A 288,358-nucleotide genomic window follows, 5' to 3' on the forward strand; every position below is an offset into this window, starting at 1 on the left:
ATATATCATTATGAAGATTTATCTGCCCATTGACGATAACAATTTAAATATTCACCAGTATTGATAATAAGATGCCTCCTCAACTTAAAACACTCGTGGTTAACATAGGCAGACCTTTATTACTGGGCAAACAGTACAGACATTTGCCATCTCCATACATCTGAATGATAAGGGTATCACTTATTTCATGGACACTCAGCTGTTCCTCAGTTTCACTTGCAAATGTCAGCTCAGAAATTCATGTTCTCATTAGTTGCAGTGCTATTACGCACCATTGTTTTATATATAGAAGCTATGGGGAACTGTATAATTATTTATTTCTATTGCTGTAGCATCCTGGAGTCCTAAACACGGAGAAGGCTAGGTCAAGGGTAAGCAACGTTTTTGGCCTGAGTGTCAAAAAAACCTCAGTCTACTTTGTAAGGTGCTGGCGTGCCAGAAAAACAAAACCAGAGTGGGGGGTACATGGCAGGACGCATTGCATATTAATATAGTTAGTAATAATAAATGCTGCTTTTTTTTTTCCCAGTAAATACCAGGTTTTCTAAAAATTTTAAACCTGGTGACAATAAATAAAACTTCACATACTACCTTTGTTGTTGTGTATTCTTTTCTTTGTTAAGCATGTCATGATGAGAGAAAAAAAGAGAAAGGAAAAAGAAAAGAGAAAGAAGGAGAGAAGAACTAGACACACACGTTCACACAGAGAACCAGAAACATGAGCACATGCACACAGACCCACACGCACACACAGAGAACCAGACACACGCAAACACACATGCGAAAGACACACACACACCCAGAACCAGACACATGCATGCACACACAGACGCACATGTACACACAGAACCAGATACACGCAAGGAACCAGGCACACACGCAGGCGCACAGAACCAGACACACACATGCAAATGGCCAGGCTGCTGGGATGCGGAAGAGTCTGACCCAACAATGCCCCAGGACTGCTGCAGCCCCTGTGCTTCCCTGTAGAGCTGCTCATGGGGTGCAGCACAGCCTGCCAAGGCCCTGGCCCAGAGCCCACCTATCAGCCAGCTGCAGAGGCAGTGCTGGGGGGGCGGGGGAAGGCTACGGCCTCTCCAAAATTTGCCTTAGGCCCCCCCCATACCCACCCCGACCAGAGCAGCTGCTGCCTGCCTACCCTGTGCAGCTGAGCCTGGGTGGGGGGGCTGTGCCAGGATTAGGCTCAGAGTGGGGCAGGCAGTGGTGGCCTGGGTGGTGCTGGAGGGGTGGCTACCAAGGTTGAGGGATGGGGTCAAGGTGAATTTTGAGGGTGGCCACAGCCCCCCCCTCCCCCCAAGTGCCACCCCTGTGGGGTCCAGAGCCCCAGGTGGCCTTTGTGCTGGTGGCTGCTACGTGCATTCCTTGGGTGGATGGTGGCAGAGGGGCCTGAGGCAGCGCAACCCCAGGTCCCTCCTCCATTCGCTCTGAAGCACGCATGCTGTCACTGCCAGTGCGGAGCTGGTGCTGGGGCGGCAACTGCAACATGTGCCTCAGGGTGCATGGCAGGGGAGGGGCTGGGGCAGTGCACACACGCATGCCTCTGGATGAACAGCTGTGGAGAGGCCAGTGCTACACTGCCCCAACCCTCCCCCACTTTCCCTACACCTCCCCCCCCGCTGTAGCTTCCTGTTACAGCTGCCCAGAGCCTGTGCCTAAGCTGACCTGCTGGCTCTGGGCTACCCTGCAGGGTAGCACTGGCAGTGCAGAGCAGGAAGTACTGGGCAGCAGCAATGGGGAGGTTTTCATCTACTCTGAGCAACAGTTCCTGGCTGGCTGCTGCCACTGCTTAGCTTGAGCAGGCACATCCGGAGCAGGCGTTGGGCAGGCCAGGTTGGGCCTGTGGCCCCACCTACCAGGCTGAGACAAGTGACAGTAGCAGACGGAAGAAGCTGCCCCTGCCTGGTCTGCCTACAAATGCCACCCAGCTGCAGAGCTGCCCCAATCCTGCTGCATGCCCAGAGGCCAGGAAGATATGCCATGGGTGGTTGGTGTGGGGCTGGCTTGAGGGCTGGGGCCAGGGCTGTGGCACAGGTTCCAGCTGGTCTGCTCCTGCCAGAGCCAGTCTAGAGTGGGTGCAGGGTGAGCTGGGGCTGCATGCTGTTGGTGGTGGCGGGGATGTGCCTCAGGGCACTTGGGCTTTGGGCTGCTGCAGGAGCAGGGCAGGTGCTGACCAACTCTGAGAAGTGTGCACAGGGGGCTCGCATGCACACCCCACCATACCCACAAACCCCACAACCACATCCCCCCCACACAATCACACACCCCACAAACTCTACACCCACCAACACCCGTACAAACCCACACTCCTCTGGGGGGGGGGCACATTTAATGCTACGCATACAGACCCCACCAACCCCATAACTACTCCCACAAACACATCCTCCACAAACGCCCCCATACCCACCCACCCACATCCACACCCCCCCACATCCCACATCCATACACAGCCCCCATAGCCCCCCAGACAATATATAAGAGCAAGACTGTATTTTGTGCTTTTATGCACTTACCTCTATATGCATGATGCAAACACACACATATCAGGACACAAATATTTTTTAAAAATAAGATTAAAATACGTTATTGTGGATGCTTTGATTTTTAGTATATACATTTTTTTTCCAGTTCCAGCATGGCAACACTCCTTCCCAAATGGAGTACTTCTGGGGAGAGGAGGGGGACTTCCAGTGGCAAAGGTCAGGGGTTAGGGAGTAGGACTTCCAATCCAAAGATGGCAACCAGGGGATGGGGCACCTGTCAAGGGGTGTGACTAACCTTGTGGCTCTCAACAGCTTGCCAAAATTCAGTAAGCGGACATCCAGCTGAAATAATTGCCTGCCCCTGCCCTAGAGGCTAGTATGATGGGTTAATGGCAGGAATCAACTTTTCAATACTGAATGAGGAAGACTGGGTGGGGCAGGCTATAAAAAGTAGTATCTTTTCAGCATCATGAATGGATATGAGTAGAGCCAGACTGCATTAAGCAAAGCTACAGAAAAGGATGTGTAGTAATTGATAGGTTAGAGGTTGAGAGCCAGGACAGGAGTTTTAACTCCTTTATTGGAGAGGAAAAGCTGCACTTTAAATGTGTTACTCAGAAAGAGTCTGCAGGAAGGGGGTCAACTTTGACTTGGACTCAAGTTTTGGGCCTGAGTAAAAGGTAGGGTGGGGAGGTTGTCTCCAGCAATAGTGAAAGCAGTAGCAGGGAAGACGTTTGGAGATTAAGAGCTGTGTTTTAGTCCAGTTAAGCTCAAGATGATAGCTACATATCCACAGGGAGATGTGAGACAGGTCTCAATTTTAGTTGGACATAGTCAAATTTGAGTCAAGAGATTGATCTGAGAGTTATCAGTAGGGATTCAGGTTCTCTCTGATACCCACCCCCCCATTATAGGATTAAAAAAGTAACCCTACATCCACATTTTTCTGTGATTAAAATGAAACATGCAATTAAAATGAAATGGGGATATATATCTATATACAGTGGTGTTTCATTTTAAATCACAGAAATTGTGGATTTGGGGTTACCTTTTTTAATCCAACAACTGGGGATTTATTTTCTCAATAAGAGAAAACTAGGATCCCTGGTTATCAACATAGAGAGGGTAATTAAATTTGTATTTGTCAATGAGATTACCCACAAAAACAGTGTAGAGGCAAGGACAGAGACCAGTGGGAGCTCCCTGTACTTACAATAAGCAAAAACTGAAGTAACTTATAAAACACGGATGATTTTTAAGCTAGCAGCAACTGTATGGCCTAGCTGTTAACACTCTACATTGCCCTGGAGGCGATTCTGGCTCAAACAAAATTAACTGTGACAGAGTTGGTTGTGTGTTGCAGATCTCATGCATTTAGCCTGCAGTGAGGAAGTGGGGTGAAGCATGTGTCAAACTTGGATACTCCTCAGAAGCTGGTCAATCAAATCCTAGTCTCACAGGAGGCTGCCAGCTCACCCAGCTATATGAGCAGCAATATAGAGCAGTTTCCATCAATTGAAAAGGAATATAGATTAGAACAGACCCAAGTATTCCAGCTGCTGAAGTCAGCTGTAGTGGATATGACACAAGACAACTAAAGTGAGAGTTGTAATGTTGGAGGCCCCTGTGTAAGCAAAGGACACACTGGTTAATTCAAGGACTCTAATAATCTTTGAGCAATTAGAGTTGAAGAACATATTCCCTATTTTATTTAAGATGTAATATTTCATTATCCTGGTGATGCTTGTTTCGCCAGGTCTTTAACACATACTGCATTGTACAATCTTGAATCTAAATCATGATCAATTTGACATTTGGCTGTAACTTGTTATCACTGTATGCAAAGGCAGCAAAAAAAAAAAAAAAAAAAGAAAACCAGAAGCATACAGTACAATGTTTAAACCAAGAACCCTGAGAACAGACAAGGATTGCTAATAAATATATTTTCTGAGTACAGACTACCCTCATGTGGACAGAAGCAGTATCTCCATCTGCATGGTTATTATTTCAAATACATATCTTCATTTTTTCCAATAGCAATATTTATTGCATTCTGCACCCACTATTTTGTAAGGCAAAAACGAGTTTACTTCAAAATGGTTTCCATGTACTCACCTTTCTGAAACACCCACCTAGAGATCTCAAGTTTCCCCGTTTCATTTTCCTTTCTTGATTACTTTTAATATAGGTTATTATTTGAGCAAGACACTTCAGAATTATCCAACTTGGAAGACTGGAAAGTTAAAACTGAATTTCATACCCATGATCAATTGTGTCATGGGATGTGCAGATATCTTTTTCACCAATTTAGAAATCACTTCTCATTTGGAAGTTTCTCTCAAAACTATTTTTTCTACCCATTAATTCTACCACTGTCCCCCTTTTCTAAAGAAAACTAAAGATCCAGGAGCACAATTCTTGAGACGGCTAAAAAAGTAAATAATCACACAAACTATAGGACTATGACTCCTGTTATAGCAACTATAATAGCTAGACTTGGCTGTTCTCCTTTAATTACATTTTATCTTCACCAATCTGTCTTCTAGGCAAAATTCAGCTACATAAAATTAAAATGTATACTGTCATTTCATATTTGCTTCTTCGGGGTTATGGGGGGGGGGGGCTATAGCCCCCCCCGCAGTGCCGCTACCACCTGTCCCAAGTACAACCTGGCCCAGCCCCCAGCTGGGAAGAGTCCAGTGCAGCCCCAGTCCCAGCCTGCCCTCAGCCCGCACGCAGATCTGGGGGCACATGCTCCCGCCCCCCATGCCCTCCCGGGAGGTATGCAACAGCAGGAGATGCCCTCCCCCCCACTCCAGTCCTCCAACATAAGCCATGGCTCTATCCTGTGTCTTGCCCAACCCTGGCTTTTCAGCGGCTGTCCCTGCCGCAACCCCACTCCCTCCCTCACTGAGGGGGGCCTCAATCTGACCCCCCCACACACACCATTTCCCCACCCCTTTCCCCACAACAGACCAGGCTGCTAGCCATGCTGTGCTCCTGGCTGCCTGTGTGCTGCACTGCAGCTGCACACATGCGCGCAGCATTTATTGGCCACATCAGACCAAAAAAAAAAAAAAATCATGTCGATGGTTTCAATTTTCCTCATATCAGTGCCAATCTGATATGGGACCAATGTTATCAGTGCACCTCTATATTGCATCTACTTGCAAAAAGTTGGTGTTCAAAAGACTACACAGTAAAAAGATCAGTAGTTAAAGTAATTACATAGACAACACTTACATTGCCCACTCAAACAGCACGATATTGCCGAAATAGATTCTTTATTTCTGAAACATTCCAAAACAGCAGTATACATGGTTGTAATCAAATATTAAATCATATGCCATTATAAGAAAGCATTGATTAGTGCAATTGGATTTTGTAAAAGGTCTATCAAAAAGATTTATTCACATTAAAATTCATTCATTTTCCATAAGCAACTGTTAATAAAATGTTACAATTTTTTTCTTTGTAATAAAGTATTGAAAGTCAACTGTAGTTTAGAGATCATCTTTTAAGTGCAATGTGATTTACGCTGCCATCATAAATACAAAACACCATGATAATAAATTAACATTTGAACAAACAATGAAAGATAATAACGAAACCATTATGACTGCCAGCTGTATGGCAGTTTCCAGTGAATGCTACTTGTTTGTGCTTCCACAACATAAAATACTGCTTTCATATTGCCCATGAATGTATTTTTGTAGGATATGTTCCTAGTGCTAAAAAATAGTACATTACCACAAAAATATTATTTATGGCACACAGAAATATTAAATCCTCTCTCTGTGGTTCAAGCAAGTGTAAAAGAAATTAAGTGCAAAAAATAAAGTTCTTGGGTGGGCCAGGAAATCAAGTAAATATAGGTCCCCAAATCTGGAAAAAAAAAAGCATAATGCCTTTATAGAAGTACACTTGAACAAACTGTCTCAAAATTTCAATATGGCAAAGCTGTTTGAAATAGTGGTTCTTAGTTCACTCATAGGAAGTATTTCTGGTATTTTGCACATACATAAAAATGCTAAAGTTCTAAATGATGAATACTGCAACTGTTAGTTTGATAACACTGCAGTTTTCCAGGCAAATGACTAAGTGCAATATTTAGTATTTAATGTGTTCATTTTTTTAAATGACACTGCATTATGGATATTCTTAGATATTAAAACCTCAGGGGAAATAATACTGTGTGACCCTCCCCTCTTTTAACAGAGTTACCCAGCCAGCTGGGTAAATCAAATCTGCATCATTTATTTTCTGTTGTTCAGGGGTATTCAACATCAGTAGCAGCCATCTCTCCAACTCCCGTCTCGTAGAGTACTAAGTGAAGAAAGTGGCTTTGGAGGCTGAAGAAAACTGTTAAAAAAAGAAGCCACAATTTAGGAGGGAGAATAATAAGACACGTAATCCATTACTTGTGTATAAGTTGGCCTTAGGTCTATTCTTATCTAAACAGTCTACCAGGGTATATTTCAAGCTCCAGACTAATTAGCAGGGATCCTGGTTTTCTCCAATTAAAAAAAAATATCCCCAATTTTCAGTTTAAAAAAAGTAACCTGAAATCTACATTTTTTCCATGATTAAAATGAAATCACAGTCATACATACACATATACTTGTATTTCATGTTAAAATCGCAGAAAAATGTGGATTTTGGGATACTTTTCTAAAACAAAAATTTGGGGATTTGGGGTTTTTTTTTACATCAGAGAAAACCAGGATCCCTGCTAATTAGATAGGACTGTAGGACAGCAGAACTAGAAGGAACCTCGTGAAGTCATTTAGTCTAGCCCCTTGCTCAAGGCAGGATTATTCCTGATTAAACCACATGGCTGGCTAAAAATCTGGGATAAGTATCCCAATTTTACTCAAGTCAATGGATGTTTTTGCGTTGATTTCCATAAGGCCAGGATGTCTCTTCTAAACTTTGTAACACATATCTATCCTAAACAAGGAATACAGTCAATAGTTATGGGACACAACACACAATGTACAATCGAACCCCTCTGTTAAACTTTCTTTTCCTCCCCATCCCCTTCAAACTTTCTTTTCACACAACTTTTTTCCAATCAGTCTCACTCCATCCTTTAAAAGAAAACTGCTTTCTTTTTTATTTTTTCCTCCTCTCTCCACCTCCTCCCCCCTCCCAGCCCTGGGTTCTTTGCTCCTCACACAGCACCAGCAATGAAGTTTCTGCAGGCCAAATTAAGCCCTCTGGGAGACCCCTGCAATTCCACCACTTGCAATGAGTTTGCACAGGTGGGATAAGTTGAGAACTTGAAGCAAACAATTCTGCTGATGATGCAGGAGATCAAACAGAAGACCCCCCTTCTCACATAGCTGGTTGGCTCTGCATGGCTAAACCAAAGTGTATTTTTGTCACTGAGGACAGCAGATATGTCCAAATACAAACAGACAGCAGAAATCCAATTCCAATTAAAAAAAAAAAAAAAAAGAGAGATTCCCCCAAACTGTTAGGCTCAGCATGCACTTAAAAAAAAAAAAGTGCCTGGATTTTTTTTCTGCCAAGGGCAGAATAAAATATTATCCAGGGGAGAGAAAGCATTACTGAAACTGGCCTTACAAAAACTGGAAAAAAAACATTAGTACCACAATGTAGAAGTCATATTAACAACAGGCATTCATTATTAACTCACTAGCAATTAAGTATTCCCCCCTCCCTCCACACTTCAACATGCTACTGAGGACAGCCGTTCCAAATAGGATTCAAAGAAAACCTGCCTGGCGTAACTAGTTAGGTGCAGTACTCAACGTGGATCCTTCTGCCACATTAGCAATTTCAAAAAGACCACACATATTTTAAAGCAATGTAAGTTTGCTGAAAATAAATAGGAGCAAAGGGGGTTGGAAAACAGAGTCCATTAGAGGAGATGAATGGTACTGAATGTGGTGCTATAAAATCTGCCAAGGGGACTGAACCATTAAGGGTATTTTCGTATGTGCTTTGGGACATGGCACTGGGCACTTTAATTAGTGAGCTGTGCTAATTAAAAGCACCCGCATGTCACGTGTATCAGCTTCCCCATGCTGAATAAACAGTAGCAGGGCACTTTGCACTAAAGCTCATCAAACATGTTTACTTCAGTGCCCCACCACCATTTTTTCAGAGCAGCGATGCTGATACATGCAATGCAGAAGGCTGCCAGAGCATATCAATTACCGTGCACCAGAAGACTTAATTACGGGCAGTCCTCAGACTTGCAATGGAATGGTTCCTAAAAACTGCATCTTAAGTCGAAATGTTGCAACTCAGAATGAATTTTCCCATAGGAACAATGTTATAAATGGGCGATTGGTTCCTTTATGACACAGCTGCATCCAGCTGGTAAGTCTGTTGTGGTGGAAGGGGAGGGGGTGTCAGATCAACACCCCTGCAGTGAAGGAGGGATTGGGGCTGAAAATGGAACAGGGGCAGGAGATGGACAAGCTGCCAGGGCAGAGGGGCATGGGACAAAGCCACAGCTCATCTGGGGGGTACCGGGAAGGGGGGGATAGCTCCTGCCGCTATGCACTGCTCATTCAGAGGCAGCGCAGCGCAGCGCAGCACCTCCGTCCTGCGCCCCCCTCCCCACCCCAACCGGGCAAGTGGCAGCAGGGCATAGCCCCCACTCCCAGCCGCACCTGCTCAGAGCACAGCACAGTACAGCCCCAGCCCCGCCTGCCCCACACAGATCTGGGGGCACCTCCCCCGCACCCTGTGCCCTCCCAGATAAGCAGTGGGAGTAGCAACAGGAGCTGCTGGATGAACAGTTCCCAGACCAGCAGCAGGCAGTGGCAGGAGCCACACCCCCCCTCCCCACACCCCCAGATGAGCTGCACCTTTGTCCTGCATGCCCCCCACCCAGCTGGGCAGCACTTGCCTCAAGTCCTAATCCCTCCTTTGCTAAAGGGGTGTTGATTTGCCCACACCCCTTCCTTCCCCCCTCCCCTTCCAGACTTACGAGCTGGATGCAGCTCTATCGAGCATTGTAAAGTTGAAGTAGACATCAGAACCTCGAAGCATGACGTCAATTTATAAAGGTTGTAACAGCAGTTAGTCATAAATCAAGAAGTCATAAGTCAAAGACTGCCTGTAATCGAGTCTGCTCCGATGCGCTTCCACCGTGTTGAAGCAGGCTCCCCGCATGTCTGTACGAACAGGCCAAAGCCACAACCTACTACTACATTTAAATCAAACCAATCAACCCTTCCCATTAAGCTCTCGTTCTTTTACTTCACTGCCCCTCTCTAGCTGTAACTACTGTTGCTTCCACTGTTTCTGTTCTCTACCACTAGAGTGGTTAGCCTTTTTTACAACAAGAGTACACTGCAATCATATTTAGTTTATGGTCACTGTAACTCCCAGGTCCTTCTCTGCAAAACCACAGCCCTAGGCAGTCATTCCCTGGTCTGTATTGGTGCATGCAATTATTCCATCTCAAGTGCAGGACTGCATTGTTCACCCATCACCCTCTCCATGGCTCCCCTCATACAATCACTGTCAGCCCCTTCCAGCCCCTCTGGTGGATCATTAGGGCAGAAACAGGAATGTTCCCTTATGTACAGTGTCATCTACAACCCTTCCTGGCAGCTCAAGAGGTCCCATCACAATCTGGAGTATAAATTTTGTGAGTTGGTCTTTAAATAGAGGTCGGTGCTTAGATAGGAGAGACATAAATAACTCCTCTCATTGATGGAACTCAATATTGAACAACTAAAGCGTAGCAACACCACCCCAGCAAACCTATCGGTGTCATGAAGAAAGGATGCAGAACTCTTAATGGCACTTTGCTTAATGAAACTAATCATTTAATCAGAGTTCTCTCAAAGGAAAAAAAAAAAAATCACTGCAGGAACTACCAGCCTGCCAGCAACTCAATTAAGAGCATTTACAGTTTTTATAGGCACGGAAAAACTAATTGGCCTTTCCTCTAAAATGATTCTGAACAAAAAGCTTACTCAATGTGAGGGGTAAAGCAGGCTAACCAGCTTCTTCTCTCCCTGAGGGGCTGATACAGAAAGAGCAGTTTAGCCAATTGCCAAGAATAGCAAAGAATAAGGAGACCACAGAAGGGGGAGGGAGAGACCATCACATCTTCCCCCAGGGGACTGATATACAATACATTTTAGCAAATGTAGTTTTCATATATTTCCATTATGTTTCACAAAATGAAATACAGCCTGAAGAATACTGTGTAGAGGCCTGTCTGAAAAGGCCAAAATTCCTTGATGCAGAAAGACCTTAGGTGAGATACTTAGATAGCTGAGGTGCCAATACTTTGGTATTTAACAGCCTGGCCTAACAGATGCTGATGAAGACACTTGAGATAACAAAATGCCTTCTACTCTAACAGCTGCAAAGACACACAGTGCGCTTTGAATATAAATTTCATTTGGAACGTCTGCATTGCAAACATTTGCCATGCTTGGCAAATGAAATGCCATATTGGCATAGTAAAAATTGGTCAGTTCCTATGTTTAAGCTAGCTGGAGTTAAAGGAATTTGTTTTACTTATCAGTCTCTTGGTGAAAAGACAGCTCAAGAATCTGGTGGTCTGAAATCCTGTTCTTTAAAAGTTATCACAGTAACAATCACTAAGCTTTGAATATCTGCCTGTAGTGACTGGATTTTGTCCAAGATAATCCCTAAAGAATAGAAAGCAGCTTTTATTATCTACATTAAAAAAAAAAAAATTAAAAATAAAATCAGAGAACTTGAAGAGCTCCAGGCTGAACTCCAATCTGTCTGTGTGTTTGAGTCTCATAAACTTGTCATTCAAACACTACCTGGAATCCTTCTATCTTTAGCAATCATCAGTCTGGCTCTAGGGCAGCACCTGATATTACAGTACATCTGAAGGGACAAGATATCAGCCAAGGTCTTCTGCTCTGTGGTTCATAACCTGGGAACTGCCTATGTGGCAGCCTGTCATTACTGCCTGTCATTACTACAGGCTGAGATGCTTCAGCTGCAAGCCACTTGCTATTAAAAGCAATTAACAGCATTTTCTGCTCACGCTTCTGATTCATATTTATCTCATGACACCGACTTTCTGACTATAGAAGTCATTTATTTAACAAGAATTTGGACGTTTATGAGAAAGTTAAAGTTATGTCTTCAAGTAGGCAGGAAAGTAAAACAAGCTTGTTCGTTTTATTACAGACTGTTTTAGATTCATTCCCTTCTACACACATTAATTCTTGCTGCATGGTTATATTTATGTGATGTAAATCCAAATCCAAAACTTGTTATCTTACTAGGGTTTATCCGAAATTAACAGAATGAAAATCAACAAGGAAAAGTGCAGACTTGCATTTGGGATGGAGCATCAGATGCACAAATACAGACTGGAGATGGAATGGGTAGGATGAAGGACCTAGGGGTCACAGTGGTCCATAAGCTGAATAAGCACCAACTGTTGTTGCACAAAAGGTCCATAGCAGACTAGGCTGTATTAATAGGAACATTACTTGCAAGTTAAGGGAAGTGATTCTCTTGCTATACTTGACATTGGTAAGGCCTCACTTAAGAGTACTGTGTCCACAAAAGTACCTCTTACTTCAAGAAAAATGTAGACAAACTAGATAGGGTCCCGGGGAGAGTAACAAAAATGAGTAGAGGACTGGAAAACATGACTCACGAGGACAGGCTGAAAGAACCAGGATTATTTAGTTTGGAGAAGAGAAGACCAAGGGTGGATTTGACAGCAATCTTCAAATTGCCTGAAGGAACGTTTATCCATGGAGATAGACCGGGGTGGGCAATTATTTGGGCTGGATGGCCACTTAAGGAGTTGTGGTGAGCTGCTGTGGCCTGAGAGGAAGGGGCAGGGGAGGGGAGCAGGAGAGGTGCTAACGCAGCATGACCACCGCATTGCAGCTACCCCATGCCCAGGGACGGTGGGACTGGCTGCACATGCCATGGCCTAAACTTCCCCCTGTACCTGGGCTGGGCCGGGCCGAGGGCCCCACCGTGAGCCACACAGAATTCCTTGGTAGGCCAGATCTGGTCCACGGGCCGTATGTTGCACACTCCTGAGATAGACTATTCTCTACTGCAGCTGTGAACAGGACAAGGAACAATGGTCTTAAACTGCAACAACAGAAATTTAGGCTGGATATTAGGAAGAACTCTATCACTATCAGGGTACTTTAGCATTGGAACAGGCTAATCACAGAGGTTACAGAATTGCTTTTGTTGTGTGCTTCTAAGAGCAGACTAGACAGACACTGCACTGGGGTAGTTTATTCTGGGACAATTCTGCCTTAAGCAGGGGTTGAACTAAATGCTCTCATGAGGTCCTTTCCAATACTACTATTCCATAAGTTTATGTATAGGCCCTTTTTCATTGTCTGAAGAGAGGCAGAAATTTACATGCATTGAATGGAGGAAAGGATTGGGCTCAGAATCAGCATTTTCTGCAAGTGTTTCTGTTCAAAAGCCTGAGTTCACATTTTTCCAAAAAAACATGATCAAAGCCAAGACTTTCCAAATGTAACAGAGGTGCACTTAACTCCTTAATGCAAAGAATCTCTTACCTTCGAACGGGCTGTGCAATTTTACTCCTGGGTATGCTACTACCACTTACGGCCAATGACGGTCTTGGAAGAGCACTGCGTCCAACAATCCCTGCATTAGCAGTCTTGTTTGGCATTGGGATTCCAGTGTTAGAATGCAACTGCAAGCTACTGGACACAGGAATATTACTGCTGCCTTGCACAGTTGGGCTTACATATGCTGTAGCTTTCAGAGGCTGTCTGACAGACACTGGAAAATGTCCCACACTATGAACTCTATGCTGCAGTTGTCCTGGAGATGGAACTACAAAGAGGGGAAGAGAAAAGAATTAAAACAGCATATTATATTATAATGTCAATCATATATCAACACATACTATATTTCTATGCAACCTGAAACAGTGATCAATGCACTAATTTGACCTTTTACTTCAATCAAGCCAACTGTAAATGGATTTAAAAATTAGACTTGCAGATATACAAAATGTGTGAGAAAGTCTGGCTGAAGTACACAATTAAGAACTCCACACCTATAAACAATAAAACATCCTGCCTCATCACCAGAAAAACCAACCACCTATTCTTCCCGTCTTCCTCTGCTCAGCAGTGTTTTAGTATTTATTCTGAGTAAATAAAAGCCATTCTCCATTTGGTGTAATTACAGTTTTAACAGAGCAAACTTGTCTTGCAAAACTGCTAAAATAATAATCAATTCTTTTTCTCACATCACTACAAAGGTCAGTTGCTGTAATTAGTGCAATACTTCATATGCTCTCTCTCATGCAATAAAGACAATTCTTTGGCATTATTTGTGTCTATGTTTTATATGTAAAACAGACAAAAGACTAAAAAAGTTTCTTGAATTTAATAACACAATCCAGGTATGCTTGTCATTTCATACCAGTGCTAGTGTCCAAAAGCTTTGTATAGAGATTTATTACATGACTCTGCCCTCTAGTGTATATCACCTATGTTTTACAGTTCACAGAGTTTACAGAAGCTGAGTACCAAAATGCCTCAAGTACTTGAGCCATGTAGTTCACAGCAGCTGAAATCATTTGAAATCTTCAAAAAAGAAAATGATAAATACCCTTCAATCACCATAAATACACGTTCACTAAAACAGGGACTTGACTGGGACCCAGGCTCCCTGCCTTCCAGGTGAATGCCCTGCCCTGGTCACCAGGCTAGAGAGCTATTCTGATTCTCCTGCTCAGCAGCTAATTAATTCATCCTTAATGATGCTCTTTTCTTCCCTTGGAACAAAGTGGTACAGGTTCCAAGGGAGAGACCGACAGCGAGTATATACTTTAAGACAATATTTATCCAATATTCTGTATCAGTATTGCTGATCATTAAAGTAGCCCATGTTACATTTTCAGTTGTAGTGTCAAAGCTGAAAAGGTACAACCAAAATAGCACAGTACATTATGTCATGCAGTTACTTTATTGGTGCATCCTTCAGGGGAAAAAATCTAACATGAGTAATGGATTTTTTTTTTTTAAAACTTCCATGTTGGATGTACGGGGACTAAACAAAGCATGATGGAGTTTTCATTACTAGGAAACATGATTGGACAGAAATTCTTTTCAAAAGCAAGAACTTGGAAACTTCTTAGATGGTTAAAAGGGCAGCAACAAAGAAGTGGTTAAGGCCTTCTAACAATTTTTCCTCAAGTAAGTAACAAGTTATTCACAATTTTGTGTAAATATTTCACAATACTGTAGGGGCTTTCAGCACAACAACAGAGTAAAAGAAGCATACTTACTACAAGACTGCATTCTTGAAATCCCATTACCAGCTCCATGTAGATTGGAATCAAAGCTCTGACTATTCCTCACAGTGACTGGAGAACTTGCATTGCTATTAATGGTAGGAGTACTTGGCATCCGAGCTAGGTTAGGCATGCTTCTTCGGAGTTTATCTGAAGCAAAAAAACCCAAATCCACAATGACCACACTCATGCGATTTCTATCAAACACTACAACCAGCTACTGACTTTTGTAGACAGGGAAAATTAAAGCCAAATTATTTCAACAAAAAGGAAGATGTTTTCCCCTATGGGGCAAAATAGGAATTGCATAGGGACTAGTGTGTTAACACTTCTAACACTGTAACATAAATGATTTACCTATTATTCCAAATCAGCAACTTGGATGGGCCCAAGTTTGCCTGTTGTTTATATAGTGAAAGCTGTGTTAACCAGCATTTTAGTAACTGGCCCACGCTACTAACCAGAATTTCAGGCCAGCTGGACGTGGGGGGGAACTCGCACACTGCTGCCACCCACCACCCTGCACTGCTGCCGCTCTGCCGCAGCTGCCGCCACAACCCCTGCTCTATGTGCAGCTGCCGCCACCCTCACCCCATGTGTGGCTGCCACCACCTGCCAATACAGAGCTCTTACTGTATATGGATTCTAGGTGCCTAAACCTGGCCAAATTAATAACTTAAATTTTACTTGTACTAGCTGAAGTAAAAGCCATAAGGAAAAAAACCCCAAAGCCAATAAAGCATTTATGAGCAGGGATCATGATTTTCTCTGATTTAAAAAAAAAAAAAAAATTCCCTAATTTTCAGTTAAAAAAATGTAACCCCTAAATCCACATTTTCCATGATTAAAATGAAATGTGTGTGTGGGTGTGGATTTAGAATTTTTTTTTTTAGCCAAAAATTGGGGATTTTAAATCAGAGAAAACCAAGAACCCTGTTTATAAGGAAGCCAAAGCCCTGAATCATGAGATCTCTAGATGCTTTCCAAACAGCAAGACGACTACTTCTCTACCACAACAATGGAATTACAAACACTTGAATCCACATACAGGCAGACAAGGTTCTTTGGGTAAATCTGCTATCTTTTATTAGACCAATTCAAATAATTGGAAAAATACTTCTTTGCAAGCTTTCAGGTATAAACACCCTTTGTCAGACTGAGGAAACATCTGCAGTTGGTGTGTGCTCTCCCTGCATCCACATATCACACTCACCAATGGTGGCTCCAAGAATTTCCTAACATACTGGTATACCCTAGAACTGCATTAGTCTTTTTCAAAGTCATATACTAACAGCAAGGTCAGAGGCATCCTACAGTCAATCAACATACCCAGGTCTCTCTCTTCCTCAGTTGTCTTCCAGTCTAGGAGTCCCATCTTCTATTTAAAGTATTTTCCACTGATTCCTAGATGCCCAACATTGCACTTCCTATTGTTAAACTTCCTACAATTTCTAACATGCCATTCTACAAGATTATCTAAAACTTCCTGAAAAATAATCCACGAAAATTTTCTATCTCAGCAGTATCCCCCCAGTTCAGTATCACCTACAAATGTTGTGAGGTCACATCTACTTCAGTACTAAGGTGGCTGATTAAAAATGTTAAATAGGATAGGTCCAAAGACAGATACCCAAGGAACAAAACTGGTAACTGCTTCCCAGTCCGATATCTCACCTTTCAAAGTAAGCCCAGTTCCTAATACAATCTACTGATCTCTCTTTAAGCCAATGCTTTATGCACCTCAAGATTATATGGATCTCCATGCTCTCCAGTAATTTCCTATAAGGATGGCACAAAAAGCTTTGTTCATACCTGGGTAAATTAAGTTTACTTTATTGCTCTTATCTAAGAAGGCAGTTATCTTCTCATAGAAGCATATTAAACTAGTCAGACATGATCTTCCTTGGATAAAAATTGCACTCTTCTATTTACTTCCTTATTTTTTATTATTCTTTCCTTCAGTATCTGTTCTATAACCTTACATACTACTGAAGTCAAGATAGCAAGCCCATAATGGCCTGTCAAATTATCCCTCTTTTTTGAATGCAGGCATTACATCTGTTATTTTCTATTTACAGGGCACTATCCACAAATTGACAGATGCACTGAAGATCTGTGCTAAAGGAGCTGCTATTTTACATGCCAATTCTTTCAATATTCTGGGATGGAAATTATCCAGACCCTCCAATTTTGTGTCAAAAAGCAATTTAAATTTTGCTTCCAGCTCAGATGTGATAAATTCCATTGACATTTGGTACTCAACCACTCTAATTACAAATATATACTTACTGAAGATAAAGGCAAAGTATTCATTCAGTAGCTGGCTCTGATTTACCATCTTCAAGGTCTTCTACCCTGGCCCCATTCCTTCCCTCCTGGTTTTCTTCTAATTTATAGGACTGAAGAAGCCTTTTCTATTTACAATTCTTCACACAATGTAACCCAGCTAAGCCTCTGACCATTCTCTCTTTGCTCCCACATTATTTGACTACAGAAACATATCCATCCTTGCTGATCAGTCCTATTTTCCATTCTATGTAGATCCTCACATTATTCTTAACGGCTAGTTAGGAGGTGCCTGTTCATCCATATAGATCTGTAGCCTCTCTCTAAACAGTTAGAGAAACAAGATCTGAAAAGCATTAATACTTATTTCATGGCGCTTCTACTTTCAAGTCCTTTAGTTCCCAAATTAATTCATTCAGACTCCTTAACTAATTTTCTTAGTTTCCCAAACTATCCCTTCTGAAATCCAAATTCCTTGTAGAACTAGTGTCATCTAGCTTGCAATATAAACTAAACTAATTGATTTATGATCACTTGATTCCAGATTACTTCCCACAACCAATTCTAGTAAATTCCCTGTTACTTGCCAAACCAAGATGGCATTGCCTCTCATTAAGTTCACTGACCATTTGATACAGAAATGTACAAGCTAACTCTTCCAAAAATATCTGCACCCTACTATTATAGATAGTGTTTATTGTCCAGTCTATAGCAGGGAAATTGAAGTCTCCTGTTGTAACAAGAAGCCCCTTCTTGCCTGAATCCCTCCTCCCCCACTTTGTTCATTTATTTTTCCTTCTAAGTATTGACAGAGACCTAGCACACTTGTTGCATGGATGGGGCAAGGCTTAGAGCAAGCCAGAAAGCTGGAATGGCTTTCTGCAGGAGAAACCTACAAACTGCACCTACATCTCAATTGACTTAAGCATCACTAAAGAAAGCAAAAGAATAAAATATCCACTTCAAAGACTGTAAATATATTCCGGTGCTAACCTAACTCACTTATTGTCCCCAGTAGCCTGTGATCCTCACTACCTCACAGTGCATTTTTATATTTCATCTGTCTCATCTTTACCCTGGCATTCAGTATTTTATATGTTATACCTTTTAACTTTTAAGAAATGTATTTTTCTTGGAAGTAAAATAATACTTTGTATTACTAGAACTATTATTGTAAGAATGCAATGGAATTGTAATTGCTGGAACTGTATTGCTGTATTGGGCTGGTCCCCCTGAGTGAATGTATGTATGAATCAGTAGATAACTGAAGACAAAGTGAGAGCCTGTGGTTGTTAATTGACAACAGTCTAGCCAGAGGAACTTACCATTACAAAACTCTAGCCTAAAATGACTTGTAGAATAATCAAGCCAAAGAACTGATTCCTGGAACTGAGCACCTACCCTATTGACTATTCTTGCAACCCTTAACAATACCACTGTTAAATTAATCAAAATCACAAACTGACTCCCGAAACTGCATGTATGAACAGGCAGAGACCCCTGTGACTAACAGCTGTCATGCACACTCAAGACCCAAGTGGGACAGCAACCTCTGAACTGGGCAGCCAAGATAGTTCTGGGGGATCACACTAGTCTGCCAAAAAGGGATAAAAGGCAGTGAAGCATGACCCTCAGTGGTGCCCTCTCATCCAGCACCTGACTTAGCAAGACAGCAGGACAAGCAGGCGACCCCCTTCTGGAGCAGACATCGCCTTGAAGGAAACTGACCATAGACAGCAGACTCCAGGACCTCAGATAGGTATATATACTGACACCAGTGCTCTCACAATCACTACAGCAGCTACTATATACTATACTACATGGGTTTGAAGGAGTGCGAGGGACTGGGTATGCACATGTGCTAAGGTGACTAGTACCCTTCATGACTCAAAGTTTGCATTTATGATTTTATTATTAATTTCACATCACGCATACTAAATTAGAATTTATTATGATCCTGTAAGTTGGTCCTTTGTATCCAACACTAATTACACAAATTCCATTATTATTAAATTTTTCCAGGACCTGATAAAGAGATCTGTCCATTTCCAATTCCTATATCTTTAATATTTTACTTTCTTACAATCAACCATTTCTTTAATATAGTGTTTTCCACTACTTTTAGTCTTGTTTCTAGCTTTCCAAAACAGACAGCTGCTGTGGCTTAGGCTCCAGCCCCCACCCAGGGTTGAGATCATAGCTGCAGCTGTTGCTTGCTCCCCACCACCACCTCCGTACCTCGCCATCTCCCCACTGCAGCCTCTTCCCCATCTACCTCCCCACACAGCCTCTGCTCCCCTGCCTGCCCCCTCCCTTCCCCTCTTACCCTTGTTTTGCACCAGCAGGCTCCATCCATGCTACAGCCTACGGCGCTGAGCACACCCCCAGCCTGGCCCCATAGCAGTGACACAGAGCCCACATGGCTGCTGCAGGAGCTGGGGCTGTACTTAGTGTCCCAGGCTAGAATGGGGATGGACCCTGTTGACGCAAAGCAAGAGTAAGGGGATGAGGTAGCAGGGAGCAGAGGTGGGGGGGGGTTGGAGAGGGAGAAGCAGAGGCTGGGGGTAGGACCTCAGGCTGTGCAGAGAAGGGCAGGCAGGGGCAGAGGTGGCAAGGGGGCATACACAAACAGGGAACAAGCTGCTTGACCTCCCCATACCATCTGCTGCCCACACTGCCTTCCCTCATGCAGCTGTGGGGAGGAGATGAATTACAGGCAACCCTCCAATTAGATTCTACACATGGAAAATTATAAATCTTCTATGTATAAAGTCCAATTAATTGGGGGTTACCTTTGAATCTAAAACAACACTGAATTAAGTGCATACAGTATATAACATAATCCATGCCGGATCAGGAACCCCAGCCTGATCTGGCCCAGATGGCTGGGCACTGCTCATGTGGCCTACCAGCCCAAAAGACTGAACTGCCCTAGTTGATTAGCTCCTTTCTTCCCGACAAAATGAATAGGTAACCAGCTTGAGTGTAATAAGCAAAACTCAGCAAACAGCCCAGCCTGAGGTGTGCGGATGGGAGTAAGATTATGGACAACACTGAAGGAGGACCTGGGCTAACTTTGTGGTGAAGGTCTACCCCACATCTCGTCACTTACTCAATCCTTGAGCTTTAGCCTACTTTTGTGTAAACTGCACAAGAAACCCGCGTATGATATCACTAGCTTCAATCGTATCCTTATCCTATTTGCAGTGAATGCACAGACAAATTAGATAAACAACTGTGGATAAGGAAAACAAAGAGTGTACAAACACATTTTTCTATTTTTAATTTTGTTTTATATTAGGTAGCTATGCAGAGTTTTTGTCAGCCAGTATAACTTCAAAAAACGCATTACTCCAAATTTTTAACAAATGTGTGTTGATTTAAGAGAGTGTCAGCAGAAGCAACTTCTGAAATGTTTCCAAGGGCAGGGAACTTGGAAACATTTCAAAAGGGTATTATTTCAGCATGAGACATGGCTACAGCTCCTATAGTACTCCCCAACTGAAACACCTCAAAATTGCTGCTCTCCAGGCAGGAGGCAGTGGGAACCTGCCAAACTAGGATACCAGACCAGTCCCTATGGAACCCCCTTCACCAGAACCAGAGAGGCACCAGTTTCAGTGATCTGGGTCCTGTCCCAGCATACTAAGCATCCTGGGAGGTAGGGAGGGAACAGCAATGACCAGGGAATGTAGAAGATTACCTGCCTCTGGCTCCAGCTCCAGCAGCAGGGGCTTACCTGACTCAGGCCAGGAGAGTGCCCAGTCTCCTTAGCTCTACCTCGCTCTCCCCATGTGTATAAAGCAAGGGAAACGGGGTTGGAGGGGGGTGAGGGCAGAGCACTGTGTGAAGCTGAAGGACCCAGAGGTCCCTTGTCAGAATACTGAAGTGTCTCAAAATAGTTCCTGACTGAATGGGTACCATTTTGCTGTGTTTCGGTTGCTTTTGGGATGTTTTAAAGGGTATATGCATTTGTACAACTTGACCTTTGAAATGCTTCAAACATTACTTCTGTTCACACCCTTAAATTACAACTGTTTTTAAAAGAAATTATACAAATCAGTTTCTCCAGCCCATCTGCCAAGACCTAATTTCTGTATTCTTTCACTCATCACTTACAATTATGACTTTTTCATTTATCAGGTCAAAATGTTTCCGAAGTCAATAAAGGATAAAAGAGAAACAGAAAAAAAAAAGGTAGAAAGATCTGATCTCAAAGCATAAGAGGTGAAACAAAGTAAGAGGTAAAACATTGTCTTTTCAATTCACCCTTAAGATTTTTCTGTCCGCATCTTTATTGTGCTAATTTTGTAACATTTCACTTCATTTAGAGCTATTGTTTCACATTACTTTGGAAGTGCTTTTATTGTGTACACCCAATGACTGTTAACACAGAACATATGTAAAAGAGCTTTTATTATCTTGCCATACCTTCTCTCCACAGACCAGGATTGTCAACAGTGCTTCAGAACTTCAGAAGTGACTGGGATACATTTCCTATTCTTTTCTTCTATACAGAGAATCTAATACATTTCAAGTGATTATTACTACCTTTTATCCTAAGCTGACAGTCCAAGTGGACATGTAATGCATCTAATATGCTATTGAACATGCCAGCCAAATGGCATAGTTCAAAAAGAGTTCTAAAGAAGTAAAGACTGTTGATATGTTCAGGGATGGGAAATATAAATCAAGAACAATAAAAATTAAAGCAACCCCTCATTTACCTTTCCAAAAAAGGAAAATGCAAGTTGTAAAGGGCCCTGGAATACCGCTGGCCTGCTCATTAAAGGAGGCAGATAAACCAAGTAAAGTTTAGACACTTAAGACTTGGGGGAGTAGGGGGCAAGGCAGGAGGCAGGGCAGGGGCAGAGAGAGAGTGCACAAATATCAATAAAACACTAAGTACTACATGATTTACTGGTCTCTTCTATCATTTTACAATAAACTGTTTCCCAAACTGGAACTTTTAAAAAGGAAGATTATTTTACATATTTTAAACATTCATACATTATAGTGAAACACTTCAAAAATGTTTACAAAATTAGGAGAGCACTGATATAGCATAAACGATGAATGCTTGTAAGCCTATCTAAAACTTGATGAGGAAACTGCGCCAAAATCTCAGAACATTTCTTTAGATTTCCTGCATGTCCTGGGTTTTGCCTGGCTACACCATGGAAACAGTCTTTTTTACAGCACTTCAATAGTGTCACTAGTCTCAGAGAAAAGCAAGAAGTGATGAAAGACATAACAATTAAAACAGTCCAAAAAGAATACACCATCAAAAACCACTCGCAAAACTATCATGAGAGAGAGAAGACAAAAGAGAAACAGACCACCTTGGGTGTTGCAACAAAGCAAGTTATATGTATTTAGACAATATGATCTGCACACCATTTGCTCTTTTAAAAGTATAAGGATGTAAATGCCTATTATAATACATAACGATGATCAAATGTAAAGTATTCCAATCACAAATGAGGTATATTATCAAGTCTGTTGTGTATAATAAGCTTATCCACATGCATAGCCTTCATTACTCAAATAAAAACACTCTCAAGAAATACAGATTTGCTGCAGGAAGTCAGATTAAATGGCTAGTTTATCTGCAAATCAGTTGGATTAGACACAATCGTTCCACCTGTCTACATATAGGAACCACTGCTACAGCATTTACCATATGGTACAAACATACAGTAAATAGCCCCGTTTGTTTTTTTCTAATTAAAATACATGTGGAAAGTATTTGCTTCCTCCACCACCACCAAGGTCACCCAGTTATTGGCTCAGAACATATCAGAGGACAGAGCAGTTTCACTGAAAACTCCTCAGAAGCACTCACAGCTGTAATTTTCACCATGAAACCCAAAGACAAAACAAATTCAATTGATTTGGGAAAAAAAGAAAAGACTGACTTCATGCAAAATGTTTCTTCCTGTGACTCTCATTAAAATTGGAAGCAGTTTTATTTTCAGACACAAATGGGGTTGCCCTGTGAAGTAATGCTCCAGAGGTCACAGTAGATTTTTTGGGTCCTCAGCTGACTGAACCCACCCACATATGTTCAAGTACAGCCAGGCTGCACTTAAGGATGGGCTCACACACTTAGTTCAGTTTTCCTCCTAAGATTTGAAGGCCGAAGCATACGCACAATCACTGTATTTGTGTAAGAAGGAAGGTAGGTCTCGTGTTCCTTTGTGTGCACTGGCAAATATTACTACAACAGGTTATGTTACATTCCAACATGTGCAAGCAGAGGTGCAATGGGTTCTAATGCACTGTCACAGAGTGGGGCCTAGGAGCAGCCGTGATCCCACTAGTGCCCCTACCGTGTCAATTAGGCGATCCAGCACCCTCTTATCTCGCCCGCCACGTCTTGTTGTTATATGGTTCTAGGGGATCAAAGGCAGCCTCCCTTCTAATACGCAGTGTTATGCTGAACTCTCCCCCGTTCCGTATGAGGTGACTCAGTGCACCCCAGCCTTATGGGCAATGCGTGCCTCCTACCTCCCCTTTAGCACACCCCAAGCCTCGCAGCTCTTCCGGATGTTATCAGGTCCTTTTCTTTTCTGCGCCCTGCCCGGCACCCCTGGGCTTGTCACGCAACCAGCACCCTTTTCTCTGGCGCCCCTGGGCTTGTCACGCAACCGGCGCCCCTCTATTCATTAGCCCTCTTGGGCTTACTGTCAGTACTCTTTCCAGTTGGGCTCAGGCGGCTGGAGCCTTACCTGGCCCCTTTGACCCTTCGGAGTCCCCACCACTGTGGAGCCCCCAGTCCGCACCCCTACTGGGGTTTCTATTAAATTCCCAATTGGGCTCAGGCGGCCGGAGCCTTACCTGGCCCCTTTGACCCTTCGGGGTCTCCAACACTGGGAGCCCCTCAGGGATCCTTTTCAGTCCACATCCCTACCGGGGTTTCTATTGGTTCCCAATGGGGCTCCGGCGGCCTGAGCCTTACCTGGCCCCTCTGACCCTTCGGGGTCCCCAACCCTGGGAGCCCCTCTGGGATCCTTTTCGGTCCGCACCCCTACCAGGGTTTCTATCAATAGTATATGCCCACTCTTGGGGCTTTGCTTAAAACCTGTCCCCCTCCCCAGGGCTTCTCTCTGTACTCGCCCCCTCATGGGGCTTCCCTCAAGTACGTGCCCGCTCCTGGGGCTTCTCTCTGCCCCCTCCAGGCTCTCTATAATCATGGACTCGCCCCCTCCAGGCTCATCTCTCTAGCAGCACCCACCCTAGGCTTCTCCTCGTGTGGCTCTCCCTTTGGAGCCTAACACAAGCCCCTCGGGCTTCTCACTGGTGCTCCTTGCAGTGGGGCTCAGGTGACCTTAGCTGTGCCTGGCCCCCAAAATCCTCTTTGCCCTTCTCAGGGCTGGGGTCTTATACCCCAACTACAGTGCCCTCACTGGCACTGTGCCCCTCCCCAGGGCTGGGGTAGTACACCCCACAATGCAGCACCACACTCCGGTGCTGGGAGCACCCCCCACTCTACTGGGGCACTCCTAAATGAGGCCTCCTCCGTCCCCTACAGCCTCTCCCGGTCCTCCGGTGTAACAGTAACTAAAACAGAACAATAAGCCAAATAGCTGAAACACAACAATAAGCCTCCTGGCTATAACATAAGATCTAAGCCCACCTGGCTGTCTCGCAAAGGCCTCCCAGTCAGGGTCCTCTCCACCCTCACCATGCTGTAGCTGCTTGGGTGGTCAGGCTGCAACAATCAGTTCTGCTCTGCTCTGCTCTCCTGCAGAGCTCCTGCACCTCAGGCTGCCAGAAGGGAACTGCTAACTAGGCTCAGGCCTGGGCTGTTTATAAAGGCCCGGCCCTGCCCCCTCCTTGTCATGTGACCAGCCTGGTTGCTCCAGCAACCCCCACCTGTGCTGTCTCAGGGAGTTTCAGCAGCCCTTATTCCTTCATAGGAACAGGGCACCTGCGTGACCCTGTGACATGCACAATCAGAGATGCGACCACAATTGCGCATTAGATCCTATCACGCCTTATCACAGGGGATCCTGGTTTTCTCCTGTTAAAAAAAACAACCCCGTTTTCAGATTAAAAATAGTAACCCAAAATCCACATTCTTCCATGGAAAACCAGGATTCCTGCTTATCACCAGTGCAGAGGAAGCCTGGGATCATAATTCTGGGCTCCCCACTGCATTAGCTCCCATGACTGAGTCCCACTGTTGACATATGCTGCACGCCTCACAGCAGGGGCAGTGCTGGGAACACTGCCACTGCTGCAAACCCTGCACCTGATGAGGCTTGCAGTACTGGCAGTGTTTTCCCTGGTACTCCCACTGCAAGCCCCAAAGCCATTAACACTGCTGTGAGAGACTGACAGCCAACAAGGCTCACAGGGACAGCAGCACTGCTGGCAGGCACTGTCCCAGCTATGCAACCCGCACCCTATGAGGCTTAGAGAGGGAACAGCATTCTTCCCACTGCAAGCCCCGCAGCTGCAGCTGACAAGTGTCACTACTGCCAGCCTTCTCAGCTATGGGGCTGGTAGTGGGTGGTGCTCCCCTGTGATTTGGAGCCCCTCAGTTGATGGGACTCCCAGTAACAGGGAACCACTTGGCCACACACTCAATTAATGGCATAATTAGAAAAGCTACAAAATAATTCCGCATTTTTTGCGGAATAACTTTGTGGCTTATTGCTTGTTTTATCATTCCATGAATTGGCTGAACGTGTAGCTGTGTCACAACTTAAGGTGTGATTACATGGTTAATCATACTACCTTAAGTGTAATGTGCAGAGGGGGTTTACATGTCAATGTCTTCTGTAATAGTTACCTGGTGAACTGTGTCGTCAGCCCTCCTAGTCCATCTTGAGTGCACTAGACAAACAACTTCCTGCATCTCACCTGAGATGGAACCATACTGGCCAACCACTCTCGCACTAGTCTTTTGCCCTGCAAATCTCTGGATCCCAGTTACGTTAACAACAGATACAACTTTGACATCTATGTATGTTCCCTTTTAAGAGAGACTGACAGAATATATGCCTTCAATGACACAGACCCAGCACCTTTAAAATGCAGAAATATTTATGAATTTATCAGGGGTTCAAGGGTATAGGTTGTAGCCATGTTGGTCTAAGGACACAGACAGACAAGGTTCTTTGGGTGAGTCTGATATCTTTTAGTAGATCAATTCAAACAGTTGGAAAATTCTTCTTTGCAAGCTTTCAGATCAAGGGTTCAAAGCATTTATAATAAAGCATACATAAAAGGCCTTCAAGCATGGGTATGGTTTACAACACTGAAAAAGTCTTCCTTCGTCCAGCTAACTCCATTCTTGGAAGGTAAAAGCATCCTGACCTACTCATAAAACCTCTGTTTCCTGTCTCTGTTGTATCTGTAAGATATGAACTGCCCTTTGATCTCTCCTCTCAGCTTTGACAAAATAACTATGTCATCAGAACTGCAGCCAAAGAACTGCCTCTTCACAGCTATAAACCTGCCTTTCGTGTTTGAATGCTTGCTGGAATGTCCTTTATCTCAGCCACAACTTTGCCCTTTCTTCTTAGTTTAACAGTTCCTTTTTATCTAACTCCACAGTAAGTAATGCATCCTAACCAAATACTCAATGGGAGGCCTCTACCATGGTCATATAAAATAAGATGGATATTTCTCAGTTCATAGCATTTTCATCATCTTATTATTTGGCAGACCTGCTGCAGCTCAGATCTCAAGTTAAAACAGGAAGTTGAGTCTAGGCACTATATTCTGCTTTAAAAAAATCCCATCTTCAAACATGGACAGCAGCAGCTCTGCTCATATGTCCTCTCTAGCAAAACCTAAAAATCCAAAATAATCAGTCTACAGGCTCAGTCACTTCTTGAACAAACACTTGACTTGAGGCTAAACACAATCACTGACTCCCAAGTCCTCTTGCTGAGAAACAAATTGCATGTAATATTAATAGCTAATCAACCATCAAAGCAAGGACTTCCAACACCTGACAGCACCTCCAGCACCTTTATTGTGAATGCCAAGCCAAAGGTATTTCTGATAAATATTAATCAGACACCAGTCCCAAATCGTGGAAACTGCACTATTGTGTTCCTTTGCTAGTGAGGTCAGCTAACAGACAAGCAAACTAATGTTCAGACTCTATTGTATGTGCCCAAGCACAATTCTGCTTTGGAAGAGGGAAGGCAGAGCTGTTCACTAGCAGCAGTGTGACACTTTGTCCTTACATGGGAGAGGTTTATGTGAAGGTACATAGTGCCCAAGTCAAAGGCTGAAGGAGTGAGAAAAGAAGGTGGAATTCCCCTCCACACAGACTGCTACAGATCCACAAGACATTCATACATCCTACAGCTGACTGAAGCTGTAACTTGTTAGAAGAATGACATGCAACAAGCTATGCATCACCTCAATGCTCTTGGAGAAAACGACTAATCGTGCAGTAGCGCTTGTGTCAGTCAAGCTATCTTTCACTTATTCACTGGAAAGCATAGAGGAATTATGCACGCTCTCTTATTAGGAGTGAGTGACATATAAAGTGACATATAAAGTCTTTTAAAAAAACATGACAAGAAAAATACCAAGAATGTGGGGACTGCACAGATTCACTGGATATAAGTTCACGTTATCCACATGTGTATTCATGGATTTTGCACACTCTTCCACTCCATCCTCAAACCAGCCTCTTCTGTAAGACTTTCAGTGCTACCCTTATTCCTGTACCACCACCCTGATTGTCATAAACAAAAATAAAATTGAAATGAATTGGATGCGTGTGGCACAGACAAGTGACTGTAACATCTTTCACTGTTGTAATCCCACCCTTCCTTACATACCCCCAGCTTGCCTGTTTATCCCTCTTATGCCACGTCTAACAGCTTATAAATGTCTTTGGCAGAGACCTATCGTGGATCCTGTGTCAAGAAAGTGTCATATCCATGGCATTCTATACATACACAATTTTTTTTAACACAACGACTATCCCCCGGCTTGAGGCAAGATAATAACCTGACTGGAAACAGGATGGTGGTTATCCAAAGGCAGAGGTCGTGTGGGAGGCAAGAAAACCACCATCATAAAGGAGAGAGGGAGAGAACACAGAAACAACACCATGTTTTCAAAACTTGACACCACAACACCCAAGCCCAAGAGATTCAGGAAGACATTAATGCTATGTATGATGCGAACAACAGTGGTGGCTGTCAGCAGTTTGGGAATGATGTACACCACCTGTCCACCCACTGTCAATACTCACCATCATACCTGAAACTCAGAGTGACAGTAGAGTCCCACACACTTAAGGGCAACGCAAATCACCATTCAGGTCATATTGTCAGAAAGAGTGCATCTACATAATGACCAGAGACAGAAGGTAAAGAAAGGGAGGGATGGGAAGAAGTCAAGGCCAGAACACAAAGGTCTCCCCCTCTCTCTTTACTTATGCTTTTAATTGAAGTATTTAAAACTGCTGTAAGCAACAAATCATGACCATTTCAAGGATAACTTGCTATTTAACAATCACCTACCTGAAATGACTGTATTAAAAGATTTTAAAAGTGCTGTCCCATAAGAATCTAACACTGTACCACAACAATTTGCTACATGATTTAACTGCCATCATCTGGAACCACTTCACTGATTTACTTAATCTGATTCTCAAAATGGCGTTGCTAATACTGTGATGAGAGGGAAAAGGGAGAAAAAAAAAAAACCTAATCAGAAAAACATGCAACCTACCTCCATTCATCCTATTTGGTTGCTGCTCTGGCGTTTGGGCTTGAGGAGAATAGTACTGCTGCTGATAATTATTTGAAGGGAAATGCTGTGAAGTGGGGCTTCTTCTGCACTCCCGAATACTGGAAAAAGTCTGTGAGTGTGGAATTCCTCTTTGGAATGGTGAACAACGAGTAAGTCGAGGCTGTGGAGGGGGCAGGTGGTCAAACTCTTCTTCATCCTCAAGACTGTAGCGATCATATTCCTGATCACTGCATGTCCCTTTCTTTCCTGAATGTAGAGATAGACTTGAACTGTGTCTTGACACAGAGGCTGAAGTAGAAGCATAATCTTGTCTGAGACCTGTAAATTTTATGAAAAATGTTTGACCTTTATCGGAATGATTAACACCTTGTAACCAAACTATATTTCATCCCTACCTTCATCAAAAGTAGTGAAGTTACACCACTTTTTACCACTTGATTATCTGATCATTAGCATTCTAAATTGTTTTCTTCAAATCTATTCTAAGATGGTATGGCAACTTTATTAATGATAACATTATTAACCTGGTACCTAAATGAGTAATCTGAAGCAGCAGGTTTTAAGATTTTTTACACCAGAACCCTCCCTGAAAAAATATCACCAGTTTTTACAGGTAATAGCCACACTGATTACCACTGAGAGCAACCAAAAGGAAAAAATATTTCTCATTATTTTCATTCTGTTTACCTGCGGCCTTATTTTGAAGGTGTTAAGTACACGCAGCTCCCACTGACTTTAACAGAAGGCCTAGTTGGTAAGCAAATTGGATATGATCATTTCCCACTTTTTGTTAACCTGAGTCTTTCACCCAGAAGCAGAGAAAAATAAGACTTCAGATGTTAATTTGACACATATCTATTAAAACAATCAAAAGGATCCTGTCTCCTCCCCCCATTATCCATGTTTCTTTTCTTAAACAGCTACAAACTTCATTTGAACAGAATTTCATTTCTAAATAGGTTGCCACTTCTAAACATTACTCCAGACGTTAAAAAACAGTCAAGACACATTCTTATTGTCTATCTGTTGCTGTTGTAACATAAGATCATTAACATATGATCTTTTAAAATGTTCACCACAGATTTCAGGCTTTTGGAAAACAAGATTAAAGAAAAGGGTACAACTGCCATTTAAAGAGCAGAAGTCTACCCATTTTTGATGGACTAACAGTAATTATATTTTCCTTGGTACCTTAACAATAATCACCTTAACATACTATCAGTTATTTTCTCCATGTCAATGCACTGTAAGATGTAACAAGTGGGCACACCAAAAATTCAGTATTTCGGCAAAAATTCAGTCTCTCATTCTCATCTAAACTTCACAGATTTCATAGACATTAGGGCTGAAAGGGACCTACTGAGATCACTGGGTCCAGCCCTAAGCCCAAAGGGCAGGAAAGACTGCTGGGGTCGGATGACCCCAGAAAGATAATCATCCAAATGCTTCTTGAACATGTCCAGAGTAGGTGCTTGCACCACTTCCAGCGAGTGTCTACTCCATACTCGGGAGACTTGGAAAGTAAAGAAGTTTTTCCTTATATCCAATCTAAAATGCTCTTCCAGCAGTTTGTGACCTTTGGACCTTGTCTTCCCTTGGGTGCCCTGGTGAACAGATGTTCTCCCAGATCCTGTTGCACATCCCTCATATACTTATAGGCCAAGGGATTTCAACCTTTTTGAATCAGTATACCCCTGGCAGCAAGACGCAAAGTGATGTACCCTGGCAGCTGGACCGCAGAGCAGGGGATGGGGGGTGGTGTGCAGCCAAATGCTGAGTGGCAGCAGCCACCACATACATGCGAGCTTCCCCCACCCACTGCATTTAGCCATGCGGGCAGCACCTGCATGGGATAGTGCGTGGCGGCACTGCGTCCCCATCCACCCACACATACCCCCCTAGGGCCTTCTGAAGTAGCCCCAGTTGACAACCCCTGTTATAATCTGCCACCAAGTCCCCCCTAAGCCTATGCTTTTCCAAACTGAAGAGTCCCATGCCTTTCAGCCTCTCCTCATAAGGCCTGCTCTCTTGACCTCTGATCATGCGCGTGGCTCTCCTCTGGACTCTCTCAAGCTTCTCCACATTCTTTCTAAAGTGTGGAGCCCAGAACTGGACCCAGTACTCTAGCTGCAAGCTACCAAGGCTAAATAAAGCAGGAGGATGATATCTTGGGTCTCGTTTGAGATGCATTGGTAGATGCAAGCCAGGGTTTTATTCACTTGCCAGCTGAGGCATCAGATTGGTGGCTTATATTCATCTTGGGGTCACCCATGATCCCCTAGTCTTTCAGTCGTAGTGCTAGTGAGCATATTTTGCCGAGCCTGTAAGTAGTTTCATAGTTGGTAGGGTCAGAAGGGACCTAAGCAGATCATCAGGTCTGACCCCCTGCCACGGGCAGGAAAGAATGCTGGGGTCAAACAACCCCGGCTAGGTGATTATCTAGCCTCCTTTTGAAGCCCCCCCCCCGGGTACGAGTGAGCACCACTTCCCTTAGATGTTGGTTCCAGCTCCTAGCTGCCCTGACTGTGAATCAGTGCCTCCTGATGTCTAGCTTTAATCTACTTTCAGTAAACTCATGGCCATTATTCCTTGTTACTCCTGGTAGTGCTGAAGGGAACAGGGACTCTCCCATAGCCTGCTGGTCCCCCTTGGCAAGTTTGTACATGGTTACCAGATCCCCTCAGCCTTCTCTTGTAGAGGCTGAACAGGTTCAGGGTCCATAGCCTCTCCTCGTAGGGCCTACCCTGCTGCCCCCTGATCATGTGAGTGGCCCTCCTCTGGACCCTCTCAATGCTGTCTACATCCCTCCTGAAGTGCAGCGTCCAGAACTGGACGCAGTACTCCAAATGCGGCCTGACCAATGTCGCACAGATGTAGGTTCTTTCTTCCAAGGTGGAGCACCTTGCATTTCTCTCTGTTGAAAGGCATCAGGTTTTGATCCACCCACTTTGCAAGCCTGTCCAAGTCAGCCTGAATCCCCAGCCTATCCTCTAGTGTGATGACACCAAATTATGGGGAAGTGCAATCTGCAAAATTAGCCAGGCTGCTTTTGACATAGGAATCCAGGTAGTTTATGAATATGTTAAAGAGTACTGGTCCGAGTACTGAACCCTGAGGGATGTCACTGGTCACCATGCACCATGTTGACTTGGTTCCATCTACTATCACCAGAGCCAACCCTAGGGGTGTGCAGGGCCCGAGGCATATCAGGCTGTGCGGGGCCTGGGGCGGGGAGTGGCAAGCAGCTGGAATGTGGAGCTGGTAGTATATGGCAGGGCCTGTACAGCACTGTCCACAGGGCCCACCAAAGTGTGCAACCCAGGGCAGTCACCCCAATTCTTCCTCTCCAAAGGACGGCTCTATTACTTTCTGGGTCCGACCACAGAGCCAGTTCCCCAGCCATTGGACCATAAGGTTGTTGAGGCTGCAGTTCCCCAATTTTGTCATGAGGACATCATGGGAGCCCAGATCAAAGGCTTTTCTGAAATTCAAGTAAATGACATCAGCTTCTCCTCCTCTGTCCAGGTGACAGGTTACCTCGTCATAGAAGGAGGTGAGGCTGGTCAGGCATGACCCACCCTTAATGAAGCCATGTTAGCTGTCTCTCAGAACTTTCCATTAGCTATTGTTCATGGATTCTTTAATAATTTTTTCCATGATCTTTCCAGGGATTGAAGTCAAACTGATTGGCCTGTACTTCCCTAGATCTTCCTTCCTTCAAGATAGGCACCATATTGACCCTCTTCCAATCATCAGAAACCTCTCCCAAGCGCAATGAGTTCTCAAATATCCTCACCATTGGTCATACTATGGTGTCAGCCAACCCTTTTAGCAGTCTTGGGTGCATTTAATCACCCTGACTTATGGATGTTCAGCCTCTCATTGTGTTCCCTCACAAGGTCATTGCCAAATGTAGGTGTGTGGTCACCTGTATCTTCATAATTCTGTGTCCTGTCAGGCAGGGTGATCCCTTTGAGATGGTGAAAAACCGATGCAAAGTAAACATTAAAGAGATTAGCTGTTTCCTGGGTGTCAGATGTCAGCTGCCCCATTTGGTTCAGCAGGGATCCAATGTTACCCTTGTTTCTGTTTCGACTGCCCATGTATCTGAAGGACTTTTTATTGTCATTTATTCCCATAGCCAGTTAGAGCTTGGTTTCGGCCTTGGCTTTTCTGGTCCATTCTCTATAGGTGCAGGCCAGTGCTGCATAATCCTCCTTAGAGGTATTTTCCATCTTCCAACCCTTATAGGCTTCTGTTTAAAAATTCAGGAAGTCCATGAGTTCCCTATTGAGCCAAAGGGCCCTACCAGCCCTTTTACTATCTTTCCTATGGGCTGGAATGGATTTCCCTTGTGCTTTCAGGATCACATCCTTAAGGAGTGACCACTTGTCTTGGACTCCCTTCCCTATCAGATCATGATCTTTCAGGGCCTTGACAACAAACCTCCTTAGCTTATGAAAGTCAGCTTTCCTAAAGTCGACTATTTCAGTATTGCTGACTGATTTGCGAGCTTTGCAATGGACAGAGAAAGTGATCAACTCATGATCACTGTCACCAAGCTTCTCTTCAATCCTTAGGTTGCTCACTAGATCATCCCCTTTGGCCAGAACCAGATCTAGCACCACCTCACCCCACCCTCTGTTGGCCCGTGGACTTCGAGTCAGATAGAGCTCATCAGTGCAGGTGAGGAAGGTTCACGACCTATCAGATTTGGCTGAATGCTCTTCCCATGAGATGTCAGGGTGATTGGAATCACCCGTGACAACCATGCACCAAGAGCACGCAGTCTGTTAGTTCCCTAGAGAATTCGTAGTCAACACTTCCTCCTGGTTAGGAGGTCTGTAATAGACTCCTACAATAATATCCCCTTCACCGCATTCTCCTCATATTCTAACCCAGAGGGTTTCAAGTTGCCTTCCTTGGGTGCCAATGTCAGGTAGTATGGAAGTGTACTGCTCCTTAACACAGAGAGCCACACCCCCTGCATTCCTCCCAACACAGTCCCTTCTGTACAAGGTATAGCCATTTTTACCTGTTATCCAGTCATAGCTGGAGTCCCACCAGGTCTCTGTTATCCCTATGAGATCGTATTTGTAATTGCTTAGCAGAAGGATCAGTTCCTCCTGTTTGTTCTCCATGCTCCTCGCATTTGTGTACAGGCACCTAAGCCTGTCATCAGAAGCCCTAGGCTGCTTTGTGCATTTAGGACAGTCCCATCCTTGGGCTGGGGTCAGAGTAAGTTCGATTGTACTAGTGAACTTCTTCATTAGTGAACTTAATTAGTGAACTTCTTTTACTTTTTTCGTAATTACCAACATTTGCAGCACCTCCCTAGTATGAGACTTCTGCCTCACTATGACTACTTAACACCTGCTGTGACACAGTTTGATTATTCTTGGCTCTTAAGTGTGGTTGCTCCAGCCAGAATTGACTGATCGTTCTTGCCTATGTTCAATATTTCACCGTTTCATCTGGGGCCCGGGAGCATGGCCACCTCCCCGTGTCGGGTCTGCTCCCTTTTGGGGTCTCTGGCACGCCAGCTGGAGGAGCTCCAGGTCACAGTCCAGAGACTACGTGCCATTAGGGACTGTGAGCAGGAGACTGACTCCTACTGCCAGGCCCTTCTCCCCCGGGAGCCGGAGGGAAGACCACCGTCTCCCGCCAGGACAAAGGAGGACTCTGGGACCTCCCACTCTGTCCAGTCAGGGGCACAGACCAAGGCGGTCAAGGGCCCCAAGGCCCACTGCACCAAGGCCCCTGCCCCGCCAGAGCTTAGCAACAGGTATGCACCTCTTGCTACTCCAGCAGAGCCTGCTCAGTTGCCAGCTCCCACAGGCAACACAGGTTCACCTGCAGCTACCGTCCCTGCTCTCCCCAAGACAAAACATAAGGTGTTTGTTGTGGGAGACTCCATCCTGAGGGGGCAATCTGCCACCCCGACCTCTTAGCCCGGGAAGTCTGGTGCTTCCCGGGGGCCCACATCCAGGACATCAGGGAGAAGATCCCAAAGCTCTTCCAGCCTACAGACCACTATCCTAGGCTCCTTATTGATGTGGGATCCAATGAAATGACTCAGAACACTCCCAGCTGGGTCATGAGGCGCTACAGAGATTTGGGAGCGGGGCTAAAGGTCTGGGAGCACAGGTGGTGTTCTCGTCGATCCTCCCAGTCTCAGGCTATGGGCTGAGGAGGGAGAGGAGGATCCATGTGGTCAACCAAAGACTGCGGCGCTGGTGTCATTGGGAAGGCTTTGGCTTCCATGACCACAGCCCGCTCTTTGGCGAGAGAGGCAGCGAGCTACTGGAAAGAGATGGCCTCCGCCTCTCCGCTGGGGAGGAGGCTCTTCTCAGCCAGTCTTTAAACTAAGCCTGCTGAGGGACGGGGGGACTGCTGGCCCGCTGAGCAACCCTTGCAAAGTCAGCGGGCCAAGGAACTTAAGAAAGTCCACCCTTGCCCCAGCCCTGGTACAATCTGTGGGCAAGGCAAGAGCCCCCAAGGGGACACTTGCCTGCCTGTACACAAATGGCAGGAGCTTGGGTAACAAGCAGGAGGAGCTCGTCCTCCTGCTCAGTGCAAATAATTATGATGTCACTGGGATGATGGAGACCTGGTGGGACTCCACCCATGACTGGACCACAGGTATAGATGGCTATAACCTATACAGGAGGGACTGTGTAGATAAAACGGGCGGGGGGTGTAGCTCTCTCTGTTAAGGAAAGCTACATGTCCTTGCAAGCTAATATTGGCGACCAGAGTGCACGGCTAGAGACCCTCTGGTTTAAAATTCGTGGGGAACACGGTGCAGGGGACACAACGGAGGGAGTCTATTACAGACCTCCCACCCAAAGTCCTAAGCTTGACCAGGAGTTCGCCCGGGAGCTGGCTGAGGCTACATGCTCCAGGAACATGGTTGTCATGGGTGACTTCAATTGCCCAGACATCTTGTGGGAGGATCACTCAGAAAATCCAAGCAGTTGCAAAGCTTCCTCTCATGCGTGGATGACCTCTACTTGACTCAAGAAGTCTATGGGCCAACAAGAGGCAAAGCACTGCTCGACCTGGTATGGGCTACTGGAGATGACCTAATCGGTGACATAGTGATCGATGGAAAGCTGGGTGACAGCGACCACGAGCTGGTCACCTTCACCATCTGCTGTAAAGCTGGCAAGTCAGCAACACGGAAGTCCTTGACTTCAAAAAAGCTGACTTTGACAAGCTCAGGAGGCTTGTCAGTCAGGCCCTAAGGGACCATGACCCCAGGGAGAGGGGAGTTCAAGAAGAGTGGCTGCTCGTCAAGGGAGCGATCCTCAATGCACAAGCTAAGTCTATTCCATCTCGAAGGAAAGGCAGCAAGGGGGCACAGCAGCCCCATTGCCTCTCCAGGGACCTAGCAGACCTCCTCAGGCTAAAACGAAAAGCCTACAAAGGATGGAGGACGGGATTAATCTCCAAGCGTCAAGGACAATAAAAAGTCCTTTTTCAGATATGTGGGGAGCTGGAGGAAAAGCAAGGGCAACACTGGACCCCTGCTGAACCAGACAGGGCAACTGACAACTGATGCCCAGGAAAAAGCCAACCTATTAAATGGGTACTTTGCATCAGTCTTTCATCAGTCCCATGGGACGCCCATGCCCGCTACAAGACAGGGAGGTCCGGGTTGGGGAGATCCTCTGCCCTCCATAAATGCTGACCTCGTGAAGGAACATCTTGAGAAGCTGGATACCTTCAAGTCAGCCAGCCCTGACAATCTACACCCCAGGGTACTCAAAGAGCTGCTGACCATCATAGCCCAGCCTCTGGCAGTCACTCATCGTGGTGTCCTGTGACCAGTAGGGTCCCCCAAGGCTCTATCCTTGGACACATATTGTTCAACATCTTCATTAATAATGTGGACACTGGAGTCAGAAGCGGACTGGCCAAGTTCGCTGATGACACCAAACTTTGGGGCAAAGCATCCATGCCAGAAGAAAGGCGGGTGATCCAGGCTGACCTGGACAGGCTCAGCAAAAGGGTGGACAAGAACCTGATGGTGTTTAACACTGAAAAATGCAAGGTTCTCCACCTTGGGAGGAAAAACCTGCAGCATCCTTAGAGGCTCGGCAGTGCTACGCTGGCTAGCACTACAGAAGAAAGAGACTTGGGGATCATCATAGACCACAAGATGAACACAAGCCTGCAATGCAATGCTGTGGCTAGTAAGGCAACCAAAACACTGGCTTGCATCCACAGATGTTCAATTTCTTCATCAGCGATTTGGACGACGGGGTGAAATGCAACCTGTTTAAATTCGCTGATGATACCAAAATTTGGGGTGAGGTGAGCACGCTAGTACGGAGGGAAAGACTGCAACAAGACCTGAACAGATTACAGGAGTGGGCTGAAATAAACAGGATGCGTTTCAATACTGACAAGTGCAGGGTGTTGCACTTAGGCAGTAGAAACCAGCAGCACACTTATAGAATGGGAAACTCCCTTCTTGAGAGCACGGAGGCGGAAAGGGATCTTGGAGTCATTACTGACTCCAAGATGAACATGGGCCGACAATGCGAGCTCACGGTTGGCAGGGCTAACTGGACCTTGTCATGCATTCACAGGTGCATCTCAAGTAGAGCCAGAGAGGTGATCCTCCCCCTCTATGCAACACTGGTCAGGCCACAGCTGGAGTTCTGCATCCAGTTCTGTGCATCCCATTTTAGGAGGGATGTGGACAACATTGAAAGGGTCCAGAGGAGGGCCACCCGCATGATCCGGGGACTACAGGGCAGACCCCACATTGAAAGACTGCGAGACCTAAACCTGTTCAGCCTTCACAAGAAAAGGCTGAGGGGGGACCTGGTGACTGTCTATAAACTCACTAGGGGGGACCAGAAGGCTTTAGGGGAGACACTGTTTCCCCTAGCACCCCCTGGCATGACAAGGAACAATGGACACAAATTACTAGAGAGTAGATTTAGATCAGACATCCACAAGAACTACTTCACAGTTAGGGCAACTAGGAGCTGGAACCAACTTCCTAGGGAAGTGGTGCTGGCTCCTACCCTGGGGATCTTTAAGAAGAGGCTCGATGACTACCTGGCTGGACTCAGGCGGGGGGTCGGACTTGAAGATCTACAAGGTCCCTTCCAACCCTACTTCTAGGATTTTATGTTTCTCAAGCAAATCCCAGGACGTCATTCTCCCCTTGTACTTGGCCTTGGTGAGGCAGCAGCTGGAGTACTGCAGCCAGTTTGGGCTCCACAATTCAAAAAGGATGTGGAGAAGCTTGAGAGAGTCCAGAGAAGAGCCACGCGCACGATCAGAGGTCAGGAAAACAGAGCTTACGACGACAGCCTGAGAGCCATGGGGCTCTTTAGCCTGGAAAAGCGCAGGCTCATGGGTAATCTAATGGCCACCTATGAGTTTATCAGGGGTGACCACCAGGATCTGGAGGGACGTTTGTTCACCAAAGCGCCCCAAGGGATGATGAGGTCAAATGGTCATAAACTACTACAAGACCGTTTCAGGCTGGACATAAGGAAGAATTTCTTTACTGTCCGAGCCCCCAAGGTCTGGAACCACCTGCCGTCGGAGGTGGTTCAAGCACCTACACTGAACACCTTCAAGAGTAAACTGGATGCTTATCTTGCTGGGATCCTATGACCCCAGCTGACTTCCTGCCCTTTGGGCAGGGGGCTGGACTCGACGATCTTCCGAAGTCCCTTCCAGCCCTAATGTCTATGAAACCTATGAAATTTTTTCACCCATTCCATATGGCTTTCATTATACTCTTTCCCTGTATCATTGTCTTCTGTTGTCTTCTATTCACCTGTTCCTACTTCTGGCTCCCTTTCTCTTATGTCCTAACTGCCACAAGAAAGGATTTAAACAAAGCTATGTTTATTTTCCCAATGACTCTTTGTATCTACCACATTCGTGAGTTAAAGCATATGCATTCCCCAAAATGGAAGCAACTCATCCAGTGATTCAGCAATTCAACCAGTATCAATCCCAAGTTTCAACTCTGAATATCCTAACCTGCAGGGTTAGAGGAGTACTTATTTCAAAGCCTCACAAGATGGACAGACATTCATGAACCACCCCCCCCACAAAGACACAGACCCATTTTTCACTTTTCCAAAGGGTTTCATGTATGATTTAGCTTCCATGAACTCCCAAATTACTGACCACAGTGAAACATTATGAAACCACAAAATCCAAGGTTACTAAAATGAGGAAGACCCCTTAAGTCTTCACGCAGGAACACATATTTGTCACATTTTTAAAAGATCCAGTTATCCAAACAAAACACGTTCAAACATTTTTCCTACGGATGTGAAGTGTTTCTCTTCTTGCTATTCAAAGATGATACAACATGTTTAATAAAATAGACAACTGGTTGAAATGAACCATGAAAAGCTTGAAAACCAAATGGCAAATTATCCTGAGAAAACTGTGCGACTGCAATTAAACAACAATTTAAGAGAAATTAGACATACTTTCTTCCTGCAGTCGAGCCATGATCTGAACATCAGTGAGGTCCTGTAGTTTGTATCCCATGGAGATAGAATCATCCTCAAGTTCCGAAGTGCTCAGTTCACTGTCTATTGATGACTGAGGGCTGAGAGGGGAACTTCTGGAAGTATAACCTACACAAAAGAACACATTCGTTTATAGCTAAGTGTCACAAAGTGCTGGCATCCGAATTAATTTTATTTGCTCATAGAAAGTCAATGGAAAAAGACTCCAATTAACATCTCGCTTATTGATTTCATGCTTGTGAAACATGGAAGACATTCTAGAATACAAATCCCTCTGTTTGATAGTGAAAAAGGTATACCACAAATAAAGAACAATTTACTCAGCTCAATTTCGATTACTTGATCCAGCCTTTATTCTAAAATGCCTCAAAACATTTGAGATGCTCTTAGCTGAACAGGGGGTCTCCTCTTGGAAACGACAGCATCACTGTGTCACGAACTTCACCCACTCTCCTATGTGCACAGTTTCTGAGTTATTTTCAAATACCTATTTATTACAGTTTTTTAAAAATTATTTGTAATTATAGTTGGACCAATTGGTAATAACAATCCAGGCCCCAGTATGCTAGTCATTGTACAAACATATAGGATAGAAAGTCCTCCCCACATAGATCTTACAATAGAAAAGGAAACTGGATTCTATTCCTTTGGGACTAGTTACACGAATAATTAAGTAAACTGGTTCAGTTCACCAAGTGCAGCCCCATGAAGGTACTGGGATTGCACAGATGAAATTGAGGGTCTCTGTGCCAGAATCTATGGCTGCTTGTAGAAGCAGCAGTGCATTACTTCGACCTGGCTTTGCAGCACCTGTATAGATCAGACCCTGCAGCAAGACTTTTTGGTGCTTTAATTTAAAGCTGATTCAATCGGCTACTAAATAAAAGCGCCAAAAAAGCCCCATGAAAGCACTCTATCTATACAGACTTTGGGAAAGCCGGGTCCAGTTAACATGCTGCTGCTTCTGGGCATCTACTGGGCTCAGCATGGGAATGTGCTGAGTTTAAAGTGCCATTTAACATTTTTTTTTTTGGTAACCTCTGCAAGCACCCAATATTATGGGTGGCAATATGAGAGAGTGTGGAAAACTTTAATTCAAGCCCAAGCGAACTTCAAGGGTTAGCAGGAAAAAGGTACAAACATTATTTTTTCTATAAGCTGAGTATAGTTGAAATGGAGGTCTTAAAACAAAATACACAAACCCATCCCACCAATGTTACTTTTACTGACATTTTGTTGATCCAACCACACATATAGTACATTCAACCACTATCAGTTTATTGTGCAGCATAAGAAATATTGAGCACAATTTATCTTCACAGCAGTTACGAAAACATTCATATGAACATGCATCATATTGCAACATTTCCATACTTGAAGACTTGACAGGAATTTTTCTTTGTCCAGTCTCCAAACTAAATTGTGGCTTCCTTCAATAAGCTGGCAGCAAACCTCACAAACTGTTTATTTCAAAAACAATAAAATTACATGATTTATAATTTTGAAAAGAAAAAACAAATCAAATAAACTATTTTGTCAGGATTAAGATCAAAGTGTTGATGAACTATTCCAGTTTCAGGAAAGTCTCATAAATAAAACTAAAAAACAGAATTTTCAACAGCCAATGGAGACTATGCCATACACCACATTACAAATATTTAGAACTGAATTGTTGGTTGCTGAAACTTGCCTACTTTAGTAATCATGAGACATTCCTGAAACTAAAATAGGTTTTCAACACTTTGGTCTCCTTGCTGAAAAAACGTGTTAACACTGCAAAGAGACCAGGGTTTCTGTGGGTAATATCTTTATCCCAATCATGTACCTGGTCCAGTAAAACATAGATCAGTGATTCTCAATCTTTTTAGACTCAAGGCTCCCCTTGTCAGACTCAAAGCACTCCTCAGAAAATGCCAGCTCTTAGTTTCCATTTGTTTTTTGTTTACAGAAAAATAATAGTGCAATTTTTCTGCTGCAAAGAACTCAGAAAGATCACAAGTCATTAAAACTATGGACCTTTATTTGAAATCACTCTATTTATCTTGTGAATCATGCTTGCACACCTAACAGCGATAATACTGAGTGACACCCTTGAAAAGATCTCAAGAATCACTGACTTAAGACAAACTTGAAATAGGTGCATTTTTCTGATCCACTGATCCACTAAAAAATATCACTCATAAAAATCATTGCCTGGAACATCATGACTACAACATCCCTCCAACATTACCTTAACACTGCAAAGTTATGCATGAGTGTTTCTGGGGTTGAAGTCTCAGTTTAATTTTGCCTTTGAATAATATAAATATATGTTCATATTATTTTTCCAAATTTCTAGAATCTTCTAGCTCAGGTTTAGGTTCACAAATCATTTAAATCTGTTCTGCGAGGTCAGGGGAGTTTACAGATGCCACTTTGAATACATATCCAGAAAAAGTGGCTGCCATTCTTTGCTCTCTAAGCTAGTCAGATGTGATTCTATGTAAAAGCCAGAGTATGAAACCATGTTTTAAATGCCTTGTGTTTCCATTTATTGTAAAAGAACTTCCATTTTCCATCTCAGTGTGAGAAGATGCAAGCTTCTCAGCACTAGGCAGGTCTTGATTTTTGGAAACAAAGTGCCCGGACAGATCAGCATGCCACTTTTGGTGCTACTGCCCCTGGACTACAGCTGTCACCTATCAAAGGGAAAGGAAATGATCTCCTCCACCTCCACTGTATTTAAGCACAGAATGGAGAAGCAAATCCACCACTGTGCTAAAAAAAGGCAATACAAGCCTTCTGCCACCTGGTCACTACTAGAACTAAAAATTAAGCTTCCCCAAGCTTCATATTCTATCTTCACTTGTTGAGCACATCTTACAAAGGAGTAACAAGTGAGGACAAATCATTGTGTCATGTAAGGCTTCTCCAGTTAAAATAAGACTATTTATAAAAGCCAATTCACTATAATACATTATGTAGAATACAAGATAATCCTCCACTTAGTAAGTCCTATAGCTAAAATTCGTGACATTTTTAACTAACAGTTAGGCATTTAGTATATTGCTGTTAAACAACAAAGGAATTAGATTTAGTAAAGCAGTTTTATAAGCAACAAGTTAAAAAAAAGCATTACCTGTCCTTTCAGGTGTTAGTATTGCTTTATTCGAGGTTTTAGAGAAGTTGGGACTATTAAAGCCATTGCTATATGGGGACAGTCTTGCAACAGGACTATAAGGGAAAGCCAAGGAGACAGGCGTAGAGAAGAGATTCCGCCATCGGCTAGCTGTTACAGATGCAAAGAAAAAAATTAAACATTTAAGGTTATAAAGGGAATATTGCTTTATCAAGATAAAATAATAAAATAAATCATAATCTGTTCGCTATAACAGTCCATGTCAAGAAGAAAATGGCCTCAAGTTCAATAGCAAAACAGAGCAATTTTTACTTTTTTTGTGGATAAATGAGAGAACAAGCCACTTATTTAATGTATTATTTACAATAACATTGCAAAGCATTTGGTCTACTCAGCAATATAATAGGGGGGTCTCAAAATAGGCAAGAGTAAGCTAACTTAAGCTCCAGCACCACATGGCTTCCAGCTGCATCGCCAGACCAGGGAGCACAGGGCTGCACCAGTACCCCAGAGTGTGTGTGTATGTGTGTATGTAGGGAAGAGCAGAGTGTGTGTGTACGTTCGTACAGTGAGTCCCACACATATACCCCACCATACACATGCACCCACACACCCCTTTGCGCTACCATACACAGACCACCACACCCACACAGCACCCCACATATCCACACCCCCCCACATGCTCCCTCATCCTACACTCCCACCAACACACCCACACACCACATACCCACATCCCCCCACAAACCTATACCCACCCCTCCATGCCCCCCACAATATACAAGAGTAAAACTTCATTTCAAGCTATTATGCAATCACCTCTAGGTATACTACACAAATGCATGTAAATCAGGACAAAAATATTTTTTGAAATCAAATTAATGAATGTTGTAGATGTTTGATTTTTAGAATATAATTTGGCATTTTTCTGGTTCCAAGATGGCAAAACCCCTTGCTGAAAGGAGTAGTTCCAGGGACAAAGGGAGGGACTTCTGGTGGCAAAGATCAGGAGTTATGGGACAGGACTTCCAGTCATGGGAGGCGACCAGGAGCGCGGCACCTGTCAAGGGCCGGGGCTACCCACGTGGACCTCGACAGCTTGCCAAAACTCAGTAAGCAGCCCTCTGCCTGAAATAACTGCCCGCCCAAGGTTTCTAACAGATGGGTACAGATAGATATAATAAACTGCTATCCAATGGTATGCAAAACTATTGGTTCAGAGATGATACCTTTTATTTGACGAACTAAAAAAAAAAAAGATCACAAAAAATTATCTTTCTTTGCAAGCTTTCAGGTGCCCTTCTTCAGGCTAAGGGAAAATTAAAGCTTGCAAAGACAGATAATACCCAAACCAAAAATTGGGAATTTTTTTTTTTAAATCAGAGAAAACCAGGATCCCTGCTGATCATTACATTTCAGTTTAGAGTAGCAGGAAGAAAAATTTCCTTCTCTTTAGCACAACCAATGTGAGGGATTTACATAGGTAAATGGGAAGTGTACTAAATTGTGAGAATTTTTAGTTCCCCTGCTGAGCTCTTCAGGTGCAAGCAGCTCTTCAGCTGTTCAAAAAAATCTCCCACCCATGGTTTCCCAATCCCTTTAAAGGGTGTACAAATCAACCTTTTCTACAGCGCATTCAGACCAACACCAAATTCTCCCTTTGAAGCTGTTGTGTTGCAGAAAATATGTAGCACTGCTGAAAGAACAAAGGAAGCGCTCATTACCATTAGTGGAACAAAGCAATCTGCAATGGAAATGAAGAATCTGCAATGCCCTAGAATCCTTCATGGTGCGACAAAAATTAGACTAGGGAATGAGGGCATAATCATGCAAAATAAAATCTGCTTGGCCAAGGAAATAGTGTGATCTCCTCCCTTTCCCAAGACAACACAATTCCTCAACCTTTCAAAAGAAAAAGAAAATTAAAGCTCTGAGGTCTTAACAAAGATGCACTGGCACAATATCTAGCCACACTGTCTACATCTCATCAATCCTATTAATCTTTAGCATTAAACACACCCAATTTCATTCCAAAGGAGTTCAACTACACAGACTGTCTTAAAGAGAACGCTCAGTATAACTGTACCTGTAATTTTTAAACTTTTTATTAGCCCTCAGTACCTCTAGTTAAAGATCACCGTTCAATAACAACGGATTACACTGACAGGATCACAAAGAACTATTTGCTCATCCAACACAAGCTGTTTTGTAACAGTTTGAACACTTGCCAGGCCAATTAGCTGCCTGCATGTTCTCACCCACAGATGTGGTCAACAATACAGCACAAATAAACAGCATTCATCATTTTTCACAATAACGATTGTGAACAGCCCCACCAAGCACAAACCTACAGTTATTGTGGTTATGACAGTAAGAACCCACACTAAGAAACACAATTAGTATTTATGGCAAACAAGAAGATTCCAAATTACTTTTTTCAGTTTGTGCTTTCAAGAAAAGACGGAAGTGATAAAAATATACACATATATGTATAGACTCATCAAAAAACCTGAACAGGACAAAAAGGAAACAAACATGGCTCGTTTTGGATGTTTTGATCAGAGTATCTAACTTTACTGAATTTAAATTTCGTTACTTAGCTCTGCTTTTTAGAATTAAATTTACAGGAAGTTTATTATTTATTAGATTTACATCCTGTGCTATCCAAAAGACTCAGTTCATTTGGACTCCATTTTAATAAAACAAAATAAAGTCTTGTGATGCTCATTTTTATCTTAAATCAGTCACTCCTGCAATAGTGACTAATTTTGAGGCTCACGTTTCATTTAAGAAATAAAATAAAATAAAGCAAGCTTCTAAAAATAGAACTTGTGGAAAAAAGTTTGCAAACTAGTCTGGCATGTACCCTAAAGATTGTAAAGATGGACCCAAGACTAGCAGAGCATTAAGAACAAATATGTAGGAGTGGGAAATGAAGAATCTTGAAGTAAAGAAGCTTCTGAGAGCTGCTGTCTTTAGTAAAGGGAAAAGGTTGCAGCACAGCAAGAATGCAAGCTCTCAATAACATGGAGTTGTCTACATTGCAGAAAGAGATTAAAGAGATTGAAGTTCTGTACTACAGTTTATCACAGATGGCCTTCAACAAATAAATTCAAATCAGATTTAGACCTTCTGGCTGCAGACAGAAGTTAGCACTTAAATCAGTTTGTGCATCAGAAACTGGTTTAAACCTGTAATGGATCAGAAGCTCAGTGCACATAAACCAGTTTCAAAATGGTCAAAACCAGTTTGACATACACCTGGCTGAATGTAGCATCAGGCTTAACTGATTTGGCTCAAGCAGGTTTATGCAATGTCTGTCCCAGACCAGGTTTAACTTAACAAGATTCCTCCAGCATCCTGGCATGCTCTTTAGGCTGGGTTCTCTACTCCAGCCCAGGCAAGCTGGCCCTGCTCCTCTGCTCTGCAGCTGGAACAGGGACAGGCTGGGGCAGGCAAGGTCTGGCCAGAGAGGGGTTTAATTCCCCCCTCTCTATCCCACCAGCAGAGACCCAACCCAGGTCTGCCAGACACTCCCCCCTTGCAGCCGCAGCAGCAGAACACCATGGCCCCTGAGGCAAAGGCAGGCAGGGAGGAGGGTTAGTCTTCCCTCTGCCCCATTGGCAGCCGGGTCTTCCCATCATCACTGCTGCACTTGGAACAAGGCCCCTGCTATCCCCTCCACCAGATGCTGGAGGCAGGGGGAATAACCCCTGTCCCTACCCCAAGGGGCTCTGCTGGCCAGCGTCTGTCCATGCCCCCACCATGCCGCTACAGCAGGAGGCGGCAGGGCCCTTGCTAGGGGCAGCAGCCCCTGTCATAATGTCAGGGAGCATGAGCCCCTTCCCAGCAGGAGCACTGCACTGCAGGGCAGGTCAGGGTAGGAAGAGTTGCAGCAGGCTACACACAGCAGCACTGGGGTCTGGAGGCAGCCAGAGCCCTTCAAGGCCCAGCAGCACTGCCATGCTCCGCAGTAGCTCTGCCCACCCCGCAGTGCAGCCCCCAGCCAAGAATCGACTCCCAAGGGAGCTGGTGCTCTCCTCTACCCTGGGGGTCTTCAAGAGGAGGTTGGATAGGCATCTGGCTGGGGTCATCTGAACCCAGCATTCTTTCCTATCTATGCAGGGGGTCAGACTTGATGATCTACTGAGGCCCCTTCCGACCCTAACACCTACGAACCTATGAACAGGCTTGCACTTGGGGAAAACAGGACAGGGGTTGCCCCCATCACAGTTGCTCCCCCCTTGCCACTCCAGCAGTGGGCAGTGGGGAGGCCAGACGCCACTAGCAGGGCCCTGGCGGGGGGAGGGGCAGAGAATGGGGTTATTCTCTTCTTTGCCCCCAGGGCACCACAGCTGGGTCTGCCCAGGCTGGCTGCTGCTGCTGCTGCAGCTTGGTCCACACTCAGGGCAGCATCCAGCAGAATAACCCCCCACCTACCAGGAGGGGCCTGGCCCCAAGAGCAGACAAAGTGGCGGTGGCAGAGGACACTCGGCTGTGGTGACCTCAGGGAACAGAAGGGAATAACCCTGTTCCCTGCTCCCCACCCCCCAGGAGCCCTGCTGGCAGCATCTGGCCCTGCCCCTGCCCAGGCACTGGAGTGACAAGGGGGCAGCAACCATGACGGGGGTGGTTTCCCCAAGTGCAGACATCTTCCTGGCAGGAGGCCATGCTGCAGGGCAGGCAGAGCGGTTGTGGAACACAGTGGTGCTGCAGGGGGCTTGGGAGGACTCTGGCTCCATCCAGACCCCAGTACTACCATGCACAGCCCGCCCCAGCTCTGCCTGACCCACGGCTGAGGGGGGACCTGGTGGCTGCCTACAAACTCATCAGGGGAGATCAGCAGCAAATAGGTAGAGCCCTTTTCTCCCCAGCACCACCTGGGGTGGCAAGGAACAATGGTAATAAGCTGATGGAGAATAGGTTTAGGTTAGAGATCAGAAAGCAATATTTTACAGTGAGGGTGGCCAAAATCTGGAACCAACTTCCCAGGAAGTGGTCCTTGCCTGTACCTTGAGCAAATTCAAGAGGAGGTTAGATGATCACCTGTCTGGGGTCTTGTGAACCCAGCATTCATTCCTGGCTGTGGCAGGGGTCAGGCTAGATGATCTGTTCAGCCTGACCCTAGCTACTATGAAACTATAGTGCAGCGCCTCTGCCAGAAAGGGGTTTGCGCTCCCCAACATTATGACAAGGGCTGCTTCCCCCATCAAGGGCCCTGCCCCCTCCCACTGCATATGGCCAGGTAGAGGCATGGCCAGATGCCAGCCTTCAGGGCACCTTGTGACAGGAGGCAGGGACGGTGATTATTCTCCTACCCTTTGGCATTTTGCAGAGGGGACAGCAGGGGGCTTATTCCACCACAGGGAGTGCGTGCAGTGATGACGGTGGGCAGCCACAACTGACAGTGGGGGTAGGGGAGAGGCTAACCCTCCTCCCTGCCTCCCTCTGCCTCAGGGGCCATGGTGCCCTGCTGCTGCAGCAGTGAGGAGGGAACGCCCAGCAGACAAAGCTCAGGTCCTTGCCAGGGGGACAGGGAAGAGGGAATTAAACACCTGTCTGGCCAGTATAGCCTGGATTGGCCACACCCTCCCAGAACACTTTTCTGCAGCTAAGGGCACACTTTAGCACCCCTCCCCCTCAACTCCTGGCCTGAGCAACAGCAGGCATACGTGTCTGCATTGCCTTAGTCCAGAGAGAATGTCTGTCCTGTTACAAACTGGATCAACCTAGGCAGCTTAGATTAAGCTTCAAAGGTGAATCAACTCAGGCTCCAGCTTTCTGAATGTCTGTCCCTAGTCTAGAAGTTCAGTGCACATAAACCAGTTTCAAAATGGCTGAGACTCGTTTAAGATAAACCTGACTGAATGTAGTATCAAGCTCAACTGATTTGGATCAAACCGGTTTATGAAACGTCTGTCCCAGACCAAATCTTGTTCAAGGTAATTACAGGCCCCAAGCATCCCAGCATGTTTTGCAGCACCAGACTGGGCTGCGTTACGCTGTCTGCTCCAGAGAGCAGGGCTGACCCCGACCCTCTGCTCCCTAGCACGGTCTGGAGCCAGGGAGGGAAGTTTTTTTTATTTTTTTCTAATATCTGTTTATTCTCCCAGTTTGCTTAAAATGTATATAAAGGTTTAGGGCTAGCTTCCAAAATAGCCAACAAATTTGCACCCAAAAATAAATGAAACCACATATGTAATTGCCAAAATATAAGTACTAATTACACAGGTGGATTTCTTAGCATCTTGCATAAGTCAACAATTGCAGGAGTATTTACAGTATCACCACCCCTAAAATTACAAAATTATGAGTAGAACTGTCTCAAATCAAAAGTCTGCCTTTAAAATATGAGATTAAACAAAAGGATAACCATGAATTCTTTTTCAACATGATTCTATAACAATTTGGGGGGGGGGGTTTGAATCCTCAGGCTCATTTTGTGAAAACCATGTCACATTTCAGCCTACTCTTTCTGAACTCCCCTGATTCTGTTCATAATATATTGCATCTGTCATGCTGGATTGCATCATCCACTGTATGTTAAAAGACCAAGGGCAGGAGATGGAAAGGGAGGAGGAAACCCTTGGGCAGGAAGAAATGCCACATTCTTCACATTCCAAACAGATCAAGAGATCTGAGAGGACCCAGAAGAGGAGGAGACGCGTGCTCGTCATAGGCGATTCCATCCTGAGAGGTATGGAAGGGCCCATTTGTCGCCAGGACCCTTCAGCACGAGAGGTCTACTGCCTGCCTGGAGCTAAGATTCAGGATGTGACGGAGGTAATCCAGGCCAGGATCAAGCCCACCGATTACTACCCCATGGTCCTTGTCCATGTGGGTACTAATGATGCGGCCAGGAGAACCCCCGATCACCTGATGGCGGACTACCAGGCTCTCGGCAGCGTGCTGAGGGAATTTGGTGCACAGGTGGTATTCTCTTCCATCCTACCAGTGAACGGACGTGGAAGACGGCATGAGAACTGCATCCGAGAGACCAACTGGCGGCTTCGGCAGTGGTGTCTCGAGGCAGGCTTCGGCTTCCTGGACAATGACCCACACATTACAACGAGGGACATGCTCAGCTGGGATGGGCTTCACCTGTCCCCCAAAGGTAAGCGTGTGTTTTCTTCCAGGTTGGCGGATCTCCTCCGGCGGGCTTTAAACTAGGCTCGTCAGGGGGAGGGGAAGATGAGGGTGGGGGAGGCTGTGGACCACCAAACCAGGTGGCACCCACAAGGACAGCCCAGCCTGAAGAAAGAGAGCTTTGGGAACGTGAAAGGCAGGGGGTGGACAGCAATACGGCACAGGTAAGGAACGGGAAGGTTAGGGACAAAAAGCCCTTTAGGACTTGGAGCGAGGGGGTAGCAAAAGCACCAGTCACAGGGCTCAAGTGCCTATATACTAATGCTAGGAGCATGGGGAACAAGCAGGATGAACTAGCGCTCCTGGTTGCACTAAACGACTACGACTTAGTGGGGCTGACGGAAACCTGGTGGGACCCATCCCACAACTGGGCGGTACATATTGAGGGCTATAGATTGTACAGAAAGGACAGAGTGGGGAAAAGGGGGGGAGGGGTTGCGCTCTATGTTAAGGAGCAATATACATCAACCCTCATCAAGACAGAATCAAAGGATGAGGAAGTAGAAGGACTGTGGGTTAGGCTACATGGGGGGCAAGGAGAAAAGGATTTGGTGGTAGGGGTCTGCTACAGACCCCCACATCAAGGGGAAGAAATAGATTTGGGGCTCCTGAGGCAACTCTCAGAGACCATAAAAGCTAAAGAGGCGGTGGTCATGGGGGACCTAAACTACCCGGACATCTGCTGGGAGACACAGACAGCAAAGTCCCACCGCTCACGCAGGTTTCTAACCTGTGTACAGGACCTCCACCTGACGCAGGAGGTACATGGTCCCACTAGGGGGAATGCCTTACTGGATCTGGTATTGGCAACGGGGGATGACATAGTAGGGGACCTACAGATCGGTAGCCATCTGGGGGACAGTGATCACCTAAAAGTACAATTCAACATAAGGCGTCGAGTGGGTAAGGTAACCAGTAGGGTGAACGTGCTGGACTTTAGGAAAGCTGATTTCAGCAAACTCAGGCGATTAGTGAAGGATGCACTGCAGAGTAGTAGTTTTGAAACGATGGGAGCCCAAGAAGGGTGGCTGTGCCTTAAGGAAGCTATCCTTCTCGCACAAAGCGAGACGATCCCCGTGCGAGGTAAAAGAGGGAAAGGGGCCAGGAGGTTTCCCTGGCTGACCAGAGAAATCCTGGGCAGACTAAGGGCCAAAAGGGGAGCACATAAAAAGTGGAAACAGGGAGAGATCACCAAAGAGGAATATACCTCTTCTGCTCGTGCTTGTAGGGAGGCAGTTAGACAGGCCAAAGCTACCATGGAGCTGAGGATGGCAACCCAAGTAAAAGACAATAAGAAATTGTTTTTTAGATATATAGGGAGTAAAAGGAAGGCCCAGGGAGGAATAGGACCCCTGCTAAATGGGCAGAAACAATTGGTGACGGACAGAGGGGACAAGGCTGAACTCCTCAACGAGTTCTTCGCCTCAGTGTTCCTAAGTGAGAGGCATGACAAGTCTCTCACTGGGAGTGTAGGGAGGCAGCAGCAAGGCACCAGACTTCCATGCGTGGACCCTGAGGTGGTGCAGGGTCACTTGGAGGAACTGGATGCCTTTAAGTCGGCAGGCCCGGATGAGCTCCATCCGAGGGTACTGAAGGCACTGGCCGACATCATTGCAGAGCCACTGGCGGGAATATTTGAACGCTCGTGGCGCACGGGTCAAGTCCCGGAGGACTGGAAAAGGGCCAATGTGGTTCCCATTTTCAAGAAGGGGAGGAAGGAGGACCCGGGTAACTATAGGCCAGTCAGTCTCACCTCCATCCTTGGCAAAATCTTTGAGAAAATCATCAAGGCTCACATTTGTGAGAGCCCGGCAGGACAAATTATGCTGAGGGGAAACCAGCACGGGTTCGTGGCAGGTAGATCGTGCCTGACCAATCTAGTCTCTTTTTATGACCAGGTCACAAAACGCCTCGACGCAGGAGGAGGGGTGGATGTCGTATACTTGGACTTCAGGAAGGCCTTTGACACGGTATCCCACCCCATACTGGTGAACAAGTTAAGGGGCTGTGACTTGGATGACTGCACAGTCCGGTGGGTGGAGAATTGGCTGGAGGGTCGCACCCAGAGAGTTGTGGTGGATGGGTCGGTTTCGACCTGGAAGAGTGTGGGCAGTGCGGTCCCGCAGGGCTCGGTGCTTGGACCGATATTCTTTAATGTCTTCATCAGCGACTTGGACGAGGGGGTGAAATGTACTCTGTCCAAGTTTGCAGATGACACTAAGCTATGGGGCGAAGTGGACACGCCGGAGGGCAGGGAACAGCTGCAAGCAGACCTGGACAGGTTAGACAAGTGCGCAGAAAACAACAGAATGCAGTTCAACAAGGAGAAATGCAAAGTGCTGCATCTAGGGAGGAAAAATGTCCAGCACACCTACAGCCTAGGAAATGACCTGCTGGGTGGCACGGAAGTGGAAAGGGATCTTGGAGTCCTAGTAGACTCCAAGATGAACATGAGTCGGCAGTGTGATGAAACCATCAGAAAAGCCAATGGCACTTTATCGTGCATCAGCAGATGCATGACAAATAAGTCCAAGGAGGTGATACTTCCCCTCTATCGGGCGCTGGTCAGACCGCAGCTGGAGTACTGCGTGCAATTCTGGGCGCCGCACTTCAAGAAAGATGCGGATAACCTGGAGAGGGTCCAGAGAAGGGCCACTCGTATGGTTGAGGGCCTGCAGGCCAAGCCCTATGAGGAGAGATTAGAGAAACTGGACCTTTTCAGCCTCCGCAAGAGAAGGTTGAGAGGCGACCTGGTGGCTGCCTATAAGTTCGTCAGGGGGGCACAGAAGGGAATTGGTGAGTATTTATTCACCAAGGCGCCCCCGGGGGTTACAAGAAATAATGGCCACAAGCTGGAGGAGAGCAGATTTAGATTAGATATTAGGAGGAACTTCTTCACAGTTCGAGTGGCCAAGCTCTGGAACAGGCTCCCAAGGGAGGTGGTGCTCTCCCCTACCCTGGGGGTATTCAAGAGAAGGTTGGATGTGTATCTAGCTGGGGTAATGTAGGCCCAGCACTCTTTCCGGCTTATGCAGGGGGTCGGACTCGATGATCTATTGAGGTCCCTTCCGACCCTAGCATCTATGAATCTATAAGGGCCATATTTTTAAAGATATTTAGGCACACAAATCACATTTATTTCAGTAGGACCTATGCACCTAGATACCTTTAAAACTCTAGCCCCCAGAACCTAGAGGCATTCAACAAAGGGGGCTACAGATACAGGGGGTGCATATATGGGTGTACTGCACCTTACATTTATACTTATTGGATAAACTGCCCACAGCTACTTTTTGTGACATTTACGCTAAGTACAGACTGTCAAAAAGCCAGAAGCAAAATCAATTCAATCTTCTCAAGTTGGTCTAACTGTGTAAATTGAATCAATAAGTGAGCATGCAGACATTCAATTTTGATTACAGAAATGCAGCAACACGCCTGCAGTGGCTCAAGCCAAAAGCCAGGGGAGTGCTAGAGCATGCCTCCCTGCTTAGTTTGAGTAGACAACTCAGGCCAAGGCTAACCGCCCACCCTGTGAGAGGGTGTTTGTGGGGGAGGTACAAAGCACCCTAAGATGCTGGGGAACTACGAGTTAACTTGAATCTGGAGGGGATCTGGTACAATAAACCTGGTTCAATAAACCAACTTAACCTAAATCAGTCAAGTCTGATACTGCATCCATCTAGGTTTATCTTAAACCAGGGGTGGGCAAAATGCGGCCTGGGGGCCAGATGTGGCCTGTCATGCCATTCTATCCAGTCCACGGGGCCCCTAAAAAATCTAGAAAATTAATATTCATCTGCCCTGGGCTGCCTGTTAGGCAGCCCTTGATAGCTTGCCCTCTACCCAAAATAATTGCCCGCCCCCATCTTAAACCAAGTTCAGTCATTTTGAAGCAGTTTATGTGCACTGAACTTCTCGTGTGTTACAGATTTGAACCAGTTTCTGATCACTTACACTGGTTTATGTGTAATTTCTGTCCTTAGCCTCAGACAAAGTGAACAGGATCTGGCCCCAACTGCTCAAAAGAGGTATGGAGTCTACACCTGCAAACTGACTGACCTTGAGCACAGAACAGTGATCAGTCACTCAGATAACTTGAAGGTATGGGACTGAAAGGTTAAATGCAAAAGAATGGTCAGGTTCAATGGGAGGGAAAGCAGGGGGCTGGGGTGGGAGGAACAGCCAAGGTTGTAAAACGTTCTGGCTTTGAACCTTTAAGCTTCAACTGAATCATGTTTTGAAACTTTTTTCTGCAACAATATGGTCTAGAGGCTTACCATATTTACTCAAATAAAAGATGACTATGATTATAAACTGAATATAGGTTCTATATGTTGAAAATGTATAAGTTCATTATAATTTTCCAGGTATAGAATAAAATTATTGGAGGTTTGCCTTGAACTTGTTCCCTTCCCACTGCTAAAGCAAGGAAAATAAATTGGGGAGGGAGAGAAAGGGGGACCAAATAGCACCTTTGCTCTCTGCTTCCCCCCAACTTTTTCCCTTGGCAGCCCCTTTCCCCTCTCTTTACTGTCAGACCCTGCCTTCCCTGAAGTGAGGAGCAAATTTGAAAATAACCTTGAAATTAAATGCGGTTGACTCTAGTGGGGCCCAGCCCAATGAACTATTTAGTAAATCATTAGCCTTTAGCTTTGGACAGATATCATGCATGATTTGTACAACATGTAAGTAGGTGCCCAAGTGCTGCTCAGAAGTGTATTATGGAGTACCTGTACTAAAACAGCAGTTTCAGAATGAGGTAACATGCATCAATTGTGGATAAACTAAGTCAATGGCTGTTATATGCAAATTTTTACAGCCGTGTTTAAAACCACCGTGACACCAGAGCTCAGCATGCGAGTCTACCTTAGATACCCCTTCCCACAAAAAATCCATGGGCTAATTTGCCCCCACTCATGACTGGGGCATGTCACAAGTCCTGAGATGCTCCAAAAATGTATATGCAGATGAGGTTCAGGGCAAACTAGTTTGGCCTCACCTCATAGAGGGCAGGACCACACTAATCATATGTGCTAGGCTGAGAGGGGACACAAGAGGAACTCTTTGGGGTCCCATTTTGTGATGTTTGCCAGGCATTTAAGGCTGGTGAAGAAACAGGAATCATTGGAAATGGCAGAGCTCAGCTGTAGGAGTGAAGAGGAAGTCAAAATGTATGTAATGTACCATGACTTTAAAAAGTGTCAGCAGTGAGGGGGGCTGTGCACAATGGGCAGTACTATACATCATATATGTCATATTCAGATGGGCTGCACTAACTAATTGTTTACCTGGCAGGAGAAGCCTATGATCAGTGCAGTGGGTTTCTCTAGCCCCACCTCCCCGGGATAACTGTTCTTTTGGCGTGGTTTAGTACCTACTGAGGCGCTGGGGCTTAATGCCCATTTTATAGAAATAGGAGGCTCCTCCCTAGCTTGTTCTTGTAGCCATAAGGCTAGGGGCAGGCAAAACTTGGGGGCATCCGAACCCCAAACCTCTGGGCTTGGGCCTGCACACAGGATGCCTGCCAAAAGTCTTTGGAAATATCTGAAGCCCCTGGTGGGGGTGGAGGATGTTTGCCAGTTGTAGGGACACTTATGGTTCTGGACTGACTCATGGATTTGGACTTGATTTGGCTTGAAACAAATACAATTCTTAAAAACAAAACAAAACAAAAAACCCCAACTAATCATTTGTGGAATAGAACCTTTAGCTCAAAGGATCAGAGGAGATGAGGCAATTAGTGGGGTAGAAGGACCGGGGCGGGGCGGAGAAATCAAAGGGAACCTATATATGAATGACATCACAATAGTGGCATGGCATGAAATAAAACATCATTAGAAAAGATCCTAAATCATGTAGCTGACTATGGTGAAACTACAGAAGCATGCTTAAATAAAAGCAAGAGTGTGTTGTTGGCCATAGGAGAGTGGGAGAACACAGAAGGGTTTATGGGCTGCAAGTAGTCAAGGATAATGGTAAAATATTAGGGGTGATTTTCGACATATGGGGAAAAGGGCATGGGAAGACATCAGGACATGGGGTAGGAAGGTTTTGAGCTTATGGGGCACAAGGCATCTAACCTTTTCCGGGAAAGCAGAAATAGTGAAACAAGTGTTCTTGGCCATGATCTTGTTTATAGAGATAGTATATCCACCCGTGTGGCTGCAGGCAAGACAACAGCAAAGAGAGATCTGTGTGTTCTTGTAGGGAGTGGGGACAGAAAGTGTGGCCAGGAAAGAACTTTATAAAGCAGGAATACTAGGAGGTTGGAAGCTCCTGGAGATAGGAGGTCTTCGTGTACATGCACTTTAGAAAAGAAGAGAAATTAGTGGGGAGATTCAGTAGATTTTGGCAGGGGGGAAGAATTTTGAGGCTACTGGGTTTGTCCGAGACATGGTGGGTGGGCCTTCATCACATTTCATAGACTGGGGGTTTTGGGGTTACAAACCTTACAACAAACAAAAGCCACGATGCAGACAATTAAGGGGAAAGATGAGATAACAGACATGGGACATCTCTCATGGCCACAGCTGAGAACAGTATAGAAAGGAGTAGCAGGTAAACAGTGGAAAGCAGCTCACAGGCAGTTTGCAGGGAGAGGGGTAAGACGGGTACTGACAGTAAAAGAAAAGCAACACAGATGGGGTTGGTATGAACAGCAGAAGGCCCAAGAAAATTGTGTAACAGTGAGGAAACAATATACCATATGGTCTGGGAGTGCTTCTTTGGAAAAAAAGTATGGGGATGAGTACAAAGGTTTCTGACAGAGATAAGATGGGGAATAGATGTTTCCTATGAGGAAGGGATGTTTGGGTTGGTAGAAGGAGGACCTTAGAGAATGAGAAGTTAAAGTGGTGCCCATAGGAATAAAAGCTGTGCTATGGAAAGTGAGATGCTTATTAGTCACCAAGGGCTTATGTATTACAGTGACAATATTTACAGTTAGGGTACTAGGAAATTACGAAGTACATGGGACAAGACCAGAGTAGAAGCTAGAAGCAGAATCTACACATGGTGTGGAAATACATAAGCTGGAATAGATTGTTGCAGCTGGCAGGAAAAGGATAAAGAGATGGGTGAACAGAGGGAGTGGGAATGCTAGAACTAGACAAGAGGGAAAATTTCAATGTATAAAACAAGCAAGAAACATTATATTATAGATGCACACAACAGAAAGGGTTCATGTATAAGCATAGTTGTATATTATTGAGGTTGATGTGTTGTATGAAGTGGTTTATGTATAAGAGTTATATATGCTGTATAAAGTTGAATATGTAAAAGAGTTATTAGTGTTGTATGAAGTTGGTGATGTAAAAGTGTGATGTGTGTTTTAAATTAAAAAAAGAAACAAAACCACAAAACCACAAAAAAAACCAAAACCAAAAACAAAAACAAAAAACCCTAAATCCATGTGGTAGAAGGAGGTAATGATCAGTGACTGGAAGATCCGTGTGTGTGTGTATACACACACATACAGATAGATAGATTTTTTGTTATTACTGATAGGACACAGTAATTAACTTCACTGTAGGATACAAGTACTCTGCCAAAACATACATGTAGGCAGTGACAGGGGCCTGCTGGGGCACAAGGATGCTAAATTGTGAGGGCTGCCTGCCACCTAGCCCCGCATTTTAGCACCCTGGTGCCCCATCCAGCCCCTCTGCTGCCTGCCACTGACCCCTGGGGCCCCCTGCCAGAACAGGTTTGGGTCTGCCCTTCCTCACACTGCTGCAATCCCAGGTGCACATGTAGATGCTGCTCCTGGGAGCAGCTGACTATGGCACAAGCTGAGCTAGTTTTGTGGTTTTGTTTGTTTTTGGTTTTTTAATATATATTTTGTAAAAATATACATGGTAGATTCCCTGGCAGGGGAAATACCATGACCACTAAGAGGGTTTTCTACTGGCAGGGGAACATCGCTTTCTTGGCAGGGGAACATACCTTGAACCAAGGTAAGGCATTATCAGTCTCCCACTTCCACTTCCAGGGTGAAGATCCCTGCTATACACCAACTTTATGAAAATGGGAGACTTCTTTCTAGCTTGCTTATATGGCTAAGGGCAAGCAAAACTCAGGGGCCTCCAAACCCCAAGCCTCCAGACTTGGGCCTACACATAGGATGCCCTCCAAAGGATTTCAAAGCATCCGAAGCCTCAGGCGGGGGTGGAGAATATTTGTCGGTAGTACAGCCACATTTGGTTCTTGAGTGACTCACAGATTTCGAATTGATTTGGCTGATTTGGCTTGGAACATGAAAAATTTTCCTTAAAAAATGTGGTAGATACCCATTAGCATGCTTGCCCAATATGGATCGTGTGTTTTAGATCATGCTCAGTGTTGGCAAAATTTAAATCCATTTCATAGCTGGCTTCCATTGCTGAGCACATGCTGCTTTTGGTAGCAGTTTAATGATAAACAATGTATTTAGTGAGATTCCCTCGTATGCAGTTATAAAGACAAAGAGCCTTTTTCCCCCATGCCAATTTGGGTGGGAAATCTCATCTTGCATTTCAGTAAATACAGCCCTTGGACACACTGGGCACATTTACACGAGACATTTACTGCAGTTGCCTAATCAACTCCTCAGTAAAGTCTCAGCATCTGCATATGCGACCCTCTTAGGGAACAGTAAACTAATAAACACTGCCATAGGTTAGTACTTGTAAACACAAGTACTATCCTGCCGTGGCACAATTTGCTGCACTGCAGTGCATGTGTAGATAGTGATGGGGCTGGCTGGGGCACAACATGCTTCAGTGAGGGGACTGCCTGCCAGCTACCTCCACACTGGAGCACCCTCATGCCCCAACCAACCCCTCTGCAGTACACTGAGCTGGGTCGGAGCAGCTCAGGTCTGGCTGGTAGGCTGACCACCCCCGCCCCCGCCAAACCTCTGCCAGCTGGGGCTACTCTGACCCAGCTCAATGTTCTGTGGTCCTAGGCACATGTGCAAATGTAGTGCCCTGGAGCAATAAGCCCTAGCTTGAACTGCGCTGGAGTTTCTTCAGCCATGCTAACTGCACATGTAGATGCAACCACTGAAGAGCAAGAGCTCAAGAGTGGATGCAGAAGGCTGAGCCTGGAGCAAAACTTACTGTTGTACATCTGGTTTTGGAGTGTGCCTTTGGGCTGGGTAGGTAGGAGTGAAATGAACGGGTCATGTTTGGGCCCTTCAGTACTGCAACCTGCTTTTGCAGCAGTGTCAACCTATACCTCATTGCTGCTTGTATGGATCATGACAGAAGAAGAAATTCTTCAGTCGTTATGACTATGTTAGTAATACATTAAGAACTAAAATTTCATGCTGATAGGCTCACAGCTACTTGTTCCTGTCCTGAGCATGAGACCATGAAAAAGATGCTATAAAGTAAAACAGGGTTAGGATGTCCAATTAGCCAGGTGCTCTGTGCTTATGAATAATCATTGACAGACAGGCTGTCCATGCATGGCAAGGGCATGAAAATAGATAGTTACTACAGAGCAGCTGATTTACAGCAACTCATTTCTCCCCTTTAGCTAATCGTAACTCGTGTGCTGTTGCTTTCAAAATCAGCATCAGTATAATCATGCTAGCATAAATTGGAGATTGGACTCAGCTTTACCAGTAATATCATAGTATCGTAGTACTTAGGGTCAGAAGGAACCTAAACAGATCATCAGGACCTACCCCCTGCCCTGAGCAGGAATGGGTGCCAGGATCATATCACCCCAGCCAAATATCTGTCCAGCCTCCTCTTGAAGACCAAGATAAGACAGCACCTCACTTGGGAACTCATTCCAGAGCCTGGCAGTCCTAACTGTAAAGTAATGTCTCCTGATGTCCAGCCTGAACCTTCTCTCTAACAATTTGTGGATGTTATTCCTAGTAACCCCAGGTGGTGCCCGGGGAAAACAGAGCCTCCCTCAATTCCTGATGGTCCCCCCCGGTGAGTTTGTAAACGGCCACCAGAACCTCTGGTGAGTAAGTAAGAATACAAGTCAGTAGGACCGGATGATCTTCATCCAAGAGTGCCAAAGAAGCTAGCCAAAATCGTTGCGGGACCCCTGGCAAAACTCTTCCACAACTCATGGTGCTCTGGAGAATCCCAGAGGACCGGAAAGGGGCCAATGTTGTGCCCATCCACAAGAGTGGCAGAAGGAAGGACCCAGGTAACTATAGGCCAATCAGCCTAACTTCCATCCTAGGGAAAATCCTGGAAAAGTTCATCAAGGAGTCTATCTGCAATAAGCTTGCAGAAGGTAAGATTCTGAATGACAACCACCATGGCTTCACCACAGGCAGTTCTTGCCTTACCAACCTCATCTCCTTCTATAACCAGGTAACTTGCCAACTTGACACAAGAGAGCAAGTTGACATTGTATACCTAGGCTTCCAAAAGGCCCTTGATCTAGTATCCCACGATGTCCTTGTGAAAAAATTGGAGGATTGTAGGCTTAACTCTGAGACAGTCAGGTGGGTGAGAAACTGGCTGCAGGATAGGACCCAGAGAGTCTTAGTGAACAGATATGGGTCATCTTGGTGAGAAGTAGGCAGTGGTGTCCCGCAGGGGTCGGTGCTTGGTCCAGTACTTTTCAACATCTTTATTAACAACTTGGATGTGGGGATGAAGAGCTCACTGGCCAAGTCTACAGACAACACCAAATTATGGGGTATCCTGGTCACACTTGAAGATAGGCTACAGATACAGGTGGGTGGATACAGGTTAGCAAATTGGGCGGACTGGAATCTGATGAAGTTCAACGCTGAGAAATGTAAAGTGTTCCACCTTGGGATGAGCAACCCCCAACACACCTACAGGCTTGGCAGCACCAAACTGACTAGCACCACAAATCAAAGGGACCTGGGGTTAATAATAGACCACAATATTAATATGAGTCAGCAGTGCAATACTGTACCTGATAGGGCAAATAATCCTCTGGCATGCATCAATCAATGCATCTCCAGCAAAGCCAAGGAGGTGGTTCTTCCGCCCTACTCAGCACTGGTGAGACCACAGCTATAGCACTGCATCCAGTTCTGGGCACCACACTTTAACAAGGACACGGACAAGCTTGAGAGAGTCCAAAGAAAAGATATGCGTATGATCAGAGTCTTACACTGCAAGCCATAGGAGGAAAGGCTGAGGGATCTAGGACTCTTGAGCCTGACGAAAAGAAGGCTGAGAGGGGACTTGGTAGCAGGTTACCGCTACACTAGAGGAATACATCAAGGGCTTGGTGATCAACTGTTCACCAGGGCACACAAAGGGAAAACCAGGAGTAATGGCCACAAACTCCTGGAAGAAAAAATTAGGCTCAACATTAGAAAAAGTGTCTTCACAGTCAAGGGTGCCCAGACTGTGGAATAAAGCTCCCTCCAGAGGTGGTGCAATCACGAGCACGTGCACACACATACACACGTGGTGCCTCCTGCCTTCCAAGTGCCCTCCTCCCACTCCCCCTCAGCCCCAAGCAGCCCCTTGCAGGCAATTTCCCACTTCTAAGGGGGGGGAACCTGCATTTTTCTCCTTTAAAAAGGAAAAATTGTGTTTTTGTGCAGGAAACGGAAAACCTGGATCCCTGATAACTACAAAGCTCAAGAAGCTGGAGCTTTAAAGGAAAAGAGCAAGTATTGGGATACGCATGATAAAGCTGTAAGTCAGCAACATAGCTATATGTGGGCATTAAAATAATACTTGTAAAATCAGGTATCAGACAGAGGCACTTTTATACATATTTCTATCCTATTCAACGCTTTTATGCAACCACTCACTATCCTGATTTTCTGGGCAGCACAGTGCTGCTTCCAAATTCAGCCTCTACAATCATCAGTTGTGGCAATCTCAGTACTTTGTTTCATCAGTTGGTTTAGTGACCGTATAACCATAGCAACGATTCCGTCAGCCATTTAGTTAGTGGTAGGAACTTTGCCATCAGCACAGAGCTATGTTTCAATTGCTTCATGCATATTTCCAGTCACTCTGAATCTGTCATTGTCTCTAACTGCCCACCCCACACAATGCCCATAGGGTTTCCTTGCTTGCTTTCTGTTTCTATCCCATCACTTTCTTGCTGAGAAACAGCAACATGCCCTCTTCCCTGGATGCAGTGAAAACAGAATATAATCCCAGTATACATGTGTGTTACAATAGAAGTCTTTCAAGACTCAATGACAGAGCTCCTACAATACCTATTCCTGAGTATTTTTCTTCCTGGAGATTTGCTTTCAAGGCAGAAATTATACCTTGAGCCTTAGACTGAAAAGGGGGAAAAGTAATTGCTTTCCTAACTTGTTTTTTTTCAAATGGGTGAAATAAATACGTTGTCAGGACAGTTCTCTGAGCTCATCATATGGTTCACATCTGGAGATCCTATTTCAATTAGTAAACATTTCAATTATCTTCTTTGGAATGTATATATATTTATTAGTACATTCAAAGAAGCTATTCAAAAAATAAGAAGTATAGAACCAGAAACTTTCCACAAGAATCCAATGGGTCCATAATTTATAAACAACTGAGAAATTATTTTTATTATTATTATTTATTTTACAATTTACATTTAAAACATCAAAACTTAAGGTAAAAGTAAATTTCACTACCATAACCATTAGCTAATATATTCTACATTCAAGAGTAAAGGTCTAGCCTAAAAGAGTTTCTTAGTCAAAAGCCCTTCTGTTTTCCAAAACAGTTCAAGTAAATAAGCCTCCATTTAAAACTTGATTTGTAATATTTTTTCAAAAGCCATTACTTAAGTTGAATACGCATCTACATTGTAATCAGTACTCATAATGATTCTGGTTAGGTAAGCAAAATATTGCACAGTATTTTCTTAGTTGTAATTTTTTGCAAATTATTTCAAATTCTTGCAAAAACCATTTTAAAATGTATAAAAGATGCTCTTTGATACCCAGAAGAAAGAGATAAGAGTTATTTTGGTCTGGACTCCAAAGTGAAAGTAATAAAAAATTGACAACTTTAATTTCTTCATTATACGTAGCCCTCTGGTATCTAAGCACTGTGATTTCCCAGACTTTCAAGCACATTGTTTTAGGGAGGAACTATACAACAATGAAATCCCTACATTTGATTGTCTCATTTGTAACAACGACAAACAAGAGCAAAATCCTCTTCCCACACTTTAAGTAAACCAAAGTACAATTATACAACTTTAAATACAGCAAGATGTTTGATCAAATGACTTTGTAGCTTTAGTATTTCTATAAAGCATTCACTGAATAAATCTGGAGGGGGAAGGTTTTAAAAGGAGCTAAGTCAGCTCTAAGTCTAGAGAAACTTTTAAAAAAATGAATCAGTTCGGCAAATGTGGAAGTAACTAGAGGAGTTCTGAAGTCTTGTAATTTATTTCACATGAATCAATTTATATTTTAAACTGTTAGATAAGGCCTCAGAGTTAACTCAAAAGGAATGAGACAAATATCAGACTAGCGTAAATTCTTACAGCTTCATTTAAAATTGCTAACCAGACTGTCAAAAGGATGACTGCGCACAAAAGTTTGCTAAGACCTTTTCCAACTACCCAGTTGGTCTAATAAAATATATCGCCTCTACTCAAAGAACCTTGCCTGCCTATGTCCTTAGAGACCAGCTCAGTACAACCCAAAAAGCCAGTAACCAGACTGTCTAAATTGCTATATTGCAACATCTTCATTTAGCACAATTTGGCAATATATTGTATGGGGTTGTTTGGCACACTGAATCTAAATGAGAGGCAGAATCCTTCTCGGGATTCCTATTATGTAGCTGGCAGGTTCTAGGGACAGAGGTAAGACTGTTTATGTTTAAAAGGCAAATGCACAACTGATCTTTCTAAATCTTTTAGTGAAAGATTGTTTTGAGAACTGTCTTTGTGATGAACACAAAAACCTGTGACGTCAAAGTGAGAAGGCACAAATTATGTTAACTCCTACAAAGCAGGAACAGGATATTCTACCTCAGGTTTCCTGGTTCATTTTGCCAGGCAAGTGTTTTATTAACTAATTAACAAGCAAGCAAGCACAAAGCCTTTTTTCAAAACTTCACTGCCAGAGCAATCCCCTTTGCAAGCCCAAGATTTAAAGCAAGTTTGCAAAGGTGCTCTCCTACATTTGACTTCTGAAATGTCCTTATCTGAACAACCGAATACCAAATTGCGAGCCCAAAAGCAGTGTTCTGAAGCCTTAACAACCACATCTGTTTCTTTTTCCCCTAGCTCAGAGCATGTCATTTCTTTTTACCTGATGGGAAGGTGCATTTCCAATCTGTCTGGTGTCCTCAGCAGGAGCACAAAAGGAATATACGATCTCATGTGTCAAACAGCATTTCACAGAAGTGTAAACAGGCTGAGGATACAATCTGTTAATGTATTCATAGATGTTAGGGGCTGGAAGGGACCTCACAAGATCATTGGGTCCAGCCCCCCTGTACTCAGGCAGGAAAGGCTGCTGGGGTCAGATGACCCCAGCAAGGTGCATGTCAAGTTGTTTTTTAAAGATCTCCACGATAGGTGATTCTACCACCTCTTCCAGGAGTCTGTTCCAGACCCTCGGCACTCGAATCATAAAGAAGTTTTTCCTCACGTCCAACCTGAAATGATCTTCAAGTAGTTTATGTCCACTGGTTCCCATCTTCCCCTGGGGTGCCTTGGTAAGCAGGTGTTCCCCCAGGCCCTGATGTACGCCCCTTGTATACTTATAGGCTGCCACCAAGTCCCCTATAAAAGTCTTCTTTTCTCCCAGCTGAACAGTCCCATGTCTTTCAGCCTCTCCTCGTATGAACCACTCTCCAGATCTCTAATCAAAAATATGGCCCCTTCTCTGGACTCTCTCAAGCTTCTCCACATTCTTCCTGAAGCGCAGCACCCAGAACTGCAATCCACCAAAGCTGCGACCCCACCAAAGCCAAGTAGAGTGGTAGGATGACATCCTTAGATTTGTTTGCATGCCAGAGTTTTGTTTGCTCTGCCAGATACGGCATCACATTGGCAGCTCATGTTCATTCTGTGGTCTATCACAACCCCCAGGTCTCTTTCAGTTGTGGTGCTGGCAAGTGTAGCACTGCTGAGCCTGTAAGTGTGTTCCGGATTATTTCTCGTTGTGGATTATATCACATAATCACATATATGATTATTATAATGTATGAGGTTGTGTTATGGATTAAATTGCATAAGGTAAAAATCAGTTCTCACAAAAACAGCTCCTACTGTTCACTTGCTGTAACATGCATAAGGCACAAGATTTTCCAAAAAAAGTGAGGCCTGATACAGACTTTAGAGACAAACTTCTTAGCCACCAATTAAAATAAACATCTTGGCCTAGCTCTGTTATAAACAAATCTTGAAAGACAAGTTCCATTATTGCAGTACTAGAGTACAGATTGCTTACTCTAACATAGCCATCTACTGCCAAACCATTTCACTGGCATTAAAGGCATAAATGACAGTTTTTTACCTTTAAAAATGAGAGATCAGAAAGATTAGCCTACAGTCATCCAAAGCTACTGGTACTTGCTTCTGAATGAAAGGAGTTTGAAATGCTTTACCTTGTATACAATAACTGTGCACCTTTAGCAATTCACCTTAAATTTTTCTGAATTTACTCAGATAAACAGGGCCCTACAATGGGAAAAGATAATGCCTGAAGCACAACTGCGAGGTCAACTGGATACACGTATATCATTTTATTAACACGTTTGACTATAATTATCACTGTAATTCAAGAGGTGTTTACCCATATATAGGGACCTACTATACAACATTAAGGTCGACAAGGCTCTTAGGGTAATAACCAGCCAATAAAGGAAGAGCTATAGTTATCCTTATCCATGAAGACTACATAAAAGAAGCCAAAAGACAACTTCACAACATTAAGATTGGCATCTTTCATCAGGAGTAATTTCTAGTAATATCCTAAACTGAAACACAACAATATCTTCCAACCTAAAATACAATGTAGATACAATGACTACACTAAGACTATACTGTATTGACAAAGCATGCCTAATAGATACAGCTATACTGGCAAAGTTGTGCTTTTATTGATAGAGTAAAAACATCAGCTAAAAGCAAACAAGCTATATCAGAAAAGGAACAGTTTTGCCCATATGACTGTGTCTACAATGGGGACTTCCAAAAGGACAGTTATGTGAGGATTAGTGCAGATGTTACACTTAGATCAACCTAAGGGTCAGGTTGATCTAAGTGCCAAACCATCCACATGTTCAGGGAGTTAAGGTTATGGAAAAAAAATGGCCAGCCTGATCATAGTTCCCCTGAGGAGATACTACTTAGATCAGGCTACGCCATGCCCAATCTAATCAAATGTGTGTATATGTGCAGAACACAGCTCCAGGGCTGGGAAAGCCCAGCTGCTCACCCTAGCTCTGGGGCTGCCCTTTCCCTACACACCCCCCATCCTAACCAAGCTATTTTTAGCCCTCCAACCACTCTAAGTTCCAAACAAATGGCCTTCTCCTCCCATGGACCCACCAATCCCCCCTGGAAATTTGCCAGCCCTGCCATTCCCCACCCTACCGCCCCCCAACGTGGACCCACACTAGCCCCCCACCCCGACTTACTTAGATCATATTGCCAGCATAGCTTCTAGCACCAACAGATATATGCACAAGCTGGGACCCAATCTATGATCACACAGCTTAAAGTAAGGTAAGGCTTAAAGTAAGCTGGGTGATCACAGATCAGGTCCTGGGAACGTCTGCATGTGTCCTCAATCAAAGATCACACCTTTCACTTTCCCTGAGTAGCGCGGCCATGTCAGCAGCAGTCTGTAGTGTACACCCTGGTCTTACTGATGCTTGTGCAACTGCAAAACACAATAGACAGTAATATCTTATTTTATATTGGTTGAGGTTGGATGAACTTGTAATGGTAAAAGTTTTGTTTGGAGGTTTGTAGACTACGATATAAATTACTAAGGCATCTATTGTTAGAATTTCAGTATGTTCATCATCATAGCTGTTATACTGATGACAAGGTAAGCTTTAATGAAGACTGAACTGTCATACTGGTCATGTGGCTTCTCAATGGTGAGCTTCATCCCTGATATCTGGGTGAGATTATCATTTTTTCTTCAGTGGGTGCATCTATGTGTGTGCTTCCCAGCAGTCAATTAATTAACTCCACACTAAAGCATCACAATCTACATGAGCCAGTATTAGGGTGTAAACTAATTAACTTCACTGTAGGATAGTACTCCGCCGAAACACACATGTAGACAGTGACAGGGGCTGGCTGGAGCACAAGGGTGCTAAAGTGTGGGGGCTACCTGCCACCTAACCCTGCACTTTAGCACCCTGGTGCCCCATCCAGCTCCTCTGCCACTCACGGCTGACTCCTGGGGCCCCCTACCAGCCTGAGGCAGCTTCTGCCCTGGCTCACAGTACCATAGTCCCGGGCGCACATGTAGGTACTGCACCCAGGAGCAGCTGACTATGGTGCAAACTGAGCCAGAGTTTATATTTTGTCACCTTAAAATTACATGTGGATGCACCCAGCGTGTCTCTTGGAGACATAGTACTTGGCAATTACTGTCAGCACACAGTTTGGCAATAATTCCTTGTCTGATGGCTAAAAGCCCTTCAACATTTGCAGGCTCTATTGTCTGTGCCAGACCTTATAAGGACATTTTATGATGCTTATGATGAATTGGCACAGCTTTAATTACAGCTTTGTGTACCGTGTTAGGTATAGCTTTGACCAGGTGACAGATGCGTAGCAGGATTCACAGATCTGAGTAATCTGACAGGGGCTGTGAGATGAATGCTCCTGCTGCAGTCCCCCAAAGCACACAGGCTGTCCCCACAAAACTTCCATGAAAAAAAAACAAAAAACAAAAAAACCTCACTAGCCTTGTCACCAGGCTCCCAATAATTAAGTCGTTTGCACAGGACTACAATGCACTGTTCATGGCAAGCTAATGCAGAGCATAAACTTCCTGTTGTTTACTTGAGATTCATCCAATAAATCCTAAATCTCTAAGTTTACCACAGCCTTATTCTAGGGTCAGTCACTATTTGATGACAAGACTCTCATCGACTAATAAGAGGAAGGTGTCCACATAAGCATCAATGTTCCAGTTTTGACAAATTCAAAAGAATATTTTTGGAAGATCTGGAGTATATAACCTCACAGTTTCCAATCCAGTCCTCAGGATTAAATACATAAATCAGCAATCCTGGTTTTCTCTGCTAAAAAAAAAAAAAAAAAAAAACACTCCAAAAGTTTTAAAGTAACCCAAAGTCCATATTTTTCTGTGATTAAAATGAAACACCACTAACCACTAGTTTCATATTTGGTAGGATCAGAATGGACCTGAGCAGATCATCAAGTCTGACCCCCTGCCATGGCAGGAAAGAGTACTGTGGTCAAAAGACCCCAGCAAGGTGTTCATCCCCTCTCGCCAGCACAGAGGCAGAAAAGGATCTTGGAGTCATTATTGAGGCCAAAATGAACATGGGCTGACAGTGTGGGGAAGTGGTCAGGAAGGCCAACTGTACCTTGGCATGCATCCACAGATGCATCTCAAGCAGGTCCAAAGAGGTGATCCTCCCTCTCTATGTGACACTGGTCAGGCTGCAGCCGGAATACTGCGTCCAGTTCTGGGCACCGCACTTCAGGAGGGATGTGGACAACATGGAGAGGGTCCAGAGGAGGGTCACCCACATGATCAGGGGGCAGCAGAGCAGGCCCTATGTGGAGAGGCTACGGGACCTGAACCTGTTCAGCTTCCACAAGAGAAGGCTGAGGGGGGATCTACTGTCCATTTATAAACTAGTCAGAGGAGACCAGCAGGCATTGGGGGAGTCCCTGTTCCCCCAAGCATTACCAGGAGTGTGAAGAAATAATGGTCGTAAGCTGGCAGAGGGTAGATTCAGGCGAGATATCAGGAGGTCCAAACTTCACAGTCGGGGTGGCTAGGATCTGGAACCAACTTCCAAGCGAAGTGGTGCTGGCTCCTACCCTTGGGGTCTTTAAGAGGAGGGTTCCCCAGCCTGTAGGTATCGTGCGGGTTCTTCCTCCCCAGGTGCATCACCTTGCACTTTTCAGTGTTGAATCTCATCCTGTTCTCATCCGCCCACCCCTGTAACCTGTCTAGGTCCGATTGCAGCCTATTCCTCCCTTCTAGCATGCCCGCTTCTCCCCACATCTTAGTGTCATCTGCAAATTTGAACAGGGTGCTTTTTACACCCCCATCCAAGTCACTGATGAAGATGTTAACAGTGCGGGCCCAAGGACTGAGCCCTGAGGAACCCCACTGCCCGCATCCCTCCAGGTCGAACAAGATCCGTCCACCACCATTCTCTGGGCGCGGCCCTCCAGCCAACTAGTGACCCATTTGTGTAGGTGTCGACGCCACAGTCTCCTAGTTTTTTTAATGAGAATGGGGTGAGAGACTGTCGAAGGCCTTCCTAAAGTCCAGAAAGACTATGCCCACTGCTACCCCTGCGTCCAAGGATTTTGTGACCTGGTCATAGAAGGCCACCAGGTTGGTCTGACAGGACCTGCCTCTAATGAACCCATGTTGGTTGCCCCTAAACATAATCTCCCCTACTGACCCTTCTTGGACATGTGCCAGGATAATTCTCTCAAAAAGCTTACCCAGGATCCAGGTAAGACTGACTGGCCTATAGTTTCCTGGGTCCTTCTGCCTCCCTTTTTTTGAAAATGGGAACCAAATTGGCCCTTTTCCAATCTTCTGGCACCACGCCTGAGCACTCGTAAAGCCGAGCAAGGAGTCTCACAATGACCTCTGCTAATTCTCTCGGCACTCTGGGGTGGAGATCGTCAGGACCTGCTGATTTAAATACATCCAGTCCCTACAGAAGTTCCCTGTGTACACACACACACACACACACACACACACACACACACTGGCATTTCATTTTAGTCATGGAAAAATGTGGATTTTGGGTTATTTTTTAAACCAAAAATTGGAGATTTTTTATATCAGAGAAAACCAGGATCCCTGCATATAAGAGTTTGATATTCTTTCAAATGGGAAGATACAGGACCCAATCCAAACTTAATCAAAGTTTTTTGCTGACTTCAGTATACTTCAGTATGCTTTGGATCAGGGCTTCTAGCACACAACATTTAATTTTGAAAGATTCTAAATACCATCCTCTGCATCACTGCTCTTTTTACCTTAACTCCTCCCAGGGGCCATCACTAGGCTGTTTGCCTCCATCTCTTCTCACTTATGCCAGTTTTTACACTAGTGAAATGACTGATGTCAGTGAAGTTACTTATGATGTGCCAAAGCAGGGATTGGACCTCAGTTTTTTTGGGTGACTAACAACTCCTACAAAGCTGTGGCCCGAGATCCTATTTGAATTTTTCCTGTACAGAGGGCCTAGTCATACAGAAAGCAGTGTACCCTCATACTCGTTAAGGTCTATGGAGATTGATGGCACTCAGTTACTCGCTGTATTGAAGTGGCCTAATCAATCAAGCTACCGTAAAGAGTCTGTTCTCTTTGTATTTGTACATATGAGCTTGCTACTTTGAGGCTATTAGAACAGAAGAGGCCTTTTCATCCATTTGCTTACTATACCAGAAAGAATCAAATGGTTTCACATTTCATTAAGAATACTTTGAGGAATATGAAGCCTCTTTTCCCTAGAGGCTACTCTACTAATATGAGGAAATTTTAGTTCATACAGCAATTCCATTAAATCTTTTGTGTCTGTGTGTTAGAAGGTTTTACTTTAAATCAGGCAAACAGTTAAGACCTGCAACAATGATACTTTACATATAGTGAACTTTTCCCTAGTTTGGGTAATATCATTTTTATCCCTTCCAAAACAGCAACTCCTTTATTCAGCTTGCTCACACTCTCCTCCTCACTGCAGGGAATATTGGAGCTTGCCAGTGGTGTGGGATCGCTGCCTGAGCCGGTAAAGGGCCGGTCCTTTCCCCCCCTGCAGTGGGGGGGTGGGTGCTGAGGATAGCACTCCCAGCCCCATTGAAGCACAGCCTGAACCAGTCCAGGGTGGAAGGTTTTTTTTGTTTTTGCTTTTTTTTGCTATTAGGGCTGGAAGGGACCTAGGAAGATCATCAAGTCCAGCTCCCCACCTGAAGGGCAGGAAGTCAGCTGGGGTCATAGGATCCCAGCAAGATAAGCATTCAATTTACCCATGAAGGTGTTCAATGTAGGTGCTTGATCCACCTCCGATGGCAGGCGGTTCCAGACCTTGGGGGCTCGGACAGCGAAGCAATTCTTCCTTATGTCCAGCCTGAAATGGTCTAGCAGTAATTTATGACCATTCGACCTCGTCATCCCTTGGGGAGCTCTGGTGAACAAACGTCCCTCCAGATCCTGGTGGTCACCCCTAATAAACTCATAGGTGGCCATTAGATTACCCATGAGCCTGCGCTTTTCCAGGCTAAAGAGCCCCATGCCTCTCAGCCTGTCATTGTACAGTCTGTTTTCCTGACCTCTGATCATGCGCGTGGCTCTTCTTTGGACTCTCTCAAGCTTCTCCACATCCTTTTTGAATTGTGGAGCCCAAAACTGGATGCAGTACTCCAGCTGCCGCCTCACCAAGGCCGAGTACAAGGGGAGAATGACGTCCTGGGATTTGCTTGAGAAACATCTATGGATGCAAGCCAGTGTTTTGGTCACTTTACTAGCTGCAGCATCACATTGCAAGCTCATGTTCATCTTGTGATCAATGATGACCCCCAAGTCTCTTTCTTCCATAGTGCTAGCCAGCATAGCACTGCCAAGCCTATAAGGATGCTGCAGGTTTTTCCTCCCAAGGTGGAGAACCTTGCATTTTTCAGTGTCAAACACCATCAGGTTCTTGTCCGCTAAGCCTGTCCAGGTCAGCCTGGATCGCTCGCCTGTCTTCTGGTGTGGATGCTCTGCCCCAAAGTTTGGTGCCATCAGCAAACTTGGCCAGTCCGCTTCTGACTTCAACGTCCACATCATTAATGAAGATGTTGAACAATATGGGTCCAAAGACAGAGCCTTGGGGGACCCCACTGGTCACAGGACACCATGATGAGTGACTGTCATCAACTACTACCCTCTGGGTCCGACCACGGAGCCAATTTCCCAGCCAGAGGATCGTGATGGACCCAAGGCCACAATTGGCCAGTTTCATCAAGAGGTGATCATGGGATACCAGATCGAAGGCTTTTTTGAAGTCAAGATACATAACATCAATCTCTTCTCCCTTGTCCAGGTGATAGGTCACCTGGTCGTAGAAGGAAATGAGATTGGTCAAGTAAGACCTACCTACAACAAACCCGTGCTATCCCTTAGGATGTTGGCGCCGGCCAATCCATATAGGATGGCCTCTTTAATAAACTTTTCTAAGAACTTCTCCAGGATAGAATTCAGACTGATGGGCCTATAGTTTGCCAGATCCACTCTCCTCCCTTTCTTGAAGATAAGCACCACACTGGCCTTCTTCCAGTCTTCGGGCACTACACCAGAGCACCAGGAGTTCTCAAAGATCCGTGCCAGAGGCTGGGCTATGATGCTCACCAGCTCCTTGAGTACCCTGGGGTGCAGATTGTCAGGGCCAGCTGACTTGAACACCTTGAGAGGCTGGATACCTTCCTTTACAAGGTAAGCATTATTGAAGGGCAGGGGATCTCCCTCACCCGGACCGCCCTGTCCCTTGGTGGGCATGGGAGTCCCATGGGACTGATGAAAGACTGAAGCAAACTACCCATTTAATAGGTTGACTTTTTCCTAGGCGTCAGTTGCCCCATCTGGTTCAGCAGGGGTCCAATGTTGGCCTTGCTTTTCCTCTGGCTCCCCACATATCTGAAAAAGGACTTTTTGTTGTCCCTGATGCTTGAAGCTAGCTGGAGTTCAGTTGCAGCCTTGGCTTTCCTGGTTTGCTCCCTGCAGGACCGGACCAGTGCAAAATAACCTTCCTTGGAAGTGAATCCCATCCTCCATCCTTTGTAGGCCTTTCTTTTTAGCCTCAGGAGGTCTGGTAGGTCCCTGGAGAGCCAGAGGGGCTGCTGTGTCCTCTTGCTGCCTTTCCTCCGAGATGAAATAGAATTAGCTTGTGCATTGAGGATCGCTCCCTTGAGGAGCAACCACTCTTCCTGAACTCCCTTCTCTCTGGGGTTGTGGCTCTTTAGGGCCCCACTGACAAGCCTCCTGAGCTTGTCAACGTTGGCTTTCCTGAGCTCAAGGACTTCCATGTTGTTGACTGACTTGCCAGCTTTACGGCAGATGGTGAAGGTGACCAGCTCGTGGTCACTGTCACCCAGCTTCCCATCGATCACCAGGTCACCGATTAGGTCGTCCCCAGTGGCCAGTACCAAGTCGAGCAACGCTTTACCTCTCGTTGGCCCATAGACTTCTTGAGTCACGCAGAGGTCATCCACGCACAATAGGCAGCTTTGCGACCACTCGGATTTTGCCAAGTAATCCTCCCACGAGATGTCCGGGTAACTGAAGTCACCCATGATAACCATGTTCCTGGAGCACGCAGCCTCAGCCAGTTCCCAGGTGAACTCCTGGTCAAGCTCTTGACTTTGGGTGGGAGGTCTCTGGTAGACTCCCACCATTGTGTCCCCTGTGCCGTGTTACTCACGGATTTTAACCCAGAGGGTCTCCAGTCGTCCCCCCGGTCACCAACATCAGCTTGCAGGGACACGTAGCTTTCCTTAACATAGAGAGCTACACCCCTGCCCCTTTTATCTATACGATCCTTCCTGTACAGGGTATAGCCATCTATACCCATGGTCTAGTCATGGGTGGAGTCCCACCAGGACTCCATTATCCCTATGATGTCATAATTATTAGTGTTGGCAGGCCCTTTTAAACTACGTGCATGCGTAGTGGGCCCACCGTCAGGGAAGCTGCACTCGGGCAAGGGTTGTCCCCTTCTGGGGCAAAGGACAGGCTTGTCCATCTTTGTAACCAGCCCCACTGGAGATTGGGGGAATAGCCCCGCTGACATCACAGGGGAAGCCCTGTGCAGGATACCAGGGAAGTTCAGTTCTGGCTCCAGTAAGGCCTTTCCCCAGCTAGCAGGTTCCCCTTCACCTGAAGGAGCCAGGAACATAGACACACCAGAAGTACCCAGCTCTGGCCAGCTGGAGCATCACGGAGACAACTGTAAGAGTGGGATGAGAGAGAGAGTGAGGAGCCCTGGACAAGAAGCTGAGGAGCAAGCAGTGAGAGCTGGTGAGGGGCAGAGATTCTGCCTGCATTTTTGTTTATTTATTCCAAACAGACTTTTAGGCATCCCCAGTTGGAAGACCAGGATTAATCATGTAAGAAAGTACTCCAACTCTAGTCCAGAGATTGAGTGCAGTTTGAAGTGCTCCCAACCTGACCCAGAGCCCAAGAACTGACTGAAAGACACAGAGGTTTATGGAGGGGCGCAACGATAGAGGAACTCCCAATAGGCCCTGTGGAACAGTGTCAGGACAGTGGCCATTGGTAGAGGAGACTGGGCCATCCCCTGTGGGCTATCACACCCGAAAGGAGAGGATATATCAACATCAGATTGATTATTGTAAAGACTGCAATGCTGCACTTGTACGGCAGCAATGGCTACGTGTGTTGAAGTGGACCATGCTGGCCAGCTCTACCATCCTGACAGAGGAGGAGGGCCCTCGCAAAAGAATTCTACAATTTAACATCAAATTGCGGTGGACAAGTCTGGAGGTGGGGCCAGAACTTCCTGCCAGGCTTCACTAACAGGCAATTACCTGGGCATAGCTGTATAGCCTGTAACATGCATTTACTTTTTAAAACATCTTCCTACAATCAATACTGAGCAAAAAAAAAAAAAAAAAAAAAGATGTGAAGAAGACCCAATCACATTTTGCATCAACTGTTTTTCATGAGACAATCACAGTTAGGTACCTATTTATGCCTAATGAGTGGAACAGGGTCTCACCCATCACTGTAATACAGTTGTAGAGACCCTGTAAAGACCCATTTCTTATTGCAAAGAACTCACAGAGCACTGATTTGGTGAATGGCTTAATTCAGGGCAAAACAAGAATTCAGAAACATCCAAACAATTTATTTAGGAAAGAAAAATAAATAAGTTTTGCTGGCTAGAAAAGGACTATGGCACCTCCAGATGTGAAAGACCTAGGTTTAAATCCTCTCTCTGCCTGATTCAGAGCAGGGGCTCAAACTTACTCCTCCCACCCCTCAAAATGGTATCATAACAGCCAAACTAGAAAGCATTCTAAGGTGGATCTATCAAGCTTTTCTGTGAAATCTCTTCCACATATAAATGCCTAACGATCATTAAGCCACAAAAATACAAGTGAGAATTACTACAGACTGGTGGTTATGGCAACACATATGCAATGGTCCCCATTCCAACAAAACTTTGGAAATCAATTTCCAAAGTACTGCTTCAGGTAAGGGACATCTCTCAGGCAGGCAAGTCCTGTATTACTTAGTACCGAAACTAGTAATGAATCAGACCTAACTTAACAGACTGGGTCCAGATACAGATGTTCAAAAAGCCAGAGGCAGAAGCAATCCAAGTTACGTGCTTTACTCTAAGTGCCCTAGGTTAAATCGGTAATGAACAGAAAACACATTCCCCCTTGGGTGTGGCGGGGGACGTGGAGGCTGCCTGCACTAGGTGAAGCCAGCAGGTTGGGGGCACTCTTAAATGCCTCTCAGAGGGCTCCCTGGGCTGACTGAGACTGCTGAACGCAGCCAACCAGCCAGGCCATCCCCAACTGGCTGCCGAGCATGGCCAAGAAGCCCTTCCCCTCCCTCCCTCCCCCAGCAGCATAAGCCACAAGCATGACAGCTGCTGGCACACAGTGAAGGCAACCCTCCTCGGCCATGCCCACCAGCTAAGTTATGCTCTCTGGGGCTATGCCACTCCTGGAAGCATGGGTGCCCTTGGGTGGGCTCCAGCATACCCATTCAGGGACCCCCAGGCCTCTGCAAGCTGGCACAGCCCCAGGAAGAAGGACTGGACTGCGGGGCACAGCTGAACAGCCCTCCCCCACTATTCCCCTGGCAGCATCAGCCACTGTGCTGACTTGGCTCTGTGAGAGCTCAGGGGTGGGGCCAGCTGGGTGCTTGGTTGAAGCAGTCAAACACAAGCCAAGTTCCCTGCAAGGGGGAGCAAAGGTGGGGGGAAGGCACAAAGGAGTCTAAGATGCCAGAGGACAGTGGCCTACTTTAAAAAATCAATAGGGAATCCAGTACAGCAGTTCAACACGCCAGCCTAACCTAAAATAGATTAAGTCCGATACCACATCAATCCAGGTCTTAGACCGGGTTCCGTCATTTTTTAAAATCAGTCTACATGCACTGAACTTCTGTTCTGTTACAGGTATAGCTCAGTTTCTGATCACTTATACCAGTATCTGTGTAACATCTGTACCTAGCCATAAGGTTCTTCTGAAAGAAAATACAGGTAGTGAAGTAATATGTATATATATTTTTTTGTACTTTGACTCTTACCCCTGCCCGTGCAGCTGATGCCTCCTGAGACCACTCTAAGGGAACTGTGCCCCAAATGTGGTGAAGAGATGTATGTGATCACATACACACATCCCTTTCCTCCCTGTATTAGCATTAGTAGCTTTTGCAGTATGAATACTGTTACTACTTGTCATAATTTGAGTGCACTACTATTCTTAGAATTGCATATGGTAGTGAGAGCCAATTGTCCCACAAACAAAGAGCACAATACCTGGCTCCTAGAGTGGACCACAACATTCTTCTCTTAAATATGCGATATTCCTGTCTATCTTAAATATATAGCTAGCACATACCACCCATAGGCTAAATTTGTCTTTTTGCTATGGTTTAGCTTTCTTCATAAGTCACATAAGAAAGAGACTAAACCTCCCTAAGTTTTTTTCCAAACCAAGCTGTTCCTAGAAATTCCCTATAGTTCAATCCTAAATTCCCTCTACCTCTTTGAGGAATGCTCCAACCACAAAAAGCAGTTGACAATAACTCAACTATAATTACCCAGCATCTTTACACCAAGTTGAAGATTCTGACATCAGGATGACTCAAGGAACTCTGCATCTGCTACACAAAGTTCTGAGTCAATCAACTGTCTCTAGTACTTATCCACACAGAAGTAAGTGCTCGATGATCTTCTGAGGTCCCTTCCAGCCCTAAAGTCTTTCTCCTTTTCATAGTACTTAAGTTTCTCTTTTGAACAAGAATGCAAGAGTTAGAAGTTCAGCTCAGATCCATGTTACCAAACAGCCATGTCCTACAGTACCACCAGTGCCCTTGGCTAAATATTCAGGCTGTACGAAGGTTCGGTCCCCGATTTGATTTGGCAGCCAAATCTCCAAACCTGAATCGAATCAGAGGACCCTTGAATCTCTCTGAATGAAATCGGAACACTCCGAATTGATTCGGACATAGACTCGGCTTTAAATGTTTTTTCTACATACTTCTAGGTAGCAGGCGGCTCATGAATGCTGCAATGCTGGGGTGGTTGGAGTGTCCCTCAGAAGCATGCGTGGGGGGCTCCCCATTACACTCAGCAGCAGACCAGGAAGTGGACCAGAAGCACTTCCAGTCCACTGCAGGCCCCCCTGTGCTTGATTGCTGAACATTTCCGGTCCACTTCTGGGTTCACTGCCAAGCACATGGGGAGGCCCCCCGCAATGCTCCTGTGGGACACTCCATCCCCGAACATCACAACATTCATGAGCCATGCTGGTACCTCAAGGCATGTAGAAAAATAATTTAAAGCTGTGTCTGTGGCCAAATCGCCGATTCTCTGAATCAGCATCAAATCTTCAAATTCAGATTTGGCCAAATCAAGTCAGGGACAGTAATCCAAATCAACGAGTCGAATCACTGTCCCCAGTATAGATCGAATGCGAATCCAAATCAAATAGGGCCCATTTCATACACCCCTACTAAATGTAAGTGGTATCACAATGTAAAAAGAAAAGTGTTAAGATGTTCCCTTAAGGATCAAATTGAGCTAGGTGCAAAAAAATACAAAACTACTCTAGAAATGTGTCAGCTATAAAGAATTCCATAAAATGTGATTTTCATACTTTTGAACTTCAAAGAGCAGAGCCATGAAAGTTGTGGATTGAAAAAAAAAACCATGCCTGACAGATAAAATGGCTACTGAATTTAACAGCAAAGTATTTTAAATGAAGCCCAACTATTGTGCCTGCAGAAAAACACATGCACAAAGAAAAAGGCTTGAATCTCAGCAGCAACCTTTGCAAGTCAAGAAGTATAGAACTGTTAGTATTTATGTAAAGACGGATAGCATGATGGATCAGAGAGATGATGCACTGTCTATAACAAAGAGATGATCCCTACCATTCAGATTAACAAAAAAAAAAATCTAAGTATAAAATGACAGACAAAAAGAGCTTCTAACAATACCTGAGAGCACAGTATGATGACAACATAAGAAGCCAAAGTCCAAACACACCAACTGCCTAATACTGTCATTTTTTTCTAGGTAAAAATGCACAAATCAACTTTTCTGAGGAAAGAAAAATAAATAAATAAATAAATAAATAAAAAAAATACACATTTTCACAAGGACTGTAATAACTGTTACAACTGCCATTTAATTTTTCACACTTGCCAACCCCCAGGGCACAATACAATCATATAAAAACAGGACTAAAAAGAGAGCTCAGTAGGTCACCTGGTCTAAATCCTCACTCAAGGAAGGAACATCCCCTCCCTAAACTATCTCAGACAAATGTTTCTCAACCTCATTTAAAGCCTTGCAGGGACAGAAATTCCATGACATTTCTAGGAAATGTTTCAGTTCTTCACCACAGACCATAATTAGAAAGTTCTTCACGATAGCCAGGGTTCCTCGCTCTCTCCAATTTTTAAAAATCCCTAATTTTCAGTTTAAAAAAAAGGAATCCAAAACCCACATTTTTCTGATTTAAATTAAATGTCACATATACCTACATCTATATCTAGATATCTATTAGAGGTGCACTGATACACGGTCCGATACCAGATCAGTACCAATATAAACAAAATTTGCTGTATCGGATACCAGCTTGATGGGGCTAATAATTTGGCCGACAAATGCCCATGCTGTGCACAGCTGCAACAAAGCACTCAGGCAACCAGAAGCAGAGCTGGCAGCGTGGAGATCTGCCTCCAGCTGGTCAGTCCGTTGTGATGGAAAGGGTGGGAAGGGATGTAGGAGGGCCAGATCAATGCCCCTGGCGGTGGGGGAGGGGGCAGGCACTGCAGCCAAGGCAGGGGGCAGACAGAGGCGTGGCTTGTGGGGGGGGAGGCGACTCCTGCTGTTGCTTGCACCCCAGGAGTGAACGGGGGGGTCATGTGCCCCAGGATCTGTGCAGGGCAGGGGGCTGCAGCTGGAGCCATGGCTGCAATAGGCTCTTCTCAGTGGGGGTGGGGCTCAGAGCAGGCACCGATGACGCTGGGAGGATTCTGCACCCACCCCAGATCTCATCACAGCTCCATTCCCAGCAAAAATCTACTGTCACTTATGACAAAAGATGTTTATTGAATCCACAATGTAAGCTTGGATACCACACAAGTATGATTTTATAAAGAAGTGAAAAACAACTATTACTTCTACGCCTGTCAGCCTACTTAAAAAAAAATAATAAAAAAAATTAAAAAATAAATAAATAAAATCAGAGAAAGTTCTTTTCATTTATTTCCATTTGTACTCTGACCTTATCTTTCAGTAGCAAAATAGAGGCACAGTATATTAAACATGGATTTAATAACAAAGCCAAGTCTTGTTTATAAGTGGAAAACATCTTAAATGGAAAAAAAAAAAACAAACCAACCCCAAAATACAAAAAAATCAAAACAACAAATGTAATTAGTTATTTTACATTTATATGTACAATGCATATGTAGTTACGTGTTACACTTAGGCTTATCAAATGATAAATCTTGACAGCTATAAGATGAAGTGCTAATAATTTAAGAGATTATACTAATCATCAAAAACCCATGGCTAATTAGGTCAACTGGCATGATGCCTATTACTGCAACATTACTGAAGTTAAATTAAATGTTTTTGGCATGTTTTTTTTTTTCCAAATGTATCCATATAGCTGTGTTGGACTATGACAGTAAAACTGTTTCACAGCCAAAGAAAATACAGTAGGTTTCTCCATCCAGTGTTCTAGTTTCTAGTGTTTCCTGTTGCATGAAATACCTGATAGGCACATACTGCCTCCTGTGAATTCACATAACAAATATTTGACATTCAAGGATAATGAGCTTGCAGTCAGACATAGCACAAATTGCTCAACAACACCATTTGGCTCTGATAAATGGACACAGATGGTGTGGCATCTTCCACACAGTATTACTATTTCCATTGCCAACAGCTATAAAACACATATCACCCAGGAGAGAAGAAGGAGGAAAGACGAGAATTCAAGGAGATCAACATTGCCACTACACAAAAGACTTGACAAATAAATTTTAGGAAAACTGTAGTTCCTTTAGGGGTGCCAAAATCTCTTACATCTCTTACTTCATGGTCAGGGCGGCTAGGATCTGGAACCAACTTCCAAGAGAAGTGGTGCTGGCTCCTACCCTGGGGGTCTTTAAGAGGAGGCTAGATGAACACCTTGCTGGGGTCATTTGACCCCAGTACTCTTTCCTGCCATGGCAGGGGGTCAGACTCGATTATCTGCTCAGGTCCCTTCCGACCCTACCAACTATGAAACTATATATCCTTAGCTAGCCCATATATACAAAGGCTACCTGTGGTATGAGAACTACAAGGTTCAAATCTGTTTACCTGTTACAGTGCATGAGTGAGGGGGGGTTCTTTTATTTACCAGCTGTATTGCTATTTTTTCTTTTAAAAAAAGCTATTATAAAGCCGTAATCTCTCTCAATCCAACTAGAAATACCTCTCTAAAGGTCTGCATCACAACACCTTTTATTTAAGCTCTTATCCCCTTATCTCAAGTTCTTTCAGTTAGCACTGAAAACTTCAATGGCATCTATGTTTTGTTTAGAACTATGCTTCAGTAATAATCTTAAAACACTAGAACTATTTCTGTACTCTTGCAACTCATAGTCCCCTGATGGCAGTATATATATCCCTTCCATAAAAAAAAATCAGGATTCTATCAGGAATTGAGGAAGAGTATGAAGTACTATAACAGAGACAATTCAAAAATACTAAGACTGACCGTTAAAGCAGTGAAAAATTAATTAGATAGACATTTTAAGGCCAGTGACAGATGTCTAATTCAAGTTGTGATAGGATCCATTACCCAATACCAACAATCATGCCACACGTGCATAGCAGGAAGCATGACTCTGGAATCAGATCCCAAATCACGCCCTATGGCTGATCCAGGAGGAGCCCACCCCCCATACCAGCAAGTAGCAAGCCAGGTGTTCAGCACTCGTGTGGCTAGGAGTGCCAGTCCACTGATCAGAGCTCCCAGCCATGGAAGCACACCAGAGCCCTTCACAGCTAATCAGGGCTTCTAGGCCCAGGAGCACACCAGCCCCATGTTCAATTTAAGTTGCAATGGGACCCAGACACAAAATTACTACACATATTATTATTATTAAATAATGACGTGATAAAACAAGGAATAAGCCCTGTTTTACCACACCACTAACTACATGAACACATGGCCAGGTTATTAGGATGAAGTTACACATTGCATTTAGATCATACTAAATCTGTGCAATGTTAAGCAGTGTTCAGGTTGGAACATGCTGTGAGCAGTGGCATGTTAAAGATCAATACCATTTCTTGCCTGCACAGCCCTGACTTACTGCTAGAGGTCTGGCAAGCAGGGGCATGGCTAAGAGCCAGGGCATTTGGGCTCTCTCTCTGTTCAGGAGCCAGGGCAAAGAGGGGCATCCTGGGATGCTGGGGGACTGCAAATTGCTCATTTTATTTCCATGAAGCATACTGCAGTTACCTAAACACAAGCTAGGTAGCATGGCCTAATTAACCCTTCTCTGAAGTGGTGTAACTTGGAGATCCCCAGAGGGCACTCAGCATAGTTAATAAGCTTTAACATGCAGATGCTTCTGTTTTAAATACCCTTAGTATGGTCTAATGTAATGTGTAACTTCACCATTAGATCATGGCTGTCCAACTTCTAAACAACTAGGGACACCAAGCTGTGCAGCCCATGGGTCCTCCCAGGCTGCACAGTAGCTGCCCTACCCCACAGCACCACACCAAGCACCCTAGCCTTAGCTCCCCCCATCATGGGCTCCCCCACCCACTGGCCTGTGCAGTACAGGCACCCCAGGCCACAGGTTCCCTGGTACTATAAGCTGTGCTTGTGCTAGCACCCTGGGGAGGGGGGCAAGAAACAGAAGCTTGAGGAGGAACAGGAACTCAAAACCTCCAGCTGTTCCCCAGGCCAAAGCAATGAGAGAGGGTGGGGGGTGAAAGGAGCAGTGGCTGGGTGGGAGCCCAAAGGCTGTAAATTAACTACTAGCAGGCTGTATGCAGCCCTGGTCAGCCCTGACTTAAATCATCAACCCAACACTCTGCTTCCATAGCTGCACAAGAAAAAAAACAACCTTCAAACAACTTGGTGGTATGACTTCTGTCGTATTATAGATTTTGAAGGGATGAAAATATACATCTATAAAAGGTGATTACAGCGACTACTGCTGTAGCACCACCTTTGTACAACCTTTCACTGCAGAAACAAAACTAAAAGATCCAAATTATCAGACGAGGATCAATTTAAAATTGGTCACCTGATGCATTCCAGAATTTTTAGAGTATCTACAGGCAAAGTGCCTAGATAGAGATTTCCAAATGTTACTGAGCAGTGTGTTTTACTTTATTTTCTTGCAGATGTTTACAAAGAGCACAAACCTAATCCTTAAAATAGCCTCCAAGTGGCTTTTATAACACAAGGAATCATGTGGGTTTCATTTCTAAAAACCACTTACTGTGTTGCAGGTATATTTACATTAACTCTTATTCCCTCATTTCAAAAGTGTTACGCTTTTAAGTAAATCAATTACGGTATTTAATCTAGGCAAATGTTCAGATTTCAAAAAGACTTCAATATAACAAGATATAACTGAATACTTCCCCTTCAAAACACATTTCACAATTTGAAATATTTACTGTTACATCCCATTCTAATGTAAAAAGTTAAGAATATAAGAGTTATCAGAGATTTTTGAAAAACAAAGTGAATCACAGGAAGAAAATCTTTGCTTAAATCAACTGTACTGATTTATTCTACTTGTTTTTTCAAGAGAAGAAAACTTCCTAGACAAGCATTTTTAGCATATTTGTATCTGAATCAGAAAGAGAAATTCTCTGAATGTGAGAATGGTCAAAGTCATAAAAGTTAACATTGTACTATCAAAGAGGTTTCGAGAATATTGTGTCTGGCTCCTGTCTCTCTACTTCAAAAATAGACATTGAAAAAAAAAATTAAATGCATTCAGAAAAGAAATACACCAATGATTTGAGTATGCTGAGCACCAATACAAATACACAGTGCCAGAGAATGAAGAAAATTAAAGAGCTCCCCACCTAAAAGATATGAAGCCGAGTTTTAGAAGGATTGCTCATTCAATCCCAGCTAAGTAATTTCTCCTTCACAGAAATGCTTTTGTCTCCATTAATACAATCCAGCCTATTTTACTCGCTGTCTAGGAAAGATTGTGTGTGTGTACATTTATGAAACAAAAGTAGCTATTCGCGCTGTCTTACATAATAATATCTTGCCTGCAATTCTAGACAGGGTAACTGATAGGGTTGATCTTATTACTATCACTTTTAGACATTTGTTGTATTATGGATTTTGAAAATGTACTGCATAAGTAAAATTACTTTTATTCTGAAGAAGCACACAGCAATCCTCAAATAAAATAAGGGGTAAACAAAACAACTGCAAAACCTGATGGCATTTCCAAATGCCCTTCCAATTTCTAACTGTTCTATCACCTCCCCATGATAAGCCTGTGGTCTCAGCTCAGTGGTTGGTAGATATTATCAAATCACCTCCAACCCAAAACTGGAAGTTGATGAATACCTTTTCAGTGTGAGGTGACTTAAAATGCTGCCTCTACCATCCTGAACACAGGATTTCAGCCTACAAATCCAGCCCTGCTGTAAACACGTGATCAACTGCAAAAAAATGGGTGTTTAAGACAACATTTTAATTTGGATGTAATCAAGTTACCCACTTACTAATTTCCAAAAAATGACATCAATGTATTTATTATAATTTAGTGAAAAAGATAGGTGAGTTATGCAAGAATCACAACAAAAACAGAAGTAGAAATGGTATCTGCAAACAAAAATGAAAGTTAAGTATACCCCATCTTACAGATGCTTTTTTTTTTTTTTTTTTTTTTTTTTGCAAAAGAACATTTCTATCTTGCAACATATTTACAAAGTACAGTGAAACATTTTCTGTTTTGAACACATTAAAAGCATGCCTCTGAAAAGGACAGCAAGAATACTCTGCATCCTTACATGCAGAGAAAAAGCCCTTCAATAGTTGCTTTTAAAAATCCTATCAGCCATTAAAAAAAGAACAACAATAAAAAACCTGCCTAAAATTATGCACACAGCAAATCAGTGTCCTAAGGTAATGAAGTCTAACAGGAAGCGACTTACATGTTTGAAAATAGTGTGTGCAGTCAGAGAGCAAAAGCTTATTCTTAGGCAAGAAACTATTATAACCCTCAACCTGCAAGATGCTAACTATCAGCTCTGATGCTAAGGAGAGCTGAGGGCATTCATCCTCTCTCAATACCAGATCCATAAAAGGAAGATAACTGCATCCATTCTGCAACTTTTTTCAATTGCTTCAAGTTTACGAATTATATGCTGCATGTTCTTTATAATAAAAGCCACCAAGCTGATGTCTGCAGCCTTCATCTTACTGCTACATAAACGGCTGCGCATTCTTGCCCCAGTGCCAGGGGGCGCTATCTGTGACTCTGTTCCCCCCCCACACTGCAGCCCAAGCCTCGCAGATGGCGTCTAGATAATAATGCTCCCAGCTTACAGCCATACAAAGCTTAGGCCTCATTGTCAGGCCTCAGTCACATACACATTCATACCGCCCTCCTCTCAGTAGGGCTTCTCACACTCCACCCTCTCACCAGGTCTCTTTCACACCTCGACAACTTGTACTGCCTTGCTACTTCTTGGAGCAGGCCCTTTAGGCCATAGGCTTTAGCTAGCTCATACCTTGGGTGGCAGACGTATCATCTTTTGGACCTCTCCCATGACCCTCACTGGGGTAGTGGCCAGCCAATTACTCAACTGGGTCTAAGCTTGCGCTGGCCCCTTCCGGGGCAACTCTATCCACTCATACATACTGGGCTCCAAGCCCTCTGGTTTTCCCCTCCTTGGGGCACCTAATCTTTGCACCCTCACCTCTGCCCCCTCACTGGAGCTCCACATCTCACACCACCCCCTCACTGGAGCCACAGGGCTTCCCTCCCTAGTGGGCTCAGGTAGGAGCAGTCATGCCTGGCCCCCACTCTTGCTCCTCAGGGTCTTGCACCCCACAGGGCTCAGGCGGCCGCAGCCATGTGTGGCCCCAACTACCGCCAATGTTACATGACTTACGCAAAGATAAGTGCTGGGCTTAAGGTGCCCCTACCCACCTTTCACCAGGGTGGTAAATGCCGTGGCATTTTCCTGGGGGCTCCCATGCCAGTGAAAGCCCCACCAGGCCACTCACTCCCAGCAGGGTGCAGTTTTAAGTCATGCCCAGTAGCCTCCAAACCATCCCCTACAGCTCCTGCCCTGCCTCATAGCCAGGTGATGTTACTACCTGTCCTGCCAGGAGAGAACTGCTCTATTTATATAGGCAACCAGAGGTCTTAAATGGCCACCGCAATAAAGCACCTGCTGGCTGCTTGGCTCCGCTCTTAAAGTGGCGGGCACCAACAGCACCCTGCCACACACCTTCCCCCTTAAAATAGTTCCTGGGGGATCTTTCCCCTGTTGCTCCTCCAAAGCAGGCTCCCCTCAGAGCCTGTGAAAACTCAAGTGGTGAACACCCCCAAAAGGTGCTCCACAACACACCTCCTCCCTTAGAATGACATTCAGGGGCTTTGCTTGGCTGCCTTCTCTGCTGGCTTTGACCCACACTACTGCAGCCCCTGCCACGTGGCAAGCACCCCAACTGTGCTCTGCCACAGCCATTGATCATAAAGGCTATGGACAGAAGTTACACATAAACCGATTTAAGCGATCAGAAACTGGTTTAAAGCTGTAACAGAACTGAAAATCAGTGCACATAAACCACTTTCAAAAAGGCGGAAACTGGTTTAAGATAAACCTGGTTGAATGCAGGATCAGACTTAACTGATTTGGGTCAAACCAGTTTATGAAACTTCCGTCCCAGGTCTCTTCCTGGTTCAAGTTAAACCATGGTCCCCCCAGCATCCCAGCATACTTTTCAGCCCTGGGCTGGGCTGTCTGCTCCAGCAGAGAAGGGTTGGGAGGGCAAACCCCTGCTGGGGTCTGGGGCCAGGAAGAGTAGTTAAACTTCCCTTGCCCCAAGTACAGAGCTGCTCTGCCCTGCTAAAAACTTACTGCTGGCTGTGACTGTGGATTACAAATTCAGAGGCACCTGGAAGCAAGAAAGAAGAAAGAAGTGATGAGCAACCCTAGAGTACTGCTGCTGTAATTCTGGACTGCAATTCCCAGAGACCTTGGGGGAAGCAGGAAGAAGAAACCAACACAGCCCAGGCTGGCTACATGCCAGACAGCCGTGCTCTAGCACCCTCCAGCAGGTATGTGGGAATATTTCCTGAATCAAAAGTAAAGGTCTGTCCTGTTGTTTCTCAGTTTAATCTTTGCAGTTTAGACCAACCTGCAACAAGTGAACTGATTCAGCCTCAGGCTTTTTGACTGTCTGTAATTAGACAAGGAGTCAAAATAGTTTGGCTACTTAACCAAAAGTGTATTTTTTTTCCAGAAGGATCAGAGATGTAAGCAAGGTCAGAAGTTCAGAACTGGAACTGTTTCTGGAGAGGCAGGAAATTTGAAATAGAGGTTATGCTAGTGATAATGTACAGGTCACCATCTGATGGGGTAGAGGGTCCATACTGCTATGACAGAGCTTTTCGATTTCCTGGCTTTTGAAGTTCCGTACTAGGTATATCTCATTTAAACTGACTTCAGTCAAACTGTTCAAATGCCGTCCACCTGTCAAAAAACTGTCCAATTCTTTATGTCCATGAATGCAGTAAAAGCCATAATTTCACAGAGGTGCTGATGACATCATAAACCATTGAAGATAAGCAGATAAATGGTTGTTTCAGTATTAAAATATGTCTTCCCTTCCAAGAAACATATATAGGCAGTAATTTTTAGTTCGGAGCATGTTTTTCCTTGCAATACATGAAGAACTGTTTCTATCACTAAAAGAAAAGAGACAGAGACAGAGAGCAGAACAGACACAGAGAGACAGACAGAGACTATAAAATTAAAGGCTGTGGCAGTGGCAAAACTTCCACTGACTTCTGTGGAACACGATCACACCCTGTTGTTTTTAAGCAGTTAGTGGTGTTTTTCCGAAGAGAGAGAACTAAGCTAGCATGAGCTCTGTTGTCTAAATAATATTCCAGACTCTCAAAGAAAATGAGCTTTGCTGCCTATAAGACTGAGTTAGAAGGGATAGCTTTTCTCCAGGCCTTGAAATTGTAACTGTGCTCCTCTAGACAGACTCCTTGTTTAAGCCTCTTAGCTCCTTGGTTTACCTATTGTGGAACTGTATGGCATTCTACAGCTGTGAAGTTACAGGGCATATTCTCAACTTGAGTGTAAATCATTATAGTTCCATTGACTACTTCCACTGTGCTACTTACAAAATATAACACAGACTGCATCATACTGGAAAGATGCACACGTGGGGACAGCAACATTCAAGGTTGGGGAAGAGAACTGATGCAAAAGAGGTAGCAAACTTCTATAAACTAGAAGTAAAAACACTAAAAGAACAAGGTTTCAAGAAAAGGAGCATGGAGCAAAAAGCAGGAATAACCGAGTTAAATCAGGTAAAACAGTATGTTAGCCAAAAACTAGATTTGCAAGAGGCAAGGATTTTTGTGAATTAAACCACATGGTTGAATGAAGTTAAACAAGCCTTTGAATGCAAGACATTTTTCATCAAGTCTATGCCTTGCCTTCAAAAGCTTACCTAACTTCATCCCAACTATGAACTTGGTCCAATAATAGATAACACCCACAAAAATTGTTGCTTCACACAGACATCTTGGACCATGACAGCTACAACACCATACACTCCAACACTACCAAAACTAGATTCTGAATGACACAAAACATTAATAGTCAAACAGTAGCTACATACAGTTCACAGCTGTGCTCCCCAAGCATATTTAATCATTTGTGCTGACTTCCGTGACAAAAATAATGTTTCTGTTGGCTTCTATTCCTGTTAGCATTATAGTACTAATATCTATGGAAATCTACACTAGGTTTCTTTTGAAATCATGCATCATCAACAACATTGCCCCATAAATTCCAAAAACAAACATTTTCTTTACAAGAGGACATATTTTTACACTGCAAATGCACTGAGTACACCCACATATTTCTCAACAAGATCAGTTAGTAATGATTACATGCCACCCAGATACAGCACAACCAGAATTTTAAATCCCACAATGTTTGCATTATTTTACTTGTAAACTGAGATACCACCCCCTAAACAGAATCATTATGGAACCCGAAAGTGCTATTTTTACAGAATTACTTTTTAAAATTAGGATCAAGTGGTGCATGTGTGTATAAATGAGCATCAACTGACAGTAACAAAAAATAAAATTAGGAAAATCGTATTATGGAAAGCTAGCTTTATTTTTTTTAAATTACCAGTTTGTTCAAAAGGTCTCATCCTATTTCAAAATGGGGAAAAACAAACATATGCAATCTATTCATAATCTAGTTATATTATGTTAAACTTAGAATTGTTAGCATTTCCAAGTAACATTTCCTGATTACCTATTATTTATAGGAAAAAAATAACTCTCGTCTGTGAGAAAATATTAATAACAACAAACAATTCTATCACAGAATATTTGCAGTTAAGAGCATTTTGGAAACAATATTCTCCTTTAATATATAGCTCCCATAGTGGGATTTATGCGCATCTTTTGAAGAGAATATAAATCCTCAGAAGTTATTTATAGAACACTTATATTTCATAAAGTAATAATACACAATTAGAATATATGGATGAAACTGACATGCAGCTGCATATAACCTTGGAGGGTATAAAAGCAAGTCATACATCAACATTTGTAATGACTTCTCAGATATTGAAGGAATACGATCTAATAACCAGAGAAATACTAACTTGCATACTTTTCTAACTATTTAGAAAAAAACTGAAAAAGAAATAATGTTGTCCATTTGATTTAAACAGTGGGTTGGGGGAAAATGAAAGACCACCCATCTCTTTTAACAATCCATTCCTGAATGACTTCATTATGAGTCTACAATTTTACTGTTGTGTGCCTTTGTTTAATATTATTTATATTATTTAAAACTAAGAATGGCAGCAAAAGACAGGCTAGGTTGCATCTGGACTTTGTTTTAGAACTAAGAGGTTCAAACGTAACCAAAATAAACTAAATTAAACCATAAAGTGATATTACGTTAACCAAGATCTGCATTGTGATGAGTTTTACCAAAACAGGAGTGTAAATCATTCTTTTCTGGCTTGTGCATCATCAACAGATTTGTTCTGTAAACTCTGAAACAACACAGACATTCCCTAACCAAATCATTAACACATGCCCAGCTCTTATTTCAAATACTTCACGCAAGACCCACTGCTGCTATGACACACAAATTAAAGAGCCCAAGTATTATGGCTAGGTTGAGAGAGATTCAAAAATAGGTGATATTTATTTATTTAGACATCTACAGATTTTCAAACAATTTGAAACCATTAAGTTGTATGGCCCCACCCTGCCTTCCACCGAAGCAAATGGTAAACCCCTTCTTAGCTTCTGTGATGCAAAAATTGCCTTTTACTTTTCAGACAACTGAAACATGCAATTACTAACTCCAAGCAGTTGGAATGAAGAATATGCTTAGGGGCTGTAAAGGCTCAGTCTACAAGCTAGTTTACATGACTACATGCCTCCATTACCATTAACCTTGTTCTCCTCCTCCCATCCTTCCCTCATATTGTTTATAACATACTCACTGAGTACTCCTTTTCCCAGACTGGACTATAAACTCTTTAGGCCAGAAACAGCACCCAGCATACTAGCATCTTAACTTGGAAGCTGGCATGATGGAAGAAATAAATAAAATGATAAAAATAGAATGGTTGATTTATATTTACAACTGCTGAATATACAGAAATCCGAATTCACCAGTTGCAGGTATAATTCCATATCAGTTCACTGACCCTGTTCAATTCTATGTTAGCCCAGAACTTGGCCCCAGATTTTCAAAGAACTGAAAGCCCTAAACAACATTATTAAAAATTAAGCTAGATTTCTGGTTTGTCTTTTCTACAAACAACACTCTTATTGTTAAACAAAATGCACACAGGTACATCATTGCGCCAATATGGAATCTTACCATGGTGCATGGGGTTTTATACAAGTACAGAGCTCCATTTGTGCCTATCCAATATTTCTTTCACTAAAACCCACTAGCCCTTCTGTTAGGAAACTGGGGTGCCTGGGAATTAACAGGATGTTAAAAATTAGGAGCTGAATAGAGGAAGAGGAGAAGGAGGAGATCATTCAAATGCATATTAAGCAAAACCTTTCATCACAGCTATCATTCATATAACAAGAGAAGGCTTATACAATTAGGCTGCTTACAGATATGAAAAGAAAAAAAGAAATAGTGCCTTACTTTAATCTTGGTGTGCTCCCATGCCAAGCACAGTACATGCCCAAAAGAGGCATTGCATTAGTTGGAACCGGCTCACCCAACAGCTGTACAGATCATGTGCTTCAGTGGGGCTTTTGGGTGCTTTTATCTAATAACTGATTTATTCAGTCACCTGCGAGATAAAAGCCCCCAAAAGCCCCACTGAAGCATGTAATCTCTACAGATGTTGGTTGAACTAATGCAACGCCTCTTCCAGTAAAGCACTTCCCCCCCCCACATCTGTCAGCAGCCTTATATTACACCACTATTTCTCCCTTTCGCTAAACACAGAAAGGAGCTGAAGCTATAGAACTTCATTAAGAACTTTACATTGACTTACCAAAAACAGATACTGACTTAGTTAAAAAATTCAAGCAAAATGAAATGAAAAGAATTACCTTGTTCCAGTCTAAAGCACAGGGAACGTTTTGCGGCTTCTATCTCAGGAGTTGGATGATCCAAAAAGTGTCTACACCACTGCAGGGGACTCATTGATTTCTCTTGGGGTATGAGGCTCTTAGTAGGTAAGACATACAACCTTAATTAAAATATACACAAATGTTAGCTATGCACATAAAAATGAACTTTAGTTTTGCAGTATTCATTTACTTTGGATAAGAATTTCTAACCACAAGAATCCTATGTAACTGCATCCAGTTTTGGGCGCCACACTTCAAGAGAGATGTGGACAACCTCAAAAGGGTTCAGAAGAAAGCCACTCATATGGTTAGGGGCTTGCAGGCAAAGGCCTACAAGGAGACATTGAGGGCCCTGGATCTCTTCAGACTCTGCAAAAGAAGGCTGAGAGATGATCTTGTGGCCACCTACAAATTCATCGGGAGGAGGGGCAGGGCAGGAAGGAATAGGAGATGCTCCGTTTACCAGGCACCGCTTAGAGTAACTAGGAACAACGGCCACAAACTGACAGAGAGCAGATTTAGATTAGACATCAGGAAGAACTTCTTTACACTAAGGGTTGCCAGAACCTGGAATGGGCTTCTAAGGGAGGTGGTGCTCTCCCCTACCTTGGGGGTCTTTGAGAGAGGGTTAGACATGTACCTGGCCAGGGTCATCTGACCCCAGCGCTCTTTCCTGCCCAGGGCAGGGGGTCGGACTCGATGATCTGCTAAGGTCCCTTCCAACCCAAATATCTATGAATCTATTAACCAGATTCTAGTAACTAAAAAAACCTCAGAAAACAAAATTAGAATATTCACCATACATATGATCATTTTTCCTTTGTTAGTTATAACTCTTCCTGCTAACTCCTTCTGCTGTCTTACCACTTGAAGTTCATTTTAGAGGATTTTAAAGATAATTTTTTGCATCATCTTGCTATTTGATTTGCATTACTTCGTAACTTCAGGCCCCAACCACAGATTGGAGGCCCCATGTGCTAGATGCTATATACATACAGAGCAAAGCCAGTAGAGTAAATATTGTACTTAATTTTGCATTTAAATTAGAACTTCATGTAAAAGTAAGAATTTAAAAGATGGATGTTAACAGTTTGGCCAATCATGTCAGAACGGATACATCATAAAACTAGATATTTTTATCATAGAGACACAAGACTGGAAGGGACCTCAGAAGGTCATCTAGTCTAACCCCATGATCAAGGCAGGGTCATCCCCAAATCATTCTAAACAAAAAAGTTTATCTAATCCACTGATTGTTAACCAAGATATGTGGCACCCTGGGATTCCATCAGATCCTTTCAAGTGTACCACAAGGTGTAAAGAAATTAGTGAGGTGTGAGCAGACAAGCACAAGCTCAAGCTTGTCCTTGACACACCAGGGTTCCATCCCCACTGCTTGTTCCTTCTATAAGGAGGTAAACACTATAACAGGGATAGGCAAAATTTTTTGGCTGAAGCGTCAGAAACCCACAATGTCTACCTTGGAAGGTGCCAGAGTGCCTACATACCGGAGCCCAGAGTAGCCGTTTGCAGCCGCCCAGCTACAGCTGGCCCATGGAGCCCCGTATGCTTGCAGCAGGGCTTGTAGCCTCCCAGCCATCTGCTGGGAGCAGCTTGGGCTCTGTGGCTGGCAGCAGCTGCTTAAAGCCCGGGCTGGTAGTGGTGTGCCGAGTAAAATGGTCTTGCGTGACATACTCGGCACACGTGCCAGGGGTTGATGACCCCTGCACTATAATATATAAATGAGTTTTGAAACTGGGTTCCGCTCAATTGATAAAGGGATGCCTCAAGTCCAAAATGGTTAAAAAGCATGGGTCTAATCTATTCTTAAAACTTCAAAAATAGACCTTACACACAACAACTAAGCATAATGCCCAAAAACATGAAAAAGCAGGGGGAGGTAAGCACTGTCAATGTCCCACCACTACAAAGACAGGAACATTTGTTAAAACATGCTCCAGGATACAATAAAGAGGATCATCTCTCTCCCAAATTAGCCAAAGATTTTATTTTTCCTATTGTTTGTTACATTCAGATTTTGGACATAATGAAAATCATTAGCTGGATGACAACATAGGTCCAGTTTCAGCAGTAAAAGGCAAACCAGAAACCACATGCAGAAGATACGTGGGAGAAGCCATTATATTTTTGCCTATCTTGGAATACATGAGGCAGCTAACTACGGAGAGATAATTTAAGAAGTTCCTCATCTCTTCTGCCCTTAAGTTAGGACCACAGTTTGTAGCTTTGTTGGAAAGTACCAAATACAATATAAAAGGATTTCATGGGCAATGTCTTGAAGTTGATGTCTACCCTGCCATTGAAGTCTTTGTGGATCTCAACATTTCACGCAGGTATCAGTTAGTCTGGGAAAATATGCATCGTCCTAGAACTGGTTAACTGAATGAGTTGCTGAAGATGGCTCTTGACTCAATGACACACTCCAGTTGTTTTTAATGCATGGTGTAGTTACAAACATACTCTTAAATCAGATATAGACACGGGGTAAAAAGACCCGTACCATGAAGCAAAACTCAAATAGAGAATACAAAAGGGCTTATGACAGGACAGATGGACTGTATGCTTCAGCTGATCACCAGGGATCCTGGTTCCACAGGTTTCAGATTAAAAAAAGTAACCCAAAATCTGCATTTTTCCATCATTAAAATAAAACATCACTACACACAGACACACACGGAGTTATAGCTCTGTTATCCAGCATGAGTGGGAAATGGGGGGTGCCAGTAATCTAAAAATGCTGGTTACCTGAGGCACAAGGGTTTCCAGCCACACGCAGAGCAGCAGCAGTGCAGAGTGGTAAGTGGCAGTGGTGGCATATGAGCTTTCCTCCCCCCCCACAACCACTTGTATCTGGCCAGCCAGCTGGAAGTTCTATCTAATATAAATGCCAGTTAGTAAAATAATGAACAACAGGGCTTTCAATAATATATTAGTGATGTTTCATTTTAAAATCACATAAAAATGCAGATTTTGGGTTGCCTTTTTTTTTTTTTTTTTAAATCTGAGAACTGGGGTTTTGGTTTTTTTAATAAGAGAAAACCAAAGTCCCTGCTGATCACTAAGGAGAGATAAGAGAATTGGCTCAAAACCTGCTCAAGTCACTTGTGAGGAATTGCTATCTACTGCTTCCTCAGTGACTTACATTTTGTGAAATAAATTGGTACTCTTGGTCCATTAGATGCTGGACAAGTGCCCTTGTGACAACTGGTGTCCTTGTTGGCAATCCCAGCACAGCTCAAGGACTGAATTTGTATGAGGAGAGAGCTGATCTCCTCTCACTTAATACTCACTCAAGCAACACATTTAACACTAAAAAATAAAAACCACAGTGGCACTTGTAAACATTGAAAAAACAGCTCTTAGCTCCCCTGCTACCTTGCGGAAGTGTTTTGAGATCACACATCTGGCCAACAAGTTCTAAATGATTTGATGTTTATGCAAGAAGTTGACAACAAAACAAGATTCTGACCTGCTACAATAAAAACGACTCATTTGGGTAATTACCATTTTTGAAGCAGTATTAACCAGTTAGGATCCAATGTTCGTAAGTCAGCAACTAGGATTGCACTAGCCTTGGACAAGGTCTAGAAAATCAATGCCTTAAAAAAGGAGCCTTAATGGATCATAAGAGGTATCAAAATGTATAGTAACTCTACAGCCAGTAACAAACTGACCAACGCAAATCACTGAAGATTTGTCCGTGAAGGAAAAAATGCAGACCAGTTGAATCGCTTTAGTCTTATTAGAATAATTTTTAAAGAAACTATCCTTGTTACTAATTCTGAGGATAGATATACATATGAGATAAATGGAAGCTGCATGCATATGTGTATGGTATGGTATAGTATTAGGATTGCTTCCAGGAAACAAATAAAAAATAATTAATAATAATGACTATGGCTTGCATTACAGCTACTTGAAATAATGATGATTTAATACAGCCCTAAACTGTAAACTTGCACACAACATTATTAAACTAAGTGGGTAAACTAACTAGACCCTCCTAGGGAACCCAGCCAGATCTAGCATAAGCAACATGTCAAGTTTGATGAAAAAACCAATTCTACCAAGCCATTTTCTCCAATAGCCCTTTCTGGGATAATTATTTGCCATATGAAAGGATCTCATAAGTCAAGTACAACAAACACTTGTGTCTTAACAATAAATAGTTATTGAAAATTGATGCTGAAGAAACAAACTTCAAAATGTAGGCCTAGTATTAAATCATTCTGTAATGTATAAATAAATATCCTAAAACATAATAAACATACAGGGCTGCTTAAGAACCTTTGCAGGTGACCAAAATAACAATATTTAAACATGAGCAGGGGTCAGCTCCAATGTGGACTGTTGTTACCACTTTGGATTTAGAAACTATGTGCTGAGGAAGCACAGCAGCACCGTGACTGATACCTAGTCTTAACATGAGCTTTTCAACACACTTTTGTAAATGGCTAGCATTAGGTCTTTTATCTTGCCACTTTAATAGCTGTGTTGCAGTTATGCCTATATGATTATTTCTACAGGAGAAGCTACATCTTCCAAGTTAGGTCTGTAGTTTTTGTTCGCATTTTAAGATTTCTGAATTAGCTGCAGGCATATGACTTTACCTGTGACAGGTTAGGATGTTAGGTCTGTGTTATGTCAAGGCTGACAGTAGTCTTACACAGAGTTTAGATTATGGAGTGTATGGAACGGTTTGGGTAAGAATGATCCTACCTCAGGCAGGAGTTGACCTAGATGCCCTCTGTCTCTACTTTTCTGTGATTCTATTAGCTTATAAGACACTAGCCAATTTCAAATCCCTTGCTTAGCCCATCCCCACCTTCAATTGTTTTTGTGTAACAACGACCAGTCAGTCATTCCTATGATACTGTTTTATCTTCTAGTTTATCTACTCTTTTCTCTCTCTCTCTGTATTCGCTGCTGAGTATTACTTCAGAACCAGGCATGTACCAGCCCCACATAAAATGCACAACAGTTTGGGTGACTGTCCCAGCAACTAAAGCACTCTCAAGGTAAGGGTATGATCCATCTGGGAAGAAGGTAGTGACCTTAGGGAGAAAAGAGGGTTGAAGGAGCAGGAGGAAGACTGAAACAACGTGGGCGGCGGGAGGGGAGGGAGGAATTAAACACCCTTACTGTGAAGAGAACAGGCTGAGGGGAGCCTCAAACCAGTCTTTTTTCCCCCATTTTTAAAAGGGAAAAAGGGGTGAGCAACACTGCAAGCCAAGCAATTTGTTCAGCTTTACCAACACCTCTATTTTCAACAGCTCTTTCATAGAATCATAAAAAATTTGGGTTGGAAAGGACTTCAGAAGCACATTCACACAAACACCATCATGCAAACACATTTACAGTGCCACATACTGGAAAGTCCTGTTCAGCTGCGTGCTGACCGAGCGTGCGCTGCTTTGGTTTTTTTGACCCCTGGATATCTACTTGTCCCTAGGGAACCAAACGTCCATGCACATCTGGATACACCCGAGAAGGTCATCTAGCCCAAACCCCTGCTCAAATCAGGACCCTTCTCAACTAGATCAGGCAAGCCTTTGTCTAGCCAAATCTTAAAAACATCCAAGGATGGAGAGTCTGCAACCTCTCTGCGTAATGGGTTCCAATGCTTTACTACTCTTTTTTTTGTTTTTTTTTTGGGGGGGGGGCGGGGGGAAGCAGGGGAGGTTTTCCTAATATCTACCCTCAACTTCCCTTGCTGCAACTTGAGACCACTGCTCCTTGTTCTGTCATCTGCCACCACTGAGAACAGCCTGGCCCCATCCTCTTTATCACAGAAGATGCACAGGGGGGCACATGCCCCCCACCCCAAGATTGGCTGCTGATGCTGCCAAAACCCATGTCTGAGGGCAGTCCCCACTCAACCGCTGCCTACAAATGGTGCCCCCCCAGTCCCGGGAAGTACCCATCGTTCACACTCTATAACCCCGCTTCAGACACCTGAAGACTGCTATTAAATCCCTTCTCAGTCTTCTCTTCTCCAGACTAAATAAGCCCGGTTCCCCCAGCCTCTCCTCAGAAGCCCCCTGTGCCCCAGCCCCCAAACCATTCTTGTTGCCCTACACTGGACCCTCTCCACTGTGTCCCGGCAAACCGGACACGGCACTCCAGCTGTGACCTACCTCACCAGTGCCAAATAGAGGGGACAGTCTCCAGGTTGTAGCCTATTGCTCTAGACTACAGGAAAAGGCAACCGGGACTCGTAGCAGAGATAAAAGATAAGAAACAAAAGGATGTCATCTCTACTAGGAACAGAGGGGATGAACCTTTTCCCTGGACCTGCTTTCCCCAGCTTCCCCTCAAAGCTCAAGCTCATTTCCTCACAACCCCCCCCCCCCCCCCAATCTCTCTGCCCCACGCCACCCCCGGGAGCAGCCTCCGGGGCAGCGGCACGTGGTGGCCGGCGCAGCGCCGGGGGGGGGGGGCGCAAGGGCAACCCCGCGCGGGCAGATCGGGCCTGCGTCGGCTCCGGGGGTGCCCGCGGGGCCCGCACGTACCACGTGTCGTCGCCCTGGCCGTCGTCCTCCAGCTCCAGCACCAGCACCTCCACCTCGTCCAGCAACGAGGAGGCGGCGGCGAGCGCGCTGCCCGCATCCTGCCCCGCCGCCGCCTGGAAATAGGCCAGCGGCTCGGGCTGGCCGCGGCCGGGCGGCGGCAGGTGCGGGCCGGGTGAGGGCGCGGCGGCCGCGCGGCTCCGCAGCTGCTCGTTCTGCTTCTCCAGCTTGCGCACCAGCTCCTGCAGCTTCTTCACCTCCAGCTCCGCGCTCACCGCCCCGCCGCCGCCGCCGCCGCCCTTCGCCTCGCCCAGCAGCGCCGGCTTCAGCAGCGCGGCCTCCATCCCGGACCGGGCTCTGGACCCACCGCCTCAGTCAGCCGCTGCCGCCACACTGCAGCCGCGCGGGGCCTCCCTCACTCGCCCGCGCACAGGCGCGTTGCGAACAAAGAGCCGCCGCCTGCGTCAGGAGCAAGCGGGGGTCGGGCCGCGCCGCCGCCGCCGCCGCCTCCTCCTCCTCCTACCCTGCGGCAGCGCCCCCGCTCCCGGCCTCTGCCCCGGCTTCGGCAGCCGCAACCCCCTGGAAGGACACAGTCACAGAGCACTCGGGCAGCCACGTAGTCCGACCCACTCCTCAGAGCAGGACCAGTCGGGCCTTAAACACCTCCAGGGATGGAGCTTGCGCCAGCTCTCTGGGGACCCGCCTGCAGTGCTTTTCTGATATCTGCCCTCGACTTCCCGGCTGCAGCTGGAGACCCTCGCTCCTTGTTGTCACCTGCCGCCACCGAGAGCAGTCTCTAGCTCCCTCCTCTTTGTAACCCCCTTTCAGGGAGATTAAGCCTGCTGTTCAATCCCCCACGCCCTTCTCTACACTAAATAAGCCCGGTTCTCTCAGAGAGGAGGACTGGAAGGGACCTCAGGAGGTCATTCTGTGATCATGGCAGGGTCATCCCTTGATGACCTCATACATCATGTGCCCCAGCCCCTTCACCATTTTCAGTGCCCTCCATCAGACTCCCTCCAGTTTGTCCTCTTGTCCCCTTTGACGTGCTCCTGCCAATGGCTTGAACTGCTGTTCTCCCTTAGGACAAACCACCTGGACAAAATGTGTAAACATGAGCTGAAGTATAGAAGGGCAGGTTCTCTGGGTAAACCTGATATCTTTTATTAACCCCGCTAAAATAGTTGGAAAAAGTTCTTCTTTATCAACTTCTCTACCTGCATCCTTAGGCCAACACGGCTACAACCAACGCAGCAGAAGGAGACCGCAGTGAAAGCCCAAGCCTTTTGAATAGCCCCATCTGTGAATGCTACACTACAGCTCTAGCTCAGCGATTCTCCACTTTTGGACCAGGACCTGCTTGTAAACATCGATGGCCAATCCCAACCGAATGCCTCTCGCTCCCAGCCCACTGCCCCCAGCGCCCAGCCCTTCAATGTATGGGGTAGAAGATGGGTATTTAGGACATGGGGAGCCCCAAGCAGCCTTCTGGGAACATTTTTGAAATCCCTGATACAGGTAAGAATCCCTCTCCTTGCTCAGATGCATTCCCCTTCCCTTCCCTGCCTACAGTTCCCGTGTTCCTCAGGGCAGGGAGGCTTCAAAATCATTGGCAACACATAGGGGGTGCACACGGATGCACATGCACCCCCTGCAAAAAGGTCCTGCCATCACTGCCAGCGGTGTGAACAGGCGGTCACCACTCGCCGCCACCCTCCCACCACCAACTCCGCTGGCAGCGTCTGCAGGCGGTCCCTGATTGCCACTGGCCGCCAGCAGTGTCTGCAGGTGGTCGCCAACCACCGGTCGGCACTCGCCACCACCATCCTGGCCACCAACAGCGCTGCGGCTGCCTGCAGGAGCTCACCACTTGCTGCCACCATGCTCTTGCCACCAACAGCGCTGCTGCCGCCACCTGCAGGAGCTCGCTGTGTCCCCCCAGCCTCTGGGGGCATGCACTGTTCATGTTCAAAATCACTCCTGCCCAGGCTGCATGGGGATGGGCTCAGCTGGGAATGGTGACAGCAGCAGAGGCATGGCCAAAAGGAGTTCCCCCTTCCTGTGCCTGCACCATGTGGGGGGCACCCAGCCCCCTCCCCATCTCTGCTGCTACTGCTGTCACTGTTCCCAGTTGAGCCCGGTCCTCTCAGAGCCTGGCTGAAGGGGGCAAGAAAGTCTTTGAAACTTCCTCTGCCCTGGGATGAGAGCCAACCCAAGCAGGGTGCAGGGCCCAGGGCAAATCAGCCCATGCAGGGCCCCGCCCTGATCCTGCCCGCCCCAGACACAAAGAAGCTGCCACCACCATCATCAGCGTCGGTGGCAGGGGATGGCAGTGGTGCAGAGTTGTTGTCACTCCTTGGGGGCCCCCAAAGCGCAGGACCCAGGGCAGTCACCCAGATTCACCCCCCAAACGGACATCCCTGCCTGGGACCACAGGGAAAATGGTAGCAGCAGGAGCAGGGTGGGGGCAGGGGATGTGCCTCTGAGCAGGAGGGGAAGGAGGGATTCTTGCCTGCTTTGGAGACTTCAAAAGCTCTCCGGAGGCTCTTGTGGCAATGTCTGCCCATATCGGTGGGTTGCACAGGGAGGAGGCTGGGCACTGAAGTGCACCCAGTAGGGATGGCTGGTCCTGCAACACTGCTTTGCCAAATCCTGGATCTGCCCCTGGCTGGGGTACTTCAAAATTGTAATTCTAGAAAAGCCCTGCTCTGTGGCTGTGTAATCCACAAAGCACCTCACACTCTTTGGCCTGAAAGTTCTCTCCACTCCTATAGTTTGTAACTAGCTAATTGCCCATCAAGAATGACAGATTTCAGGGAGTGTTCACATGCCTCCCCCCCCCCCCCCCCCTTCACCCTTCAGAGCCGGTAATGTAAAGACTCCCTCTGCTGCTGCTGCAGCTTCCTCCAACCTCTGGCACAGGGGCTCCCACCCCCTACCTGCCTCTGCCTCTCAGCAGGGCTTCCCCCTCCCTCCCCTGCCCATCCCCACTCCCCTCCTTCCCTCCCTCCCGATTGTGGTCAGGGCTGGGCAGTGGGGGAGGGGGCGCCACCACCATAAACCCCCCAATTCCTCCCTTCTCCACTTCCCTCTCTTCCTGCTGCCCAGCCCTGACAGCAGCCACCACCATGACCCCCGCTTCACTTCCCCCCACCCCATACCCGCCTGGGCCCGTGCAGCTTTCCTTCCTGCTGGCTGTTGTCAGAGCCCCCTTCCTGCTCCCCTCCCTCCCCACTGCCCAGCCCCAACAACAGCCACCACCGGGACCCCCCCCAATTCATCTCTCCGCCACCTCCCCCTCCCTGCTGGATATTCTGAGGGGCATCAGGGATGGGCAGCAGGGGGGCACTGCCACTGTGATCCTCCCCCCCTTTCGCCCTCAGGCAGGTAGGTGTGGGGAAGCCCCACTGCTTGGGCAACCAGGGTGTGTTCATCACAGCCACAAACTTCCCTGGCAGCAGCTCAAACTTGGGCCTCCGTTGCCACTCGCCCTCTCAGAGGTGCATGCGCAGTTGGTCAGAAGCGTTACGGATAGACAGCCACACAGACTAAGCCCCTTATTATATTTGAATTCCAGACATGAGTAGAACTGCCATAGTCTGAATACCTTGACACTGCCCACTTATTCACCCTTAGAATCCAAAAACGAGGCAATAATAGCATCTACATCTCCTGCGGGGCCTGATCACATAGGTATGCTCAGAACGTGCCTCACACACTGGCAGGAAGGGCCTCACAAAATAGGTGATGTTCAGGGATCCTGGTTTTCTCTGAACCCCCCCCCCCCCCCCCCCCCAAAAAAATACAACAATCCCCAATTTTCAGTTAGAAAAAGTAACCCCAAATCCACATTTGTCAATGATTAAAATAAAACACCCCTAATATATATGTATATATGTATATATATTAGGGGTGTTTCATTTAAGTCACAAAAAAATGTGGATTTGGGGCTACTTTTTTTTTTAACCGAAAATTGGGGATTTTTTTTTTAATCAGAGAAAAACAGGATCCCTTGTAAAGCAGGGCCCCTGGAGAAGATGGATGTGCCACTTCCCACTATTTCTATAATTATCATATTTATTAATTTTCCACTATTTCTATGATGGTTTAGTGGGTGGAGCACTCACCCAGGAAGTGGAAAGCCCAGTTTCAATGCTAGCCTCAGCCTCAGCTTAAACTCACATTTTCCTTTGGGATGCCCTAATCACCAGGATAGAACCTAATTAAGGGGAGGCTTTGATTTCCACTCGTCCTCTTGACGCTAAGCCACTGAGAAAAGTATACAGGGTTCATGGGGACAGGAAGAGAGAGTACTCAGAGAGAGCTTACCTATAGCCTATAGTGGTCAGGAGACATAAATGGATATTTTCTAGGGGCCAGTTCCTACTCCAGCAATTCTTTCTGTTTTCTCCAATGACTGTTTAATGTAAAATGCACAAACAGTGAGGGGAGCAGAGAGCAAAAGCCAGGACAGGTGGGTGCCCTAAAAACTAAACTACAAACCTCTGCTCCTTCTTTTTCTCTCCTGTCCTGGCCCCATCTTGCAATCTTGCATTCTTGTTTGTACAGTAGCACAGCTTCAATAGGAGTGGCAGAAATTACCCTCCCCAGACAACAACATTTTTGGCTGGAGTGCCCACGAGTCAACAACATTTTTGGCTGGAGTGCCAAAAACACCGCAACCTCAACCCATGCCTTGATTGGGAATGCCAGGGGAAGAGGGTAGGGGACCTGTGAGGGGCCCAGTCCTCATTGCTGGTAGTTGGTTCATGGATGCCTCCGGGCAGACAGTTGGGGAGGGGCCAAGGTTGTTCTGCATCTGCCCCTTTCCCAGCTGTATGCCCTGAGGCAGACGTGCACCTACTGCCACCACCATTGGCAATGTGTAGTGGGTGCATGCGGGTGTACGTGGACCCCCTCAGCTTGGCAGTGTATCCCCTGCAATAAGGTGCTCCTGACACTGCTGGTGGCACCTGCAGGCAGTTGCCACTTGCCACCTACCACCTACCACCCCCCCACACACACCCGCTGGCACTTGCAGGTGGTCCCCAGTCACCACTGGCCACTGCTGATACTGTTGGCAGTGTCTGCAGGTGGTCATTGGCCACTAGTCTGCGCACGCCAACCCCTTGCTCTCCCCGCCGCTGACAGCATTGCAGCCACCTGCCGCCTCCAAGCTCTTGTTGCCGACAGTGCCACCACCACCTGCAGGAGCTTGCTGTGCTCCCCCCCCCCGCCAGCATCTGGAGGCACACGATGTTCATAGCCACCACAGAGTCAATGCTGGGGTTCTGGAGCCTGGCACAGCTGTTTGCAGCCTGCCTGCCACCTACTGCAGCTGCCCAGAGTCTTGGCAGGCAGCCAGCAGCTGTATGTGTGTCCTAGGGCACAAAGCTGGGAAGGGGCCTGGGGCAGTGCAGCCCTGGCCCTTTACTCACCATCTTCCCCAAGGTGCACACGGCCACACCTGCCATAGAGCCCATCTGGGACTCCAGACCCCAGCCAGAGCTGGGTGCAGCAGTTTGCAACCTCCTGGCAGTCTGCCACAGCTGGCCCAGCCTCTGGACAGCTGCAGCAGGCAGCCAGGAGGCTGCAAACAGCTGGACCATAGTCTGAAAGCCCTGACACCAGCTCCATGGCAGCACATGGTAGCCAAGGGGGTGGAGTTGCATTGCCCCAGATCCCTTCCCAGCCATGCTGCTGCCTCCACCATGGCATCCGGTCAGGGCTATGGAGTTTAGTGCAGCAGTTTGCAGCCTCCTGGATGCCTGCCACAGCCAGACTGGGCTGATGGCCAGCTGCTGCCAGCCACAGACCCCAGCTGCTCACAGCAGGGCTTGCAGCTTCCCCACTGCCTGCTGTGATCAGCCTGGGCTCCATGGCCAGTGGCAGCAGCCCAGAGCCTGGGCCGGCTGTGGCATGCAGAGCAAAATGGCCTTGTTTGCCATGCTCTGGCACATGTGCCAGGAGTTGCTGACCCTTACTCTAGCCTGATGATTAAAACACTCCTTTGAAAGATATGGGTTTTCCTACCCCACACAGGCTGAGGAAAGCATTGAACCTGGGCCTTCTACTTCATGAGATTTAACCACTAGGTTTTTATATAAAAAGTGGATGGTGGTACCGTGTTCTCCAAGGAAAACAGTTGCTCTCCTCAGTTCTTTGAAAGAACAGTTGTAGGCATCTACCCATAGTACTTAATGACCTGGTTCCTTAATGAACATAGACACTTACCTGAAGCCCTGACTTCACTCTGGAGACAAAGGGTGTTCAAATTCACCACTGGGCTCATTAGCTAGCTCTGTGCAACTCCCTGCTTAGCATGCCAGCTGCTTTGGACCAGCCTTCTGAGGTGCTTAACATCCCCCGCCACGACTGCATAGGTAGCCTAAGCTCTGAACTCTGGGTTTTGAATTTCACTTTAGATATCAGGCTCCTAAATGTCTGGCATTGAAACACCCAATTTATAGGCAACTAAGTCTTTTATTAGTTTCAGCTATGAATCTGTTCCTGAGCAGGATATCTCCCATGATGTCACTCTTTTATTTAAGGTATATAATTAGAGTCAGATAGCATCAGGGTTGTAATTATGCAGATTTCAGTTGGTAGGAATGAAAATCACAGATCAAAGATGCTATTTTGAAAGAAATGGTTAAACAGATGCTCATTTTATATTATGCATGTGCTTCTGTGTTTTTATGGGATTTTTAATTCATGAAAAGAATGCAGGTCTTTTTGAGGATGTATTGCTGAGAAAGCTGGAAAGAAATTGAATCAGGTTTGGATGAGAAGCTATATTGCTGAACTGTTTATACATTTGAAAGTCACTGATTTTTTTAGAAGAGCCCACAGATTAAGACACATTCTCCTACTATGCTCCAATATTTAGATCAGTATGTAAAACGTTAAGGCTTGGCTTAATGCAGGAATAGTTAATGTTAGTAGATGGGATTATTTTTATTAATTCATTATGTCCAGCATTTAAATAAAACTGCTGTTTGCTTTCCTCACTTCTGACTCATAGCAAGATAGAAAGCTTGCCTGTTATGCACTGGAGATTACTTGAAGGCCAGAGCACAGAAAATGTTGGGTGTACTTGTCATGTGTCCCTTCCAAGATGGAAAAATAGTGATCATTGTAAGTTTAGTAACAAAACACTCAAAGAGCCTGCAGTAAGCTAGCACTAAATTATGTACAAAGGATACTATAAAATAGGGTACTGCAAAATAGTACAGGATACTATATTGGTGTATTGCCACTTAAGCAACAGTTAAATTAATAATATTGAGCACTTGCATGGCACTTTATGGGTTCAGAGCATTAACCGTATATGAACTAATTAATCACCAGAATATCCCCATTAATTAGTGATATTAAGTGCTACTATCTCTATGTTATAGATGAAGAAACCAAGAGTTCTGTCCCCCTGGTCACCTATCAGTCAATTATGGAGCCAATGATTCCAGGGCTTAGTTGTATGATCATTTCTCCAGGCTATACTGCACACCAGTTTACCCCTGGCACATTACTAAATGAGCATCTTGAAGCTCCCTAGGGCATGAATACAGAGTATAAAGTAATGTAGAAGGCTGGGTAGATTTATACCTTAGACTAACCAGACAACAAATGCTACTCCGTACATAGCCTCCCGATAATATTTCAAGTCAAATTCTTTATTACCATAGCTCCTACCTATGCTAACTTTTTTGTCTTAAAAAGCCCACTCATTACTCTCTTCTCAGCTCTACAAATAGTAGCAGTATTGGGAGGAGCTAGTGTTATATAGCACAAATAGCCTTGTAGCTCTAACTAGCTTATCATCTAGATCTGCTTTGAATAGGATTGGATGATTAAAATGTCAGGGACTAGGCTAGTAGTTTCACCATATGGCTGCTATTAGAGCTGGAAGAAGTATTGTTTAGACACAGCCTTGAAGATACTGCTCTACATATGTCCTTTTCTGCAAGAAGAATATATTTAACACTGGTAAACATTTTAATTAACACATCTCTAACATGACGTTTTTTCCAGAGCTGCTATAGCCCCATTCCATTCAACAGTAATCAAGAATTTCCTTTGTGATTTCAAAACTTGATAACAGGGTTGGTCAAAAGAAAAATATTATCAGCTAGTTACTCAGCAAATAGAAGGTTTTTCTTTCTTGTTTTATGGATACCATCTATTTAATTTTTCACAATATCACAACATGTCCCTGAAGCTTGAGATTCTTAGTCCAGAGAAATGATAATTCATTGTTCATCAAAACAGAGGCAGAGTTAAACTACTTTGGTCTTCAATAGTATAATAAAAAATAAATCTTTAAATTAATAGATACGTTAACAAGACCCAGGGCAGAGACAAAACAGTGCAGTGTCTAAATCTCATCTGCCCAAACCAATAAACATTACTGTATTCTGTTATAGCCACCATTTAGATTTGTTTCTTTGTTGGCCCGATATAGAATGCACTGTAGTAATGCAGTATTGATTATCCAAGTGGAAGTGTTACAAGTTACAATGAAGTCTGAGGATGACATTTTGCTACTAATTCAGATTACAGTTTGACTTAACTCTAAACCCTAGCTGTTGCTTATACAAAAGTGGTTCCCATGCTTTAGCACAAAGTAAATATATCACAAAACACAAGTCATTGTAAAAGTAAGATCCAGATTCAGCTATACTCTAAAAACAGTCTACTCTGAAAAATGACTGTGAAAATAATATGATAGACCTTCCAGATCATACACTTTCACTGATTCTATATCAAATTTGCCCAGTTTGCAAACAAAATGGCTTTTTCTTCTCAGTTCTAGAACTGAAAACTTTACCTGAGCTCTAAAAATCAGGGCAGGTTGCGTCTTCTCATGCATCACCACTTATAATGAAGATTGTACAAGATGAATTATGCCCTCAGAGACACCGCTACAGATGCATGGCCTTCAATGCAAGTATGTAACCAGAAAAAGAAATTTGGCTCAAAAAAACCTTCATCACACATAAAAAAAAAAGTGTGCGTACATCTCCCAGCATGTCTGTTATAGGAAAGACAGAATTCAATGAACTGTTAAATTAGAATGTAAGGCTACCAAACAAAAGGCAGAACTGTCAGACTATAAATGCTTAAGAATATACATGATCTGCATCATGACAATGGATTGACCAACACAACATACCTCCATGAGTGAGAAATTATAACAGGCATTTTGCTACTAATTCAGATTACAGTTCGACTTAACTCTGAACCTTAGCTGCTGCTTATACAAAAGTGGTTCCCATGCTTTAGCATGAAGTAAATATATCACAAAGTACAAGTGATTGTAAAAGCTGCTTTTTTTCTTCCTCTTTTTCCTCTTCTATCTTTTTTTTTTCTCTCCTAATTTATCTGTGTTTGGCTGGAGAAACAGACTTAATAAAACAAACAGCTTTATAATTAAACTGTGAACAAACTATGTTAGCATTTACACCATCCAAATGAATAATAGGTTTAATACTTCGCAATTTTCCTGTGACTTTAGTCTAATAGAATATAATATATAATGAAGTAGTTACTGAGCAATTTAGATTTAGGCGGTGACGAAAAAAAATGTAAAATGGCATCAGTTCTGTGGTGCACTGAGGATCATCTAAATACTGTATTAGCCACACAGTCCTAGTACAAAAATTGCTCCTCAAGAAGAAAATCGAAGGGCATAGTGAAAACATAGTATACTCTGACTGAATAACTCCAAAACATTTTAAAACAGTCCTTGCCACGTCAGACAGTCAACAGAAGAAACTGCAATCATACACACTACATCATCCATGTGATTCAGACTAGGGGCTTAAACCCCAGTGCACCACATCCCTGGTGAGTACCCTACCAAGAAAGCTGTTTGCTATTCAAGGGTGCATCCACATGAGTGCACATGTGCACTTTCCAGTGCCTCAAAGGCTTATGATGTGCCACAAAACACACCCCACATATGTGATTTGGTTCCCCACATTGAATATTTGCAGCGTGGAGCCAAATTTAGATACTGGTAAATAAAATATTTTTTTAAATTGTGCCAAAAAAGCAGGGCGGCACACATGGCAGCAGCATGTGCCTCCCAAAACTTGAGCCTGGCCAGCCAGAACCATACTCCAGCTGCCAGCCAGGCTCCACATGCTCGTATAGATGCTGTTGCAGCTCTGGGAGGCACCCGAGAACCCCAGGTGAGGTTGCTTGGGGCAGCCCAGATGCTGGCCCCAGACTTCCCTACCCCATCCGGAGCAATTTACCCCATGCAAGAGCATCCATACAGCAGTGTTCCCCAGGGAAAACAATTTTGTCGTTGTTGGTATGTGTGTTCACATGGTTTTGACAAGTTTTGGTTTTGGCAAATCAACATTTCTCCCCCCCCCCCGCAAAAACCCCCAAAAACTAAAACAAGACAAAACTGTTCCATTTAAAGAAGCAACCAGGTCTCCAATTTAATACTAGACCAGTTGTGCTACCTATAATTCAGAATCTTAGCTACTATGACCCTATAATCATTTTAAATATATTGGTCTCCTGTTCCTAATTCTTGATTTCAATATTTGGGCCAGTTGGAGAGCTGGAAAACAAATTCTACTGATAGTATCTTTTCTCAGAAGCAAATAAATCAGAACACATAATCAGTGGTATAGGTTGCAGTTGTGTTGGTCTAAGTGTTATACATAGACTTTTTGCCTATTGCGTTTAATCTCATGTATTTTCTTGAGTTTTGCATTGCCTTAAGCTCCATTTTGTATTGCTCTGTAGCTTGACATAAGTGTTCGACCTTTGTATACTGTATGTGTGAGAGAATGGGTGAGAGTGCATGTGTGAAAAAAGGAAAACATCAGCTGGTGACTGGCTGTAGAATGCAGACAGATAAAAGACCAAAACAAGAAGAATCCACCCCAGAACAGTGAGAGAACAACATCAAACGACCTTCAAGGAAGAACACAGTGATAACAGAGCAAAAGCCCAGAGGACTGGGTGACTTGACAAGGCTATAAAAGATGGGATAAGACATATCAATTTTGGGTCTTATTCTGCATGAAATCCTGGAGCATCAGTTTGTCCGATGAGATGGACCGGCAGGAGCCTGGCTCCCTACTTGTGATCAAATTGGCTGGCTGATCACTAAGTTGATCTGAGTATTGATAAGACTGGTAATGTATACCAGCGCAGGACAGAAATTGGGATATGAATGTGGTGTGTGCATGTGTATTTAGCATTTAATCAATAAACACAGCATCTTGCCTTATCCTCCCTTATAAGGTCTCACTCATCATTTGAGCAATTGGCAATTTGTGTAACATAAGGACATAGACAGACAGGGTTCTTTGGGTAAATCTGATATCTTTTATTAGACCAACTCAACTATTTGATAAAAAGATATCAGATTTACACAAAGAAACTTGTCTGCCTCAAAACATATAACAAATATTTCCAGGGAATCCCAGTTTTAAACAATAGCCTGCCCTCCTATAATCAAACAAATTTTTGATTTTACTTTTGGCCTGAGCACCACAAAATTATTGCAACACTCCATGAATGGAAAGATCTTGCACTTAATACATTTTTTCCAGTTTCTAAATCTAAGTTCCTGCTTGTCCTTTGTTTGTTGTTCAATGCTCTAATCTTTCTCCTACTCTTCTTTCTTTTTCTGATTCTTGTGAACTTTTTGATTCAAGTACTCTCTTGAATGCTGTTGCTTGATCAAAAAAAGTCCATCTCATTTTGCATTAGAAGATATATCAGTCTGAAATCCAGGACAAACTGCATTTTTCTCAGAAACTGATTCTAGGTTTAGTTTTTACTCCTGACGGGTGGTTTTAAGTACTGAATGTCATTGTTTTAAATTCACAAGCTGGCTGATCACTTTAAAATAAACAACTACTTACTGGCAAAGCCAACACCAGTCTCCAATTTATGGTAGCATGATTATATTGTTGATTTTGAAGGCAACAGCACACAAGTTATAATAAGCTAAAGGGGGGAAATCAGTTGCAGTAAATCAGCTGCTCTCTAGTAACTATCTATTTTCATGCCCTTGCCATGCATGGACAGCCCATCTGTCAATGATTATTTATAAGCATGGAGCACCTGGATAACTGTACATCCTAACCCTGTTTTATTTTATAGCATCTTTTTCATGGTCTCATGCTCAGGACAGAAACAAGCAACTCTGAACCTATCAGCATGAAATTTTAGTCTTTAATGCATTACTAACATAGTCATAACAGCTGAAGAATTTCTTCCTTTGTCATGATCCATACAAGCAGCGATGAGGCTGACACGGCAGAACAGCTCAAAGATGGTTTACACTGATGCAAAAGTAGGTCACAGTACTGAAGGGCCCAAGTATGGCCTGTTCATTTCACTCCTATCTACCTAGCCCAAAGGCACACTCCAAAAACAGATGTACAACAGTGAGTTTTGCTCCAGGCTCAGCCTTCTGCATCCACTCTTGAGCTCTTGCTCTTCAGTGGTTGCATCTACATATGCAATTAGCATGGCTGAAGAAACTCCAGTGCACTTCAAGCTAGAGTTTATTGCTCCAGGGCACTACATTTGCACACATGCCTAGGACCACAGAACACTGAGCTGGGTCAGAGCAGCCCCAGCTGACAGAGGTCTGGCGGGGGCAGGGGGGCTGCTCCAACCCAGCTCAACATGCCACAGAGGGGCTGGTTGGGGCATGAGGGTACTCCAGTGTGGAGGTAGCTGGCAGGCAGTCCCCTCACTGAAGCATCTCGTGCCCCAGCCAGCCCCATCACTACCTGCACGTGCACTGTAGTACAGTAAATAGCACCACTGCAGGATAGGACTTATGTTTACAAGTACTAACCTATAGCAGTGTTTATTAGTTTACTGTTACCTAATAAGGCCGCACATGAGGATGCTGAGACTTTACTGAGGAGCTAATTAGAAAGCTCCACAGTAAATGTCTCATGTAGATGTGCCTGGTGTGTTCAAGAGCAGCCCTTGGGGAGAGAACTAGAACAGCCCCAACAGCATACAGCTGAGCTTGGAGCTTGCCTTTGGACACAGAGAGACAAGATACAGGTGAGATAGTCTCATGGTCTTTGGTGCCAGGACCAGAACAGCAGTGTAGACAAATACCTTGAGCCCCAAGCTGGAATCAGAGCTTTTGTGTTAGACACTGCACTAACATATACAAAGGCGAAGACTTTGGCCTAAAGAGCCCATAGACTAGGCGGATAAGTAAGAAGTTAATATTACAAGGAGAGATAGGGTAACCAAACATCCCATTGTCATCAGAACAGTCCCATTTTAAAACACCTTCCCCAGGCATCCCACTGTTTTGGTCAAATTAATGGTTTTATCCTGTTTTAAAAACCTCAGTTTCTAGAAACAAGGCAAAAGCAGTGCTCTCCTTGGGAAGCGCAACCAGAGGTGGTCAGACCTCCAGCATCCCACAGCACTCCACATCTCTGTCACCAACACCCTTAGATGAGACTAGAGCTCAGAAGTAGCTGAGCATGCAAGAGAGTAGGGGAGGCAATGGATGGGAGAAGCAATGTGTCTCACTTTGCTACTTGAGAAATGCATTTGTCCTGTGCAGAAATATATACTTTCTACATATATAAATACATATTTTTACTGTTAAGCACTATCAATATTATTTTAAGTGTTAATGCACATTTATATAAGTATTTTATACACCTACATTTAAAACTATTTAATGCATTATTAATACCTACAGTGTTAACTAAATCCCATGGGTATGGAAACCATGATTGACTGATTTTTTTCCTTCTTTTTTCTTTTTAATTAAAATTGTCCATATTCCAAGTCAAATTAGCCAAAACAAATTCCAAATCCAAGAGTCAGCCCAGAACCATAAATGGCCCTACTACTGGCAAACATCCTCCACCTCCACTTGGGTTTTCAGATGTTTCCAAAATGTTTGGTGGGTATCCTAATTGCAGGCCCAAGCCTTGAGGCTTGGGGTTCAGATGCCCCTGAGTTTTGCTTGCCCTTAGCCATAAGACTCCAGAAGCAAGGTGCTTTCATTGCAATACAAAAAGAAATGGTAACAAAAGTTAATTATATTAATCTTGGGCAAGAACCAAGAAACGGACTTCACTGCCTGACTCATGGAGGGGAACCTGAATCCTGTGTCCAGAGGCGTAAAGGCCTAGGGCCCTTATACAGTCTAGGGGAAGATTTAGACCCCCTAAGAATGTCAATAAAAAAACAGCAATAAACTGAACAGGCATAGGACATGCTTAGCTGAGTGCAGCCTATAGTCTGTGCTGAATGGTGGGGTTTAAGTGGTATTTCATGTACTGAAATACAGGATAATGTTTTATTGTTCTGTGCTTTGTGTAGTTATTTATATCAATGCAAATGGATGTAAATGCTACTGTTCTGACTGAGCACATTTTATATGCAGGTTTAAAAGGAGCAGGGCAACAGAAAATTAGCTCTATTCTCCACTCACTCACCTAGTAGTCACTTCACTAATGACAACAGAATTGCACTAACTGTATTCCATTATAAATAAAAACCCATAATGCAAATTAAAACCCAGAATGGCAGGGTTTATTGCTATTTTTCCTTACCAAAAAAAACGAGCAAGAAGCTATATATGCTGGAGCAACTAGAGAAGGTAGAAAAAGCAGAAGGTTGACAATGTAGGGAACAAAGTCATCAGAAAAGGGGAATGCTCAAGAGTGTGGGTGGTTTTCTCAAAGTGACAGGACTATATTAGAAATGTCAAGGAGGCCAAAGCAGGCATTAGAAAACTAGATCCAAATATATATACAGTTTAAGTAAATGGAATGAGTGTAGAGGAACTACATACAGCAGAATACCCTACGTAGCGATGCTGCCCACACAGAACCCACATCTTCTAGCCTAGAAAGATACAGTTAGTTAATTTATCAAATGCAGGCCAGTGCATCTTTAATGCTGACTGAGCTAATAGTAACCTACCTAGTCTGATTTCATTGTACCTGTGTCTTGTCTAAATCTTAAAGACATACATGAGCAAGTAAATGACACATTGTAGTTGCCTTGCTTAATACATAATCAACTCCTTGAGGGATGCTTAGATACTGTGGTGATAAGCATGGTATAATGATTTATATAGGATACAACTAAATACATTAATTTGCCTGAGCCTTTCCTATGACCCCTTATGATTGAATAAATGAGTAATGCTCAAGCAAGCTATGTATTTCAATGTATCAATGTCTTTTTCATGATATATATACATACACACATGCACAGAGTTTCCATTCTATATGCATTATTTCACCAAATTTGCTTGATTCCTCCTCCTTGGAGCTATGCCTTTGCTTTGTAAAATAAAGAAGTAGATATTACATATTGAGAGAAAAGAGGCTTGATGAATCACAAAAAAACCCACATAATTTACTATGGCATCTTTCAATACAGCTTTTCAGTCTCATTTAACGCATTATTGAAGATAATGCATTCATTAAAACAGCTGCCAGCAAACAGATCCTTTGGATTTTTCCATAAAGCTCTAGTCAAAAGAGAAATAAAACACTGCTTTTTGCATATCCTTTTTGCATATCCTTTGCAAATGATATGCAAAAAGGATAAGACAAATATCAAGTTTTGCTACATGGGTATTGAGATGTTAATAGGATTTTTTTTAAATGATTACTGCTGTCCAGTCCTTTTATCTGGGAAATTTGAAATGCCCACAAAACTGTTACTTCTTTTCAGTATACATGTAACATATAATAAAAACAACAATAAAACATATGGTACAATTACCAATGCTGCTCAGCAAGGATGAATTGATGAGCCCAGAATTATTATTGTTTTTGCATTGCTGCATCTCTGTCACTGATCGTTTAAATTAGAGATAGCCCTGAAGGGAAGCAAGGATCTACATTAATTGAAACCTCTACAGTCAGCCGAGCTGAACAGCCCCAAACTTTGCAAAAGCCTGTATCCCAATGTCACGTCTCATGCAAGCTCTTCATTCATACCTTATTTTTGTAACCAAAACTGGGTGATTTCAGTTGGCCCTAATATAGGCTTCCTCCAGATCTAAATTTGTCCCTCTGGCTAGGGACAGAAATTATACATAAACTAGTCTAAGTGATCAGAAACCAGTCTAAATCTGTAACAGAACAGAAGTTCAGTGCACATAGACCAGTTTCAAAATGGCAGAACCTGGCTGAAGATAGACCTGGATGGATGTAGTATTAGAGTTAATCAGTTTGGATTAGTCCAGTCTTCTGTTCCAGATCCTCTCCTGACTTAAGCTAGTGGCAGTCCCCTGGCAGTCCCCTGGCATCCCAAGATGCTTTTTGGCTCTCACTAGCCTTGGGCCACCATGCTGACCAGCTCTGGAAGCCTAGGGTTGGGCATAGGGGAGGGTTTGTGGTGACAGCAGGGGACAGTGGGGGTATGCCTAACAGCCAATCAGGGATGATCTGCCTTGGCTGCCCTTGGCAGTGTCCAGCCCACTGGGAGTCTTGCAGAAGTACCCGCACCTTCTGGCCTCGCCGGTGTAGGCATTTGCCTGCCTCCCCTGCCCCCCCGCAGGGGGCATATGTGAGTTCTCTTTGGTCTCAATCCAATCTTGAGAGCTTAGAGAAACCCACAAAGGTAGGACAGCACAAACAACCTAAGGAAAAAAATCACCCTCTTATTTTGATGAGGTTCCAATGAAGAATATCTGGACTATTTTTACACTTCTTATCCACCACTACAGCCACATCCAGATGAATGTGGATGTGTGGTAAGTGGTGCCACAGACCCATCTGTGGCACCACACATCACACAAGCAGACATGTCCTGCACTGCTACCTTGCAGTGCAAGGGTTTTTTTGACCCCAGGAAATCCCAGGGTCAAAAAAAACCCACGGCAAAAAAAACCAGGGTGGTATTCATAGTAACAGTGTACACTACCCAAAACTAGAACCTAGCCAGCCAGAACAACACATTCTGACCACGGGCCAGGCTGCCAGCTGCAGGAGTGCCACGGCTGCAGCTTCCCGAGGCCCCCAGAACCTCAAGTAAGGCTGCTGGGGCCAGCACAGTTGCTGGCCCAGGCTCCCCTACTCCACCTGGGGTGACCTGCCATGCACCAGAGGGCACGCAACACAAGCATTCCCTGGGGACAAGTAGCAGTAGCACAAGGTGTGCCTCTGCTACTTGTCCCCAGGGAAACAAATGTCCTTGCTTGTGTGGACGTAGCCTGTGGGCATACAGGTAGTGCAGATGGAGGAAGGGGGCATACCCAGGACACTCCTAAACCGGTTATCCTTTGTAACTCATGCAACACTGAGTTAATTACACAAGCCTTCAAAGTACTGTAACACTTTTCAGGGAAACTGGACTGCACAGGGTAGCAGCTTAATCCCAGGGCTGCAAAAGTGAACTTTAAGGTATTCCTGCATACAGTGACATATGCTTTATGCTGTTTGACCACTCTTAAAGTTCATGAGCTAGATCTTCCACTGTATGGTTTGGGTTACTGTTGAATTGAGTTGTCTTTTAAGTAGCAGCAAAAAAGAATTAAGAACTACCTAGGAATTTTTCTCCCTTGCTTTCCTCAACACTATTTTCACCATGTTTTTTGTTGTTGTTTTGGTTTAGTGGGGGGAGGAGGGGGGTGTTTTTTAGGGGAGGTTTGCTTGTTTTAGCGATTAGTTGATTACTATGTGTACTTCCCTTTTCCTTTAAAAGAAGGGTACTCTTTCATAATCATACCAGATCAGTACTTTTCTGCAGAGAGATAAGAAAAAAAGCATTAATGATGTAAAAGGTCGATCCTAAAGCAAAAATGCTAGGAGTCATCACCTATTGTTGCAATCAATAAATCACTAAATTACCATTTACAGTGCAGAAACTTACTGCCTCTTACAAATGGATGCATTAACAAGTGACAAACTGTTTTATTTCTTTATTTTAATATATTTATATGCCAACAAAATGCTTTTTATATTGTTTATATCTGGCAGTCTCAAGTTGTTTAGACAACCAGCTTACTGAAGTAAGAAAGACTAAACAGAACAATCTTATGTCATGCATAGTATATATTTTATGATTGTACTGGACAACTATAACCCTCCAGGTTTTTACAAACATGGCATACCAAAGTTACTAGATTTAAGAGTGAAGTGTAATCAAAAAACTGCTCTTTGTATTTTAGAATACATATTTTCAACATGCAGAAAACAGGTCCTTCAAAACTTACAAGTAGATCTATATCCACCTGCACAAGGCATTTAAATTACATAAGCTGCTAAATCACATGGAGAAAGAGCTATGTTACTCATGATGGACAGAGTCAAGAATACATTGGCTTGCTTTCTAGAATGTGCATGTAAAGTCATCTTAATTCTCATGGAATATGTCTCTGTAATGACAATTTAGTAGGATATTACTTATTTTAGAATATTTCAATCCTACCAATAAAAATTAAACATACATGTACTTCTTTTAAGTACTAAGAAATGCACTTAAAATACTAATGACTCTTCTTTTTTGTGATTTCTGTATGTCAAAATTAATATATCCATTTTTCTGCAAGATAAAGAAAGGGTGTATTAGAAGCACAGAAAAAAGTACATAATCAAAACTTTACAGATTTACACAAACAATTAGGGCAATTGATTTTTTTTTTCAAAAAGACACTGGGGCCATGTCCCCTGTTCCCAGGAGTTGGCATACCAATATTATTTCAAATGGAGATATAATGGGTTGTAACACCTGACAGTCAAACTCTTCAAATTTAATTCTAAATGTTCATAATTGAGAGAATATTTTATTCGTTTTAACTGTGGTATCCCCATCAACTTTTTGCAATGATTTTCATTAACATTGTATATTTCAATAAAGTAATCTTCATGAATATAAACTTATTTCAATGAGATATAGCTTTCAATGGTAACTTCTTGGAAGAAATGTCAGCTATGATTTAATAAGTCCTTACCATCGCTCTGATTAATAAAAGTAATTTTAACCAACAAATTAAAAAGTAGGAGCTTGATTCTTCACTAGTTTGCATTGTTGGTTAATCATTTAACTTGTCCAAAGTGTGTGGCACATGGGCGTAAAACATGTCCATCATATGGTTACACACAAGTATTCGTTTCTAGTGGTGGAAGTTTCTGAAAAATTTCCACTGCTAGAAATCTTTCCAGGGGAAAGAAGGAACATAAGGAAGTCCTTTTATCCTGCTACCTACTTCATGCTAAATGACTTTGCTTTTAGTCCTATCAAACAACTTCAGTCTTTAGTAACACAAGTAGAACAAACCAAAATGATCCATCTTCTCTAGACATTAGAAGAAGAGACACTTTCTGCTCTTGCCTTTCCCTAGCACAACAGCTTAGCTCCTCCTCCATGCAAGCTGTTCCTTCACAGCTTGCCTCCTTTCTGCTCTCTCCTCTGGACTTTTAAGCTCCCCAGTGGGGCATTTCTGCTAATGTGAGACATTACCAGAATGCCCCACAGCTGCAGATCCTTAACAGGGCTGGCTCCCCTAAGGAGACAGATTACCCTGTTACGGGAAGCATTACAGGCATTCAGCCTGCAGCTACCCCCTTTCCCCTATTTCCCTGCATCTTCCTTGAGGATGATACAGTTTGGGGAAGGTGTGGGGAGCATTGGCTGCTCCACTTCTTCCATTCCTGTGGAGACATGCAGTGAGTAGAGCAGCAGCAAAAGTCTCCCTCTGCCCCCAGTCTAGGGAACAAGTAAGGAGTCTCTCCCCTTCATTCTACCACACCCAGGAGGGTGTGAAACAGTGAGGCATTCCCCCTTGCCTGCTCTCCAGATTCAAGTGTGCCCTGGAACGCACAACTCTTCCATGGCTGCCTGGGGAGAACCAGTTTGCAGCCCCACACCACCCTAGGAGGGGAATGCAGCACTGGGGTAAGTCTGTTGAATAGGTAGGGAGCAGGAGGGCAATGTCCCCTCATGCCTTCTCCAGACTGGGGTGTCCCCAGTCCCAGGAAGGCTCAGAGAACAGCATCATCTCAGCTCCTGCATGGGAGGAGTCAAGCTTTGGGGAATTTCCTGCTCTTCCTGCCTCCCAGTCTAGAGTCTCCTGCCTAGGGATGGCACAGGGGAAGCTGTTACCATGCCTCTGGATCACAAAAGGAGTTAAGCAGAAGTGTACAGGTGTTCATTCTTGTAAGAGAAACTCTCACAGGGGAGATCATCCAGGTGTCAAATCTGAAAGGTCTCTCTCATATATGGGACATGTTTCCTCCAAAAGGAACTGAATGAACAATTTTACACTTCTACTTTCTACTGGCCAATAATTTGATGATGTTTACACTGACTTTGTAGCCATGTAAATGACTTCGCATGGAGCAAAGCCAGAGAGACTCATAGTCTTGGTCTGTGCATTTAACAATATACAGCGCATTCAAACTTAACATGCACTGTCTCAAAACACCTTGGAGTCTGGTGCTGAAATCCATATGTGTAACATCTGATCACCCAATCATATCAAATGCTTTCTTCAGAACCAGAATAGCTTCAGGTCCATAGATACAACCAGAAGTAGTCACAGAAACGGTAACAGAAGTGCAATTTTTAACTACATTTTGGATTTGGTCTTCTTGAGACTCACCTTTAGCTTTAGAATAGCAAGGTACACAATGCACAGTTTTTCTGTAAATCCATATGCTGTCTCCTGCTTTCAGATCTTCCAGAGGTCTTTTACACACTTCACACTTAAACACAAAATTAAAACCAAAATCTCATGAAAGAAGCAACCTCTATAATAAAATCATCTAATAATTTCAACCCCGCTATGATGCCTTCCAACATGAGCAGATGATCACCGTAGATGCACACAAACATCCCCAAGGTAACTGAGCATTAGCAGTAGGCTGTATATTGGCAGGACTGGTACACAGCTCCATGTGCACATACATGGGTGAATATATCCCCAAATCATTGCCATGCAAAATCCCATGACTAAGAAAAGGGAGATGCTCCCACCTTCTAACTTAACTGCATGGCAGTTAGGGTATTTGCCCAGTAAAGTGGGAAACACAGTTTTTAGATCCCATGAACTGAGAAGCAGGGTGTAACTACACCCTTCCTGCTTCCCAACATGTAAGTCTAAACACTACACCTCAGGTTAGGCATTTTCCAGCTTTCCTCTTGACATTAAGCCACAGTGCCTTGAATTTAATATTTACTAGGTAGAGAGAAGCAGGAAAGTTTCTGCTTCATTGGGAACCAGGGTTCAGGCTACAAGCAACAACCCCCTCACTGCTAATGTAGCAGCCACCTCACTGAGCCACATAACCTTTACCTTGTTCTCCTTTCTCTCTTGGCTGCCCAGGTGCCCTGCTTCAAGAAAAGAAACCATATAATGTTTAACCTACAGTCTAACAGTTACAGCACTGTGCTGGGACATTAAAGTGCTATAGGCTCAAACTTTCTGCAGGAGGGATGGGAGGGAGATGTGCTAAGATCTGGGTTTCCAGCTACCTGGACAAGTACCCTAGCCACTCAGTATGGAATTCAGGTATGGGATCTGGGTATAATTTTGTGACGTATGCTCACACAGCATATACACATGGAGCCATATACCTGCCTGACCTAAGTGCAGCCTACTGAGCATGTGCAGTAGCTGTCTGGATACTTACACACTCACAATGAACACAGAATAAGTTCACAGACTGCATGTAAGTGCTAAAAACACTCGTGATGTGACTGGGTAACTTTCATTTGGGCACATAAAGGGAAACAGGATTCTTTTCTGCATGACTTGCCCAAAGGTCACAAGTGAAGTCAAGAGTGATACAAGACTTGAATGCAAGTCTCCCAAGTCCAAAGCCTAACGGCCAAGTTATGTACCGTTTCTCTTTCACCCCCTGCTTGTGCAATTAAAACCATTTTCAAAATGTTATCTAGTAGCAAGATTCTGGGTGGCTATGAGCCATACCCAACTTCCATATATTTACTCATCAGGATAACTTCTAGAAGAAAGCAGATGAAGATATGCAGGTGAATTGAGGTCCACATTAAATTCCTCAGGCCTCCAGGTCCAGACCACCCCCTCTAAAACTCAGTAAAGAAAGAATTTAGAGTGTCAACACCATGGTTTTAAGAACAGACAAATCCAATAGATACCCTTCTAACTTCCTTATTTCTCATATCTACTTTAAGGCAGTCAGAAGTTGGAACTGTATACTCAGTGAGCATGTCTACACAAGATGTTTACTGTACAGTTGACTAATTAGTTGTGCAGTATACGTCTTGGTATCTACATGTGCACCCCTATTAGGCTGGAGTAAATTAATTGTAAATACAAGTACTATCCTGCTACAGAGTAAAAAACTCCACAGCAGCTCACGTGTGGATGCTACCTGGCTGGCTGGGGCATGAGGGTGCTTTAACGTGAGAGCTGCCTGCTGGCTAGCCCCACACTGAAGCTCCCTTATGCCCCAGTCACCCCTCTGCAGCATGTTGAGCAGTGGGGGAGAAGCAGGCCCAGGTTGGTAGGCTGGCTGACCCCTGGGACCCCGTGCCAGCCAGGGCTGCTCCACCCTGGCCCTGCATGCTGTGTCTGAATAAACCGAGCTTATTGCTCTGCAGTTAATTCTACATTCAGGAGAAATTAACTCTGAGCAATAAGCTCTGCAATTTATTCAGGCACTGTAACTGCATGTGCAGACACACCCAGTATTATTCATCTTAATCCAGTAGATCCTTTGACAATGTTTTTTCCAGTTCAGGAGCATCTTGGGCATACCCCCTTCCTCCATTCATGGATGGACAATGCATTCTCTACAGGCTATGAAACCAAAGGCTCTTCACACCATTCCAAACAATGTCTACCCACTTCTATGTCACTACAAATTGTAGTATAATTCAACAGCAAAAAATATGTACTCTTATCTCTAGTGCTAAAAAATATCATATAAATAAGAGTTGTCTAGTATTTTGTTAATTTGTGGACCCCTAAAAAATTCTGAATGGAGGTGCAGAACGCTTTGGAAATTTTGAATAGAGGCAAGCATCTCTTAAAATTGTAAATGTGGGTATTCATAGACTTTTGAGTGATCATAGTTATCTTTTGTAGACCCTCATACAATGAGAGTTCAGATTTTTGCAGAATCAGGCCTTTTCAAAATGCTTTGCAGCCATGCACCTCTGTTTGGTCAAGGCTGTAGAGAACTTTCAGGGGCCAGATCAACCTAAATTGTGACTTCTGTCTGTGGCTTATCTGAGCTGAAGGATTTTCTGGGTGTTGTTTGAGTTGTGCATGTGGGGAAAAAACACCATAAAAAGAGCAGAGAAGGCATTAGGGAAGCACTGGACACAGATATAGAACCACCATGACCATGAGACAAAACTTTGAGAAAGGAAGTTTGGGACTGAATGCTTGCTGGAAAGGATGTAGGAGTGGGGAAAAAAGTCTGTTCCTTATTTGATTCCTGAAGTGTTGAAGGAAACAAGGCTATTTCCAAAAATGTAGACATAGAAGATTACACCAAAAAATACATGACTCCGTGATCTAATATCTCTTCCTAGTGGTAACAGTCTTCAAGACCTCAAATTCTGGCTAACTGCTAGAGCCAAACCAGTAGCATTTACTTACATTCTGCTACCTAGCCTTGTAAAACTGCATTTGTGTTTCACTATTTGCATTAATCCATACTCCAGCAAAGCCTACAGGCCTTACTTACACCTCCTAGAGATGCAACTTCTACACAACCTATTATTTCAAGGGCATCAATATGACTAATATCCCCCCTAAGTTTGTAGCAAATAACACTCTAAGTTAGTAAAACTGAAGTGTTCCCCTGTAGGTTTAACAACAACAAAAAATCTGAGGAGGGAACCTCTGCAGGAGTCATCACCGCCCCTGGGACAGAGCAGAGAAAACCTAAGGTGCAGGCTGCCTAGGAAAATCTTCCTTTTCCATGGTGCAGGGTCCATTCTGCTGCCAAAGGAAAAAGGTCCGAGGCCTACACATTTTGTTGTGATGGATGCAATATAATTCATGATATATGTGTTACATTTTCATCTATATTTTATTGTGGCAAGTGAAACCCCTTCTTACCTTGAAACAAGTTGAGTGGCAGCAAATCTGCAAGGCATCTAAGATCATTTTGGCACCTATGCCCAGGGGCTTCCGGCAGTATGTACACATATCTTTTTCAATTATAGTCCTGTGCATAAATAATATAACATCAGCTGTCAGAAAAGCAGCTACCTCTAAAATCTCAAGGAGAGGATTGATTAACTTAGTACTAGTAAGATATTAGCATACAATATATCAGTCATGAATGAAATACTGTCACATGCACATGCCCTCTATTCTAATCAATAATTGTAATGTAGGAATGGACAAATTGATTGATACATTTCTCAGATAGCAAGAATAATGTCCTTGCTTCTTGGGCTGGGTGATTCTAAGAAATAATCAGAAAGTATTAAGACCTTTGGGAGTGTGCACAGTAAGAGCAGTATCCTATTTCACCTACTGGACAACAAAAGTGCAGCTTGAAACTAACTTAGAGTTATCTGATTAGAGTGACTATTACCCCCTTTTTGCAAAAGTGACCAGGATTATAGGAACAGGATTGCCTTCTGAGACTCATAGATATCTTCTTGTTCCTGTAACAGAGACACTTAGGCAGAAAAGAATCACACTAGTCAGGTATCACAGAACTAGTCCCAAGCTGCACTTTGGTCATCCACTAAGTAAAACAGGATTTTGCCTTAAATAGAAGTGGAGTGAAAGGTCACAATGAAGAAATGTCACACAAAAATTAATTGGTGCTTAGATTCAAACCTGCAGATGTTTGACCAGTCATGCACTGAGTTCTCACTCATTTTTGGCAAAGTGGCTGAAATAAGTATTTTGCTGTCACTGATTAAAATAAAAAGCATACTCTCATTACTGCTAAATTAACATGCGTAAATGTTTAGATAAACTTGCCTGGCACCCATAATGAAAAATTAAAATCTCTACATTTTTTGTGATATTGCTCCCTAGATTGTTTTATCTAGTAACCCTTTCCTGTTACTGCTCTTCCTGATGTGTAAACCAAACTAATTTTCCTCATTCCCACACATTGATATGCTCCTATATCCATCTTCTATCCATTGCTTCACAAGTCTTTCTATCCCCACATTCAAAATGTTATGGATAATATAGATACCCATTACAAACTTTTATATTCATCCTGTTTTCATTATAATTTTTTCTGAATCTGATTATTCCCAAGTACTAGAAATGTATTATCAGAATCTACAATGGCTGGAAAAGTTCTTTTCCCTGACAGCTTTTCTTTTTAGTGACAAGATTGATGATTTGAGAAGTTATTCCCTTTACACTTGGAAAAATCTTACATACCGTGAAAAATAATATTTTAACTGTAAATATCATATCAGCCTGTTTAACCACCTCTGTACCGAAAGCTTAGTTGTTACAGACTCTGCTTCAATTATAACAATGAAATTGGACAGACAAAGGGCTGTCAAAAGTAGATACCAACAGAACCTCTGAGACAACACCATCACTTAAAGCACCAGCCATTGTTTCAGTGAAGACTTTAAGTGAATGAAAGTCTAATGAAATGCAACAAGCATTACAGATGGCAAAACTAGTGTAATGATGTAATGGCACTGAACAGCAGGTCTGGGAGGAGGAAGCTGTCCAGTCAGGCTAGCATGGATCCCACTGTGCTCCTCTGTTTGTTTTGAGTGCTACTGTAAAACGGTCATGTTCTTCAGTGGTATACAGCAGTATTCCTGTATACCTACCGATCAGATGTGGAGTAAACAGTTTTGATAGACTTTCCTGTAACATTTTCTTCCTGTGCATCATTTGTGGATTTCCTGTAATTCAGTGAACACAAACCAATTTTATTGAGCAATATTTTGTACTTCTCAAGGATGTACTGAAGTATTGATTATACACAATAAATCACTTGTAGCATACAGTGAAGCAGTGTTCAACCTGCAAAAATAAGAGGTGATTTGGGGGGAGGGGGGTCTTTTTTTTCTTATTTTAACAAGTAATCAGGACAAATTCTCTATCTAGTATAAAGTGAAAAATAAAGTACCATGCCTTATACTATGCTCTGCTATTTTACAATTTCTAAATATTTCAGACTGAAATCATAGGCCATTCAACAAAATCTGAAATATGGTATTGTGGCTGCCTATGATTACATTCCAATCAGAAAGTAATATATCAGGAGCTGGTAAGAAGCTAGTCCTGGGGGAGTTGTCTTTTTAATACTAGCCAATTGGTTTTTGCTAATAAATTGTGATGTATGCCAAGAAGTATACTGAACACCATTAAAATATAGGCTATTTGCTGCACAATTAATATTTATACTCACTGTAATTTTCCTTATACTGCAAATTGGATATGCTGTGGTAAATTTAACTATCATACGAGGTAAATGCTCAGTTATTAACACAGCCTACTCCAGGTGCTTTACTGTTAAGAATAATACCGTTCGGCATAGGACTGTCATTTGCAAGGTAGGTATGGAAGTCAAGCTACTAAAGCCATAGGTTTTGAGCTTTTTCAAAGTGACATATTTACTTTTATTCACCAGTATTACACTGGTATTAATAAAAGGTAATTATTCTATGGTTTCTACTGCTGGTTTGTAATTTAGGTATGAATAACTCAAGAGTTTGTTGGTGCTAGGTACCTTATTTCCACAGAAATAAGGTCAGAAGGATGACTAGTTGTGATATTAATGCACTTAATTAGGAAGATCCCATTTCAGTACCTAGCTATGACATAGATTTTCCAGTTGTCTCTACAATGACAAAATGGGCGAAATTCGATTTTGCACACTAGGCATCAGATCCTATGTCACATGTTAGGCACATATCTCTCATCATATTTCATCTTGTTCAAGTCCCTGAAAGACATTAAAATACCTACTTTTGTAAAGCACCAATACTTTGGCCTGAACAGTAAGTCTCAAAAAGGAGAGAGGAGGAGGAACCACCCAACTTTTCTATTAATATTTTTTAGAGACTCAGCCAGGGGTGGAATAAAATCCTACTTAGGCACCTAAGAAGTATAATAGGATCTGGCCCATAGTTCTCCTGTACTTTCAATGAGGAGCTAGTACACAGGTCATATGGCCCCAGAGATGCATTCTACAGCATTCTACAAAAGCACACGACTTGGGTAAGATGCATCTCCCTAGTTGAAATTCCACCTCCTCCTGACTGCATAAAGCAAATCCATCTTAGCAGGGTTTCTGAGCGGATAGATACCTCTATGGACAACTGTCTCTCCCCTTAAAATAATATGAAGATCTGCTCCAAATAGCCTGTTGTGAGGACATACACCCAGGGCATAGGAGACCTGGGTTCTAAGAGCCCTCCTTAGCCTCAAGGGTTTGACTTCTCAGAGATAGACATGGCTGAGTGTTCCAAGGGAAGCTGGTCCCCTAGGCAGCCAAGAGAGAAAAAGTCATAGGATCAGAAGAAAAGGGAACCATGCCATGGTAAATCTTGGCACTAGTCTGGATTATACTTTAGTGACAGGGGCAGGATCTGGCCCAGCTGACTTGTGTCAGTGCAAGGGAGAAAGGATGCTAGCCTGCAGTGCACGGGGTGATTTGAGAACAAATGCATCACTAATCACAAATGCATGCTCACTCCACTGCGGCTACAGGGTATTCTGGGGGTTCCACTTGGTATTAAAAGAAACAAAAATAAATCCCCTAGAGCAGGGACTGGAAACTAGACATGAGTTTACAGCCCCTGATTATCCAGCTATCTGAGCCACAAAGTCATGCTTGCTTTTGTTTGCTCCCTTTCCATCTCTTGGCTGTCCAGTGACCTGAATTCAGCAGGCATATGCTGTTAGTTTGGCCTGATAATTAGCATGCTACCATATAATATGGAAGATTAGGGTTCAAATCTCCTCAGGGGAAACAGACCTAGAACCTCAGGTTTTCCAAGTCTGTAGCAGGTGCTCTAGCCACTGAGTAAATGTTAGCGTGCCCCTGTTCCCCGCCCCCTTCCTCCGCCCAACCCTGTTTGCCATTCAGTGTGAAACAATTGCTAGTTGTGGGATATTGATCATCTACAAAACCTGGGGGTTTTGCAGCATTTCTCTGCATCCATGGTGAAGCTGAATTGCAACAGAGCACGTATGAATGGAGTTAGATGCCTCTGAGGAAATGTTGACTCACTTCTGAGCATGTGCAGTAGGATAAATTTACTTATGTAGGGCAAAAATGTTGCTGTGTAAGAAATGTTGATGTCTTTAGTGTGATTTGGGCCATGCTGGAAGATGTAGTAGCAGGTTGTTCTGCAACTTAAACACCTAAAAAGGCATGTGCCTCACTCACACATCTTAGCAGCAAAGGAGAATTCTGCCCAGTGACTCTCCTAGGAGTCCCCCTGTGGCAGAGCACCAGTAGGTTGCACTGGGAGCACTAGAGGAGCTCAACTAGTAGAGGATTCCCCAAGAAGCTTCCACAATGAGCTCCATATGACAAGCACTGACCACAGCGCTTCCCTATACAGTGCTGTCTATTTTTCAGGGTGCGCTGAGTACAGGGGAAAGTGCCCCAGGAGGCTTTCTTCTGTTGGGAAATCTGTGACCTTTCATGCATCAAGACAGCAAAAACTAGGCATGAATTTAAATTGCTATGGCCCTACTTTGATCACAGATGACAGATCAGAATGACTGATTTAAAATTTATCTAGTGAGAATCTCCTGTTTGAGTTATACCTGGGCTCTCTGAACTTTTCTCTGCTGTTTCAGATGTTCCTCTCTGATCTGCTCTTCACCTACCTCACATATAGTATTGCAGTTATGCTGCAAATTTTTCACCTGGCACACAACATACTTTTAATAAGGGGTGCCTTATGTCTAAATATGAGATTGGTTATGCTTAAACAGATATTTTTCAGAATTATTGCACAATTACTGTAGAGAAAAATACTTGAGGTATCTTTCCAGTACCTATTCTTCTCATATGTCCTTGTGTACACAACAGTGTTCTTTGGACTTGAGTAAGTAGTTGAAGTATTACAGCTGAAATACACACAAACATGTATAACCATCTTTTAAAAAATATATGTACTATACAGAACAATGCCATGAGGCCATAAACAAATAGCAAAAATATTTCCTAATTCTCAATTACAGTCCTAGCCACACAAAGCTCCATGGGATCCAGGGTCCCAGCATAGTGCACACCTATGTAAACATCCAAAGGTTACCTGTAACTGTGCTAATGCCATTGGGATATAACCCAATCCAACTTTCTCCTGGAAAATCCATATTCCAACTGATTTTTTTTTCAAATGCAATCCCTACCACTCTCTCCTTAACTTGCCATGTTGCATCTTGGTCCTGCAGAACCTATACCACAAAGCTTAGAACTCTGCTGAAGAACCTATTATGTAAAAATGAATAGAATAAATAGTGAGGATGATACTTCACTTTATTTGAATCTTTCATGAATTAATTTTGGTTTTCTAGTCACGCTGCTAATAAAGGTACATACATAGTCAAGTACATGGAATGCTATGTACTACAGCACACTCTTTGAGCCTGTCTTTACTACAGATTTACAGTGCTAGGCATGGGTGGATCTAGAATTTTGAAAAGGGTGGTGCAGATGGTATGATGCATCACATATAACACATATTACAGCTGAGATACAAACATGTATAAACATCTTTAAAAGGTGCCTGCCTAGGGCTACATTTTTATTTCAAGAGGAAAAAAAATACTGTAACATTATTGGAATAGTATAAAAAATACACAACAGACTGAGCAAAAATAATCAAAAGATGTTTCTTTAGTCCTGTAGTCATTAGAATTAAATTTATATCCCTTTCAGATTCATAAAATAAAATCTAGCTTTCTTGAGCATCTTGAAAGTGCATCCAATGCTTCACTGAACATTATTTCCACACCTTTGATGTTCACATGAGTTAATATTTCCACAACTAAGTTAATGTTTATAGCTAGAGATTAAAATAGTCTACAGGGCTGTGAAATAGGAGCTACATTAAGAGGAGCAGCTAACAGACAGCAGAATGGCAGAGGAAAGGATAGCTTAATTAGTGGAACATCAACGCCATTAAAAAAGGAGAGAGGATTGTTAAAACCTGTGGAATTAAGAGTTTAGAAGGAACCAGATAGCTTGTAATAAGCCACAAAACCAAGCAACTCCCTCACTGCTGTCTAAATAGAAATGCTGCTCCCACTGTCAAACAATGGTTTTAAACTTTGGGTAGATCAGGAATCAAAGAGGGATACAACTGCACCACTGCACCTCATACACACATTGACACTCAGCATTGAAGAACCGCCATTCAACAGTGCTAGTTAGTCTACCCTCAGCCAGTAGTGTAACAAAGAGTGGACAACCAGGGCACCAGCCCCAATGCTGACCCTGGGAGCGATGCAAAAATAGCAGTAGCTGTGCTGCTGGTCCAACCACTGCCATGCAACCAGCAGTTCACCCACTTCACCCAGGGTGCTCAAGTATCCAGTTATGCCTCTGCCTGCAGCAGCACAAGAACACAGATACTCTGCTTATGGTTTAGGGTATAGCCTGTACAGAACAGCATAGCATATTCAAAGGCACTGCTGCATGGCATAGAAAGTCTGTAGTGTAGACAGGCCCATAGCCGACCTGTGGTATTTTTATCCACTGCACTACTCAAAGGTAATCCCTACATATATATAATAAGAAAAGAACGGAGTGGAAACTGTACACAAATACATCCTATACTCCTCCTGGAAGAATACAACTAAACCTCATACACAGACTAGTTCTGTGTTGATGGCAGAGCCGTACACAAAAATGTGCTGTTTGCTCTAAAGGAGACATTGCTCAATAACCATGAGGATAAGATTTGTTATTGTCATTTTAATGGAAATATCACAGCACTAGGATTTTCATTTTCCTCATCCAGAATATTCCTTCTCTCAGGCAGAATGCTACACTGCATATTTGCTGTCAAATCAGTTGAGCATCCTTTTATGACTGGGTGCAGAAAACCATGTTATTTCTTTGCTTGACCTGATTTCTTTCTACCCTTCAATTAATGGAGTTTTGCCGCATTCTCCACTTGTTCAGTCTCTAACACTTTTCATCAGATTTACAAAACAAGAAGCGGTAGTTACAGATTCTAGATAAAAGAAGATGCACTAGCTCTGTAAGAGAAAGGCTTTAAAAGAATCTAAATGCTTCACTCTGGATGTGGCCGGAAAGGCAAGAAAAACTGTTTACAGTTCCACTGCGTGGGATACAAGGTGATACAAGGTACTGCTTTCCACTGTGTACCTTGGAGCTGTTTATCTTTGGGCCTCCATGGCAGCACAAAAAGAAATGTGGATGCACCAGAATGCAAAGGCACATTTATACATTGACTACCCTGCCAATTCAGAGGATGGTGAAAGGATTACAAACTTCGCAGAATTTCTTAGCATAAAGTCTGTTTGCCTGAGCTTGGTGCAAGAGAGCATTTGAGCCACTAATTTCATTTTAAACATACTGGCTATGTTACCTGGATCCTTTTTTTCTGTCATCAAAGTAGTTGGTGCCAGACTGGTTATTTGGAACCATAGGAAAATCAGAGACTTGCTCAGTTGTCCTAAAAGGCAACAATGAGATTAATGTCAAAAAACACTTTGTAGATTGATGGGGCTTTGAGAGCGAGGGCATTCTTTTATTAAAGAATAGCATGAATTTAGATCTCCTGTGGCAGACTGACAACCCTACAGTTTTAAGCCTTCTGTATCCCTACAGCAAGCAAAGTCTTGGCAATAACAGCAGCACTCTTCATGCTGCTGCCTCAGTGATCTCAAAGAACCACCTATACTTTGTGAGTCAGTTGTTCAGTGTCTACCACCAACTAGTCCTTCATATTTTTAATTAAACTGATCATAAGACTGGCAATTAGTGCCTTAGGATCATAAAAAAGTAAGGCTGAAAGGGACCTCATGAGTCATCTAGTCCAGCCCTTTGCTCAAAGCAGGATCATCCCTGACTAGACTAACCCAGCCAAATGTCTATCCAATTTGCTCTCGAAAATTTCCAAGGATAGAAATTCCATAATTTCTCTAGCATGTTCCAATGCTCGACCACCCTCACCATCAGACAGTTCTTCTTAAATTCCAAGTTAAATTTCCTCTGTTGCAGCTTGAGGCCATTGCTCTTAGTCTTGTCCCTTATGGCTACAAAGAAAAGCCCATCTCCTTCCCCTCTATAATCTTCCCTTAAGTATTTGAAGGCTGTTATCAAATCCACTCTCAGTCTTCTCTTTTCCAGGCTAAGTAACCCTATTTCTTTCAGTCTTTCCTCATAAGTGATCAGAAGCTTGCATAGCAAGCCATACGAGGAAAGGCTGAGGGACCTGGGGCTGTTCAGCCTGAAAAAGAGAAGGCTGAGAGGGGATGTGGTAGCTGCTTAATGCTACCTCAGGGGCGTACATCAAGGGCTCAGTGAACAACTGTTCATCAGAGCACCCTTGGGGAAAACCAGGAGTAAAGGTCACAAACTCCTAGAAGATCAATTCAGGCTCAACGTTAGGAAAAGCTTCTTTACAGTGAAGTTGTTCAGACTGTGAAATAAGCTTCCTCCAGAGGTGGTACAATCACCTACCCTGGAAATCCTCAAAAGGAGACTGGATGGTCACCTTGCTGGGGTCACCTGACCCCAGTTGTCTTTCCTGCTTGCTGGACTCAATGATCTTCCAAGGTCCCTCCCAGCCTCACAATCTATGAAGCTATGAAAGTCTTGCTTCCCAGGCCCCTACTCATTTTTGATACTCTCTCCAATCTCGCCACATCTGTCTTAAAGTGTAGGGTCTAAAACTGGATGCAGAATTCCAAGTGAGGCCTCACCAGTGCTGAACAGAGTGGAAGAATCACTTCCATTGATTTGCAAGTGACACTCCTGTTAACACAAGAAAGTACACTGTCGGCCTTTTTTGCAACAACAGCACACTGTTGGCTTATATTCAGCTTATGGTCTACTGTAACCCTCGGGTCCTTCTCTGCAGTATTGCAGCCTAGCCAATCATTCCCCAGGCTGTACTTATGCATGCAATTATACTGTCTCAAATTCAAGACTTTGCACTTGTCCTTATTGAATCTCATCCAATTGATTGAGGATCATTTCTCCAGTCTATCCAGGTTATTCTGGATCCTCATCCTGTCCTTCATTGTGTCTGCAACTCCACCCAACTTGGTGTCATCCACATATTTGCTAAAAATTCACTCAGTCATTAATGAAGAAGTTAAACAATACCTGATGCAGGACAGAGCCCATAGGAACCCACTTGATACTTCCTTAAACCTAGACATTGAGCTGTTGATGATTACTCGTTGAACACAATGATCCAACCAGTTACATATGCACCTTACAGTACTTTTGTCTAATCCATATTTCTTTTATTAATAAGAATGTTGTGAGGAAACAGTGTCAAAAGTCTTGCTAAAGTCATCCACTGATCTCCCCCCATTCACATAGCCTGTCATCTTATTACAGACGGAAATCAGGTTGGTCAGGCATGATCTGTGCCTGCCGAATCTATGCTGGCTGTTCCTGATCACCGTGATCTCCTCTAGATGCTTCCCAATAGATTTCTTGAGGACCTGTTCCACAATCTTTCCAGGTATCAAGGTCAGGCTGCTGGGTCTATTTTCAGTCTAGAATTAACCTACCTTCCTACTCTCCAAGTCTCCTCCCTAGCATGCTCAACCACATTCCACATCCACCCACCAGTGATATCATTTACCTAAGGAGGCCTCTAGGGTAGGATCCTGGTGACAGTTACCAGCCACTCTCCCTTGTTATATCCAGAGAGGCACTTTTCTTATCTTGCTTTGAGATACTCCGAATGCTGCCTTATTCTAAAAGAAGCTACTGAGGACGGCTACCATCTAGTCTTTCCTGGCATTAGTATGATGACTACTACCCATTCAAATAAAAATGTTCCAGATAATTGACTGGCAAGGGTATTGAAAAGGAAAATCCCATGTGGATCTGTCAGTGACGGAGAAAAGGCAGAGTGCTAATGGATATGAAGAAGATATGCTTCCTGACCAGGGATCTTGGTTTTCTCTGAGATATGCTTCCTGACCAAGGATCCTGGTTTTCTCTGATTTTAAAAAATTATCAATTTTCTGTTTAAAAAAAGTAACCCCAAATCCACATTTTTCTGTGAATTAAATGAAACACCTATCATATATGCATATTATATGTAGATATAGCTATAGATAGCAGTGTTTCATTTCAATCATAGAAAAATGTGAATTTGGGGTTACTTTTTCTTAACCAAAAATTGGGGATTTTTTTTCCAATCAGAGAAAACCAGGATCCCTGTTCCTGACAGTATAGTACGGCATGCACAAAGGAAATCTACTTTAATTACTGAACACACCAAATGGGATTGGAGGGCCTTTGGACTTTATGCCAAAAAACAAGATCAAATAGGTTGATATCGAGTAGTTTAAAGGGAAAATCTGTTGGAGCAGGATGCCTATGTGGCGATGCAGAAATATAGAACTGGCCTATATGTTTGTTTGCTTATCTTGAACTTTAAACTCATTAAGTTCCCCCTTACTCATTTTCATTTTTCCTTGAATGCTACAGTGTCGGTGAGGATTTTCTACATGCTCTTGTTGCTATTTCTGCAATATTAACAATGGAGTTTTGGATACTACGTTTCAAATAATGGCTAACAGAACAGAACAAAAGAGAGATATACAGATCTTGGTAACAGAAATATGGAGCTAATCATGCTCCTGTCTTGTTTTTACTAGATTTTTGTTTCAGCTCAGGAATAAGCCAGATGGAGAATAGATTCTAAAGAGCATGATGTCATCCCTGTGTTGGTGTACTAAGGCGATGGGTCTATTAGAAATGACTAGCTACACAAAAACACACAGACTGTTGTCTTATTTCACCAAGACATTGCAGGATTCAGGCAGAAGTACCATGGTTCCCTGCAGCTTTTACTGCTGTAAACGTGATGTGCTACAGGGCATAAAGCAAAACCTCAAAGTAATGAAAGGATTTAAATAGTAAGTGCTGATAATTTTCACATGATTTTTCCAATGAAGCTCAAAGGCCACTAAGTTCTGATTTTACCAATGGTTGCATTCAGAGAACAAAATGACTCTGAGTCCTAACATTGGTTATTTTGCCTGAAGTTTGATTTACTGTACTAGATAGCCAAGGTATGGACCTCTGTTAAATGAACCCTCCTAAGTGCTGGGCAGTGCTTTACATGCACAGCATGCAACATAAAGCAGGATCCTCCATTATACCTTAGCCATGATTTGGCCAGTCTATTTTTAGGGCTGAGAGAGAATCTCATTCTCTATGTACTTTCAGTATTTGCCACTCCTTTGAGATTTTCAATTAGGTTTTTGCTTGATTAGGACTTCTGATGTGGACACTTGTATATTAAGAAAAAGATCAAAATTACCTTTCAAACATCTATTATTTTAAAACCTTCTAAACAGAAATACAAAATATAAAATAGATATAATATACTGTGAGTATTCTACCTAAAAATTAATCATTAAAATGCAGTTTCATGAAACAAATAAAGTCCATAAGACTTCATAAGGAACCCTAAAAGCACTGGAGAATGATAGAGCATCAGTGAGACTTACCTGTACTTTCTTGAGACATCCTGGCCCAGATCTTAAAGGTATTTAAGCAGTTAATTTGTATTTAGAAGCCTAAGTCCCATAGAATTCAATGAAAATCAGGCATTTATATTTATAGCTCTAGTCCAAAAATTTTTGCATGTACTGGGGAGAGAGGCTGGATGGGGGAGGGGAGAAGGATCTTTGTTCAGACATTTTTTTTGATGAGTGAAATGAACGCGGTTATATAAGCATATATTTTCAAAACAGAACAAGTAAAGATTGCTCTCTCACTGAAAAGCTGTAACTTTTGCTTTCTTCTATTAAGGAAAATATTCCTATGCATAATACTATGCAATGACAAACCCTTTCAATATCCAGTGAGCGTAAAGGTTATTTATCAATTGTGTCTTACCCCTTTTTATTTTGGTCCACAGATTTCTTTACTTCAATAACATCAACAAGGTCTTGACCTCTGTGAAAATGAGAAATACCTTACTGTAAGTTAAAATATTTGATTTAACTATAATGAGCTAGAAGGATGGATTTACTGTTTTTTAAAGAAGGGAAAAATGTGTGCTTTATAAAAGTAAGATAGATTGCTGAATACACTGAAAACACATTTCAAATGGCTTATATTGAGAGTTATTTATGAAGTATGCAACATTACTCAAGATATTAATACAGTATTTATTCTAGAAGAAGCTAATAAGAGAGACTACCATCTAGACCTTCCTGACATCAATATGAGGACTGCTTCCTATTCAAATAAAACTTCTCCAGTCAATTGACTGGCAAGGTGTAACAGAGAGCCCAGGGCTCTCTGTTCCTTTAAGGGAGGAAGCAGCCTAGCCAGGGAGCACTACAGGCTAGGCAGGACACCGGGGCCACAGGCTAATGGAGCAATTAGCATGTACCTGCCAGTGGTCTGCTGATCAGACGTAGGCACGGCCCAAGGCTGAGGCTGGCTCAGGGGATTCTCTCCCTAGCAGCTGCAGGGAAAGGAGCTCTGTCCCAGGAGAGCCCAGGGGTGCTAGGCTGACCACTTTGCTGCTTGCAGGAAGGCTCAGGCTCAGGGAGCTCACAAGGAGCCAGACTGGGAGGTATGCTGGCCCAAGAGTGAAGGAAGGTTTGCCCTCTTAAAGGGGCAAGGGGCAATTTCCAATGTTATTCATGTTATATCCCAGAGGCTTGTGTTTCTGTTGTGTTTATACTGAAGGTTTGGGACAAGGCTGTAAGGGGAGGTTCGGAGGCCTCAGTGCCCAGAGGGATGCAACCAAACAGGAGCCAGGGGGCCTGGTGCCGGAGAAGGCGCAGCCACACAGGGGGCTGGGGCCCAGCAGATAGGGGACAGGGGCGTGGTGACGAAAGAGACGAACAAGAACTAGTGTCTCAAAGCCAGGTCTGATTCAGTGGGCCCAGGCTAGAAGGTCTAGCTAGATCAGAGGAGTGGAGGCCAAAGAGGCTGAAGCTCCAACAGAGGGAACAATATCCTTGTAACACCTGTGAAGCATAGGGCATAGTAAAGGGGAGGATTTGGAACCACGCAATTAGCTCTTAAAGCTTTAGGTTCCCAGCCAGGCACAGTTAACTGTAGTGGCCCAGCCAGGGGCCTGGGGACCAGTGAGGACCAGTAGGGTGCTGGGGACCCTAACAGGGATTCAGTGGAACCAGGGCTACACAAACATCTGTGGGCATCCTCCCTATTTATCATTATTCCATCAAGGTGTAGCAGGTGAGACAGATGTGGAAGGTGCTAGAGGGGTGGAGCAGGGCATGATCACAGAGCCACTAGGGGGCATCACAGCCACCCCGGGACTCTGACGTGTTACTAGAAAGGAAAATCCCAAGTGAACTGACTGTTAAGGGAAAGAAAGGAGAGTCCTAATGGATTTATTACTTGATTCTGTAGTTCTGACATGAATTCATTGCTTCCAGTATATTCATTTAGGCTGCTTACAGATGTGGGAGAAAAAACAATGCTTTACTTTCAGCTCAGTGTGCCCCTGCACTGACCACAGTGCATACCCAGAAGAGGCACTGCATTAGTTTGACCTGGCTTGCTCAATGTCTGTGTAGATTGAGCGCTTCAGTATGGCTTTTTGGCACTTCATTGGGGCTTTTTGGCATTTTTATCTAATAGCTGGTTAAATCAGCTTTAGATAAAAGCATCAAAAAGCCCCACTGAAGCCCCCAATCTATACAGATGCTGGAGAGCCAGATCAAACTGACATGCTTCCTCTTCCAGTAAAGCAATGTTTTGTTTTGTTGTTTTCATGCAGTGGCCTAAAATGAGCTTATGTAACTGCCAAGACCAAAACAGTTTCCACAATTAAAATGCAACTTCTGTAGATTATAAAAAAATATTCATAGATTATAAAACCAGACAGGACCTACATATATTATCTACTCTGACCTGTAAACATTGTAAAATTTCCCTGAATGCTTATTTGAACAGGGCTTTCAGAAAACTATTTAATCTTAATTTAAAAATTTAGTGATGAATAATCCATCACAGCCATTGATAAATTGTTCCAAAGGTTAATTATTCTCCTTGCTAAAAATTATGCTTTAGTCTGGATGTGTCAGGTTTCACCCTCCAGCCTAAGAGTTTCTTATACCTTTGTCTGCTTGACAACAAGCTCTTATTTTCAATTGTCTGTCCCCCAGGTAGGTACCTCCAAACTGTAATCAAGTTGCCCCTTACATTGCTTTCATAAACTAAATAAATTGAGCTCATAGTCTCTGCTATTAAAAGGCATGTTTCTTAATCCTTTAATCATTCTTGAGGTTCTTCTCTAAACATTCTTGAGCAGTGGCTGGTGGAACCAGATATAGTATTCCAATGGCAGTCACACCCATGCCAAATACCAAGATAATACTACTTACATAATAACTTCCTACTTGTCCATCTAGAAATTAATAGTGTCTGCTTGCACCCAGTTTACCAAAAAATCCAGGCTGCTCTGTTTTGACGACCTGACCTCTTTGTTACAGTATTTACACTTCCCCCAATCTACATCACCCGCAAACCATACCAGTAATGATTTATGTTTTATTCCAGGCCATTGATAAATTGATTGTTCCAGGCTATTGACTGTAAATGTGTAAACTTGAGAAATGACCCCTGGGAGGAAACCCTGTAAAAAACACATCTACTTGATGATTCCCCATTTGCAATTAGCTGATTGGCAATTAATTCAATGTACACCAGGTTGATTTTGTATTGTTCTAGTTTCCTAATCAAAATGTCACATGGTACAAAGTCAAATGCCTTACAGAAATCTGTTAGATGTAGTTCCTTTGGTTTTGGAAGAATATTTAACAGCATCTATATATAACTATATTTTATTCCTATCTCTGACAAAAATAGAACATAAGATGCAAATAAAATAAACCAAAAATCAAATTGGCTTTATCAGACCTTTATTATTATGGATGAAATGCTTCTGTTTATTTTAGGATGGTAATGTTTCACACACCAGGAAAGGGAAAGCTGAGTTATGTGCTAGCTTTCCCTTAATTAAAAAAAAAAAACCCTTTGGTAATGGAATCCCCTATTAAGATAAAAAAGCAAACGCACTGCAACATACTAATCTTTAACTTAAGAGAAAACAAGATCAAGAAAGAGATTCTAAGAAAAAAAGGAATATATTTTCCCCATCAATCCATTTTTCTAGCATTTTTGCTTATTATTGCAAGGTCAAATACTAACATTAGAGTCATAGAGAATGTCCCAGGGGTACAAGCATGGGGGCTACGCATACCCAGAGAGGAAACCCCAAGAGTAAAGAGTGCTTGCTTACTTTAGGACTCCAGACACTAGACAAGCGCTGCTGACAAAAAAAAAAAACTGTGCGGTTCATTAGTCACGCTTATATACAGCTGGGGCTGGCGGGTGACGTCACGGACAAGCACCAGCCGGTCAGGATAAAAGCTGGTGCCAGCTCGGAGCAAGAGAGAGCAGGAGAGGCAGCGGAGGCTACAGATGCTGTCCCCACTGGCAGCAATCAGTGCTGGCTGGACAGAGAAGACTCTGGTCAGGCAGGGACGCCTCAAGAGCAATGGCTACAGAGAAGCCCCACGCCAGTCGCAGACGGTACCAGCATGTGGGAAGAAACCCTGCTCCAAGAGAAGCAGGGACAAGCACGGAGGACAGTGGACACTCCCCACACTTGGACGCTTTTAGCCCAGGCTGTGGGAGAAGAATTAACCTAGAGCGAGGTATGGGAAGCCCTCAACTGGCAGAGGGAGGAGCAGTGTCGAGGGACGTGGCAGGGCACAGGCTCTAGGGTAGAGCCAGTATAATAAGGCAGTTCAGCCTCATCTTTTCTTTTTCATACCTGTCTTGTTCCTATAATTGGCATCCTTGCCTTTTTTCTTCTTTCTGTCCTGTGCCTATTCCTCAGTTGACTTCTGTTTTATTTTGTTATTCTATTTTATTTACTGATGACTCTTCATTGAGGGCTCCAGGAGACAGCTGTACAACTAGGACCACTCATGAAGAGTGGCTGACAACCAGCAGAAAGTACAGGAGATCCAGAGGAGAGGGGAACTTCCTACAGACCCAGAGTCTATTAAGAAAAGAAGAAGACCCAATACCTGAGATCATGCGACAGGTAAGTGTCATTGAGACTGGAGGGCCAGCTATATCGAGATCAGGTGGCCCATCAGAGGCTGGTGTATGGAAGGGGTGTTGGCCCTCGAATGGAAGGGGTGGAGCCCCATGAATATCCATCAGGAGGAACAACCCACCTCGTGGGACCACCAATGGGAGATCCCACCACTGAAGAAACACTCAAAGTCATGGCAGACGAGTTCTGGGTTCTTCCCCAGGGTGATCGGGGTCTCTATCAGAGGTTGCACAAAGCCTCCTTGTGTCCATCACCAGGAGCCCGCACCAAAGTGGCGCGCGAATGGATACTCAAAACAAGACAGGCCCAAAGAAATAGGGCTGGAAGGGACCTCCAGAGGTCATGGAGTCCAATTCCCTGCCTGACGCAGGATCATCACTATGCAAACCATCCCATACAAACCATAATCTAAACTCTGCATAAGACTAGCATCAAATCTGACACAACCTAGATCTAACACCCTAAACACAGGTAAAGTGGGAGAACACGGCAACCATTGCCCTGCTTCTATAAAATGTTGTCAACATACACTCAAGAGGTCCCAGGTAGAGGGCCACATCTCCTGCTACACAGGAAGGCAAAAAAAACCACAGTCCATGCCAATCTGACCATGGGGTAAAATTTCTTCCTGAACCCAAATATGGTGATTGGTCTGACCCTAAGCAGAGTAGCATGACCCTTTACCCTGAAAACTCTGGCATTGGTCCCAGCAGAAGCATTGGCACATCCCACAAAGTCCCTGGCCTTGGCTATAGCCAACACCCCCAATGCCTCTGGGAAGGCTTAAAAACATCTTGATGCATATAGCAGAAGTGCTGGGGGGAAGGGAGAAGGAGTGGGGATGACCAGCAAATCCCAGAAGCATGGGGAATACCTGTGGTAGAACATAAATATAGCTATACTTAGATCATCCCCAACCCGTGGCTGTACAACCTCTTCCTGAACACCTCCAATCATGGAGAATCTACAACTTCTATGTCTATTCCACTGCCTCACCATTTTAACAATGAAGAAGTTTTTCCAGATATCCAATATAAACTTTGCTGCAACTTCAAGCTATTGGTCCACATCCTCCTCTCTGCAGCAAGAGAGAAAAGGTGCTTTCCCTCTTCTTTATGGCAGCCTTTCAAGTATTTGAGGACTGCTATCATGTCCCCTCTTATGTGCCTTTTCCATTAACTGAACATGCCTAGCTCCTTCAGCCTCTCTTCATATGACTTGCCTTCCAAGCACTTGATCATCTTTGTTGCCCACCTCTGGATTCTCTCTAACTTCTCCACTTCCTTTTTAAAATGTGGAGCCCAGAACTTCACACAATACTCCAGATGAGGCGTAATTTGTGCTGAGTAGAAGCACTATCACCTTCCATGTCTAGCACCTAATGTTTCTACTGATGCATCCCAAAACTGCATTTGCCTTTTATGCAGCTGCACCACACTGCAGACTTGTACTGATTCTGGGATCTAACAGGACTCCCAAGTCTGTTTCCATAGTGCTGCCATTCAGCCAGACATCACCCTTTATACATTTGTGTTTTTGATTAGTCCTCCTGATGTGTAGCACCTTGAATTTGTCTACATTGAACTTCATCCTGTTAGCTCTAGCCCAACTTTCCAATCTGCCAAGATTTGTCTGAACTGGACATCCATCCTCATTGTACAGTATTTCATGCTAATGTGTAAAACTTATAAACTCTTACTAACAAATACCTGAGGACTTCAGTTTTGAGTTGTGGAAGCACTGAGCAAACTTATTCTATGAAAAGTTTAATCTTGCTAGAATTCAGATTTTAGACATGGTTAAATGCAAACTCAAGTGTGTCCATTGAACAAGAAGATGTAAATATTCAATGTCTTTTAGATATCCAGCACAGCATTTTAAGGGCTATGTGTCACGGGGCAGGGACCCAGGAGCGGCCGTGATCTCTCCTGGCACCCCTACCGTGCCAAGTTGCCCGTCTAGCACCCTCGTTCTCGCCCGCCACGACTTTGATGGTTCTATACTATTAATGGGAGGCTGCCTTTACTTCAGTCCTTGGACCCGGTACTCTTGCCCTCCTGGTCCCTGCTCTATATAAATAGGTTCTGGTGCCCCAACCCTATGGGTGTTGCATGGCTCCTTCTATCCCAATACCACGCCCCAAGCCTCTCAGGTGTTCCGGACGTTATCGTGTCTATACTCTTCCCTAGTGACCCCTTCCAGGGCGTCTCACTGGTATGCTCGCCCTCACCGGGCTCTCTAACCTTGTTCTCGCCCTCACCGGGCATCTACTCATACGTCTGCCCTCTCTGGGCATCTACTTATACGCTGGCCCTCTCCAAGGGGCTTCTCTGAGTACACGCCCTCTCCGGGGGGCTCTCAATAAGCTCACCCCCACTCCTGGGGCCTCTCCTGTACACACAGTGCCCCACTGGGGCCTGTCTCTCCACGTTCACCACGCGCTCACCCCCACAGGGGCCTGTCTCGCGTTCCCGGTGCTCACGTCGCCCACACTGGGACCTTGTCTCCCGCACTTCCCGTGGTCGGGGCTCAGGTGGCCATAGCTGTGCCTGGCCCCCTGACCCTCCTCATGGGTCTTATGCCCGACTCAGGCTCCTTACATTCAGGCTCAGGCGGTCTCAGCCTCACCTGGCCTTTTCCGATGCTGCCCCACTGGGGCTGGGGTAGATTGCTGTGCCCTCCCAGGGCACCAGGAACCCCACATTACTGGGGAGCTCCCCTGAGGCCTCTTCCAACCCCTACAGCCTCTCCTGATCCTCTGGTCTTACACAAATAACCAAACACAAAGCCATAAGCCAACTGGCTGTAACGCAAATGAAGCCTCCTGGCTATAACATAAATTCTGCACCACCCTGGCCCTCTTTCAATACCTCCCTGTCAGGGTTCTCTCCACCCCGTATCATCATGCCAATGCTCGGGCAGTCAGGTTGCGTTGCGTTGCGTTGCGTTGCGTTGCTTTGCTTTGCTCTGCTCTGCTCTGCTCTGCTCTGCTCTGCTCTGCTCAGGCTGCCAGAGGGGAACTGACTTCTGGCCCCAGCCTGGCTGCTTATAAAGGCCAGGCCCTGCCCCCTTCTGGCCAGCTGACCAAATTGGTTGCCCCAGCAACCCTCACCTGCGCTGCCCTGACGATTGGCAGCTGGGCCCTTATTACCATTGCCAGTAGTGAGCACCCTAGTGCTCTGCTACACACCTCCCCCCTTAAATTCATAACCCTCTCTAGGAGCAGGGCGCGTAAGTGCCCTGCAACACTATGATAAAGATTTACTAGAATGGATGCAGCACAGAACAGAGGAAGAAGTTGAAAGTTACACGGGTGTGGCAGGGCACCTTTGGTACCTGCCATTTTAAGAGCAGCAAACAGGCAGCAGGTGCCTAATTAGGGTAGTCATTTTGGCCCAGGGATATAAGCTGGGCTACAGTTTGCTGCAGGAAGGAAGGAGGAAACATCAGGCTGAGGGGCTGCTCTGGCCAGAGTCAGGATGTAAGGGCAGGAGCTATGGGTAGGAGGTGACTCCTTGTCCTGGGTAAGATGCATCTCTTCACCCTGCCAGGGAAAGGTGGTCTGGTGGGGTTCCTAGTGGTGTGGGAGCCCCCAGAAAAAGCCAGGCCAGTTACCTCCCCAGTGAAAGGTGGGTCAGGGAGCCTTAATAACCCCAGCCCCACATCCCTGGTGGTGTTCTAGCAAGCAGGGGGAGCCCAGTGCTCAGTTAAGAAGCCCTGAGTCAGAGTTCAGGCAGGAGGAGTGACCTGGGGCTGTGCCCGGGCAGTAGGGTTAAGCCTGGGGGGTGCAAGTCAGACCCTGTGTGAGAGGGGTGATGAGTAGAGGGACTCTGTGTGGGAGGAGCAATGAACAGAGCAGCCCATGAGTGTGGGTGAGTGAGGAGGCCCAGTGGGGACACAGTAATCTGGTGAGGGGCTAGGAGCAAAATAAGCCTACAGTCATACAATCGCTCAGTCAACGCTCAGGTGAGAGTAGTGGGAGATACCCAACAGGCTGCACCAGGGCTGACTGAGGCGAGGAGAGCTCAGCCTGAAGCCAGGTGAGGCTGGACAGCATGAGTGTGGCCCCTGAGAGTGGGCAGAATGAAAGAGGCTGGATGAGAGCCAGCACAGTGGGATGCCTGTGAGAGAGGGGTAGTACATGAGTGGCCCTCCAGGGCTGTAGAAAAGAGCTACAACTGTGTGCTCCGTCCACAGGCCAGAGAAGGAACACCAGAGTAACATCTGTGAGGCATGGGACCCATGGAGGGTAGGTTGGAGCAGGTATTAGGCCCTTGTCAGCAAAGTGAGTAATGGGTAGCCTCCCACTTTAGTGGCAACTCCCTTATTTTTCCGTCAAGGCGTGGCAGGAAAGTGAAGCAGGTAGTTACCCCAAGAGCAGGGTGGCCAGCAAAGACCTGATGAGGAGGCCACCCTGTTACAGTGAGAATGATATCTTTAACTGCCATTTTATGGTGGCTGTACTGATTGAGTTTAATAGAAAACATCTGTACAACTGCTGTACATTCCCTTCTCTACTGAACTATTCATATTTATTATCTAGTATTTACTGCAGAGTTAAAAACATATAAGAATGAGTCTTCCTTTAACAGCTTAAATCAAGTAAATTCATGGATGTCATCTTTGAACTCAAATGGCTACATTTATTGAAATTAACTGTCACCAAAACAAAACTCATACTGAAAGTGGTTCCCCAACTGCAAACCATTTTAAAATATGTGACAGAGATATCGCAACTTGCCTCTTATCTTTCTGTGCAGCAGTGGTTACTGCATTGAGATCATCAAGGTCTTTTCCTCTGTAAAAAAGTACCATAAAAATAGAATGGTGTTAAAATATTCTGCTTGCTTATAAAATTGGATAAAAGTAGAACTGTAAAAATTGAAGAAACCTAGGCAAATATGCATTCCCCGAGAAGTGAATAGTGGACAGCTCAAGTTAACAGTTCACATATGATTATGCTAAACTGTTGGTGATGGTAACAAGAACACATGCTTAACATTCTCCATTACAAGAGAAAAATTATGTAAGAATTAATTTATTACTTCCAACATAAAGTTCCATTTTCTTGACCTAAATATATTCATATCACTGCATGAGTTAAGATCTTTCCTATACACTATGTATGACAAGAAAAGGAGGAATAAGCTTCCAGTGTGTTAGCATTAGCATCTTACCAGCATTAGCTCACAAAGAAATATTTGTGAACATTAAAACTAAATTCCTTTAGGACAATTACTTTATAAAAATATATTTTACTATTTAGCTTGATTTTGCTCTACAATCCTGTGACAAATGAGGCTTTCTTTAATCTCACTGCTTTTAGTAAAAATGTAACATGGGTAGAATTGATTTATTTACATTTATACAATTAAATTATTATAGTAATAATTTATGGTAGATTTGATTTTGTACTACTGTTCATATTTTATGTTGGGGTAGTACAGTATTTTCATACCCTATTGGTTGAGATATTACAGAAAAAACAAACCGTAGTATATAATTTTCTATATAGAAAAATGCTAAGTAGCTTCATTTTAATGCAGACCTTTTGTGTTGATTTCCAATTAATGTTTCTTTCTCCAGTGAACTGGAGAATGGAGCAACATATAAAAGCAATCATCTGTAACCCATGTCACAAAAAAACAGACCTTTTTTAGTTTTCAGGTGGAAGGTATAAACAAAAAAAATAGCTAGCTAGCCAATTCTCTCTGAGTATAAACTTGTTTAATTCATTTGATAAAAGTTGTTCCCTGTGGCCAAGGAGATCTTAGTATCGATAATAAAGATTCCGCTTGTCTGATTTGCCAACCACATACACAATCAATCCAACAAGAAAACTTGGATCTTTATTAGTTGAGTCTGCTCTGCATATACCTAATTTGACAAAATCTTAGGTGCTTCCTGCTTTGTTGCACTTCAGTGCCTCTTGTATTCTGATCCAAAACATGTCCCTTTAAATTAAAAAGTGGACTTTTAAGAGCAGCACCAATACTCAGGGGTCTACACATATCCTTAGAATGGTGTTAACTGAACATTTCTGTCTCTCCCTCTCTCTCAAACAACGGGGTTATATCCAGGCAATACATTTAATGCATGAACGAATAGTACCATATTCAGAAGCCAATACTGCACATGGCTATAAGTGCAGAAGTAATTGCATAGCTCCTGTTAAGACAATAGTCCAGTAACTTCCATTAGCTCAGTCCGTAGAAATATTTATGGACTACAAGCAAATTCGTTTTACTGTATGCAGGTCTCACACACAAATCAAAAGCTTTATGAATCAGAGCGCTTTAATAACTGGTTAAAATGCCCTGCTGTCTTCAGCAGGCACAACTGTAATAATATACAAGTACTTCAAAACTTTATTTAATCCCCCTACAAAATACCTTTGTTTTCTGTGCCAGGGTTAGTGGGGGCCATATAACTGAGAGTCTAAGACTGAGAGACTTGTAAGACTTGCTCCTTGTCACTTGTGATAGAAATGGGATTTGCTGTGATGAGATCATCATGACCTTGGCTTCTTTAAAGATAAAGCAAAACCAGGGCCAGTCACAGTCAATACATCCAACTACCAATTAGCTAAAATTAAGTGTTTGCTTGAAATAAAAGAAGAGGCAATTGACACATTCCTCAGAAAAGAACACTGTGATATTGATGGAGAAGTTCAACGCCTATTATTCAATAACATTCATTAATTTTATTTACTAAGTCAAGACAATTTATAAAATAAAATGTGAGCACCAAAAATATGAAACACCTGATTATGTTTTAAGAAAAAACAATCATCCTTAACACCAAGTCAAAAGGGACTTCACCTTCTGAGCACTCTTACTCAAGAACTTTAAAACATGCAAGCCTTTAGCATACAATAAGATTTAAATAGTGCTTGAAATCATAACATCAGCCAAATATTTCTATGATGCATGCAAAACTGCCTCCCAGCTGAGAAAACATAGCTTTTTCTAGCTTACTCATCTGAAGATTCCCCATAGTTTCTATGGTAGACCAGGTATAGCTCTGGACCAACATAGCTCTGTTCTAATTTTCATTCTGGTGGTGTTTAGGTATCACAGCTATGAACTGGTAAATACTAGTAATGAACTAGGTTCATTCATTCTGGAGTTTCTGGACTCTTGCTTCTTTACGTGGCATTTCTATTGTCTGAATTCTGTTTTTATTTTCCCAAAACTAGAACTGATTTGATAATTGGATTTTTACATAATAATGCAATAACATTAAATATGCATATGTACACACACAGACAAACAGAGAAAGAATATGAATTGAAATGAGAAATCTAAAAAACCCCAGTATTTACCCTTTTGAAATTAAATTTCAATACTGTCAAAACAAAATGACATATTTTGACTGTTTCCTACCAACAATTTGAAAGGCAAGATGTTCCTATAAACTACTTTGATTTCATTCTCTGACGGAAAAAAGTTATGTTGAAAGTTCTTCAACGAGTTCCACCAAAAAATCTATCCTAATTCTGCCTGTACAATGTAAGCACTTAGGAATCTAGTGCATATCTAGATGGTAAACTGACTGTGGCTGATAGAAACACCCTCAAATATCCCACACAGCTCAGCATACGTTTCCACACAGACCAGATGCAGTATAGCCATACTTGTGAAGCACTGGGGATGGGATGTCACTTAGTAGGGCTAATTAGCCCACCCTCAGAGTGAAGATGCAAACAATACTGTTTCCAGTACAAGTAATAATCCAATCAGAGCTATGTGGCATGTTTTAAGAAGCTGCCACCAGGCACAGTGAGTTTGTAGTTTTAAAACAGCTTAAGACCATGGATTTTAGTGAGATTTAGGTCCCTGAGTAACTTCGGCAGTTTTGAAAACTATACCCAGGATTAATAGTTTAGACAAATTATTCATTTAAAATTTCAATTAAGGGTATGTTGGTCCTACCTTGTAGTTCTCTCAGTTGTGCTTCTTCTTTCAGTATCAGCTGGAGATACTGGAGATACCTCCCTATAAAATATTTGAATACTGTTACTATACTTAAATAAAATGCTTTTTATGTACGAATGTCCATTCCAAGCAATGCTCTTAATATAAAAGGCAACATACTGAAACATTTCTTGTGCTAATCTTGTTAGTTAGAAACAGAAAAATGCCAGATTTGAAGGGTTTTTGCCCTGTTTTGTCAAATACTGGATAGCTGGTAGGAAAGCAATACATATAACCAAAACTAGATCAAAAATTAAAGAAATATTCAAGAATAGGCATTTAGAAATCACTGTTCTAGCAAGGAGTTAAATATAGTATTTAATAGTAGCATAAAAGTATAATCATAGGAAAGTAGGACTGAAAGGGACCACATGAGGTTACCAGTCCAGCCACTGCTCAAGTAGGATCATCCCTGACTAAACCATCTCAGCCGAGCATCTGTCTAAACTGCTCTTGAAAATTTCCAGGGATAGAGATTCCACAACTTCTCTAGGCAACTTATTCCAGTGCTTGACCACCCTCATAGTTCTTCCTAATCTCCAATTTTAAATTTCTTCTGCTTCAAGCTTGAGTCCATTGCTCCTAGACCTGTCACCTATCTTTTCTCTACTTCCTTCAGGGATTTGAAGACTGTCATCAAATCCCCTGCAACTTCTCTTCTCTGGGCTAAATAACCCAAGCTCTTTCTGCCTTTCTTCATAAATCACCAGCGATCCTGATTTAAAAAAAAAATCCCCAATTTTTGGTTAAAAAAGTAACCCCAAATGAAATACCACTAATATATAGATATAATACATCTATCTGTATATACATGGTGGTGTTTCATTTTAATCATGGAAAAATGTGGATTTGGGGGTTGGGGTTTTTTTAACCAAAAACTGGGGATTTTTTTAAAATCAGAGAAAACCAGGATCCTTGTAAATCACTAATCAGAAGTAGTCTTTATTCTTGCTATTCTAAGGTATGGGCCCATTATGTACTGATTTTTCCCCTAAAGTCAAGGCATTTCTATGACTGGATGTAGTTTCTCACATGGATAACATTTTTCTGCTAACAGGGAAAGATGAAACTGGATTAGACATCTCAGGAAAACTGTCTAGATTTGGAACACTCGTTTTACTTCCATGTGCGTAAATTTAGATTTGTATTGTAATTTTTTTCTGGGTAAAGGTATTCTTGTTTTAACTTAATGTGTATTTCTAGACTGCATCCAGAGAGTTCAGATAAGGACACATGAGTTATCTAGCCTAATTTATCCTTTATTCTTCACTGACAGTGTCTTGGAAATCTTCATCCTAGAACACTCAGAGCAAAGAGGATAGGCAAAGTGCTGGCTACAGGGTGGGACATCCTGGAAGAAATGAGGATCTCAGCTAACCAAATGAATGAGGTGCCATTTCTCTAAGAAAGGGAGATAATTACTTTCATCTGGAACGTTTGACATAAAAATTTAGAAGAACCACAAAAAATCCCTTCAACTCTTAGACATTTTCCAACACTTTAAGAGTAATTTCTGTAGGAATGTGTTGTTTATTGGACCATATTAAATGCCAGTATTTCATTAAATGCCATTGGGCCAGTATTTCAATGGAGGAATAGACGTGCTCTGTTCTGTATATGTTAAATAATTGTTCCCTCTTAGACAACTTCATTTTTATTCCCCCTGCCCCCCAAGGTTTTCTCAATACATTGGGAAACAAGAGAGCATTGTGAGGGGGAAATTTCATTTCCTGTCATGAGATATTAACCAAAAATAGGAACCCATTCTGTAATACTTTTTTTTTAAATCTATACTGCATGTCCTCACCCTGTCAACTAGTAGTATGATTTATAAAGTGCTCAGTTAACAAATCCTAATAAATTAATAGAGATGGTTGTACTTAAAGCTTATGTTGTGAGAGTATGTGCTGAGTTGCTTTTCATGTGACTGATCTTTCAAGTATACTTTAAGGTTCCTATGGAACACCACCTTTTGTCATAAAATGTAATACTGAGAACATTAATCTATAATATTGCTATGACTTCTTTTACTCTCACACTCATGTAGAATCTGTCTGCCATGATTAAAGTAAGTAATAAATGCTGACTTCTTACAAGCTCCTCTGGTTTGGGTGACTGGCTGGCTCAGAGGATTGGTAATACACTACAGATCCTTTTTGTAATCTAGGTCACTGATTCAAATATAGCTCAGGTTAGTAACAAACAGTGTTAGCACTTGAAGGATGTTATTTATAGGAGGACATAACACTATGACTTCAATTGAACAACTTATACAACTAAGTGGGTGAGTCAGAATTTACATGACCAGACTAATGAATGTCTGCTGTTAGCTTTATCTTAAAATATCCCAGTGCTACCTTATTAGTAGGCATGTGTGAAGCAGGCCCTATTTGATTCAGATGCAGCCCAAATCAGGGACAGTGATCCGATTAGTTGACTCGGATCAGTGTCCCTAATTTGATTTGGCTGAATCCAAATCTGAAGATTCAATGCTGATTCAGAGAATCAGTGATTCAGACACAGACACAGCTTTAAATGTTTTTTCTACATACCTCAAGGTACCAGTGCGGCTTGTGAACACAGCAATGCCGGGGTGGATGAAGCGTCCCACAGGTGGTGAACCCAGAAGTGGACTGGAAGCACACACACTCCCCAGAGGACCCGGACGTGCTTCTGGTCCACTTCCCAATCTGCTGCCAAGCACACTGGGCAGCCCCACATGCTGCTGTGGGATGCTCCATGCACCCCAGCATCACAGCATTCACAAGCCGCCTGGTACCTAGAGGTATGCAGAAAAAACATTTAAAGCTGTGTCTATGTCCAAATCTCCAAATCTTTCTGAATCTCTTTGAATGGATTCAGAGGATTTAATTTAATTCAGAGAGATTAAAGGGTCCCTCTGATTCGATTCAGAGATTTGGCCACCAAATCAGGCCGAATCTCCGCCGAATCGAATCAGGGACCAAAGCTTCATACAACCCTACTCATCAGTGGTGGAGATGTACTTGCGACAGCAGTAGTATAAAGGAGCCACCACCAGTCTTTCACACAACAGGTCTAGATTAGTGTGTGATATCTTTCCTAGATAAAACCATTTATAAGCTCAGTTTAGTTCCCAGTTGAATTATGCACATGATAAAAATCACTAGCACAACTGACATTTTTATTGGCACTTCTAGCAGAAAGGCAAAGTCTAATCTTATGATCTTTTCAGTCCTAAAGTCACTTCATTCATGTCAAAATGGAAGTACATTGGAAAGACATTCTGAAGAAGTTTACTGACTGCCTGTGTATGAAACCTCTCCTGTGGATAGATATAGAGTTTCGGTTTCTGAAGCTGACAGAATTGAATTCAAATGATTTAGTTTGCCAACAATTCTTTAAATATTGATGATGATAAGAACAAAAAGCAGCAGGAAACCTCCAGGGACATACAAAGCAGTTTAGAATAATACAGACAAGCACAGAGTCCTGAGTATGTTGGAGGCTTCTGTGTCTGATGGATGGACCCTGACACATTCTTCAGATCATTCCTAGGAGTGTTACCTCTAACCTAATATTTTCAAAGCAAGGCCATACATCCCTGTAAACATCTGGCCTCAGGATAGCATTTTTATAAGGAGCTCAAAAAGTGGTAAGCCAGGCTGCCTACCAGGAGGAGGACATATTGGTCAGTTCTAGTATCAAGTATCTGAACTCAGCACTAGGACATGACAGAGATTATTTCAGTGGTACATTAGTACATGTTTCAGGTGCAAAGAATATCTTTTTGCATCCTACATAAACCCTGATAACAGTACAAAGGCATTGGTATTATCAATGTTGCTGGGTTTGTGCTTGTAGCTGTGTTGGTCTAAGGACATAGGCAGGCAGGGTTCTTTGAATAGATGTGATATATTTTACGACTAACTGAGTAGTTGGAAAAAAGTTCTTGGCAAGCTTTTGGGCGCAGTCACCCTTCTTCAGGCATGAATTCCCTATGCCTGAAGAAGGGTGATGGTGCCCAAAAGCTTGCCAAGAACTTTTTCCCCAACTACTCAGATGGTCTAATAAAAGATATCACATCTACTCAAAGCACCTTGTCTGCTTTAGTATTATCAAGGCATTTTATATATAAAAAAAGACTTTCTAGTTTACAAAACAGAAAAAATCTCTTATACAAAAAAACACTAAGCTTTAAGTTACTGATACTCAGTATGTTCAGTCTCAGCACTAAGGTGCTGAGGACAAATATTGTGTATTACTTCTGTATATTGCCTAAGCATCCGCATCCAGTCAGAAGTCCACTCCCCTATGCATTTTTCTTCCAAACCCCAACCAAAATGACATATCCTATAGTCCTTCTATCATCTCTACAATAGTCCCTCTTTGAGCAACAGAAAACCCTACACTCCCAATTATTTATTTGCATTTACCACTCAGCAGGATCACTCCAAGCTTTCCGCTTTGACCTCCAATATTGTTATGCTACTGGACTCTCTCACCTCTTTGTTGTAAGGCAAGATTGGAGAACTGATAGCAGGTGAAGGATAGAAAGGACTCACTGGGTGTATTTTCATATACACTTTAACGTGCAATAGCCTATTTTACTGTGCATTAAAGCAATGTATAAAAACCATGGTATTACACGAATGCACAGTAAAATAGGCTACTGTGTGTTAAGACTCACCTAAAAAGCATGTGCTTGTGCTACTGCACATTAGGGCAGCCATAATGCTCATTTAGTACCTCCCGAGGTACTAAATTTAATGTGCATTAGGAAAAGTGCATTAACACACGAGTAGATGCATCCACTGTAAATAAAATATACGGCCTAGCCTGAATAGTGATCCCTACTCTTCTGGATTCAGAAACAATCCTACCCATGTGCGCAATAATAAAAAGAAAATAATCAGTGCCTAGGTGCCATCTAGCTAGTTTCCTAAGTCTTAACATGTTTGCCTAAGGATGATCACAGCCTTCAGACAGCTTTGTAAAGCCTTAGCAAAAGCTTCTTCATTTTCAGCATATATCCTTTTTTTGCTTATCTCATCTTACTAAGATGATACTACTCAATGCATACTTAAAATATCTATTAAGTAATATTTTTAGTGTGTCAGAATATACATATGGTATGACCACCAGACCATAGCACTTCCAAAGTACATGAATAATAGTGCCATTTATATTTCCTTTAATTACTCAGTAAATCTGAGCTCTCTACATGTTGGCTTGCCTTGCAATCTCTGCTGAATTTCTAACCCACGTCACTCAAGATAAAATACCAATCTTTTCCAGTCCTTCAGCTCCATCAGCTGTATCTGAGTCTTGCTCATTTCAGTGGATAATAGTTCCATAATTCTTGTTTAGATGGTGACAAGGCAGATCACCATCAAAAAATCAAAGCACAAATGAATCCTATCTAGACACTCAAGTGCATGTAATGTGTTTTCAGTCTTGAAAACATCTAGATAAAGATTTAAATGTCATAGAACCAGCAGATAACATGCAACAGCACTGTGCCTATAAAAACAACTTTAAGGAAGCATTTCTCTTTTACCAGACAAGCAATGAAGTCCTTCTCAGTGTTTATAACTGAGGAGCAATTCAGGAAACAAGCAGTAAAAATATTCATAAAAGATTATTTCAGTTTGTCTACCTACTTGGCACCAGACTGTGGCTGATCCTGCTACAGTATATAATGCAGAGATAGGGAAAAAAAGCAAAAAAGATCCTCTCTTCTTTTGCATTTCATATATAAAAACCAGCTACACTCCCAGCCCATGCATTTTCTGACCATAAGGATTCTAAAGATCTAGGGTTACTGGTACTGCTAGTCTTTCTCCAAAGAAGACACATGTATGCAGCCAGAGCTCCTAGATACTCATGCATGAATAAGTCTGGCAGAGTCCCATTTCTGGTGTTTGCTGCTCCACAGTTTCTAGAGAAATTCTTGTTGTGTTGCCACCATTGATTTTCATTCCTGCATAGCCTTGTTACACAATGGCAATAAAATATGCATGAATTTGTGAACAGACAACCTGATTTTATGTCTACAATGCTCAGCAAAGTTCTAGATCCAGTTGTCCTAGTATTGACCAGATCTTATTTTGAGATAGCTTTCTGGGGAGACGGATGACAATAATAAGATGTGGGCAACACTTTTTTTTAAATAGACGTCCATAGCACCTTTGATTCAGAAAATTGAATAAGCTTGTAGGATCTGCTGAAGTGACAGTTCTTTTGGGAAAAGGCAGCTATCCGTGGCATTGAGGCAAACACCATTCTTCCTCTTCAAGATTCTTTATATGTTCGTGGAATTGTCTTGGTGGCTCAGTTTGGTAAATCACTGCAGCTTATGGCTGATCTGGTTCAACAAACAATTGTCACATTGACCTGGTTCTCATTACTGGCTATAACTATCAAGCAGCCTCCATCTCTAGATTGCAGCCAACCACCCTATCCACATGGTATGTAAAGCAGGTGGAAAACATCAAATAATAGTGCAGAAGGCCATTTGAAATATGTTGACACTTGAAGAGCAGCAGCCAGCTGGCCCTATGGTGGACTTTCCAAATTTGTCATAAGAATCAAATACTTTTTGAAGTTGTGCATTTACAAAACCATAATTATACAGACTTTGTTACGGACCAGTGAAACCTGGATACTGAAGAAAGTTGAAGAAGCAAGGACTGGTATTTTTTATTCTTATGTCTTGGTCAGTTACTCTACATTGAATGGTAAGATAAGGTCAGTAATGAGAATATCCATAATCCAATTATGAGATGCATTTACAGTGACACAGTTAGTGATCATATGGATGCCAAAAGCTCTAGCTGAACAATAAGATCACAAATGACATACCTAGATTAGGCAGAAGCCAAGTTAAATATCCACTGTATAGTCTAACTAAATCAGAGATGTATATGCTTTTATAAGCAGCAGCTTATTTCGTCAGATGTTGTGGATGGACCATAGGAAATAATGCTTCCAAATGGAAAGCAATAATTAAAATAAAAAGGGTATGGAAGGGAGAAGAAAAAAGGAAAGGACACTGCTCAAAGAGGCAAGGTGTGTCATACTTAGATCAAACATCCCACTGGACCACTTCTGGGACTTAGCTGGAGACTCATTAAAACAAAAGCCCCTCAGGTCTCGATTGAATCACTATGGAAGCAAGAAAAGGTTGATTACCCCTTGAATGCACTGAAAGTTCAGTAATGAAGCTGAACTAAAATCTTAAAGACATCTCTGTCCCAATAATGTCAGCATAGAAAAGGGCAATGTGATGTTACAAAAAGAAGAAAAAGAATGCCAGCTGGAACATCCTAACTCTGAATCAAAAGAACTTCACCCCTGAACATAACAGTTAGTTGAGGAGCTGCACTGTACAAAGTTGAACATTACAGACCTTCCTGAGTATTGATCAACTGTCCATGGCCACTTCAACACCTTTGTAACAGACTCTGTTCTGTGTAAATGAGAAAAAAGGGAGCTAAGGAAGGACTGGCATTTATTCTGAACTAGTGTACATTTTTGTGTCTACCATGATGCTGTGCAATCAGTGCCAGTTTATTTTTTTCAGTCCACCTAACATCAGCCTTCATTTAAGCCTTGTACCAACAACCGAGAATGAGGAAAGTAAAGAGCTCTGCAGCCAAGTCTGAAAATCCATTTATACCATGCCAAAACCACAGAGCACTGCTTGGCTCAAAGAATTTCAGAGCTAAATGTAGAGGACGTTGTTGTTGGTCAGTGTTTTCAGGACATGTGGGCTGGGAAAGATCATTGAAGAAAGGACAGCAACTCATCTGTTCTGCTGTGAAGACAAGGATGACCTTGTAAACTCTTTTAACCTTATAGCAAGAAATAAAACACTTAGATCACTTCACATCAGCTCTGCAACAGCAAATTATTTATATCATTGTATGAAAGAAATGTAAGCCAGCACTTCTGCTCTAAAACACCAAGTGTTCTAGAAATGGGATACAAAGGTTTCATTCAACCTAAAGAAAATTCATTTGGGCCTTATGCCAAGATACAAAGTTTATCACCAGAAATATTTGTGGTAATTTACAGTACAAAAAGCACTCCTGAAAGTCAAAAGCTACTTTTCTTATCCATAATAAGTCTTTTCCAGCAGAAAACAGACATAGTGGCAATTTCTAGCTTCAGACTATTTATCCCCACCCATGGATCAGCTAGGTTTTTAAGTATCTAATAGCTAAATCCTAGTTGATCTTTTTACGTCTAAGTGGCATTTACAAAGTTGCACATTACCAATCTTTGGCACTTATGCACAGTTTTGATTCCATGTGTATTCATTCATCGCGTACTTCCCTTCTAAGCATGCTCAGTTGGCTGGATTTTGGTTGTGTAAATGCCCAGGGGACACGCAGAACATTAGGTAACTCTTAAAACACAGCTAGTAGGTAGGAAGAAAAGTGGCCCTCTCACCTTTTAAGCTCAATCCTATTTTACCTCCATGCATCTAAGTGGGACATTCATAGATGCTTTTAGGGTAATTTTTGGTGTTTACTTGCGGTTTGGATTTTATTTTCATCCGTGGCAGAATAAGATTCTCTTTCATGCAAAAATGCCAGAAATAAAATTGATAAGATGATGGTAGAGGAGGAGAGGACTCTTCCTTATTCTCTAGTCCAACAGTTTAGTGGTTACACCATTTGTCCAGACAGCAGGAGATCCTGGTTCTAGCACCTCTTCCTCCAGAGTTGATTTGACCCTGCATTTCCCCATTATACCAATACAACCTCTAGCACAGACATAGTTATACTGGTATAAAGGTGTCTTATACTGATATAACAGCTCATTTCCTTTCTCCTATAGATAATAGTCATACCAGTATACGGGAGCACTTTTATACCAATACAGTTGTATCCAGCCTAGAAGGGTCATCCTGTTTTAACTCTATGGGCATGCTTAAAACAGTACAACTTTTGTATATAGACAAACCATGACTTTTTGTAGGCCAAGTTCAGTCCATCAGGGAAGTTAGTCAAAGTATTGCCATAAGAATCAATACTGCAGAGTAAACTAATTAGCTGCAGAGTAAAGCATCACCATCTGCCCATGTGTTGGTATTAGGCCACAGTAAACTAATTTACACTGCAGTAAGAGAGTACTGTCATGGACAGGATAATTTACTGTGATTAAATGCAAAGGTAAACACTAACCGCAGGTGCAAATTGTGCCCAGTCAGCCCAACCACCCGGGGCCAGACTCCTGCCTGCTGCCTAGCCACATAGCACACTTTCAGCACCCTCATGCCCCAGCCAGTCCCTCTGCAACCCGATGCCACCACCTGGAGCCCAGGAATGACCCCCCAGTACTCCCTGCCAGCCTGGGAATGCTATGCCCCAACTCCAATTACTGTTGTCCTGGTCGCACATGTAGACATTGCACCCAGGAGTCATTCAAACTGCTCCAGAGTTTATTGCTTTGCATTAATTGCCTGTGTAGATGCACCCCTGGTGACACTGACTCCTAAGAGTGATCAGAAGTCAACCTTCCTCCCTTTAAGATCAACAGCACATCTTGGAAATAATTCTCTTCTTGCTGCACCACCTTTGCAACAAGGTAGGCATAGCCATGCAAATACAGTGTTCCACCTAAATTTCAACCTCTTAGTTGGTCTAGAGAAAAAAAATGGATTTCCTCAGCCTTTGAAAAGAACAGGCAGTGTAAGCTTTGCTGCAGAATAATTACAGAAATAAAGATTATGGGACTGCAGAAGCTATGCAAGAATTGGGGTATGGCAGGAACAGGCAGCAATGACAGGCAAAGAACTTACGGCAGTCTCATCCAAAGACAAGAAGCTAACATAAATTGCTGCCATAGTTGCACAGAAGCCATACTTGGCTGGTCCCAATACCACCTCATGAGTGATAATGGACACCTCATGAGACTGGAAAAAAGACACTTTGGCATTTGCCCACATACAAAATGCTCACTGAGGAGGATGCAGACTAACTGGAAAAATCAGTAGATCTTCAATACAGAGCTGTCTGGAGCAGGGGTGGGGGAAGCAGGCAGCTGCCCTCCACCCCCCAGAGCCCAGGCTTGACACCAGTGCCCCCTGCCAGCCTGGGGCTGGCACCTGAGAGAGCCTAGAGCTCCCCCTGGCGGTCATATAGTACCACAGCAAGCCAGGAGTATCCCTGCCCTGAACTGCTCCCATTGGAAGCAAATTTCTTCCCAACAGACACACATGTAGATGTGCAGTCAGGGAAAGCTAACTGTCCAGTAAGCTTTCTGAGCACTAACTGCAAATGCAGATGTACCTCCTGTGACCTATAATCAAGGAGTTTTCCAAACACACTAAAACTCAACTACTTAAATACATGCCATCTTACCTCAGGACCATAATTCACTAAATGAGCAAGCACACAGTTATAAATAGATACACATACATCAGCATAAAAAGGTCATATTGCACTGCAAGCTTTAAAGCACTGTATTCCACTGTCCATTCTGTTTGCACATACATAGGACACCACCATTTGCAAACACATTTTGGGTAGTAGCAAATCAATGCAAAAAAACAGGTAATGCCCTATTTGTGGCAGCTTCCACCTCCACATTAAAATCATGCAAGCCTTTGCTGAGCTGCTAATTTGCAGTGCTGCAGGGTTTTTTGACATCAGGAGATCCCGGTGTCAAAAAACCCACACGTGAAAAAAGCAGGGCAGTGCATATGGCAACAGCATACACTGCCCAAAACCAAAGCCTGGCCAGCTGGAGCCACACTCTGGCTGCCAGCCAGGCTCTGCATGCTAGATTGCCACCACTGGAGCCCTGGGAAGCCCCCAGGTGCTGGCTCCAGCCTCCCCTATCCCATCTGGGGTAACTTGCTGCACACATTCACGAGCATTACCTGGGGACAACTAGCAGTGGCACAACTATGTGCCACAGCTGTCTGTGCCTGGATAAATGTACATGTGCACTCATCTGGGCATGCCCTATGAGTTTAGAGGCTCTAAAAATGAAATGCCAGGAATCAGTGAGAGTGGAGGAAAGGCATGTTTTATATCTCTTCACTACCTCACAGGATTTAATATCTGGGAAAAAAATTACTACTTTATTCCACATTAAAAGGGGTGATTCTGGAAATGATGGACAGGCATCTTGGTAGAAAACGTACGGATTTCTGAAATAATGGAATTACACTTTCGGAAAGTGTTTACTTGAGGAGCTTAAATAATGAAGGCAATGAAACATTTGCTCAAAATAGGCAATAAAGAATTACAGCTTCTCTCTCAATGTTTTTGTTTTCTATTCCCTTGATTTCCTTCTCTTGAAATTATCTATGTAACGCACAAAAATGTATAAACATTTTGTAATGCAAAGGGTTCTAGTTTTATGTTGTTGTAAAATATTGTTTTAGTTTGACTATGACCAGGTATAATACATGTTTGCTGTGCTGTATCTTGTCTGTTCCTTAATCTGAAAAGAAACGTGCCAACACACAGGCAGGAAAGCTCCTTTGTTTAGACCTTTTGTCTAGAACCGACTCTTCTGCGTACTCAGTACTGTAGCAAGGAAGTTTGGTGCCCGGGGCAAGCCTGCAGTGGCAGCCTGCCCCCCACCCCCAATTTTTGCCCAGGACTGCACAGATTGTTTCATAGTTGGTAGGGTCAGAAGGGACCTAAGATGCCCTCCCCCATTCCTATGCTCCCCGGATGAGCTGCTTGTGGCTCTGTCTCGCACCCCGCCCCAGCTGGGCAGTGCCTGTTGGGCAGTCACCCCAATCACACCCCCGCCCCCGCTTTCTATGGTATTGTGTGTACTGTAACCAAGAAAACCTGACTTCTTGTCACATAAGCAGGGGCAAAGCAGACCCCTAGCCTAACTGGTTCTTTTTTTTCAAATTATTTGGTTAAGAGAAAAGAAAACCTAGAAGCTTGGCAACCCCTGTCTGGATACTTGGGGTGATTTCATCCCAGGTACAAAGGAAGAGAGAGCAGGAGGTGCTGGGGGGACACTTCAGCTGGAGAAACCAATGTAAAGGGGAACTCTCAGGTACAGGGAAGAGAGAGAATCTGAGTCTGGGACTCCTCTCCCCTCCCTTTCTTTGTCCCCTCTTTGCTTTCCTGGGTTTTAGGTGGAATAATCCTGGGGGTAGGGGAGGGGTCATTAATCCCTGGATCAAATCACCAGGATTAGAGCCTGGTAAAGTATGGGTCAGGATTTGGAGCCTGGTCCCTGTTCTGGCTGTAGCAGTTCTTGTGTTTTAGCCTAGCTGAGTAGCTGAGCTTATCTGCAGTTCAGGCTCATGAACCAGGGTAGCCCTGGCTCCCCTTCCCATAGTTTCATAGTAGCTAGGGTCAGGAGGGACCTGAACAGATCATCTAGCCTGACCCCCTGCCACAGCCAGGAATGAATGCTGGGTTCACAAGACCCCAGACAGGAGATCATCCAACCTCCTCTTGAATTTGTCCAAGGTAGGGGCGAGGACCACTTCCCTGGGAAGTTGGTTCCAGATTTTGGCCACCCTCACTGTAAAATATTGCCTTCTGATCTCTCACCTAAACCTATTCTCCATCAGCTTATTACCATTGTTCCTGGTCACCCCAGGTAGTGCTGGGGAGAAAAGGGCTCTACCTATTTGTTGATGATCTCCCCTGATGAGTTTGTAGGCAGCCACCAGGTTCCCCCTCAGCCTCCTCTTGCTGAGGCTGAACAGGTTCAGGTCCCTCAGTCTCTCCTCGTAGGACCTGTCCTGCTGCCCTCTCACCAAGTGCATGGCCCTCTTCTGAACCCTCTCCAGGCTGGCCACATCCCTTTTTAAGTGTGGTGCCCAGTACTGGATGCAGTACTCCAACTGTGGCCTGACCAAAGTCACATAGAGGGGAAGTATCACCTCTCTGGACCGGCTTGAGATGCATCTTTGGATGCATGACAAGGTGTGGCTGGCCTTGCTGGCTGCAGTCTGGCATTGGCAGGTCATGTTCATCTTGGAGTCAATAATGACTCCAAGGTCCCTTTCTGCCTCTGTGCTTTCAAGAGGGGAACTCCCCAGCCTGTATGTATGCTGTGGAGTCCGTCTCCCAAGGTGCAGTGCCCTGCATTTGTCTATGTTGAACCCCATCCTATTCTCATCTGCCCACTTTTGTAGTCTGTCTAAATCTAGTTGCAGCCTCTATTTCCCTTCAAGTGTGTCCACCATGCCACACATCTTAGTGTCATCAGCAAACTTGGACAGTGTGCTTTCCACCCCCTCGTCCAAGTTGCTGATGAAGATGTTAAACAGTGTGGGCCCGAGAACCGAGCCCTGAGATATCCCACTGCTCACATCTCGCCAGTTTGAGTACAACCTGTCCACCACTACTCTCTGGGTGCGCCCTATCAGCCAGTTTTTTACCCATCCAACTGTGCAGGCATCAATGCCACAGTCGCTTAATTTATTGATGAGGATGGGGTGAGAGACAGTGTCAAAGGCCTTCTTAAAGTCCAGAAAGAATACGTCCATGGTGACACCATCATCCAAGGATTTAGTTACTTGGTCATAAAAGCCAATCAGGTTGGTCAGGCAGGACTTGCCTTTGATGAACCCACGCTGATTGCCCCTGAGCATGATCTCCCCTGCAGGCCACCCCACAGATGTACTTCTTGATGATTCTCTCCAAGATCTTCTCCAAGCACCGAGGTGAGGCTTACAGGCCTATAGTTACTTGGGTTCTCCTTCCTTTCCTTCTTGAAAATTGGGACCACATTAGCCAGTTTCCAATCCCCCGGCACCTGGCCAGATGACCATGAATGCTCATATAGCTGGGCCAGGGGCTCCATGATGACCCCTGCCAGCTCCCTCAACACCCTTGGGTGGAGGGCATCTGGACCTGCAGATTTTAAAATGTCTTCCAGAAGATCCCTAACTACATCTGCACTGACTGAAGGCCTGACAGAGCTACCCCAAGATTGTCCCTACCTCTGGTAGGTGGGATATCCCAGTCCCTGTTCAAGAAATCAGAGGCAAAGAAACTGTTAAAAATATCAGCTTTTTGTCTGGCGTAGCCACAAGATTACCGTTTGCATCTTGCAGGGGCCCTACATTGCCTGGTGCCCTCTTCTTGCTCCCAATGTACTTGAAAAGGCCTTGGCCTTCCTAATAGCCTTCCTACACTCTTGAGTTATTTTATAAATTTTGCTCCAGCTGGAGCTGTGGGGTTTGGGACTAGGAATTTTGGGGTGCGGTTACCCCACAAAGCCACCACGTGGAAGTGGAAATCGCTGCTTTACGTTTTCCTAGGGAGCAATGAGGGGCGCCTTGCACTGCAGGAGGACCCACTAGGATGCAAACTAGAAGCTGTACTTTGTAGCTGGTAATGTTTTAAATTGTATTTGGGTTTTTGGTTTTAGCCATGTTGGTCTTGGTGTTTTACTTGCCTTTGTTTTCTGTAATAAACAGGGATCCTGGTTTTCTCTGATTTAAAAAATCCCCAAATTTTTGGATTAAAAAGTAACACAAATGTAGATTTTGGGTTACTTTTTTAATCTGAAAAGTGGGATTTTTTTTTAAATCAGAGAAAACCAGGATCCCTGATAATAAATATGGCCTCTGTGTTTATACTGCTTGTGAGGAAGGGATTTTGTTTATGTGGGACACCCCAGCCAAATTCAGGGACCCCAAATTTCTGGGTGGGGTCTCTAGCCACAGTGAAAATGTATTGGGTACCCCAAAATTTGTACCCAGCCCTTGTTGCTGTCAACCGGTGCCCAGCAGAAGGGTTATGTCTACTTTCATACACATACAGGCACACTACTTCAACATCTGCTGACCGTTTGGCATGGCACCACCTGGCCCACCAAGGCACACACCACTTTGAGGCCCAATGACTCAGTACTGAGGCAGAATGGCGGCAGCAGAGGAAGGAGGAGGAGACCAGCCCAGGGCTGCGAATCCCACTCCCCCATGTAACAACATGCCCCCATTGCTTGAAGAATGCATGCATCTGGAGTTGGGCTCCTCAGTCACCTGAGGACCTATCAAGCCTGATGGATGTCATCCTCAATTTCGAGGGATCGCTGCTGGTGGCCAACTAAAATACCTTGTTCAGCCCATCTTTACTAAACAGTCTGCAAAGAAAACCTATTTAGGTAAATAACCTCCACAATATGTAATATATTCCTTCAGTCAGACAGTCACCCTTGTTCAAGGCCAGCCTGAATACCAACATTTTAGGAACTGAGTAAAGCTTTTTATCCTGATTCTTATTTGGTGACAAAGCACTTTCTCAGATATGCCTAATAGGGCTGTGTGAAATGTTACCAGCTGTTTCATTTTGACACGGTTTCAACTCATTTCGAGCTTGAAACAGCAAAATTGAAATGAAATGAAGCACTTCAAAGTAGCCTCAAAACAGAACAAGGCTAGTCAAAACATTTTGAAAGTTTCAAAATGTTTCGGGATTTGAAGCAGTCAGCAGCCAGGTGGTGGGAGACAGGGGAAAATCAGGGCTGTGTTCCCAGCGGCTCCAGGCTCAGCCAGGCGGGGAGTGCAGCCATGGCTCTCCCCCACTCCTGGGGCTGGGCTGCAGAAAGCGGATCACAGCACAGGGGAAGGGAACTGAGTCCTGGCTCAGTTGCCTGCCCCAGCACTGCAATCCAGTTGGAGAAGAGAACTGAGCCCAATCGCTCAGTTCCTCTCCCCAGCCTTACCATTGGGCTGGGGAAGGCAACTAAGCCCAGCTGATGCACAAACAAGCCCAATGGTTGTGCTGGGGTTCCTCAGCCAGATGGTAGCACTCAGCTCAGCCCCAGTTCCCTTCCCCAATCGATCCCAGCACTGGAGAGGGGAACTGAGAGATAGGGCTCAGTTCCCTTCCATAGCTCCCTGGTCCCAGGCGGCATCCCTCCCTCATCTGGCAGGCAGATGGGGGCCTGAAACCCCAGGAGGACTGGCACAGCCCTGCAGCCCTCCCAGGGTTGGGCCCCGATCTGCCTGCCAGATAAGAAAGGCTGTTTTGAGCTTCCCTATTATAGCCTGTGGGTGAAACAGCATCACTGTTTTGATTAAATGAAATGGAACAGCAGTTTTGAATCAAAATGAAATTCAAAATGAAATGCTGTTCTGTCAAAACCTCAAAATGCAAGTAATTTGGAAGTCTTCTGCTATACACTCATTATCTCCTAACTATTTACAGACTTCGTGTAATCTTCAGAGAACCTGGTTTTCTCTGATTTTAAAAAATCCCCAAATTTGGTTTAAAAAAAAAGTAACCCCAATCCACATTTTTCCATGATTTAAGTGAAACACCACACACACACGCACACACATAGATAGATAGAGAGAGGTTTCATTTTAATCATGGAAAAATGTGATTTGGGGTTACGTTTTTTAACTAAAAATTGGGGATTTTTTTAAATCAGAGAAAATCAGGATCCTTGGTAATCTTTCATTAGTTTTTGATTCACTCACACAAATTCACCCCTGATTCAATTCAGGGAAGGTATCAAGTTCTGTAAGCAATTTTGTTTTATCTGAACATAGATCTTATTGAACTGTACTTGTCCAAGAAAGAGTATGTGTCCTTCCATCTCTGAGTCCCATCTACTCCAACTTCCAAATAAGTTACTGCAGCCCCAGAGTTATTGTAATAGTTTCATAGTTTCATAGTAGCTAGAGTCGGAAGGGACCTAGGTAGATCATCTAGTCCGACCCCCTGCCTTGGCAGGAAAGAGCACCGGGGTCAGATGACCCCGGCAAGGTGCTCATCTAACTTCCTTTTAAAAATCCCCAGGCTAGGAGCCTGCACCACTTCCCCTGGAAGCCGGTTCCAGGCCCTAGCCGCCCTGACTGTGAAGTAGCGCCTCCTAATATCTAATCTAAACCTACCCTCCGCCAGCTTGTGACCGTTATTCCTGGTCGCTCCTGGCAGCACACGGGGGAACAGGGACTCCCCCAATACCTGCTGATCCCCCCTGACCAGTTTGTAGCAGGCCACAAGGTCCCCCCTTAACCTTCTCTTGTGGAGGCTAAACAGGTTCAGGTCCCGTAGCCTCTCCTCATAAGGCCTGCCCTGCTGACCCCTGATCATACGAGTGGCCCTCCTCTGGACTCTTTCCTTATCGTCCACGTCCCTCTTGAAGTGTGGCACCCAGAATTGGACGCAGTACTCCAGCTGCGGCCTGACCAGTGCCGCATAGAGGGGGAGGATCACCTCCCTGGACCTGCTCGAGATGCACTTTATGTATGTACTTTGCAGAAGATCAAGGGATCAAGACACACAAAAACCCAGTGAGAACTTCATTCCCATCTACAACAGGGTCATGTTGGTCACTTGATCCTTGAAATTCTTGTCTATACTTTTGTTTTCTTTGTAACAATAACAGTAAGTTACAATTTCACATTTCATAGCTTTTGTCATAATCACTCCTTTGCACCTGTACCCTTTCTATGGTGTTAATATATATTTATTTATTTATATTGAAATAATTCAAAGAGATTCATAGTAGCTAGCTTGTTTGTGGGGGAAGGGTCTCCTAGCAGTGCAATATGATATCAAGCCAAAAATCCAAAAAGCAAAAATCCCATTGGTTGTGCAGTATGGAGAGGAGCACATACATATTAAAGCACTGACTCCAAGGCATACTAGGTACCCACAACTCCAATAAAAGATCCCAGCAATATTCAGGATCAGACACCAACTTCGCACAGCAGTCTATATGTAGGTAAAAATTAGCCAATCTAACATTCCTCTACTCCTGTATATAATCACAATCAGATCCTCCACATTTTCTAAAATTTAAAATCCAAACATTATAGTACAGTAGGGGCCAATATTTTTGGCAGGTGTGTTACAAATAAAGCTCCATACTGTCCACAAGTGTAGCTATGATGCCCTTCCTCTGCTCTGCTCCCTGCCTTATGTTCCTTGTGCTGCCTGCCCCTTCCCCAATCTTCCATATGCCACACACAGAAACTGCCTGTGCCACTTGTCACACATGCCACAGGTTGGCCCCTCTGTGTTATAGTGGAATGTAGCATGCCAGAAGCAAGAGAGTAGGTGCTGTGTAAACCACAAGGATGTGCTTTAGCCTAAGGTGTGCACTGGTTTAGTTGAGTTTAATGGAAGTTTTGTTAGTTACTTCCATAGGAATAGGTTCAGTCCCTTCCATTGGAAATTGCAAAGTGGAGATAACATTCTTTACCCCTGAGACAGGTAGCACCTTACATCCATTTCAGATAACCTCCTTTGAAATGATACTCCTGGTAGCACCGACAGATTCCATACAGAAGCAATTACAACTCTCCTCAAGAAAGGGGACTTGTAACAACATGAAGCCGTTAAGGATGGCATTGAGTTTGCCAAAGAAAATCAGAAATGTATATTCCACAAACCTAATCAGCACTCTCTCATAACATATGTGTCTGCTCCAAGATATATGTTGAAGCAAAATGGATTTAATATCTATCCCACCCTCATAAAATTAATATAAATCCACATTTAATCCAGACTCATAAAAACGAGTATCTCTGCACTTCTTTGCACGCCCAGAAAGTCAAGACATATGCATAGTGTCATATTCCAGTCATTTTATATAGGGGTTGATTCAGTAAGTTTTTAAGAATATCCCTCCAGATCAGGAGTGGGCAAAATGCAGACCATGGGCCGCATGCGGCCCACCAAGCCATTCTATCCAGCCCACGGGGCCCTCCCAAAATTTAGAAAATTAATATTTATCTGCCCCTGGATGCCTCAATGGCTTGCCAAAACTCAGTGTGGCCCTTCTCCCAAAATAATTGCCCACTCCTGCTCCAGATGAAAATCAATCAAACAAGAAAATATGTACCTTTTAAAAATGCATTTTAATATTAGAGTTTTGAATCAAAATGTGTATCAGTACAGGATTTCTTATTTTGGCTAAAATGTTATTTTATTAAACTTCAATGTTACTAGAACAGGTATTTTTCATTTAACTGTTAAATTTCCTTTGTGTGGTATAAATATTCCCAAAGCCTTACCATTAATATAACATTTTTAAGAGAAAGAAAAAGATGTCTCTCTTGAGAGGTTTCTACTGCACTTTTGTTGGCTGAAATATAGCATAATTTATAGGTTCATGAAAATGAATCATGAATTGTCACAGAATTCCATCTGAAGCATGAGTGAAATTGAGTACAATTTTACCAGGGATAAAGGGACAAATTTAGTCCACTATGTAATAAGGCTACTTATAGTTTACATACTGACACAAATAACTGTAGAGCAAGGTTTCCATAGTAACTTGTAGATCAGTCAAATGCTATTTCTATAGCTCTCCACCAGCAGAGGAACTGTAATATAAAGCTTGATATGTTAATGAGAACCACTAGGGGAGGATGAATATGAACTGATTGAGGATGGGGATTAAGTAAGACTTTAACAAGCTTTTATGAGTGAAGAATGACTGTGACTTCCATAGTTAATACACTGGCATATTTTATTCTGTAAGATCTCTCGGATGTGTTGACAAAAATGTTTTATTGAAGCATTGCTTTCTTCCTAGAGAATTGCCCTGCCAGACATCTTGGGGGTGTTTCCTTTATTATTTTATACTATCCTAATGTACTAAGGGGGTTGAAGGATTAAAAAGGAATGTTTTGTGGCTTTAGATTCCACCAAATTATACTTTGTAAATCAGATCAATAAAATTGATCTCATTAAAAAGGACTTTAAAATCTGTAGCCTTTTATATTTCCAATTTAAAACAGCAAAATGTGTGTCACTGTAATTCAGTACATATCTAAAATTGGCTTTATTGTAATTAATTCATATTAATAGCTAAATAGCTGAATTGCATAGCCAAGGCATCATATTAGCTAAGGGCACAAAACCAAGTATTGTTATTACTGACTGTGGTGGAAAATATACCATTTCCATTTTTACAGAACCTCACAATTTGCCTGGATTTCAGAAATCAGTATTTCTACAAGCATACTTCATCAACAATTTTGTCATATGTTAATATTATTCTGAAAACCTTTCAATGACCATTTTTATCCAGGCTGGAACTCTTACCGGGAGAGTAATTATATCTGTTAAACCCTTTTTTTTTTTTTAATCACATTACTCTTCTGCCTCAAGCATTGACAATACTCTGTATCAACATGGCAGTTTTACCCATGTAGCACTATGAAGGCATGTATTAAATCTCCATTGTGTCACTATCTTATATGTGGAGAAATAAAAGCACAAAGGCCTTCTTTACAGCGCACAATGCACTGCAGTATATAGAGATACCCAAGCTATCTAGTTCTAGGCTGAGAAATACACTAAATAACCAGATTTATCTAACTGAATTTAAGGCAACCCCCAGCAAATTATAAATTTGTTATAATTTTCTATGTATAGAATCTAATTATCAGAGTCACCTTAAATTTATCTCCCCATCAGTGATGTAATGGCAGGGGGGCAGGCAGTAGGGGGTAGGCAATGGGGGATTGGGTGATAGCGGGGCAGGTTGTGGGGAGGTGATATGGGGGCATGTGATGGGAAAGGCAGTGGCAGGGGGGAAGCAGTGGTGGGGCAAGCAATTGGAGCAGGTGCAGGGGGTGACAGTTGCAGGGTGGGGTCAAGCAGCCTGGCCCTTTCTCCGTAGTTTCCCACCACTTGTCCCTTCCTGCTGCCTGCCTTCCCCCACTGCCTGCAAGCCTCCTACCCCACATTGTCTCCCACTCCCTGCAGCCTTCCCTGCCACTTATCCTCCAGCTCCAGCAGGCTCTGGCCCTGCTCTAGCCTGGATCATGGAGCACATGCTTGCTCCAGCCCCAGCCCAGCGTGGTAGCAGTGTCAATGGTGGCAGCAATTTCAGCCCAGGCTCTGGAGCCTGACCGAAGCCGCCACTGCTGCATAATCTGTACCAAGCTGGGCTGGAGCCAGAGCAATCATGCCATGGACTGGAGCAGGCGCAAAGCCTGCCAGAGCCAGAGGGTAGTGGTGGAGTGGGGGAAGAAGGAGGGGTGGGTAGGCAAGCAGGGTGGGCAGGGCCAAAACTCCAGGGGCTTGCAGGAGGCAGGCAGCGGCTGTGGCTCCAGTCCTGACCCCAGGTCGAGGCCAGAGCCACAGCAGTCACCTCACACTTGAATGTAAGACAAGGGTCTTTCTCCCCCTCCACCCATGTTAAATGAAGGGAAAAAAATCTCATCTTGGATTTGAGTAAATATGGTAGCTCCCACTGACCAAAGGCATAACAACACAGCTGGGTGCCAGAGGTACTAGTGACACACAGGTGCCACCATACTGCTAGTATGGCTGTGTGGCTGTGACATCAGTGTTTGCTCCCCATCCTTCCCACACCCAAGTAAGTAAAACAGGGTGGCTGCCCTAGTCACCCCTAGTTACACTATGGATATTGAGGTACCATAACTATACTTCAGTCTCCAAGTATCCAAGCTAGTTCATTTAGCTTACAGTGCAGATATACCCAAAGAAGTGCAATGTCTGCTGCAAAGTAATACATCAAATCAGTGAAAGAACCAGGATTAGAACTCAGTTCTAGCTTCTAGTTCTTTGGTTTGACCATCTACAGTACCAAAGTAACCCACCAAATATTCCAGTCTAAGAGATCTAGTACAGTATATTACACATATTGCTACATCAACAATTATTGTCATCATATCATGTCAAAAATTTTGATTATATCTGTTTGTAATACCTTGTAGTAGTTTGCTCTTCCACAGAAGTTGTTGACCTTTGAGATGTAATTTGTTCTGATGAACTGATAGTCCTGCAAGGCAATGTTATATATGTATTTAATGAGTCAGTAAATTTGTATAAATAATTCAGTGCATATACACGAGTAATAATTGTACTAATAGATTTATCTCCCTACCCGGTAGGGAGTTAGTATTTGGAGCAATATTTTCCACAGATTTTGTTTAATTATATGTATACTCAAAGAGCACAAAATATTTCTTTGCCTGTCACTACTGTGACCCATGTAGTGTTATTAATAGCTGATATCTCTAGATTGATTGTTTTAGCATGGATAATACATTTTGGTTTGTTTAAGGCTCGAAATGCTTTTACTAAAAAGTTTATGAAGTGTTTTTCTATATGATAAATACTGCACAAGCAGAGTGAACTTGAGGTTTGTTAATAGTATATGTTTCTAATCCCCAATATCATAATTATAGTAAATAACTAGCAAACTAAAGCCCTTCTACTGCAATCACTTATACACTTAAGTAAGTTTATTCCTATGAGTAATACCCCTTGGGGCATGTCCCCATAAGCAGGAATGTGTATCCCCCAGGGACAACTAGCAGCAATACAATGTGTATTGCTGCTAGTTGTCCCTGGGGAATGCCCCTGCTTGCATTCTCTGGAGCACAGCAAGTCGCCCTGAGTGGGGTAGGGGAACCAGAGGCCAGCACCTGGGCTGGCACCAGCAGTTTTACCTGGGGTCCTGAGGGCCTCACAGGGCTCCAGAAGTGGCAATGCGGGCACATGGAGCCTGGCTGGCAGCCAGAGCATAGCTCTTGCTGACCACACTTTGGTTTTGGGCTGTGCATGCTGCTACCACGTGCCACTTTTCTGCCATAGCAAATTAGCAGTGGAGTGAACTCCTGCATGTGCAGTGCATGTAGTTTGCATTACATGCTGTTTGTGGTGCCGTAAATATTGGGACACGCCCCAGGAGCCAATGGCACTACGTACTTATGGGACTGGAGGTTAGGTATTTGGAAAGGTGCTTCAGCTTAGGTTATATAGTCCTTCTATTGTAAATAAATTTGAAACAATCTACAAGCATTGCCCACAGGACAGTGTTGCATTCCCAAAGCTAATAGTACATTTTAAATGTTATAGACATACATCTTTGACCCGCCAGTATTTCCTGCAGGAGACTTTCTGTAGAAAAAAAAGAGTAAGAATTTCAGATGTCAGACAGCAAACAGTAGGAGTATAGTATTTACAAATATTTAAAGCAACAATGATTTCATTCTGCCTTGTGCTTCCAATACTAGGGTTTCCTTTACTTCTTAATATAGGAATACTGTATAAATAGTATAGCACTATTAAATTCTATTGGTCTCGTCATGGTTTAATTACTTCAGAGTGCTATACCTCAATTAACTATTCTCCAAAACATGTCCTCTGATCAATGCTGCTTTGATTTCTGTGTTCAGTTCACAGTTAAAGCTCAATTACAACAGAAATGTTAAGATATTTAGCATGAACTGCACATTTTTTAAGAGCTCTGTAATTAATGCTTAACAGACTTGCAACCGAAGTGATACCCTATAAAAATCTAAACATCATAAGTGAACATAGTAGGGTTAGAACAATTCTGAGCAGTTCTGAGGCTCACAAAAATATATATAAAAAAGGAAAAAGAATGTTTTTTGGCAGCCAGTTCATGTTTGCATAACTCCTTTCCTACAGGTAACTATTGTTTATCCCAATACGTTCAGATCCAAAGGGAATGCTCATTTCTGTGCTCTAGCTGTCTTTAAAGAGCAACACTGACAGTTTTAAAAGTCTGATGAATACCAAACTACTCCTCACTGTCAGGGGGCAATAGACTACTCTCTTATCTTTTTAGAAGATAGTCAGGTGTTACAGTGATAACCTCAAGATATACAGACATAATCTTTTCCTTAGAGTTGAGAAGTATGCATTCTGATCTGCTACTCTCACCCATGCCGTGGAAGTGCTGTTTAAGGTCCTTCCATATCTATTTGTTTCTCACCCAAAGCTTGCTCTGCTCTATGGCCTTCCTGAAGCAAACCTTGATCAAACTAGGAAGCTCTCCTTTGTTGGCTATTGTTAGCTCTCACACAGTTCGGCGCTTAAAATAGCACTTACATCATCAAAGCACTTTGCAAAGATGAACTAACTAATTAATTATTTCACTACATCCTCTTTTTGGCTAAGTGCAGGGTGACACCACCGATGTAAGTACTCCAGGAGTAGACTGTATCACAAATGCCTCACAAAGGACAATGCTTACATCGTGGGGCAACTGTGTATGTGATTTGTATTGTGGGAGAAAAGGACTGAAAGAAAAATAAATGGAAGAGAATGGGGCACACTAGGGCAGGGGAAACCAGCATGAGGGGGAAACTGGAGAGATTGCCAAGCAACAGAATATCAGTTTTGTCCCAAAGAGGTGACATTCCTCATTCCTCCCTTAACATACTCAATTATTAGTGGTTGTCTGGTGGGGAGACATTACCAATCATTATAAAACATCAACTGCTAGATTTGTAATGAGTATTGATTTTGAATCTTGGCTAAAACTGATGGGCAGAAGTGATCTAAGGACAAGGTTAAACAAAACTGCAGAATGTATATCTTCATCTTGCTTGATTCAAACAATGGTTCTACAGTACATAATGTAACACATTTAAAAACTATTACATACCTGCCATATTTAGGCAGGTAAAAATCTCACACAACCTTTAAAGAATAGACTTTGTTATGAAAGAAAAGCACATTGTCATGTGAAGTTTAATACTATTTCAGCTTTTCTTTTGCCCATAGACTCTACTGTAGACAGCTGAAATTACTGTAGTAGATTTAAACAGATATGGGAATGACAATGATAGAAAGTTAAAGGAACAAGCCAGACAGACAAAGGTAGGAATTTCCCCTTAAAGAACTATAAACTATTAACATATAAGACAACATATTATGGGCACAATAATGTCTCCTTCTCTGTAAAAGAAGGCAAAATAAAGTGGGGAACTTTCCTTTCACCAAGCAAGTGACAGGATGCAATCATTATCTAGGACACAAGAATGCACTGACAGATCAGCTGAGAAAATGCTCAGGTCTGTACCTTACATCTCCAAAAGTACATAATCTACAGGTTAGAAAGCTGTATTAACTAAGGTTATATTAACTAGTATATGTGTTCTCCTAGGAAAAAGCCTGCTGCTTTTACTGAGAGAAGCAACAAAATTCCCATCATGGCAGGGAGCCCAACCCTCTGGTGGAAGGAACATGAGAAACAACTAAATTCCCACCTCAGTATGGAGGACCCCCCCTGCTACCTGGAAAACTGTGATAAACTAGAACCAATACTACATTTCTCCTTTCCCATCACAGTCTACAATAAGATTTGACTTAGATACCCTACATCACAAGTGAAAAAATAAATCCTATAGAAAGGTATGATATGTATGAAATTATGTTGTACATAGGGTGCATCCACACATCCCATTAAGGCAATGTGATAAATTTCAGTGCAGTTCACACTGGAGTAAACTGCTTCCGGGAACAACATTTCCACATGTGCCCAGGACTGCAACAGTTTGAGTCTGGGCTGGCAGCAGGATCAGAGGATCAGCCCAGGGCTCAGGGTGATGGCATTGGGGAGTGGAGGGACTGGCTGTGGCACAAGAGTGCCCAAAGAGCAGAGCCATGTGGCTAGGCAGCAGGCAGGGGTCTGGCTGCCTGGTACCTGGGCAGACCAGGAGCAATGTATGCTCAGGTCAGCATTTGCAACTGCATTAAAGCACAGTTATTTTTGCCACTGTAAGCTAAAACTGTCTGTGGCAGTATTATCTTAAGATGGTGAAAATTAGTTTGCTGTGATCTAATAGTGTTGTACGTGTAGACTGTGATGCTTTACACCATAACAAATTAGTCTGCTGCACAGTTAAGCACATGTGTAGATGTGCCCCTGCAGTTCTAAAAGTGTTGAACATACAGACAGTATATGGCTCTCCTCTTGAAGCTGGCCACTATACCGTGCATTTAACATTATTTGGAGAAAGTGCATACACAGCACTGGGAAAGTTTCTACCTGTTTGGAACAAGGGCTAAGGCCAAAACATAGGGCCTTTTCCAATCTCAGACCACATGCATCTCTCAGAGTCACAAATCCTCTACCTTGATCTCTTCCTCCTTGTCCCAGGTTTTTCCCATTTGCTACCCAGTGAACCAATTTCAAGAGGTGGGTTGGAGAGGAGGTTGGACTACATTTGGCTTATGGCATAAAGGGGGTCTAGAACTGAATCTTCCATTCCCTCGGCAAGTGCTCCAACTACCAGACTTTTGGTTTAAATAGCAAAAGGATTATCCTTTTCCATTGACTCCACTTTATTTTCAGCAGATTCTAGTGCAATTCCAAGTTCAACACAGGAAACAAAAGAGTCCCAAGCTGTGCATACATGACAAAAATACAATTCCATGCCTCTTGACATGCTATTTAGACATAAAAGCAAAGCAGGAATTACTTTAGTGTGTCCACTCCTTGTTTACATTGGAAAGGCTAGGTTACATGTGTTCAAGCCATCAGTGAATAAAATGTAAGAAAAATATAAAGTAACATAATCATTCAGGGGAGAGAAAGCCAGGTTCCAAATTACTTTGTAAACTGTACCCTCAAGAAAGCATATAATCTGCATCCCATTTCCATTTTGAAGCATTATCATTTGGAAAATACTTCAAATAATACTCCAGGATATCACAGGAAGGAACTGTACTACAATATAGAAAGAATGAAGAATAAACCCTTGAGCAGTATGTTTCAGAATGAATCATTATGTAAGCATTAAGTTCATTCCTACCGTTTAGTATCAATAGTAGTTGTTGCAGCTGCATTTGGTAGGGTCTGAGCCTGCCTGTATGAAAACACAAATAGTTCTTTTTTAAGGAAGAAAATTCATTTGTGAATCCAGAAGTTCAGCAGAATACTGAAAACGTGGGGACTGTCTTTCATACCTCCACAGTTAAAATTGTATAGACCTTCCCCATAAATGCCAGGTTTTATCCTAACAACTTCCAACAACTCTTTTAAAACAAAACCAAAGCAGCTGAAATGTGTCAGGCATCCTCCCATGACAGATTTTTTTTTTTTAAGTTTTTGTTGAGTGAAAAATGGCTATTTCAAATCACCCAGGTACACATTTTTGACAACATGAATTTAATAAAAAACTTTCTACCTTTCTTAATATTGCCCTTTTTAAATTTTACCTAGAAACCCAAAGTGGTCTCATACAGACAGTGATCACTGTACAGTAGGCCAGCATAATCTTTATGCAACACCAAACAAAACCCTTTTAAAAGAATCCAATGTGTTTCTTACTGTGCAAGGATTAATTTTTATTTTTTATCCCATATCCTATTCTCTCTCTAAAATGTTCCTTTCATCTTTAAAGGCACTTACACAGTCTTCAGTCATCTCAAGCACTAAGTGCAACTCTTCTCTACCCTGCTCAAGCCCCTGAAAAATTGTTAATTGATCTAGATTCATAAAAAATACCTTAATCTTAGCCTTACGTGTGTTCATTACAAAAAGTGAGGAAGGGGAGAACCTACCCCATCTTTTGCCTAATAGCTTAGTGGTTGCCAGGAAGTAGGAGACCAGGTTAATACATTTTGCATTAAATAATCATTGGATAAGATGCATAAATCGCATTAGGAACAAGGAGCAGAACCCTTTTCCTCCTCCTGCTTGCCTGGATTTCAGCAGTAGGAGCACCGGGGCTAAATGCAGATGTTCAGAAAGCCCCTAGCAGAAGCACTGTAACTATCACACTTTACTTAAAGTGCTATAAGTTAAAGCAGAAGTGAACCAAATAGACATTCACTATTGTGTGGGGGAGGGAGCTTGGAGCCTGCCCATACTAGCTGAGGCCAGGCTGGGGGTACTCTGGCATGCCTCCCAGGAGGCTGCCAGAGCAGCCCTTCTCTGTAGCCCTGCACTCTCTGCCAGCTGGCAACTATCAGCAGTGGCTAAGGGAGATGGGGAGGAATGGAGCCCCTATGCCACACAGGCCTCCCCCCCCACCACAGATTCCCGGCTCAGGTCTTGTGGGGGGCAGGGGAGGGGCTGGGCTGGGTCTGCACAGTCAGGTGGGGCTCCCTCCCTACTGGCCCCAGCCTCGTGACAGCTGAACCCAGGAGCTGCAGCATGAGGCTGCCTAGCCTGGCTTTTCACCATGTTGGGAACTGGAAGTAGGTGAACAGAGCCCCCCTGCCACAAGAACCTGTCCCTCCCATCCCTCTCCCTCAAGACCCAACCTAGCAATCTGGAGGGAGCCTGCATGGCATGGGGCCTCCATCCCCCAACTCCCTACCTAGCTGTACAGACAGAAGACAGAGCCTTTCATGTCTCCTCTCTGTGACAGCCCAGGGGCCAGACTGAGCTGCTGCTCACCAGGAGCAGATAAGCACTGGCCAAGGCTAGCAAGCCACCCAGGAGGGGTCCTTGGGATGCCAGGGGAATGCGACCTACCTTGATTTACGGTGGGAGAGTACAGACATTTGATAAAGTGCTTTAACCTAAAGCACTTTAGTTGGATACTACATCCATCCAGGGCTAACTTAGATTGGGATCCACCATTTTTAAGTGTTTTGTATGCTGTGAACATCTGTTCTGGTATAGCTGTAAAGTACTTTCTGCACACTTAATGTGCGATAAGTGTAACATCTGTACTTAGCCTGAAAGAACAACACAGGAAGTCTCCATGCTCTCAGTTTCTGCAGCAGCTGGGAAGATAAATTACAGGAAAAGTCCTGCTCAGTCCTACAGTCCCATCACAAAGGATTTTAGGTGCAGACAGAATCTTTTAAGAATTTAGGTATCAAATTCTGAAAAGTCTCTATAAAGTATGCGTGAAGTGAGATTTTTCCAAGTGTTACAATTTAAAGAAATTAGGGTGGGTTTACAACAAAACAGCAAGCAACACATCCCAGACAGTAAAATGATCTCCCCCTCCCCCTCATACACACAGTTACCAAATTCCAAGACTGTGCTTAAAAAGCATTAAAAGACATTTTTAACATGGGCAAAGCACTCATTTCGAACCCAAGCTTGAAAAATGGACTAAATGTATTTGCTGAATTCATTTAAAAAAACCAAACAAACAAGTATATCATCTCAAAATAAATACCTGGCCTGAAAAATGTGAGCAGAAACATTTCAAGTATAAGCAACGGAAAACTGGGTCACATAACTGAAGTGTCAGGTGATCTGTATAATCTATAATACATGCAGCTAAACAAACATTAACATTAAAGTTGCAAGTACATTCCTAGCTATCATACTATCCTTCCTTATTCATACCCATCTTATACAAATCATGCTTTTGTCACCAAGAGGTAATGCACCCCTCACTGAAGTCTGCCAAGGATGGGATAGCTCGTGCCCCATTGGGAGCAGGGGGTCAGGCTAGAACCAGAGCCTTTCCATTCCAGGTCAGCATCCAGCTCACTGACCTACTCAAAAAAAGATGGTTAGTTCTCCATCTATTATGTGCAGGTCAGGGGTCTAGCTCAAGGCTCTTCAATTTCTAAGTGACCAGGGGCCACACACTACACAGTCTATACCACATGTGACATGGGTTGCACCTGTGCAGAGCATGAGCTCATTGGGCTGCATGTCATGCCAATATCTCCCTGCTGTACCACACTGCATGGATGCCCCAGCCCCCAAGATTGCCCCTTATCAGAAGGGTCCACCACCCCACCGGACAGTCCCACCCCTAGGGTGGGGTGGGAGCAGAAAACAGAAGCTGGAGGAGGGATCCAGAGCCTAGAGACCCTGGTTACTGCTGCAGTCAGAACAATGGGAGAGCAGGGGTTGGGTAGGAGCCTAGGGTTCACCAATTAACCAAGGGCTACAAGTTAGACAGCCCTGGTCTAGCTGCATATTTCAACCAGACCTTAAAAAGGAACCATCATCTTATTTTTGGTGTAGAAGGTATCTATTACATTTTCCCCTTTCAAAATCTGGGCCGGGAGGAAATGGTAGGATATCCTGTATTTCACATGGGATATATGGGAGGAACAGATTCCCATAACAGAACATGATGTAAAATACCAGTTGAAATTCCAAAGGAGATTTGGAACCCCCAGACACCTTTGCTAAGAGGAATCTCTTTAATGCTTAGCCATCCCAAGAACGGCCTATAACAAACATGATTCATGTGTACTCAAGGGTGGATCCAGGGGGATGCTGTGGTGCAGTTGTCTCTCCCTTGGGCTTTGCTGTCCATGCCCTTAGACAATGGGTTTAGCATGCAGAATACAATTGCTGGGGTGGGGAAGAGACTTTAAGAGTGTTTGTTACTGCTTACCTTTTAGTTTCCACAGAGTCTGTAGATACCTTATAATCTGAGACAGGGGGCGGCATCCAAGATTGCCTGTAAAGTATTAATAAACAAAATATAAAGCATGGGTATTTTATATTTAGTGAAGAATAGCAATTCAGCTCTGCTTTTCTATATAAAATACATTGAAAGGAGAATATTAGTATCTAAAAAATGGTATGAAAATCTTACAAGCTTTTTCTGAGATTAGCTTTTTCTTCCAACTTCTTTTCCAGAGCCTTAGTAACAGCTGCCATATTGATATACTATTACAATCACTTTGTTAGTGCACTTGAGGGAATTTGAGGTAAGTAGACATAAAATTAAAGCTTTAAGTAGTGTGGTGTCTCTGAAATATACATCTTGGGTGTAAGTGATGGAAGAATTTAGCCATTTTGTGCTAATACAAACAGGTCGCATGATGAAGAACTTGATGGCAAATGTAAGATATATACATCAGAGTGCCAAACACCCAGGTATTTATGTCACTGGAAACAACACATTCAGACTGTGCAGAATCTTATTTTTCTTGTTGTTGTGTAACCCGGGCGGTACTCCAAGAGGTACTCCCTCTCCAATTGAAGGGATCAAAGCAGGTGCACAAGTGCTGTGGGAGGTGTAGGGACTCTCCTCCCCCTGTAGAGCAGAGCCAGACCACCAATGGGGACTTAACCATATACCTTTTAATACTGGGAACATAACAGGCATAAATCAGAGGGTATAGTGAACACTACAATGCCCCAAGGGGGTAGGATTCAACAAAGGTTAGACACTTACAATCATTGACAAAAAAAACAGAGTTAACAAAATATAAAACACAAACAGCAGAAAAAACAATACAGGTTGGTGAAATATAAAAAAGGCACAAAAAGAAAAATGACAAGGAAATATAGGGTCTTGGTACCTGGAGGGGGAGAAAACACAATGGCCCCTTTCCACTGCAAGAAGATTTGCTTCTTGTTAGCTCACTCACCCCAAGCCACCACAGCTAGGACTTGAACCCAGATCTCCCCTGTGGTAGATAGGAACACTGTCACACAGCCACCACTGGTGGCACTCTTCCAGCCTGCTAGGGGTCTTGACCTTCCCGAAGCCTCTGATTGGAGGAGCTGGAAGTAGAGCTGGGAACCTCTCAGGTCGCTGCTTAGATCCTTGTTGGAGCAGAAGGGAGCCTCTCCTGCAGGCTGCCGCCTCTCCTTGGGGATCCTGGAGCCCAGTGGGGAGCCTCTCCTGCCGGCTGCATGCCGCACTGCTGAGGGTCCCACTGCTGCCTGCAGGTCCTGCTCTTTTGGGCTCTTCCAGGGCACTGCTCCTGCCCCGCTGGCTCAGCCCTGTGAAGCTCCTTCCTTGTTGTCCCTCACTGGTCTCTCCTGAGTCAGCCCATGCTGCCCCTTTTATCCCCCTCCAGGTGACCCAAAGGGCCAATCGGGACAAGGGGGGGGGGGAGTCTCTGGGGCCTGATTGGTGAGGAAGGGGAATCCCAAGTCCTCCAATCATCTTTTGCCCTTTCAAAACCCCTGGGCCAGGTCACTGCCAGCCAGCCCATCACAGTTGTTAAAGTAAATAAGTATCTAACCATTACTCTTGGGAATAGTGTTATAAAAGCCTTTCCATCTTAGCTAAGTGTAACTGATGCTAGGCCAGGTTCATCTCAGGTCTGCAAACCTGAAAAAATTACTGAGAGGTGAACTGCCTACCCCTCCATTGATCATACTGGGGTATTCACTCTAAACCCAGTAATAACACTTTAATTTCAACATTAACTTTTTCACTGGTCATCACTTTAGTACATGAAAAGAGAAAGCAATGGGAGGAAAGCCCAAAAGGAACAGAAGGTGGAATCTGCTATCAGGAAGGAAATATATAAAGAAAGGTGGACATCTACCAGCAGCCCACTTTCAATTAATTATTTGGAAAGGTCCTCTACAGCCAGTTCTAATAACCTCTTAGCTGATATCAGTGAAATTAGATTTATTTAAACTTAAATGTTATCAATATTGAATGCAATAGTATTGTTCATTTGTGTTACTTGGTATTGAAGTGTCCCATGCAAGAATCAGGGACTGAGTCAGGTCCAGCAAAAACAGACAGTACAGAGGCACTGTGAGGGCAGACAGCTGGAGCTTAATTCTTTTGAAGAGGAATCCAAGCTTGTTCGTGAAAGAAGCTCATAGTCTGTTAAGAGCAATATGTTAAGAGTCTACTGGTGACATGATGTAAACCCATAAATATCTTCCAGCAACAGAAGAAAGATGACAGTGAATACCTTTTTTTCTTCACAGGCGAGGTAGTAATGGTATCAGTGGTAGTGACTGATGTGGTAGGAGCCAAAGATTGCCTGTTAAGGAAGGATATTTAATGTATTTATTATTTGCCAATTATGTTCTAATTTTAAGTGATAAATTAAGGATCAAGAATGAGGTGTCTGCCCTTACAAAATTCTTTGAAAGATGGAATTAAAAACTGTGATTATATCTGGAACTGTTGGCCGTTTTTACCATATTTACTCAAATCCAAGACAGCCCCATTTAACATAGTGGGGAAAGTGCCTTTTTTTGGATTTGTGCACAAGGCTGTGAGGAGGCAGGCCACTGCTGCAACTCTAAATCTGGCCCACACTTGGAGTTGGGGTCAGAGCCAACTGCCTGCTCCCCCAAACAACCTCTGCCCCCCTGCCTGCCCCTGCACCATCTTTTCCCCACTGCAGCCTCTGCCCCTTTTCTACACCCACTGTTGCCACATATCTTCTGGCTCTGGCAAGGCTGCAAGCCCGCTCCATCCTGGGGCATGGACCGTGGGGTTGCTCCAGCTCAGCCCAGCCCAGCTGAGTAGCTCTGGCCCAGAGCTGCTTCCCATCATTAGCTGCTACCAGGCTGGGCTGGGGCTGAAGCACCCCCACATTCCAGGCCCTGGGCTGGATCCCTGCCAGAGCCAAAGGATAAGTGGTGGGGAAGGGGAGTAGAGGCAATGGGCAGGGGCAGGCAGCTGGGGGGATAGATGGGGATAGACACAGGAAGGTTGAAGGTGCCAGGGGGTGCAGGTATGGAAGCAAGTGCCAGGATGGGGGGGGGGCACCACAGGAGGGGGCTGAAAGTGGGGAATGCAGGCAAAACAGGACAGGCAGTAGGGAGGGCAAGTGATGGGGAAGATGGACAGCAAGAGAAAGGGTGTAGGGGAACAAGTTGTGTAGGGGGTCAAAGTGCAGGGGACAACTTTGCTCAACTCCCCCACTGCCGCCCCTACAGCCTACCCCATAGGCCCCCTACCACCTGCCCCATCACTGCCTGCCCCCTATTGCGATGCTGCTGTGGCAAGGGAGATACATTTAAGAAAACACTACAATAAAAAGATTCTAGACATGGGAAACGATAACAAATTTATATATTTTCCATGTCTAGAAAGGAATTATTCAAGGATTCAGATGTCCAGACAGTGTTCTGAAAGGTTGAGCTTCTTAAATATTCTCAAATTGTGCACTACATATCATTGCTTTCTTTATATCTTAGCCACTATATCCATCCATGTCTCTATACTGCCCTCTGTAGCCACAAAAATACTGAATATTGGTTTTGATATTTAAAATTATATGTTTTATAATTACTTATGGAAAATAAGCACCTTTATTTAGATGGCTAACACATTATCCAAAATTCTACCCATAACGGACAGCATAAAGATCATATTTTAATTATTGTAATTTTTCTCATAAGAAAAAGTTTACTTCTCAAGTTACTGCACTGCCATCTCCACTTCTGAGCTACTGAAAATAAATATGCATCTTGCTATAACTATCTGACAGCAAATATATAAAGCATTGGTTGTCATCCTTTTTAGACTCAAGGCATATTTCCATAACTTTTCTGAATTTAGCAGCATTCCATTTTGAAAACTAATTTCACTTATTTTTTAACTGCAGAAAAATAATAGAAGCACTTCTGTTACAAAGAATCAGAAAGTCCACAGCAAGTAAAAATGTTTTTGACACTATGTATTCCTATTTGAAACCTGGGTTTATCTTGTGAATCATGCATAGGTGTTTCCACACATAATATTTCCAATTGCTAATATTTCAAACCACCCCAGAGTATCCTTAAAAGGATCTCATGGCATCCCTGTTGAGAATCACTAGCATAGAAGGTAAAGACAAAAATTGATGAACCATTTAATACCGACTTAGGGCCCACTTTGAATTTTGTTCTAGACCAGTGCTCAATCTGTTGGCCCTACAGGCCAGATGAGTGAAGTAAGACCCATCCACAGATGGATCGAGCCCCATGCACCAGGATTGAACCCCGACCTCACTATCCTAAGCACAGGCAGCAGGCCCTGGGCACTGCCCTCTCTCATCCCTACACATGGCAACTGATCTCTAGGGGCTTGGCACTGTCCCTTCCACCCTAGGGCACTTGGATTGGGTCCTGGGGGTTTGGTACCACCCCACTCCCAGCCTTTCCACCCCAGGACTGACCCCTGGAGTTAGCACCACTCCTGCCCAGTGAGGTGGGATCCAGCATGCAGACCCATGGATCTGGAAATTTGGTGCTCTGAGTTACTAAGTTTCTCTTTAGAAGTATCTGAGCACTTTCACAGTTCAGTTATCACAACCAGCTATACTAGACATAATTTCTCGAGGATATAACTATAATGAAGTTGCACTAAGAATGAATTTGTCCCATTAAAGTAATAAATATAATACCTGACCTTTTCATAAAGGTTAGGTTATTCATAAAATGAAAAACATTTACAGAAAGTATCTACTTTCCTCGAAATCTGAAAATTTTCCCTACTGGAAAACTGACCTTTCCCCAAAATAGTTTTGGTTTTTATCTGCCTATATATATACACAGGAAGAGAGAGAGAGAGAGAGAGAGTCCCAGTCCCCCTTGTCCCATCCCCTCCTCCCCTTCCTTGTTTCTGGATTTCAACTTTTTAGGACAACTGAAATTTTACTGCTGAGATTTTGAGATGTTTTTACCTAAATTGTCCATACTAAAAACAAAAAACAAAAAGCCACTACCCTCCCTCAAACAACCTATATGAAATACTAAATTCATTACATAACCACATAATATTAGTTATTTATCTGTAGATATATTTGTAACTAAACAAACAAAAAGTAATAATTCATAATTAAGTACATTTCCTAAACTCATACCTATTAGTTGGCTTCTTATCCAAGACTGGGGATTTATTTACTTTCTCAACATCACTTCTATCTGAAATTCTGTGTGGAAAAAAGTAGTACAAAATAAATTATAACAATCACTTTAGATTAGAATCAAGTCTGATTTAAAAAAAAAACACCACTAAGAATAAAATGGAAAATCAAATATTATGGAGTCTAAACATTTTACATTAACAGTATACCAGATGTTGAGAGGTAAGAATAAAATAGTAAGTGAAACAATATAATAATAATACATGTATATTTGAAAGTTTGTCTAGCTTGCTGAAAAAAATTAAATCTCAGTTCAAAAGTTGACTTCTATATCTACCAAAATGACATGCAAATAAAATTAATATTTTTTCCTTTAAATTGCTATCAGTTCTAGTGAATATATTTAGACTGTTTTTGATACGGTAGTAGTGTATAATTAATACAGAAACCATCATCCACTGTCCCATGAGAGGCGTACTGTGTTTTTATGGCTTTTAGAGATCAGTGTGATTTGAAAATACCTTAGTATAACATCCTTGTTGGAACAGAGCTAAAATCCACAGGAGATATATCAACCAAAGAGATTAGACAAGTGGTACTTAATATTGATTTTATGAAGCCATTAGATCTACATTAAGGAAGAAGCACATGACTTTTCATGCCCTTTATGGATTCTCCATTTGTTGCCTAAAACCTTTCAGTGAAATCATTATGAAGCTATCCCAGTATTTTTTTTTCTGTCTTGTGGAAGGGTAACTATCTATCGTTCATAATATCTTAGAGCCAGAGCTAGTTCCACTTACATAGTTCTGTATTCATTCCATATATGGAACCCCTACCGATATCAGTAAGAACTCTACCAAAAGACCAAGACTAAACTGTATACCTTACAACTGATTAGTAACTTTAATGTGCATATTTAAGTACCTGGCTAACAAATTCTTTAAAAAAAGTTTCCATCAAAACCTATTTATTTAAATAAAGAAATATACAGAAAAATAATTAGCGTTTCTTACTCCTTTTTACTCGAATATTATACAAATCTATTGAGACAGCATAGCAATGTTTATTCAGGTATCTACTGAATTAATACCATATAGTGAAACAAAGAATTACTTAATCTGCCTTTACTTAAAAAATAGGCAACTGGTACTTTCAGTGGAATTCTCTATGTGGATTTCCAATGCACAGTTTATACTAGTGTCCTTTCTGGGTTTTAGTCTCATTTTTAAATAAAGAACTTAATATTAGATGAATAAATAGTACTTTTGCCCAAGGTAGCCTGTGACTAGCCAGCAGTTATTCAGTAGATCACTAGGGGTCTCACTAAACTTGCTAACAGTGACTACATTGCTTGATAATTCTCAAATGTCTGAAGAACCAGCTGTATCAGTATCAGACTTGCATATTAGACTTTCCTCCAACTTTTGTTTTACTGGGGTTAATGAAGAAAATTTCAAATGTCCATGTTGAACTTACTTTGTATTTCTGTCCCCATGTTTCAGGGATTCTGGGCAATAATAAAATAGGAAACTGGAGTTGGCTTGAACATCCTCTTTACTGTTACAGTCTTGTCTTTCAAGACTTAGTTGTCACATAAAGGAAACAGTGCCTCATAAAAGCAGTTATGGAGTCAGATGTATTTTGTATATAGATATAAAAGTATAACCAGCATCCTGACCAACTGATGTAATATATGTCCTCCATCTCTTTTCCCCATATATAATCTGTTCTTAATGAGAAGGAAGACATATTTTGCATAGGAAACTCCCTTTGCCCCACCCTTCTCACAGACAAAGGTGGGATTGATAATTAGTTAACGGTAGGAAAAAGCTGACACTTATCTGTATGATTATTTGTTGTTCTTCAAGATGTGGTATGCAAGTACACATCCACCGTGCTGTCTATGTACACAGTGCACTCGAGCCAGAGGCTTTCACTAGCACTATTGTTGAGTCAGAGACTATGTGCTTTGCACGTCCTTGTTCTTAGAGACAAAGGATAAAGGGGGTAGCCATATCATCCACCTTCTCAGTTCCTTCAAAAGTATTTACAAAGATGTATGGAATGTATACATGTACAAAACATCTTGAATAATAGTTACCATGGAGGTGGGTAAGTGTTCCTTTTCCTCCAAGGAACTGGCGTGTATCTAATGCACAATAAGTGACTCCCAAGTGATTGTCTATATAAATGGCTAAAGAAGAAAAAAATCCTGTTTGACTTTACATACCCAAATAGCCTTTACCCAGCTCCATAACTGCTTTTTTGACGCTTATGCACAGTTTGCAATCCTATTCCAAATGTGGAGCAGACATACACATTGAGCATGCACAGTAGGCTGCATTCTGATCAGGCAGTTACACAATTCTGTACGTACTTACCTGAGGTCTGAGCCCCAAAACTGTACCATTGTGGGGGAACTTTAAGTTTCCCTCTATTTATGCAGTACATGCATTCCTGGAGAATGGCACATAAATCGAATTCACATAAAGCAAACCCACTTGACAATGTCACAAATAGGGATAGGTTTGCATGGTGATGAGGGAGGGAGGGAGGGAGTGAGGCTGGGACTAAGGAAGGGATGGGGGGAGGGGTGCCGCTCCCAGGGCTTCACAAGGCATGTTTATGAGGCTCCCCACTGGGCTCCAGGATCCCCAAGGAGAGACCGCAGCCTGCAGGAGAGGCTCCCCTCTGCTCCAACAAGGATCTGAGCAGTGACCTGAGAGGTTCCCAGCTCTGCTTCCAGCTCCTCCAGTCAGAGGTTCTGAGAAGGTCAAGACCCCTAGCACTGTTAGGGGTCTTTATAGTTACTGTTCCTATAAAATTTTGTCAATATATGCTCAAGAAGTCCTAGGTACATCCCCTGCTACAGAGGAAAGCAAAAACCCCATGGTCCATACCAATCTCACCATGGGATAAAATTCCTTTCTGACCCCAAATATGGTGATCGGTCTGATCCTGAGCAGAGGGGCAAGACCCTGCAGCCAGGACTGGCTTTGGTCTCAGCAGGAGCACTGGTACATCCCAGGCCTAAAAACACCCTGACAAATGCAGCGGAAGGGGCAGAGGGAAACGAGCAAAGCTCAGGAGCATGGGAAATACCTATAGTAGAACATAGACATAGCTATGCTAGATCATTCCCGACCTGTGGCTGTCCAACCTCTTCTTGAACACCTCTAGTCATGGACAGTCCACAATTTCTCTCACTATTCTAACAGTAAAGAAGTTTTTCCAGATATCTAACCTAAACTTACTTTGCTGCAACTTCAAGCCATTGGTCCTCATACTCCTCTGTGCAGCAAGAGAGAAAAGGCGCTTTCCCTCTTCTTTTTGGCAGCCTTTCAAGTATTTGAAAACTGCTCTTACTCACCTTTTCCACAAGCTGAATATGCCTAGTTCCTTCAGCCTCTACTCATATGACTTGCCCTCCAGGCTCTTGATCATCTTTGCTACCTCTGGACCCTCTCTAACTTCTCTACATCCAGGGCCGGCCTACAATTTTTTGGGAGCCCCTGACATGAAGAAGTCGGTGGCAGCAGTGGTAGCAGTGGGGTGGAGGGGTAGGAAGGGGGTGTGGTGAGCAGCTGAAGAAGCCAACAGTGGTATCAGCAGCAGGAGGAAGAGGGGGGTGGCAAGTGGCCAAAGAAGACAGTGCCAGCAGCAACGCAGAGTGGTGGCAACCACCCACCCCCCTTGCTACAGTACTGAGTTGAAGTATTCACAACCGTAGGGGGCCCCTTGGCTGCAGGGCCCCTTGTGGCCACAGGTTATGCAGGATAGGATGGGCTGGCCCTGCCCACATCCTCTTTAAAGTGTGGAGCCCAAAACTGCACATAGTACTCCAGATGAGGCCTAACTTGTGCTGAGTAGAGTGGCATTATCACCTCCTGTGTCTTACACCTAATGCTTCTACTGATGTGTTAGAAATAGAATATTGTTAGACATGCGCAGCTTGCATCTTGCACCTGATAAGAAAGAAATACTGCCAAGGACTTTTTCTTTCCCAGCCTTGCTACAGCCTTTCTTATGCTAATTGCAGTTTCTCCCCCTCACCTGCCTTAAGTCTTTATCATGCGGATTGCAGGAGCCAAAATTCAATTATCTGTGTCCTTGAAAAGCGGGGGGGGGGGGGAGTAAACTTTTGGTGACCTGTTGTAGTTTCTGAGCATGCTTAATTAGCTGATGCATATTTACTTCTCCGCCCTGCATACTTAAGTAGTTAATTATACTATACATGCGATGTATGTAGTGATGTAACTTACATGTATGCTTGTATGAAACGGAAGTAAGCTGTAAGAGTTCCTGTTTCTGCACACGTGCCCAGGAGAGAAAAGATAAATTTCGCTTGCGAATACCAATGCGGGGTCAGAGTAATCGGAGTACCTGACTCTGCTCTGACCTTTGTTTGCAAACAAATGCCACCTTTGTGCCGTTTAATGTATGTGTGTCTGTGATTTTTTGCGGGCCTCCAGAGAAACGAACCGCTTTATGCATCAGATGCATCCCAAAAATACATTCATCTTTTGTGTGGCTGCATCACACTACAGACTCATATTAAGTCTCTCAAGAGGCTTTCTATGCCAACATCTAAATTGTTAATAAACACACTGAAGAGCACTGGGCCCAGGACAGGCCCCTGTAGGTCTCCACTCAAAACCTCCTGCCATTCTGACATAGATCCATTTATAATTACCCTTTGCTTGAGGCTTTTGAGTCAGTAATCTATTCACCTTGTAGTAGTCTTGTCCTGCCCACATTTCTCTTATTTGTTTATGAGAAGGTTGTGTGGGACCTTGTCTAAAACCACACTGAAGTCCAGATACACGGTATCCACAGCATTCCCTTCATCCACCCAAGTAGTTACTTTGTCAAAGAAGCAGATCAGGTTTTTTTAACATGTTTTGTTTTTTATGAATCAATGCTGGCTGCTTGTGATCAGCATTTCCACCTCCAGATGTGGTACTGGTGTGGACCCATGTGCAGCCCTGACCCACCCTGTGCCTGCTGCAGATTCACACGCTCACAGTGAACAGCTGCAGCAATTGCAGCACTGGTGAAGTAGAAGTGTGCTCGGCATGGGGGCAAAGCAGACCCTCCCCCTTAGTGCTGCCCAGAGCTTCCTGCAGCAGCCATGCAGAGCCCATGGGCCAGGGGTTGAGCAGCCCTGTTGTATCCCAATAATCTAGTGGTTATGGGACACACCCGAGTACTAATTTAAAAAACTATTATATATATTACAGTGCTTACTTCCCTGCAGAGAAGCCTGGCATTGTTGGGGATGGGAGAATTGTCCAGGCCTGGTATGGGAGATGGGGGATTGTCCAGTCAGGACCAATCCTGAGCCTGGACTTATTTTCTTAGTTTATCTGCTTATCTCTTAACACCGCATTTATCTCCTTACACCACCCAGCATACTTAAAAATGTATTTAGCCTATGCGGTTTTAGTGTATTATTTAAGCCATCTTAAGGTGATGTCATCACCAGTGTGAAGAGCATGAAGACCACCAGGTAGCATAATAAATGGACATAATGCTTCAAAAGATCTAGTGACACCCCAGGGTATCTCAGCCCCCTGGTTGAGAATCACTTTTCTAGATGTACAAATATCCCTCCTGAAAGACAAAAAGTTCTAGGTGTAAAAATGTGTACAAGTGTTAGAAATGGTCATAAATGCAAGAATTAACATGAAACTTTTCATTTAATTCTTCTCTTTCAAGACAAAACATCACATGCACTAGAAATGAAAAATACTTTATAAGAAGGGAAAAAACCTACTTGTCTAAAGAAGTATCAGATCTGTATCGGCCAAGGTAAACTTTCTGATCTTCTTTTTCATTCACGTTCCTGGTGTTAAGAAAAGATTACTTAATTAATTAGAAGTAATTAAAACCAAATGAAATATGTGTCTATTTTATGCAAAATAAACAGAATATGCATAGAATCATAGAAGTTGGGTCGGAAGGGACCTTGTAGATCTTCAAGTCCGACCCCTGCCTGGGCAGGAGAAAAACTGGACTCAAATGAGTCCAGCCAGGTAGGCATCAAGCCTCTTCTTAAAGATCCCCAGGGTAGGAGCCAGCACCACTTTCCTTGGAAGTTGGTTCCAGCTCCTAGCCACCCTAACTGCAAAGTAGTTCTTGCAGATGTCTAATCTAAACCTACTCTCCAATAATTTGTGTCCATTATTCCTTGTTATGCCAGGGGGCACTAGGGGAACCAGTGTCTCCCCCAAACCCTTCCGGTCCCCCTTAGTGAGTTTATAGACGGTCACCAGGTCCCCCCTCAGCCTTCTCTTATGCAAATATATCATTATCTGAGTACAATTCAAATAAAGTACAAGTCTTGCATTAAGACTTCACACAGTAGTCCAGTCTACTCAGATGTCAAAGGGCCCAGTTCAACTTTCTTTTAAATCAACTATTACAATGGGAGCAGGAATGGGCTCAAACTGAATAAAACAAGCTCTTCATATAAAATGATGTTTAGTACAAGCATGTGCCTTTCCCTTTATCTCTGACATTATCATTTCAAAGATGTATAGACAAACTACTGTACCTGTGTAAACCATCTTGGGATTTGTATTGGTTTAGGACAGCCCTCCCATAATTTTCATCTGTGCTACAATTTTTAAAAGGCAGATTATTGATTACAAATCAAACAGTTTTTAAGGACATAAATATAATAGAGATATCTTAAAGCAATAAGATAATTTCTTGACAAAGACTTGTGTCCTAATTCAGATCTTGCACCATTTTTACATCATGGTAATTCCACTGAGTACAGATCTTGCTTCTACAGATTGTGTAAACTCTTTCACAGAGGAATCTGTTTATATAGTAACCAGTGCTATAATGGCCTGATCTTAGTTGGGGATTCTAGGTATTATAACAATATAATGTAATAATTTGGGCACCATTATATTTAAAGTAGTAGTCTTGATGTAATTAAGTTACTTAATGGGATATACCACCTTTAATTACTCATTGTGTTGCAGACCTAACAGAATTAAATATTCATGCAATCAAAGCTTTAGGAGTGCACGCTCTGTCATTTTTAATCCTCAAATCCTGTGAGACAGCAGCCTTATAAAATGTTACATATCCCACTAAAATAAAAATGGAGGCTAGTTATGTTAGCAAAGGGAAGAAGGCAGTCAGTGCCTCACATGGCTGTGTCCATACATTCAAACACAAGTACAGATCCAGTCAGTAAAAGGTTGTACATGCAAAAAATCAGATAGCAAATCAAGACAAAGGAATACAAGATGTTAACCTGCAATCACGAGAAATATGTTGTACACTATCACTCTTACTTTTCCTCCTCAGATCTCTTCTTTATCCAGCTGTTATCTTTCAACAAAGTCCTTCGCTTGTTGGTATCTTGAATAACCTGTTGTCTACTTTTAACTGCAACAGAAGGATTCCTGATATCTATAAATGTAGAGAAACAGCTACTGAAAATGTGTGTGATAATTTCAAAACCTTAAAATAGCACTAGAAATTCTTGTTCCTGGGAAGGCTTATGGTATACATTTCTTGGCACAAACTGAATCTTTCAACATCACAGGTGGAGCTCAAGGCTTCCTTAACATCAAGCAATGAAGATGCAGGTGCTATCAATCTGCAGTTCATTTTTAGTCCAAGCCATCGTCTTCCTATGTTCCATGATTTACTAACAAGTACCTTACTGTGATGCAACCAAGACAGAGGCCCCTGTAGCCCATTACTAAAATCTATGGAGTTAACAAAAAATATTTAGATCGAAAATATTTGGTTGAGTTCTTTATATATTAGAAAGGTCTAGTCTCCTCACAAAGTGAATACCACATTTACAGAGTTATAATTTTCTGTGTCTAGAATCTAATTATTGGAGGGTTGGATTAATTTTGTCCTTCCCACAGGCAAGCAGTGGCAGGGAGGAAGGTGGCAGGGGAGTCAAGTGGTCCTACCCTTGCCTCCTGCCCTCACCCCACACCTTGCCCTGTGCCACCTATCCCTCCCCCACCACTTGCCCCAAACCAGTGCTTGTGCACCCCAGTATCTGCCCTGCCTCCTGCCTATGCCCTCTGGTGCCTGCCTCCCCACCCCTGCCCAGTCACTTCTGTTTCCTGCCCCTCCCCACAGCCTCTGCCCCCATCCACTTGTGCTCCACAGTCTCTGTCCCCCTGCTACTGCCTCTGCTTCCCTACTACCCCTCACAGCCTCTGCTTGCCAACATCTCTAGGTTGGGCCTTGGAGCTGCTGCCATTGCCACTGCTTCATGGCTGGGCTGGGATCACAGCAACCATGTGCTCCACGGCTAGCGCAGGACTGGGACTGGAGCTATGCTGAAGCCAGAGGGGTAAGTGGCAGCACTGGCAATGAAAGGAGGGTGGGGAAGCAGAGACAGCAACAGTGGGGGCAGACAGGGAAGCATATGCTGTGGGGTGTGGGCAGCAGCTGCAGCTCTGACTCCAACTCCATCTCTGACCCTGAGTCAGAGCCACATCAGCTGCCTGGCACCCACATCTCAAATCCAAGACAAGGGGCTTCTTTCCCTCATGTTAAATGGGGGGGGGGAACTCATCTTGAATTTGAGTAAATATGGTAGATGCCAAAAGTGTTGTATTTATTTGTCATGCATGTACCTTGGTGTTCTGCTGTGACTTGCAAGAAGGGGAGGCCAAAGACTTCAAGTACAATGACAAGTGCAAAGAACTATAAATAAGTAACCAGGAAGAGAGTGCAAAATAGAACGAAGTAGTCAAGTGTTTACTTTAAGGGAAAGTACCTACAGTCACTTCTTCAGAAAATATTTTCTAAAGCAAAGGAACAATATGGAGTACAAAGATGCAGTTCTGTTTTATATAGAAAATTCAATTGAAAACCCCCCAGCTGTGAGCCACATTGGGTATGCCCATCATGTTCCCAGTACTGCCTCCTGGGACCTGCTCATTTGCTTCTCCTCTCAAGAGGCCTTAGGATTGGCTGCAGAGGGAACTTGGTACAAGTGTGCAGGAGTGGATGGGCAGAGTCTACTTGTAAGCACTGCTATCCAGGAGCATCCTGGAAACAGTATGAACTTACATATTGTGCCCACTACTGCTTTTGGGACCAGTTGCAGAAACACATGCAGCTCAAGGATAAAATTTGAGTCACTGGACCACCCACCCATAGGGGTTGAGCTATCACATCTTGTTTAAAGGCATCAAGTAATGCTGAACTTATTACATCCTAACTTAAGTTACTACAATGATTATGATTACTGTCACATTTAAAAATTTGCACCTTACTTCTAGCAGTCTGGGCAGGAAAAGGATGGTGGGTAGAAGGGGTGGGAAGTTATTTATTTTTCTTTTAGTTCAAACAAATTGATTATCGTATAACTGCAGTCCAGCAAGGAGGCAGTATCAGTTAGCAAGGAAATCCATATTAAGTGTATATATTATACATATTTACACTTTGCTCCTGGGGAACACCGAGCACATTATGAGTACAGCAGGGTTCAAGAATACAATAATAAGTATGAAAGACTGCACAGCACTTGAAAACTGAAAATGAGTTTCTTAATTACTTTTTGGAGAAAAGAGTGAGTTCCCTCCCAGTAACATTCCTTAAATACCTTACATCTGATACAATCTTCTGCAATCTAAATAAAAAAATGCCCTTCAAGATATTTTTATAAGCCTCAGGGATAAAATCATCTTCAGGAAGGATTATTTACCAGTTGCAAGAACGGTGAACTCCATCCAAAACAAGGAATTCATGATGGAATTTTAGCCAAGGACTCCCTCAAATTATCCCTAATATATTTAAGGCTGTGCTCCATTTCAGCTACAGTCTCCTGTGTATCTTGAAATGTTTGGGTTTTTTTGTGAACATCAGTACACCCAAAGCAACAACAATACTGCACCTGGTATGTGGAACATTTTACCCTAGTTGCACATAGTGAATAAGATATTACTTTAAAAGTCTATTCGGATTCTGACTCTATCTCAAGTTAAATAATTGAAAACATTTAACCTTAAAATAATACATAAAACTTTAAATAAAAGTTCACAAGAAGACAGAAGCCAACAATACTAACCTTATGTTTATTTTTAAATAGGCCATTGCACCTAGTTGATTAACATGCATTTATACAGTAATGGCCAAATCCTGCTTCATCTTTATATGCCCTAAACCAGGAGAGTTAAACTTATGGCCCATGGGCTGGAACTGGCCCGTGGAGCTTCATGATCTGGTCCATGGATCTCATACTAACCCTGCACATGGTGTGGGGCATATGGAGCCAGTCTGGTATACAGGCCCAATGCCATAGGCGTAGCTTGTAGCACAGGTGGCAGGTACAGGGCGCACATAGCATGCAACACCCAACTAGCCAGTCCTACATATTGGCTCTGGAGAGCATGAATGGTCTGGAACCTAATCCTGATATGCCCTAGAGCTGCAGTCCAGTAGGCTGCTACATGTAGCATGTGCCCCATGCCAGCCCCAAGGCTCTGGGGCTTGCAGCTTTGGGTCCAGCCCACACACTACAAGCCCCAGAGTGGGGCTAATACATACTGCCTTCAGAACAGGGGCCCAGCATAGGGAACATACTGCATGTGGCATCCCACTGGACTGGCCCTGTCCATGGCCAGATCCATCCTGCAGACTGGCCCAGACATCCTCATCCAGCCCATGGAGCCAAAAGAGTTTGACACACCTGCTCAAAACCCTGCTCTGATCATCTTTCTGCACCTTGAATTTAATATTCATTGGATAAAATGAATATATGGCAGTGGGATAGCTGCTACCCCACTATGGGACAGAGCAGTATCTGGGACCAGAATCCAGGTCTCTCTCTCTTGCAAGGCAATATCCACCTTACTGAACCATATTCCCTTTCACTTTCTTTCTGGAAGTTGGGACAGTTGTAAGAGGAGCTTTGGAAGGTGTTTTGAACTATGCCGCCCGGGAGGCTGCCAGACTAATCCTCTTCCCAGCCCTGCCCCTCCTATGCACCCCCCCCTACCTGCCCCTGCCCCAGCAAACTGGCAACTCTCAGTAGTGACTGGGAGGGGTGGGGACTGAGTCTCCATTGCTGTGATCAGGCAAAGGTTACATTTTTGCAGGATCAGCTATGTTAAAAGCACTCTGCAACTGTGCACATTTGTTATGTTATGGTTGCAAATGCCCGAAGTGGAGACTTAAGTTTTGATCCCATTCAGAAGGGAAACACAAGGGAAGCATAGCTATGCAAATAGGAATAGAAACTAAAATTTGCATTATTTTTTGGCACTTATGGAGCTAAGCAAGTGGTATTAAGCAGAGAAATGTGAAAGAGAATATGGCTCTAAATCAAATACGACTCCACCCTCACAGTATAGCCCTTTTCCCATATCTCCCAGATTCAAATTAAGAAATTAAGTGTATTGCAGTTTTAATGTTTTGCTCTAGATTTCTTGCAGTCCTTGAGCAGTGCAAAAGGGGTGGGAAGATACAGGGAAAACCTTTTGCTTCAAATCCAAACTCATGTATCTAAAATGTATAGATCAGAATGGTTTTTTATTTCTGGAAAGTTTCCATTAGCTGAAAAAAATGGAGTTTTGATGGCCCTGAAACTATTCAAAGAGTTTGCCAAAGAGTTCCAGCTGGGAGAAAAATGTATGGAGGCACAGCAGTATTCACATTTGCCAAATACGTCAGTGGTTAGAGCATTCATCTAGGATACAAGGCATCCAAATTTAATTCCCTTCTACACCAAAGGGGATTTAGAACCCATATATCCTGGGAGTGTGCCCTTAGTCTCAGACTACAGTGTATGCTAGGGTAGTAAAAGTTCTACATCTTTCCCGTGATACTGTTCCACTTCATATTAAAAGAGCACATCACTTTCCCTTGAACAGGGACTGAAAAATAGGTCCTACCTCCCAAGCAAGAATCCTAACTACTGGCCTTATTCTGACTCATTAATTATTTTATACAAAGTGGAACAGTGTAAACAGAAGGACTTAAAGGAGACCCACTTTATTTCCTGAAAGTGAATTAAGACTCTTACCCAAGTTGTGGGCATGAATGACGCATGCCCTCAGCAGCTAGGGGTGCATGGCAAGAGTTTCATAGTTTCATAGTTAGTAAGGTTGGAAGGGACCTGAGCAGACCATCAAGTCCGACCCCCTGCCATGGCAGGAAAGAGTACTGGGGTCAAATGACCCCAGTAAGGTGTTCATCTGGCCTCCTCTTAAAGACCCCCAGGGTAGGAGCTAGCACCACTTTGCTTGGAAGTTGGTTCCAGATCCTAGCCGCCCTGACCATGAAGTAGTGCCTCCTGATATCTAGCCTAAATCTACCGTCTGCCAGCTTGTGACCGTTATTTCTAGTCACTCCTGATAGTGCTCGGGGAAACAGGGACTCCCCCAATGCCTGCTGGTCCCCTCTGACTAGTTTGTAACAGGCCACTAGATCCCCTCTCATCCTTCTCTTGTGGTTCAGGTCCCGTAGCCTCTCCTCGTAGGGCCTGCCCTGCTGCCCCCTGATCATACGAGTGGCCCTCCTCTGGACCCTCTCCATGTTGTCCACATCCCTCTTGAAGTGCGGCACCCAGAACTGGACACAGTACTCTAGCTGCAGCCTGACCAGTGCCGCATAGAGAGAGAGGATCACCTCCTTGGATCTGCTTGAGATGCATCTGTGGATGCATGACAAGGTGTAGTTGGCCTTCCTGACTGTGTGAGAGCACACAGCGATAAGCAGTGAGCTCCCGCAGATGCTGCTAGCACTGTCAGTGGTAGGATGAGGGGGGCAGGGTGACAAGTACCAACCAGGGGTTGGCAACCACCCGCAGACACCGCCAGCAGTGTCGGTGATGGTAGGGGTGGTGGCGAGTGGCAACCACCTGTAGGCACTGCTGACAGTATTGGCGGTACCTTTTCATAGGGGGTGCACCGCCACACTCAGGGGGTGCACATGCACCCGTATGTACCTCCTCCCTACACATCACCAGTGATTGTGGGAAATCTTGATTCAAATCCCTGTCCTGAATCAGAAAGAGATTGAATCTGAGATATTTTTAGTCTGGTGATAGGACGCTTACTGAAAGGACAGGAGTCCTGATTTCTAGTCCATGTCCAATGGCAGTGGAACCCAACCTTTTAGGTAGATGCACAACTAAGCCTGGACACTTCCCAAGTGCCACTCCAATCCCCTCACCTTTCCCAATTTGCTACTCTGCTTTCTGCTCCCTGCCTTATCTGCTGCTGTACTCCCTTCTCTTTCTGCCATATGCCTCACACAGGGGCCAGCATGAATGCCACAGGTTGCCACTTCTGTCCCAGGGAATATTTATTTACACAAAGTGAAACATTGTCAGTGGGAAAGATTTAGAATTTTCCTTGCCCCAGAATAACCTATCACACAGGTTAAGTACAGACATTCAAAAAGCCCGAGCCTGAATTGATTCAATCTTTGCAGGTTAGTCTAATCTACATAGATTTAACTGATTTGCAAGTGAATAGACATTCACTTTTGATTCTGGAAATGCAGCCACATGCTTGCAGCAGCTCAGGCTAGAAGCCAGGGGGTGCTAGAGCAGGGAAGGCAATTATTTCGGCTGGAGGGCTGCGTAACAAGTTTTGGTGAGCTGCTGAGGCCCGCAATGGTAGGTCCTCCCCTTGACAGTTGCCCCGGTCAGTTGCCATCTTGGGTTTGGAAATCCTGGTGCCCTAACCCCCAACCTCTGCCACCAGAAGTCCCTCCTTTGCCCCCGGAAGTACTTCTTTTGGGAAGAGGGGTTTACCATCTTTGAATCAGAAAAAAAACCAAATCATATACTAAAAATCAAACATCTAAAATAATATATTTTATTTCCAAGAGTATTTTTGCCCTTATTTGTGTGGGTTTGAAAAGTGTATATAGAGGTGATTGCATAATAGCTCATAATAAAGGCTTACTCTTGTATATTGTGTGTAGGGTGTGGTTGGGCTGGAAGTATGTGTGGTGAACTGTGGCAAGGGTGTGGGGGAGGGTATGAGTGGGTGTGATGTTTGTGGGGGGCTTGATTGTGTGTGGGGGAGGGGGTATGCATATGGTGGGGTGGGTGTGGGAGCCACACACACACATGCACGTCCCCCACCCTGCAATAGCCCAGAGCTCATACACTCTGCAGCTCCTCCCCACCACTGCCAACAGCTCACAGCCCCCAGCCCTGACCCCACCCCATGCCTGCTCCAGACTCAACTCAACCAGAGCAAATCAGCCAGGACCTACACACGGAGCCCACCCCATGCCCACTCTGGACCATCCACCCATGCTGAGCAGCAGTGCCCCACTCCCCCCTGCTGCCAGGCCCTTCTTGCTGCAGCCACCTGGAGCCTGCACCCAGGCTGCCCTGCAGCTCCTCTCTTCTCTGTCACCAACACTGATGCCTCTGGCCCACCCAGCAGAGCAGCAGTGGCAGCACAAAGGAGCCATAGGGCAGCCCAGGCAGGGCTCCGGACAGCTACAGCAAGAAGGGCCCAGCAGCGGCAAGGAGAAGGGGCTGCTTTTCCCCTGTGCTGAGCTGCAGTTTCTACCTAACTGCTGCCATTGCTGCTGATGCTCAGCATGGGTGGGTAAGTCCAGAGCAGGCATGGGGCAGGCTGGGGGCTTAGCTATGTGCATGGGTCCCCACCAGCACCACGGGGCTGGGGCCAGCAGTGGCGGCAGCAAGAAGGAGTTGCTGCCACCTGGGCTGCCTAGAAAGGTAGTGTCGCTGCGGAGCTGCCCCAGCCATATGGCATGCTCAGAGAGTGCCAGGATAGTACCTGGGCCAAGTGGGACCAAGGCACCCACCAGGGGCTGGACAAAGTCCTCCATAGGCTGGATCTGGCCCATGGGCCATATTTTCCCCAGCCCTATTTATGCAGTTTAAGAAAACCTGCAAATATCAAATCAATTTAGCCTCAGGCTTTTTGACTGTCTGTACTTAGCCACGAAGTTCCAAGGAGCAGCCCTTTCTTCTCTCTCTCAGCAAAATTTCCTTTGCCCATTGCCTGACCTTTTGCTTCCTTAACCAGCTGTTCAACATGTCCCTCACTGGGCTGCTCCTTATTCCCCATAGTAACCACAGGCATCAGCAAGTAGAAAGCATCTCTGACCCTGCTGTTTCTCTCTCCCCATCACCACCTCCCTTCTGTGGTGTTGGCATACACAGCCCTTCAGCCAGAAAGAGTGCTGATAAAAATCAAACAGTTCTGCAGCTTCTGCCTCCCAAGTGGATCCTCATTTGCATTGCCCGTTCAAATAATTAGTCTGCCCTTCTTAGAATATGGACATGGGGAGGAAGGGACCCTGTTTAAATAAGAACAAGCAGGGCTAACTAGCACTTGAATCAATCATATACTGCATAAATGCAAAGAGAAGAACTTTGTTTCTGCAATAGTCTAAATGCTTTGGAAGTAGGAAAATAAAACAGCAGCAGCATTACCGGTTTGATTAGATGATTTTCGAATGCTGAATGTTGACATTTTATTCAGTGATGAATCCTTCTGAAAGATCTAAAGGAAACATAAATGTATAAACATAAACATATACATATGCATCTGCGTGTGTGTGTGCGTGTGTGTGTGTGTACACATTCTCATGAGATTAAGGTGCAGCCACAAAGTCAGATGAGGTTTGTTTGTCATCTTAACCAACATGTCTATGCAAGTTAGTAAAAATGTAACAGAGGAAATCAGATTCTATTAATATCTGAAAGAAAAAATCCCATCTGAGTGAGTCTTACTGAAATTAGTGGAATGTTGTCCATTGATTCGAATGGGAGTTGTGTTGGACACTAAGGCTTCACATTTTCCATTTTAATTCATTCCTTATGAATGAATTTTCATAAAATAAAATAAGCAAGAAAAATCAAAATAAAATTCATGAAATAGTGAAACATTCATAAAAAATAAGAAACCTAGAAAAGTGCTGAGCAGTGAAATATCACCCATTATTTGACTTTTACCAAGTTTTAACACAAATAACTAGATTTTCAAGACACACCTGCTGTTTCTTCAAATGTGAAAACAGTGAAACAGAAGTATTCAAGTTTCAAAGATTCCAAAAGACTTGCACAATCTGAGATTTCAGTAGGGTCTAAATTGTTCAATACTATGATAGCTTTGGAAATGAATGTGTGTGTACAAAAAAAATCTGAAAAATTTAGCTTTTGCAAATACACTTACAATCATTTCTTAATTTGAAATATTATTTCTATTAAAAACAAAACTCGTTTTCCAGGTTCACTAGGTATGAAAAACAAGATATTTATGCAATGAGAAGATTCTCAAGATTGGTAATAGACTAATGGTGTTTAAGGCAGGGTGTGCGTAAGTGTTTGGCCATGACAAGGAAACAAAACAAAATGCCATTCCTTATTGTTCTGTGCCCTAGGGTTTCTTCTCAGGCCTGTTCCTTCCTCCTCTCATTCAGAAGCAGCAAATATGTGACAGACTAACTCATTCATACCTCCCTAAACTGGGCTTAAATCAGCATAGCTGCAGTAGCCTAGAGCTCAGTAATGGGATGCATAGCCCACCTGAGAACCTGGGTAAATACTTGAATGGCTAGCCCACACCAAGCTCCATACTAACTAGCCTACACTTGATTTTAGCTAAAACTATCATTCTTTACCTAAGCTAGCTTGGGTATGTCCATGTGAGCTGTAGTCATAACTTTTGAAAGCAGTATTGACATACATTTTGCCTCCTTTCTCGCCCCACCCCACCCCTTTCCTCACCATTGGTATCCTTTCATCATGGTATCTTTCCTCTCCCTCTCTGTCCTGTATCTTCTGCCCTGTTCCCTTTCAACTTCTGCACTTGATCTACCATTTCCTTACACCTGTTAGACTTGTGCATAGTGAGGGTACCCATGGAGGACTTCATTACTTGATGGGATGTAATATATTATAGATTTCATAGACATTCAGGCTGGAAGGGCCCCGGGAGGATCACTGAATCCAGCCCCCTGTCCCAGGGTCAGGAAGTCAGCAGGGATCATAGGATCCCAGCAAGATAAACAGGTGTGGATGCTTTACCCCAGAGTTTGGTGTCATCAGTGAACTTGGCCAGTCTGCTTCTGACACCAATGTCCACATCATTGATGAAGATGTTAAAAAGTATAGGCACAAGGACAGAGCCTTGAGGGACCCCACTGGTCACAGCACACCATGACAATTGACTTCCATCAACCACCACCCTTTGGGTCCTACCGTGGAGCCATTTCCCCAGCCAGTGGATCGTGGTGAGGTCAAGGCTGCAGTTAGCCAGTTTTGCCAAGAGGTGATCATGGGGTACCAGATCGAAGGCTTTTTTAAAGTCAAGATATATGACATCAATCTCTTCCCTCTTGTCCAGGTGATAAGTCACCTGGTCATAAAAGGAAATGAGCAAAACCTACCTGCAACAAACGCATGCTGGGTATCCCTCAGGATATTGCCTTCAACTAGTTTTTTAAGGATGGCCTCTTTGATAATCTTTTCCAAAACCTTCCCCAGGATAGAGGTCAGGCTTATGGGTATGTAGTTTGCTGGATCTACTTTCCTCCCCTTCTTGAAGACAGGCACCACATTGGCCCTCCTCCAATCTTTGGGCACCTCACCAGAGCACCAGGAGTTCTCAAAGATCCGTGCCAGGGGCTGAGCTATGATGCTTGCCAGCTCCTTGAGTACTCTTGGGTGTAAACTCTTAGGGCCGGCTGACTTGACAGTATCCAGCCTGTCAAGGTGTTCCTTCACAAGGTCAGCTTTGATGGAGGGTAAGGAATCTCCCTCACCCGGGCCTCCCTGTCCCGCAGCAGGCAGGGGCATCCCATGGGGCTGGTGAAAAGCTGATGCAAAGTACCCATTTAGCAAGTTTGCTTTTTCCTGGGCATCAGTTGTCCCATCTGGTTTAGCAGGGGTCCAGTGTTGCCCTTGCTTTTGCTCCAGCTCCCTGGAGTAGTAGGACATTATCTTTTGAGGTGGGGCTTGAAAATGGGTTTGCCTTTCCTTTTGTCAAGCTCCACAGGTCAAGTGGCCTGCAGTTTAGTGGAAAGCAGCTTTCTGTTATGCAAGAACTTTCAAGAGACTGGCATTTTTTCCTGAGAACATAAGAAAGGACATAAGCCCTCCCTAATATTTTTGCAAGCTGAAAATCTGGAGAGAAAAAAATGTGTATGTTTCAAAATGTTTCATGTTGATTATATAAAACCAAATTAATCTGATGTCAGTCTTTTATTTTTAACTTATTTTTAGCAATCTAGAATAAATTGACTAATATTTCTAAACAAAATATTATTAAAATAAAACTTGTTATTAGTTGTCAAAAATGACTTTTTGGAAAATGTCAGGGTTCTTTTCAGGGAAAAAATCTTCCGAGTTAAGAAATGTATCAAAACTGAACTTTTCCAGAAAACAGTTTCAGTTTTGATAAATGAGTATTAATACAGAAGTGTTATTGGAAATTCCTGACCAGTTCCTGTAAGTAGCCTCTTTAAATTTACAAAAAGCAGGAAAAATAGTACTCTAAGACGACAGAGACATCTGAAAATAGAACCGTTCCTGGTTTTCTCAGCTGCACACGTAATTGCATTCATTTATAAAAAGTGAGATTATATTGTTCATTAATATCAGGGCAGAGAAGGGCATGAGAATGGCAGACATGAGTCAGGGAACTAGCGGGTCTGGGTTTTTTTTTAATCTGGAGTGGAGGTGTGTGACATTCCATCTTCCATTCTTTTTCCAACAATACCAGCTCTGACTGCGTAGCATTTAAAACTAAAGAAAATTAGAATTGAGAAGGTGAACTGCATTTGCTACAGTTTTACCCTTGTAACTGATCTCTGCAGAGTCATGCAGTGAAAAAAGTTAAAATCCCTGATGTACTGAAGCAGCCAGACCCAGTTTTAAACAAACAAGTATATTTTCATAAGCATCTGAAAAAAACCCCAAAATGTATGAGCCTGAAAAATCTTTGTATTCCTTATTCAGTGGTGAGATTTCAGTTGTGTGTGCCAGTTTAAAGCTCTGGCATGTTGATACTAAAACATTTAACAACAACCCTTCCCTTGGTTTATTTGTTGGTACAAAGCACTCACAGGCACTGTGCAATGTTCAGGACATGTGCTTGCATGATTTAGCTCCCACCCAGTAAAAATATGCTCAAGGCTATAGTGAATTTCATCAATTCTGTAATACTCTTTGGAATGCTGCCAACATATTTTAAGGAGAGAGGCACTAAATAGGTAAGAGGGCTCCAGATCCTTGACCTGGGCGATAGTGATCATCGCTTGCTGGAATTCACCATCCAGCCCAAGGTGTCAAGGGCCTGCAGCAAGGCAGTAGCCCTAGACTTTAAGAGGGCCAGCTTCAATGAGTTGAGGTGATTAGTGGGAGAGGCGCTGGGGTCCTCAAGAGTAGGGGAACTCAGTGCCCAAGATGCTCAAGATGAGTGGTTTTTCCTTAAGGAGACAATACTCAGAGCCCAAGGGGTGACAATCCCAACAAGAAGCAAGGGGGGCAGGAGTGCCCAAAAGCCTCCCTGGCTCACCAAGAGCATTTGTGAATGCTTGACTGCCAAAAAGGAGGCGTACACCCGGTGGAAGGGTGGAGCTATCACCAAAGAGGAGTATGCTTCCACCGCTTGGGTCTGTAGGGGGGCTGTTAGAAAAGCTAAGGCAGATACCGAGCTAGGGCTAGCGTCAAGGATCAAAGATAATAAAAAGTCCTTTTTTTAAATATATAGGGAGAATGAAGAAGGCACCAGGTAATGTGGGGCCCCTGCAGGATATGTTTGGCAATCTGGTGGTTGCACCAGAGGAGAAAGCAGACCTCTTTAACAAATTCTTTGCCTCCATTTTCTTGTGCGGGGACCGGGACTCCCTGACCAAGATTCCAGATAGATTTGGGAGAAACGCCGCCAGGCCTAAGGTCAGTGAGGACCGGGTTAGAGCTTCTGGAGGGGCTGGACATGTTCAAATCAGCAGGTCCAGATGCTCTCCACCCCAGGGTGTTGAGGGAATTGGCAGGGGTTATTACAGGGCCCCTGGCATGGCTTTTCAAGCACTTGTGGTGCTCTGGCCAGGTGCCAGATGACTGGAAGAAAGCCAACATGGTCCCCATCTTTAAAAAAGGAAGAGGGAGGATCCGGGCAATTACAGGTAGTTTTACTTTAACCCTGGGGAAACTCTTTGAGAAGATTATCAAGGAGCACATCTGTGATGGGCCAGCAACAGGGATAATGCCCAAAGGCAACCAGCACGGTTTCATTAGGGGCAGGTCCTGTCAGACCAAATGGATTGCCTTATATGATCAGTTCACAAAAGCATTGGACGCAGGTGTTGTGGTGGATGTAGTCTTTCTGAATTTCAGCAAGGCCTTTGACATGGTCTCCCACCTCATTCTCATTAAAAAACTAGGCAACTGTGGCATTGATGCCTACACAGTCAAATGGATTGCAAATTGGCTGAAGGGTCATACTCAGAGGGTGGTGGTGGATGGGTCTTTTTCGTCCTGGAGGGAAGTGGGCAGTGGGGTCCCCCAGGGCTTGGTCCTTGGGCCCGCACTAATTTCTTTTTGAATGACTTGGATGAGGGGATGAAAATCAGCCTATTTAAATTTGCTGATGATACCAAGATTTGGGGTGAGATGGGCATGCTAGTAGGGAAGCACAGATTACAGCAGGACCTGGACAGGTTACAGGGGTGGGCTAACGTAAAAAAGGATGGGTTTCAATACTGACAAGTGCAGGGTGCTGCACTTGGGAAGTAGGAACCAGTAGCACACTTACCAGCTGGGAAACTCCCTTCACAAGAGCATGGGCCAACAATGTGAGGTCATAGTCAGGGCTAACCGTACCTTGTCGTGCATCCACAGATGCATCTCAAGCAGGGCCAAGGAGGTGATTCTCCCCCTCTATGTGACCCTGGGTAGGTCGCAGCTGGAGTACTGCATCCATTTCTGGGCACCGTGCTTCAGGAGGGATGTGGACAGCATTGAGATGGTCCAGAGGAGGGCCACCCACATGATCCAGGGACAGCAGGGAAGACCCTACGAAGAGAGGCTACGGGACCTTAACCTGTTCAGCCTTCATAAGAGAAGGCTGAGGGGGGACCTGGTGGCCATCTACAAACTCACTAGGGGGAACCAGTGGGGTTTGGGAGAGACCTTGTTCCCCCTAGCGCCCCCTGGGGTAACAAGGAATAACGGCCTCAGGTTGTTAGAGAGTAGGTTCAGACTAGACATCTGAAGGCACTACTTCAGAGTCAGGGCAGCTAGGATCTAGAACCAACTTCCAAGGGAAGTGGTGATGGCTCCTACCCTGGGGGTCTTTAAGAGGAGGCTTGACGTCTACCTGGTTGGGGTCCTTTGAGCCCAGTTTTTCTCTTCTGCCCAGGGCAGAGGGTCGGATCTGATGATATACAAGGTCCATTCTGACCCTACTTCTATGAATCTATTAATTTCCCAGGAGTGATTCAGGGAACCGTTATCAAACAGGCATTTTGGGTTAGTAGCTAATTTTACCCTATGTTTTACGGTTCCTAAATTGCTATGGTCACAGAGAAACAAAGTGATAGAAAAGGGTCTGGTTCCCCACCCCCCCTTTTTTTTTTAAATGTAGGAGGAACTGGCTAACTGATATTGCTCATCAAGTTCCTGAACAACAAAAGGAATGAGGACATTTTGGCAAGTCTGATAACCAATCAGATCTGGCAATGTTTCATTTGGGAAAGCCCAGCTTTTTTAATAGAAGTAGATTTAATAGAAGTACATCTTTCAATACAGTTTTTGATATATTTCATAAGCAATTTGCTCAGAGAAGTGATTCCCAAAACTTTGGAAGCTGACCTCTGCCTCAGAAAAATTAAACTACCTGAAACCTCAATGTGTGATGTTAAAACCTCTATGTTCTAGCTCATACCTCTGTCATGAGTTTAGGATAAACAGGTCTATATAATAGGATTCCCCCTTGGGGCAGGTACAGATGTTCAAAATGCCTGAGCAGGGATCAATCTAACTTACATGGTATTCTGTAAGCGACCTATGTTACATCAGTAGAGAACAGAATATATGTTCACCCTTTCGTGGGGGTGTGGGGTGGAAATGCAGTCTGGCTAAGGCCAGCAGGTTGAGGGCACTCTTGCACACTTCCCAGAAGGCCCCACAAGCTCCCTGGGATAGCAGAGACTGCCAAGCACAGCCAACTGCCTGGTCCACTTCCGATTGGCTGTCAAACATGAGTGAACACACCCCTAACCCCCTGCCATGTCAATGCAGTCCCTGCCTGCTCCTGAAGTTTCCAGCAGCATAGTTTCATAGTTAGTAGGGTCAGAAGGGACCTGAGCAGATCATTGAGTCCGACGCCCTGCCATGGCAGGAAAAAGTACTGGGGTCATACGACCCCAGAAAGGTGATTGTCAAGCCTTGTCTTAAAGACCCCCAGGGTAGGAGCCAGCACCACTTTGCTTGGAAGTTGGTTCCAGATCCTAGCCGCCCTGACAGTGAAGTAGCACCTCCTGATGTCTAATTTGAATTTGCCCTCTGCCAGCTTGTGACCATTATTTCTAGTCACTCCTGGTAGTGCTCGGGGGAACAGGGACTCCCCTAATGCCTGCTGGTCTCCTCTGACTAGTTTGTAACAGGCCACTAGATCCCCCCTCAGCCTTCTCTTGTGGAGGCTGAATAGGTTCAGGTCCCGTAGCGTCTCCTCGTAGGGCCTGCCCTGTTGCCCCCTGATCATCAGAGTGGCCCTCCTCTGGACCCAATCCATGTCATCCACATCCCTCTTGAAGTGCAGTGCCCAGAACTGGATGCAGTACTCCAGCTGCGGCCTGACCATAGAAGGGGAGTATCACCTCCTTGGATCTGCTTGAGATGCTCTGTGGATGCATGACAAGGTGCGGTTGGCCTTCCTGGCTGCATCCCCACACTACTGTCCCATGTTCATCTTGGCATCAATGACGACTCCAAGATCCTTTTCTGCCTCTGCACTGACAAGAAGGGAGTTCCCCAGTCTGTAGGTATGCTGCTGGTTTTTCCTCCCCAGGTGCATCACCTTGCACTTGTCAGTGTTGAATCCCATCCTATTCTCCTCTGCCCACCCCTGTAACCTGTCTAGATCTGATTGTAGCCTATTCCTTCCTCCTAGCATGCCCACATCCGCCCCACATCTTAGTGTCATTGGCAAATTTGAACAGGGTGCTTTTCACCCCCTCATCCAAGTCACTGATAAAGATGTTGAACAGTGCAGGCCTGAGGACTGAACCCTGAGGAACCCCACTGCCCACATCCCTCCAGGTTGAAAATGACTCATCCACTACCACTTACTGGGTGCGGCCCTCCAGCCAGTTGGCGACCTGTTTTGGCTGTGTAGGTGTTGACATCACAGTCCCCCAGTTTTTTAATGAGAACGGGGTGAGAGGCAGTGTCAAAGGCCTTCCGAAAGTCCAGGAAGACTATGTCCACTGCTACCCCTGCATCTGAGGATTTGGTGACCTGGTCATAGAAGGCCACCAGGTTGGTTTGCCAGGACCTGCCCCTAATGAACTCGTGTTGGTTGCCCCTAAGCATAATCTCCCCTGCTGGCCCCTTGTGGACATGTGCCGGAATAATTCTCTCACAAAGCTTACCCAGGATCGAGGTAAGACTAACTGGCCTATAGTTTCCTGGGTCCTCCTTCCTCCCTTTTTTGAAGATGGGAAACACATTGGCCCTCTTCCAGTCCTCTGGCACCACACCAGAGCACCACGAGTGCTCATAAAGCTGTGCCAGGGGTCCCGCAATGACCTCAGCAAATTCCCTCAGCACTCTGGAGTGGAGATCGTCCAGACCAGCTGATTTAAATACATCCAGTACTTCCAGAAGTTCCCTGACTAGGTCCTCACTGACCCTTGGCCTAGGTGCGCCTCCCCTGGGGCCTAAGGGGGGCCCAGTGGAGGGGCTGATCTTGTCCCTGATCAGGAAAATGGAGGCAAAGAAGTCATTAAATAGGTTAGCTTTGTCATCTGGTGTGACAACCAAATTTCCTAGCGTGTCTTCCAGGGGCCCCACATTACCCAGTACCTTCTTTTTGCCCCCTATGTATTTAAAAAAGGACTTCCTGTTGTCCTTGATGCGGGTAGCTAGTCCCAGTTCCATCTCCGCCTTGGCCTTCCTGATTGCCCCTCTGCATTTCCTAGCAACTGCAATATAGTCCTCCCTGGTGATGGCCCCTCCCTTCCATTGGGTGTACACCTCCATTTTAGCTAAAAGACATTCCTGGATGCTTTTGGTCAGCCACAGGGGCTTTTGCACCCTCCTGCTCCCGTGTTGGGATTACCTGCCTTTGGGCTTGGAGGATCATCTCCCTAAGGAACAACCACTCTTCTTGGACACCTGGCTCCCCTCCTCTCCAGAACCTCAGTGCTTCCCCGACTATTCTCCTTAGCTTATTGAAGTCTGCCCTCCTGAAATCTAGGGCTGCTGCCTTGCTGCAGGGCTTTGCCACCATGTGCTGGATCATGAATTCCAGCAGGTGATGATCACTGTCGCCCAGGTGGTCGAGCACCCACAGCCCCCTCACCAGGTCATCACCCATGGTCAGCACCAGGTCCAACCATCTCCCCTGATGGGGCTGCGCACACAGTTTGGATGCTCAAGTCTGCCTGCTTGCCCCAGTTTGGATGCTCAATTCTGCCTTCACCCAATGCCCTTAGTCCTAGTACTCTGGGACCCTGTAGCTAGGAGCCAAAAAAAGCCTTACAGCACCCTAGGTGCCCAGGTACCTGCAGACACTGGCTGAGCCACAGAGGTCACAGGGTTGCCTCCATGCAGGCCCAGTCCCAAGTTGCCTGCACCAGCTCCTGCCTGAGGTGGGGGGCATGCTGGGGTCTGGGTGGCAGGGTGCCTGACTGGCCACTGAGATGTGGTGTGCAGGAAGCAGAGTTGCCATCCATGGGGCTGCACTCATGTATGGGGGAATGGAGTCCATGGCTGGGTGTGCAGGAGCCAGGGCTGCAGTCCATGGGATTGTGCCCACCTGCTGGGTGGGTATGCAGGGGCTATGCTTGCAGTCTGTGGGACTGTACCAAAGCACAGGGGTTCTCCTGGGCTCCATGTTAGATCTGTGTGTATATCATGGGGTGCATTGTGATGAGGTGTGAGGGCATGACCTGGGGACATGGGTACCCAATCCCAGGGCTCCTGCAAAGAACACAGGCACCTCCCTTCAGCCTCCCACCCACCAACCTGCAGCTGACATGGCTAGAGGCAGGGCTATGGAAAGGGTCTGTGCTGACTCAGCTCTGGGAAAGCTTGGGGATGAGCCCTGCAGGTTGCTTGGCTGAAGCAGCCAAGCGCAGGCCAAGTGCTAATGCATTTCCCTGTCAGGGGAGGGAGGGTTGTGTGGCCTACAAAGGAGCCTGAGATGTTAGAAGACAATAATCCAACTTGAATCACTAGGGCATCTGTTACAGAAATTCAATTCACTAGTCTAAGCTAAATCGATTTATTTTGAATGCACAGCAACTCAGATCTATCTTAGGCTGGGTTCTGCCATTTTTAGACCAGTCTGGCTAGGGACAGAAGTTACAAATAAACCAGTTTAAGTCATCAGAAACTGGTTTAAACCGGAAACAGAACAGAAGCTAGGTGCACATAAACCAATTTCAAAATGGCTGAAACTGGTTTAAGTTAAACCTGATGGAATGTAGTATCAGACTTAACAGATTTGGGTCAAATCAATTTATGAAATTTCTGTCCCAGACCTCTTCCTGGTTCAAGTTAAATCACAGTCCCCCAGAATGTTTTTCAGCCCTGGGCTGGGCTCTGCTCTAGAAAGCAAGGCTGGCCTCACCCCTCTGGTTCCTAGCTGGAGCAGTGAGGGCTAGCTGACAAGGGGATGGCGAGGGGTAAACCCAGCTGGGAATGCAGGCCAGTCTCCAGGGTGGGGACTGTCCCTGCCCCCAGGCAAGCCCTGGCTGTGGTTTTGGAGCCAAAGAGTGGGGGATAAACACCCCTTCCCCAACTTTAACTTACTACTGGTTAAAACTGTGGACTACAAATCCCAGAGGACTCTGGAAGCAGGAACAGGACATCAGGAAACACTACTTCACAGTCAGGGCGGCTAGGATTTAGAACCAACTTCCAAAGGAAGTGGTGCTTGCTCCTACCCTGGGGGTCTTCAAAAGGAGGCTAGGTAATCACCTAGCTGGGGTCATTTGACCCCAGCATTCTTTCCTGCCCATGGTAGGGGGTCGGACTTGATGATCTGCTCAGGTCCCTTCTAACCCTACCAACTATGAAGTGATGAGCAAACCTACAGAGTCCTGCTGTTGTGATTTTGGACTATAAAACCCAGAGACCTTGGGGAAGTAGGAAAAGGAAGTGAACCCAATGCCCCTAGCCCTGATATGGCCAAAGAGCCATGTTCTAGTGCCCATCTAGGGCCCATCAGTGCCCATTTCTGGTCTGAGCCACTGCTGGCACGTGGCTGCATTTCCTGAATCAAAGGTAAATGTCTGTTCACTTCCATTTCAATTTAATCTGTGCTGTTTAGACTAACCTTCAAAGACTGAATCGATACAGCCTCAGGCTTTTTGACTGTCTGTATTTAGCCTCTATGTGCAAACTTCTGTATGGGTACAGGTTTAGATCAATTTCAAAGTACTTAGGCCAGTCGTTGTGTAATGTCTGTACCTTGCCTTGATCATCCTTACATTCTTTGATAATCAGTGATATTGTTGACAGTGTTGACACAGTTAACACCGCATTGCATTCTTTTATTAAAACTAATGGGACAGCTGACATCATAGGCCTTGTTTATTACTGCAATCTCAGAGAGTACACCATTCATCATACACATTTTACATTTCTGAGGTGCTCTCTGCAACAGTACAAGCTAGAGAGTAATTTTTTTAAGTAAAAAAAAGACCACCGGATTCCATATTCAGCCCTCACAGCACTCGATCTCGCCACTCTGATTGCTCCACATGTGGCACCTGCTCTGGTTAGATTGAAAGTAAGCAGCATTTGCTGTCCACTTCCACTCCAGCTCCATCCAGGGCAGATGCCACATGCAGTACAGGTTAAGGACTGGCTGTAGCAGGCGCCACATGCAGTGCAGTCCCAGATTCTCTGGAGCAGGGGCCAGATTGAACATGCAAGGAACCCAGAGTCCCCCTTCTTCCCTCATATGCCAGATGCCAGCTACAAGGAGCCCAATCCAGGATCCACACTGCACACAATGCCTGCCCCAGACCAGCTGGAGTACACATCATGTGCTTTGCAGTCCCAGACTGGCCAGAGTGGAGTCCCATAGGCACTGAATCCAGCAACAGGGTCTGGATGATATGGCTCCACAACCCAGCCTGTGGGCTGTATCTTTGATACCCCATATCTTTCCTGCCATGGCAGGGGGTAGGACTAGATGATCTACTCAGGTCCCTTCTGACCCTAGAAACTATGAAACTATAAATACCAATACAAACCTACTTTATTCAGAAGCTGTAAAATCCTTTAGGTGGTTCCATTTTGGCCTGAAAAAATGCCAAGACCTCTACACTTCATCTACTTTACATGCTCTGAAGCAAAACAGATCAGCCATCCAGGATGCTGGTGCCTTATTTCCATTACGTTCTAGATCAGTATTGATTGAGATAGGCCTAAACTCTACCTAAATCCCTACTTCCTTAGACAAGGTCAGAGCATGTCTAACAATCTGATGCTGAACACACACACAGCTCAATATATAATGGAGAAGAGAAAATGCCCACCTTTTCCCAAATAGATGAGTGGTAAGAGTATTTGCCCAAAAAATAGGTGATCTGGGTTCTAGGTCTCCCTTAGCATAAGGGGATTCACATCATCAACTCCAGTTTCCCAGGACAGTCTTCTAACGACTCTTTCATAGATTTCATAGGACATTCAGGCTGGAAGGGACCCCAGAGGATCATTGAGTCCAACCCCCTACCTCAGGGGCAGGATGTCAGCAGGGGTCATAGGATCCCAGCAAAATAGACATACAAATGTGTCTTGAAGGCATTCAAAGTGTCCAGTCTATTCACTGACTGGACAATTACAGCAGGAGAGGCTGGAGGCCCAGAGGAGGCAGCTGTAATGGACTAGATGAGGAAAAACAAAGGGTTTTTAAAAAAGTCCTTTAGAGAGACAGTTTGAGAAATACATATACCACATCATTGTATCTGAACATGCTAAAAGAAAAGCAAAGCAAAAAATTTTGGTAATCATCTAGTCCAGTGTTTCTCAACTTGTGGGTTGCAACTCAACAGTGGGGTTGCAAGAATATCTGAAAGAGTCAAGAGCAAGTCCCATAAATATGCAGGAAAGCATGGGTTTCCCCTAGCAGGCTGGCAGCATTCCAGGCTGCAAAGCGCTACCTAGGGCAATTAGAGGCAGTAGGCTCACATACGTCTGTATGCATACATTCAGTGGCTGGTATGCAGCCAGGCAGGGGCAAGGGAGCATCCCAGCAGCTGGGTACAGGTAAAGGGCAGGGAGGATTAGGGGAAGGCACCTTCCACTCCAGTGGGGGAAGGGGGCAGGGGAGTGGTCCCTCAGGGACAGCAGGGAGCTGGGCCAGCGGCACCAAGGCCAGGGCCTGTACTTGCAAAGGTGTGGCAGCTGGGAAATGCTGCTTGGGGGGTGGGTAGGGCCGTGACCAGTCTGCCTGGTGCAGCATAGGAACCCAACCCAGAACAGCAGGGAGGTACAGGCCTTCCCTCCTCCTCCCTCCACCCATGCTGGGGCCAGACTTGCTCTCCTACAGGCTGTATGAGCTGGAGCCACCACAGCCACTGCATTATGGCCCAAGCAGGATGGAGACAGCTGGGGGCCTCCTCTGGCAGGGCTGGGGAGGGCAGGGGGTTGTGGGTTGGGAGTGAGGGGCACCAGCATGACTAAGGGGGGCGGAGGACTATAGGTTGGGAGTGAGGGGCACTGGTACAGCCAGAAGAAGGCAGGGCCCTGGGAACGTATAAGCCCCAGGGCTGGGGCTGAAAGCAGTTAGGGCCCTGGAAACTGTCAGGGGGAGTGGAGTTCATGGAAAAAACTCCATGGAGATACCTGGGTGCCTGTGTTGCTGCTGGTGAAACTAAAGTATCCAGGGTTATGGTTGCTGTTATGTTATAGCCCAGGGGCTCATATTTATGTTGTTGCTTTTAATCTGGTGGGCCAGACTGAGGCTATTGGGGAGGGGGAGGAGGCCTCATTGCGGCACACTGCTGTGCATAGCCCTGGCTCCAAAGAATGCAGCAACAGGGGGTGAGAAGACCCCAGTGCCAGAGGGCGCAGTTACTCAGGCCAAACTAAACTGAGGCTTCATCATGGGAGACAATGTCTACATACCATCTGCAAGGCATAGGGCATGATAAAGGGGTTTTGGAGTCATGCATCTAGCCCATAAGGCTTGGGGTGTCCCGTGAAGCACTTACTTAGAGGGGAACCCAGCAATTGGGTCTAAGAACCAACACAGTTTAGTGGGGTCCACCAGGACCGTGACTGCATAGCACCTTGAGGGCAGCCTCCCTATCTACCATCTATATCTTAACCATCAAGACATGGCAGGAGAGAATAGAAGGCACCCATACAGTGAAGCTGGCAAGGTCACAGGGCCCTACAGGCATCACAGCCAACCCTAGGGACCCCACCCCATGACACAATACAGAAAAGGTTGAGAACCACTGGTCTAGTCAATACTTTGCTAGTGTAAGATGGTTCCAAATAGGACATTTTCTAATACTTACTTCAGTCTAGAATCAAATACTTCCAACACTGTATCTTTCACTAATGCATTTTAAAAACTTTGCCACCATCTATTTTATTTTTTCTCTTACTTTCTCTAAAAATAATAGTGGTTACATGTGCAAGATAGTGGGCATGTCTACACATTCATGAATGCATTTTAAGTAATGAACATTAAATCTAGCACCTCTAGGTATTTTTACACCTGCTTAGGGTTGCCAACTCTGTTTGAATCTATTCCAGGAGGTTTCCAGAATTCTGTGCCTGTGACACAACGTGAATGTGCTCACATGCTTACACACATCAGTTGTGGATTATGATGCATAGACTTTACATCAGGAAGGCAAAATCCCACTGTATAAATTGGTTTCAAATTTTAATATTTACTTTAATGAATGCCCTATCATTTATCTCCTGAGTGACTCCCAGTAGTCTCCTAGAGGTTTATATTTAATTCCTGGAGACTCCAGGGTAATCCCGGAGGGTTGGCAACCCTAGGTGACTTGCTCTGGGGGTGGAAGGAGGTGCTTTAATTAGAGCATCTCTAAGAACCACTCTAATTAAAGTGTCCAAAGCATCTCGTGTATCAGCGTCCCTGTGCTTCAAAATAGCAGTGGGGGTGCTTTAACTAAAGCTCATTTGACAGAAAGTGCCCCTGTCTGCCATTTTGAAGCATGACATAGAGACTGGCTGAAGCACATTAATTAACACGTTCCAGCAGACTTGATTGAGTGTGCTCTGATCCACTGTAATTATGGAGCATTGGAACAGCCTTCCATCACATCTACAAGCACCCTCCATTGTGAGGTACTAAAAACCTGTGCATTTGCCTACTGTAATGTGCACTAGCTAAAAGGATATTTTTGTGATGCTTTAATGTGCAATAAAACAAGCTAACGCACATTAAAGCACAAGTGTAGACACACCCACTAAGAAGTAACTGCACTCATATCTAAACCTTGTTTCAACCTAATCAAGATTTTTCATCATATTCACATGTCCAGGCCTTTTGTCTGATGTTTTCAAGTATTAGAATTTAAACATTAGAAGCAGTCTATTATTTGAACACATTAATGTATTTTTGGACTCATTACGGATGTCCTGTGATTTGAAATTACATGAAGCTATTGGCTTTACTTGTTAAACCTCTATTCAAATGTTGTTAGGCTTTTCCTGATGGTTTAAGTTTTCCATTTCCTGACGGTTTAGGTTTTCCATTCTTTCACTCCTTGATTGAAGGCAAGCAACTGTCTGCACATCACCCTCGAACATAACAGCCTACTCCTCCCCACCAAAAACAACAGTGGTACCACTCTCACATCCACGCTGGGTCAGTTAGAAGGATGGAGCAATATAAGGGGAGACATTTCTCCTTAATGAATTCTATACTGTCCACTGGCACTCTAAACAAAAGGTGCTACTTCAATGCCATGGGCAAATCTAGAATTATGAAAAGAAGGGGTGCAGGTGGTGAGGTGCATCATCACATATTAGTTGCATCATCACATCAGTTAGGCTGCGGAGCGGTGAGAGATGCATGGGTGAAGCCCGCTGTGCCCCCGCTCCCCCGAAGCCCCCCAGACACTCCCTCAGCAGCCGCAGAGCCCCCTGCCAACCCCCAGCACAGCTGGAGGTAAGCGGGCTCGTGGTGGGAAGGGGTTAACTCCTCGCTCCCTGGGAGGAGGCCGCTGCCTGGTGCCGGGCCGGGTCAAGACCCCGCCCAGGCCCCTACTTGGCCCAGCCCCCCGGGAAGCCCCGCAACCGGAGCCACGCGAACAGGCTGCGTAAACAGGCGCTCGAGTTAGCGCGGAGTTTCTGCAGGAGAGAGCGTGGGAGGGCACGAGACCCTGCCTGCGACCCCCCAGAGTAGTCAGCCCCAGCTGTAGCCAGCCTACCAGAGGCATGACATGGATGGGCACACGCCGCACCCCGAGGGTCCCCTTGGGCTCTGCAGCCCCCCCATTGGGCACCTCAGAGATGGCCACCCAGACAGAGCCCATGGTTCCAGGCTCCACGCAGACGGAGCCCCTGGCTCTTGGCTGCGGGGGCAGCCTGTCCCTTTTTCAGGCTCTGGGGCCTGGGAGCATGGCCACCTCCCCTCGCGGGGTCTGCTCCCTACTGGGGTCTCTGGCACACCAGCTGGAGGAGCTCCAGGCCACAGTCCAGAGACTGCATGCCATCAGGGACTGCGAGCAGGAGCTAGACTCCTACAGCCAGGCCCTTCTCCCCCGGGAGCCACAGGGTAGAGCACCGTCTCCCTCCATGACTAAGGAGGACTCTGGGACCTCCCGCTCTGCCCAGTCAGGGGCATGGACCAAGGTGGTCAAGGGCCCAAAGGCCCACCGCACCAAGGCTCCTCCCTCGCTGGAGCTTAGCAACAGGTTCGCACCTCTTGCAGCCCCAGCAGGCAACCCAGGCTCAACCATAGCTACTGGCCCCGCTCTCCCCAAGTCAAAGCAAAAGGTATTTGTTGTGGGAGACTCCATCCTGCAGGGCACTGAGGGGGCAATCTGCCGCCCCGACCCCTTAGCCTGGGAAGTCTGCTGCTTCCCAGGGGCCCACATCCGAGACATTGCGGAGAGGATCCCGCAGCTCCTCCGGCCCACAGACCACTACCCCATGCTCCTTATTCATGTGGGCACCAATGACACGGCTCGGAGCACCCCCAGCCAGGTCATGAGGCGCTACAGGGAGTTGGGAGCGGGGCTTAGGGGTCTGGGAGATCAGGTGGTGTTTTCGTCAATCCTCCCAGTCTCGGGCTATGGGCTGAGGAGGGAGAGGAGGATCCACGCAGTGAACCAAAGACTGTGGAGCTGGTGTCATTGGGAAGGCTTTGGCTTCCATGACCACAGCCCGCTCTTTGGAGAGAAAGGCAGCGAGCTGCTGGGAAGAGATGGCCTCCACATCTCTCCCCTGGGGAGGAGGCTCTTCTCAGCCAGGCTGGCTGACCTGCTCCACCGGGCTTTAAACTAAGCCCGCTGGGGGATGGGGGTACTACTGCCACTGCTGGCACACTGAGCGACCCTTGCAAAGCCAGCGGACCAAGGCACTTAAGGGAGCCCACCCCTGCCCCAGCCCTAGCATAATCTGTGGGCAACGCAAGAGCCCCTAAGGGCACACTTGCCGGCCTGTACACTAATGCCAGGAGCCTGGGTAACAAGCAGGAGGAGCTTGTCCTCCTGCTCAGTGCAAAGAATTATGACATCATTGGGATAACGGAGACCTGGTGGGACTCCACCCATGACTGGACCACAGGTATAGAGGGCTATACCCTGTACAGGAGGGATCGTGTTGACAAAAAGGGCGGGGGTGTAGCTCTCTATGTGAAGGAAAGCTACATGTCCCTGCAAGCTGATGTTGGCGACCGGCATGGACAGCTAGAGACCCTCTGGGTAAAAATTCGTGGGAAAAATGGCACAGGGTCACAACGGTGGGAGTCTACTACAGACCTCCCACTCAAAGTCCTGAGCTTGACCAGGAGTTCGCCCGGGAACTGACTGAGGCCGCTTGCTCTAGGACCTTGGTTGTCATGGGTGACTTCAATTACACAGACATCTCCCAGAAAGATCACTCAGCAAAATCCGAGCGGTCGCAAAGCTTTCTCTCATGCATGGATGACCTCTACCTGACTCAAGAAGTCTATGGGCCAACGAGAGGCAAAGCGCTGCTCGACCTGGTACTGGCTACGGGGGACGACCTAATCGGCTACCTAGTGATCGATGGGAAGCTGGGTGACAGCGACCACGAGCTGATCACCTTCACCATCCACCGTAAAGCTGGCAAGTCAGTCAGCAACACAGAAGTCCTTGACTTCAGAAAAGCCGACTTTGACAAGCTCAAGAGGCTTGTTGGTCAGGCCCTCAGGGACCATGACCCCAGGGAGATGGGAGTTCAAGAAGAGTGGTTGCTTCTCAAGGAAGTGATCCTCAATGCACAAGCTAAATCTATTCCAACACAGAGGAAAGGCAGCAAGAAGGTACAGCAGCCCTCCTGGCTCTCTAGGGACCTAGCGGACCTCCTGTGGCTAAAATGGAAAGCCTACAAAGGATGGAGGATGGGATTCACCTCCAAGGAGGATTATTCTGCACTGGTCCAGTCCTGCAGGGACCAAACCAGGAAAGCCAAGGCTGCAACTGAACTCCAACTAGCTTCAGGCATCAAGGACAACAAAAAGTCCTTTTTCAGATATGTGGGGAGCCGGAGGAAAAGCAAGGGCAATGTTGGACCCCTGCTAAACCAGATGGGGCAACTGACTACTGACGCCCAGGAAAAAGCCAACCTATTAAATAGGTACTTTGCATCAGTCTTTCATCAGTCCCATGGGACGCCCATGCCTGCTATGGGACAGGGAGATCCAGGTGACGGGGATCCCTTACCCTTCATAAATGCTGACCTCGTGAAGGAACACCTTGAGAAGCTGGATACCTTCAAGTCAGCCAGCCCTGACAATCTGCACCCCAGGGTACTCAAGGAGCTGGCGAGCGTCATACCCCAGCCCCTGGCACGGATCTTTGAAAACTCCTGGCGCTCTGGTGTAGTGCCCAAAGACTGGAAAAAGGCCAATGTGGTGCCGATCTTCAAGAAAGGGAGGAGAGTGGATCCGGCTAACTATAGGCCCATTAGCCTGACTTCTATCCTGGGGAAGATCTTAGAAAAGTTTATTAAGGAGGCCATCCTTGATGGACTGGCCCAGGCTAACTTTCTAAGGGATAGCCAGCATGGGTTTGTTGCAGGTAGATCTTGTTTGACCAATCTCATTTCCTTCTATGACCAGGTGACCTATCACCTGGACAAGGGAGAAGAGATTGATCTCATATATCTTGACTTCAAAAAAGCCTTTGATCTGGTATCCCACTTGGCCAAACTGGCCAGTTGTGGCCTTGGCTCCACCACGATCCGCTGGCTGGGAAACTGGCTCTGTGGTCGGACCCAGAGGGTTGTAATCGATGGCAGTCACTCATCGTGGTGCCCTGTGACTTGAGGGGTCCCTCAAGGCTCTGTCCTGGGACCCATCCTGTTCAACATCTTCATTAAAGATGTGGACATTGGAGTCAGGAGTGGACTGGCCAAGTTCGCCAATGACACCAAACTTTGGGGCAAAGCATCCACGCCAGAAGATAGGCGGGTGATCCAGGCTGGCCTGGACAAGCTCAGCAAATGGGCGGACGAGAACCTGATGGTGTTTAACACCAAAAAATGCAAGGTTCTCCACCTTGGGAGGAAAAACCTGCAGCATCCTTATAGGCTCAGCAGTGCTACATTGGATAGCATTACAGAAGAAAGAGACTTGGGGGTCATCATTGACCACAAGATGAACATGAGCCTGCAATGCGATGCTGCGGCTAGTAAAGCGACCAAAACGCTGGCTTGCATCCATAGATGCTTCTTGAGCAAAGCCCAGGACGTCATTCTCCCCCTGTACTCGGCCTTGTTGAAGCCGCAGCTGGAGTACTGCATCCAGTTTTGGGCTCCACAATTCAAAAAGGATGTGGAGAAGCTTGAGAGAGTCCAGAGGAGAGCCACGCGCATGATCAGAGGTCAGGAAAACAGATCTTACGATGATAGGCTGAGAGCCATGGGACTCTTTAGCCTGGAAAAGCGTAGGCTCAGGGGCAATCTGGTGGCCACCTGTCAGTTTATCAGGGGTGACCACCAGGATCTGGGGGAGCAATTGTTCACCAGAGTGCCCCAAGGGATGACGAGGTCGAACAGTCACAAACTCCTGCAAGACCGTTTCAGGCTGGACATAAGGAAGAATTTCTTTACTGTCCGAGCCCCAAGGTCTGAAACAGTCTGCCAGCGGAGGTGGTTCAAGCACCTACATTGAACACCTTCAAGAGTAAATTGGATGCTTATCTTGCTGGGATCCAATGACCCCAGCTGACTTCCTGCCCTTTGGGCAGGGGGGTGGACTCGATGATCTCCCGAGGTCCCTTCCAGCCCTAATGTCTATGAAATCTATGAAATATATTACAGCATATATTTTTCTCAAGTTAAAAATAAACTAGAAGGTTTCTAATATGTTAGGGGCCTAGGGCTGTATTATTCAGTTTAATATTGAACCAAAAACAAAAATAAATTTCATCGGAATGAGTTAAAACCAGTCTGAAGGGCTGTGAAATAGGAGCTTCGTTACCAGGAGCAGCTAACAGACATCATATTTGCAGAACAAAGGGTAACTTGATTGGTGGCACATTAAAACCATTAAAAAGAGGAGAGGATCATTAAGACTTGTAGAATGAAGAGTTTAGAAGGAGTCAGGTAAATTATAATGAGCAATGAAGTGAAGCCTAAGGAACGGCCTGACTAGAAATGTTACTGCTACTGCCAGGAAGTTGGTTTTAAACTTTGGATGCAGCAGGAATCAAAGGTGTCCAAGTGCACCACCGCAGAGACCATCTTCCACCCCTATCTGATGTTTTTCCCCCGTTGCATAATGTCACTAGTACAAAGAGACGGTCTTCAATTTAGAAATGGAAGTAAGGAGACTAGAACCAGAGTATTCAATTGCTAACTAAATACAGTTCCTAAGACATGATTATTTATTTTGTAAAGCACCAACAAATGCTTAGTTTAAATTTTGCCTTCAGTTACACTCTTAAAACTCTTGCATGGAAAAACCAAGCCTTATTTTTTTACATAAACCCCAGCTGGGGTTTATTTAGCAAGAGCTGACTATTTTCAAGTGTCTCTATTGTTGAAAGTCACGTAAAACTAAGCAAACATTTTATGCACACAGTGTACTTTAAAAGGTGATCTTAATGTTTGGGATTGCTTGTGCCTTATAGAAGGGTTATTTGTCAGAAATCATGGGCAAAATTATAAATGAAAGGAAAAAAGACTTAATTAAAGAGCCCATAAAGCAATAGTTATTGGACTATTCATAGCAGTGAGAGCTACCAAAACTGGTTTTTCAGGTCATGGGTGGAGAAGACTGTTTTGGAAGAAACTAAGTTTTGAAACTGTAAGTAGTATAACATCACCCACTAAGTCAGAACTTCTTTTTTTTTGTATATTTGTTTTCACTTAGAAACATAAAACATAAAATAGATTTAGAAGTGGCTCTTTTATATATCGTACAGAAGAATTTTTTCACTGATGACATTCTTATTGCTCTATGCCCTTTTATCTTAATGATTTTCAATCTAGAAACCAATTACCTTTTTGTAAAGAACTGTGTTTTTTATATTATAATGCACCAAAATGACAGTTTCAGTTTAAAAGAGTTTAGTTTTACTATGTGGACTTTACAAATTAGTGGCTACTATAAACTTCCCCCATAACTCCTAAAAGGTAACATATTGATAGGGTTTTCAGCATCACCAAAAGCAAAATCAAATAAATAAGGTTACTTTATTATCCCATAACCACTTCTGTCCAATATTTTCAGCTAAAGAAAGACCAGTGAAAGGAAAAAAGTGTAAAAGCTTGCGCAGAAGGATAATATTTTTGCATTTCTTAGTTGATATAATAAAAGGAATAATCTCTGAACCAAGAGTTTTAGAGTTTTTCATTTCTTTTTGTCTCAGACCAACGTGGCTCGCAAATAGATCCATTAAAACACCTCTCAACTGAAAGCTGAGTAAATAGTCAGTTTGTCATTTGAAGTTCAAAATGTAATTAAGTAATTTCCAATTGACCAAGTGAGATAATGCATATGATAATATAAGCACCGTGGCCATGATTTTTAAATGTCCAGTGACTTTTGTTTGCTCAACCCAGGCCACCTTAAAGGGGCCCATTTTTGACAAAGTGAGTATCCTATACTTTCTGAAAATCAGGCAATAGGTACTTTTGAAAATCTTGAACTCTAAATACATAGTACAAAAACCACAAACCTTACCTCTTATATGATAAAGAACCGGCACTCTGTAGCCAGCCCACAAAAGGAAGTATCTAAGTAGCCACCTAGAAATCTGCTGCAGTCAAAATTTAGAGAGCAGTAACGTTGTCTACCTTGAAACTGTCTGAACAGTTCAGAGGCTTTTCCTCTGGAAGCTGAGTCACTTAAGGAGAGGTGGGAGGCGTAGAAAAGGGTGTTACAGAGTATAAATACCAATTCAGTTAAAAATACCTGTGAGTTTGTTGTATTCCTGTACTCTATATAAGGTAAGGCCACATTTCTCAAAGTAAATGTTTCTGAGCCCCATCAGCAGCCCACAAGCCTTCTGTACTACAACGCTGTACTATATGTGGTTTAGTTGGGAGTCTCCCCTGCAAATACTTCATTAGGCAATGGACCTGCCTCTCAAACATATTTTGAAGAATATATTTACATGGCAGAAGAAAGTGTGGTAACACTCTCTTTCATCAAGGAAAAGTCTCCAGGCAGATTGCATGTGGAATACATGCTGGAATCTGAAACATGTTAAATATTTGCCTCATTTGGTTGGGTTAGCAGAGAGAAACAAATCTGACAATGGACCTCCTTAATAGATCCTATTCCAGATCCATGCTATCAGAGATTTAACTTTACTACTCCTGTTCCTGTAGATTCATCAACAAACCAAAATTCAATTGTCTGTAAGTTTTGCTCCTGTGGGTGGCAGGCAGGTAAAGACAAAAAGGCAGGCTGAGTTCTTTGCTGAATGAAATACTGGATGAAAAGATTCTGTCAGTGGGGCAATTTGAAAATGCCAACAGCCATCTCTACCTTGTTTCTGACAGTGCAATATTTACAGCAATTGGGTCTTGTTCAGAGAAATTGTTTAGCATCTTTAATTTCTTAGAAAATGAAGTTACTTAGTGAATACACCTTCCTTTAATATAAGATGCTTCTAAACTGGAATAGAATTTTTTTCCCCATTTCAAGTGAACCAGAATGTGAATGGGTTTAAAAATTATATGCTCATTGAAATGGAAATGTATTTTTGTCTTTTAATGGTACCAAGGACTTTCTCTATTTGTACAGAATTGATTTCTTGCTCTTGAGTTTAGGTGCTGGATAATATCCATTGACAAGGACAACAGAGGTAATCTTCCATTTTTTACAATGTTTGATTTGATCAAAATTTTCAGAAAACAGCTGGAAGCTTCAAACAGAGCTTGAGGAAAAACTGAGTTCCAGCTTAAAAAGCCAGATACATTCTCTGTATCACTGCATTATAACACACTGAAGAAAACTACATGTCTGAGCCTGCCAGCTTTGGTTAAACATAAACAGCTTTCTGTTAGGGTTTACATTAACTATGTTGAGTTGGTGCAGATACAGCTTAAAACCATCCACACAAATGTTGTTAAATATAACGTAAGCACAGAAAGGTATTGAGTGCTACTTAGGTGTAGAGTAGACCAGGGTTCTCAAACTGTGGTATGTGTACCCATAGTGGTATGCAAGACATTTCTGGGGGTTATGCAGGACAAATTGTGTAATGGCAGATTTAATTTTCATTATAATTAGGGATGCACCGATAAATATTGTAATGGCTAATACCAGTGATTAGCCAGCCATATTAGTCAATACCAATCCAATAACTGATATTTAGTAATAGTACAAGGCATTTTAAACTACTGACATAAATAAACCTTTTTCATGTTTGTTTTGCATTCATAATACACACAAAAACACATGTGCACCTCCTGCCTGGTTTGGTGGCACTGACTGCCTTATTCCCAAGCACATCACCTCCTTGCCAATGGCTCCTACCCACAGCCCCACTCTCCACACAGTCCATGCTGCTGTCCTGGGCAGGTGGGGTGGACCCTTGTGCAGACAGCAGCACCAGGTACATTTGGAGCCCCAAGGCATGCAGCTACCTCTGCACTGGTGGGCCCCACATGGCTGAGCTCCTGTGGCAGCAAGGGAGAAGTCGTATTTGCAAAGGGGCCTGGTGCCCAGTGAAACAGAATGTCCCTTGCGCAGCACCTTACTTCGCCCACGTGCAGCCCAATATCTCCACAGCAGCCCAGGCACTCAGGCCCCCTGCTGCTTGTGCAGCATTGCCATAGCAGTGGCAGCAGCAGCAGGAGCTGGTAACAGTCCCCTTGTTGCTGAGCACAGTACCCTGTGGCTGTTCCCTGGTGCCCCTCCCCCTCCCACTGCTTGCTGGACCCTGTAGTCTGCCATGGGCTTTGGCTGGCAGTGGGGCATAGGGACTGGACTACACTCAACAGGGTGCTCCAGGCACACAGCCCTAATGATCGTCTACAATGACCAAAAAAGCTGATACTGTCATTTTTCCTTTTATTGGGGCTGATTGCCAACTGGTATATTGATGCACCTCTAATAATAATAACTGGCATTTGGGCTAAATACAGACAGTCAAAAAGCCCAAAGCTAAATTGATTCAATCTTTGCATGGATTGAACTAAGAAGCAAGTGAACATTGACTTTTGATTCACAAAATGTGGCCACATGCCTTCAGTGGCTCAGGCTAGAAAATGGGGGCACTAGACCAAGCCTTCCCTTCACTTTAGCCTGCTCTTACTCAGGCTGAACAGGCCCAGTTCCCAGAGTCTCTCCAGACAGGGACTATCTTCCATGCCCCTGACCATACGGGTGGCCCTTCTTTGTACCATCTCGAGCTTACCCATTCCTTCTTGCCACTGAACTGGACACAGTACACCAGCTGAGGCCCCTAATATATATTAGTAGCAGAGCACTTTTGGGCTGCTTGCCACGTGGCAGGGGCTGCAGTAGGCGGGGGCAGAGCCCAGCAGGAAAGGCAGCCAAACAAAGCCCCCAGATCTCATTCTAAGGGGGGAGGTGTGTAGCTGAGCACCTTTGGGGTTGCTTACCATTTGAGGGCTCTCACAGGCTCTGAGAGGCTGCTTTGGAGGAGCAACAGGGGAAACCTGCCCCAGGTACCATTTTAAAGGGGAAGGTGTGTTACAGGGTACTGCTGGTGCCTGCCACTTTAAGATTTGAGCCAAACAGCCAGCTTGATTGTGGCAGCCAGTTTAGATCCCTGACTACCTATATAAACAGATCAGTTCCCTACTGGTAGGCCAGGTAGCAACATTGCTTGGTTCTAAAGCTTCATCTTTCACCCTGGAGGTAAGGGAGAAACTATAGGGGATGGCTAGGAGGCTCCTGGTCTTGAGCATAACCTAAAACTGCACCCTGCTGGAAGTGGGTTGCCTGGTGGGGCTTTTAGTGGCATGGGAGCCCCTAGGAAATGCCAGGCCAGTGATCACCCTGGTGAAAGGTGAGAAGGGTCACCTTAACCCTAGCTCTCATTTCTGGGTGGGTCTGGTAACTTCGGAGGTAGTGGGAGCCAGGCATGGCTGTGGCCACCTGAGTCCTGTGGGGTGTAAGACCCTGAGGAGGGAGAGTGGGGGGCCAGGCATGGCTGAGGCCACCTGAGCCCACCAGGGAGGGAAGCCCTGTGGCCCCAAGTAAGGGGGCAGTGTGGAGCCCCAGTGAACAGGAGGAGGTGAGGAACCCTAGTGAAGGGGGAGGAAAACCAGAGGGCTGAGAGCCTAGTACGTTTATATAGAGAGAGCACAAGGACATGTGCTCCAGGGTCTCACAGGGATTCTGACTCCCCCCCGCCCCCCACCCGGAGCAGCAAGTTATGGTGTCACCCCAGCTCCCACAGCCGAGTGGGTCACCCACTAGTAGGGCCAGAAGGCAGACACCGGGAATGAGTGGGGCTAGAGGCTCAGAGGCCTGATGTAGAATACCCTTGACTGGTCAATGCTGGGGCCAGGACCAGAACAGTCAAAAGGGCCAGGGGCCTACCACGAGGAATGCCCAGAGCTGAGGGTCTGGGGTTCTGACTGGCCTTGGAGGCGAGGCCAGGGCCTGTGTAGCCAAAGGTCACAGGGGGGACGATGCCCAAGAGGGGAAACAGTTTCAGGGAGATACCCTGCCTTCATTTGGCCTATGTCACTGGAATAAAGGGATCTTAGAGGGGTCTGAACTGGAGGATTCTGGGGCCCAGTGTGGGGCTGGTGAGATTAACAGCTAGATGCCATCTGTGAGGCATGGGCTGTGGTGTAGGGAAGGTATGGAGCCGCAGATAGCGCCCCCTCACATCAAGGCACCAATGGGCAGCCTCCTGCCTTAATTAACATCTTAATTAAGAACAAGGCGTGACAGGCCAGTCAGGTAGGTGGCATGCCCAAAGGCAAATGGAGAAACTAGCACTGTGGTGATTTGAGGAGTGCCACTTCACAATTATATATTATAAAATATATAAAATTATTAATAGTATTTCATTTTAATCATGGAAGTGTGTATTTTGGGTTATTTTTAAGCCAGAAATTAGGGGGTTTTTTGTTTTTGTTGTTTTGTTGTTTTTTGTTTTTAATCGGAGAAAACCAGCATCCCTGGTTGTGAAAAACAGAATATTAATACAAAATTATAAGTTATTTTATTGTAAGCTACCTTGAGCTTTTTTTAGGTTGGGTGGCATATAAAGCAAATCAATAAATAAGACTGCTGCATTTATTCCGTAATGAAGTAATCTCATCAGAAAACAGTTTTCCTCGTGGGTGTTGGAACAGAGAGCAATGCAACATATATACAGAAGAAAACATGCTTCAATGTAATCTAACCCCTGCTTTTTCCCCCCAGAGGACCTCATTTTCCAATGCATATTTTACCTAATGCATTAGTTTTGGGCATGTGATCATGTCTTGTTATGAGATCCTGCTACTTAATTCATAGCCTTAAGAATTCTCGTTTAGCTCAAATGGTAAATATCTGTAGCTTGTGGATAATAATCCTTAGTTTGATCCCTGCTTACCACGTTTGCATCTCTGTCAACAACCAGCTGTTCTTTAGTCTTAGAAAATGGTTCATTTCTATTGGGTGAAGTAAACTGCCTTCAGACTAAAAAATGTGGCCATTATACTAAGACAAAGGCACTATTAATTTGTGATGCCTCCAACTGTAGGTTCTTGGTTTAAGACACCCCAAAGGCCTGACTTTTTAAAAAAAAGTGCTAAGCACTTATAACATTTGCTAAAACATAAGTTTTCTAATCATACATACAGGGTCTCTGTTGGGGCTGCTAGCCTGTGGCCGGACACTAGAAGAATCTCAACCGATCGGTGGAATCCCTATTTAGCAGGGGGACTCCACGGCTGTGCAAACATCATCACTTTCTAGCTGAAATTTCATCTGAGGCCTGGGGGGTCTATAGACTTTATTAGGTAAATCAAATGGCAGAAACAAAGTAGGGAAAAAAAAAAGTAACATCTATAACAGGAAGTTATACATGGGGTAGGATTCATGCTCCTAGATAAGTGACATGTAGGCTTCATGTTGGTTATCTCTCCTTTATACCATTTCAGTGGGAGTGATATAATGCCTGTGCCTTCTGCTCTCAGTATGCGCAAACATGGATTTCATCTACAATACAGGTTAACCTGAGGGAACTCATTACTACAAGGTTTATTGAGGCCAAGATTTAAGTGTGACTCAGAAGTGGACTGAACATTCCTATTATTCATAGGAATGTTTGCAACAAATCAGAAATAAGAAGATATAAACAAACACTACATTTCTTCATGGTTGACGGCATACACTGACAACTTATTGACAGGACTGACAAGATTAGGAACAAAGCTCTCTGTGAGCAGATTATTCCATAATTATCTCCCATGGGGTTGCCTGAACTTTTCGCCAAAGCATCTGGTGCTGCCACAGCTAATAAAAGGACATGGGGTTAGAGGAATTTCTGTCATTATCCACTATGGAAATTCATATTTTCTAATGTTGAGTGTGGTTCTAACTACGGCCCAGTGTTTTAAAGGTATTTAGTCAATCCTCCATTCAAGAATGCAAGGCCTAAATGGGCAAGCTATTCAGCTGGGCATGCACAGAGACACCTAAGTCTTAGCACTACTGAGCTGTTAAACACTTAACCTGTATAAACCCTCCAACAAGATTTGCAAGCTAAACATTCTCCAGCCTCCAGGGCTCAATTCAGTGGGTCAGGGGTGGGCAAAATATGGCCCACGGGCTAGAAGCAGCCCACCAGGCCATTCTATCCTGCCCACAAGGCCCCTAAACAATTTAGAAAATTAACATTTATCTGCCCCTGGCTGCCTGTCATACAGCCCTCGATGGCTTGCCAAAACTCAGTAAGTGGCCCTTCACCCAGAATAATTGCCTGCCCCTACATAGGTGATCCCAAAGGCTATCTAACCCTTACAAAACACAAAGCAGGAGCCCCTACCCTTCAATTTAACTGTCCCTGGTTAATCCCCTGGGGCCTGTTATACCCAGGAACTTGAACCTATAGTTACCAACTCTTTTAACTACCAGACTATATGGTATTCTGTGATGCTGCTTTCCTATTCTTTCCTGTTTATGTTTTTCCACCATGTCTGGTGTAATTAAACTCCTTTGAGCATGAGTAGCAATGACTATTATAGCCCAATGGTTAAGGGCTATAATTGCCCTTAGAGAGATTTGGATTCTACCTTTTCTCCAATTAGTATTTTAAAGGGGTATGTGTACGCATCTGTGTGCGTGTGTTTTAGAAATAAGCAGTAGAGTAACTAGAACTGGGTCAGCAAGACACCAACCCCAGCTACCAGCTGACCAAAGCACCAGCCCCAGGTGGGGTACTGGAATAGAGGAACCTAAAGAGTCTGGACCGTGGTGGCAGCAGCAGCAGCTGTAGCCAGACATAAGGACATTGCAATGCTCATATAGCACCAGACAGAGCATGTTATAGCCGGGGACCTCTACCCCTACCACTTCACTTGGGCTAGGGACAGAAGTTGCACATAAACCAGTTTAAGTGATCAGAAACTGATTTAAACCTGTAAAAGAACATAAGCCCAGTGCATCTAAACCAGTTTCAAAATGGCTGAAACTAATTGAATATAAACTTAGAATCATAGAAACTTAGAACTGGAAGGGACCTGTAAGATCATCAAGTCTGGTCCCCCGCTGTGGGCAGGTAGTTATTGGGCTCAGATGAGCTCAACAAAGTGCCTACCCAGCCTCATCTTGAACACCTCCAAGGAGGGTGATTGCACCACCTCTGATGGGAGTGTGTTCCAGATTCTGGTGACCCTTATAGAGAAGAAGTTTTCTTATATCTAGCTGAATTTACCCTATGCCTACTGCTCCTCATCCTCCCTTGGGGTGCCTTGCTGAAGAGTCGCTCTCCTAGATCCTGGTGCTCACCTCTGACATACCTGTAGGTGGCTATCAAGTCACCTCTTAGCCTTCTCTTACTCAGGCTGAACAGGCCCAGTTCCCATAGTCTCTCCTTATAAGGACCATCTTCCATGTCCTTGACCGTATGGATGGCCCTTCTTTGTACCCTCTCAAGCTTACCCATGTCCTTCTTGAAGGGCAGTGCCCAGAACTGGACACAGTACTCCAGCAGAGGCCTCACCAGTGCCAAATAAAGAGGGAGGAGCACCTGGATCTATTGGCCACACATTGGCTGATGCACACCAGAGTTCTTAGCCCTTCTGGCAACCTCATCACACTGCTGGCTCATATTCATCTTTCAGTCGATAATGACCCCTAGATCTCACTCAGATACTGTGCCAGCCAGTAAACCACCACCCATCATGTAGTTGTGGTAAGGGTTCTTCCTACCCAGGTGAAGGACCGTGAGCTTATCTCTGTTAAACTTCATTCAATTTCATTCTACCCAAGATTCCAGTCTGTCTAGGTTGTCCTGGATCCTCCAATGGGCCTGCATTTCCCCACAGTTTGGTATAATCCGCAAACTTAATCATTGAGCTCTCCACCCCGTCATCCAAGTCGTTAATGAATATATTGAAGAGCATAGGTCCAAGCACTGATCCCTGTGGGACACCACTGGAGATGGCACTCTAGAATGAGGCCATCCCATCAATTACCACCCTCGGAGAGTGGCCTCTGAGCCAATTGTCCACCCACCTCACTGTAGACTGGTCCAGCCCAGCAACTTCCAGTTTGTTTGAGAGTATCACATGGGAAACAGAATCAAAGGCTTTACTGAAGTCTAAGTAAATCATATCAACCTTGTGTCCCTCATCCAGATAACTAGCTATCTGATCGTAGAAGGACACCAGGTTTGTCAGGCATGATCTGCCCTCAACAAAGCCGTGCTGGTTACTTCTTAACACCCTATCAGTTACCAGTTTCTGATTGATGACCTGCTTAATAAATTTTTTCAAAGGCTTTACCCAGGACTGAGGTCAGGCCAACTGGTCTGTAGTTAGCAGGGTCATTCCTCTTTCCTTTTTTTGAAGATGGGGCCACGTTGGCCCTCTTCCAGTCATCCGGGACCACTCCCAAGTTCCACAACTCTGCAAACAGCTTGGCTAGAGGCGCTACTATAAGCTCAGCCAGTTATTTCAGGATTCATGGGTGCAGGTCATCAGACCCAGAAGACTTTAAAACATCCAAGATGCCTCACCTGTTCAGGACTAATTTAATGAAGCCTGTTGTCTTCCCCATGCTCCCCAGGCCTCTGGCCAGATGAACAGCCCCCATTTGATTTCAGAAATACCAATGTGAAGTATGTATTTAGGAGTTCTGCTTTTTCATGGATATCAACTGTGGGCTGCCTTTGAGTATTCAGTAAGGGTCCCAAAGTAGTACCTGATTTTTTTCTTGCTCCCTATGCATCTGTAGAAGGACTTTTTGTTGTCCTTTATTCTGGTTGCCAGCTTGATCTCCAAGCCTGTCTTAGCCTTTCGTGTCTCCTACCTGCGGCCCTGGCTATACAGGTGTATTTCTCTCTGGTTGCCAAGCCCTTCTTCCAGTGCTTGTAAGTTTCTTTGTTCTTATTCAGCACCTCACTAACATCCCTGTTGAACCAAGCAGGTCTTTTGGCTCCTTTCCCACTTTTTGTCCACATGGGGATGGCCTGTTTTTGAGCTTCAACAATTGCCTCCTTAAGGAAACTTTCCAACTAGTCTCTTGAGTTTGCCAAAATCTGCCTTCTTGAAATCCAGGACTTCTGTTCTGCTGACTGATTTCCCAGTCTTATGGTAGATGGTGAACCTAACCAAATCAAGTCCTGCTGTTGTAACTCTAGACAGCAAGTCCTAGAGATCTCGGGGGCAGCAGGAAGAACAAATAAACACACAGCCACAAAGCCATGCTCTAGCACCCCCCCAGGCTTCTGGCCCAAGCCACTGCAGGCCTGTGGCTCCATTTCCTAAACCAAAGGTAAACATCTGTTCACTTCTGTTTCAATTTAATCTGTGCTGTTTAAACTAACCTGGAAAGACTAAATTGATTTAGCTTCAGGCCTTTTGACTGTCTGTACCTAGCCTTGAAGAAAAAAAAAAGTGTTGTAGAAGGCAGGAGAGAAGAAAGCAGCTTGCAGAAAGTTGAGCTTCAGGGCTTTGAGCAGCTAATGAAAGGACAGAGAGCCCTTGTAGCCGATTAGGATCACTAGCAGCAGATGGGCCCTATGCCCAGTGAGTCAGGGTCAGGTGACTGGAAAGGGAAGGAGTCAATGGCCATATAAGCCTGAGATTCTTCACCAGAGAAGGTGCTCTGCAGGAAGTAGTATGCAGAGATAAGTTGCATGTTTTTTTTTCCTCTGCTTTGAGTTTGTGTTAGCAGATCCAGAGTATCTGGTGAAGGGAGCAGAGCAACAGTGAGGTTTGGAGTGGTTTGAGGGGAAGAGCAGGCCATGAAGGGCTACCATAAGAAGGGTACTGTTACAGAAGGTGCTAGCGAAGCACTCCATACTGTGAGACTGTGGTCCAAGAACCCGGTACAGTGAAGCAGGGCTAGGGGGCCAGTGTAGTAAAGATGAGTGCCCAAAGGGGTTGGAGCCCCCAGAACAGGTAAAGATGCATGTACTGAGCTGTTGAAGCCCTGAAAAAGAGAGAGAGCGCTGCTCCGGTTTGGGTGCAAGGATTGGACAACAGAAGAAAGGTACCAAAAGGTCAAAGTTTGGTTCTTTGAAGGCAGTTTCCTGAAATATACCAGGGATCCTGTTTTTTTCTGATTTACTCCAATTTTAAAAATTCCCAATTTTTGGATATATATTTTTTAAAAATCTGTTTCATTTTAATCATGGAAAAATGAGGATTTTGGGGGGGGGGGCTTATAAATTGGAGAAAACCAGGATCTCTGAATATAACTTAAGCATCAAGGTGTGAAAGACCAGAGGGTGAGGCCACATTGGGGGAGCTGGAATAGGAGGTGTCCCTGCAGGTACATGCTATTACAGATTGGTGGAGGTAGGAGTCTACCTATATCACAGTTCAGCCAGTCTATTGCAGTTACCATTAAATTCCCCACAGCTAATTCCCTCTGGTGAGGGGAACAGTAGCACTTGCAGGTGGGGAGTAACTGGTGGCCTCAAGGGATATAACTATGTGTGACTTTACTATCATGGGGTGTAAACCTACCAGATTTAGTAAACAAACCCACAGCACAAAACATACTAGTTATGCTGCTGTAAGTAGGCTCCACATTCTCTTGGGTCTTCCTGACTCTCAGAGGCTTTAACCAGCGGGGTGGTAAGAGGAGGAAGAGGGAGTAGTGTCATCATGTAATATCATGTAAAAGCAGCTGTTATGCAAATGCAAAAAAAAAAAAAAAAGTTAAAACTGCTTTTGCTGTCTTAAGATATTGTCAAAATTAGCATACTATTTCAGGTGTTGTAAACCAGAAAGGAAGCTTGACATATACCCAATACAGTGTCTTGCCTCATGGATTAGTTCTTGTCATCCCAAAGTAGTACCAAGGTTTAGTAACTCCATTGCTATTGTACATACCATTCTCGGGAAAGACCTTTTAATGCTTAAACTTAAAGATGCGTAGCATGAGGCCTTAACCACACCTTCTTAGAGTGCAGCCAGAACTGCTACAGCTTTTCAGCCACATTTTTTAAGTGCCAAGAAATCCTTCACTGACAATGAAAAGGTATTTGGCAGTGCACTGTCCTCTTGCAGGGTGTGGAGTAGTTCATAAGCCAGAGATGCAAGATAAATCTACCAGAAGTGACATGTATACAAAATGCTTTAAGACTTTCCCTGCTATTAGTTTCTACAGAAAGCAGCTGGGCGGACTTTTCTTTCCCTTGTTTCAATTGATTCTCAGTGTGCACAAGAAGCAGTTCCTTTCATGCAAGTTCAGTGAAAATGGGTTTAGTGCCAGCTTCTGCTCTGTTTTCTTTGGCTAACCACTTTATTCCATGAATCAGCGGGTCTCTGCCCATGGCACCACGAAGCCTAAAAAGCTAGGCTTTTGTAGTGAACTTATATTAAATGTAGTTAGCTAAGAGAATACAAAGTAGCTGTTTTAGATAAATGGGCTGAGAATGGGAAAGCCAAGGGACACCTGCTGTGTACCAGCTGAATGGCTGGAACCAATTTTGGATCTTATAATATGATTAAGCAACTTATTAAATCAAATGACAGTATAATATAAATAAAGACGAAGCATGGGGAAAGAGGATGGTTAAAGGAACTCAAATAAGAATAATTATTGGGATCTATGCCAGATAATAGTAGAAGTAAGAGAGCAATGATAGGATCAGAGGTGTGTGTGAAAACCAAGCCAGACTTAATTATCCACAGCCCCTCCAGATTTTCTTTGATAACTCTGGAATGGATGTTAAACTAAACATATCAGTGAAATGAATCACATCCAAAATATCAAAGGAACAATGCAAAGGGCAAGAATGTATACCCATGCATCTCTGTGCTTGAAAATGTGCTCATCTATGTTTAAGAGACTTTTACATCCAACAAATTTTTGCAATCCAAAAATCACTCATCTGCTCAAGGTGGGTGGTGTGAGAGAAACATAGCAAATCTGCACTGGAGATTGAAATGAAAGGCACCTTTTGGAAGAAAGTAGAAAATGATACTGCAGTGTTGTCTCCTGCTTCCATGCCCCCTAAAAAGGATTTTCATGTATTTTTATCTTTCCATAGGGATAGAAGCACAAAGAACAATAGAGCTTTTGTATTTTTGTCAAAACAAATGTCTAAATAGTAAATAGAAACTAACTGCAAGTAAAATTATGTGCAAGAGTAGACTTAATTAATGTTTGTAACATTCAATGAATTGACAAACATTAAAACTTGCCTAAACAAAAAATTGTCTTCCCCCTCTTCTCTGGAGGATACCTGGCTTCTGTAAAATAGTCTATACAAATCAATCTGGTTAACATACAGCTACAAATGAGGAATAAATTAATTTATTCCTTCTCCTCTTACCCTTTTATTATGTTGAACACCGTCTCCTGGATAAATGTCTCAAATGAAGGATAGCAGAATGGTCTTTTTAATGAGTCTTAATACTCTGCAGAGTTAGTGTTGGGTATTATAAAAACTAAATGCAATAGAAATAGTGATTTCTTAAATGTTAAGCCCTAACCCTGACAGAGAATTTCTAAATAATACTTTAAAGAATTCAGAGAGGTCAATGAGAAAAACAGAAACTCAGGAAAAAATCATTATAGTTTTTTTCAAAAGACATCATGGAATGATAGAAAAGTTTCTATAGTCACATAGTACTGGTTCCTGCTATCAGAACCATCATTGTGGCCATGAAGAACAGTCCACATAATTTCAAGGGTGTATTTCCTACAGCCAGTTGCAAGCCTTAGAATATTACTTGGGTTGGCCAAGAAAAGTTAGTCAAGATCAACCCTGTTTTTGAACAGAAAAATTCAGGTTTCAAGTAAGTTAAATATCTGTGAACACAGCAGCTCCCCAGAAAATTTAGACTTTGTCAGAACAAAACTTGAACATCCAAAAATGTAAAATGTTTTGGTTTCTGGACCTCACCAAAATATTTTTGTTACTTTCTCTCTTTGCAGGGCCCGTCCCCTCAGGCTGTCACCACCCAGAAGTCTGCAGGAGGCAAATGGAGGACGGTCAGCTCCAGGGCCAAGCGGCATCGCAGGCAGCGTGCAGCTGCATCAACTGTCACCCCAGTACAGCTGGGGAACAGGTATGCGGCCCTGGCAGCGCTGGAGGAGACTGGGTGTCAGGAAGGAGGAAGCCACGCTCTCATCCAACAAGCCAGCATCCGTACCTCCTGAGCATCATCCAGTGACCCAGAGGAAGAGATGGTGGGTCATCATCATAGGGGACTCCTTCCTCAGAGGAACAGAGGGACCCATCCATCACACGGACCCCAATGTGAGAGAAGTGTACCGTCTCCCAGGAGCCAAGATTGGGGACGTCACAAGGAAGATCACTGACCTCATCCGGCCTTCCGACTACTATCCTATGGTCCTTATCCACGTGGGAACCAATGATGCGGCCCAGAGTAGTCCATACCAGATCATGGATGACTACATGGTTCTGGGGGCCAAGCTTAGAGAGTTGAGGGCCCAGGTGGTCTTTTCGTCCCTCCTCCCGGTTAGTGGAGGCTGTCAGTGGCAGAGCGTCTGCATCCGTGAGGTGAACTGGCGCCTCCGGAGTTGGTATCGTCATGCTGGACATGGCTTCCTGGACCACGACCCGCACTTCAGAGCAGAGGGCATCCTGGGGCGTGATGGTCTCCATCTCTCCCCCAAAAAGTAAGAGTTTATTTTCTTACAGGCTAGTTGACCTCCCCCGGCGGGCTTTAAACTAAGTTCATCAGGGGATGGGGATCCACAGGAACAAGAGAAAAACTCAACCAGGTGTAGGGCCTGCCCAGGTAAGCGTTCAAGTATATACCAAGGGACCAGTTGTCTCTCAGGTGGCCGGGGGATGCCCAGGGCTTAATCCCACAGGGGGATTAAGGTGTCTCTTCACTAATGCAAGAAGCATAGGGAACAGGCAGAAGGAGCTTGCTCTCCTGCTTGCAAGTAGTAAAACTGACCTGGTTGGCCTGGTGGAGACATGGTGGGATGAAACTTTTGACTGGGCAATAGACAGAGGGCTATAGGTTGTTTAGAAGAGATAGGAAGGGGAAAAAAAGGTGGGGTTGCGCTCTATGTTAGGGAACAGTATACCAGTTCTACCTTCCAAATGGGACCAGAGGAAGGCTTAACTGAGACCCTGTGGGTCAAACTTCAAGGAGAGTGTGGGGAGAGGGATCTGGTGGTAGGGGTTTACTACAGGCCACCACATCAGGAGGAAGAGCTGGATCTGGAATTCTCCAGGAAGCTTGGGGAGGCCGTGCATGCAAAGGATGTTGTGGTCATGGGTGATATGAATTACCCTGACATCAACTGGGAGGAGCAGTTGGCCAGGTCTAGCCACTCACGAAGGTTCTTGACATGCGTACAGGACCTACACCTCGTGCAGGAGGTACTCGTCCCCACTAGGAAAAATGCCATACTGGATCTGGTGTTAGCCTCTGGGAACGACCTGGTGGGGTATGTGCTAGTACAAGGGAGGCTCGGGGACAGTGATCATGAAATGATCCAGTTTGCTATTCAGAGAAAGGTGGGGAGGGTAACTAGCACAGCGCAAATGCTTGACTTTAGGAAAGCCAAGTTCGATGTGCTCAGGGCAGTAGTCAGGGAGGCACTCAGAGCCCAGGGGGAGCTAGTATGGGGGTCCAGGAAAGGTGGTCCTTCCTTAAGGAGGCTATCCTTGGGGCGCAGCAGGATGCAATTCCTCTGTGCAGGAAGGTGGGGAAAGGGTCCAAGAAACCTTCATGGCTGAGCATGGATATCCAGGCTGACCTGAAGGCAAATAAAAAAGCGTACTGGTGGTGGAAGCAGGGGGCAGGGACAAAGGAGGAGTACACATCCCTGGCCCGAGCTTGTAGGGATTTGGTGAGGAAGGCTAAAGCAGCACTGGAACTTAAATTAGCTTCTGACATTAAGGATAACAAAGTCCTTTTTCAAGTATATAGGTAGCAACAAGAAGTCTCGGGGTAACATTGGACCCCTACGAGGCAGGGCAGGGCAGTTGGTGACGGACGCACGAGAGAAGGCAGAACTCTTCAACAAGTTCTTTGCCTCTGTGTTCCTGTCCGCTGACAATGGGGTGCTCTTGGGTGATAGTGTAGAGAGGCCCAGGAAGGATGTGAGTCCCCCGACTGTTAGTTCAGACGTAGTTAAGGATTACCTGGAGGGCTTAGATGTGTCCAAGTCAGCGGGCCCAGATGACCTTCATCCACAGGTGCTGAGGGAATTGGCTGGTGTCATTGCGGAGCCATTGGCACGGCTGTTTGAGGACTCCTGGTGTTCGGGCCAAGTCCCTGAGGACTGGAAAAGGGCCAAGGTGGTCCCTGTTTTCAAGAAGGGGAGGAAGGAAGAGCCTTGCAACTACAAGCCAGTCAGCCTCACTTCTATCCTGGGGAAGGTCTTTGAAAAAATTATCAAGGGCCACATTTGTGAGAGCCCTGCAGGGGAAGTGATGTTGAGGGGTAACCAACATGGGTTCATGCAAGGCCAATCCTTCCTGACTAACCTGGTCTCTTTTTATGACCAGGTAACAAAAAGCTTAGATGTGAAGGAGGAAGTCGATGTCATCTTCTTGGACTTCCAGAAGGCCTTCGACACAGTGTCCCACCCAATTCTGGTGGGCAAGCTGAGAGACTGCAGCATTGACGAATGCATGGTCACATGGGTTGCAAACTGGCTCCAGGGGCGCACCCAGAGGGTGGTGGTGGATGGGTCGAAGTCGAGGGTATGGGCAGTGGAGTCCCCCAGGGCTCAGTCCTCGGGCTGGTGCTGCTCAACATCTTCATTAGCAACCTGGACAAGGGTGTGGAGAGCACCCTGTTCAAGTTCGCTAATGACACGAAGCTGTGGGGTAAAGTGAATACACCGGCAGGCAAGGACCACATCCAGGCAGACCTGGATAGGTTAGAGAAGTGGGCGGATCTGAACAGGATGCAGTTCAACAAGGACAAGTGCAGAGTGCTGCACCTGAGGAGAGGGAACCAACATTATGATTATAGGTTAGGGGCTGCCCCTCTCAGCAGCACAGAGGCAGAGAGGGATCTTGGAGTCAGGATTGACTCCAGGATGAATACAAGGAAAACATAGTCTGGCCATAGGAGAGAATGGAGTTATGAGGCACACCAATTATAATTCTTATGAGACACTGGAAAAACATTTCCAAATAAAAACTTGAGTTCTCAGCCAAAAGCTTTGTCTTTTCGTTTTTGCAGGAAAAATAACATTTCTCTCTGAGCTCCCATCTCTTTGGATACCAATTACTTCAAGTGCTCCAGTTAAATGATTATTGTTTACCATATACTCACAAAACTCAAATATACTCAAATAATGGATGTTGTAGCAATGGATTTCTCCACCAGTACACACAATTATTAGTCTGGATTAATTAGCTAATATGGCAATGACACATCCCTTTTAGAGAGTAAATCATTGGAGTGAATAATTGTGAAGTATAGCAGAGTTGCATCGCATTGTCTTGATTGCTCACTTCCCTGGATGCTGGCCAGAATATTCCAACCTCTAATCCAAAAGGGAAGCACTCGGATCCAGATGTACGTACCTCAATAATTGGCAGCTGTGCATGCATAGCTCAGGACCAAACGTGTGGTTGGAGGTTATGTAATTTAAATGGGTAGATTTTGTTACTCCATCCCCTTCTTGTACAGGACTTAGATGGAAGCAAAAAGCAATATAATCCTTGAGGACTGAAAATGGGTGAGTATGTGATGAGGAAGTATGGCTTTTTGAATGACTTCTGATCAACTTATTCAACAAACCCCAGATGCTGAAGACAGACAGTAGGCTGGGGAAGAAGGAGGGAATCCTTGGAAAACAGCTGTTCTGCATGCAATATGACCACTGGGAAATAACAAAGTCTCAGCATAGTCTGTGACCTCCTGTGGGGAACTCAGAAAGTAGGGGTGTGTGAAACAGCCCTATTTGATTTGGATTTGGCCCAAATCAAGGACAGTGATTCGATTTGTTGATTTGGATCACTGGCCCCAATTTGATCTGGCTGAATCTGAATCTGAAGGTTAAACGCCGATTCAGAGAATCAGCAATTCGGCCCTAAACACAGCTTTAAATGTTTTTTCTACGTACCTTGAGGTATCAGGCATGGCTCATGAATGCTGCGATGCTGGGGCAGATGAAGCATCCCACAGCGCCGCCCCCCCCCCCCCCTTGCTCAGCAGTGAACCCAGAAGTGGACCAGAAGTACTTCTGGTCCACTTCTGGGTCTGTCGGGGAGTGCACCCCCTTCCCCCTCTCAGCTTGGCAATCAGCCATGGGGGGGACCTTGGGTGCCCCCCAGACCCAGGAAGCACCAGTCACTGAGCCAGAGAGGCATGGCAGGGAGTCCCCCAGCACGCTTCCTGGTGGACCCAGAAGTAGACTGGAAGTGTTTCTGGTCCACTTCTGGGTCTGCTGCCAAGCATGCAGGGGACCCCCTACACTCCTGTGGGATGTTCTATCCACCCCAGCATCGCAGCATTCACAAGCTGCCTGGTACCTTGAGGTATGTAGAAAAAACATTTAAAGCTGTGTCTATGTCTGAAACACCAAATCTTTCTGAATCTCTCCGAACTGATTAAGAGGGTTCCAATTCGATTTGGAGAGATTAAAGGGTCCCCTGATTTGATTCATATTCAGAGATTTAGTCACCAAATCGGGCCAAATCTCCATCAAATTGAATCAGTGACCGAAACTTCACACAGCCCTATCAGAAAGATACCAATGAGTTGGACTCCTATTTCTCCTTAATAGCAGATCCCAGAGTCAATAAAAACCTATGCAAAAAAGCAAGCATGTGGTGGTAGACATGGGGACAGCGTGCACCACCCAAAACCAAAAAAACAGAGCCTACCTGTCTAGAACCAGGCTCTGGCTACCAGCCAGGCTCATAGCAGCAGGATCACTGCTGCTGCAGCCCCAGGAGACCCCCAGGGCCAAGGTGAGGCTGCTGGGGCCAGCCCAGTGCTCCCCTACCCCACCCAGGGTCACTTGCTGTGTGCCAGCAGGTGCATGGTACAGGCATTCCCTGAGGACGAGTGGCAACGGCACAAGGTGTCCTGCTGCTACCTGTCCCTGGGGAAACAAATATCCATGCTTAAGAATTTTGGAATGGAGTTTTCCTTGCTAATTTTCTGATTTCTCATTCTGCACCCACGCAATAGCCTTTGCTTCTGTACAGATCTGCACCTCTGTAACCCCCTCACTTCATTAAGAAGAGGGCATTACAGTAGACAGAAAAAAACTCTGCAAAGTCAAGAATGTTTTCCTGTTATTTCTTTCCCTCCACACATAGACAGGAAAGGGTGAACCCTTCCATCTCTGAATGGAAGGGTCAGATCCAGGTCAGATCTCTCTCTCTCTCTGTGTGTTTGAACTCTATCAGTAGAACACCAGTAAGATTTAGGTTTTTGAGCAGCAACTTGGGATAATGCCTAAGCTTTGGATATGGCTAAAGAAAGTGGATTCAAATCCATCAGCTGTGGACAAACCAAAATGAGTGGGATGTAGGCAACATTTCCATAATATTGTGCACAGATCCCAAACTTCTAATTCCCTTACATTTAGTTTGCTTACAGATTTTAATTTCATTATGACCTGGAATATTTGAGCCCGTATCATTCTTAGTAGTTTTATTATTTTAGACTGTATCAGAAAACTGATAAACAGCACACTGCACTGCAATTAAATTACTTGGCTGATCTGGGTGTGTATCAAAATACTCACAAAATGCTGGATGATACCTTCCCTAGCCTTGGTTTTTCTTGATTTACAAGTTGCTATTAGTAGTGTGTTCTCAGGGAGTGGCAGCAACTAGGGATGGGTAAAACAGGTTTAAGTACATTTTAAAGAGCCATCGTCAAACTGGTGGAATAGCAGATTTGATTAATTCCCTCCTCCCATAAACATAACATTTTAATTCACTGAGGTAAAATTGAGCTACCCTAGCTCTTTGGTCAAGTGTTATAGCAAAATCCAAACTAGCAAACATGTATCTACTTGACATACTCTCTTTCTGTTCTACTTGTCAGTCATTCAGGAACTGAAAAACTGCCAAACCTCCTGTTCTCTAGGGTGTTTAGAGAATAGGAGCCATATTGTAGCATCCAGTCAGCAAAATCTTATAGCAGCCTGTATCAGTAGCTACAGAGAAACTAAGTAACCCATGAACTGAGTTACTGCTCCATTCACTGATATTAGTCTTTTAGGCTAAATACATGCAGTCAAAAAGCCCGAAGCTGAATCAATTCAATCTTCGCAGATTAGTCTAAGCTGCATAGGTTGAACTTATAAGGAAGTGAAAAGACATTTACTTTTGATTCCATAAATGCAGCCACATGCATACAGTGGCCCAAGCCAGAAGCCATTCTATCCAGCCCGCAGGGACCCTAAAAAAATTTAGAAAATTAATATTTATCTGCCCTTGACTGCCTGTCATGTGACCCTTGATAGCTTGCCAAAACTCAGTAAGCAGCCCTCCACCCAAAATAATTGCCTGCCCTGTTCTAGAGCATGCTTCCCTGCTTGGCTGGAGCAGACAGCTTGAATCCAGAGAGGATATGGGACAAATGTTCAATAAACCAATTTAACCTAAATTAGCTAAGTCTGACAGTATATTCACTCAGGTTTATTTTAAAGTGGTTTTGTCCATTTTGAAAATGGTTTATGTGCACTGAACTTCTGTTACGTTAGATATCTACATTTTGCCTTCCCCACAAGAAAAAAAAAAAAGATGCTATCAATACCTCTGACACTAAACCCAGGTTCCTTCCAGAGCTGTGCATATTCTCTCCTTTTTCTGGGTCAGCCCCCAACCTGTATCTTCCTCATTTTCTTCTGTGCTTTTCACAACCTGTTTGCCAACTGTGATAGGAGCTGCAGATTCAGATGGGACTCATTTGATCTCCAGTCTAACAATATACAAGGAAAAAGAATGCAATTAAATATAACCATTTGCAAGTCTAATATATAAACAACTGAAATGTCAACTATTCCCACTTGTTCCTTATTAACTGGAAGATTAATATATTTATCCCATTAGGAAGATTTATTATAATTCTTCTGAAGCAACAGAATTAGGTCTTAGACATTTGCAAGGCAAGAGAGTTGTAGCATTTTTAAAAACAAAAAAATCAACTTAGTAATTGCAATCCATGCATGAGAGATGCTTTGGGAAAGAAAAATAAGTGTGCGAGCGAACCTTAAAAACGGAGCACATCAAGTGGCATTAACAGCAAAAAGGAGATGGTAGCAAACCTCCTACTCAGGCAATGTTAAATAAGTTGGTAATTTTTCCTGCATAACTGCTAAAGTGTTTGGCTCACATTACATTTTTTCAGCTTACTTGCATAGGTAGTATGCAAGTAGTCTAAGTAGCAATGCTACAAAATGCTTTTCTAATGACAATAAATCCAAGAGTTTATGGATTTTCATGAGGTAGAAAGTATACAGGTTAAAGATGATATACAAGCTTTCTAGTCTGATTGATTACTACAATAAAAGCAGTCTATACAGATGTGTGAAACTTGGTTTAATCAAAATAATAAACGGTCATACATTTCACATTAAATTTGATATTTGGGAACAGTCGCAGTTTAAGCTTAAGGACTACCTAACTACCCTTTTTTGAAGCTTTGTTTTATGTCACAGGCATTTTTATATTTATTGCTGCATGAGAGATGGATTTTCCACAAATGCAAGGGTTCATGGGAGATTTCCATATACTGAATATGTGTTCAGAATATAACTTTAAATGAGTGTGGTTATGTTCTCCTTCATAGATGTTAAGAGCTGGAAGGGACCTCTTGAGATCAGGTTCAGCCCCCTTGTACTTAGGCAGAAAGACTTCTGGGCTCAGATGACCCCAGCAAGGTGAGCATCCAGATGTTTTTTTAAGATATCCAGAGTAGGTGATTGTACCACCTTGCGGGGGGGGTCTGTTCTAGACCCTGGACACTCAAGTTGTAAGAAAGATTTTCCTTGTTTAATCTAAAGCAGTCTTATAGTAATTTATGACTGTTAGTCCTAGTCTTCCCCTAGGGAGCCCTGATGGTTCTCCCAGTCCCTGATGTGGGCCCCTTATATAGGCTGCCACCAAGTACCCTCTGAGTCTTCTCTTCTCCATGCTGAACAGACACAAGTCTCTCATCATATGGCGTACTCTCCATACCTCTAACCATACACATAGACTTTCTTTAGACTCTCTCAAGCCTCTCTCTGTCCTTCTTGAAGTGTGGTGCCCAGAACTGAATGCAGTATTCCAGCTGCAGCCTCACCAAAGCCAAGTAAAGTAGGAGGATGTCATCCATAGTCTTGTTTGAGATGCTTCAGTAGATGCATACCAGTGTTTTGTTTGCTTTGCTGGCCATGGCATCATATTGATGGCTCATGTTCATTCTATGGTCTATCAAGACCCTCAGGTCTTTTTCAGTTGTGGTCCTAGGAAATGTAGCACTGCCAAGCCTGTGAGCATGTTGTGGGTTGTTTCTCTCCATAAAAACCTCAAGCAATTAAAAAGGGAACATAAAACCAAAAAAGGCAGATCCATAACAAAAGAACTTAGAATCTAGATGCCTAAAGACATCCGAATCACAGTCAGCCTCTGACCAACCACAGAGGCACCTTACCTCCACAGATAATGACAGCTTTCTTAATAGAAAGTTCTGCAGGTGCCTCAGAAGCACCTCTCTTGACAGGTCTGAGCATCTCAGTGCCTCACTCGTACTGAAGCCCTATTACAGTCCAGAATACCCACTTCTTTGCTGAAATCCCCTTAGGGATTCCAGAGGACATTTTTAAAGTGTGCCTATCAAATGTTTTTAGGATCAAGTCACTCAAAAATGTAGTTGTAACCAAGCCTAAGGAGCTTGCAATGCCTCATTTTATAGAATAGCCTTTGGTTAAAATATTCAGGAGTGGAGTCTTGTGTTCCAGTCCTGATCTAAGAACAGCTCCTGTACTTCATTAGTAAATAGGCATTGGGGGAAAAAAACAGGCCTGAAAGCAGGGACCAGAATGCAGCGGTCCCCATTGTCAGGCAAGTACCTAACTGCTAGGTTCTTCCTTCTCCCCAATGAATATTGTATGCTTTCTACACATTTTCACAATTGCAATGGGATGGCAGGCAGAGTGGCACCTTAGAGACTAACTGGTTCAGAGAGGCCTAAGCTTTCATAAGCAACAAGCTACTTTATCAGATGCTCTCTCAGCTTCAGCAGGAGAATGGATATTGCCTCCTATTCTTCAGCCTGCAGCCTAAGAAACTCACCTGGAAGGTAGGAGACACAGGCTGGAACTATCTCAAGCTGAGAAGGACATTGACGCTAGGTCTGTCATTTCTTATCACTAGATGAGTATATGAAAGGATGGGGAGGGGTGGTAACAATGCCAACACCACTACAAAGCATGCCTCAAAAGGACTCAGTTCTTTGAAGGGAAGGTATGCATCTATGCCCTTTAAGACAGGGTTCTGCACTGCGATTGCCAAGACAAGAATGTCTGCTTCCAAACCTAAATAAGGTGTGTTAGCCACATAGAAGGGTAGGATATCAGAATTCTTCCAGTGTTTAAATGTCTCCCTGTTCAATGTGCTTGTATAGTACCTTTTTTTCCAAGACATTTAGCTAGTGAGTCACAGCACTTAACACAAGGTAATGAATTCTACCACAGAGGTCTAAGCCCAGAGGCAGCAATATCTAGCAACTAAGGGAAAACTTATTTCACTACTGAGCAGCAGAAAGATGCTTATGTTCTCTTTGCCATCCAAGCCCATTAATGAGCTGCAGGACCCAGCCACTGATGAAGAGCTCATTCTAAAATAAAGGGCCTTCTCTGGAATCAGAACTAAGAATTTCTGAAATATGAAACTTGCAATAACTTGTGGAAAACCAGAGGCAAATCCTCTCCTTATAGAAACTGCATAGGAGGCCAAAACTTAAATAAATGTGAATTATTGCAAATCCCACGATATTTAATTAATTCCTAGTTCTGTTCCCCGGAGTCATGATTATGTGAGAATCTAGGTTTTCATTAAATAGATGTTTCCCAACTGCAGAGAAAAACTAGGAAAATGTGATTCAAGGGTATCTTGAGGACTTAAATATCAGACGGCAAATAAAAAATACTCTAAATATTTGGGTCTTAGGCTTAAAAAAATCGTAAGATTTTTAAAAAAACAATGTTCGGGCAGCCTTTGCACATACTAAACTTTATAGGGAGGAATGAATAAGAGGATGATGAATTAAAAAGTTGTAAGCAAAAGAGGACTCTCTCCCTGACTCAGTGGATAGACTGAAGGACAATGATGTACTTTTTATGGTTGGAAGGAAAATCTATGGGGCTAAGTACAGATAGTCAGAAAGCCCGAGGCTGAATCAATTCAATCTTTGCAGGTTAAACTGTGTAGATTGAATCGATAAGCAAGTGAACAGACATACACTTTTGATTCCAGAAATGCTACCACATGCCTGCAGCAGCCCAGTCTAGGAATAAAAGGGTGCTAGAGCACTCATCTCTGCTCAGTTGGCATAGACAGCTTGGACCAAAGCCAGCTTGCCCAGCCTGCCAGGGGAGGTTTGTATTGGAGGTTCAAAGTATCCAGGGATGCTGGGAGACCATAAATGAACTTGAATCTGGAGGGGATCTAGGACAGGAGTTCAGTAACCCAATTTAATCTAAATCCATTAAGTCTGATACTACATCCATCCAGGTTTATCTTTAACTGGTTTTGGCCATTTTGAAAGCAATTCTTGTGCACTGAACTTCTCTTGCGTTCCAGATTTAAACCGGTTTCCAATCACTTATACCGGTTTATGTATTATGTCTGTCCCTAGCCTTTGGGAGTGGTTTATATGCACTAAATTTCCATTGTGATACAATCTGAACTGGTTTCCAATTACTTATAAGATAGGGACAAACATTACACATAAACCAGCTTAAGTGATCAGAAATTGGTTTAAAACCTGTAACAGAACAGACATTCAGTGCACATAAATGGGTTTCACTCATTTTTTTTTAAACTGGTTTGAGATAAACCTGGTTGAATGTAGTATCAGACTTAACTGATTTGGGACAAATTGGTTTATGCAATGTCTGTCCCTGACCACTTCCTGGTTTAAGTTAAACCAGAGTCCCTCAACATCCCAGCATGCTCTCTGGGCTGGACGCTCTGCTAAAGCCCAGCCAAGCTGGCCCTGCCCCTCTGCTCCCCAGCTGAAGCAGGGACAAGCAGGAGCAGAGGTCTGGCCAGGGAGCAGTTTAATTCCCCCCTCTGTATCCCAATGGCAGGGATCCAAGCTGGGTCTGCCAGGAGCTCTCCCCCTTACTGCGCCAGCAGCAGGGCACCATGGCCCTGATAGAGACGGGGATGGGAAGGAGAGTTAGTATCCCCTCTACCCCCACTGGCAGCTGGGTCTGCACAACCTTGCTGCTGCGATCCCTGCTCCCTCCCACCCTGCCTCAGGGGCCCTGCCTAGCTGTGCCCCTGCCCTGCCACAGTAGTGGGAGGGGGCAGGGCTCTTGTTGGGGGCAGCAGTCCCTCTCAGTGTGGGGGAACACAAGCCCCTTCCCAGCAGGGGTGCAGTGCTGCACTGTGGGGCCAGCAGAGCTGCAGCAGGCTGCACACATCAGCACCGGGGTTCAAAGTGGGACACAACCCTGCAAACCCCCTACAGTTCTGCCACACTCAGCAGCAGCTCTGCTGGCCCTGCAGAGCAGCCCCCGCCAGGAAGGGGCTCAGATTCAGGAAAGCTGTGATGGGCTACTGCCTTTCACAGTCACTCACCGCTCATGCTCCTGGGTGGGAGCAAAGCCCAGCCCCCACCACTCAGTCTGTTCCCCAGGGAAGGCCCCCCTGGCAAGAGGGGGCTAATTCAGCCACTTGCCCCAAGCACAGGTCGAGTGGCAACTGCATCCAAGCCAAGCAGATCCCACTGCAGTGCCAGCAGTCAGTGGCCAAATAAGCCCCCTCCTGCTGGGAGGGTCTGGCCCTGAACACAGAAGGCCCCTGGCACTGCAGCAGGATCTGCCTGGCCCAGCTGCAGCCACTGCTTGGCCTGAACTTGGGGCCAGTGGCTGAATAATCCCACTCTAGAGGGGGCTTACCCTTAGCACAGACCGAGCAGTGGGGGCTGGGCCCCACCCCTTCCCAGCAGCTGGAGCGGTGAGGGACTGTGATGGGCAGCAGCCCATCACCACTTCCTGGAGTGCGAGCCCCTTCCCGGCAGGGGCAGCTATGCAGGGCAAGAGAAGCTGCTGCAGAGCATGGCAGCATTGTGGGCAGCTTGCAGGGCTCAGGCCCACTCTGGCCCCCAGTGCTACTGTGTGCAGCCCACCGCAGCTCTGCTGGCCCCATAGTGCAGCACCCCTGCCAGGAAGGGGCTCACGCTCCCCCACATTATGACAGGGGCTGCTGCCCCCAACAAGGGCCCTGCCCCTTCTCACTATAGCACTGGAGCAGGGCTCAGCCAGTCGCTGGCCAACAGGGCCCCTTGGGGTAGGGAGGGCAGAGACAGTTTATTCCTCCTCCCTATTCCAGGGCAGGGAGCATGGTGACAACAGTGGGCAGACTCAACTGCCAGTAGGGGTAGAGAGGAGACTAACTCTCCTCCCTGCCACCCATCTGCCTCAGGGGCCATGGTGCCCCACTGCTGCAGCAGCAAGCGGGGAGCACCTGGCACCCTGGCTGTGGTGCCTGCTGGTGGGACAGGGAGAGGGAAATTAAACCCCTCTCCAGCCAGGTCAGCCCGGGTTGGCCATGCCTCACTAGCACAGCTTCCCTGTAGCAGAGGGCATGCTCTAGCACCCCCCAGCACCTGGCCTGAGCAACTGCAGGTATGTGCCTGCATTGCCTCAGTCCAGAGACCATGTTTGTCCAGTTACAAACCAGTTAAGCCTAGTCAGGTTAGACTATCCTGCAAAGGTTGAATCAATTCAGGCTCTGGCTTTTTGAATGTCTGTCCCTAGCCATACTGGTCTATGTACAACTTCAACCTGTAAGTCTGAGGGAAAAGAATATTTTTACCCTCCCGTGCATTTTCCAGAGGGTTCATGAGGTAAAAAACAGGTTTGCCAAAATATTTTGTTCAGATTACCTGAGCATGCTAGTTCATTCTTACCACTAAAAAGTACTTAGTGGGTCATACAAGATAAAGATGCTTAAAAGGCAAAGTATTTCATGATCCAGTTATAGCCACATTTGTAACAGTTAAGGGCTTTTTTAGATAAGCAAGCCCTAACAGTTGTATTCTTTATCAAACTTTTCCCTTAAAACCAAATCGTAACCTTTCTGAAAAAAAGCACTTTCTTTAGCTTATGTGTAAGGCCTATAGAAATGTATTTGCATATAGCTTGTATCATGTGCTTATGAAAATACCTACTGTCCATATCTCACTTACTATGCTGAAACAGGCATAGTATGTGATTTCTAGCTCACTCAAAGCAGCCTTTCATCATCAGTAAGGGCAGCAAGGCAAAAGATTGTATAGGTACAGAGCTTATTTTTCAATGACTGAAATATCAAACAAGCAAGAGACTTCTGACGATGTGAATACGACATCTGCTGGGAAGAGCAGTCAGCCAGGTCTGACCACTCACATAGGTTCCTAGCCAAAATGCAGGACCTCCATCTAACCCAGGAGGTGCACTGCCCCACCAGGGGAGACGCCTTGTTGGGCCTGGTGCTGGCCACGAACAATGACCTGGTGAGGGGGCTGCAGGTGCTCAACCACCTGGGCGACAGTGATCATCACCTGCTGGAATTCACCATCCAGTGCAAGTTGGCAAAGGTCTGCAGCAAGGCAGCAGCCCTGGACTTCAGGAGGGTGGACTTCAATAAGCTCAGGAGAATAGTCAGGGAGGCACTGAGGTCCCAGAGGGGAGGGGAGTCGGACGTCCAAGAAGCGTGCTTGCTCCTTAAGGAGACAATCCTCCAAGCCCAAAGGCAGGTAATCCCAACATGGATCAAAGGGGGAAAGAGGGCGCAAAAGCCCCCATGGCTCACCAAAAGCATCCAGGAACATCTTCTGGCTAAAAGGGAGGCATACACCTAATGGAAGGGAGGGGCCAGCACCAGGGAGGACTGTACTGAGGTTGCTCGGGGATGCAGGGGGCGATCAGAAAGGCCAAGGCGGAGATGGAACTGGGACTAGCTACCCAGATCAAGGACAACAAGAAGTCCTTTTTTAAATACATAGGGGGCAAAAAGAAGGTATTGGGTAACGTGGGGCCCCTGCAATACACACTAGGAAATCTGGTAGTCACACCAGATGACAAAGCTAACCTATTTAACAACTTCACCTCCATTTTCCCAAGCAGGGACCAGATCAGCCCCCCCACCGGGACCCCCTCAGGCCACAGGAGAGGCGCACCTAGGCCAAGGGTCAGTGAGGATCTAGTCAGGAAACTTCTGTAGGGACTGGACATATTTAAATCAGCTGGTCCAGATGATCTCCACCCCAGAGTGCTGAAGGAATTAGCAGAGGTCATTGCAGGACCCCTGGCACGGCTTTATGAGCACTCGTGGTGCTCTGGTGTGGTGCCAGAGGACTGGAAGAGGACCAACATGGTTCCCATCTTCAACAAAGGGAGAAAGGAGGACCCAGAAAACTATAGCCCAGTCAGTCTTACCTCAGTCCTGGGTAAGCTTTTTGAGAGAATTATCCTGGCACATGACCACAAGGGGCCAGTGGAGGAGCTTATGCGTAGGAACAACCAACATGGGTTCACTAGAGGCAGGTCCTGTCAGACCAACCTGGTGGCCTTCTATGACCAGGTCACCAAATCCTTAGATGCGGGGGTAGCAGTGGACATAGTCTTCCTGGACTTTCGGAAGGCCTTCGACACAGTCTCTCACCCCATTCTCATAAAAAACTGGGGGACTGTGGTGTCGGCACCTACACAGCCAAAACGGGTTGCCAACTGGCTGGAGGGCCGCACCCAGAGAGTGGTGGTAGATGGGTCCTTCTCAGCCTGGAGAGATGTGGGCAGTGGGATTCCACAGGGCTCAGTCCTCGGCCCCACACTGTTCAACATCATCATCAGTGACTTGGATGAGGGGGTAAAAAGCACCCTGTTCAAATTTGCTAGTGACACTAAGATGTGGGGGGATGTGGGTATGCTAGAAGGGAGGAATAGGCTGCAAATTGGACCTGGACAGGTTACAGGGGTGGGCGGATGAGAACAGGATGGGTTTCAACACTGACAAGTGTAAGGTGATGCGCCTGGGGAGGAAGAACCAGCAGCATACCTACAGGCTGGGGAACTCCCTTCTTGTCAGTGCAGAGGCAAAAAAGGATCTTGGAGTCATCATTAACTCCAAGATGAACATGGGCCGGCAGTGTGGGGATGCAGTCAGGAAGGCCAACCACACCTTGTCATGCATCCACAGATGCATCTTGAGCAGGTCCAAGGAGGTGATCCTTCCTCTCTATGCGACACTGGTCAGGCCACAGCTGGAGTACTGCATCCACTTCTGGGCACCGCACTTCAAAAGGGATGTGGATAACATGGATTGGGTCCAGAGGAGGGCCACTCTGATGATCAGGGGGCAGCAGGGCAGGCCCTACGAGGAGAGGTTAAGGGACCTGAACCTATTCGGCCTCCACAAGAGAAGGCTGAGTGGGGATCTACTGGCCTGTTACAAACTAGTCAGAGGGGACAAGCAGGCATTGGGGGAGTCCCTGTTTCCCCGAGCACTACCAGGAGAGACTAGAAATAACAGTCACAAGGTGGCAGAGGGTAGATTCAGGCTAGATATCAGGAGGCGCTACTTCACTGTCAGGGCATCTAGGATCTGGAACCAACTTCCAAGCAAAGTGGTGCTGGCTCCTACCCTGGGGGTCTTTAAGACAAGGCTAGACAATCACCTTGCTGGGGTCATTTGACCCCAGTACACTTTCCTGCCATGGCAGATGGTCGGACTTGATGATCTGCTCAGGTCCCTTCCGACCCTACAAACTATGAAACATGCCCCGTCTCTTCTAGATTCTCATCAACCCAGAGCAATGCCACCAGAGAATATTCAGATCTAGGAGCTTATCTCAGTTGCTTTGAGGGAAAAATCTATTTGTTCTATTTCTGCTTGTTTATTTGTAATGCAGGTTATGTTTACATTTTAAACCATTTAAAATCATATGGATTTGCATATACTAGGTATACAGATTACTTGCAACTAAATGTAATTTGCAGTTTGAGCACTAGATGGAAATGGAGTAGTAAAAATGAGGATCTGCTTTTACAACAGTGACTCTGTTCAGGAATATTCCCTTGCCCTTTCAGAATTTCAAATGGGAGCAGGAGTTCTCTCCAGGGTGTGCTATTGAAATTACAGCAGCCAAAAATGTCAGCTTGGATCAATATAATTGCACCTGGGATATTTTACAAGATCATTTCTTGTGCCTTTGCGGAAGTGCTTTATCATGCATCTTGTCAACCTGACATTTTTGCTCTTTTACCTTCTTAACTTTGCATTATATTCAGTGGTCTGTCTTTCCTGTGCATTAACAGACTTACTACAGTCAAACATTCAAATGAGAAATTAAGATCAGAATTAGGGTAACTATTCACCTACATTGTTTTACAAACACTGTAAATATATTTGCATGCTTGCCTCACTGTGCTTAAGGCATGCTTATGTGTAGGTTTCTACTTGGTTGCTTCAGATGGTGAAAAAATAAAAGTGATTCCTTTGATAATACACTACAATAATCTAAAACCTTCTATTATTCTGTGGGCATGAAACAATTGGTTGGGACATCTCAGTTATGATTCTAGTTTTGCATATTTCTTCAGTTGAGAAAGAGAAACATGATGATATTGATACTGGGCTGAGAGCAGTCTTATTATTGCTTGTGAAGAATTTGGCTTTAGAAGAAAATGCATACAGAAGACAGCTGAAGTTGCAGCCAATGGAAACAGCTAGAAGTGGTGTAGCAGTATGCTGGCAGACAAGCAGCTGAGCCGAGCTGAGCCTCACAGCAGCAGTGCTGGCACAAACGTGGGCGGAAGGGAGAGCCAAGTGGGATTTTTCCCTTTTGTTTTATGTTAGGTATGTAACCCAAGTAGAAGAGTGCCTTGTTGAAGGGATGCAGCTAGACTCTATAGAACCTTAGATCAGTTTTACAATCACAATGTATCCCTGGAGCCTGACAATGGCCTGTTCTCAAGTTAGAGTAGTCACCTATGCAAGTTTTAATTACTGCCATGCTGTCCTCATGGAGAGGGGGCCCACAAGATTCCCAGAAGGGATATACAATGAGCCAAAAGGCTTGTTGCAGTATTCTGACCTAAATCCAAATCATTTTGTTTCTATTAATAAATTAATAATCAATATGACGCTTTGTCTCAACCCAGTTAATTTACCTGGGTCTCAACCCAGTTAATTTACCCAGGTATTAGCTTTGTTTCCCTCTCAACATAGTAGGAAAGTAAAAATGATTGTGGCAGGATAGATTTCCAGTCACTTTGAAGTAGAATCCTGCTGCCTACATTGACTTAATATTTGCTCTGGTATCTGAACTGTTTTTTTAAGTGTTTTAAAATGTAACTTTAAATATTTTAAATGCAAATGAGAGGGATAGTTAGCCAGGTTTATCTAAAGACAGGAAGAAGGCAAAGCAAATTTGTACCTTACAGATTAACTAATTGCCACACTGAGTCATTTTCCAATTAGAATTCCAATTTAGTTTCCCAAGCAATCTTATCATTACATCATGCATCTACCAATACTAGCATAGAAGAGTATAGCGAGGATGCCTCTTGGGGTAACAAGGAGAATTTAGGCTAGATATCAGGAAAAACTTCATGGTAAGGGTGGCCAAAATTTGGAATGGGCTTCCAAGGGAGGTGGTGCTCTCCCCTACCCTGGGGGGGTCTTTAAGAGAAGGGTGGATAGGCATCTGGCTAGGGTCATCTGACCCCAGCACTCTTTCCTGCCTAGGCAGGGGGTTGGACTCGGTGATCTGTTAAGGTCCCTTCTGACCCTAACATCTATGAATCTGTGTGTTAGACCATTGCTCATATAGCTGGTGTTACTGAAGGAAAGGCTCTTATGTTTAAAGTATGTTTCAATCTGAACCTTCTTTCAGCTTAAAAAAAAAAATCTTACTTCCAAGAAGACTGAAGCCTTGGATGATGGTAGAAATAGAAAGCTTGTCTCTAGATCAGTGGTTCTCCAACTTTTTTTTTTTCTTTCTGGTGGACTACTTGAAGATTGCTTTGGGTCTTGGCGGACCACTTAAGTTTTTTTTTTGTTCTACAAACCAAAACACACAACTCATATTTTAATATCAGTAGTGTTACCTTACAAGTACAGATATTCTCAATTGTTCTGCAACCTTTCTGCAGACCACCTGAGTGGAGCATGTGGACCAGTGGTGGTCCACAGACCACAGTTTGAGAACCTCTGCTCTAGATAATACAGAGTGCCAGTAACTGAAAATGTTGCTGGGTGTGATTTTGCCTATGAAGAAGGGAGGAGGGACTGACTCATTTTGTAGAACTAAATCCTGACCTGCCTTGCTTCTCTCTAGTTCATAGACAAGCTGAGCAAGTGTCTGGATCATCTTAGATGCTGGCAGATTCATGTATTGAATCTAACATTCCTGATGTCACAAACCTGTGGGTGGCATGCCCCCAGAGCCCATAGTTTCCCACCACTGTCTCATTGCTTATCCCAAAGAACAAACCAAGGTTTCTCTGAGAATTTCTTATCCCTGCAAGCCTCAGGCACACTGCCCTTATACAGCCCTCTCCTTTGATTGTGAAAGAAATATTAAATCCCCCTTTCCATAGAAAAAGCTAGAATGGAATATCACTTGTCCAGAGATTACTCCCTCCACCCCCAGGGAACCAATAAGGAGCTAAAACATCAACAGGTGTTATTATATAATAGAAAAAAGTTATACAAACAAAAACTGACCCTAAGTTTGAAATAAAAAAAAACAAGACAAGTTTCTTACCCTCTCATCTGGCTACTACTTAGCTTTGAGAAACATGCTAGTATTGCCAGAAATTAGCCTTCCTGCTGATTTCTTGGGCCTGAGATCCTTCTCAAGCCCGAGAAAAATATCCAAGGACCTTGATTCCACCACAGCCAGACTCTAGAAAGCCTCCAAAGCTAGCCAGCTTCAGCCCCCAGCAGCATTATTTTAATTGTTCATGAGTCACCAGAATCCTCCCACTCCCTTTCCCTGACTATATTTTTATAATTTTGGGTATGTTTTACATAAAACCAGGGGTGAATCCAGGGGGTACACTTGCACTCCCCTTTGATTCCTGGTCTATCCAAAGTTGAAAACCAACTGCCTGGCAGTGGCAGCAGCAGCAGCAGCAGCAGCAGCAGCATTTCTATTCAGGCAGCAGTGAGGGAGTCAATTGATCTCATGGCTCATTATAATCTACTGGATTGCTTTTAAACTCTCCATTCCACAGGTGTTAATGACCCTCTCCTTTTTAATGGTCTTTAATGGTTCCACTAATCAAACTATCCTTTGTTCTACAATTCTGCTGTTTGTTAGAAGCCAGGTTACCAGGAGCAGCTTTTTCACAGCCCTGCAAACTGCTTTTAATTCTAGCCAGAAGCATTAACTCTGGTGTGGAAATAACTTCAAAGAAACACTGGACACACTATCAAGATGCTCAAGAAAGTTAGATTTTGTTTTATGAATCTAGGAGAGATGCATCTTTCATTCTAATAACTACATAACTAATGAAAAGTCTTTTGATCATTTTTGCCTAGTTTGTTGTATTTTTATACGATGTAGAAAATTAATGCACATACCAATAATGTAATATTGGTTTTTGCTTGCATCTTAAACTGAATAATATAGCCCTAGGCCACTTTAATGGGAGAAAAGTGTTGTGCTACATCCTCAAATATCTGCACCCCTTTTTTTCAAAATGCACCCATGCAGACAGCATAACAATCTCTACAGTGATAAGAGTGACACAAATGGATACAGCATAAGCAGTAAATCACATTTTAAGTGTAAGGCCTGTCAGGGGTTATCCTACTGCATGGTTCAAAACTTCCCTCCTGGTTCCAGTGCTTCAAGGAATTGTTACTGTGTCACAATATTTTCTGGGTATGCTGGACTGTTGGCAGTCAGACACTAAAAATCATCTGAGAATCATCACATGCTAATGGAGTATCGCTTTTTGCATTGTATTCAATTATCAGCAAAAAACAGTTGACTATATAAGCCTTACTCAGCTCAAATCAATCAGTGATGCTGGGTTCTCTACCATAACTTTTTGTATATGTAGGGCATATTGTGTTACATTCATTAACCAAAGATATTGTATTACAAATTTATTTTGTTATGCAGCCCCTGGCATAAAGTCTCACCCATGAGGTATGCAATAGGACTGGGCCCCAGAGACAGCTATGATGACCTCTGGTGGCCAAGTGGCTCCTGCCTAGCTCTACTTCTAAGCTGCCCTCCCTTTGCTCTCGCCTGCATGCCTTGCTATTCTTAAGATTTGGAAAGAGGAGCTGCCCAAAGGCCTTAGAGTGAGCCTTGGCCTATGTTCTGGCCAGCAAAACCCTCTTGGATCCCACTGATCCCAATCTATCCCTATGTTAGGTGGACCCTACTGGCCTGTATATGGTCCCCCTTTTCCCAGGGCACCAGATGCCTTGTGGGCTGTTCACAGCCTCTAACCTCTGCTACAGCCATGCCCGTGCCTGCCAGCATTACCACTCACACGTCAGTGGGTACTCCACCCACAATCTCCACTCCAATCCGTTTAGGCCTTGTGCTTCTATTGCTCTCTGCTCTTCCTGGGGCTCAGGCCTCTATGCCTATTTATTTATGCCTCCCCTGAGGTATGGTCCCCTAGCCCTAATTCTTTAAGCTATGAACCTCTGGCCCCAGTTCACCTTCCTGAGACTGTGGTTCCACCCCTCTGGGCTACAGGCTGCTGGCCCTGGTCCTTGGCCCACTTAGGCAGTAATTTCACCCCTTGGGCACTGTGCTTCAGTTTCTCTTACTCCCTCTGGCAGAAGCCTACTCTGTCTTGGGCCTCAGCCCCTGGCAGGCACCCCCAAAACAACGGCATGCCATTTTGGTGTCCCTGGAACCTCCAGACTCACCTGTTAGTCCCTTTCCAGTATTCTAGTTATAGCTATAAGCATAACATAAGCACACTGGCTACTACTGCACAAGTTGTAAGCCTACTGGCTATGTAAATAAACTACCTCTGTAAGCCTTTAATTCCTTACTTGTAGTCTTCGTTGCAGACATCTCCAAGTAAGTCTCTCAACTATGGTTCCTCTGGTGCAGAGTTCTTTCCCCAAGTGTCTTGCAGTTCTCAGGTTAAGCAGCCCCAGCCAGTCACTCTTGAAAAATCCTTTCAGAGCAGAGTTCCTTCCTTCACCACCTGAGAAGACAAACTGACAACTAGCTCAAGCCCTGGACTTTTATATACCATAAACCCTGCCCTTGCAGGTCATGTGACTCTTACTACCACCTTCAGGGATTGCTCATCAGGACCTCCTATTTCATTTGCAAGGGAGCTTGTAATTACTGCTACCACTAATTCCTAGCTGCCCAGCTAGTGCCCAATTGTCTTACTGTAGCAGAGCTACCCCTGCACTATAGGCATAGACAGAAGTGACGATATTCACCGAATCTAGTCCCTAAAAAGCACTCTTAAAGTGCTTTAAGTGCTTTAAAAGGGCCCAATCCCACAAAAATCTGAACCTTCATTGCATGAGAGTTCAGATGAAAAGGTTTCAAAACAGAGTCTTCTATAACTTGGTCCACCTCCCAGCCCCCTAGCTGTTTTTACAATGAGAAGCGGGGAAAAGGAAGTGGAGGTAGTTCAGTCTGGGTGGGTTTCAGCCCCTGCCAGAGGGTGGGGTGCATGGGCGACTGGTGCCATCTAAGTCGGGGGGGGCACCAGACCATTGACGGAGTGGGAGGTCCCCCAGCAGCCAATTGCCAACCAGGAGGGGTGGGTCTCCCAGCAGCCAATCAGGTTTTGCAGCTGGTGCTTCTAGAAGGTGCACAGCCAGTATACATGTCACCAGTGGTGAGGTGGGTGTATTGGAGCTAGGGTGGCCATCATAAAAGACAGTCTGGTTGTCCTCTATTGATATGAAACTGGATGCCTTTATGTTCTCTATTTGTCTCTTGAAGAGAGAAATAAAGGACAAAGGTGTTGGGTTTCCTATCAGAGGACAGAGAGCAGAAAACTGGAATATGCTTGTCACAGTACACTCAGGTGCCCTGTGCCTGAGAGCGGAGACTGCTCTGGGGAGACCCCTAGTGGCAGAAGGGGGGAGACTCATCTGCCAGTCACCAGGGCTCCACAGGTGCTGGTTGCTGGGGCAACTGGTAAAACCAGCTGACCAGGAAGAGGCAGGGCTTATCCCTCCTTAAGCCCAGGTAGGAGGCCAGGAGGACAGTCCCTCTCCAGCAGCCGTGGGAGTAGGGACTCAGCTCAGACAGACAGAGGGGAGGACTCTGGCCATGAGAGCATCCCCTGGTCACTGCTGAGGTTGGGGGAGCCCTCCTTCCTCCCCCCCCTGCTCCCTCACTTTCTAGTAGGGAATAGGTTTTTGTTTGACTGGACGGTCTAGTTTTTATGTTGTAGCCCAGGGGCTTTATGTTTTATGTTTACTGTTTTGACTGGAGGACCGGGCGAGGCTATTGGGGGTGGAGGAGGCCTCATAGGAGCTCCATGGTAGTGTGGGTTCTCCTGGCACCAGAGAGGGCGCAGCTTTGTTTGGGGGCACATTGGCCCCAGAGCTAGGGAGCAGCGAGGAGCCCCGAGAGAGAGAAGGGGGGCGGCGAGGAGCCCCGAGAGAGAGAAGGGGGGCGGCGAGGAGCCCTGAGAGTAAAGAGGAGGGCCAGAACATAACAAGGCCCAGGTCAAACCATGTCAACTCCATCTGCGAGGCTTGGGCTGTGGTGTAGGGGAGGTAACGCCCCCTGTCACCGGGGCGCAGAAAAATGGGCAGCCTCCCAATGATTACAACCATCTTCTAATCAAGTAAGATCAAGGCATGGCAGGAGAGTAAGCAGGCAGTTGGCCCATTACAGGAGGGCGGAGCCGCTCCCAGAAAGGCTCCGATATTGATACTCCTGTCACAATCGTCTATGATGGCCACCCTAATTGGAGTCCTGCCCCTTAATGGAGGGGCTCCAATTCACCCACCCCAGCCTCCAGCACTGGCTGGGGAACCCCCAAAATGAGCTCCTTCTGCTCCCTCCCCGCCCCAGTCAGAAAACAGGAACAGGCCAGGAGGGAGGAAAGGCCATTGCTAGGAGAAACCAGCTGCAGGCTCCCAGCCAGCAACTAGATTCCCCTCCCCACTGGAAACAGTGAACTTTTGTTTGGTCTGGGGGATTGTTGCAACTCAGAACGCTTCCTGAATAGTGTTCCCAGTTACAGTGGGGAGCTGCACTTCTGTCTGTGCTCCAGGTATTTCTGGTCTTTGGCACCTCATAGCCTGCCTTCTTGCAGCCAGCTTGTCCTGAGTGCTGTTCCCTTGACTGGCTGCAGGTGGTGCCCAGCTTTCTGCCTAGGGAACAGTACTTCCTTATTGCCTACTCCTTTGCAGCAGACCTTTATTTTGCTGCCTGGACTCTGTCTGCTGCAATTTTTCCCTTAGAGTAACAGGAGTGTTAGTCTCCCTGTTACACAGTGCCTGGCCTCTGGCTGCCACAGGAACCCCTGATCTTAAGACTTACATAATACACAGTCTTTTTCTAACAGGAGCAAGATACGGGTGGGAGAGAGAGAAGGAAGGGACAGAACAAGGGAAGGAATGCTCCCATGCTCAGTGAAACAGGGATCTGATGAAATTATGGTTCCACAGAGTAACTATTGCCTATAAGAAAGCAGGTCTTGGATAGCAATACAGAACATGTTATATCCATGATGCCAGGTCCCTCAGCCCAACCCTTTGATTCAATGCCTACTGCAAAATGGCAGCAATTCAAGAACATACCAAGGAATGGGAAGCTGAATGCATGCAAAAAAAAAAAGTCACTGGCAGGTATTATCATGCACTCAAAATAATTGCTATTAAAACAAAAGCTTAAGTAGTGATCTTGTAGTACATTTGATCTATAGTCAGAATAAGTATAACATGTTTTTTTTAAAAAAATCTGCAAAAGTTTTTAACTGGGGCTGTTTATAAAAAAGTCCCCCTTCAAAGCCAAAAATGAAGGGATTTTTTGAACAAACGAATTTGTGAAAGTATACAAGCATTCAAGGACTTCAGGCTCATCCAAGTTTGCTGTTTTAGATCATGGCACTTAGATTTTGATTTGAAAAGTATACATTTTCCTTGTTTGTTTTTTTTAAATAAGAGCCCATTTTGTGTGTGCAAAATAGGAATATGCCCTTCTCTGCATCAAACTATAGCCCTACAACTTGCATCTCTCAGTAACTTATAATTTGCAGTATTTTATGTCAGCTCATTAATGATTCTGCATTTGTATGCCTCAAAACAAAAAATCCAGGAAAGTATGATGTATGTAGATAGATGAATCATCCTGGACATTGAATAAAAATTTAGTCACACAAATGTCATTTAAACAAAAATTAGACAGTGGTTCTTCAATGCCAAAACCAATCTTCTGATTTCAGCAGGTGGCGCTCTTCCCTCCATACAAAGTAACCTATAGAGCCTATGAAATGCTCAACATCAGTTCTTTAGAATTAAAATGATAAATCCTTGCCTATTGACAGCTAAACAGGGCAATGCCAAGCACAAGGATGAAAAGGGGTTCTCTTACCATCTGCTATGAACAATGCCAGCCACAGGAGATTTAATGGGAGGCAATGTAGTATGGCCACTTTCTGTTCTCAAGGGCCTTGATCAAATTGTTAATCGTAATCATTAAATTTAAAGCCAGGCTTCACTTGTCTGATTAACTAATCTGCTTTTCTCCAAAGGTGTGATGGAGGGGAAACAAAAGACCTATGAAGTATAGACAGTGTTTCCAAGCAGACTACATCAGCATATCATTTTGTTTCATAGAGCAGTCTAGCCTATGTGCAAGATCAATGTATTCACATCAGGAGAAAAAAATATTGCCTAGTTTGCTTTGCTAGCAGACAACATGTGCACAAGCAGACAAAGAAGTCAGCTGGCCACTTAAGCTTTGCAGGATTGGTGATCTCACTCTTTTCTCCCAGTATCACAGAGCAGAGAACAGCAATGTTTTAAATTATTGGGTTTTAGTTATTACCTAATCTTTTGACACATGAGAGGAGTGAATGCCTATTTCTTGGCATAATTTTATATTGTGCAGTTCAGTATTATTGGATAGAAGCCAGCTAATGACAGCATCTGTGATTTTTCTCTCTTTTAGTAGGAGAAAAAAAAAACAGCTGGACAGCTACATCAAAGCTTTTTAGCTAGTCATCAATAAGTCATACTGGTATTAGGCTTGTAAGTAATACCAATGCTTTCCACTCCTACAAAAGAAACAGGTGCCTGAGAAAACATTTCATTAAAACGACTTGGTCAGGATTAAAGATGCTTGCCTCCTCTATATTGCTTTAAATACAATGATGCTCTATTAATTTGTCATTAATATACAGTAACCAGAGTTATTCCTTGATTTGGTATTCGTGTAATAAAAGAAATGGAAAGGGAGATTCTGCTAAGTGCATTTTCCATGTCAGCTTTCCAATAGCAATGGGTGTCTTTTGACACATTTCTGTTCAGGTTGTTCGTAGTTCGTTTTCAAGAATTCAAATTGAGTTTAAGGCTGAAAAATAGCCTTAAAAGAAATGTTGTGAATAAATTATTTGTCAGTTGCAGAGAATAGCATTCTGTAATTTGAGTATTCTGGCTTGCAGAACCAGGGAAAGAAAACTGGGATAAGTCTACATGTACGTAGTTTGTTTCAAAAATTGAAGAGGGGGACTGTATATTGAAAAACCTAGGAATGCATAAAGACAGTTTAAGAAAGTTTAGGATCCTTTAATTCCATGCTGCTTTGGAGCAGTATACCCCGCTCTGGTGCTTCTGAGAGTTATTGTTCTGCATTGTCTGGCTTTACTGTTTTAATAAAATTGCTTTAAACTAACAAAAGCTGCTGCTTTTGATCATCTTTACTGTGTGGCAGATCACAAGGCAGATGTTCCAGTGGTACAGTCATTCCGCCTTAGAAGAAAGCTGCTTTTTATCAGAGGAGAAAAAAGGAAAAATGCAGATTTCTACATTTAAGGATTTATTCTTTTTTTATTTCCCTGCTGCACGCACAGTCAAATGGGCTATCCATGACAATGGCAACTTAGGGGAAGGGCTTGTGGTTAAAATGATGGGCCGGAAGGCACAAGATACAATCTTCTGTGTATTGCCAACTGGCCGTGATTGTGACCCTGAGCAAGTTGCCTTAGCTCTTTCTGCATTATTTCCTCATCTGCAAAATGAAAATGAGATGTTCTAGGTCAGGACACTGGTAATTTTTCTCCATAAACTGACTTTGTGAAGACTGGGAAAGAAATTGAGGATTGTCATTTGTTACCAGCAACCAGCAAGAAAAAAGCCAGTGTAATACTTCCGAGCAGCCAGGAAGACCCTTATCACATTGTGAAATCTTCTACTGTCCTGAAACAATTTTGAAAAGCCAGCCTTAGACCAGCTTTTGCAATATGGCTTTGCTGGTCAGAAGAGGAAGGTGACTTTCTTTTTTTGTAACTGTTGCTTAAAACAGCCAAGGAAACTACCTTCAACCCATTGCCCTAAGCCTGATAGGTAGCATCCATTAGGGAATGCACATCCTGAAATCTTCTTAAAAGATCAGTTCTGGATGCTTTCACCACATTTTACAGTGTAGTTTTGATTGCAGTGGAAGGGAAGAATGTAGTTTCACTTAAGAGATGCGTTTCTGTGGGTGAATTTACGGCTGCCTTTACACATGCTCATTCATGGTCTAATTAAATTAATTGAGTCTGCTTTACATTATTAGAAAGGGATCACTTCACTCCAGCATCACTTCACCATCTTGTATATTAAGCCCCCATGCTTTTTAAAATGGCCATGGAAAAAGTTTAGCTAAAGTGTCCAGCAGCCATTTTTAAACACGTGGGGGCTTAAAACACATGATGGTGAGCCATTTTAATTAGGGTGGCTGCCCAAGAACCACTCTAATTAAAAATCCCCTACTTTCCACCCCTGAGCACATGTATAGGCAGCCTAGATGACTAGGCAATTTGAAGTTAAGAACATCTGGATTCTGATCCCAGCCCTGTAGCTGACTTGGAGTGCAGCCATAAGCAACTTTTAACTTCACAACAGTGGAAATGAAGGCAAGTGATAGTTCCCTATTTTACCTCACATGGGGGATTGTTGTGAGAATTATGTTATACAAGTGCTAATTAGCACAAAAGTATGGAAATGAATCTATTTTCCAATAAGCTGTACTGTTTTGCCTGAAGTGGGGTAGATGCCACCAGTTCCATTGAATAAGAGCAGGATTTGAATCTTAATTTGCAAATATTGGGAATTTTCTACCCATGGCTCTCCAGCAATCCTCAATATAAATTCATTCAAAAGAAAAACTGATTAACAGAGTGACAGAAGCATGGAAGTATTGATCAGCTCATTGAAAACTCACACAGGCAGATGGCTAAAAATGTGATGAATTGTTTGCTGATTCATTTACCTCTAATGTACCAAGAAAAAAAATAGACTGTACTGAATGCACTCAACAGCTCCCTTTTTTAGATTCAATGTCCCTTTCTGTAAGGGAGTGAAAGGGTGGGAAGGGGTTTTGTAAATTCCTTACTTTCCTGTGAAACAGGCAGAGTAAAGAAAAGGGCTTTATCAGTACCATGCAGCTTTTACACATGGCAGCATCTAAGTCCGGCATACTCCACAGTATTTTACAGTGACTACTGTGGTTAATGTTTATAAAGTAAAGGATTCAGATTAAAGTAAAACTAGTTTCACCTTCCAGTGAGAGAAAGCCAAAACGAGTATTGAAAAACAATGGTGAAGTAAAGCAGCAGTGCTCATCCAGATGCTGCTGAGGGATGTCCAGTAAAAGAGTTAAGTTAAAGCTCAGGTATACAAGTAACTGAGAAAACTAATCAGAGTTGCTTCATGTGTATATTGATGTGTCTGTACTTCATGCATATTTTTATTAACATGTCTGTATTTTCATAACATTATATAGACATATTCAGTATAACTAGCCCCAGTCATCTCCCCCCCGCCTTCTGATGTAGTCATTAAGGCAGAGTTAACAATTGAGCATGACTCAGGTTTGTTTTTCTACAAAGCCTAACCTCGTCACTGCCCTGAACCAAACGCAAGTACTGTGGTTTCACTTAATAGATACCTCAGATATTTACACATCAAATCAAAAGGACTAACTGATTTCTCAGGAGCAGCCTGTAACAGTTCTGCATTAGGGCTAGCTTTCAAATAGCTGTAGTGAAAATGACTACACATCAGAGTCTTTCACTTTAAGAAGTAGTATCAGTTAGTGGCAAGCTAAATCAGATCCTGGATCATTATGGTGAAAATGAAAAAAATGTGCTAACACTTGAACATTTCACTATTTAGTTAATTTTTTCCCAAAAAGTGACATTCCCCTTTGAAAATAGATGGCACAAAGTCTATGTAATTTCACCTAAAATGTTCTGTGGAGTAGAAAAAAGTAACAACATTAAATGGAAAGCCACCCAGCTTTTAATATGTTTTTTCTCATCCCTTTTTCTTCATCTCTAAAATAATTATGCTTAAATAGAGCCAGTTACCACTCACAGGCTTGGTCCTGCATTGAATTTGTAAGAGTGCAATACCATTAGTCATTCTTCAGAATGATGTCCGTTAGAGAAGGAAGCAACCTCTTAATGTCATCTAGCCCTTCCCTGACATGTACAATCTATGGCAACAGACTAGTGCCAGACAACATAGTTATGACTTCATTGCAGAAATAAAGAAAGAAAAACCTGAATTGGAAAAGATGGAGCTTTTGTGTAAAGATAAAGGCCATAAATTAAGTGTCCAGATTTGAATTTTATTTTTAGCCACTGAGCTAAAAAAAAAAAATGATCAGATTCTCAGAGACACCAAGCACTTGCAGTTTCTTTTGCAGACTATGCCAGTTCTGTGTTCTTGCTTTTGGATCAGGCCATCTTGTTTAGGTGCCGTGATATAATTATCTGTCTAGCAGTCAGGATGGAGTTCATAATGTTGGGACATGTTTTTTCCCCCCAGAAAATAAGATGAAATGAGGTCTGATAGAGCAACTGAAACTAAAGGCCACTCTGTAGGAACCAGGAGGCATTAGATAAGGCTGAAGATGCATTTCTATATAACCTAAAAATGTTTTTCTTAATGTCATCTTTCCTGCGTGTTCCTTCATTAACATTTGCTGAGGTCAATACCTAGGCAATGCAAAGTCATGAGGACACTAAGCAGCCTTGCATTACAAATGAGTAAATTAAATTAGTCACAGAAAGATTATGGCTTGTATTACAAAACTTCATATATAAACTGGAACCTGTAATCAGCCACCTTCAAAGTCTACAAGATGGCCCACTAGGAAACTCAGTGCTATCTCTCCTAAAACCAGAATAGAAATACTAAACTTTGGAAATGTTAGTCTCCTCATACATTTCATCTCTAGTATTATCACAGAGACAATTATGTGCATACACATATAGCAATATAGAAGTAGGTACAGACAACACTATAGAAAAGTATGTATAAACAATATTAGCTACAGGGACTTTTTAAACAAGAGTTTGAAATGCTAACTCTAAAATGGGAAATGATTTTTGCACTGAAAAGCATGGATTTTCTACTGCCAGTTTAATCAATGGCAAACCTGTGTATAAACATGTATATATCCCATGTTTTTAATGTAATCTTACTCAAACTCCCACTGAAATCTTTTGGGAAAGTTCCGATAAAAAAACAACCTAGAAATGAACTGGCCCAGAGTTTTGTAAAATGCAGTGTTGGAAAAAAATGGGCAACTGTGGTTTTATATTTCAGAGGTGATGCAAGACTTTTCAACCTTTAAATAACAGCTTGTGCAAGCATTACTATGTTACTTAACACGAACACATTTGAGGATGTGTTCCCAGTGCTCTCCAAGGTAATAGGCATTACATTGCATTCCTGTCATTCAGAAAGCTGGAACTCAAAATTAATCAAAGAATGAATTAATCCAATTTATCATTCTCTTAAGAGCTTCTGCATTCCACCTACCAGGACCTCTATCAGAATCAATGTACAGCATTGTTAGACTATATACAGCTCTTGAAAGACTTTCCAACAGTGGGTAAGAAATCTTAGTCACCATTTTAGAGGTAGGGAAGCACAGTTTATAGTCCTGAGTCACACAACAGGTCACTGATGGATCTGGGTACAGGTCCCATCTTCCAAGTCCCAATTTGGTGCACTTTCATGGGCAGTAATGCCAATTACAGGCTGCTCAGGTGGGCTGGGCCAACTGAGGGAGGTAATTAATGGCACAAGAAGTTAAAAGGTACCCAGGGAGAAGTTGGGGGAGTTAGACTAGTAGAAGGTTAGAGAGAATGGTTTGGTCAGTGGCTACAATACTGGATCAAGGACTCAAGGTCTAAGGAGAGACCCAGGGGCTGTGAGACTGGGAGAAGCAGCACCATGGTAAAGAGCTGCGTCAGCCAGCCTGAGAAGGAAGACTGAACTGAGGAAGGAACAGCAGCAAGCTAAAGGAGGCACCTTCTTAGGGGCTGAAGAGGACTTGGATCTGTGAATTAACCTTTTATGGATTGTGTTTATACTGGGGTTTGAGAAATGATTCATTTAGGAGGAAGCCTGTGGGACAGGCGTGACTTGGGAATAAATGGCTGTATTGCAGTTAAAGACTTAGAGAGCTAAGCAGTAACCCTGAACCCACTACACCTTCTTACTTCAAATGAATACAATATAGCAAAATATGGACCAGGGTAAGGCATATGTTAAAGCACCAGTAGAAGTAATCTATGAGAAACTTCATTAAAATATGTTAATATAATTCCTTTAAAAAAAAAAAAAAAGATGGAGGTCAGGTGACCAAGTAATTTGTCTTGAAGCAAACTAAGATAAATCAATAAATCTTCTATTTAAGAGCAAACTGATAGAATGAATTTCAGGTAGGGACTTAAGCCCAGAGGTTCCTTTCTTCTCCGTTCAAAGTCAGAGTAATCACCATATTTAGAATCAAGAAGGAATTTTCCCCGTAGTCAGAATTAGATGGACCGGGCAAGTGGCTGCCCTCTTTAGCGAGGGGACGAGATATTCTTCCTTGGATCTCCAGAGCATATTTTAAGAAATAGTAGCAAGGCATTGACTGCACCCTCTTTCAGCTGCTTTACTTGTGGCAAGTTAAAGCTTGTTTTTGATGTTTCAGGCATTATGCCCATTAGCTGCAAGGGAGGGTTGTTACCAAGTTTTTAAGAACAGGTTATACTAAACACTTGTCTAGGATGGTTTGGATAGGGATGTTCCAGCTTGATCAGGGGGTCGGACTAGATAAGCCTGACATCCCTCCCATCCCTCCCAGTCCTCCTTTCCTGCGATTCTATGGATACATACATTTAATGGGGGTTTTTTCCCCTTTTTGCCACTTTCTGAAATTGAAGCTATCAGATTATGTAGAGGGTTTTGTATGTCCACTGTTAGGTTCCAATAGCCAGTATTACCAAGCCTCAGATAAGCATTAAAGAAAACAATTCAAATGGGAACAAATACAACTAAAAACAGTGTTTAAACAAAGGATTTTGCACATCCTGTTCAAAGCAAACATTTACAATTCGCCTCTGAAAGCATGATTGTACTGATTATGCCTCACTTAAGGCCAGATTCCACTGCCTCAACTAAAACAAGTATGTATCTTACTACTGCATTCATTACCGAGACAAACTTTTAGAAAGCAGTGTGTTTTGCTTTTTCTCAACATTGTAACTCAACCTATTAATATATCTTATGGCATAATGCAAAGGTGTGACAGTGGCCTTCTAACTGCATTAAGACATAAAAATGAGGTGCGTGATAAAAGCAGTAACAGGGAAGCTTGAAATGAGTTGAGCTACCTCTTGAACCTTTGTAAGTGTTCTAAAACTTCAGCTTTATGACTTTTGCACTGCCAACCTGGATTTACAGAAGCAAGCAGTGTAACAACATCTGGATAGCCAAGACACATGTAGAGCTGAGACCAATGGTTGTCAGAGCTGCCTCCTTAAGTTGAACCTAAAAGATCAGTCTGTTAATCTTCTCGTTTTGCAGTAACAAAGCACTTCTTCCTCACAATGCCTTCCTGTTTTACCACCTTTGAATAAGCTTTGCCTAACATTAGTCTTCTAAAAGATCTACCAGCAACACTTTTTGTTTAGGCCCTTGCATGACTTTAAGAAAATTGTCAGTCTGCACAGATATTGACACCTAGTTTCATAGTTGAAAACTAGGTGTCAATATTTCCCCCCATTCCATGCCCTGAGAAGTGACAACCAGAGGTGCTGAAGGGTAGTCTCCACCATCAAGACACTGAACAACTAATAGTCCCTGTAAACACAAAACTAAAAGGCCCCTGTGCTGGTCAGAGCAGGCTCCAAATCATCAGTTCCCAGTGAACTCAGCAGCTCCTGCTGTTGCTGGTTTTCCCCCCACATCATGCATGGAAGCAGAGGCGACTCTCTATTTGTACTGCCCCTGCCTAGTCTAGGACCAGTAGTGAAGAGATTCCCCATTGGAGCTGCCCCCTGCTAACACCAAAGAATTTACTAAGCCAGAAAGCATGATCACCAGGAGCAGCAGACCTTGGCCTTTATTCGAGAAACACAATGTGTTGGCAGAATAGGAATACCATTATTCTGTTAGGCAGAATAGTAGGAATGGGCCCTATTAATTTGTGTTGGCAGAATGAGATACCATTAACCTACAGCTGAAAAGGTAGATTCACTATTAATCTGTGTGCTGGGACCCATACAAGAGGCAGAATCAGTTTGTACTTTGGTAGCCAGTTAGGGGAAGTGTTCATCTGATAGCAGGAGGAAGGAGAGCGCAGTCTGGTGTTTGTGGTTTCAAAATATTTTCTGATATCAAGGGGAAAGACCCAAATCATCACTTCAGCCAGGATTTGTCACAGGACACTGACAGATATATTAAATGATTTTTTTTAAATTCATTTTTCTCAGCAGTTTAAAATGTTCACAGTAAAACAAGAAGCCAGACTTTACTTGCCAAGCTGTGGGTTTCTGTTAGAAACTGAAAACTCAGAATAGGCTCATCTAAATTTGCCAGCTTTTCAGACACTCATCTGAGCAGTATCAAAGGCTAACTGAACAGACTGGGAATGAGAAAATGTAGTATGTATTTGAGAACATTCAGACACTTGGGGAGGAAGAAAAACAACACCAAAGCGATGGGACTTTGTTATGGTGCATGAGCTGGTCTGGGGAAGAAAGACAAACTCAATTTAATCCTGACTGCTGTCTTTAGTCAAAATAAAATGCTGAGCTCAGTTTGGAGTAAACCGAGACCCACACAAAGCCACGCTAAACTTACCTGTTTTAGTGGCTAAACCAATTTCTTTTTCACTATGTCTATCTGCTGGAAGAACTCTAGAAGCCCGAAAGTGAAATGAAATTTCAAACTGAACCCTGAGCTGAAACTACCGTGTTTAAATGCTGCTATTTTCAAGTGAGGGAGTGACAATTTTATATCGTTACCGCCCCCATAAATCTATCCCAATGGGGCATGTTAAAAAATGTTTTCCCCTCCTGACCAATATTATTTTAAAACTAACAGAAATTGCTTAAACTATGAGCTTTATCTGCAGTTTAAAAGAAACGTACCTACTTTGGTTAGCTTCTCTCCCTTCCTCCTTCCTGCCATTCACACCAACCTAAATGTGTGATGGATCAAGGGGAAATTTAGTCCCCCTCCTATCTTAAGATAAAGACAACAGGGTTGCATTAAGGAATAGGGGAAATACTGATTTTTGGAACAAGAGAATGTTTCTCTCATGTTTATTAAAGTGGATGAATTGAGCTACAGTACAAAATTACTCAGTAAATTCATATTAACCGTTCTTGGTTTGTTTTTTTTAAGTCTCCACCCCCTGCAGCAAGGTTGACATTTGTTTTAAATGTGTTGAGTAAAATTATATGCTAATCTCATCCTGCTTCTATATTCCCTATTGTTTAGCTGGATATCATGTTTCACTTCATGTCCTAACCTGTTTTGCAGTGGTGCTGACACTCATAAATCACATACTGGGTTTCAGTGAAAAGGAAAACATCCTCAAACATTCACCCACCAATAAAACATGCCATCTTGATTGAAAATGCAACAGCCGCATAACAATTCCAGACAAACTCTGGGGTGAGAAGAGCAGTATATCTGTTGGAAGCAGAGGAATATTTCAAGCAGCATGTGTACATCAAACCTAGAATTTTGCCAAGACATCAGGTAGCGTCTTTTAAAAATAACAATGACAACAAATGATCAGGATGTCAGTTTTCCACCATACCTGAAAGGTAGCATATTCACCAACACAGCTCCCATTAGCATCCTGCTTGGGAACTGGATTGAGACTCAGAAGGAAGAGAATGTCATATACCGAATCATTAGAGCCACCTGTTCCAGCACCTTTTATTTTCCAGATACCATATTCTGTAAAACTTTGGCTTTACTTGGAATTTCCCCACTGATGCACTGAGCAGACCCAACCTCAATTAATTTTTGTGAACTAATGGTTTCATCTGACGACAGGCCAAGGAATGTCTCCCATGTCCTGTGCAATTGCTAGGCTATTATTTAAAGCGGGGAATGCATAGCACTACTATGACATGTTTGAAAATAAGTTGCTCCTGCTCATTCCTACGAAATAAAGGGACTAGGCATGTATCTTCAGAGAAGAGTTCCAAGCTATGGATTCCAAGGGAAAGACATGCTTCACCACATACCTTAGTATGACTCCCAAGCCCCAAAGCAAAGCGAGATTTCATATGTACTGCTGTACTCAACACCTTATAGGATCATAGGAAAGCAAGGCTGAAAGAGACCTCACAAGGTCATCTAGTCCAGCCCCTGCTAAAGGCAGAATCATCCCCGACTAAACCATCCCAGCCCAGTGTTCTAATCTGCTTTTGAAAGTTTCCAAGGATGGCGAGTCCATAACTCTTCCAGGTACCTGTTCCAATCATAGACAAGTACAGCTGGAAGGGACCTCCATAGGCCATCTAGTCCAGATCCCTGCCTGAGGCAGGATCATCCCCTATTCAATGGCTGATCACCCTCATAGTCAGAAAGTTCCTCCTAATCTCCAACCCAAATTTCCACTGCTGCATCTAGAGGTCATTGCTCCTAGTCCAGTCCCTTACAGCCACAGAGAAAAGCCTATCGCCATCCTCTCTATAATCACCCTTCAGGTATTTAAAGACTGTTATCAAATCCCCCATCAGTCTTCTCTTCTCCAGGCTAAATAACCCAGTTCTTTCAGCTATTTCTCTTAAGTCCTGTGCCACAAGCCCCTAATCATTTTAGTTGCTCTGTGCTGGACCCTCTCCAACCTGTCCACATCTGTCTTGATGTGTGGGGCCCAAAACTGGACACAGTATTCCAGGCAAGACTACTGCTGAATTAAATGGAAGAATCACTCCCCTTGATTTGCAAGTGGCACTCCTGTAATACAACCCAGAATATTTCTGGCTTTTGTTCCAACCAGAGTACACTGTTAGCTCAGCTTATGGTCTACTATAACTCCAGGTCCTTCTCAGCAGTACAGCAAACCCAGCCACTCATTCCCCAGCATGCATTTGTTCATGAAGTTATTCTGTCCCAAGTGCAGGACTTTGCACTCATCCTTGTGGAATCTCATCTGATTGACTACAGACCATTCTCCAGTCTCTGCAGGTCATTCTGAATCATCTCTAACTCTGCCCAACTTGACGCCATCTACAAATTTGCCAAGCGTGCACTCAGTCCCCTCATCCACACTATTAATGAAGACATTAAACAGCACTGGACCCAGAACAGACCCCTAAGGAACCCCATTTGATACCTTTTCCCAGCTAGACATTGAGTCACTGAGGACTACTCATATTCATGTTCAGAATGCCACTTATGGATCCCACTTTGAGGCATCTAGTTACACAGGGAGCCGACATGACTAATACTGGTTTTGGATTTTAATTTTAGCATCAGTATGGCAAATGTGGTAGCTCCCCAGCCAACCACAGTGCTGGTTTCCCACTGCCTCTGGGTATGCCGCCCACTTATCTCTCCTGCCATGCCATGCTGTTAAGTAATTACAACCTTAATTAGGCAGGAGGCTGCCTATTCTGGGCCCTGGTGTCTAGGGCCTTTAGTACATGCTCTGACCTCCCCTCACAGACTATGTAAAACTCTGGCCCGAGGCCAAGCCCAACCTATTGCAGTATTAGGCCTCTCACGACCTGCCCTGTTACGGGCTACACTCAAACCACCTCCCTCTCACTGAGACCACTCACATTCTATCATGCCTCACATGGTCTCTCTCATACTGTCCTCGCTAGGCCTCTCTCATACCACACCTCCTTTTCTCTGGAGCCACACTCACCCTGCCCTCACCCAGAGGGTCCTTGGGCCCGATTCCCTTCACTCCCTGGCCAGCAAGCATGCTGCCTTTTGGGCATTTCCCACTGCCCAGCACTTGCTCGGATGAGGGCAGCTTGGAAAATTCTGTGCAGACTCTGCCCCTGTCTCATAGCCGGCTAACTCCCCCCAGCTGCTCACTCACCCCCTTATTTCTCCATGGCTTCTCCTCTGCTGTCCTCCAATTGGCCTCAGCCCTGCTTGAAGGCTTACATGGACCAAATTCAGTCCCTCAAGTTAATGGGACCTCAACTTATGCCCCCTACTCACAGGGCCTCAACTCAATACTCTGCCCCCTTTTTTTGGGCCCAGGGACAAATGCCCCCACAGGCTCTGGAGGTCCTTGTTAGCATGCCTGGCTCAAAACCCATTCTCTCTCCAGAGTCTTAGACCTTAAAGGGCTCAGGTACCACCCCTGGGCATGCCTGGCCCCCATCTCCCCCCTACCAGGGTCTTGCACCCCAAACAGGCCCTTTATATGCCTGGCCCTATTACCCACTTTGGGTCTTGCACCCCATCAGGCTCAGGTGTCCCACATAGACATACCTGGCCCTAACTCCCTCCAATGTTACTAGTAACCCACCAAATGGTGGGGGCAGGGGTTATTAAGACAGCCCAACCCACCTTTCATCAGGATGGTCCTCAAACCTGGCACGTGCTGGCTCTGCCCCACCACTGGCAAGAACACCAGGCCTCCCTATTCCAGCAGGGTGCAGTTTTAGGTCATGCCCAGGGCCAGAAGCCTCCAAGCCACCCCATAGCTCCTGGCCTTACCTCTGTGCTGTCTCCAGAGCAGCAACTCCACTGGGAGATGTTTCTTCCTCAGCACCAGGCAGCAACTACAGCCTCCAGCCTTGATGCCCTGAGGCTTAAGATGGCCACACATCAGGCCTCAGCTGCACCTGCCTGCTGCCTGGCCCAGTACTTAAAGTGGCAGAGCACCCCACTGGTGCTCCCACCCTTTAAAAATAGCTCCTGGGGAAGGCTGTCTGTGCTGGTCAGTCAACAAGCTGCCCCCAGAGTTTGCAACCCCACTAAGCAGTGAGCATCCTACTGGTGCTCCGCCATAGTCAGGTACATAAAAGTTAAGCACCACAACACCTAACCATTAAGTGCTTCTTCCCCCTAGCTACTATTATATCTGTTGTATCCCCTTGAATTTCTTTGTATATTTCATAGACTCATAGAAAAATAAGGCCGGGAGGGACCATAGGAGGTCCTCTATTCCAACCCACTACTCAGGCAGGATCATCCTTGTCTAAACCATCCTAGACAAGCATTTGTCTCACTTGTTCTTAGAAACTTCTGGAATTTTCAGACACAGATACCAGGCCTAATACCTAAAACATCAAAAACACCCTTTAACTTGCCACAGGTAAAGCAGGGAGACGAGGGCCAAATCCTCCTAAATGATTTTGGAGGCTGGTACCAGCCAGCTGGTGAGAATTAAAATGAGTCTCGTGGAAATGCAGGGGTGCAGAGAGCAATCTAGCAGAGAAGCGGAGTGGTGTACCAGGCAGGTACCACTGCTATTCACCTGCCCAGAGTACCCCACCACCCCATCCTCACCTGTAGCATCATGACTGACTTGGGAGGCAGGAGTATCCCATGCTCCTATATGGTCAGCCTATATATACACCCCCTCTCTCCTCCTCCCTCCCCCCCCCACCTCACTGCTATAGAGGAAGACAAAAAGCCCCACAGTCCATACCAATATTACTCTAGAAAATACTTTTAGTACTGCAAATGCTGACATACAATCACTCAGTCATTTTAATCAACTGGTACATTTTGTTTAAGAAAGATATATGTACAATCACGGAGATAGACATTGTGTCCAATTCTTCTGGATGCAAGTTATAATAGAAATAAAAGACACTGTATTATCTTCTTCTGCATTTTCTACCAGGCTGCTAGAATTTATGGTAACATCAAAATGAGATTACAGTGCCATGCTAGTCTCACTCTGTACATGTTTTCCTTCACATTTCCCAAAAGATTCTGTGAAGACAAGATTGCAGGTCAGCAGAGTAAATACATTAAAAAAACAGAAAGAAAGAAGACTTTGCATAAACAAGTGAAGCTGCAAAAAAGGAAATGAGATTTGCCTTACCAGAGCAGATCATTTATTTGCCTAGTTGGGTATTCCTGCATCCATTGGTGGCCAGGGCTTGAGATTATATAGGAAAGAGAAAACCTCCACTGTGTACCCAGCCAGTTACTTAATGCTACAAATATTTGACCTACAGTATACTGCCTAGTGCAATGTCCAGTTTAATTTTAAATGACTGAACCAATTAGCTCTAATACTGCTTACATCCTCTTAGAATGAATAGGGCTAGCATGAGATTACATCCATGCAGAGTTATAATGTGGGTTAAAACTCTTGGGTGCAGGTACACAGAGTTAAGCAGATTGATTTTTCTGCTCTCCTCCTGGCTTTTTCCTTCACTTCCAAGGATGAAGATGGAAGGGGAGCAGTAGCAAATAAGGAGAACATTTTTTCTATTCCTGCATATCCACCAACACAGCCAGTCTGTTGAGTGCTCAGTGGGCCTCTTACATTCTGAATGCAATCTGCCACTAGAAAGTGTCCCTGATATTTACATTATATTTAAATTTTTTTAAGGGTCATCCCTCTGCAGGAAAGCCTGGTTAACTGAAGACAATGAAAGTGTTGCCACTGACTTCAGTGAGACCAGGATTTCATTCATTATTGTTTAGTGATTATTTTTATTCTGCTATCAGTTGGACATATTAACATTGCTCTAAATTTCCTTTGACCTGTCAATATTTTTTTATGTTAAGGTGCCAAGAGCTGAACGTAATATTCCAGGCTGGCTAATCAGACCTATACAGTGCAATGCATTTACTTTTCTGCTCCAGGATTTGCTGTTTGTCTATACATCACAATGGCCTACTTCTTGCTGTTATGCTGCACTATAAACATATCTTATTTTTTGCCCATTATCACCCCAGTGAATTTTTTATTTATTTTTTTCCCAAATGCTTTGCATTGCTTGCATTTTGCTGAAACTGAATGTCATTTATTAATTTTGCCCATTTTTCTTAATGTTGCCATGTTTGTTTTAATATAATGCTGTGCTCAATATTTGTAACATCTCCCAGTATTCTTTCACCTGACAAGGCCATGGATGCTTTGTTTACTACTTTCTTTAGATCATTAATGAAGAGAAGGCATGAAGCCTACAGGAGCCAACTAGATACCTCCTAAATTAAATACCTTGCCTTCTCTCATTAGTCTTTAGAGCTCAGCAGGTCTTTTTCACGCTGTATGACAGCAATTGTATCCAAGTCCATTTGAATGAAAGGTTAAAGGTTTCACTATATAATTACTCAAACACTTCACTAAACTCTGATATATGGATTATATCACTTCATTCCTTTCACCCACTAATTTCGTAATTTTTCCAATAAACCTTCTCTGGTATTTTTAGTTCCATTTAAAACCATGCTGCTTAATATTCATGGTTCCATAATCTTCTAGATATCAAGAGAGAGTTATTAAACACATGTCCATTAGTTACGGAGGTTAGACTTACCAAACAGTACGTGCCAGAATTAGTTTGTTTTCCAAATTACTTCTTTCCTTTTTTGGAAAAAAAAATAATTTCTGATTGTATTAACCAGCTTCCTTTCTCTTTTAGATTTCTTCTCATATAATGTTTAAAAGCTTTTCTAATTATTTAGATCTTTGGCTAGAAAAGACAAAATCCCTCCACTTTTCCCTTGATGTTTCAAATGATTCTGATCTTGTTTGGTTGCCCCTGACATTTTTCCTCTCCTTTGTTTTTGACTTCAGATCTTTGTTTTAATGAAAACTTGTTCAACTTTATGACATTTCTTGCTGCCTTTCAGAGGAATTGCATGTTTTCCTTTTTGGTTTTTTTTCAAAACATCTTTTAGCATTCTCTCTGCCTATTTTCTAGTTGTACAGTCTTTTTTCTATTTCCCATTGTTCATCAGATGTCTTCATTCTCCAAAATATGCTTTGTTGAATTTTAATACCCTTCCAAGAGTGCACCGTCAATTCTTTCCTTATTGTATAAATGTGAGTAGCTTGCAATCTCTGATTCCAAACTTCCTTGCTTTTTATTCCATTCCAGTATCATAAATAAGCAGATACAAGCTGTTGCTGTGGCTATATTCTTTACTTTCTGAAAAAAAATCCCTTCTATATGTCTTGGGAGCCTTATCCAAGGTACATGTCTTTATTTGTTATCTAGTAGAGGCCACCAGGGAAATAGAATTCTGTTCATACAAATACCTGATATTCATTAGGATATGTCACTCACTAGTGTGGATTAATTTAAATCACTGATTTAAATTAGCAAGTCAAAAGTCCTATTTAAATCCTTGATTTTTTTCAACTTTCCCATTGTAAACAGCTTTTTTGTTTTTTAAAGAAAGGTGTGTTTTCATTGGTTGATATGACAATTAAAACATATTGATTTACACTTAAATTTATTTTTTACAGTAGATCTAGTAATATGGTTCCTAAGTAAACATAATAATAATAATATGAAGAAGAATATATAGATATAGATTACACACAGAGAGCTTAACAAATTCAGATTATAAAATGGTGAAATACATTTTTCTTATGTACTAGATAATTAACTTTTTGTTCATGTTTGTATCAAGCTGAATAAAAATAGCAACTTGAAATTAATTAAACACACAAAACAAGCACTTTAAATTTATTAAGGAAAATTTGAATGTGTTGGATACAGGTACACATTTACAACTAACTACTTTATTAAACACTAGTATTAATTGTTATAGTATGAGAAGAAGAATGAACTGTGGTTAGTAAATTAAACCAATGATTTCAGGTTACCCTGGGGAAACATTTTCTAAAATGCCCAAGTGAAAGTCATGTGAACTTAAGTTCCTACTTGCCTAGTTCTCTTTAAAATGAGATGAGTAATTTTTTACCCAGGCTCTTTTGAAAAATTTTAACCCCTTTCTATGAAGTGTTTAGTACTCATAAATCTCATCCCTCTCCCCCTCTTAATTCATAGACTGGAAGAGAAAAACAAGCTTTCCTGCCTCTTTTCAACTCCTAACTGATTTTTCAGCTTGGACTGAACCAGTTCAAATGAAGCAAATATGTTTTCTGCACCTACAGAGGAGACTACTCCTGGTAAAAGCTGGTTTAACACTTCAACAAACTCTGGTTCCAGGTGCGAAGCTAGTGACTTCCACCAGTTCAGTGGTGTGACTGTCTTTAAAACATCCTTACCAAATATGTACTGCTTGAATGGTTTACTTCTAGCTCTGGTACTGATTATGGTTGGCATAGATTCATAGATTGTAAGGCCAGAAGGGACCTCAGAAGATCATTGGGTCCAGCCCCCTGCACCAAGCAGGAAAGATAACAGGGTCAGGTGACCCCAGCAAGGTGACCGTCTAGTCTCCTCTTGAAGATTTCCAGGGGAGGCGATTGCACCACCTCTGGACAGAGTTTATTCCATAGTCTGGACACCCTGACTGTGAAGAAGTTTTTCCTAATGTTGAGCCTGAACCAGTCTTCCAGGAGTTTGCGGCCATTACTCCTGGTTTTCCCCTCCGGTGCCCTGGTGAACAGTTGCTCACCAAGCCACGATTGATAGGTGATTAGTAGATGCCCCGGTCATAGCAAAATTTTCCTCTCAGGCAGCTAGGCCTCTACCTTGGTACTTTGTGTTAAGAATATTAGGAAGAAAATGAGATGGAGTGAGTGCTTGATCCGTCTACTTCTTTACTGCCTGCAATTTAACTTTGCTCTTGGATAGTTCTTGCCTTAATGTTTCTTAAAATTCTTTCTAAATTTCAACAGCATCCACAATACAGCAGCAATCTTTCTGTAGTTTGTCCAAGGCTGTGGAAAAGGGTTTTAATAGATTTAGCATATCTTCTATATTTCTCCTTAGTGCAATGTTAACTATTCTAGCTGTGATACTACCATCAGTTTTGTCATGATTTTCTTCACAGTTGGCCATTTGAATAGGGCAGTTCTTAATAAATAGCTAAAAGCAGTCAACCATTGAATTCCAGCTTCCATCTTGGGGGAGGATTAGCTTGGATTCCTCAGTTATGTTCAGTGAAGCTGTAGCAAACTGGTTGTTATGGGATGTGTCTGCACATGCATTTACGTTGCATTATATTTACCACACAGTAAGCAGGAATAAGCCAGTGTCTACATGAGCAGGTGACCTGGGACTAGATTTAGTCCCAAATTGGAGCAGCCTGCCATGTGCCCCTATGGCCACAGGGGTAGCAGGGGGGCGGCTCTAGCCTGCAGCCACATGGCTGCCAGCACTTGGCAGGCATCTTGAGGCCAGATGTGATGGCCATCTTGAGGCCAGATGCGATGAGCCATGTGATGGCTCATTCCCACCCACACAGCCCTGTCCAAGCCCTTCCCTGCCCAGGAGCCAGCCATGTGCCTAGCACAGGGTGGCAGCTCCCTCCCTGCCCACCTGCTTCCCTGCACTACTCCTGCCCCTGCCCCTGCCAATGAATGGCCTGTGCTCTTGCTGGCCATGGTGCTGGCACTGCTGGACCCACCACATCACTCCCTAGGGCAGCCGTGCATCCACCAGCCAGGCCCAGGGCACTGACTGTGAGAGGCTCTGGCTGACCCCCTCCTCCTGTGCTCCCCACTCCATCCCACCTGCCCCACTACCCACACACCCCCAACCCCCTGCCCACCCCCAGCACCACTCCAGGACACGTATGTAGGAGAAACCATACAAACTTTATTAATAGAACAAAACCCTTCCATCCCTCCTCCCTACCCCCTCAACAAACACAGCCCCCCTCCCTACCCCCCACCTTCCCCACCTGCCAACAATAAAAACCCTATTCCTCAACCTTCAAAGACACTTCAGGTGTCTGACCCTGTCCCCAAGTCCACTTGCAAGGGGGTCAAGGGTGGGACCAACTAGGGTAGAGAAGCCAGTGGCAGGCAGCCAGCACCCCAACCACAGGAAGTTCCGTTGTGGGTCTGGAGGCTGCAGCAGAGTCCAGAGATGCCTGCAGCTGGCAGGCACCACACTAGCTCCGCAAGGGCACTGCTGGGGCCCTGTTGGGGGCAGTGGGCATGACCCAGGGAACCTGTGGGGCCAAGGCAGGGGCTTGGCACTGGGGGGCATGGGTACAGTCTGTGCTGCATCATCCTGGATAGTGAGCAGCACCACATGCCACCACTCCAGGCCAGCAGTTCATCCATGTGCTCCGCATATACCCAGAGCTGTCTCCTCCTGGGCAGTCTCCCAGGTGAGGGTGTCCACCTGCCACACCCACTGGTCTACCACCCAGCTCTCCACAACCACCACCAGTCACTGGATCAGGTGGCTCCAGTCAAGGATGTGGCAGTGGCTCCAAGTGACTCCAGCAGCAGGTGGTGGTGACCCTGCAGCAGCAGTTCTGGGCCCCTGTAGCCTCTCGCCCACATACAGATGTTAGTCCTGCAAAGGCAAGAAACAGAAGGCTTTTGTGTGAGTTTGCAACATTTGAGATTAGATGCTGTGCTTCAGGGACGCTGCACTGCCTGGCCTCAGATTGGAGGGCAGTAGCATGCGGGCAACCAGGGACCATGGTAAGCTGGCCGGGCAGGCTTGGGCCCAGATGGGTGCTGCCCAGCCCCCTGTCCCCTCTTGCTCCCTGGGAGCCAGCTACAGGCCATCTGCCTCCCCTGCCCCTTCCCAGGATGGGCCAGGCCAAGCTGCTGGAAACACCTGCTACCACAGCCCCAGCTCCCCCTTCCACTGCTGCTGTGTTCCGCTGCCACCCGGCATCCAGGCTCAGGGTGTGCAGGGCTGGCTGCACTCCAAGTTTGTGCTTGCTGGGGCCAGGTGGGACTAGTAGTGTGGGCTGGGGCCAGGGCTGGAGCCAGGGGCAGGGGTGGGGACCAGGCATGAGAGGGCCTGCCCTCCAGTGCGGGACTTAACATGGGTCCAGGGCTGATGAGGCTGGCAGCTCATCACAGGTTTCCCTGTGCCAGGCAGCATCTGGTTCCTCCTTATGTCTGCAGCCTACCGTGGGCTGAGGCCAGTGCCCAGCCAGGGCCCCCTCCCCAAGGGCAGCTGGTGCTGCTGGCAGTCAGTGGTGGTGTAGTAAGCCACTCCTTGTGGGTAGCTGCAAAGGCAGCTGCTGGCCAAGGCTCTCCAGGCTGTCAGTAAGCATAGCAGCTGGGAAGGAGTGCAAGGCAGGGTGCTGGAGGCCAGAGGTCCCCTCCCCTGGTGACAAATCACTGGAGGTATCAGGGTAGAGCGAGGGTGCAGCCTTCCTGGGAGCCAAAATGCAGGTTAGCTGCCTCATGAAGGGCATGGTCCTGAGGGCCTCACCAGACTGGCAATTGTGACCAGTCATGGCCACCCACTGGGCCTGCAGGACCTTGGCCTTCATGCAGCACTGGTACACCAACTAGAGTTGGCCCCATACCTGCATCCCAGCCACTAGGGCCTCATAAATGTAGGCATTTGAGCAGCTGCCCTGGGTGAACTGTCTCAGGACATCCTCCCCACCCCACAATGCCACAAGAGCGCACACCTCCTCCTGGGCCCAGTTGGCATTCATGGGACTGCAAACATGTGGGTGCACACGGGCAAAGCTGGGGATGGACATGGGGGAGGTGGGGGGGGAGCAGCAGGAGGTAGCAGATGCTAGCCCTGGTGGCATCACAGGGTTGGGCAAGGGGAGCAGCAAACAGCAGCCCTTTGCAGCACTTACCTGTGGCTAGGCAGCAGCTCTGGAGTGGAACAGACCTGGCAAACACAACCTGCAAGCTGTGCAGGGAGACACATGGGGCGTTCTGGGCTCCAGCAGTGTTGGAGTTTATGTTATTACGCAGTAAATGTGCACGTGTAGACACACCCACAGTGTAAAATCTTTGGTTAAAAGATGCATCAAATGAGCACTGCACCCATATAAGTTTCAGGTCTGCTTCATTATCTTTTTCTAAGCTACTTCTCATCTTTGCAGCATTATCTGTGACAAGATTATGCACACAACAGTTGATTTTTTTACTCACAATCTTTTATAGCTTTTACTGCTACTTCTTTTGACTGTTCTGTAGTATGGACGTTTCCTGATATACCAATTGTTTCTGTGAGATAAACCATCCTGTCTTCTGTTGTCACACAAGCACATATAACTGGATCATTGGACATTGCTCCATCCATCAAGCTTTAAGTTAACACCTTTCCCTTCAGTGTTTTTTGCCCACTGTTCAGTTTCCTTCTCATATACTGTATCCAGAAGCCTTCCAGAAATATCTGTTCTGCTGGGTGGAGTGTAACCTGCTCATAATTGATTGAACCATGTCAGTGAAATATTTGTTCTGAACAAATAAAAGGGAGAATTTGTTGCATAAGTGAACTGAGCAATCTTTTCACATGTATAGTCTTGCTAGACTTTGTTAATCCTGCTTATGAACTCATTCATTTACCTGATAATGAAGAAAGTCTCTTTTTGCATACAGATAATTCACTCTGAGGTAAGTTAGTTATAGTAGTGCTGGATCACTACTACAGTGCAGAAGCACCAGTAGATGATTCTGAAGTTGCAGACATTGCAGATGACAGACAGTGAGAATGTCTTCTGTCTAAGCTGGACCCTGAAATAAAACAGTTAAAAAGCCACTCATACTGAGTATTAATCAGTGCATTACCTTAAAAAAGAGAGATTGCAAATGAAAGATCTCCCTACAGCAGATGTGTTTTTAACCAGTGATTAAATTATATTTTTTTTCCAAAACCCAGATTTTGAATGGGTTACATAGAGAAAATATTCAATAAATCATACAGGTTATCTTCTATTTAAACCCTTTTCTATCAACATAAAACAGCTTGAAAAACCACAAAAAATTTTAGTTAAAAATTAATAAATTCCTGTTAATACTTTATACTGCACAGGATATTTTTACTTAGGTTTTATATTTGGTTATACTGAGCAATAAAACCCATTCCAGATGTGCAGGGGTAATATTAAACATGTATAATTAACAAATACTCCCACACACAACTACATCTATTAGATTTGGAACACAAACATGTCGAAATTCACAAGTAATCCACCCAAAATAACTAACTTTGTTGTCATAAATTTAGCATTTACTAGAATGACAATACATGATAGGCAATTCATAAAAATGCTTCAAAAATAGTAAGTTTACTAACCAATTGATCTACATGACTTAGACATGTCCATATCACCATCTTCAAGTTCACTGCCTTCCTAGAACCATGTTTCATAATGTTGTTTCATTTGGGCTTCTAGGCATTGCAACTCATTGTTGCACTGTTTGAGCACATCTACATGAGACATTTACTACTCAGTTGCCTAATTAACTGCAGAGTAAATGTCTCAGCATCTACACGTGAGCCCCTGTTAAGGTGCACAGAACTAATAAACTCTGGAGCAGGGTAGTCGTTGTACTTAAAATACAAGTACTACCCTACTCCAGAATTCTTTTCATGTGCAGCAGTGCATGTGTAGATGCTGACCTGGCTAGTTTGGGCAAGAGGGTGCTTTAGCATGGGGGTGGCCTGCCAACTAGCCCTGCACTGAGGCACTCTCATGTCCCAGCCAGCCTCTCCACAGCATGTTGAGCCTGGCTGGAGCAGCCCTGGGCTGGCAGGCTGACCCCTTGTGCTCCCTGCCAGTTGGAGTTGCTGCAACCTGGTTCAATGTGCTGTGGTCTGGGTATACGTGCAGATGCACACCCGGTGGCAATAAGCTCCAGAGCTTATTTCTGCTTATTAATAAGCATTGTAGATATACCCTTTACAATTAGGATGGTTTCCTCTTTATCCCAGTGGCACAGGAATTTCTTGAAAATATTCCTGAATAGGGTCTTTTTTGTGACCTGCAGCCCTGGCAGTTTTTTCTTCCAGATTCCAGGTGTTGAAATCAAGACTAGTCTATGCTCCACAGAATATTCCTTTTCCAATGCTGTCTTCAGCCCAGTGTTGGTCCTTTCTGTTGCACACACTACTCCTTATTCTATTCCCTCTCCCTCCTCCACACAATAATTTAACAACAAACCAAGACTCCTTCTCCCTAGGACATAATCCACCACATTCTTCCCCCTGACACTTCCCCCCTCCCAAAACAATGCCCTCTTACTCCTAACAATTCATGATTTCTGCTCTTATAACCCCTGGCCTTGTTTGCTACAGTGTTTTAGTTTCAAGACATGGATAGAGCACTTGAGAAATTAATGTTTTCATTTCTCTATGTATGCAAAGGGTACAAGAAAGGCCATTTAGCTCAAATGCCCAGAACCATGCAGATGTAGGGGATTTGTAGTTACTGAGCAGGTGGTTGTTTTCCCATGAGCTGTGGAATAAGCCACCATTATGGGTCAAAATAATAAATATTCATAACTTAGGAGTAGAGCTATTCAGAGCTCAGGTAGAGAAAATAAAATAGGAATTTGATACCCCCCCGGTGGGCTCAGTAGATAATCCTGATCAAGGAGTACATATGATGTGTCTGCTGCAGTCAGGGGCCAGGTTCTAACACCTGTGATGGTTTTCCTGCTTCTTTGCATCCAGTAGTGTAGACCCTGTATCCCTGGTAGGGTCAAGCACCTAAAACATTAAATATGGTGACATATTTTTTAATGATTGACCTCCAAAGTTAGATGTTTTTCCCCTTGTTTGTATATAGAAGAAAAGGAGCCTTTTAACGCTAGAGTTTTTATTGACTCAATATATTAATTTATTTAAATTATTATAATAGATTAAAAGTAAATTTTTTCGCTCGATCTGAGCCTTCAAGAGGCCAAGAAGCGATTACATTTATGCCTTAACCTATGCTGACTTAAATTCAAATTTAATTTAAGCAGGCTTATTTTTACGAAAGAACAACTTAATTATAATTTACATTTCAAAATAAAGAATTTAAATATTAAAAATCTGACATTTTTAAATCATCAATTTTCATCTCCCCTATCACTCACTATATCCTGTCCCTGTAATTCTGTAGCCAATGCCTCGTGGAGCTTCTCTCTCTCTCTCTCTCTTTTTATTTACCCTTCCCAGGCTTTCATTACCATCTTTCTCTTTCAAATTATTTCATGGGTACTGAATTTTGATAAATAGTGCCACCCCTACACATCATCATCTTTCATCTGTATGTTTTACCTATCTGTAACAATGTTGTAGGGGAGAAGAACACCCCACTCACACCCTTCCTTTTACCAGTAAGCAGGAGAAAAACTGACCACACTGAAGTGGGCCAGGACTCTGAGGCCAAAGTGGTAAACAGCTTGGTCCTGGTACAGCAGCCCAGAAATTCCTGCTGGGAAACACAGACTACGGGTAAGGCTGGAACTGCCCCTGCCAGAACACCAAGCACTGGGGAGTCAAAGATCCTGGAAGAGGGGATCCCTGACAACAATTTACAGAACGTGATTCCTATTACAACTAGGGACCATTGCTGCAGCTGGAGGACTTTGCCCCACTCTGATTGGCTGGAAATAGTTTCATAGTTTGATAGTAGCTAGAGTCGGAAGGGACCTAGGAAGATCATCTAGTCCGACCCCCTGCCTTGGCAGGAAAGAGCACCGGGGTCAGATGACCCCGGCAAGGTGCTCATCTAACTTCCTTTTAAAAATCCCTAGGCTAGGAGCCTGCACCACTTCCCCTGGAAGCCGGTTCCAGGCCCTAGCCGCCCTGACTGTGAAGTAGTGCCTCCTAATATCTAATCTAAACGTACCCTCCGCCAGCTTGTGACCGTTATTCCTGGTCACTCCTGGCAGCACACGGGGGAACAGGGACTCCCCCAATACCTGCTGATCCCCCCTGACCAGTTTGTAGCAGGCCACAAGGTCCCCTCTTAACCTTCTCTTATGGAGGCTAAACAGGTTCAGGTCCCGTAGCCTCTCCTGATAAGGCCTGCCCTGCTGACCCCAGATCATACGAGTGGCCCTCCTCTGGACTCTTTCCATATCGTCCACGTCCCTCTTGAAGTGTGGCGCCCAGAACTGGACGCAGTACTCCAGCTGCGGCCTGACCAGTGCCGCATAGAGGGGGAGGATCACCTCCCTGGACCTGCTCGAGATGCATCTGTGGATGCATGACAGGGTACGGTTGGCCTTCTTGACTGCCTCCCCACACTGCCGGCCCATGTTCATCGTGGAGTCAATGACGACTCCAAGATCCTTTTCCGTCTCCGTGCTGGCAAGAGGGGAGTTCCCCAACCTGTAAGTGTGGTGCCGGTTCTTCCTCCCTGTAACTGTCTTATAGTTTTTAGCAAAGACTTTATATTATTTTCTCCTTTTTTGTGTAACTGCCGCGCGGCACTCTCACATTTATGTAACCTTAAAGTAGACTGTTAATCAAAATGAACGCTTTGTACTTCTCTCCACTGGCATTAAGCTACACATGCGCATTCTGTAAATTTCATTTCTTATCTAAAAGTGTCATTTTTGCAGAAATGAAACTTATGTAGAAAATCTGCCTAGCAATAATTATGTAAAAGAAAATTATCCTATCTGTATACTATAGTTAGTGTCATAGAGGCAGTCCAACAAACATTTATAAAAGAGGCAAAAAGCAGGAAGCAGCAGAGACGACAACTGGAAAACTCTGTGGGCCTGATCACCCCGCAGACCGGTTCTCAGCCTCCCTGCCTGGGCGTATCCCAGCGAAGATAAAGGCCTCAGAAATCCGACAACTGACAACGATTCACTGTGTTACAGTATTGCTTTGTGTTTCCCAATTATGAGCCGTTGACCAGTTCTGGGACTTAAGGAGCCGGCAGCCGCACCTAGCTTTGGACTTGTTCCACTGTTGGAACGCAAGGGCTGGCTCTGGAACCTCGTGAACCAACGGACACCCTATAGAATATCCCATTCATGAGCTGTTGACCAGTTCTGGGACTACGGAGTCGGCAGCTGCTGGCTCTGGAACCCCGTGAACCAACAGACCCCTTTAGTATCCGGCATACTGTAACTGAAGAAACATCGGAGACTCCGCTTCTCGACTGCCTCTCATCGTAGCTTAGACAACATATCTACGCTCGCTATACTTGTATTTACTGCAACTTCGTTCCAACCGGCCTCCCCTCTTACTTGTAAGAGGGTGAGGCCAGGTGAGTGAATAAATCTTTTTATTTTACTCTATATCTACTCCGTAATAACTTTTATAACTAACATTCCATATCAATGAGCCGTTGACCAGTTCTGGGACTTAAGGAGTCGGCAGCCGCACCTAGCTTTGGACTTGTTCCACTGTTGGAACGCAAGGGCTGGCTCTGGAACCTCGTGAACCAACGGACACCCGATAGATTAAGAGACACTAACTACTTACTCTAAGTCGTCTACTTGTGCCAACTCGGCGAACCTCGAGGGCGGCTAAGAGCTACCTCAATCCCGCCCCACAAGCCGCGCGCTCGCACAACTCCGCAAAGCCCGCGGCTCCCCTAAGCGGTGCCGGAGCCGCTAGCCCGGCATTTCGCCACACTCCCCATGTGCAACACCTTGCACTTATCAGTGTTAAACCCCATCCTATTCTCATCCGCCCACCGTTGCAACCTGTCAAGGTCAGCTTGTAGCCTATTGCACCCTTCTAGTGCACCCACATCCCCCCACATCTTAGTGTCATCAGCAAACTTGAACAGGGTGCTTTCTACCCCCTCATCCAAGTCACTGATGAAGATGTTGAACAGTGCGGGCCCGAGGACCGAGCCCTGCGGAACCCCACTGCCCACGTCCTTCCAGGTCGAGAAGAACCCATCCACTACCACCCTCTGGGTGCGGCCCTCCAACCAGTTAGCAACCCATTTGACTGTGTGGGCATTGACACCACAGTCTCCCAGCTTTTTGATGAGGACAGGGTGAGAGACAGTGTCGAAAGCCTTCCGGAAGTCCAGAAAGACTACATCCACAGCAACCCCTGCGTCTAATGATTGGTGACCTGATCGTAAAAGGCCACCAGGTTGGTCTGACAAGACCTGCCACTGATGAACCCATGTTGGTTGCCCCTGAGCATGCATTCCCCCGCAAGGCCCTCCTGGATGTGTGCCAGGATAATTTTTTCAAAGAGCTTACCCGGGATTGAGGTAAAACTAACTGGCCTGTAATTTCCCGGGTCCTCTTTTTTTCCCTTTTTGAAGATAGGGACCACATTGGCCCTCTTCCAGTCCTCCGGCACCTCACCAGAGCACCACGAGTGCTCATAGAGCCGCGCCAGGGGTCCCGCAATGACCTCGGCCAGTTCCTGTAGAACCCTAGGGTGAAGATCGTCCGGACCAGCGGACTTGAACACGTCCAGCCTCTCCAGAATTACCCTAACTAACTCCTCGCTAACCCCTGGCCCAGGCGTGTCTCTCCCGGGGCCCGAGGGGGGCCCAGCAGGGAGGTGGCTGAACTGGTCCCTACTTAGGAAGACAGAGGCAAAGAAATCGTTAAATATGTTAGCTTTGTCATCTGGCATGACGACTAAGTTGCCCATCGTGTCCTGCAGGGGCCCCACATTACCCGGGACCCTCTTTTTACCCCCTATGTATTTGAAGAAGGACTTCTTATTGTCCTTAATCTGGGAAGCTAGTCCTATCTCCATCTCTGCCTTGGCCTTCCTGACTGCCCCCCTACATCCTCGGGTGACTGTAACATAGTCCTTCTTGGTGATGACCCCATCCCTTCATTGGGTGTATGCCTCCCTTTTAGCAAGGAGACATTCCCGGATGCTCCTAGTGAGCCATGGGGGTTTATGTGCCCTCCTGCTCCCTTTGACCCTTGTTGGGATTACCTCCCTTTGGGCACGGAGGATCGTCTCCTTAAGGAGCAACCACTCACCTTGGACATCTGGCTCCCTTCCCCTCTGGGTCCTCAGCGCTTCCCCAACGATCCTCCTTAGCTTGTTGAAGTCAGCCCTCCTAAAGTCTAGGGCTGTTGCCTTGCTGCAGCCCTTTGCCACCTTACGCTGGATGGTGAATTCCAGCAAGCGATGATCACTGTCTCCCAGGTGGCCCATCACCCGCAGCCCCCTCACCAGGTCGTCACCCGTGGCCAGCACCAGGTCCAACAAGGCGTCTCCCCTGGTGGGGCTGTGCACCTCCTGGGTTAGATGGAGGTCCTGCACTCTGGCTAAGAACCGACGTGAGCGGTCAGACTTAGCTGACTGCTCTTCCCAGCAGATGTCTGGGAAGTTCAGGTCCCCCATGATGACCACATCCTTAGCCCTCACTGCCTTTGTGAGCTGACCTAAGAATTCCTGGTTGAGCTCTTCTCCCTGGTTGGGAGGTCTATAGTAGACTCCCACCGTTAAGTCTCTATCCCCTGGACTGCCTTTTACTCTAACCCAGAGCACCTCAGAGTGCCCCGCCTCTACCCCCTTGCTAATTGACGAGGAAGTATATTCATCCTTGATGTAGAGTGCTACTCCTCCACCTTTCCTTCCTATCCTGTCCCTCCTGTATAGCCTATAGCCCTTGACACTCACCGCCCAGTCATGCGATGAGTCCCACCACATTTCTGTGATCCCCACTATGTCAGGGCTGGTGACAGCTAGGAGGAGGGCGAGTTCCTCCTGCTTCTTCCCCATACTTTGAGCATTCGTGTAGAGGCATTTGAGGCCTCCAACGGTTGTGCCCACTGACCCCCTAGTCTCAGCAATGCCCCGTCCCCCATCACTTACCTGTTTCTCCCTTTTGACCATTGGTCTGGGCTCGCTGGCTGTTGCTGGGCCTGGTAGTTCATCGTCTCCTCCGCCCTCATCTTCCCCCTCCCCCGACGAGCCTAGTTTAAAGCCCGCCGAAGGAGGTTCACCAACCTGGAAGAGAACACACGCTTACCTTTAGGGGAAAGGCGGAGCCCATCCCATCCCAGCATGTCTCTCATCACGATGTGCCGGTCATGGCTGAGGAAGCCAAAGCCCACCTCGAAGCACCATTCCTGTAGCCTCCAGTTGGTCTCCGCTATGCACATCTCGTGGCGTCTGCCTCGACCGCTCACTGGCAGGATGGAAGAGAAGACCGCCTGTGCGCCCATCTCCCTCAGCACGCCTCCCAGAGCATGGTAGTCCTCCATCAGGCGATCAGGGGCTCTCCTGGCCGCATCGTTAGTACCCACATGGACAAGGACCATGGGGTAATAATCAGTGGGCTGGATGATGGACTGGAGCATCCCCTTCACATCCTGAATCTTCGCTCCGGGCAGGCAGTAGACCTCATGTGCTGAGGGATCCTGGTGACAGATGGGGCCCTCCGTACCTCTCAGGATGGAGTCACCAATCACGATGACGCGACGCTTCCTCCTCTTAGGCCTCTTGACTCCCGCCGCCCGCACAGGACATTGTGTGCGCAGAGTCTCCTCCCTGGTATCTTCCACTGCTCCCTCCTCCTCCAGGGCTGCCAGGGCCTCATACCTGTTCTCCAGATGGACAGGAGGAACTGGTGCCGCAACATGGTTAATAGCCCTGGCACGGGAGACCGTCTGCCACTCAGCAGTGGAGGGCTCATCCCGGGCTGCCCTCTCCTCGGTCGTACCACCCTGCAGAGAAAGAAAATACCTATCAATTTCCTCCTCTGCCTCACGGATTCCCCTCAGCCTGCTAACCTCCTCCAGGAGCCCCTGCACCCGTTCCTCCAGGGTCCTAAGGCGGATACCTACAGGACAGGTGCAGGAGTCCCCAGTCCCTGCCCCCCCAGACCTTGCCAGGCAGTTCCCGCAGGCCAGGGGGTTGGAGGACGGCAGCCCCCCCGAGGGCTCTGTCTGGGTGGAGGCCTCGGACAAGCCCCGGGAAGGCTGCGCCCCCTGGGCAGGGGCCCTGGCAGAACTCCGTGTCAACACCATCGCAGGAGTTACTGCCCTTACTAGCAGAGCAGGGGTCAGCCTCTGGGCCCCGCCTGCTCACCCGCCAGCGCGAACGCCGCCGCAAACGCTGGCGCGCTCTTACAGACCGCGCCTGTTTGCGTGCTCTGTTCGCGCGGCTCGGGAGTGCGGCTCCCTACCGGCTCGGCTAAGAGGGACCCGGGGGGCTTCCCCTCCAGATCCGGCTCAGCTGCGCCGGCCCCTCAGTCCCTCAGCCCCATTTACCTTAGGGGGATCAGCTGCTGCTGCCCCCTCAGCTGCTCCGCTCGCCGCTGCTGCACTCTCCTCCGCTCTCCTCCACTCCAGGTCCAGAAAGGAGGCACACGTGTGGGAAGGGCACACATGCGCCTGTGTCCCTCCTCTCCCCACTGCTCCTGGCCTCCAAGTGCCGGAAGCTACGTCAAACCGCCGTTTATAAAGGAGGCGGTTTGAATTACCCGCCGCTGCTTTACCCACCAATCAGGCACTCCGGTGTCACCGGAAGTGCCTGTCGATGATCCCACCCCCTGTGCACCCCCACTGGGGGGATCTGGTGAGACTGGAGCCTGCTCCCCTAGGTTAGTCCCGGGGGGCACTCCCTGGCTTGGGGGACAACCCCCCTAGCCCTCACCTGTTTGCGCACTCTGTTCGCGTGGCTCGGGAGCGCGGCTCCCTACCGGCTCGGCTAAGAGGGACCCGGGGGGCTTCCCCTCCGGATCCGGCTCAGCTGCGCCGGCCCCTCAGTCCCTCAGCCCCACTTACCTTAGGGGGATCAGCTGCTGCTGCCCCCTCAGCTGCTCCACTCGCCGCTGCTGCTGCTGCACTCTCCTCTGCTCTCCTCCGCTCCGGGTCCAGAAAGGAGGCACACGTGTGGGAAGGGCACACGTGCGCCTATGTCCCTCCTCTCCCCACTGCTCCTGGCCTCCAAGTGCAGCTCAAAAAGGTCACCAGAAGTAATGCAAAAGGAAATTGGATGCAGGAGGAGCATGTCTGAAGAGTGTGAGAGGCAGTTAAACTGCCCACATTTTCTAATCCTGGTCACCGATGGACTACAGGAGATACCTGGTAGTAAATCCGGGACATACTGCTAAGGTGCTGCACTGTGGAGGTTTAACAAAGAGAGCTAGGATTGACACAGACTATATATTATGGATGCCTGTGGCAGGGGTGAAGGGGTGGTGGAGCCCCCAATTTGGACCCCATAAGGGGGCCTGTCATCCAGCAAGCCAGTACAGCACCAGAGACTGAACGTCACCCCAACTGGCCCAGTACCAAGGCTGAGTACCAAGGCAGAATTCTACCATAAAGTCATGGTGGGCGAGTGCCTGGTAGGGGGCAATAGTCCTCACCAGTAATGGCAGTGAAGGGAGGCTCAGATCCCAAGAATTCTCCCTGTGACAAATGTGTTACAAAAATCCTGCATTTAAGTCATGTAAACAACCATACAGTATCATTGTTGCAGTTGTCAAGATAAAAGTCCTTACAATTTAGTTTTCACCTGATTACCACAAGGCTACATTTCCCAAATTGCAATTGTAACAATGAATGGTGAGCTCTGTGACTCTTGCCTATTTTCCATCCTCTTTGCTTTTGTGTATAGACACTAGAGCACATTAATACTTCTCTTGTTCTTTGCCTTCTGTTTCCTAGCAACTCCATCTGCTGCTTTTATACTGTATGTTGCAAGTACTTGTTGGATTTTTCTTTAGTTAGGGAAAAGCTCATACCCCCCTGCTTCTTACCTAATTAAACCATGCAGTTTGTGAACCAGGTTGTTGGATCCCATCACCCTTTTGCATGAATGAACACCATCTTATTCTAATCATCCATAACTATATTTCAATGTTCCATGAATCCAAGACAGTCTTTTCTACAGACTTGGCACAGTCCTTCTATTCCATGTGTGCTTGGCACACTTGGAATTCGGGTAGAAGACTAGTGTCTACTTTGTCATTTCTCACCCAAAGACTATGAAACCTGCTTAAATTTGAGAGACTCTTTCTTTATCCATATTGTTTGCTCTTCTCTGTGATATAGTAAGTGCTCATTCCTATCCAACAGTGATACCTGACCCAAACCTCAGTTACTTTTTTAGGGGTACATTACGTACTCCTTTTATTCTTCCCCTGTCCCATCAGCTAGCATGACAAGAGTCTGGAAGAGTGGAAAAGAGGAGAGACAAATGTCACACTGAATTTTGGCCTCTGTACTTTAAAGAAGTTGGCATATCTCAGCAGTTACAAGCCAGGAAAAGCTGACGTTCTCCTTTCTTAGTAATTCTGATCATCTTTTCTGATGTGGATGCCAGTCTAATAAGGACCAGACTGGGACCTTATTTTTTTTCATGATATACAGAAAAGTCATTTGAGTTATTACCAATAGGATAAAAGTTGAACCTTTCTTTCAGAAGTGAACAGCTCTTTAATATGACAGTTCACTAAGCTATTGCCAATCCTTTCATTGTGTGGAATGTTCAAGCACTTTAGTCATCTTTCAACTATTCTCATTTCCTATCTTGTTGACCTCAGGCAGTGCTTCAAGCACTGTCTTTTCTGATGACAGCAAGGGCAAATATAGGTCTGGTCAGGTCTAGAATGAATTTTTGTTCCTAAATTTTCTCTGGGAGGTGACTAGAGAGGAGAAAAGATCTTCTTGTGTTGCTTTCAAGTTAAAACAGTACCCCAGGGATCTGAAATGGGACAAGAGCAAATACAACCAGCAGAAAACCTTTTATGAAT

General features: G+C 44.4%; 2 protein-coding genes and 1 long non-coding RNA gene across 9 annotated transcripts; 1 reads left to right on the forward strand and 2 right to left on the reverse strand.

Moving 5' to 3' along the window:
• Positions 1–5,768: 5,768 nt before the first annotated feature.
• SLAIN1 (SLAIN family member 1) lies at positions 5,769–113,201 on the reverse strand. 4 transcript variants are annotated; one of them, XM_090023854.1, is made up of 8 exons: positions 113,155–113,201; positions 90,836–90,975; positions 42,460–42,609; positions 39,300–39,449; positions 28,801–29,139; positions 14,794–14,949; positions 13,046–13,328; positions 5,769–6,863 (listed from the first exon to the last, which is right to left on the reverse strand). In XM_090023854.1, the coding sequence occupies exons 2-8, from the start codon at positions 90,927–90,929 to the stop codon at positions 6,788–6,790; spliced, it is 1,248 nt and encodes a 415-aa protein (XP_089879980.1). In that variant the 5' UTR covers positions 90,930–90,975; positions 113,155–113,201; the 3' UTR covers positions 5,769–6,787. The 4 variants fall into 4 exon arrangements, with proteins under 4 accessions (XP_089879980.1, XP_089879961.1, XP_089879970.1 ...); XM_090023835.1 differs by lacking the exon at positions 113,155–113,201 and adding an exon at positions 97,390–100,310; XM_090023844.1 differs by lacking the exons at positions 42,460–42,609; positions 113,155–113,201 and adding an exon at positions 97,390–100,307.
• Positions 113,202–115,282: 2,081 nt separating this feature from the next.
• SCEL (sciellin) lies at positions 115,283–218,692 on the reverse strand. 4 transcript variants are annotated; one of them, XM_090023884.1, is made up of 20 exons: positions 218,560–218,692; positions 196,212–196,281; positions 188,098–188,215; positions 187,341–187,403; positions 186,561–186,629; positions 180,779–180,847; positions 177,890–177,961; positions 175,612–175,677; positions 172,099–172,152; positions 168,395–168,430; positions 167,235–167,306; positions 145,560–145,622; positions 142,367–142,423; positions 133,407–133,466; positions 128,896–128,982; positions 126,332–126,403; positions 123,142–123,216; positions 121,433–121,541; positions 117,980–118,082; positions 115,283–115,920 (listed from the first exon to the last, which is right to left on the reverse strand). In XM_090023884.1, exons 2-20 carry the CDS (start codon positions 196,249–196,251, stop codon positions 115,904–115,906), a joined length of 1,302 nt encoding a protein of 433 aa, XP_089880010.1. In that variant the 5' UTR covers positions 196,252–196,281; positions 218,560–218,692; the 3' UTR covers positions 115,283–115,903. The 4 variants fall into 4 exon arrangements, with proteins under 4 accessions (XP_089880010.1, XP_089880000.1, XP_089880027.1 ...); XM_090023874.1 differs by lacking the exon at positions 218,560–218,692 and adding an exon at positions 218,329–218,486; XM_090023901.1 differs by lacking the exons at positions 177,890–177,961; positions 218,560–218,692 and adding an exon at positions 218,329–218,486.
• On the forward strand, positions 133,459–147,041 carry LOC149874888 (uncharacterized). Its single transcript, XR_016438696.1, has 3 exons — positions 133,459–133,491; positions 137,465–137,610; positions 146,878–147,041. It is a non-coding gene; the product is annotated as an uncharacterized LOC149874888 (long non-coding RNA).
• Positions 218,693–288,358: the final 69,666 nt, after the last annotated feature.

The sequence above is a fragment of the Crocodylus siamensis genome, chromosome 1 (assembly GCF_052110815.1).
Source record: "Crocodylus siamensis isolate JL-2025a chromosome 1, ASM5211081v1, whole genome shotgun sequence".
In the NCBI taxonomy this organism is placed as follows: domain Eukaryota; kingdom Metazoa; phylum Chordata; order Crocodylia; family Crocodylidae; genus Crocodylus; species Crocodylus siamensis.

Coding starts and splice junctions, on each gene's coding strand:
- SLAIN1 (XM_090023835.1), bottom strand. CDS start 97,730: ATGGAGGCCGCGCTGCTGAAGCCGGCGCTGCTGGGCGAGGCGAAGGGC. Junction 90,976..97,389: donor GGCCAGGGCGACGACACGTG/GTACGTGCGGGC, acceptor ATTTTAATTAAG/GTTGTATGTCTTACCTACTA. Junction 13,329..14,793: donor TTCAAGAATGCAGTCTTGTA/GTAAGTATGCTT, acceptor CCCTCTTTGTAG/TTCCATCTCCAGGACAACTG.
- SCEL (XM_090023884.1), bottom strand. CDS start 196,251: ATGTCAACATTCAGCATTCGAAAATCATCTAATCAAACCG. Junction 168,431..172,098: donor ACTACTATTGATACTAAACG/GTAGGAATGAAC, acceptor TTTTTTCTACAG/AAAGTCTCCTGCAGGAAATA. Junction 167,307..168,394: donor AATACTGGCGGGTCAAAGAT/GTATGTCTATAA, acceptor ATTGCCTTGCAG/GACTATCAGTTCATCAGAAC.